General features: G+C 39.0%; 3 protein-coding genes, 2 long non-coding RNA genes and 2 other non-coding genes across 19 annotated transcripts; 6 read left to right on the top strand and 1 right to left on the bottom strand.

Annotated features, from left to right (window-relative positions):
- The first annotated feature begins 1,783 nt into the window (after positions 1-1,783).
- LOC106981802 (alpha-fetoprotein-like) lies at positions 1,784-56,891 on the top strand. 10 transcript variants are annotated; one of them, XR_003419849.2, is made up of 15 exons: positions 1,784-1,924; positions 3,076-3,127; positions 3,268-3,409; positions 4,740-4,951; positions 14,943-15,075; positions 18,073-18,170; positions 19,678-19,807; positions 26,663-26,877; positions 28,387-28,519; positions 30,389-30,486; positions 32,638-32,776; positions 35,287-35,406; positions 43,616-43,748; positions 50,326-50,402; positions 53,345-56,891. XR_003419849.2 is itself a non-coding variant. In XM_015079971.3 (15 exons), exons 1-14 carry the CDS (start codon positions 1,840-1,842, stop codon positions 50,371-50,373), a joined length of 1,845 nt encoding a protein of 614 aa, XP_014935457.2. In that variant the 5' UTR covers positions 1,784-1,839; the 3' UTR covers positions 50,374-50,402; positions 53,345-56,891. The 10 variants fall into 10 exon arrangements, 7 of the variants coding, with proteins under 7 accessions (XP_014935457.2, XP_014935460.2, XP_014935481.2 ...); XR_003419853.2 differs by lacking the exon at positions 53,345-56,891 and adding an exon at positions 50,608-53,338; XM_015079971.3 differs by having other exon boundaries at positions 35,287-35,513.
- A 330-nt stretch (positions 56,892-57,221) lies between these two features.
- Positions 57,222-106,402, bottom strand: RASSF6 (Ras association domain family member 6). 4 transcript variants are annotated; one of them, XM_027058194.2, is made up of 12 exons: positions 106,131-106,170; positions 94,919-95,017; positions 83,068-83,221; positions 79,818-79,896; positions 75,523-75,662; positions 69,760-69,857; positions 68,135-68,319; positions 64,168-64,269; positions 63,772-63,823; positions 58,522-58,640; positions 58,323-58,420; positions 57,222-58,221 (listed from the first exon to the last, which is right to left on the bottom strand). In XM_027058194.2, exons 3-12 carry the CDS (start codon positions 83,115-83,117, stop codon positions 58,146-58,148), a joined length of 999 nt encoding a protein of 332 aa, XP_026913995.1. In that variant the 5' UTR covers positions 83,118-83,221; positions 94,919-95,017; positions 106,131-106,170; the 3' UTR covers positions 57,222-58,145. The 4 variants fall into 4 exon arrangements, with proteins under 4 accessions (XP_026913995.1, XP_014935688.2, XP_053073230.1 ...); XM_015080202.3 differs by lacking the exon at positions 83,068-83,221 and having other exon boundaries at positions 106,131-106,399; XM_053217255.1 differs by lacking the exons at positions 83,068-83,221; positions 106,131-106,170 and adding an exon at positions 106,231-106,354.
- Positions 68,571-75,290, top strand: LOC113599148 (uncharacterized). The gene is made up of 3 exons (XR_003419875.2): positions 68,571-68,842; positions 74,059-74,138; positions 75,004-75,290. It is a non-coding gene; the product is annotated as an uncharacterized LOC113599148 (long non-coding RNA).
- A 41-nt stretch (positions 106,403-106,443) lies between the features above and the next one.
- Positions 106,444-121,949, top strand: LOC113596819 (uncharacterized). Its single transcript, XR_003417732.2, has 4 exons — positions 106,444-106,555; positions 106,681-106,791; positions 119,205-119,392; positions 121,762-121,949. It is a non-coding gene; the product is annotated as an uncharacterized LOC113596819 (long non-coding RNA).
- On the top strand, positions 114,464-114,566 carry LOC113601050 (U6 spliceosomal RNA). Its single transcript, XR_003422188.1, has one exon. It is a non-coding gene; the product is annotated as a U6 spliceosomal RNA (small nuclear RNA).
- Positions 121,950-168,591: 46,642 nt separating the features above from the next.
- On the top strand, positions 168,592-168,693 carry LOC113601051 (U6 spliceosomal RNA). Its single transcript, XR_003422190.1, has one exon. It is a non-coding gene; the product is annotated as a U6 spliceosomal RNA (small nuclear RNA).
- A 29,629-nt stretch (positions 168,694-198,322) lies between these two features.
- CXCL8 (C-X-C motif chemokine ligand 8) lies at positions 198,323-202,100 on the top strand. The gene is made up of 4 exons (XM_015080339.3): positions 198,323-198,536; positions 199,931-200,066; positions 200,369-200,452; positions 200,929-202,100. Exons 1-4 carry the CDS (start codon positions 198,473-198,475, stop codon positions 200,948-200,950), a joined length of 306 nt encoding a protein of 101 aa, XP_014935825.1. The 5' UTR covers positions 198,323-198,472; the 3' UTR covers positions 200,951-202,100.
- The last annotated feature ends 41,693 nt before the right edge of the window (positions 202,101-243,793 follow it).

The following is a 243,793-nucleotide window of genomic DNA, read 5'->3' as shown; positions in this document are numbered from 1 at the left end:
GTAATGCTGGCCTCATAGAATGAATTTGGAAGTTTTCCTTTCTCTTCTATTTTTTTGAAGTAGTTTGAAGAGGGTAGGTATTAATTCTTCTTTATGTTTATTTAGTTTTGAGACGGAGAGAAACAGAGCATGAGTGGGGGAGGGGCAGAGAGAATGGGAAACACAGGATACGAAGCAGGCTCCAGGCTCTGAGCTGTCAGCACAGAGCCTGATGCGGGGCTTGAACTCATGAACGGTGAGATCATGACCGGAGCCAAAGTTGGACGCCCAACCAACTGGGCCACCCAGGTGCCCCAAATCTTCTTTAAATGTTTGGTAGAATTTGCCTGTGAAGCCATCTGGCTCTGGGCTTTTGTTTGTTGGGAGATTTTGGTTATTGATTCAACTTCATTCCTGATAATTTGTCTGTTCAAATTTTCTATTTCTTCCTGCTTCCAACATGGCAGGGAAATCCAAGTCCTCTAAGTCTGCCTGTTTTCTGAAGTCCCAGGCGTCTGTAATAAACCAGATTTCTGGTGTCTCTTATTGAGGATACCATGGTTAGCATGCTGGAGTCAGTTCTTGCAAGGCTTCCAGATTTGTCTGCTCTGCCAGTAATCAGGGCTCCCAAGTATCTCTTAGTGAAGGATATTCCTGCAGTCTGCCAACCCGTGTCCTTGAAAACCAGTCCAAACTTCTCCACCTGTACCTTATAGATAGGCTACATGATGTGTTCCTAGTCTTCTCCAGGACTCAAGGCTCCCAGGTGCTGCTTTTGGCTGGCTTCCCAATCCCATGAGCAAACCCAATTTGTCAGGGCAAATCTAAGTCCTCTGTGTCTGCCTCAGATATAAGCCTCAAGAGCAGCATGCACTAGAAAGTGATTTCTGGTTGCCTGTCCTAGGTCATCAAAAAAATTCATTCCTTGAATTGATGGAAGAAAAGGCCCAATTTCATTGCCAACTCCCATTTCTCATAGTGCGTTTTTAGCACAAGGATGCACTTCATCTGCACATTTGCATCCTGATGGCTTCATTGGTCCAGCAGCTCCACGTAGTACTTGAGTTTCAAGATACCTTGAGTTTCGTGATGCTCTCAATCTCATACAGCCACTGGGCCAAGAGCCTGTCCATGTTGTTGTCTTGGTGCACTCTCACCAGTGCTGTCAGCAGCTTCATGGTCTTTAGACAGACTGCACAATGTGTTGCTGGCCTTCTCCAGAACTTGAGGCTCCCAGGTGCCACCTTTAGCTGGCTACCAAGTATGGTGGGCAGGCCCGTATGATCCTCAGTCTTAATGTCTTCTTCAAGAAACAAGAAGAGTGTTATCTAAATACAGTCATATAGAGCACCAGATCCACAATAAGCACTCAGTAAATTAGGTCCCATTTCCTTGGGTTTGCTTCCGAGGCCTATGTTTCCCACTCTCACCAGGGACTTGAAAATGTGCCCAGCACTGGAATCAGGGCTTTAGCCATTTATTTGAATCTGTTGTAGTTCATGTTTACTTTCCTCCTGCCACTTCAGAACTTTGTACATGTCAACAAGCATTTCCAGGAAATGAGATATTTACCAAAGGCGCATATTGATTATTACAAGGCCTACATGGTATAATCTTGAAAAAACAAGTAGATTCACATGACTGATTTTAAAATCCAGTATTCATTAATGAATGCCATCTATTAACAATATTTCTTCATTGTCATGAGATTCTTAAATTTTATCAGGGTCGTACTGGCCTGGAAAAAATATTCACCAGGAAAAGGTTAATTATTAATAGTAATTACTTGAAAAGAGTATAAAAGGATTCTTCATTTTTTTCAGGTGATAGAGCACCCTCTTTAAAGTTTCATCTAAAATAATGAAGAATCTTAGACCCATATGTTTTCTTGTTTTCTTCAGCTACGTTCAATGCCAAACTCTACAGAGAAGTTTACTAGCTGCAGGTAGGGATCCTATTTACATTCTATATATCCCATGTGCCAGGAAGTAAAGGCATAGCAACTACTTAAATATGTATGGAAAGGTTTATCTTTCTCAGTGCTCATCATTGTCAATAGAGTCATTGGAAATGGCTAGAAATTAATTTGTGGAACGGATGCAGAAAGAGAACTAACATATTGAGGCAACACACACAGGAAGATCTCGTTTTAGTCTTACTTCCATTCTTGGTGATGGAATGATCCATTTCAAACTTGTATTTGAAATCGGATAAGTGATTTTGGATAAAGTAATTGTATTTATAGTAGCAGGAATAATATTACGATCTATCTTCTTCAGTACCTATTCTGTGGCAGGCACTGTACTTGGTGCGTCGCACATGTTTCCATTCAATCCTAACAAACATCCAATGCGGTAGAGTTTATGTACATTTTGTAGATGGAGAAGCAGCAACTTTGAAAGCTTAAGGAATTTTTCCAAGGTCACAGTCAGTATTAGAGCTAGAAGTTGAACTCAGAGTAACTGACTCCAGAACGTTTCTCTATATTAACAGGGCAAGTAAATAACAATGATTTCTTTATTTAACATGTAGCTGCTAAGCTCTTTAGGAGCTATTAGTATAAGCAGAAGGTATTGTTTTCAATAGAGAACGTGTATGTGTGTGTGTGTGTGTGTGTGTGTGTGTGGTGAGTGGAGGTAATAAGAAAGATAAAGTTGATGAGTAAATCCAAAATGGGTGAGATAATGTCTTTGCCAAATGAATCCTGTTGAAGTGCTAATGTTTGTATGTTTGTTACCAATGTTAAACCTTAATTTTCTTAGCATTCCTTGGATGTTCTAGTAACTTCTAATATAAAGAGTTAAATAACCAAATCACATTAATTAATTCAAGTGTGTCAACACAAGTACATGCAACTTAATGGGAGGCCAATGACAGATTTCAAGTACACAATATATTTGAACAGAAATAAGTTATTCACAGAATGCAGTTTAAACACAAGTGAATATAAATTCTGGTAACTTGTTTTAATTTTTGAGGGCAAATGGAATTGACCTGGAAATTTATAAGTGAAAAAATATACATTGCAGAATTATACAGGGAGATTTCAATTTTGAGAATATCCTCTTGTGCAAACAAAATTTCATTTTTCTTCAGCCTGGAACCACACTAATAGCCAGAATTATCTGCAAGAGAACTTAAGAGACATGTGAGTTGTATTATCGATATTCTTTTGTCTGAAATTTGAAATCATACTTATTCTGGAGGGGGGAGGGGGCAGTGATCTCACAACGATGGGGGAAGAGTTTTGATTCTATCTTTAGCACTCTCACAAGTGTTATGTTTCAGCACTAGCATTATGGTTGCTCAGTTTCTTCAGAAATCAACTTATCAAGAAGTACAAACCATAGTTGAAGAGTTGGTACATCGCGCAGAGAAGTGCAAGGTCCTCAAGCCACAGGAATCACCGTCCGAATGCTCTCACCAGTTGGTAGGTGAATCATGTTCTGTCTTTCTCTCTCCCTTTTTTTTTTTAAACCGAAATTCCACCCAGAAGGTGTTGTTATGAGGTGGGGTGCTGAACAATTAGGTAGGGGATTTTAAGGCAGCGATGTGTATGTGAATCACACTCAAAATGTAAATTTTATAGGTTTATAAACCTACAGTTTTTCATTTCATCGCTGGGAGGTCAGACTCAGAGAACAAAACACTCAAGCGACTATTATAACCTAAAATGCCAATTTGTTCATTTAAGTTGGTTGTTCTTCTGCCTCTAGAATACTATTGTCTAATATCCTTATATAAAGGTAACTGGGAAATCAAAGTACTAATTTAAAAAAAGTTTCTAAGAGACTATGAAAAAGAAGAAAGAGGTGAATATTATTATAGGCTCCTTTTACCAGTTAGTAGGAAATCTTGGGGACTACTACTATCTCATAAAGTATGTCTGTCTTGTAATTAGTGAATTCTTGATAAACACTAACAACATATTTGTACAATCTACAGATTTTATGGATCACTTACCTCATGCCAAACACTTTAAACTACAAGTCAGTGGTTTTCTTATTTCTTGGGAGGTTTTTATTTTTAAGTCCATCTTCTTGGAGCTAAAACTCACCTATCTTTTACTAGACTCTAAGTAGACAGAAAAATTATCAGTCTTATGAGAAACACATTTTAAATGAAATGCTTCTGCCAATGACTAGTCTCACTTACTTTATAGTGATTACTTCTTATTTCTACTTCAAAAGATGGCCTTTTTTTTTGCCTTTTCCCCCCAAATCTAGAAATATATGTCTTTTGAGGTTTACAGCATCCCACACATTTACTGCCACTCAAAGGTATTTGAAAACTAACTAAATTATCACATTTTCATTTGAATATTTGACATTGAATACACACTGCCTCAGAGTTGCATTCTTAAAATAACTTCCCATGGAAACCAAACTGAAAACAATTTGGAAGCAAGGAAAGCAAATTACCATCTATTTCTTGGTGGATAGTTCTCATAAAAAAATACCTGAACTTCGTTAGGCTCTGTAATTTTGGCTTGTGTTTAATACCTCTTAACAACTATATGAAAATGAACCAATTACATAGGAAAGGAGAGAGTGATGAATTCCTTTTGGCCCATGTCAGTATGTGGGAGTTTAGACTTCAAAACCTAAAAAGCTTTTGCTCTAAAGAGCTATGTCCAGGGACTGTTAAATACAAGTTGTACACTCAGTGGTCTTTTCCTGAAATAATTCTTTAACTTTCCTATGGTTAGGGATGTAGATCATACATTTTTCACCTTTAAATTATTATTATTCCTCCTACAGATGACTACCTTCCTAGAGCATGTTTGTAACAACCAAGGAATGGCTGACAAACAGGAGTTTTCTGACTGTTGCAATATAAATAACAAAGCAAGACTCAAGTGCTTCCTATTATACAAAAAAGATGACACAGAATATAGCGATGTATTCCAAATTCCAAATCTCGAGCAGATCTGCGACGTAGACAAAGAGAATCAAGCATCAGTGAAGGAGAGGTAAGTCATTTCTCCTTGCCATACTCTCTGAAGAAGAGTGTTTTCCATTTTGAAGACAGATTTTTTTTTTTAATATATGGGCTCTGAGAACACACTGCTTTATTACATGGAATTGAAGTAAAGGTTTGAGCTACAATATATATTTTTCTCCCTCAGAATGACAATTACAGTCTTAGTGAATATACAGGTCTGTGTATAGAGGCATTAAAAGTGACTAGGATGAAAAAAATGTTTAAATAAATTTTAAAAATGACTAGGACAATGTAAAGAACCCACCTCCTTATTGGTTAGATTAGTCAGACCAGTAGCAAATGATGTTACAAGGTATAGCAATCAGGCCAAGCATAATAAACAGAGAGTACTGGGGACAGAGAGCAGGTACCAGCTCTGGCAAGAGGCTGGCATTTGGGAGATTCATCAAGGGATAGCAGAGAGGGTACCTGATAGGCATGGAGAGAGCCTTTCATATGGAACCTAGGAATAAGTGACAATTGCAGATTAGACAGAGATGCTTTTCTATTCATAAAGTCTGATTCTATAATTCCCACCTGGAGTGAATAGCATTATAGCAAATGGGTAGGCAAGGTCATTTTTTCTTCTCATGAGCATAGAGGTCTATGTACGTGTGGTGTGAGCAAGTGACTGGGGTTTAGAGGCAGGTAACCAATGCCTAGAGAGATAGAAATGACAAGAGAAACACAAAGCTTCAGTTCTCAAGGAATGAAGTTTTGGCCATCTTATCAAGATAGGTTCAGACAATGGGAATAAGGCAAAGGTCTGATTGCTGATTCTAGACTGCAAGGAGCATAGTAGTGATTTTATTTCAGATTTTAGACATAAAATTTTAGACCACAGACAGATAAACGAGCAGACAGGATGATTTGATGCTGAATAATACAAACTCCTTTAATTCACCCATATAAGGGCAGAATTGCCCCCAGAGATTACTGAGCCTTCAAAAGGAAATTAATTGGGCCCAGCTACTTAGGTAGAAAGGACTAAGGAACAAGGGGTTGGGCAGGTTGCAACTCATCTGACTTCAGGGGAAACCAAATGGGAACCAAAATAGGACCCAGCTACCTATTTATTTGTAGTTCCTCCACTCTAAGGAGAAGTCTAAAATCAGGTTTGAGTTGAACATTCAGAGATTACGGAGTCTGACCAATACTCAGGCAGTGAATCTAGTCTCTTCTTGAGAATTTACAATGAAATCAATGTTGAGTTATGTTATATGTTAATCTTTTTTTTTTTTTGCAAGTTTTTATTCAATTCTAGTTAACATGCAATGTAATATTGGTTTCAGGAGTAGTATTTAGTGATTCATCATTTACATATAACATCCAGAGTTCATCACAAAAAATGCCTCCTTAATATCCATCACCCATTTAGCCCATTCCCCTGCCCCCCTCCCCTCTAGCAACCCTCAGTTTGTTCTGTATATTTAAGAGTCTCTTATGGTTTGCTTTCCTCTCCTTTCCCCCACCTACTCCTTGTTCATGTGTTTTCTTTCTTGAATTCCACATATGAGTGAAATCATATGGTATTTGTCTTTCTCTGACTGACTTATTTTGCTTAGCATAATGAACTCTAGCTCCATCCACATTGTTGCAAATGGCAAGATTTCATTTTTTACGGCTGAGTAATCTTCATATATATATATATATACCACATCTTCTTTATGTATTCACCAGTTGATGGGTATTTGGGCTTTTTTTATAGTTTAGCTATTGTTGATAATGTTATTTTAAACATAAGGGTACATGTGGTCCTTTTAATCACTATTTTGTATATGTTGAGTAAATACCTAGTAGGGCAATTGCTGGATTGTAGGGTAGTTCGAGTTTTAACTTTTTGAGTGACATCCATACTGTTTCCAGAGTGGCTGTACCAATTTGCAGTCCCACCAACAGTGTAAGAAGTTCCCCTTTCCCTGCATCCTCCCAACATCTGTTGTTTCCTGTGTTGTTAATTTTAGCCATTCTCACAGGTATGAGGTGGTATCTCTCATGGTTTGGATTTGTATTTCCCTGAAGATGAGCAATGTTGAGCATCTTTTTCAGGTGTCCGTTAGCCATCTGTATGTATTCTTTGGAAAAATGTCTATACATGTTCTGCTCATTTTTTAATTGGATTATTTGTTTTTTGGGTATTGAGTTTGATAAGTTCTTTACAAATTTTGGATACTAACCAATTTATCAGATATGTCATTTGAAAATATCTTCTCCTATTCTGTAGGCTGCCTTTTAGTTTTGTTGTTTCTTTTGCTATGCAGAAGCTTTTTATCTTAAGGAGATCCCAATAGTTTATTCTTGCTTTTGTTCCCCTTCCTCCAGAGATATTTGCTTCCATGTGTTTTTTATTTCTTCTTTGATTTCCTGGTTAACTCATTCATTCTTCAGTAGTAGGTTCTTTAACCTCCATTATTTGTGGTCTTTCCAAATTTTTCTTGTGGTTGACTTCAAGTTTCATAGCATTGTGGTCTGAAAATATGCATGGTATGACCTCAATCTTTTAGTTGTTATTGAAGCCTGATTTGTGACCCAGTATGTGATCTATTCAGGAGAATGTTCCATGTGCACTTGAACAGAATGTGTATTCTGGGGCACCAGGGTGGCTCAGTCAGTCGAGTGTTTGAATCTTGATTTCAGCTCTGGTCATGATCTCACAGTTGTGCACATCAGTGCAGAATCTGCTTTGGATTCTCTCTCTTCCTTTTGCTTTGCCCCTCCCACCCTCACTCATGTGTTGCACTCTCTCTCTCTCTCAAAACAAATAGATAAACTTAAAAAAAGAGAAAAGAATGTGTATCCTGTTGCTTTAGGATGAAATATTCTGAATGTATCTATTATATCTATCTGGTCCACTGTGTCATTCAAAGCCATTGTTTCTTTGTTGATTTTCTGCTTAGATGTTCTGTCGTTGTTGTAAGTGGGGTATTAAAGACCCCTACTATTATTGTATTATTATCAATGAGTTTCTTCATGTTTGTTATTAACTGATTTATATATTTGGTGTTATCAAGTTGGGGACATAAATATTTACACTTTTTAGATATTCTTGTTGGATAGACCCCTTAATTATGTTATAGTGCCCTTCTTTACCTCTTGCTGTAGTCTTTGGTTTGAAATCTAGTTTGTTTGGGGGCACCTAGGGGGCTTGGTTTAAGCACCCAACTCTTGATTTTGGCTCAGGTCATGATTTTACAGTGATGAGATTGAGCCCCGTGTCAGGCTCTGCGCTGAGTTTGGCACCTGCTTAGGGTCCTCTCTCCCTCTCTCTCTGCCCCTCCCCCCTCTCAAAGCAAGCAAACTTGAAAAATATTTAAAAAAATAAAACCTAGTTTGCCTGATATAGCTACGGCTACTCTGGCTTTGTTTTGACATCCATTAGCATAATAAATGGTTCTCCATACCCTCGTTTTCAATATGCAAGTGTCTTTAGGTCTAAAATGAGTGTTTTATAGGCAACATACAGATGGGTATTATTATTTTTATCCATTCTAATAACCTATGTCTTATGATTGGAACATTTAGTTCATTTACATTCAGAGTGATTATTGATAGATATTAATTTAGTGCCATTGTATTATCTGTAAAGCCAGTGTTTCTGGAGATTTTCTCAGTTTCTTTCTAGTCTTTTGGTCTTTCTTTCCTACTCAGAGTCCCCTTTAATATTTTTTGCAGGGCTGGTGTAGTGGTCACAAACTCCTTTAGTTTTTGTTCGTCTGGGAAACTCTTTATCTCTCCTTCCATTCTGAATGACAGCCTTGTTGGATAAAATATTCTTGGCTACATTTTTTTCCCATTGAATGTATTATGCCACTCCCTTTTGGTCTGCCAAGCTTCTGTGGAGAGATCTGATGCAAACCTTATTTGTCTTGCCTTGTAGGCTAAGAATTTGTTTTTCCCTTGCTGCTTTCAGGATTCCTATCTCTGCATTTTGCAAATTTCACTATGATATGTCTTGGTGTTGGACAGCTTTTGTTGATTTTGATGGGAGTTCTCTCCTGGATTTGGATGTCTGTTTCCTTCCCCAGATTAAGGAAGTTTTCAGCTATAATTTCCTCAAACAAACCTTCTGCCCACTTCCCCCTCTCTTCTTCTTCTGGGACTCCTGTGACAAGAATGTTATTATACGTTATGGAGTCACTAAGTTCCCTAAGTCTACTTTCATGATCTAATGTTTTTCTTTCCTTCTTCTTTTCAGCTTCACTATTTTCCATAATCTTATCTTCTATATTATTAATTAGTAATATAATCAGTAGTCTGATTCTTCCATCCTTGTTGTCAATACATTCAGTAGGTTTTTCATCTCAGTTATGGCATTTTTTTTATTTCAGCCTGAGTAGTTTTTAGGTGTTTTTTTTTTTAATTTTTTTTTAACGTTTACTTATTTTTGAGACAGAGAGAGATAGAGCATGAACGGGGGAGGGTCAGAGAGAGAGGGAGACACAGAATCTGAAACAGGCTCCAGGCTCTGAGCTGTCAGCACAGAGCCTAACGCGGGGCTCGAACCCACAAACTGCAAGATCGTGACCTGAGCTGAAGTCAGACGCTCAGCCGACTGAGCCACCCAGGCGCCCCAGTGTTTGTTTTTTTTTTTTTAATCTCTGCAGTAAGGGACTCCATAGTGTCTTCTATGCTTTTCTCAAGCCCAGCTAGTATCCTTATGAGTGTTGTTTTAAATTCTGATTCAGGAATGTTACTTATATCTGTTTTGATTAGATTCCTGGCCGTGACCTCTTCCTGTTCTTTCTTTTGGGATGAATTTCTCTGTCTTGGCATTTTGCTAGACTCTGTCTTCTGTGTGTTAGGAAATACTATTGCATCTCCTGCTCCTGAGGGTAATGGCTATATTAAGACGAGGTCATATACTGTATAGGCCTTGGTACTTCAGGAAGATTTTTTTGGCGTATGCCTGTGCACTTTGCTGTTATGTTTTGGCTGCTCTTTCCCTCAGATCAGCTCTCTGCAGAGTTTCTCCTTGCCTGCAATGGGAAGCATTTGAACCTTGTCCAGTGTGTGGTGAGTTTTAACTAGGTGTGTTTTGATGTGCTTGTTGTAAACGGCTGGATTCTATTTTCCCTAGAGCTGAAGTTTGTAGCACTCTGTGATCAATAGACTTGGTGCATGTGGGAGGTTTGTGCTAGTCTTCTGGGGGAGAGTCTTGTTGCACTGGTTCTCAGGCACTCCTGTCCTAGTAAAGATGCACCTACAGGGCTCAGTGGGGTGGGGCTTGGGGTAAGTGGCTCCAGCCTCCACTGGGGGTGCTGTGCTGCTTATGGAAATCCGTCTGTGCTGATGGGCTGGGGGGAAAAATGGCATCAGCTAGTTCTCTCATCCTGGACTGGGGAGTTTGCACCTGCCGCTGTTTGGGAAGCCCTCAAGAGAGGAGCGAAAAATCTCTGTTGTGTTTCAGGCTTCCGTCAGATCCTTGCATTCACCCTGTCTGCGTCTGAGCCAACTGCCTGCCTTGTGGCATAGTACTCTTGTGTTTTATCTCAGGCACGGGCCTGGGTTTCAAAATTCCAAATTTTAGGGACCAGGCATGACACAGACCCATGCTAATCCTCTGGGGGAGGGTCTTGTGCTGTGGCTGCTGTCAATTTGTCCCAAAAGGGCAGTTTCATGAACACACAGGGGCTCGGAGTTTATGGTGAAGCAATGCCAAAAGCTGACTTCTGTGTTAGCTGCCCTCAGCAGGTGTCTCTGCTGCTATGCTGATTAATGGGGCTGCTCGATGGTGCCCACCATGTCTTTTGTCCCCTGAGAGGCAGTGCCACCTCTCCCAAATGCACTCCAAGAAAGGGAACTCTCTCTCCCAGTGTGGCCCAGAGGATCTTCAGAGCACCCTGTCCACTCCAGCGCCTCTGCCCTCCTCCACATGAACACTGGAAAGCTTATCAGCCTTTACCCGGTGATGGCCCAGACTTCTAAAACTTCAGACATTGAACTCCACTGCTTGCGAAAACTGTGATGATCAGCCTCTCTCTTTTTCCCAGTCAATGATTTTGTGGAAGTGTTTTTCTTGTGTAATCCCATGCATGCTGCTTTCTCTCTTTCTCTCTCTGCTCTCCATGATCAGGGTTCCCTCCCTTCCACAGCACCCACAACTCTTTTGTCCCCCAAATCAACTCTCCATAGCTTCTACCTTCCACAATGTGGCCATTTCTCTCTGTTTACATGTGTAGTTTGTTCTCTTAGTTCTCAGATCGATTTCCTGGGTGTTCAGAATGATATGATATTTATCTAGCTGTGTTTGAGGGACTAGGCAAGCATAGGGTCCCACCCACCCCACTACTCTGTCATCTTAACTCTCTTCCTATGATAATCTTTACTTATGTGCAGACAACTATGAATATTCAGGGGAAAAATAATTTTCAAACTACTTTTCTCCTAATTATAAGGCAATAACTTTGCTCAATTCTCAACCAAGGAAACAGTAACGTATATATCAAAGCTGGAGTGAAAAGTCAGCTCTTTCAGACTTTTCAAAAGGTACATATAGTATACAGATACACAAAACCATAGTTACTGTACCTTTGGATTATCTAAGAAAATTTCAATAACAGTTTTAATTACTGTAAGCTTCCATTGTATGTCTGACTATAGAACCCAACTTCCGACCAAGCATGACCCTATGTTATCTTACAACAGGGACATTCCATTGTGTAAATGGCTGTAATTATTAGAAACCTTTTCCTTATACTAAATTAAACTTTGCCTTTGGAGATTTGAAATTAGATTGGCTCATACTGAATATCTTCCAAGGGAACTAAGTTACTGTAGTACAGTAATGAACTCTTAATTTAGCATGCACAGTAGAGAGCAGAGGTATTGCATGGCTTTGGTGAAATTTCATTTTGATCAAGAATTTTGCCTTATGTTGGGAGGCCCGGTGTATGTTGATAATATCAGTTCTGCTCTTCCGTTTCTACAAGTTGGGCCTGAGAAACCCTGCTGGTAGAAATCTATTGACTAAACTTCCAAGGGCTTGAGAGCCCCTTGGTGAGAATGAAGAGCATTTGCTTGTTTGTTTGTTTGTTTGTTTGTTTTCGGTTTTTGTTTTTGTTTTGCCAAGCATGCACCTACTCTTCTAAGTCTTGCTAATGAATCATGTTCAGTTCTCTTATTTGACCTGTTTCTCCCCTTCCATGGCTTGTAGATGATATTTTCCGTTATAGGTTTTTAAAGAGCAAAAGGATAGGCTAAATTTAGTGTGGTAGCAAATAAGCAAACAGTCTCTAATTTTCAGCAGCTCAATATGACTTTTTTTTCCTTCACTCATGCTATCTGTCCAATGTAGATTGGTAGGAGGCCTGATTATCATAGTCACTTAGAGACCTAGGTTGAGAAAGACCCAACACTTGCTTCTTTGATTCCTATGTCAAGGGAAGGGGATGATAGTAAATCATGCACTGTTTCTTAAGCTTGTTTAGAAGAAATACTCATCACTTCTACTCAGACATCACTAACCCGCAAGTCACATTGTCATACCTCACTTCAGAGGGGTTGGGTATGTACAGTCCTACCACTTGCCTGAAAGGAGGGGACCTGGAAATATTTAGTAAACAACTCTAATGGCCACCATCTTGGTCCTCCACCAACAAGAAAAGATTTTGTACTTTTAACCAAAAGCAAACGTTGCCACAGGATTGCTAAACACATCCGTTGTAAATAAGGTCTGTTTGGTTGGTGCTTCAGGTCTCCTGCCAAATCTCTCATCTTTCATTATGGTGCCATGATTCTCAATCCGGCCCTAAACTTCAGAAGGCAGCAAGAAATACTCTTCTAATGCAGTCGCATGTGGATATAGTTCGTGACTCTAGAAACTCTAGCCACTTTCTTGGGTGTGATTTTGTTTTCTAGACCCGGTAACATGTGGGGATTTCTCTTCAAATATTTTCAGCATTTCCTTGGCCACTTGTCATGAAATATAGTTGTTTTTTTCAATCATTTCAGGGAAGGCAACAATACCAACGTGTTGTGTGACTTCAATGGCTGCAGCAGCTGTGTCCTTAGCTGGTATCCCAAAAGAAATTGGAGTTAGAGAAGTTGCAGGAATAAAGATTTATGTGTTATCCAAGGAACTGGGTGCGGGAGGAAATTAAAACATGAACCAAATCCCTGTTGTATCTATCATCTCCTCCATTATCCTTTTAATGTTAAAAACCTGGTTTTCTGGTGTCACCATTTTTCTGGTGACATATGCCTACTTTATAGACATTACATCTTAAACTTTTATTAAGTTTTATAATAATCAGGATGGACTAAGCTATTCTGTGGTCACAAGTAAATCCTATGTTTAGAAATAAATCCTAAAATCCTAAATATTGACTTAATAAAGATTTATTTCTTGTTCATATCACAGTCTAAATCGGGTAGTTCTCTTTGGTGACTCTCGAAGAGTCTGGCTCCTGGCTGAATCCTGAGCATGATTTTTTTCAGGCCTGGCAATTACAGATGACATTCCTCATGGGGTATAGCTGTCATTCCTATGCCAGATTGGAGCAAAACACATTTCAGCCACTGAAGGAGTCGCAGTCAAGGACTCAGTCCCTTCCTCCCTCCAAACTGGCCATACTTTTGTGCCTAGCTTCATTCCTAGCCCAGGTGCCTCTATTGAGACTTTCTAATGGGGAGGGGGGGAGATGAAGGGAGAAACTTGGAGAGAATTTTGTGCATGTTAGCTCAGCATTCAGAGTTTTCCAACTCTCAGACCTTTCCCTTCCCCTTCCCCCCTGCCCCAGTGTCCTTAAAACCACAGGGGCCTTTTGTTTGGGACTCCTTCAGGAGTAAGCCATCCTCACATCTGTGATGATCTACCTGATCCTTGACTGGTGCAGGTCCATGGGGTGGGGATGGGGGGGGGGGCGGGAATGGACAAGGGGACAGGGTGGGGAGTCAGCACTTTCTCCAGTTTAACCTCTTGCTCATACTATCCTCATAAGTGATTAAAGTCTTAAGTGTTACTTTCAATTCGTTTTAATTGGCTACTCTGACACTTTGAAGCTCATCTCTCTCTAACTTGGCTCAGTCCCTGACAATTCGTCTCCAAGCGGTAACTCAAGAATGCAAGACATTTCCATCTCTATATTATCTGGAGCGTGTGTTTCCACGGTTACTGTGAGACAGAAAAGGAGAAAACAGGGAACTGTGCTAAGACATTAACAGCCACACCTCAAAGCGGTGTAGAGCACACTCATTCATATTTCATCATCCAGGACTCAGTTATATGTTCCCAACCTAACTGCAAGGGAGGCTGAAGTAAGACTCTCCCTGTACAAACAGGAAAAGAAATGAATTTGTGTGAGCCTCGAGACAGTTTTTGCCTGTAATGTCCTCTTGTCGAGTATATTTGCATGCGTGTCTGTGGGGTATTTGGAACAAACTTTGCCATATAGGAGATATAATTATAAGTGAAAGGCAGACCTGAAGCCCAGGCTCTATAAGTAGGAAGAATGAATAAACCTGAGAGGGAAATAAAAACTGGGGACTTAGTAACAAACCCAAATATTGGGGGGCACATCTTGGAGGGCAGTGACATTAACTTTCCTCGTCTAGAAAGAACTTCTGGATGATCTTGAGAGACTCCTTTACCTCCACCACTAGCTCCTAAATGTAATCCTCCTGCACCAGCTGTGCAATTGTGCATTTACAATTCAGTTTGGACTATTGAACTTTCTACCTTCCACTCCTTATATAAAAGCGACAGGTTTTCATTATTTTTTCTTTCCCCACCAGCCTGGTAGTTACAGTTGGCCACTTCAAGGGCATTCAGGGAATGTCTGACTAACTTCACAGGGATCTGTCCACAGTGATGTGTGTGAACGTGTGATGCATTTATGTATACTGCTACCTCATCTCTTTCACCACGAAATTCTAGAAGTTTCAGGTTAACAAAACAAAATGAATCCTAAGTTTTTAAGAGACAGTGTTGGCACATGTTCTTGAATTCTAAATTTCACAACTCCGCGTTTGCCACATTACAGGTACATTTATGAAACATCTAGAAAGCATCCATTCTTGTATGGACCTACTATTCTGACCATGTCTGCTTGCTATGAGACAGCTATTCGGTCATGTTGCCAAGAAGAAAACAAAACTGAGTGCTTCCAGATAAAGGTAAAATATTTGTCAATTGTTATTTAGAGCCTTGTTATGCAAAGGGTGGATGTGAACTGGCATCACACCTACCTTCTGGCAGCTTGTTGGAAATGCAGAACCTGAAGCTCTTCTCCAAACCTACTAAATAAGATTTCATTTTAACAAGATATGTAGGCAATTCATATTGTCAATAAAATCTGAAAGCATAATTTAGCATAGACAGTACTTCATTACAAATATTTAATATTCTAGTTACTATTGTTGCATAACAAAGCACCCCAACATTTATTGACTCAAGACAACAACGATCATTTTATTCTCTCTCATGATTTCTGGGGGTCAGTTCGGGAAGGGCTCATCTGGGCTGTTCTGGCTCATCTTTCTTGTGGTTGTAGTCAGACAGTGGCTAGATCTAGGACTCTGGGGGACTCTGGGGGTTAGCTCAACACCTTTTTCTTTTCATATAATCTCAGGGCCTCTCCATGTGGTCTCTCTGCCCTGGCTAGCTCGGGATTCCTCACAGCATGGTAGCCTCAGGGCGGCTGGACTGCTTACAAATGGCCCAAATCTTCAAGAATGAGTATTCTAGTGGATAAAGCAGAAGTTGTATGGCCTTTTATGACCTAGCCTCAGAAATAACTTCCATCATGGTCTATTGGTTGAAACACCTCACCGGTTTGAAGGAGACAGTATATATACTGTACCTCTTGAGGAGCAGATTGTCAAAGACTCATTGTAAGAGGAACACAGACGGAAGATATTGCTGCAGCCGTCTTTGGAAAATACAATCTTACCACTCTTAATTTCAACCATGTGGCCTTTTCTCCTTCATTGACTAGTTCTATGATAAAAGTACTTTGTATGCATGCTCATTACAGGTTCTAAATCTCAACATAAAATAACCATCTTTACTAGAAAAGGCACTACATGGATTTTCCCAAAGGTTGTGTTTAAATGAGTAGTAGTTTGATAATCGTTTGATGAATTCCTCAAGACTAAATGCAGTGCTACTTTGTTCTGTTTCCTTTGATTTTCTCAGTGCAAATTTATCTCATATTCCTCAAACCCCTATTTCTCTATTCCTCTACACCTATTTTTCCTATGGAGCTCCTCATCATTTATCTGGTGTGAGAAATTAAATAATGTATCTAAAGAGTTCTGGCATATGCTAAGTACTCAATAATTATAGCTATTATCATTAAAGCTATTTATATGTATATTTCTTACCTCCTTTTCTATTTGTCCCCTAGTGATGCCTTCAGAAGCCAATTCTGAATTTTTAAGCAGGACAGTCTTTTTTTTCTTTTGGTTTTATATTAATTAAAAACAACAAAAAATAAAAGATCGTGCAGTCTTATGTCTCATTACTTTGCATTTCTGAAAAAATGAACTTTTTGTGGAGTTTAGTTTTTTTTTTTAAGTAACTTATGCTTGCTCTTCTAAGTTACAAAGTTTTTTTTTTTAAATTTTTAAATGTTTTATTTATTTTTGAAAGAGAGAGACAGAGTGCGACCAGGGGAGGGACAGAGAGGGAGGGAGACACAGAAACTGAAGCAGGCTCCAGGCTCTGAGCTGTCAGCACAGAGCCCGATAGCAAGGCTCAAACTCACAAACCGTGAGATCATGACCTGAACCAAAGTCGGATGCTTAAACCGACTGAGCCACCCAGGTGCCAGTAGTTACAAAGTTTTCTTAATCTTAACCTTTCTCACTGGAGAATTTCCCTTAATGTAAAACATGCCCCTATAAGTTAGCTAAGAGTTTTTCCCTTCTCTCCCCCACTTTATGATCTTTACGGTATTGCTGCTTCCAGGGTGTCTGTTCCCAGTAGTTCTCGCTTCTTCCTCAGAGAAAATTCCATAACCAAATGCGTAAAAATTGTGTCTATGATCAAAGAATGTGGTTTATGAGTTAAGTCTTCAGAGACTCTCTCATGAAGAAGTGTATGGGCTTGTTTGTATTAGATTTTAAATGAGTATAATACAACAAGATGACTAAAGTAATAATTATATGTGTAAGTATTATAAAAATATAATTAGCTACATTTAATCATAATTATTACATTAAATTATAATTGTTGTGCCAGTTTTGTGGTTTGAATATTGCCTTTGTATATATTTTCTAACTTGTTCTTAAAAATAGCACTGTAAGGTGCAGTTACCCAAAGTAAAAACAATCTATCGTCATTATAATTTCTTAAGTGAAAATATAGAACTGTTCTGAAATTTTAAAATATTACTAATATGCCCAGCATACAGAGATACCAATTTGGTGTATATCCTTTTATTCATTTTTCCACTCACAGATTTTATTTTGTGCACTGTTGTGATCACACTGAATATATAGCTTTGATTTGAGATTTAAAAATGCGAACTTCTTATTAAGAGTAAACATTTTGTCAAAATTAATATGCCATTATTTACCTTACCGTCACTCTGCTGTTGAGACAGTTTGTCTCTAAATTTTTGCTTTCATAACAAAACATGCATGTTCTCATTTTTGCATAATTATGTTTTTATTTATTTAGACGAATTTTTTTGCGATAGTTTCCAAAGTAAAAATCCTAGGTTGAAAATGGCAGACATACTTGAGGCGTGGGGCGGGGGGACTCCATTAATATATATTGCAAAACTGGAGAGCATATATTTTAGATTTGCAATAGGAGACATGTGCCAGATGGCAGAGCTAGTAACTTGAATAAAAATAAAACACAACTGTAAGACATTGTTGCAATTTATTCTAGTGCTGTCTGGACTTCTGCTTGCTCACTTTCTTGTCTTTATATTCTAAAGGTTTGAGCTTCTAGACCAAGTGATCTCTGGGAAGTGAGATGCTATTTTATGAAACCAACCAACCACGTTGTGCTTTTGGATTTGGTATCTTTTAAACAAAACAATAAGGACTTTCTAATTTTGAGATACACAACTTTTACTTTTCTTTCTTATTTACTAATGACAAGATTAACTTTTTCTATTACTACCACATGTCTTTGATCCATTGTTTTTCTGATTACAGTTAGAACCCATCAGGAAATACGTGAGAGAAATATCTTTGAGGCATCACCATTTATGTGAAATTGGGATTAAATTCAACCACAAAGTATCAAAAGCAGTGTAAGTTACTGATTGAGATATGTGAACTTTGTTGCTGTTCGATCACCCCATTTGATCAAACTCATTTGAAAAATCAATTTTCTTTCTTTCTTTTTTCTTTCTTTCTTTCTTTCTTTCTTTCTTTCTTTCTTCTTTCTTGTTTATTTATTTGAGAGAGAGAGAGAGAGAGAGAGAGAATGAGCAGGTGAGAGGCAGAGAGAGAAGGGGACCAGAATCTGAAGCAGGCTCCAGGCTCTGGGCTATCAGCACAGAGCCCAAAGTGGGCTCGAATGAAGTGGCCATGAACTGTGAGATCATGACCTGAACCGAAATTGGACGCTTAACAAACTGAGCCACCCAAGCACCCCATTCTGGTCAAAAAATCATTTTTCTTTCATTTAATAATGTCTTTCAGTACAAACCTGGTTCCTTTCTCCATACGGATGCTACCTGCCTGTTCAATAGGGCACATAAAGCTGGACTTGAAACCACACTATTCCTCATCTAAACCCACTATTTCCTGCCTCAATTTCTTCTATCTGCTCAGATTCCTAAGCCTCTACCTTAGTGCGCAAAAGATTCTGTACGTTCAGATGCAGGCACTTAATCGTTCTGCATGATAAAGGCTGGAAGATAAAATGTATTCTTGTCTCTGTGAAGATAAAAAGGATTTTGGCTCCAGTGTCTTGCAGTACAGAAAAATCTAGGGGCTTCTGGGTGGCTCAGTCAGTTAAGTGCTGACTTGGGCTCAGGTCATGATCTCGCAGTTCGTGATTTCAAGCCCCTGTATCGGTATCGGGCTCTGTGCTGACAGCTCAGAGCCTGGAGCCTGCTTCAGATTCTGTGTCTCCCTCTCTCTGCCCCTACCCCACTTGCACTCTGTCTCTCTGTCTCTCAAAAATAAATAAACTTTAAAAAATTGAAAAAAAAAAAGAGAAAAATCTAGTGACGTTTTCAGGGTAGGGATGGAAAGTGTGGGAGAATTTGATGTTACTCCGTGTGCCTCTTTCTTGGCCCAGATGTATCCTTCCTTTTATCACCTTCTTCCCCAATTTGGGACAGACCTGAGCTGCATGGAAGCTTAGTTCTCCTTATAAGGCAGGCTCATTTTCCCTATTGCCAGGGAAATTTCAGGGATGCTGCTCAGTTGTTCACAAGGACAGGCAAGGGAGACCCAAGACTCTTATAATTATTTTCTTTGTGATGAAGGATTTTACTTAGAAAGTTGGGTCAGAGAAATTTCCAAATTACCCATCTAAGCAACTCAGCTTCTTTAAGCGATAATTTAAATGTTGAAAATGACTATATCTTGCATGATCATGAACCGAATGGTGTTTGTTTTGTGATTGACATCTTTGCGTGGCTCTGAGTGCTATCATTGAAGAAACAGAAAGCATTTAAAACATAGTCTCTTCATCCTACATTTGCAAATGTGTTTCTATTATTTGGTTACTCAATGAACTAGAACTAATTTTAGAAAGCATTGAACTCAAAATACGGTTTAAAATGCACTTCTTTTTCTTTTCAGGGAATTGGTTCTGCTGACTAAGAAACAACCGAAAGCTAACTTTTCTGAAATTGCCAAACTGGCCGGGGATGTTAAAAATCTGCATCAGACCTGTTGTGAAGGAGATGTGGTAGCCTGTGTACTTGGCAGGGTGAGAGCCTCCCCTTTCTTAAAACTCACTCAGCCTTTAAAAAACTTGGGCACTTGGGTGGCTCCGTCGTCAGGTGTCTGACTTTGGCTCAGGTCATGATCTCATGGTTCGTGAGTTCGAGCCCCGCTTCCTGTCAGCTCCTAGCCTGCTTCAGGTAGAACACGAGCCCCACTTCTGGTGAACCCCGCTTCTCTCTTTCTCTCCCCACCTTTCTGCCCCTCGTGAGATTCTATCCCTCTCCCTCTCAAAAATAAATATACAAAAAAAAAAAATTAAAAACAAACAAACAGAAAGAAACTCTACTCCGCATATTTAGAAGGAGTCCTGGCTTTTCAGGACAGGCTAAGAGAGTGTTATTTGTATAATTAGGTGAACTTGGGGGAAAAGTAAGAGAAATTGGGGGGCTGACAGAATCAATCATAATTAAAATAAAACAAAACAAAATCTCTAATATCCTTTACACAGAAACAATACCTGCGCCAAGCCAGGAACTCCAGAACAGGTCTATTTGTAGTTCTGCACCATGTCAGGAATGCCAGAACAGTCTTGAATAATTTCATAGCATTGGCTAGTGTTCACAAACAATATAAAATAACTGTGGACTGCTCTGGCATTCCTGTCTTTGTCCAGACTTTCATGGACAAAGTTCAAAGTTACTGGCTTGACAAAGATATTGTTTATGTGTTAAAAGATTTTCATTCCAGGGGTGCCTGGGTGGCGCAGTCGGTTAAGCGTCCGACTTCAGCCAGGTCACGATCTCGCGGTCCGGGAGTTCGAGCCCCGCGTCAGGCTCTGGGCTGATGGCTCAGAGCCTGGAGCCTGCTTCCGATTCTGTGTCTCCCTCTCTCTCTGCCCCTCCCCCGTTCATGCTCTGTCTCTCTCTGTCCCAAAAATAAATAAACGTTGAAAAAAAAATTTTTTTTAAAAGATTTTCATTCCATTTTAGAGATGGTTTTGTTTTTAATTAGGATGGATTCTGAACATTAGTAAGTGTTCTTTTGTCTTCTGGGGATGATCATTTGATTTTCATTTAATTTATTCATTGAATCATAGTAATAGATTTCTTAATTTTTAACTATCTTTAGATTGCTTAAGTCAATCTCCTTTTACTGTATTTCTGGATTTTATATGGACATAATTTCCAATTTTTTGCATTTGTGTTTACATGTGAGATTGATCTAGAACTTCCGGGTTTTGGTATTCAGTTACGCTAACTTCCAAAAATTGCATTGTTTTTCCTTTTGAAGTCTCTGAAATAATATAATAGTATTGGGTCTTACCTGTTTTGTGAAGGTTTGAAAGAACTTGTCCATGAGACTGAAGCAGAGACTGAGACAAGAAATTGGTGTGACAGCTTTTCCATTTCTTTTGCTATAGATTTCTTTTAACATTTTTCAGTGGATCCTCATTGTTTATTAATTCTGTACTTGTGAATTACTTATTTGCCAGAATTTATTTGTAACCCCCAAATTAATACTCAGAGCACTTGTGTGGTCATCCACAGACCGGGGCATGCTCAGAACAGTGGAGCGTTTGAGTTGCCTGATGCACAGGGTCCCAGCTGGGAGGGAATACGACCAGGCTCACCTTCTTGTTTTAGCTCTCATACTGTAAATAAGCTTCCTTCCTACAGTCTAGTGCCACATTTCCCACATTTTGTGGGGTTTTTTTGTGTGGGTAATTTAGCTATTTGAAGTGGCCCCCAAGCCCAGTGCTGAAGTGCTATCTGGTGTTCCTAAACGCAAAAAGTCATGATGTGCTTCTAGAGAAGACAATGTGTTAGATGTATTTCGTTCAACGTTAATAAATCAACAATATATGTTAAATAAGGTCTTTTTATTTAAATAAATTTTTTAAGTTTATTTATTTTGAGGAGAGGAGGGGCAGAGAGAGAGGGAGACAGAGAATCCCAAGCAGGCTCTGTGCTGTCATCACAGAGTCTGATGTGGGGCTCAAATTCATGAACCCTGAGAGCATAACCTGAGCTGAAGTCTGGCACTTAACCAACTGAGCCACTCAGGTGCCCTAATAATGTGTCTTTAAACAGAAACACACACAAAACAAAGTTACGTCTTGATTTGTTGACAATGAAAATGTGACCAGGGGCTTACAGGAACCTGATGCTATATTCCCTCAGGGCTCATTATTCAGTATTCACAAATTCAGTGAATTTCAGACTGTTGTGACTAATGAGAATCAACTGTACCTTTTTGTGGTCAGGTTTTATAATATACATTTTTTTTTCAACGTTTATTTATTTTTGGGACAGAGAGAGACAGAGCATGAACGGGGGAGGGGCAGAGAGAGAGGGAGACACAGAATCAGAAACAGGCTCCAGGCTCTGAGCCATCAGCCCAGAGCCTGACGCGGGGCTCGAACTCCCGGACTGCGAGATCGTGACCTGGCTGAAGTCGGACGCTTAACCGACTGCGCCACCCAGGCACCCTTATAATATACATTTTTAAAAATGTTTATTTATTTTTGAGAGAGAGAGAGACAGAGTGTGAGCAGGAGAGAGCAGAGAGAGGGATACACAGAATCTGAAACAGGCTCCAGGCTCTGAGCTGTTAGCACCCAGCCCATTGTGGGACTCAAACTCACAAACTGTGAGGTCATGGCCTGAGCCGAAGTCAGACACTTAACCAACAGAGACACCCAGGCACCCTATAATATACATTTTTTAAAAAAAAAAAAGTTTCCTTTGTCAGCATTTTCTTATTTACCTATTAAGTTCCACATAATATTATTATTTGATAATTAAAAACATCAAATATGTAATTATACTTCCTTTTCTCCATGTATTTTGTGTTTTCTCCTTTATTTAATTAGCTTTGCAAACCTCCTGTTTCATGTATCAGTGTTCTCCAAGAGAAAGTTCTCGAATTTATTTATTATTTCTACTACGTTTATGCTTTTAATTTTATTCTCTCAGGTTCGCTTAGGTGTTTTATCTCAGTTGTTGGGTTGACTTCTTAGATTTTTTTGTACTTACTCTTTTTTAATAATTTTGTTAATAAGAATTATTTCAGTTGTACTATCATTTCTTTGATACACTCTATTCCACTAGAGGAAGGAAGGAAGGAAGGAAGGAAGGAAGGAAGGAGGAAGGAAGGGAGGGAGGAAGGGAAATAAGGAAGGAAGGAAGGAAGGAAGGAAGGAAGGAAGGAAGGAAAGAGGGAGGGAAGGAAGGAAGGGAGGGAGGGAGGGAGGGAGGGAGGGAGGGAAAGTAGGAAGAAGGGAGGGAAGGAAGGAAGGGAGGGAGGGAAGGAAGGACAGAAGGAAGGAAGAACTTTAGCTCTCTTTCTCTCCCTTTCTTTCCCTCCCTTCCTCCCCATCTCCCTTTCTTTCTTTCTTTCTTTCTTTCTTTCTTTCTTTCTTTCTTTCTTTCTTTCTTTTCTTTCATTCTTTCTTTCTCCGTTGAAAATATTTCAATTCCAGTGTAGTTAACATATAGTGTTATACTAGTTTCAGGTATGCAAAATCGTGAGTCAACAATTCTGTGCATTACTCAGCACTCACCATGAAAAGGATACCCTTTCTACTGTTTATTTTTTGTCTCGATCTAATTCTCTTTTAATAGAGTATTTCTCCCAATGCTTTCAGGAATGTTGCATGGATTGTACACATTTAAATTGTATGTCCTAGAAAGCTTTTTTGTTTTTATCAATGTTTATTATATCATCCCATGATGCTTCACAACACCACACCAACATAAAAAGCAAATAATCTTTATACTAGATGTTTTAATACTAAGTGATGTGAGTTAGTAGGGCTTATCAGTCTATTATAATACCCAGTCCGTGTAATTCAATTTTACATTGTAAAGTTCTTTCTCTTTCTTTGACTTCAAGGCACTATTAGACTGACATTCTGGGACTGTATAATAATTGCTATAGCACAAACTTTTAAAAAATGATTTCTGTGTGCCAGGCATTAATTTCAAGCATTTCATTGTTACTTAATGAACACTTTTTTTTTTTTTTAGTGCTTAATCTGTTCCAGGCTCCTTTCTTTGTCCCTAATAATTACTAGTCTGTTTACTTCCCACAACCATAAGACGTTAAGTATTATTTTAACCCCACTTTATAGATGAGGAAATTGAGACATGGAGAGGCAAAGTAGCTTGCCTAGGTCACACAGTCAGGAGGTAGCAAAGTCAAGATTAGAACACAGGAAGTCTGACTTTAGAGCTAAAGCTGTCAACCACGGCAACTGGTTTATTTTTCCAGTCAAATAAATTCTCAGAAGCATTTACTATTTCTGCATAGGGGTGTCTAGAAGGTAAGAAATGGCGGGAGAGGTTTTTCATCTACCTGGAATGCCTGTTTTCTTACAGTTCTTCTCATCAATTTTCTTCCCCTCTTCTACTACGCTTTAGAAATTGTTCTTGGCCTTTTCCTTTCTTATTTTACACATATGGTCCAAGATGGTTGGCCATCTTTCATTCTCCTTTTCCATGACCTAGATGAGTTGCTGAGCCATGAACTACATTTTCTGCCTGTCTCACAACTTGGTGAGGGCAACCTGACTGAGTTCTGGTCAGAAGTGATTTATGCCATTTCTAGGCCTGGCCCATCATAATCTCCTGGCCCAAGCACCCCAATCCGAAGGCAATGTTAGAAACCACAGGTGCAAGATGACATAGCCTCTGTCAGCCTGGAAATACTCCTACCCCCAACGACTGCCTGGAGGCAATATGACTGTCTTCTCACAAGGCATTCTTTCTTTATTAAGAAAGGAACAAACCTACTTCTAGTAAGTCACTGAAAGCCTGCTGGTTACCTAACTAATGCACAGACTCTCCCCTAACAGTCTCAGTGTGACCCTGTTGATATAGCTTCAACTTACTACTTTCATATTTAGACCTTTTGCTCATTTTTCTTCTTTTTGCCTGAGTCCTTAATCTAAAGTCCTAACTGCTTAGAGGAAATCTCCATGCAGATGCCTAATAGATGCCTTAAAACATCTTAACTCTTTGGTGTCCCTTTTCGGCTATTCTCTTAAAATCTGTTAATTTCTCTTGAATATTAACTTCAGTAAATAGTGCTAACCTCAGTGTCCTACACCCTTCTAGATTCTTCGTCCTCACCTCACCCCCTGCCTCCAATCTAATTATCGTTTATGAAAATCTTGTCAATTCTATGCGTCAGCTCTTACGTCTGCCCAATCATTCATTTGGTTCAAGCTCCATAATTTCCTTTTTTCTTTCTTTTTCTCTATTATTTTTCTCCATTCCAAGTTTTTATTTAAATTCCTGTTAGTTAACATCCAGTGTAATATTAGTTTCAGGTGTAGAATTTACATACAACACCCAGTGTATTCCTTAATCCCCATCACCCATTTAACACACCTCCCTGCCCACCTCCCCTCCGTTAACTTGTTCTCTATAGTTAAGAGTTTATTTCCTCATTTCCCTCTCTTTTTTCTCCCCTATGTTTTTCTGTTTTGTTTCTTAAATTCCACATATGAGTGAAATTATATGGCATTTGTCTTTCTCGGATTGACTTACTTCGCTTAGCTTAATATGCTCTAGCTCCATCCATGTCTTTACAAATGGCAAGATTTCATTCTTTTCCTTTTGAATTATTTATTTTGGACACAGAGAGAGCGCCGTGGGGGAGGGGCAGAGAGAGAGGGAGAGAGATCTGAAGCAGGCTCTGCACTGACAGCAGAGAGTCAGACATGGGCTTGAACCCACAAACCAAAGGATCTTGACCTGAGCCAAAGTTAGGCACTTAACCAACTGAGCCACCCAGGCTCCTCAAGAGCTCATTCTTTTTTATGGCTGAATAATATTCCATTGTATACTTATACCATGCCATCTTTATTCATCTATTGATGGACAGTTGGGCTGCTTCCAGATCTTGGCTATTGTAAATAGTGCTGCTATAAACATCAGGGATAACGTATCCCTTTGAATCAGTATTTTTGTATCCTTTGGGCAAATACCTAGTAGTGCAACTGCTGGGTCATAGGGTTGTTCTGTTTTTAACTTTCTGAGGAACTTCCATACTGTTCTCCATCATTTCTCAACTACATTTTCTCAAAACCCCCCAAATATCCGATATATCATTTCCCCAAATATGTCATATTCTCTCACTTCCAAGATTTTTATATATAAAGATGAATAACTTTAGAATGTTCTTCCTTTTCATTGGTTTCCAGCTAAGTTTATTTGTCCATCAAGACTCAAATTGTTTAAGATCTTCACTCTGACTCCATCCAGTCTGGATTGCCAATCTTTTCTCTTCCAAAGCATCACATATACACTTCTCTTACAACTTCTATTATACTGCATTATGATTGTTGTTTAATTATTTGACTCTCGAATTAGATTGTTTCTTAAGTGTAGAGAGATTAGCTTATTCATACACACACGCACATAATATTTGCGTGTAAATCTGTAAAATGTAATATTTGTAAATATCATTCACACATAATATTTGTAAGTAAATATGTTAAATATGTAAACATAATAGCAATATGATAATATATATGGTGAATGACAGAGACAAAATGTTTTCCAAACTGGAATCCTAAAACAATAACCACAATAGCAGGACAATAAAACTCTTCTCTTCATTTGTATTTTGTGGGGCTAACCATGGACACTATTATTGTGTCTGTCTCCCTTTAAGTGCAAGAGATGTTGAAAGAGCTTGTGACACTTGAGGAAGATCAAACAGAGCAGCTCTCCTTATTAGAACAATTGACTATAAATGACCTTTTCAGTCTCTCAATTTGCCGAGAGTAAAGGAGTGCCAAGTTTTTCTCTGGTTTTCTAGCAAGAACAACAAAAATAAATAAGTTCAGAATGAAGTCATCAAAAATAACTACCCTTTTCATGTTTTATAGAGCCAGCTTATGAACGATACCTGTTCTAAACAGTCGGCCCTATCCAGCAAAATCACTCCCTGCTGTGCACTGTCCGTGCCATTCCGAGGGGAATGCATTATCAACTCAGAAAATGATGACAAACCTGATCTTTCATCTCTGCCACTCAGCAGGTTTACAGAAGACCGATTTGTATGCAAGCAATTCATCGACAAGCAAGATGATCTCCTGCCAGAGTAATACATATATACATATGTACATATATATATGTACATATATATATATATGTATATTGTAAAATCTTACTTATGGAATGCTATACTTATGCATTTTGGGGGGAAATGTTGTAAACCTGAATGATGACGGAGGCTGGCCCATGACGTAAATGAGTGGCTGCGTGGGAACGGTGATCCAGAGGAGATGCTTTGTGGAGTCTAAAAGGTGGCAGTTATTTGCACAGCTCCAGCCACCTGTTAGCATGTGGGAACGCAGGCTTTGGGCTGTTGGGTCCACTGCATTTTGAAAGAAGCTGGAAGTCGCTTGATTTTTTAAATACTGATGACTAATACAGGTATTTTTAAGAACACAATGAGGGTTAAGTGTTTGCAAGTTTTGCTCTAAGGGACTCATCTCTAAGGGCTTCAGATTGGAATACCTGGTCAGTTCTTCTATTCTAATTAATTTAATACCTATTACCAAAGCCATGGTGGGGCATTTAAAGATTAGAGAGATGGGCTATTAACATCTCCGGTGTCCGTTCAGAAATGCGTACTAATTTGTGCAAGACAAACTGATTTCAATATGTAATATTAAAACAATGTTGCTGTGCGATTGAAGTATTTCCAAAGTCACTTTGTGAAGCATTATTTGAAGCAACTAAACTCCAACAAAGCATAAGAATTTGAATTTTCTTCAAAGTTCTTTGTAGAATGACTTTAGCTATATTTCCAAAATTACATTTGATACGGCTTATAAAAGTAAATGTCACTGCCTGAAACTACTCATTCCTAAACTTGCATTTGGTACTGGAAAAGTCGATAGGCTCACCTTCCTAGTGGAAATCACATTAAACTATGAATTGGGAGACCGGAGTTCCAAGTCTAGTTTTGTCATGCATAAGCTTTGGAATGTAGGTCAAGCCACTTAATTTCCTCAGGCTCTAGTGTTCCAGCTATAAACTGAGGTGACTGGATAAGATAAGTTTGCCTCCTGTGATTCTGTGATTCCTTTGTAAATATCCTAGAGTCCAAATTTCTCTTTCTTGTAACACAGAAGAATGTGTAGCTTATGCTTGGGCTACTCAGGTTTGAATGTTTATCTGGACAAGAGGGGAAGATGGTGATTTAATACCTAGCTGGCACTTTCTTTCAAAAAAAATTCTAATACTTATAAAATCTAGCCTCAAAGATGCCTGAGAAAAATGTACTCTCATTCAAACACTTGAAATTAATTTCTCATAAAAGTTCCTGTGCCAGGAACCCATCAGCCAAGCAGATTGTTTTAGTTTCAGATTCTGAATCTGACACCCACTCCTGTGTGACTTTGGAAAAATCACATAATTTTACTGACTTGGTTTCCTTCTCTCAAGATGAAGTCAGTAAAACCTCCTTGCCATCCTCTCAAGGTTTCCAAATGCCTAAAATCAGTTACAATATTGAATAAATTTTATAATCATAATTGGCTTTTGAGAGAAAACTCACGACTTCTAAATTTTACTGTTTACTGTCTGTTTCATATGGATATAGGTTTCTTTATGAATATTCAAGAAGACATTCAGAATTGGCACTTTCTGTGATTTTAAGAGTGTATACAGTATATCAAAATTTATTGGGAAAATGCTGTAAATTAGAAAATCCTCTGGAATGCTATAGCCATGGGGTAAATTCCTTTTTCATTGTTTAACTTGTTACTCACAAGTGATTACAAACATGAGAAAAATTCCAGTGCTGTCAGTAGTGTCCTATTTTGTAAAATGATTGTGCATATGCTTGTTAATTGCGAGCACTGAACAAGGAATGTGATTCTCCTCTAAACCAAAGGCCACATCGTCATACTGTAACAGTTCTCTATATGAATCCCTGTCTTGTACATTCTGTGCTTCACGAAACCTTCTCTGTGCAATCTCCTCTTTTAATGAGTGTCTCCTGGGCATAGTAGCTAGCAGCATTAAAGCACAGTGTATTAGGGTATGGGAAGGTTGACAGTTTCCAACAAGCAGTCCCGGAAACCATCCTTATCTCAGGCCAGATGATGTTGTTTACAGGCAGTAGCTCTGTTATGCATTTGACATGAAAAAAGCAGGTGACCTTACAGATCTGACCAGGTGATCACTTATCCACGGATTACCAGGAACCAAGTGACTCTGGCTTTTGTTATCTAAGCAGTGGCTTACATGTTTACAGAGGGTGGGGTGCTGGTGGAGGCTTGAAGGCATCCCTTGTCCTGTCTGGGCCCAAGCAGGTACATCTACCATCTTTCTGTTTCTAGAGAGAAAGATCGATGAAGGTAATTTAGTCCCCTGTAGGTGAGCACCCTTTTGTAGCCAGTAGACCTCCACAATAATCACTATGATAATAGCATAAGCATGAACGTTAATAACAGGAGCGTGGGTGTTTAGAGTTTACAAAGCGACTTTACCATCAGGTCCTATTTGGTCCTGACACCAGTCCAGTGACATAGGTAATGCCAGAATTATTAACTGTATTCTGGATGACGGTATTGAGTTTTAGAAGGTTTAAAAGACTTGCTCAATATCACACAGGCAGTAAAGGACAAGGCTAAGGGTTAAATCCAGGTAAATAGTTTGCAAATCTGGTAACATTTTCACTGTAACAAACACTGCTTATTAGGATCAGGTGCACTGGGTCTGATTGGTTAAGATGATAACCAGTCCTCCTACTGAAGAGTTAAGGTTAGAAGGTCGCTTGTATTTTCCCACTGGAATTTTATGTGCATGGCTGAAGAACTCTTTGAACTTGCGGTTACTTCTGAGAATTCCATTTGATTCATTTCAATGTGTATTTGTGGAGTGCTGTACTATATTGAAGGCTGGTAGATGTTTTTATTAAACCATGACTTCTTAATATGTATCTCTATTTCTTAAAAAAATTTTTAATGTTTATTTATTTATTTTTGAGAGAGAGAAAGAGAGACAGAGTGTGAGCGGGGGAGGGGCAGGGAGAGAGGGAAACAGAATCTGAAGCAGGCTTCAGGCTCTGAGCTGTCAGCACAGAGACCAATGCGGGGCTCAAACTCATAACTGTGAGATCATGACCTGAGCCGAAGTCAGATGCTTAACCGACTGAGCCACCCAGGTGCCCTGTATCTGTATTTCTATTCCTATATCTATATCTCTTTATCTGTGCTGTTTATGTAAAAAGGCTGTCTTATTAAATATAACCAACACACTCTGACCAATCAAACTTAGCTTTATAAACTACCTTTAGGAATGTCTTTTTGGCTTGATGAATAATTGCCTTATTCTTATAAAATACGCCATTTAAACCCACAAATGAGTTTATACACCAGAAACTAAACATCAATCTCGTACCACTTCTTTTCTCCGCAAAGTACATGGACATTCCTGCTTTACCAAAACATGTTTTTCAAGATTTGCAAACTCACTAAGTAAATAAAGCCCTGGATTTAGGAAAACAGTTACATTAAACTGTTACAGAAGACGGTTTTGCAATCTTACCTCAAGATATATTGCTACAGTGATAAACATTGATTATCTTTATTTTCCAGAAAGAGATGTTCCAAAGAGTGGTTGGTGAAAGCCATGAGCGTATAAAAAATCACTGTGATTTACGTGAGAAATTAGGAGATGCTAACTTCCATGACAGGTATGCTTCCAAGATATTGTCCAGGTTTATATGTTTGTTGGTGAGTTTTTGCTAACTCCTGATGCTGAGAGCTGCTATGAGTCTACAACCAACCTTAAAATGTCAGAGGCCAAGGAAAATGTGAGTTCAAAATTAACCTATCTTTTAATAATACAGATATCTACACAGACTTATGTGCCTTTACCTGGCTCTCCAGGCCAGTTTCCAGAATTCTGGTCAACACCCACAGGTTAGGGAACCAAGCAGGCCTTGACTCCCGTCCTGCAGTCTCTTCAGGGTCCTCTCCCTCACACCCCTCCCTCATATCTCTCCCTCACACATTTAGTTTGGGGGGCTTTGCCTGCAGGGTTTTTTTAATGTTTACTTTTGAGAGAGAGAGACAGACAGACAGAGCGCAAGCGGGGGGAGGGACAGAGACAGAGAGGGAAACACAGAATCCAAAGCAGGCTCTAGGCTCCAAGCTATGAGCACAGAGCCCGATGCTGGGCTCCAAGCCATGAACTGTGAGATCATGACCTGAGCTGAAGTCCTACGCTTAGCTGACTGTGCACCCCTGCCTGCAGTTTTAAGTCAAAGCTACAACAATCTAACTTAGGGTCCCTTTGTCAGTTTCAAGTCAGTTCCTATAGCAAATTTAGTATTTTCAGCACCTAGGGCAGAGATGAATGGATACCATAGCTATTTGCCGGAGAGAATACATAAACCTGTTGTGTGCAGAGACTGGTGGAACCCACTGTATTTAAAAGATTGGTATATCCAAAAACAAAAACCAATTTTTAGTAATCTTTAGGATCTTACTGTAATAGTCTATTTAGAAGCAGAGTGTTGGGGAAAAAATCAGTTTGATAGAGCGTCCAATAATATTGAGCTTAAAATAGATGTCCAGAATAATAGATCCAGAAAAACGTATTCTTTCCGAGAGAATATTTGGCTTATTACTTCTATGTTATGTTTGGTTGCAAATATCTGGCTTAAGGATTAGATCTTTGGTTCTCAAACTTTACAATACATCAAAATTACCTGGAGGACTTGTTAAAATACAGCCCCATCCCCAGAGTTTCTGATTCAGTAAGTCTGGGATGGGGCCTGAGAATGTGCATTTCTAGTAAGTTCCCAGGGCTGCTGATACTGCTGGTCTAGGAGTCCCACTCTGAGAACCACTGGATTAGGTTGCTTGTTTCATTGGATGTTACAACTAAATTCTTTCCCTGACTCCATTTCAATATAAAATGCAATGATCGAGTCTGATTTTTTGTTGTCTTCACATCTGGGTCTGTAAGAGTCTTCTTCCTTAAAAAATCTTTCTCATGTCCCTCTGTTCTCACCACTTTCCTAGTTCAGGGTATCAGCGTCTCTCAACTGAATTTCCGGAATAGTCTTCAAACTGCTTCTTCCTTCACATTGCTTCTTGCTCACCTCCATTCATTCTTTACATGGCAACTATAATTACCCTAAAAATAATGCAGTTCTGATTCTGTAACTGAGCTTTCTTTCTTGCTCTGATTCCCAATTTCCTGCCCCCCCTCCAAAACAAAACAAAACAAAACAAAACAGAACAAAACAAAACCCACAAAACAAAACCAAAATCACATTCAGTGGCTCCCACTTGCACTCCCTTTCACCTGGTTCATTTTTGTTGTTTTTAGATCTCAGCTCACATGTCGTTTCCTCCAGGAAGGCTACCTGACCTGCCTGGGATGGGACTGCTTGCCATTCCATGTGTATCTACAGCACTGTGTACTCCCCTCACTACCTCAAGGGTACCTGCTATCTTGCCCAGTACGGCGTGAGCCCCAGGAGAGTAGGCACTATTTGCTGATCATTGTTGTAGGCCCCTGTTCCTACACATTGTAGACAACCAATGCAATCTTTAATGGACTGTGTATACAATTATTTCAGAAGCTGTCATCCAAATTAGCTGTCCTAGTATCTTTGGTGGATCAGGGTAGAGCAATGTGTGAGGTGAGAAGAGAATTCCAGGTATATTGATGAAGTTATTGGGCCATTGGAATAAAGATTAAAAAGAATTAAACCCAGTTTAATGCTTTGTTCAGCCTAAACCACAGCTTGTCAAATATTAAGGAAAACTCTAGAATTCTTCATCATTGGCACATAGTCGTTGCCAGGAGTAAGAGGAAATTATTCTTTCAGGCTCATAATCCTTTATACTAAGAAAGTCCCACAACTATCTGCTCAAGAGTTGGTTACATTCACGAAGAACATGGCAGCTGCTGCCACCAAATGTTGCCCACTGAGAGATGAGCAGCGATTTGTCTGCATGGAGGACTCGGTAAGCACATCTGTGACTTCATGTTTGCCTGTTCTTAAAGTCCTAATCCCCAACCTCCAGCAATGCATCTCATATTTGTGGACACATTCATGAACTGTCAATGGAGCATAATACTTCTGTCCCCAGGAGAAATTCTTTTAGGCCAACTCATGCCAATTGTCTTGATTAGCAGCAGGGGTAAGACTGTCACTTCCCTAATGGTGGCAATATCAGATTCAACACGTCTTTGTCTGGATCATACCCTACGGTCTAATTCTTGGATTTTCAGGTCAACAAAAATGACTTTGCCAACAACTTCAAAGATAATGCTGATTTTAAACTAACTCGAACGTATGGAAAACAACAGCAACAAACTAGTCTTCTTCCCATGTTTCTCCTTTAATCTTACATAACTATCACACTCACAACATCTCTGACACCAAGTGTTTTCCCCCACGACAAGCAATTCTGTGTGACACCAGCTGAGTATCCTACAATTTGTCTCATTCTGACACCATCTGTCTGGAGATAGTGTCAGATCCCACAGGTTAAGGGCTCAGTCCTATAAGACTGCTCCCATCCCACTTCAGATAACAATTACAAGTCCAATTGTAATTCTGTGTGATTCTGTGTGATTCTGACTGGTGAGCTATAAAATCTGAGGTTCCCATGACTCCCTCCTCAGGTTTGATTAATTTGTTAGAGCAGCTCGCAGAACTCAGAGAAATACTTACTTAAGTTTACAGGATAAGTAAAATGTATGATAAAGGATACAGGTGAACTTCCAAATGAAGAGATACATAGGACTGGAAGAGATACATAGGGTCTGGGAGCATCCTGAGTGCAGAAGCTTCTGTCCCTGTGGAGTTGGGGTGTGTCACCCTCTTAGTATGTGGATGGGTTCACCCACCTGGAAGCTCTTCAACACCCATACTGCTGGGATTTTATAAAAACTTCCTTATGTATACATGATCAATTATTAACTCCATTTTCAGGCCCTCTCTCCTCTCTGGAAAATGGATGGGGGGGACTTAAAATTCCAAGCTTCTAATCACTACGTTGTCTTTCTGGGGACCAGTGCCCATCCACGAGCCCACACAGAGTTGCCTCATTAGGACAAAAGATGCCCCTAGTGCTCTTATCACTTAGGAATTTACAAGGGTTTTGGAAGACGGTTGGCAGGAACTAGGGTCAAAGATCAAATATTTATATTTTCTATTATCTCACACCAAACTCACAAGTGTTAAATTTATTAGACAGAATACCAGTGTGCTCATTTACAGTGAGAAATGTCTTTCCAATGACAGCAATAATTGGACCTAACAACTAGACTGCACTTTTTCCTGGATCAGAATACTTGTGACGATGAATTAGGATATGACTAGTGCAAATGGAATCAGAAGAAGGGAAAGAATAGTCTTAAGGGATATTTCTTCCAGGCTATAGTGAAGAATGATAAATTATGTCTTCCTCACAATGGAGAACATCCCTCTAGGGACCTGTATGCTCACATCTCCAAGATGTAGGCTCCAGGTCTCTCTCGAGTGGTATTATTTTAACACTACTAAATTCTTGTGTGGTGACAGCTTTCTCTGCCCTATGTTCTTGACAGAACAATTCTTTCATGCTAAATTGGTCTTTCTTCTGATAAAATATAATTTTTTTGATTGCAGATTTAAAACATTATTATCTAGCCTCGTCTCCCTTTTATTTTATTATAAATTTTTGTTATCTAGTGCCCTGCCTTTCTTGGGGAAGGACTTTCAGTTAGACTTCTAGATTCCTAAAGCCTTATTTTTAGGTGATCTCTTTGGTTACATTTAAAATGGATAAACTCATACATGAAATGTTGATGCTTATTGGCCTCAATGACTTCATCCCCAAATACCTAAATGATAGGGATTTGGGGGTAGTCGTACTTGGAAAGGCACATGGGCAGGCTTGCAGAGAGCATCAGGATAACAATCAGACACCACAGAAGCAAGGCAAGGTGACAGCTTTAGAAGAGGACCAGAAAATGAAGGAGATAATTGAAATAGGATCCAAGGATTTCTCTCATCATTCATTCATTCGGCAAATATTCATAGAGCATCTACCATATGCCAAGTTCTGTGGCAGTTATAGATGTCCACTTACAAAAAAAACAGAAACAAATTGGATTTGAGCTTCAGTCATATAACTGAGTCAAATTAGCAGTGCTGTTGACTTGAGGCTTGATTTTAATTTAAAAGAACATAAGAAACTCCAACCTTAAGTCAACACTGGTCTATAAACTGGACTGGAGAGGAACCTGGAAGTGGAGTCCAAGTGAGCTCAACTTGAGGATGAGAAGAGGGAGGACAAGTCTGGGAACCAGGCTGCACTTGACCCTCCTGATTTTTCCTAAACAGTGAAATCCAGGATGAACTAGCAGAAACCAGAATCTGAGAATACTTATTAGCCCTATTTTCTATGGAGTAAAAAACAAAACAAAACAAAACAAAAAATGACCACAACCTTATGGCTCTTATTTTAATTCTCTTCTGGGAAAGGCGAAACTAATTCTTGGAGCTTTATGCAGAAGACACGAAGCAGAGCCTATCAATGCTGGTGTGGGTCACTGCTGTGAGGACTCATATGCCTTCAGGAAGCCATGCTTTGATGATCTGCAGGTAGATAGAACTTACATTTCTCCACCTTTATCCTGTGACCAAGTCATCAGCCTTAAAGAGGACTTGTGCAAAGCTCGGGAGGAGCAATTCCAAACTGAGAAGCAAAAGTAAGAATCTTTGTTTAGTTTGTTCTCTAATTTGTTCTGCCAGCAGGGGAGCAGGTACAGAGAACGGTAAACTGGGCTCAGGTATAAACATTGTATAATGAATGGATCAGCTAAATGTTACGTTGGAGGTCCAGTAGAATTGAGAATGTTGGCATATTTTGCAACTATGGCTATCGTGGTTGCTACCCCAATCAGATCGGTTAATGAGATTGAGTCTATTGGTCAGAAAATATTGACAGAGAAGTACATTAAAGTATTTTTCCTAAAATGCAAAATTTGGAACATTTGCACGTGGGTGCATGCATGTATGCGTGTGTGACATATACATATATAATGCATATGAAAACATTTATAAATTAGATAATTTTATGAACATAAGTTATTACTTTGCAAAGTGCTACTCTGATTTGGCTGCTGTTACCAATACTGAAGCCTACTGGTCAGAAATGTTGCCAGTAGAATACAACGTCTTTACGTTTGAACAGGGTTTCCCAATGTGTATTCTAATGTAAAAGGGTTTCTGGATGAAGTCAGCGATGGGGTCTGTGGGTTGACTGCATGAGTCTGTTGATCTGGGGCGAGCCTCAACCATTCTCAGCTGGGCTTGCTCAGAAGACTCTATGGTCAGCTGCTAAGTCAGCTGGGAGCTGGCTGGCCTGGGCCACATGGTCTTCTGTCCTCCAGCAGGCTAACCTAGGCTTCTTCACATGACGGCTGGGAGAAAGTGGCTGTGTGGAGGCCTCATGAGGCCCAGGTTTGGAAGCATGCAATGCCAGTGCTTCTGTAAAGTAGGTCATGGGGGCAGCCCAGATTAAAGTGGTATGGAAATAGACTTCATTTCTTGATAAGAAGGGTTGGAAAGTCACATCATAAAGGACATGAATACAGAGAAAGATGGACAATTGGTCCATTTTTGTAATCTATCAGCCACTGTGGATCATTAATATAGCTGTTGAAACTATAGAAAATGACAAATGTCAAGATAATGGTGGAAAAAGAGGCGATTAACTGGGTCTGAAGTCATCAGAAATGAGGGGGATGACAAGACTTTCTATATGCGGCAAAAATAAGTAAAGGTAAGGGGTGTCAGAGTTTGATAACTTGTCCTTCAAAGGAGCTGTGGCTTTCAAATGAGAATGAAGGAGTTATATTGAAAGCAGTAAAAAAAAACTAGATACAAAGGTGAGTGGATTTCAAGCAAAAACAGTCTCATCTTGCAAGGTCTTGGGGGAAGTTATGTGCTCTGGGTAGCCTCCTGTTTTCGTTTAGAGCAAGACAGAGAAGTTCAGAAGAGAAGCTGTGGATATGGGAATGTTTTCTTTTTTTTTAATGTTTATTTTTGAGAGGGGGGAGGGGGAGAGAGAGGGGCAGAGAGAGAGAATCTGAAACAGGCTCCAGGCTCTGAGCTGTCAGCACAGAGCCCGATGCGGGGCTCGAACCCATGAACCGTAAGATCATGACCTGAGCCGAAGTCGAACGCTTAATGGACTGAGCCACCCAGGTGCCCTGGGACCGTTTTCTTGAGAAAGCCTCATGTTACAGAGGAGACAGAGGACCAAAAGAGCAGGGGATGGGTCAGATTAAGGGCATAGAAACATCAGCATGATGACAGATGATCTGGGAGGCTTAGATTTCTGGTTGTGACTGAGGCTGAGGTGACAGAGGCATCACGGGCTGGGCTTTGGAAGTAGCACACACAGCACAGAAAACTTTAGGGCAGCTGATTTGCTCTTTGCCACTGACAGCACAGGTGATGAAGATCTCACAGGCGGTTGGCATTTTCTCCAATTCTCCCCACTCTTGCGTAGACGGATCGAACGGAACTCATTGTCAGGTCTTAGTAAAGAGACTACTTGCTTGCTGCTGAAGACAAAGAATTATCTTTCTTAGTGGCATTGATCATCCATCTCTTCGCTCCCATTCAGCTCCTGAGCTTAGAGCCAAGGTATTCTCATGGTCCAGGCATTCTCCCTCAGCAGGAATTCTGCTGCTGGTGAATGTGATGTTAGAGGCCCCATTTGGAGTTGCCAAAAGTGACTGTTCTAGAAAAAGGCAAAGGGTGAAATTCTAATATCCCTGAATCAGCAGGATGCATTGAAAGCACTCCTACCCCTGACGGTGGGGCGGTTCCCTCCTAATGCCCCTGATCATGTCCTCAGGAGAAAGGATGCAAGCCCTCCTCCTCATTGTTCCTTCTCCCCCAACTTCATTAGAAATGGTAGCTTACTGTATTTCTAGTTAATTTATTTACTCGAAGACATGCATTTGCAGGGTCTAAATACTATTGGTCCAACAATATCATCTTGCCAAGTGAGGCAAAGTTTTTTTTGCTTCTGGAATGAATACATACTCATGGGCAGCAAGCACAGGTTGTTGCTTGGTCTGTTTTATCACAGTACTTGCAACTCCTACGCCAGCTGACCCTTGGAATCCTTTCTTCAGTTCTCCAAGGTGAGCCAATCACAAACTAGCCTTTAAAACCTCCCAGTCAACACCCAAAGACTGTTGAGACATTTAGTTAGCCATTCTTTCTTTAGTTCAGGCTTGATGTGAGAATGTAGAAGAAACCATGGTTGGAAGCAACCGTTAATTTGAAATGGAAGCAAGTTGTGCTATTATTATTATAATTGTTCATCGTTCTTATTATCTTTGACATTATTTATTGCCTTAAGTACACCAGTTACTGTACTCAGCCCTTTAAGACGTTATTTTTGGTCCTTGCAAATACCTTGCAATGTAGGTGTTCTTTTACTTCTAGCATGCAAATTTTCTTCCTCTTCAGGAAGTCTCTGAGTATAGATAGGCACCACTCTATGTATGGCATCTCATCAAATTCTTACACACAAATTTATGAGGGAGATAACATTATATGCCATTTTAATTGTAAGGAAACCGAGGCTCAGAAGGCAAGAAGACTTAGTATGAGACAATGCAACAGGTAAATAGTTGTTGAGCTGCAATTTTCACCCAAGCTATCTGGCTATAACTACCAACATATAGCTCTTAGTGTGCCAGAATCAAGGGGTTAGAATATTAGTTATAATTTCTTAAACATTGAGTTATTCTATAAAGGCTAGATAATAAAAAGTATAAAATATTAGGAATCGTCCCTGTCCTAGCGAAATCACTGTGTACTCTGTATGGAGAAAACAATAGCATACAGATAGTTAATGTAGAGATTTCTGGAATATTCTGGGAGGATCCATATTGGGAGTCAAGGGTCAAGCTGGAAAAAAACCCTTCTTACTTCCTGGGATAGCGGCAAGGGCTCTGTATGACTGGCTATCACAGCATAAATTTGCAAAAACACAAAAGGGAAAACAAGCAAAGGAGTTTCTGGAGAGGAAAGAAAAATTCAGCAGGATAGAAGAGAAGGTAGGAGTTGAGATCATGTAATAAGACAGAGACAATAAAAAGGAAATAGAAGTTCGAAGTAAAAGAATTTAAAATCCAGTTAAAAATATTGAGTGGCAATGAGAAGATTTAAGAGAGTATATAAAGATTTAAGATAGTATATAAAGACTAGACTATGCTTTAAATGAAGTGGTGGGTAAATTTAATGAAAATAAAAGATTAATATCATAGAAATGAAAAACTGAAAACAAGTTGATGGTACTGAGAATCAAAACTAGGATTTAAGATTTAAAAAGGTAAGTTAAAAATTTTAAGCTAAAAACATAAAGAATTACGGGAACTTTAAAAAAAATTTTATTATAATTTTTTTAAGGGAACTGTTTTTAAATAACAGCAGTAGGGTTGGTAGGTAGAAAGATCAGAGTGGGAGAGGAAGGAAGTGGTCAGGAGGGGTAAATCAACTCCAAGCAGGTCACAAGTATGTGACAGTCTGGGGGGGGAGGGAGTCAAGCTTTTAAGTGGCACAGAATCCCCCACTTTAGAAGCAGCAGCCTTTATATCTGGGGTTTTAAGGAGAGATATCATGACATCCTGATACCCCTGCTATGAATCTCATTCCCAGACTTTTTGTCTTCTCATAATGGGATCCTTTTCTTCCCCTTGCTGGTTCCAGGACAATTGGAGTGTTTCTCCTGGTTGAAAGAAGCAGTTGCTCTCTGGTGTTCTGGAAACATAGCAGTCTTGCCTGTTTTCCCCCTACTGGTCCCTCTGGGGAAGTGCCTTTGGAAACCAGCCCACCCAGCAGGACAAAGAGGAAAGCCGGGTGACTCAGGCATAAGTGAAGGAAGGGAGAGAAACTGTTGGGGGTGAGACTAGAGAGTTTGGGAGGGGCCAAACCAGGAACACACTTGGATCCCACAGCTTGTGAGACAAGAGGAGGGTATAGACAAGGGAGCTTTCCTGCCTCTCCCGTTAGGTTTCTCTATTACTGTGAGATCTATAGCTCAAATCCTCAGGGAAATTGTAAAGATGCTCGTTAATTCTTTGCTGAATGAATAAGTGAATAAATAGGAGGAGAGCTGTGTACTATTTATTGTGGGAGTCAGGGAGGACGGGAACCACGGTTGGAAGCAACCGTTAATTTGAAATGGAAGCAAGTTGTGCTATGATTATTATAATTGTTCATCATTCTTATTATCTTTGACATTATTTATTGCCTTAAGTACACCAGTTACTGTACTCAGCCCTTTAAGACGTTAGTTTTGGTCCTTGCAAATACCTTGCAATGTAGGTGTTCAAATTTACTTTTTATAAAGGTCAGAGAGGTTAAGAATCTCACTTACCATCACACTAACTGGTTGAACCAAAGTAAGTTTGACTTCAAAGTCTGTGCCCTCTTTATGATATTAGAAGGAAAGAGAAGTCCAGATTTTGCATGAACCAGTGGTAAACCTCGTCCCCTTCCTATACCAGCTTCTGGACTTTTGGTGCTGAATGCCCTAAGCCAGACTACAGAAGCCCCAAATGAGTGTTTGGAAATAGGGTCATTCCCACAGTATAAGTATCCCTGACAGCTAGTGTTTATTGCCTGGGACTTAAGTAATCCTATGCTTTCATGGATAGGTCAGTGAATTTCATCATCATGGGTAATATTGTTTCTATAGGAAAGTATATTGTAAGACAAAACCCACCAAATTCCAATGGGAAATAGCCTGTATTTCTCCACCTTTACTAATTAATTTCTTAAAAACCGATACTGATTATTCGAAGGTAGGGTAAACTTCTTTGATTATTTCTCTAACCATACAGACTTAAATTATATAGAGGCACTTAGAAACGAATACAGCATTTTCTTTCAAGTGGGATCAGGTTTAGGTCTAATTAGAAGAGTAAATATGTACAGAACAGCTGGGTAGAAAAAATGCTGATACTATTCTATTTCTTTTTAAAATATTGGTTTATGTTATTATTGAAGTAATGCACAATCATTGCAGAAAACTTAGAAAGTACACAAGAGAGAAGGAAAAATCATAATGATTTTATTCCAACACTGCAGAGTTACCCATTATAAATATATGTGTAGTATAAGAATATATGTCACATATGTATGCAAGTGCACACTCCCGCAATTGCCCTTTGTGGTTCTAATATTTAATAATACAAGTTTTGCACAGCTTTGCGACTACCTGCTTCCACAAATTTCAGTCCCAGCAATTATCCCTAGAGTCCTCAGGGGAGAGCTTATGAAACTCCTTCCCCCTCCCCCTTGGAGCATTCTCCAAGCATGCTCTCCCTGGCACCACTCCTGGGCCACTGGGAACAGTCGTGCCCTCCAGGGGCTGCTGTCGCCTGCTCAGCTGCAGACTGGATCCCTTGAAATGACAAAGCTACTTTATGTTTTGTTGTAAGAAGAAAGACAGCCCTTTCCCCTGACTCCCAGGATCATGCCCTTTCAGCAGGTACCAGGGCGGGGCTGCTCGCGTGTGTCTTCATGGTTTGCAGAACTTTAACGAAAGTTCTCTTACGGTGCTTTTTCAAAGAGTTACCCTGATCCCACGTGACTCAGAAATGAGTCCAATGAAGGCTTGGTTCGGGAACCACAGAATCATTGCTTCTTCCACTGACCAAGCCTTTCTTCCGGGACGGGATAGGTATAAGCCTGACTTCTTGTGTTGGGATGAGTTCTCCCACGTGGTTCCCAATCCTCATGCCTTCTGGGAGGGAGGCTCACTTCCCTGGTTTGCTGTATGTGCCCAGAACTATAACACTCCCAGGGAATGTTTCTAATGCAAAATGGAGAGGACATAGAACCTTATTAAAAAGGTAACAGACAGTATTACATGGGATAACATCGGTAAGTTATGGCACCTTGCCTGGATCATAGTAAACATCAGCATACTCAGAGGATGTTGGCCGTTGCCATTATTTTTAATATTTCTGGGGGGAGGTGGCGGGGGTGTGAGAGTTGGAGGAGTGGGAGAGGATGAGGCTGAAATGGCTAGTTCAAAGAGGCATGTCCCCTGGGCTGCCATGTTAAGCTGGATACCTTATTTTATTGTTTAATGGGATCAGCATGCTATGGGCAACAGGGCACGGCTGTTTTTGTAGGTCCTGAGGGCACTGCTTGATTGGGCTAGGCTTGAGAGCTGCGAATGGCCAAGTTTGCTTTACCCACGTCCCCCTCTTTGCTCCCGGTGCCTGCCTTCCCTGCGAGTGACCATGCTCACTGCCGCACAGTGCCTGAGCTGTGCCACTTACATGTGGGGGACTTCGCTGTTAGTCACTGCTGGGCAGCAAAAGGTGGTGGCATCTCAGTCCATGAGTCGAATGACTCAGCCAGTTGCTTGGGCCAGCGGCCCACATTGAGGTAGCTGGGAGAAGAGGAGGGCGTGTCTGGGGCCCAGAGTGAACCTAACCACAGTGCGTACCTCCTCTCTCATTGCCTGGTCTCCTCCCTCTTCTCCAGCTGACGCAACTGGACACAAACTGTGGCTGCCACATGGGGCAGCCCACCCCAGGCAAACAGGCATTTGGAGTATCACATTGCACTTCTATATTAGCCTCCATTTACCTGTCTGTGGGCAAAGCCTAAAATCTTTACTATCTGGAATTATTTACTGGACGTCTGGTTTAAATTGTCATAGAAATAGCTACTTAGAGCTTTGAGATATTGTCTTTCATACCCATCCAAGGCACAAATAAGGCCACTAAGTAGTATACATGTGAACTTGAAAATGAAGAATAAGGAAAGGTTTTTGGTGAAACAGTAGAAGACGGATTAATGTATATTTTCCCTACCCTTCATGCCTTATTTTCCTTGTGGTTAAATCTGTCTTGGTCTAAAACAGTAAAAAAAAAAAAAAAAAAAAAAAAAGAGAGAGAGAGAGAGAGAAAGATAACATTGGAAGATTTGGAATACTATTTCGTCAAGTAGAGAGACAGAAACCAGGTTACACTTTTGAAGATTCATAGTGGCAAGAAACTACAGTTGTGGGGGAAACTCTTTTGTGAAGGAAATCGGAGATGACTGTCAATCCATTATAGTTTCATATTAGTTTATTGGTTTATCATTGATAACCTATGAAGGACCCTCAACTTCGAGGTGTGCTATACTTGTAATATTTATTTGGAAGTTAGTTGTTCAGAATAAATGTTCATTACAAAATGCGATAGGAAAAAGCATTTAATTTTAAGATATAATCTATTTATCATCCAATGCAATGAAAAGAGAAAACAAACATGTTTACCCTAGTAATAGTCATGTAAAATAATTAAATTTAACGTATCAATTATGTTAAAGAGATGTACTGGAAGAAAAGTATGTTGGATAAAACAGAGATGGAGATGGGCAGTGTGAAAAGTATGAATACACCATGGCATTTTCAGGGCTTTTAAATATTTTTAAAATGTATTTATTGTTGGCAGAGAGCATGTGGGTGCATGTGTGTGGGGAAGGGGCAGAGAGAGAAGGAGAAAGAGAGTCCTAAGCAGGCTCGGAGCTGTCAGTGTAGAGCCCGACGTGGGGCTCAATCTTGATCTCGCGGGAGATCACGACCTGAGCGGAAATCAAGAATCGGATGCTTAACCAACTGAGCCACCCAGATGCCCCAGGCCTTTCATAAACTTCAGAGTGGGAGTGACAAAGAGGCGTGGGTGGTGTTCAGCTCTAAGTTAGCAGGGCAGGTGTGCAGGCTGGCCATCTAGAACTCAGGCAACACTTGCATTTTTGCCACTGATTTCCAATTCAGGCTCCTGAGCAATCTTGTGAAGCAGAAACCACGGGCAACGGAGATGCAGGTCCAGTTAATTATTGCAGATTTCGCTCACCTGGTGGAGACGTGCTGCCAAGCAGAGGAAAGTGAAATGTGCTTCAGAGGAGAGGTATCCCTGTTTCCTTGTCTATTCTCTTAGGATTTATTGAAGTTCTAAACAAAGTACTCTGTCCATTCCAAACGTGAACGGATTGGGAGAAAAGCACAGTGTAGACAGATTGGTGTAATTGACTACATTTGGGTTCAGGGTATGTTACTATTTATGCTTATTTGAGGAAACCAGCAGAATTGAATACCAGAGTCGTGGCACCAGATGGAGGTGGATTGGGGGTGGGAGAGAGAAACATGAACTGAAGACTTTGGTAATTGTAGAGAAATGGTGTCCTTAAAAATAGAGTGAAATTTTAAAGAAATGACAGTTTGAAGACCTTATGGGCAAACTGTAGTTTTGTTCCAGAAATTTCTGGGGGGCACAATAGGGAATAGTTGCCAAATGTAATTGGGGCTTAACTAAGGAATCAGGGACAAGGGTTTCATTTTCTTAGTGGCCAGAAGATCATTGGAATAGGGGTGAAGACTACAGAGAGGAAAGAGAAATGACCAGAAAAGAGTGCTCGTGCTTACTCACCAAACTGACTACTACATTAGTTTCTGTAACCATAATCTAATTGCGTATGGTTACCAAGTAAATGATTTTTCCTAAGATGGTAAAGTTATAGGACTTAAACTGCTAAGAATATCATGGTAGGCTGTGGCCCAGAAAATTCATGTCAATTCATGGAAGGGACCTAGGACAAACTGCTCTCCCAGGGACGTGATTCAAGGAGCAGAAACTCAGATATTGTAGTATCTGAGTAAAGGAATGCAAGTGTGTAGTTAAAAAATAATAATAATAAAGCAGTCTTTATAGTGAAAACAGGCTGTGGATGGTTCAGATGGGGGATACGTCTAGCAATGGCCGAGGGAAATGTTTTCACAGGTAACAATTTTCCTGAATGCCTTGATTACCTTCAGTGGCTCTTTTCTACCTATTCAGCTAAACTGTACATGTGTTTATGTTAAAAGTCACATATCTATAGTCTAGCCAAGGGCAGGCAAACTACAGCTCTCAGGCTAATGGACTCCACTTCCTGTTTATATAAATAAGGTTGTATTGACACACAGCCTTGCCCGTTTTTTTACATATTGTCTATGGCTGCTTTCTGTCTATAACAGCTGAATTAAGTAATTGCAGGATTGAGTGGCTGTGACAGAGACTGCGTGAACTGCAAAGCCCTCAAATATTGACTATCAGGCTGTTCACAGAAAAACTTCACTGACTCCCAGATTAGCTGATACAAAAAATGAAAGTAATCACCTATGCTAGAATCTATTTATTTTAGTTTTTTTTTAACGTTTTATTGTTGAAAGACAGAAAGAGAGCTCGAGCAGGGCAGAGGCAGACACAGAATCTGAGACAGGCTCCAGGCTCTGAGCTGTCAGCGCAGAGACTGATGCGGGGCTTGAACCCATGAACCGTGAGATCATGACCTGAGCCACAGTCAGATGCTTAATTGACTAAGCCACCCAGGCGCCCTTCTATTTATTTATTTTAAAGCCTTTTTACTTTTTGTAAAGCATTCAGAAAACATGTTTCCATCTAAGCGACATCTCCATAGCCACACAGATCAACACTTTGAAGAAGGGCCTATTCTGGGAACTCCCAAGGGAATTTTCTTGAGGCATTCTTGCTCCTGAGTGAGAATACTACTTGCTCAAACTGTTTAACCAATGGCCTGCTAGGAAGATTTCTGTGCGCTTTCCCCCACATTTTTTGCCTAACAGTAATCTTCAACTTAGTGGTTGAAAAACCCAATATCTTCCCCTTTCCCCCTTCCTTCTCTACTTTCTTTTAGGATTTCTCTCCCCCAAATTAAAGGAGAAAACAGAAGCTATCTGAAGAATATATCATGTTAATTATAATTTGCCAGAATTACTTCTTCAGATAAAAATGCTTATTATCTGTAATTATGCATTATCTCTAAAGTTTGGTCAAGTTGATCCTTGTATGATTATTCTAAGGCAGTGAGTCTGAAACTTTAGTGTGCATTAGAATCACTTACAGAGCTTACTCAAACAAAATCAGTGTTTTCCACCCCAGGGTGTCTGATTTCAGTAGTTCTGGGATGGGGTCTGATAATTTGCATTCTAACAAGTTCTAGGTGCTGCTGGTGCTGCTGGTTTGGGGACCACTTTAAGGATCACTTTAGTAAGGTGCAAGTAGATAATCATAAACTGTTCCCCCATTCCCTCCCCATGTTTCTGAATTGTCTAATTCTCAGTGAGAAGTTGGAACCAAGGACAGTAACAGAAATAATGAAACAATTGGAAAATAACATATTTATAAAAGGAAGTGAAAGGATTTGTGGATATTAGATATGAAGATAAGACTGGAATATTTGCAAAATAACCTTATAGTATATAAACAGGCTTAGCAAAAAATGTGGGAATGGATGATAAAACTACTTTAGAATCTTATCCTCAAGAATTTGTGCAAATCTCCATGCTTCTGTGTTTGTGAAAGGAGTCTAGGTTTGACAATAGGGCAGAGGAATAATGCCTAGAGACTCCAGGAGCCTCCATGGAACCACGACCCCAGAAGCTCAGAGGCTCAGCCAGTTGGCAGTCTGTGGCTCTTCCAAGTTAGCTATAAAAGACTAACCACTCCAGGGACCTACAGGCATTTTCTTTGTTTTCTTTTCTGATATTATAGTAGTCAATTATGTAAACCTGTCCTGCCTGCTAAAAGAGAGGGTGAGCAGGTTTGAAGATTGCCTTTCTAGCTCTGGCTGTTGGGAGGACAAAGCATTTTTAGATAAGATGGAAGACATAGTTTGAGAAGGAAGCCAAATTCTAAGGGGAAAAAGGGTGAATCAACAATGTTGGAATGTTGACAAGAGAAAAACGAATATATAAGAGGAAAAAAAAAGAAACTCGGCTATACAGGGTGAATTTGGATTGTCCAAAGAACGGGCATCTCTCACATTTCATGAAATAACACAAATTGTAGACCTCAGCAGGTTCAAGGAGAAAACCCTACTCACAGATACTCTCTGCCAGGTCAACGGGGAATGATAATTATAGCCTGAGATATTTCTCTGTCAACCAGCAGAGTATAATATAGAAGAAAGCAAACATGACTTAGCAGAAATGCGGGCAGGTTGGAACAATGCTTTGAAAATAATACATGCAATTTCACAATGAAAAAAAGCGAAGGTCTACTTTTAGATGCGACTTAACACAAGTTCATGGGAAAAGATCTGCTGGGTAAGTAGTCTGTACCCAACAACTTGATGGGTCTACTGTCAGAGCCACTGTAGTCTTGGATGCATTTCCAAAGAAAAAACAAGGACCAGGTTTAGCAAGGTGATAATCCCAACGTAGGTGGATCAATGTGGGTGAACTACCAATGCAGGTGGTCACAGGTTACTATGTTCAGTTTGTTATAATACATTACACAAGCTTTGAAAATTATATAAGCAATACATGAACACAACAAGAGCTCAAACAGAACACCAGGGTACATTTCCCCTTCCCAATTTTGAGTTCTTTCTTCTAGTTTTCCTAGTGATTCCCATCATCACCTTGATAGTTTCCTAAAATATTCAAATTATTCACATCACATAATGAATATGGTGTGCTTCTGCTGACTTCAAGAACCCTATCCGGAGACTCTTTCTTAATTTATTTAAAAGTATTTTTAGTTCTTTTATTGCTTCTATTTCTTGGCCCTTCAGTTCCAGTCAGCATCTAGTGATTCTCCCAAACATAAGTAACATGTCTGAACTTCCTTTGACTTCCTGCCAAGTTTACTTTTTAAAGCTATACCATTGTTCTACATTGTCTGGGTTTATGTATCTGCTTATTAAATACAAAGTTTATATGCTTTGTTCAGAAGTTAATGCTAAAAACTGGAAATGACTCAATAGTATATTTGTGTGTTTACTTTGAATATTACTTATATCAGTACCATGAATGGATTGACCAACCGAATGATTTACCCTGTTAAAAGGTGTAGAGATTAAATGAACACTCTTCTCTTGCCACTACCAGCTGCAGAAAATCATGCCACTTTTATTTAGTTTCACATATTTGGACTGTGATTTCCTTGTATATCCTTCTGTATTTGAGAGTTTCTAATTGCCTTTCTTTTTCTCTGTTGGCAAATAAAGCACGCACTTTCATCAGATTACTAGAATGTTTTAAGTTCTTAATAAGACAGTTTTTTAATAGAATATTCTGTCATCTTAAAAGAATATTTCAAAAAGCCCTCTGAGCTAATATTTCAATCAGATGTAGTTATTTCTGGACTTATCCATGGCTATTCACATAGGGTTTCATTTCAGTGTAATCCTGGGTAAATTGGACTATTTGTAAATACAATTTTTTTGTTTTTTTCTTGGACTAGTTTACGTTTTGTTGGGCTACATTCTTAACATATGTACATATGTATGTATGTATTATTTCAAAATAATACATAAACTTTCTGGGTCCTTGTATTTTATTATTTTTTAAAGTTTATTTATTTATTTTGAGAGAGACAGACAGACAGAGAGAGAGAAAGCCTGGGGAAGGGCAGAGAGAGAGAATCCCAAGCAGGCTCTGTGTTGTCAGTGCAGAGCCCAACACAGGGCTTGATCCCACAAAACATGAGATCATGACCTGAGCTGAAATCAAGAGTCGGAAGCTTAACCGATTAAGTCACCCAGGGGCCACTGGGTTCTTGTATTTTAAAATATTATTTTGTCCATATATTTGCACAATATTTTTGCTGATATGTCAATGGGGGTTCTTTAGGTGTAAACAATAGGATCAAATTCTGGCTAAGTAATATTAGTTTATTGAAAGAATAGTGGTGGCTACAGTTTGAAAAACAAGCTGAGCAGTAGACCAAAACCAAAAGCAACTCAGAAATTAGTGACTTTCTGGTATTTTACCGCTATGACATATCATCATTTCATTATTCTTAGCCCCTATTTTTGCACTTTGATATTTTGGTCAATGTCATACTTATAGCCTTTTCTTCCCCCTTAGCAGTTCATCAATATCTCTTACATTGATTTTTTTTTCTTTTTAGCATCGACAAGGCTTTCTTCTTTTTTAAAAGCATTTTTACCATTATTTCACTGGGGTCTTGGAAGAGATGAGAGAAAACACATTTTAAGAGGATATTAGCTGATTGTTATGTCCAGAGAGTATCTAGAATGAAAAAAAAAGGATTGAAATGCATGTCACAAGGATATGGAGAAATTGACTGTTAATGGTTATCCCAAAGTCTTAGGATGGGTGACCTGTTAACAGTCTACCAACATGTCCAGGATTATAGGACATCAGAGTGACTAATTTGATGTCAGTGTAAGGAAAATGTTTCCTCTTTCTTTTCTCTGTTCTCTGCGTTCCATCACCTCATGGAACATGAGTCCATGCTTTCTATTTCTAAATCTTGCTTGTGCTTCGCCTCAAGATGTTGAGTTATCATCCCTTATTTCATGTAGGACATTTCTCATTATTACAGTAGTTTTTCAGATTCCTTTCTTCTACCTTACCTTACCTTTACCAGAAACGTTTTCCCCCCACCTCTGCATCTGTCATCATTACAAGTGAGAAATTTACCAAGGAACTATGGAATAAATAGGAATAAATAAAGTCAGGAAGGACGGATATGGAGAAATAGGACTTACCCACTAATATTAGGTTCAGAGCAAATGGATAAGATTAAATATGACGGTCTTGAGGTTGAGCTTATGGGAAAATGTCCCATGAAGATTGATTTAAAAAGTCATGGGTTCCCAGAGAAACAAAGATTCCTTAAACGGCAGAGCTATTTTGAAAACCAAACTTAAATAGATTCCAGTCTCTAGATAGTTTAGATGTGGTACTGTTTGAGGGTAGGAAGAAAGGCTAAATTAATAGACTTTTAACCATGTCCCACAGGGTGCTAGGAGCTCTGGGGAGTTCGGGTCACCTATCCACTAGGGCGCGCGGGCTCGTGTGTGTGTCTGTATGCGCGTGCACACGCACACACACTCGCTCATGCACTAATCTTAGCAATGGAATTCTAGGGGCCCTATTCCCACTTCACTAAAGATCACTTAACTTTTACCTGTCTCTCTGGGCTTCCAAGAATGGCTTTCATTTGAATAAAGAGCATACAGGTAAAAATTGGGGAAAACTGCTGGACTTAGAATAGAGGTCAATACCAGTGTATATGGAGATGGTAAGGACACGGATCAATGTTCGTGGTTTTGATCCTTTTGAATTCTTGTACCTGATTATATAATGATTTAGCATGGGATTAGCCTAGAGCAGTTTTAAAATGCATTGAGAAACTGATGTTGATTGTTTTTACCCTGCGCCAAAAGAGTCCCATAATTTTGTGAGGAAAAAGCAAAGTTTTTTTTTTTAATCCAAATCTGGGGTCCTCAGAGTGAGAGAGGCATTGCAGTTAAGTAAGAGCTTAAGCTAAGGGACTAGGCTGTGAGAAATTCTAAGATCTTGAGCAGTGAGCACTTAAGAGCCCCCTCAACAGGCATATAACAGGTAAATCTTAAAGATTTTTCTGTTTGGGGATCATAAATGTTCGGGTGGCTTCTTTTGTTCTGTTTTTCTCTTTCTTTACCGATGTACTTATTTGCTTTCTTTTCTAGGGGTCCAAACTGATTGAAAAGTGCCAGTCTCTCTTGGGACACAAATGATCCCAGAAAATGTCAGTGTGGAATCTTTGGTGAGATCCGCTTTTTATTTTTCATCAGTAATCAAACCCATGTCTGAGATTCAAAATAAGATTCAACAAAATCATTTCTTAGCTACTCACAATGTTACTCAAGAACACTAGCGCGGCTACACTAAATCTCTCCTTTTCTACTCAGAGAAACCTACTTATCGTAACCCTGATACAACCAGCTTACACTCTTCCTTTCTCCCCTAAGCTTTCAGCTTCTCAGAAGCAGCACCAGAAATATGAAATCAAGGGGCCTTTCAAAGCCTCAGGTAGACGCGATGGGCTGCCACACTGAGCTGGAAACTGGCTGCTGGGATTCCAGAGTGAAAAAGACCCGCCTGCAGTTTGGAAGTTTCTGTCTATATCACTGCTGAAAATGATTATTGATGAACTGAATGGAATATGCTTTATAATAAGTTAACTTTAGAATTGCTTTGGCTTTTTTTTTTTTTTTTTTTTTTTTTGAGAAAGTGTGGTACCGGGAGGGTACTTGGAACTGCTTATAACATTCATTCATTGAATAGACTTTTAGTGGGTCTAGTGTATGAGGCGCTATCCTAGGAGCTTGTGATACATCGGTGACCATGAAAAACTAAACAAAATCCCTATCTTCCTCATGTTTACCTTCTGGGGGAGGTTGGTGAAAACATATCTTTCCTTCTTTTTGTCTCTCTCTCTCTTTCACCATCAGTTAGACTTGAACTAACTAGGACTTTGCCTTGTGCCTATGGCATTGAACACATGATGAAATCAAGAAAATATTTAACGTTCTGTTTGCCAAGAGCCTTTGAGTTACTTGCAAAGCTACAAAAGGTCATAACTGAGGTGGGGAATAGGTTCTGTTGGCCGTACATTGTCTCCTACGTGCCAGATAAGTCTGCTTTTGCAACAGCCGGTGTCCTAAAGACACATAATTACACGTAACTTCTTGCTTATTATTGTCACTGGCTACAGTAATAATAACTAGCATGGTGCCAGATACTAAATTTTTACCTGTAAAAACTCGTTTAGTCCTCATCATAATCTAATGAGGAAGGTACAATTAGTAACCTTCCCATTCTACAGACCAAGACGATGAGCACAGAGAGGTTAAGTACCTTGCCCAAGTATTCACAGATGGTTTGGAACCAGGTTTCAAATCTAGACCATCCATCTCCAGAAACTGGGCTCTTAATCAGTGCATTTGTGCTTTTTTGTCATGTCAAGGAACATCATTATCTAAAAACTCAATAGCAGAGTAATCTCCCTGAAGCACTGATTGCAAACAGTGGTAGTTTTCTCTGCACAATGTTGAGAAGAGAATGGCTAATTCCTTCTGTGAACAGTGAACCAAATAACTCGCTTTGTCTCCTTTAACCATTGATTCTGCCACCAACACCTCAGCCTTGGAAGAATCCCCCAGAGGTTCATTCAATTTCTCATTCTTTTTTCTCTATCTCTTTCTCTCATCTCTTTAATATATATTTGTTAATTCCTTTTTCTATGTGTGCTCATTTCTTTCTTTAAACTTTGAAATTGAGTTCTGACCCCCTTGGCCCATTTTTCTCATCCTTCCACCTTTTATCTTTACCCTAGGTATGTGAGGCTGACATTGGAATGCAGGGGCCCTAATGTTTATCAACTTAAGCTTTCGGTGATGATTTGTATGGTAGTCTTTTCCCCAGCAATCCTAGGATCAATGACATAATGAACTTATCATTTGGACTTATGTTTATTTTTCCAGATTTTTTTGTGTTTAATAAAAAAATAAGCAGTAATAGTGTAGTGCTTACTAAATAAGTGAGTTATTCTGATTAGAGAAAAAAATTCTCATTATATTGCATCTCACCTTGATTTTAAATAGTTTTACCTCACTCCAGTGATTTCAACGTGTTCATATGCATTAGCAAATTAGATGTGAAAAAACGTTTGCAAGTTCCTATTGTGTCTAATACACTGCTAGGTGCTATGGGGAAGAATATGAATTTACTAAGACCAGATAACTAATGCATTTATACAAGAAACAAACACATAAGGAATTATAACAAAGGGCAGATTTCAAATTTCCAGTGTCACAAGAGCAGAGCTAACTGATAATGTGATTCACAAGAGTCTGAGTTCACAAACTGTCACAGAGACCAGGAAAAGTCATGGAAGAAGTGACCCTGCCCAACGACTAGAAGTTAGGCAGGGTTTGAACAGATAGAGAAGTGGTGGGATGTGAGGTGTTTTGGGGAATGGGAAGTGATTCAGTTCGGTCTGTTGTAAGACAAAAACTAAGTAGTTGTGGGCAGTGTGATCCAGTGGAAGATAAGGATACAAGGGTGGGTGGAGACATACTGTAGTTTAATTTTAACAACAGTTAAGGTTTATCACATTTTTAATGTGTAAGGTGCCAGCCTTGACATGTATTATTCCTATAACTCCCACAACCATCCAGTGAACTACTATCCCATTTTACAGATGAGGACAAACAAGAATGCCAGACAGAGAGAGTGTAGTTTAGGGTGAGGCCATAGATTATGGGGGTTGAGAGTGTGGATTCCGGAGTGTGGTTCAAATCCTACCCAGCTTTTCTAAAGACCTTAGCAAAGGTTAGACCTCCTAACCTCTCCATGGCCTTCCTCATCTATAAAATAGGGTAACGTCTTTGTGGGACTATAATAAACACTAAACCAGCTAATATAGGTAAAGCTTAAAACAGTACTTGACAAATGGTGAGTGCTATTAATTTGAATGATGTGAAATTGCCAGTTTGGTAGGTTAAATATTGACAATTTCAAAGGGCTCAATCAATCTAATAGGTGTTAACTATTATTATTTAGAAGACAAATGAAAAAGAAAAGAAAAAAGAGAAAGAAAAAAAGAAGAAAAAGAAAAAAGAAAAGAAGAAAAAAGGACAAATGGATGCCATTGAAGGGTTTTGTTCTAATGCATCCTATTCCTTTCTTTCCTTTCCTGTGTAGATATAGCAACATGACAGTTACACCTGCCATCTTGTCCACCTCATAGACTGCCTTGAAAATGGACTTCTTCCCCGTTCAGTTCCTGAAACCAATGTGAACGGCCCTAAGCAAAATTCCATAGCAACACTGCCTAACTGAACATTTCATATAGCCAAGAGATAGTAAAATATACCACCAAATCAGAGAAAACCATACAGAAAAGATTCTATATTTCTTTAGCTACTGGGTCCGATTTGTGAAAAGGATGCATATATACAGGAGCTTTTAGAAAAACATTTCATATAACTCATTTGCACATTCTTTTATTCACTGATTCACTAATTCATTAAGTCTTTTATTCAATTGATTTTTACTAAGCACATCCTATATACAAAACACAGCATTAAATTCAGCCAAGTATACAAAGATGAATGTAACAGGTCCTCTACCATTAATAAGTATAACATTACTGGGGTTGAATTTGAACTAATATGTAACTGGTAGTAAAAAACCTGAGCCACCTGAAGCAAGGATAAAGAGTTTTATGACAAAAGTTTATACTCTTGTATTATGCAAAGATGCCTCCGAACAGATTTTTCTCTCTGAAATTGTATTGCCATGTAACAAATTATCCTAAAATTTGGCATACTACAACAACCATTTATTTTCTCATACATTTTCCAAAGATCAGGAATCCAGGAGTGGGTTAGCTGGGTTTTCTGGCTCAGGGTGTCTCAGGAGGCTGTAGTCAAATTGTTAGGGCTGTGTCATCTGAAGGCTTGACCGGGACCAGCCCATGGCCCACTCATCTGGCTGTGGACAGGAGGCCTCAATTGTTGCTGGCTCTGGCAAAGGTCTCTGTTCCCATGATGCAAATCTTTCTCTGGGGCTGCTCTCGCCATGGTAGTCGGCTTCCCCCAGAGCCAGTGACCCAGGAGAATGAGCGAGAAGGACGCCACAGCGTTATATGACCTAGTTGCCCAAATCGCACACTGTCACTTCTGCTGTCCTCTGCTCATCAGGATTGAGTCACTAGGTCCAGTCCATTTGCAAGGTGGGAAGGATTAGGCCCCACCTCTTGAAAGGAGGAATATCAAAGACTTTATGAATATATTTTAAAACTACCACAGAAGCGAAGTTAATGTCTTATTAAATAATTTTCTTTTTCTGCATCTGGTAGGACTCTGTGCTTGCATATACTTGCTACTTCTTGTTGGTAACTTTCTAATCATAACTTATCTATGCCTTAATTCAAAAAGTAACACGTGTTCATTATAGGCTATTTAATAAGCATAGAAAAATAAGAAATGATTCACCCATAATTCTACAATTCAGATATAGCCACATCTAATGTGTTTTTGGTTAGTGTACACACACACAAACATATTTTATGGATAATAGATATTTTGAATATCTGTATGTATATTCTTATTTAGATATTGGATATGTAAGAAGAATTTCTTCCATAATTACAATTTATTTGGAAACATAATTCTAATAGCTGCATAATATTCTGTGGGTAAATGTTTTTTTCCTTCTGTTTTTTTCCATAATTTTGAAAATTTAGGCTATTTAATTATTTTTATCACAATAGCGATATAATAAGTATCTTTGCACAATGGCTTTGTATGACTGATTATTTCAATATAGGATCCTCTAAGCTGAATTATAGGATGAACTTACTGCTGAACTGCTTTCAAGAAAAGTTATATCCACTTGTATTTCCACCAGTAATATCAGTGGCCATCTGATTGTAATTTGCTGAGTATTTAATCTCATTTCTTAATCTTTTCCAATAGACCAAAAAGTGCATTTTGCTTTTCTTAACTTTGTGTTTTGATGACATCCGAGTTATTTTGTTGACTCTGTGCTCCAAATTCATCCTTAGCTGTTGGTTCTTTGAAAACTGATACGGACCCTTTAGAATTATTTTATTAACTCTCTCCTCCAAATTTGTTCTTAGCTCTTGGTTCTGTGAAAATGGATATGGACCCTTTAAGTGTGTTTCCTTTGCATTGTGCATGATGCCCTGCTTCGTCGGTAGAGGGCGCTGAAGAAGCATTGTAGCGGGAAATTTGGTCTTTCCAGATTCCCAGGGCTGACTGACAAGGCTTTGGAAGGGCCCCCTTTTTTCCTCCACTGCTTTGCCCAGAGTGCTTTCTCCAGGGCAGTTTGCCTGTAGGGTGCAGCTTTCTTTACCGTGTGTATCCCCAACTCCTCCATCTTCCGATTTGGTTTGTGGTGGCACAGCCTGGAGCTGAGCACACATCTGTACCTGAACACAAATCGCTGCTCTCGGCACCACCCCCTGGATTCAGTGCCTGCTCACAGAGAGGGCCCCCGGGGGTGGCCATCTAGTAAGCTACCTGACCAGCCTCTGTCCCACACAGCTTCAAAGATACTGCAGCCCAACTGATGCACAGAGTTGTACTGGGTTCCTGCAAAAGAGGCCCCTATAGCTCCCAATCCTGGCACACACACTTCTGCTTTACAGTTATTCTCCTATAATCACAGCTTAATTAAAAAAAAAAAAAAAAAAGGCCATTTATTTATTTTGAGAGAGAAAGAGACGTGGGGGCGGGGCAGAGAATTCCAGGCAGGCTCAGCACTGATGGCGGGGCTCGATCTCACATACCATGAGATCATGACCTGAGCCAAAATCAAGAGCCAGACGATTAACCCGCTGAGCGACCCAGACCCCCCACAGCTTAATTCTTTATATTAAACTTCTCCTGCTTAAATCACTGTGTTTCTGTCTCCTTACTGGATACAGTTGATCACCATTAAGATACAACTCTCCTCTCACAACACACCTAGTAGCTCTTTGTATTTCTTCTGTGATTTTACTTTTCATGTCTTTTTTCTTTTTTTCTATCCATGTCTTGGAATTTTTCTTACAGATCTTGTAGACTTTCAATATATTGATGATTAATCTTTTGTCATTTAGGACAGGTACTTGACACTGATTTAAATTTTTATAAGTATACTGAATTTTAACAATTTCATTTGCCCTACTTTAGCAAGATGAGACTTTTTCTGAATTTTAACAATTTCTTTTGCCCTACTTTAGGAAGATGAGATATTTTTCTTTTTTTTTTTTAAGTTTATTTATTTATTTTGAGAGAGACAGGGTATGTGAGCAGGAGAGGGACAGAGAGAGAGGGAGAGAGAGAGGATCCCAAGCAGGGTCTGAACTCATGAACTGTGAGATCATGACCTGAGCTGAAACCAAGAGTCAGATGCCCAATCGACTGAGCCACCCAGGCACCCTGAGAACATAATTTCTTATTAACTGATAGCTGGAAAGATAATGATGCAAGCCTCTGTTTTCCTCAATAAAAGATTTCCTAGGACTCAAAGGTCACAGCACACTTTTACCTTCATTGAGTTTAGGTTTCGGTTTTGGTGACACTAGGAAGTAATAGCTTTGTCTAAAAATGTTTCGTATTTTAATTTTGATAGTCTTCGAACTTGGGCTTGTTACATACAGCCTTTTCCCTTAGTACATGTAATGTAATCAAACCAGGTAACACAATGCCTGTGAGGAATGTGAATGAAAGTGGTTTAGGGAATGGACCAATGTTGCATAAAATTCCATTTTAACATAGAGTTCACAAATAATATCATAGATGATACCTGTGGCATTACCAGTTTTTTGTCCCCCCTTTCTTCAAGTCAGTTTTAGCAGACTTTTAAGTATCTTGGGAGTTGTGGGATGAGTTGTCTTGGAGAAAAAGAGCAGAGCTCCAGAATCCCTGCCTATTTTTTGCTACAACAGTTGTGTTATCCTTTGTTTTCATCTGGCAACAAATGGTTATTGTGGATCAACTCTTGTCCTAGCCCATTAAACGTATTAAGTCTCTGTGGTATACTTGTTTGGAAAAATAATGAAAACCAGTTTAACTGACTTTTTTAAAATGCTTAAGAACTCAGGGCACCTGGGTGGCTCAGTCAGTTAAGTGTCCGACTCTTGATTTTGGCTCAGATCATGATCTCAGGGTCATGAGCTGGAGGCCCACACCAGGCTTTGTGCTGACTGTGGAGTCTGCTTGAGATTCTCTTTCTCCCTCTCCCTCTGCCCCTCCCCCCTACTTTCTCTCTCTCTCTCTCTCTCTAAAAAAAAAAAAAAAAAATGCTTAAAAATACTTTTTGAAAGTCATGAGAAGAACAGAAAAAAAAAAAAGAAGGGTTCGGGTTGAGGAAATTGCAATTTGGATTTCTTAACAGAAATCCAACCATCTTTTCTATCCCAAAGGACAGATAGCTCTGATGTTACAAATAGCCGAAAGCCACCAACCATATAGAGACAGCCCTGGGTTTCATGAAGAAGCTAGAGTTTGCACGGAGCTGAGAAACACCATCACTCACTATCAGATTCCTTTGTAGGGTAAGAGTGTGCTTCCTTTTTATTTTAAGAGCTGGCAGCTTTTACTCCTGAATCAGTTCTGAGAATCCGTTGATGATTTTTTAATTCTCTTGACAGTTCAAGCTGAAAGAAGTTTACCCTACATGATATCTGAAGACATCATTTAGATTCAAGTTCATGGAGTGTTTTACTATAAGAAAGTATTTTGGATACACAGTATCCAAGCTTGTTTCAGTTCCTGAAACAAATTCCAGCTCCTTTCAGTGCAACTGTGAAGCCTAGGTCAACTCATCACTTCAAAGAGAGACAAGCTTTTTCAACATTCAATTTTCCACAGATTCAAGTTCACAGACATTTGTATGAATGCAAGTATGGAATTTGTGCATTCATCAAATAGTAATATCCCTCTAATTTTGCTGAAGTGTTTCAGAGTTTCAGCAATTACAGCCTGGTCTGCTAAACGGTTGTCTCAGTTTTTACTACCCGTTTACTTTGGAGACATTTCATTATAATAGCCTTTTCTGTACTGAATCTGAAAAGGAGAAGGAGAAAAAGGGTATTAAAAATTGAACACAATTTGTGCGCTGAACCTCTTATAGGAATAGTTACCCAGCATACATACTCCCAACTTACTTTGTTATTGTTCTTTGAATCTCTCTTTTCTCTTCTTCATTTAATCTTTGAAGGATGGATTCCAGGAGAGGGAAATGAAAGTTAATGTACTGAGCCACCTGAAAAGGGAAACAAAACAAAACAAAAAAGAATGCAGATTCTGTGAGAGGTGCTGGGTCAGGAGGAAGCAAAGAGAGATTCAGGGTGACAGTATCCATACATCACTGCTAATTTCTTTTTCATCTTTATCCATGAGGAAAATGCGAGCATTCTCTTTGGAAGGTCCCTGCACGAGCCTATGCAGTAGCGGGACATCTGTCTTCTTTAGCCGCCTCCGCTCTACAAATGAAAACAGGAATCAACTATAGTTAGCAGTCCATCCTAGAGAAAAAGAGGAAAGACAAGTTGTCCACTCATTTTCTTTCTTTTTTTTAAAATTTTTTTTTAACATTTATTTATTTTTGAGACAGAGAGAGAGACAGAGCACGAACAGGGGAGGGGCAGAGAGAGAGGGAGACACAGAATCTGAAACAGCCTCCAGGCTCTGAGCTGTCAGCACAGAGCCCGACGAGGGGCTCGAACTCACGGACCGTGAGATCATGACCTGAACCGAAGTCGGACACTTAACCGACCGAGCCACCCAGGCGCCCCTCATTTTCTTTCTTTAGCTCACGTGGGGAGAAGACCTAAGAAGAACATACAACAGGAGGCACTCATTCAAAGGAGTAAATTAAAAGTAAAACCTTTAAAAGAACCCAAGGAGAACTTCTTTGTCTTGCTAGATCTTAAGGTTTGATTTATATCTCAGATAATTCAATCTTGCCTTTAGCTTGGATGTTCAGACAAATCTCCAGTGCCATTTATGCTTTTACCAAGTGACACACCTAAAAATTCTTCATCATTTGTCATTCATTCATTCAGCAAATATTTATTAATTCTTTCCTAGGTCAGTTAATGTATTTCCATCTTTCCAGTTGTTTAGGTCCAAAACTTTATAATTATCCTCAATTATTCCTTTGTTTCTCATCTCAATCACATCCTTGGATCTTCCTTGAAAACATGTTGAGAATGTCTTTCACATCACAGGTCAGTGTTTTTATTATTTCATTCATCTGTGGGCTTCATCCATGCCATGATAATCAGATGAGAAAGGAAATAACTTCCAATTTGGTATATGCCAAGAATTTCAAATTTCCAAAAGTTATAAATACTCCCACTCACAAAAGCACTTCCAACTTTCTGTCAAAATAATTTCACATCTGTCATTTCATTTTTATCAGAATGAAGCACGAACAGAACACTGTGTCCTTACATTCATCTCCTTTCCTCCTTTCTCAAATATTTTTTGAGTTCCTACTATGTGTTAGGCATTGTTCTCTGTGCTGGGCACCTTCTAAAACAAAGCAGAGTAAAATCCACTTACGAAACTTACGTTCTAGTGGAGGACACAGACAACAAGGAGGACAAACCAATGAAACATATCATGTATTAGTGATAAGTACTCAGAAGAAAAATAAAGCAAGGAGAGGGATAGAAAATATGGGTCTGTGTAAATAGGTGTGTACAGGGGACAAGTATGCAATTATTGGTAGGGTGGCTGAGAAAGGCTTCACTGAAGATGTAACATTTGAAAACAACCAGAAGCAGATGTGGTATGGAACCATGGAGCTCTCGGGGAGGTGTGTTCCAAACACAGTAAGTAGATAAGTAGAGCATCCTACAGGTCAGTGCATGCCTAATGCTATCAAAGAGCAGCAAGGGACCAGGGAAGCTAACATAAAGATGAGGAAAGGAATATTAAATGTTGAAGTGAACACGTACTGGGACCAGCATAAAGACTCTGGCTTTATTGCGGGAAGGGAGACCCCTGGAGGATGAGAAGTGATACGACATTGTCTGACTTCTGTTGTTAAAGAACAATCTGTCTGGGTGGGGGAGAGGGGAAAATGGGTGAGGGGCATTGAGGCACTTGTTGGGATGAGCACTGGGTGTTGTATTTAAGCCAATTTGACAATAAATTATAAGGAAAAAAAAAAGAACAATCTGTCTGCTATGTTGAAAGAGACTGAAAAGGGACACGGGTAGACCGGTTAGTCCTTTCTACGCTGTCATCTAGGAAATCAATTATGTCAGGCACTTAAAAGTTTCAAGAATCAGAACTGTGCTCATCTCCTGGATGGGACTTACCCCAGGAAAAAGTCAGTAATGTTATCCGTTCTTGTTTCCACAGAGTCAGAGTTCATTGTTTTAATTCCTCTGCATTTCTGAGGCAAGGCTACAGCCCCGGTAATTTAGCTCATCTTAACATACTAGAATCCTCTTCTGACCTCTACATGTGGTATAACTGCCTCCGCTGTTTGTTGTGTTCTTAATATTCCAGAGCAAGGTTTCTTGCTTCATGAATTTGCTTCTGGGATAATTATTAAGAAATACATATTCCCAGACTGTTCCTAGATCTGGATGGGTTTGGGAGTCTGTATTTTAAATGAACTTCTCAGGTAATCCTGAAGTGCACTAGAATTTGGAAAACACTGTTATAGATCCTGGGCTTAGTAGATGCGAGGTGTTAAAATGCACCTGCCTTTATTTTCCAGATTAATACCTAAATAGGTGCTATAGGTTCCATTCTTCTCTCTGTTCCTGATCCCTAAAAGGTGCTACTTAGGGTTATCTTCTGTTCTGGATTTTGTGTGCAAGCATTTTTGACACGAAAAACAAAATAAAACATGATTTTCACAGATAAAGTTTTAACGAACTACAGTTCTGTGGTGAAAATAAACATTTTTTTTCTAATTATAAAAATAATTCATGCTATCAGGGAGAGACACGAGGGGGATGTATGTACAAATTTTCAGTTATTATGTAAATAAGTTCTGAGGATTTAATCTCCAGCTTGGTGACCAGAGTTAATAGTATGGTATTGTACATTTGATAGTTGCTGAGAGTAGATCGTAAGCATTCTCACACATACCCAAAAAGCCTTAATTATGTGATGTGAGGATATGTTAATTATCTTGATCTTGGTAATCATCCCATAATGTATATGTGTATCAGATCATCACATTGTACTTTCAATATAGCAATTATATTTGTCAATTATTCCCGATTATTCCTCAATAAAGTTTAAAAAAAATTTTTTTTTGATGTTTTATTTTTGAGAGAGAGAGACAGACAGAGAGCAAGTGGGGAGGGGGTGGAGAGAGGGAGACACATAATCCGAAGCAGGCTCCAACGTGTCAGAGGGAGTGCGACGTGGGGCTCAAACTCAAAAACCACTAGATCAAGACCTGAGCAGGAGTCGGAGGGACACGTAACTGACTGAGCCACCTGGGTGCCCCTTCCCCAGTAAAGTCTTAAAAAACCACGTATGCTACTGTAATTGAAACTATGGGGAAAAGCAAAAGGCAGAAAGTAAAAATCACCTGGAATCCCAGAACCCTGAGACAATCAGCCTTACCCTCTGTGTGGCCAACCCTTCGTATATCTCTTTATGCACACACACAAACACACAATACGTACAGGTGGTCATGTCATACTTGCTGTTTTTATCGCAGACATATTTAAAAAAAAATGATTTACTTGTTGTTTTTGTTTTTCCTTCTGTGCTCCTCCTCCTTCCATCCTCTTTCTTGCATTGTCCTGACCCCCTAACGGGGTAAGTGGTTTCAGTGACTTCATATTTATCATTTCATACCTTTCTTCCTGATCATATGATCATATATACCCCTATATTTAAATAGGGGTTTGTAATTCCTCTAGAAAAATGGGATCATATGATATACATTTTTAGTCATGTTGCATCTTTCATGTAATATATATTATGGAATCCCCTCCATTTAACTGGTATAATCTGACACATTCCATTCAATGGCTGCATAACCACTTATTCAATCATTCTTCTGTGATAGGTGACTTTGTCTTTAAATTTTTGTCATTATAAATAGCCTTGCACATAAATCTATAGGTACTAGTCCTTTTAGTTTTGTGGAATAGATTCTCAGCTGCGGCATTGCCAGGTTAAAGGGTACTTATACTGTAAATTTTAATAATATTGTTAGAATGAGTTCCAAAAAAGTAAAGACAGCCATATTTTCACCAAAACTGCATGAAAATACCCTTTTACCCTTCACCACACCACACATAGGTAGAATCCTTCAAAAACATTTCGCCAATCCAATAAATGTGAGATAATATTGCGTTGTGGGTTCTATTTTCATTGAGTTGTCTTTTTGTTGTCACTTTGCAAGAACTATTTGATATTATACGTATTAAATTTTTATCTGATATTTTTCGTAATTTGCTATTTCTATCTTTTACATTTTTATAAGTCTGTCTCTGCTTTTTATTTATTTAAAAATTTTAAACATTTTATTTATTTTTGAGAGAGAGAGAGACAGAGTGTGAGTGGGGGAGGGTCAGAGGAGAGAGGGAGACACAGAATCTGAAGCAGACTCCAGGCTCTGAGCTATCAGCACAGAGCCTGACGTGGGGCTCGAACCCATGAGCTGTGAGATCATGACCAGAGCTGAAGTCGGATGCTTAACCAACGGAGCCACCCAGGCACCCTTGTCTCTGCTTTTTATTTTATACCTTTTAGTTTTTTCCTAAACAATTAGAATATTAATATATACACACACCCTTAGAATTTTTACACTTTATATTATATTTCTTACATTTAAGCTTTAAATTAATAAGGACTTTAATTTTGTATATGTTTGAAGATCCGACTTCCATTTTCTTACAGTTGTCCTGGTATCAAAATGTATTATTTTATTCTGTTCAATTTCCAGCTCAAACATTCTGACACTTAAACTCTAACTGGAGATATTTCTACAATTTAATATATAATTTTTTTCAACTTAAGAGTTTTCAAAAAGATCATTTCACTATTGCCTTAGATTTTTCTCTAATCTCTCTTCCATCCTGTTCCCAACACCCCACATAGAGCCTCTTCCCAATGCTAACCTTTTACTCCCTACCACCAACTTCTGCATATTTTTCTCTACTGAGGAAGAGAGAACGCTCCTACAGTGTGTCAGACACTGTGTAAGAAAGAGGTAATAACAAGATCAGAGACAAATGGTATGCATTGATGACTGCAGTAAGAGCTAGAAGGAGAAGGGAAAGCCAAAAAGAAAGAGGTCCAGAAGTCAAGGACTTCAGTGTGTAACAATTCTTTGGAACTCTCCATAGACTCTCCCAGGCACTGACTGCCATTCAGGAAATTTGATGTCTGGCCAAAAAGCAAACTCTTTTGTATTATAAACTCTTCTAGGATATCTTATTCGTAGGTTATCTTCCTCTGAAACTGTGCAATATGAATAACCTTCTAAAATACCCTTCCCACTTTTCTTCTTCTTCCCTTCCTTCCCTTTCTTCCACAGAAAGAGGGTTAGCTGCTCTTGGGCCTCCCCTGTGGGCAGAAAACTATAACATACTGGAATCGTGTAAAAAGAGGCATCACACTTACCTCCTGTTGCAAAAATAATGTAAAGTGCGAAATCCTGGGCACTATTTTCAATCTGTCAATGGAAAAAAAAATAAGCAGACATGAATTCTTTCATATTTGATTGATTGGTCATTGGCAGATGTTTTCTGAGCCAGCCAGACCCCAAATCTGTATCTTTTTCCTCAGTTTTGTTATACACTTTTAGACAAGAATCCTTTTCTGCTCCCTGTTGAGAGAATAATATAATCTCTCAAGGCCCAATTATGAAAAGGTATTATTCGTAAGAAAGAATTCTTCGGAAACGAACCATTTAATTTAGATGTACATGTTCATAGGTCTTTTTCAGAAGAGTACATTTATGTACCTATAGTTAACTTATACAAGACAGTTATAGCTCAGTTTAGTGATAAAGATTACCTTAAATTTTTGGAGAAGTTGCTCAATTACTTCTTCAGTTCTCATATTACTGTTTATTCTGACTTTAGTTTCTGATCCAAAGGCTGGAGTGAAAATTGATGTCTAGAAACAACAACAACAAAATATTGCCATGGAAATTCTGAAACTTACATCAAACTAACAAGAATCAATATGGTGAAACTGGCCTCCTTCTCCTTCTCCTTCTCCTACTTCTTTTTTGAGGAGCCTTATATTATATTATATTATATTATATTATATTATATTATATTACTTTATTGTCAAGTTAGCTAACACACAGTGTACACAGTATAGTCTTGGCCACCCCTCACCCCCATCAACCCTCAGTTTGTTCTCTGTATTTAAGAGTCTTTTTGGTTTGCCTCCCTCTCTGTAACTTACTTTTCCTTCCCTTCCCTTTATGGCCATCTAAGTTTCTCAAATTGAGAGTGAAACATATGATATCTGTCTTTTTCTGACTGACTTATTTCACTTAGCATAATATCCTCCAGTTCATTCTTTTTGATTGATGAGTAGTATTCCATTGTGTGTTTGTGTGTGTGTGTGTATGTGTGTGTGTGTGTGTGTGTACAACATCTTTATCCATTAATCAGTTAGTGGAAGTTTGGGCTCTTTCCATAATTTGTCTATTGTTGAAAGCATTGTTATGAACATTGGGGTACATGTGCCCCTGTGAATCAGCACTCCTGTATCCTTTGGATGAATTCCTAGTAGTGCTATTGTTGGGTTGTAAGGTAGTTCTATTTTTAATTTTTTGAGGAACCTTCGCACTGTTTTCCAGAGCAGCTGCACCAGGTTGCATTGCCACCAACAGTGCAAGACGGTTCCCGTTTCTCCACATCCTCGCCAGCATCTGTTGTTTCCTGAGTTGTTAATTTTAGTCACTCTGACCAGTGTGAGGGGGTATCTCAATGTGGTTTTGATTTGTAGTTCCCCAATGATGAGTGATATTGAGCATCTGGTGAAACTGGCCTTCTTACGGGCAAAGAAAGAAAAATCACAAATCACCAATTTAAAAGTTTTGTTTTCTTGTGTTTGCTTTCTTTGTTGTTGGATACTATGCATCCTTTTAAGCAACTTTACATTGTTTCTAGAATTAAGTTAGGTAAGACATCATTTGAGGATGTTCAAAACATTTTCACTAGATAATCATACCATTCTTCAATGTGGTTCAAATATTTAAAATAAATTAACTATAACTAAGAACAAATAAAACCTAATATTAATAGTGTTCCAAGACTCTAGAAGAGGGGGGTGGTGGGTTCAGCAGACATGGAGATGGGTGGGTTCTGGGTGGCTCAATGGAATGTTAGATAGATGAGCCTTATATTGGGAAACCAGTAAATAAGTGTCAAAATAAACATTAAAGTGCATATATGCACAGCACTTGTGTGAGTAGAAATATGGATATGGAAATAATTTTTCAAAGTAGATATATGGAGGCTGTCTGGAATAAACTCTTGCTAAGTATGAGAAAATTCAATGTTCATGGATGTTGTGAGGCATTGATGAATCACTCTGTGACACATAAGACCAGTGCTTATGAGTTCTGTGGAGCCCTGGAGAGCCATACGTTCATCTGGCACTAAGGCAAGGATATGTTACATATGTGGCTTGATGTTGTTTATAAGAAGAATCTTTATGGAGTTTGGCAACGGCACTAGATTAGGATTTAGGAGAACTGGATCGTAGTGTCTTCTAACTCCAACTTTGTCAACTCACTTCACATTGAGGCCTAAAGAGGCCTCAAGGATTTCATTTGTAAAATAAGAGAGTGGGACTAGATGACCCCAAGAGCCCATCTAAAGTACCAACATACAATGAATTTGGAATCATGTTTTTCAGAGTTTTAGCTTAGTTTTGTTGGCCAATACACATAATGAAATAAAATCATCTATCCTTAGTGCACGGATAGAAATATACCACAGGTCAAGTCAATAGTCATAACTTATATACAATATCATAATCTAACCCTCTGAAATGAGTGTTATTCGTGTCCTAACAATATTGGTGTTATCGTGGGGTATCATGATATAAAAACACATCTATGACTCTATCAACTTAAACTCCTAGATGCCTCTCACTGCCCATCCATGGATAGAATGTTTTTTGGGGTTTTTTTTTTCCTGCTAGTTATTACAATGCAGCGACTGGCATCTGTATGAAATAAGTGTAGCTTGATCTCTTTTAACGAACGACAATAAAGCTAATGTAAATTGAGTTCTTCCTTTGTGCCAGATGCTGTGCTAAGTGCTTAGCTCCCCTTATTCCATTTAGTCCCATCAACAACCTTGTAAAGTAGGAATGATAAAGGCTAAGAGATGGAGGTAGCTTTAAACTTTGCTCAGCAAGAATTTGAAATCAGGTTGTCAAGCTCCGGCACCCAAGCATTTAGCCACTACACCGTGCTGCCAACTTAGTGCCAATTTCATTCTTAGTACAGGGGTCCCATCTGGAAGCCGCTCATTTGGAACAATGTGGCTTTCACAGCCTTCTTTAACACAAATCACCCCACAAGATGATGACACGGTGTGATTCTGAGAAATAGAAACCAGGACAATTGGTCATTGCACATCTATGGGGGATTGTCAAAATTACTTAATGGCTAAGGGTAAATGCTTGAGCCAGTAAGATATCTAATTTGAACAAAGAATTCACGAAGGAGGTTTCTCCCCACCAGTCTCCAAAGGCACACCGTGGATATGCTCCCAAGGGTAGAGGAAGGAATAAGGTAGAAAGCCCTACAGGAAAAAAGCTTACGATGAATGAGTTAACATTTTGTATGAAAGGGCTCAGAACGGTACCTGGCACAGAGCAAGTGCTTTTTAAGTATTTATTAAATGAATGGATGAATAATTGCTGAAGTACCAGACAATGAAAAATTTGAGTTAAAAAAAAAAAAAAAAAAAGACGACACATTGCCTACCTCCGGCAAAGTGAAATGTCTTACAAAAACTGTGGAAAAGAAACACATAAATTTAACACATTAAGTGAAAAATCAGAATAAAAATTATATCAGAATAAAAATTATAAACAACTAATCCTTGCATAAAAATGCTTGCATAAAAAAATATGTGTATATGTACAAGACCTGGAAGGAGATGTGACAAAATGAGAAGTTTGATTTATTGGAATAATAGGTCTATGGAGTTTTTTCCCCTCTATTTAAATGTTAATGTTCAAATGTACTTTGAACCAATCTCCATCGTAGCATTTACATTATTCTAATGCCATTTGTCGATTACTGATTTCTTTGCCCAACACCTGAACTCCATGCTGGCAGAGGCATCATCGGAATCATCTTCAGATCCCCAGTGTTTGGTACAGAACCTGCCACTTAGATAGGGCTCATTCATCACGGTGGTTAATAACGGGTTCTGGAGTCAGACAAAGCTGGTTTCAAGTTCCGATCTGCTACTTAAAAGTAGTGTGACCTAAGACAAACTGCTTAACCGCTGTGAACCTCAGTTGACTCACGTAAGGTAGGGAAAATAATGGTACCTGTTTCATAGAATTGTTTTAGTGATTGATGAAATAATCCATCAAAATCCAATTTAAAACAGTTTAACACCTAACACATAGAGTGTACCCAATAAATATTAAATACACTACCACTATTTTATTAGTACTATTTTAATTGTAAGTTGAATTGAGCGGTGTTGTTAAAATAGACATCATTTTCGGGGGCGCCTGGGTGGCTCAGTCAGTTAAGCGGCCGACTTCGGCTCAGGTCATGATCTCGCGGTCCGTGAGTTCGAGCCCCACGTCGGGCTCTGTGCTGACAGTTCGGAGCCCGGAGCCTGTTTCAGATTCTGTGTCTCCCTCTCTCTCTGACCCTCCCCTGTTCATGCTCTGTCTCTCCCTGTCTCAAAAATAAATAAAATGTTAAAAAAAATTAAAAAAAAAATAGACATCATTTTCAAATGACATTAGCGGAATCAAAACTCACTTCATGGTTATAGAAGTGCCCATTAATAGAGGCCCTATGCTTCTGTCTGTCTTTTCTGTCCATCATTGGAGGCTTCATCCTTTTTCTCACCAGGGTTGCTTCACTCATGGTGCGATAGAGCAATGGGGATTCTGGCTCTTCATCTGCATAAGCCTTCAGAGTGCTACTGGGATAAGATAAATAATCTAGGAAGAATAAAGATTATAAGGCCATATCATTTAGCTGCCTACCTCTTTGGGTGAATTTGTATATGTATTTAATAAGTAAATATGCAGCTAAGCAGTGAACTATAATGCTTCAAACAGTGAGAAATAGTATTCCATTTAACCTTGGGATTTTAAAGAAGTTTCTATTGTAATTAGAGTACCAACCCATAGGCATGGGAGATTTCATTTTCTTCTAGCATTGGTGCTTTTGCAACTAGGTTTTTGTGGTATCTCTGGTGCCAAGACACCATAGAATTCCCTTAGAATTTAGAATTAGAAATCAGAATTCCCTTGGGTTTAGATGAGTGTTTTCAAAGGGCTAACTGGAAGGACCCTAATATAAAAGATGCCAAGGGCCATCACACAAAAATAAGGGAATCCTGGAAGGAGTATCATGGTTGTTATTGAATATGGGTTGCTACAGAGACAGCAGAGAAGACTGACTTGAGAAACGTTTGGAAAAAATAACTCAACCTTGGAAGTTGTTGGTACATTCATGAAGGTAATGTCGGCAGGGTACTATTTTCAGTCTGAAGTCAGCTTGGTAAGATGGCCACCCCAGAAACATGAACTCTGCTCCCAACCCCAGTCATCAGCTCCTCCTTGTATCTCTACATATTATATGAAAACCAAATCTATGTGAGATATATGACATCATACCAGACACTTATCAGAGTCTCAGTAAATGACAGCTAGTAATATTACAACTATCACATCATCATTATGACTACTGATGTCACATGCCATAGGAGCTGCCATTTACCATTGGTTTGTCATGTTTGATATGAATTCATTTGATGTTCAAGTTGATTTCTCTTTTTCAAATAAATGCTTGAAACAACTAGAGTCAATTACAATATACAATGTAATGTACAATATACAATTACAATGTTGTTGACAATTGTCAACAACAATATACTGGAGTCAATTAAATATATTGACTCCAGTATACTGGAGTCAATTAAATATATTGACTCCAGTATATTTGCCTCTTTCTGGGAAGTGTTGTCACGCAAATATCCATTAACTAAGACATTCAGCTTCTAAAAAGATGTAGAATTTAATGTGAGGGGCTTGGTCTGATATAAAAAGCTGCTGAGTATAATAAATGATCCCAACTTTGGGAAAAATACTAAAGAATTTTATGTATACAAGTTTATTCAAACCATTAGCTTTCCCTAACCTAGTAAATCTAAGTGACTTGATGTAATTTTAAAAATCATCGTATTTTTATGTAGTAAAGTTCTTAAACATCACATGAGCACTGTAGTGACTTAAATTAGTATGATCCTAAGAGATATTTTTAACATAAGAGTTTTATTAAATAGTGGTGTGTAAACTGTTAAATTTCAGAGAAACGTTTAGGATTCGTGATTTACATAAAAAATGTCTCTCCATTAATAAAAGTTTGATACTGACCTTCTTGGGAATCTGTTCCTTTAGATGCTGGAATCTGGGTTCTGTCCAGCTCACTAATACGGTAAAGATCATCAAATTCCCCCCAGCGTGTCATTCCCCTGAAAAGTAATAAATCTTGTAAATGGCATCAATTCTATTCATAATAAGCCTTATGATGATTTTCAGATTTAGAGTATTAATATGATACTGAGGGACTATGGTAGGCATATCCTAAATTATAACAATTTTATGATATTATTAAAATTATATTTATACCGGAATGGTCAGTGGGTATTTTAAATAATTCCTGTACTGATTTTGAGCAGATCTGATATAATAATTGAGTAAACCCTGAAACACAAGGTTATATAGATTCTCTAAAATGTGTGTATGCAAATGGAATTAGTGGAAACCAACATAATCCATCATTACACAGATACCTTACAATGCTCTTAGGAGAGTTTAGATATAAAACTGTTCATTCTGCCAACATGCTTTGAGTTCCTATTGCATTCAAAGCATTTTTGGGTAGAGTGGCTCTCAATAAGATGTGGTGCCTACCTTTAAGGCTCTTTACCACTAAGAATGCAATTTACAAAGGAGGAAAGTGTATAGGAAGCTTCTTTTCTAAAACATGATTTATATATAGGACACTAACAATTTTCAATGCATTCTAATAATTACAATACATAAAACTGGGCAGCTACTTATTTTTACCAGCTGGACCAACAGTCACTTTTACTTCATTTATCTGGTCTTAGCCACGTCACTTCTCTGTGTCCTTATCTATAAGATGGGGATGATAACAGTGTGAGGTTGCTGAGAAGATTAAGTGGGTTAATTTGTGTAAAATTCTTGAAATAGTGCCCAATACAGAGTAAGCACTCAGTATGTGTTCAAAGTTATCATTTTCATTGTCTTCGTCATCAGAGTCACCTGTATCCATTTCATGATGGGTGAAGAATCATTAGGGATCCAAGATATTCTTGGGTTTCTCTAGGTTAATGGATACTGTTATTGCTGGGATTGGTCTTATTCTTACTAAAAATCTCTTCCATAATGTCTGTTTTCCTTATGACCAAAGACTGTAAGTGGTGGCATATGCTCTATCCAAATGTGACATTTGTAACATTGCTTCTATCCGAATGTCACTGGTGGCAACAATAACAAAAAATGCTTATTCAGACTAGTGGTGGTGAATATGACAAACACGAGTATTTTCTCCTTGATCTTTGAATTCTTTTCATGTCTTTTTACAACTTTTATGTCATTTGAGTCTCATAATAGTCTTATAATGTAAATAAGGTAATCTTAACATATTTGTTAGTTAATTTTTCAGTAAGCTCTACTATCCAGAACATAGCCAGTTAAAACACATGTAAGAAAAGTCCAAGAACTACAGGTAATAATAACTAACCCAAGGGAAACCTCTTCAGGTCCTGACTCAGATTCAAGTTATTCTTACGGTAGATAAAATTGCTCATCTTCCCCAATCGCTAGGAAATTAATTATCAAGAGGAAGCAGATGCTATTATCACAGAAAGAGTGGTAGTCATGGGAAAAGCCCAATATCAATAAAAAGCAGAAACTAAAACGGCAAGGCAGCCTGATGCTATTTCATACGGGGGAAGATGAGAAAGCCCAAGAGTGCCTGGCCAGTGGTATTCTATAGATCCTTGGTAATCTTGGTAGACTGGACACTTGTCCTCACTTTCTTACAGTTTAGTGGCATCACACAAATACAGGGGCCAAACATGCCTCCATATATGAGTGTCTGGCCCTTTCCCCTCTCTACCCATCTTAGCAGAAAACACCAATTTTGAGCTCTGGATTGTGTAATTTGAAGAGTCACCCATGTGCAACTGTGCACATGGCTACGCTTGAGGGCAGTTAACCCGGAGTCGTTCAAAGAAAACTAGGTGGAACTTTATGCAACATCAAATAGTTTAACTTGCTCAAGCACAAGACTGTTAGCATTGCCCTGATCATGCTTCAGGATGTATACGTTGGTAAATTTGAACTGTGGGCAAGTTTTCAAATGAGTTGCAAAATAAAAAAGGAGGTAGTAATTTGATAGACAAATGGGATGTGGTTATTTTTCTACCTGCGTTGGGAGAAAAAAAAAAACCTACACTATAAATGTTATTCAAATGTACACCTGTCCAGTTTCTGCTCTTTATGTCATTCTGTCATGATTTGTACAAAATGTGCGAAAGCTGATTTTAGAAAGATTAAAAACAGCACTGAAAACTAGTGCAAGTAAACATAACCTCAAGAAGGCTTGGTGGTTTTGTTTTGTTTTGTTTTAGGTTTTGAAAAAATTTCAAAACAAAATACTTGGACCAGATATGAGAGATCAAAGTACTTCCCACAGAATTGTTTCCATAAAGGATCATAAGGGGTCACAGTTCAAACAGACTGATTTATATTTAAGCTTCTACCACTCCCCTTAAGCTGACTCAGTGTGACTCATTTCTAAGATAATTAAAACAAACTAGCATGACAAACTGATGATTCTCTCAATGGGTGAACAGAAAGACAAGATCACAGCCCTTCCTGCAGCCGAGTACACAACTTCCACACCCGTCCTTTATTCTACATACACCCACTGAAGATACCACATGAGTGACCATGTGAGACCAGAGGTAGAAGTTCTGCACACAGGGGCTCCTGGGTGGCTCAGACGATTGAGCATCTGACTCTTGGTTTTTGGCTCTGGTCTTGATCTCACCATTTATGAGTTCAAGCCCCGAGTCAGGCTCCGCACTCTGTGGAGCCTGCCTGGGACTCTCTCCCTCTCTCTCTCTCTCAAAATAAATAAGTAAAACTTAAAAAAAAAATTAAAAAGTTCTGCACACAGAAACCCAGTATGAGAAAGGAGAGTTGAGGAGGGTTACAGAGTGAGGGAATAGTTCCTTTTATTTTATTTTTTGAATGTTTATTTATTTTGAGAGAGAGCAACCACATGTGCACACATGGGAGGGGCAGAGAGAGAAAGAGAGAGAGAATCCCAGGCAGGCTCCACACTATCAGTGCAGAGCCTGATGCAGGGCTCAATCTCACCATACTTGGGATCATATCTGAAGCCAAAATCAAGAGCTGGACACTTAAGCTACTAGGCCACCCAGGTGCCCCTAGTCCCTTTCTTTATATGATTTCATTCAAGGCTTAGAATTTAAATGAATGCTACCCTTAAGGATGGCAACCAGAGTGAAGGTGTCTAGGACCAGACTGAAACAAAGACAGGACCTTAGGTGGTTTTGCACCCCACTAGGGAACAGAGGCCAAGGAACAGCCACTCCAAATTATATGCACCTTCCCGCTGAATGTTCAGCTGCTTCCCACGGAGGATTCTTGGCTAATGAATCGTGACAATCTAATCTTGCTTTTGAGTGTGAGAGGAGTAGGATCTCTTTCTGATAATTCTCAACCTCCAGAAAGATCTGATACACCACAAGTGTGCCCTTCACTTCATATGTTCTCCTGGTAAGTTTCATTACTGTGGTAAAGGGCAAGCAAAGTTTTCTAGGGAATTCTTTCTCAACTTTAAACTAAGGGAAGTAATTCGTCTTTGGTTCACAGCAATGTGCTGATAAACAATGAAAACCACAGTTGGTGTCCATGGAAGGCACATCGTGAAAATATTAACTTTTAATCTGCCACAGTGTATGGACAGGCATCAATATCACTTTGTCTACCTGGGCTCTTGAAACTTTTCCCCACAGTGAGGATTTTTAGGAACAAGTGTTTTGAATTTTAATTTGAAAAAATTAAAAATATCTTGGGGGTAGCTATTTAAAAAAAAAAAAAGACAATGTGGTAATACGAGTACCTTACTGTATCTCCTTGACATCTTCCCTTAATGTGCCATACTTATTAAGTTTTCATGACTCAAATAATTAAATTGCATCAAAAGCAGCTGGCTGCTCAGAGAACTTTGCAATGAGTTTTTCGGCAATATGACTAATGATAGCTAATTTTGCCAAACTCATTTCTTGTGCAGTTATCTAAAAGCAGAGCCCAGGGGTAATTTCTCCTTTTAAAGGATGCTCCTAGTCACTTAGAATCATCAGCCCCATCGGTCACCTAAGGACCTGAAGGAGAGGGTTGCAGGGCTTCATTAGGCTGCCCAAGTCTGTGGTCCCCCTTCCGCTCTTCCACAAATGCTGGACCCTTCGCCCATGGGCAGCCCTTAGCCTGGATGGGAGACTAGTCAGAAGTGGTAGACAGAGGCAGTTTTCACAACAGAGCAGAGGTGATGTAGCTACCAGGATCATGGGGGCTTTATTCAATTTTGTATTTCGACTCTCTTCATTCCAGGCACACTGCTACGCACCCCAAATAACAGACGAATAAGGCATGCTCCGTACCCTGAAAAAGCTCACAGGCCAGAGCACGAGGTGGGTGCATAAAAACACAATTAACGGCGTGTTTTGAAAAACTGCCAGTGCACCTAGGAGAGACTGAAGGGTCAGAAAAAGGCTTTCTGGAGAATGTGTTACCTGACCAGAGTCTCTTAGGACTGAGAGAGGGGAGTCAGGCAAACGATGTTGAAATGCAAGTAGACTTTCCAGGAGTCAGGAAAGTAAGAGACTGCATGGCATGTGTAGGGAATTAGGAAATGTTCAGAACTGCTGGATCATGTTTGAGAACATTGGCAAGGTGCAAATCATAGCGGGGCGTCCAGAGAAAAAGTGGGGCTTCCCTCAAGGCGATCCTTGGTTTTCCTTGCTTATAGCCCAAGATCAGATTGAGGAAAAGGTCCTGGCAGCTCCCTTTCCATCCTCTCTTCCTAGAACCGCAGCCCATCCAGTTATAGATGGCAGGATGGGAGAGAAGGCTTGGTCCTCCCACAGACGCACAACAGGGGGAGGAGTCAGAAAGTTAAGGATTAAAAAGGAGGGAAAGTGGGGAGGAAGGAAGAAAAAAAGAAAAAAAATTACATGCACGAGTCCTTCTCAGAGTATTTATTTTTCTAAAAATTGCAAACGATAATGAAAAAAATCAGCCCAACTTAATGTATTCAAGGTACAGTTGCATAAACCCACACAGAGAACTGTCTCACGTTGTTACTGAGCTCCAACTGCACTTTGTTGTGCCCTGTTGAACAAGATCAGGACAATCAGGTGGAGCATAATTAAATCTCCTTTCTAGAAAGCAGGAAGAGCCCTCTGTTCCAAGGAAAAGAGAAATTTAAATTTTATCTCCCCTTTTGGTGACAAGGCCAGGCTAACGGGCTAATGAAATTTGTCTTTTCTAACGAAGGAATGCAATCTTCCAGGAGAGAAACAACACAGCAGAGAGGTAGACCTGAGGTTCAGCCCAGTCCTGCTACATGGTAATTGGACATCTTGCACAAATTACCTAAACCCTTAGAGCTCTGGGTTCTGAACACCTACTTCACAGAATTGCTGGGGATTAAATGAGATAGTGTTAGAAGCTTTAGAGCTCCCATCTTTAAGAGTGCACACAATAAATGTAAGTCAATATGAGGATGATCTTCTAAGGAGTTAAAATGTGAAAGATAGGGGTGCCTGGGTGGCTACGTCGGTTAAGCGTCTGACTTCAGCTTAGGTCATGATCTCGCTGTTTGTGAGTTTGAGTTCCTCGTCGGGCTCTGTGCTGACAGCTCAGAGCCTGGAGCCTGCTTCGGATTGTGTGCCTCCCTTTCTCTCTGCGCAACACCCCCCCCCCCCCCCGCCCACCCGTTTGTACTCTGTCTCTCTCTTTCTCTCTCTCTCAAAAATAAATAAACATTAAAAAAAAAAGTGAAAGATAGCTTACCTTTTGGGAAAGACATCTGGTGATTTCAACCTAGTAAAAGAAGGGATTTGTTTCTCATCTTGTATTTTTAGCTGTATAGGCCGTTTTACTCCCCAGAAAATGTCCAACATTCCTTCAACAATTAGTTTGCCATCTTCTGTCTGCAGAAGAAACCAATCATCTCAAACATTGTTTTTGTGTTATTTATAGAAGGTTAATCTTTTAACTGAAAATGGAGAGATCGAGTCTATAAGCCATTTTAATAGATAAAAAGAAATTCCCCGATAGGGTTGTTTGGCTTTTCAATTTATCCTCAAAATAATTCAATTTTGGAAACATTCTTTTATTTTTGAAAACAGCTCTAACCAGTAAAGTCATAATGGTAATGATATGCCCACCAGAGGGCAGAGCATGTTAAAATGCTTTCTGAACTCGAGGATTCTTCAATGAGGTAGAAGGTTAATTCTATTCAACGTAAAATTAAGGCAGAATTGAAAACTATACTAAACTAGAAATCAGAAGAATAGCTCTTCAGAGATTTAGTGGCTATTTGCTCATTTCTGAACAGGAAATTTTTAACTCACGAAATTATTATGCAGAATGAGTTAGAAATGTATGAAAAACAGTGTAAAATGTATAACAGAAATTACATATTTGAAAAAATCAATAGCATTTGACTAATTTTTAAGTTGGAAATGTAACAAAAGAAGGAAATTCCATGCAAACACGCACTGTGAACACTTACTTTTTCTGTGGGTGTAAATATTAATGCCAAAGCATAGTCGCATAGAATATATTTTCTAATCTATTTTTCGCTTGTATATGTAAAAGTCTTTCTGCTATTAAAATAATGTTATCATTACAGAAATGATAACATAAAAAATGGTTTCAAAAAATACAGAAACCAAGAAAAATCACATTCCAACCATCCAATAATTACTATAACATCCAATAACTACTGTTCTTATGAAAAATCAATTATCAGAAAATGTAAAGGACTTGTTATTTGAGAGTGTAATGAACACTCCAGACTCTGGAACTGGATAGACCTGTGTTTGAACCTGGGCTCTGTCACTTCCTCACTGGGTGACCTTAGACAAGATGCTGAACACAGTTAAGCCTGCTGCTTCTGAAGAATGGACATCATTATAGTCCCTAACTCATAGGACCTGATATTTAATAAGCGCTTCATAAATGTTGTTGCTTATTATTTCTTGGGCTGATAAACTAACTTCAGAGTCACTCCTGAAACAAAGTTATGCTCTTTCTCCCGCTTTTGAGTTCACATTTCAGATTACTGAGAGGTCAGGATACCCATCAGTTGTTTTGAACAACCAAACATAATTTAGTCTTTGAAATGGCAGCACACGATGCGGGTCCTACTTTTAGTTACCGATGTATAGCATCCCTTCTTTGTTTAATTATACTTCAACTGATCCCTACATCAAAAACTCACAGAATAATGCTCTTCTGAGATGATCGCATTCTTGCTTTCAAGAAGAAACACTCCAACTGTTATCAGATAACGTTAGGTTTTCTCATGTAAGGAGTATCAGAATATTTCTTTTTGAGACAGAGAGGAAGAGTTCACATGAGCCCATGAGCAGGGGAGGGGCAGAGGGAAAGAGAGAATCTTAAGCAGGCTCCATGCACAGCGCCCAGCCCGATGTGGGGCTTGATCTCAGAACTGTGAGATCATGACCTGAACTAAAACCAAGAGTCAGATGCTCAACCAACTGAGCCACCCAGGTGTCCCAGGAATACAAGAATATTTTTTTTAATTTCACAAAGCATCTCTTTATAGATGAACTAAATATGTCACCGAAGGCTTGTTTACACTAATTTAATCTCATTGTCTAAATCCTTAGGCTTCTTCTCTTCTAGATCTATACCCGTATCCTTGGCAGTCTCGAAGATCCTTATATGCCATCTCTAAACTAATAGCTTCCAACTTTATATTTCTAGCCCAAACCTTCCCCCTAAACTCCAATCGTCTGACTGCCTTCCTGACATCAAACTTAAGATGCTCCTAATTAACTCTTGATCTTTCTCCCATGAATATTTTCCTCTCCAAGTCATTCTGTTCCCATCTGGGTAAATAGCAGCCTTATCCTTCCAGTTGCTCAGTCCAGGAATTTTAGAGTCATCTTTAATCTTTCTTTTGTACTCAACATCCGATGCAGTAGCAAATCCTATGAGCTCCACCTTGAAAATATATCCCTAACGTGACTACTATACTCACTGTATCCACTACCATGGTTCTGGTCCATGCCATTTCATTGTTTGCCTGGATTACTGCAGGAGTTTTCTTTCTCATTCTTCTCTTGGCCTTTCATATATTCCCCATAGCTAGAGAGATTCTTGTAAAGTGAATCCTTTCAGATAATGTCACTGTTCTGCCCAAAACTCCCCAGTGGCTTTCCATCTCATTCCAAGTACACGCTCCGGTCTTCACAATGATCTAAAGACCCAGACGCTCTGGTGCTTTCCTCCGCAGTTATCTCTCTAGCTGCATCGTCTACTAATTCCCCATTCCCACAAGCTTTCTGCTCCCCTGGCTTCTCTGCTGTACTTCAACGACACTAGCTCAGCTCCGGCCCCTTGTTGGGGCTGCTGTCTCTGCCCGAATGTGCGTCCCAGAGGCTTCTGCAAGGTTTGTTTCTTCACATCTTTCACAGTCTCTGGTCAAACGCTCCTCTTCCCCTTCCCCACTTAGATCCCTGAGCTCTCGTCCCTGCTTTGCTGTTGTCCCTGGCCCTTATTACCATTTGATATACTACATATTTCGTTTCTTGTCGGTGTGCTCTGGTGTAAGAACCATCGAGGCAGGATATTATGTCCCATTTCTTCATTGCTTTATCTGCAGCTTTTACAACAGTGTCTGGCACATGGTAGGCAATCAATATTTGCTTAATTAACCAGAGATTAAGAAAGCTACATGTCGTCCTCCATATTGCCCCCTTTAACGGTGTTTATTATTGAAATTCAGTCAGAATGCTTTGAGAATTCTGGACTCTCACTTTATTGACCAGTGAGTAAAGCTGGAAAGGTTAAGCAATCTGACAGTCTCACTGTGGACTTTACTTCACGTAATTAAAAAAAATTAAATGACTTTTGTATGGTAAATTGAACACTGATTTGCAGAATTGGGAAGAACATGCCTCACATTATATGTTCATAACATCAAAATTCGAACATTTTCCTCAAGGAAACAAACTTCTTCACATCGTGAACTTTGTAGAAACTTGAACTAAAATATAAATAGTCATTTTTTTAAAGTTTGGATTTTTTCTTAAATTATCTTCACAATGATATAGATTAGAGACCTAGGATATAGGATGATATTGAAATAATTAAAAATTAGGCCCATTTCTTTGTAAAGAGATTAGTTATTTCCTTTTTCTATTACGTATGGGAAGGTAACTGAAATATTCAATCAAACTAAATCATTTAACTTCACTAGTAAAGGCCAGAGTGGCTAGTAAGTTTCTCTGTGTTCAACTGCAATTTTAAGCCAAATCACAGTGGCCTAAACTCAATGTTGTACCATCAAATGTGAAGATTTTAATAGGAGGTACAAAATTCCAATGTTCCTTACGGCCAGGAAGATACTGTAATGATGTGAAGCGAGTCCCATTAGAATGCAAGGCTAAGTGGAGAGATCTGTGGAGAACGAAGCATTCAAAGAAGGAGAAGAAAAGGAAGAAAGGAAAAGTCTAAGGCCAGTTTGCACTCCTAAAAACACTTTCTAGATTCAGGACTTTTCTGAAGTGTTTCTTTCACATTTTAAAATTTGTTATTATACCATAGTACACAGTCATTGGAATCTGATTCATCTTAACAACCAAATCAAACTATGTTACAGCCTGTGTCGTATTTATTCGAGCATTCCCCCATGGGTATGGACTGAAGATACTCTCTCCATTACAAATGATGTCACCACGGGATAACACCACCTTCTCTATCTGTTCTGGCACATTTGCAAGAAAGTATTATAATAGCTTTCTAGTGGAACTGCTGTTTCAAAATCTATTCATACACTGTTTTAAAACTAGAAAGTAAACAGGTCATTAAAATGATTTTTAAATGCTTTTCCCGTCCCCAAAGCTGCTTAAAAGGTCACATGTCCCAGGACTGGGATTTGGTGATAGAGTCTAAATACGAAAGTCATGATCCAGTCAAAGATTCACCTGTTTTTCCAGACCACTTGTGCTGCTAGATTATAGACTCCAACCCATCCTGATTCCTTTATATAACCTCTATGGAATTTCTTTCTGTGAATTAAACCGTATTTTGCATTAGTTTCATGGGCTTACCTGTCCACATAAAATATGCAGGTTTTTCTGGTTCTCGTAAAAAATGTTATAGGTCTTCAATAAAGAGTTGAGTTGTTCCCTAAAAAAAGTTACATTTGGTTATACTCATGCCCTTGGACAGTAAAAGGCAATAATATTCATTCAGCTCGCATAGGTATGAGATAGAAATGGCTCAATGGAATCCTTACTGTTCTGTGGTTTTACCTTAATGCAGGTCATTGAAAATGGAAGTCTTCTTGGGACATCGACAAATGCTGGAGGGGCTAATTCACAAATAAATCACCAAAGGAGGGAAAATGAGGGGAAAGTGGTGAGAAGACTGTTGGTTGACAGGACACAGCCATAAAATAGAGATTTGGCTTCACATTTCTTTTTGGTTTTGCAACATTTAAGCAGCCTACATTAAGCACCTAGTATGTGCCTGACATTGTGTTTCCCACCAGCGGTATAGTCACCATTCAGGAATGGTCGCTGCTCCCGAGTTACTTTTCCTGTGAGGCAGCTGGGCTCGTGGGAATACTGGTTCCTGACACTCTTCTCTCCTCTCCCCTGCCACCACAGCCTAAGATCCTTACCCTACCTAACCTACTGGTCCAAGCCATCCTCTCATCCCTGGATTACTGCAACAGTCTCCTAAAAGCCTCCCTGATTCTGTAGTCTGTTGTAACAGTAGGTATTATTTTGGTGCAAACATAATCATCTCTCCTTGGCTCAAAACTCTCCAGTATCTTTTAAAAAATGTTTTTAAGATTATTTATGTATTTTGAGAGACAGTGAGAGCTGGGGATGGGAAGAGAGAGAGAGAGAATCCCAAGCAGGCTCCTCACTGTCAGCACAGAGCCTGATGTGGGACTTGAACTCACAAACTGTGAGATCACGACCTGAGTTGAAATCAAGAGCTGGATATTCAACCGACTGAGTCACCCAGGTGCCCCTCTCCAATTATCTTTTCATTATTCAGAATAAAAGCCAATAGCCTTCTGGTGACTTAAAAGGCCAGATGTGATTTGGTCTTCTGTTTCCCTTTGATCCATTTCCAACTATTCTTTCCTTCACTCACTACACTCTCTAGCCGCTGGACTCTAATATTCCTTGAATATGTCAGACACATTCTCACCTCAGGACCTTTGCACTTGCTCATCCCCGTCTAGAATGAGCTCCCCTCCCCTACCCCTACTGTCACACTGTTAGCACATTTTCTTTAACGTTTTACTCAGAAGTCCTTTTTACAAGGAGTCCTTCCTGACCACTTGATCTAAAGGTTTGCCTTCTCCTTCCATTCCTATCCTGCTTTCTTATCTCTGCTCCTTAGTCACCATCTAACCTTACACGTATTTTACTTATTTGTCTTATATTCAGTCTCTCTCACCGGACCGCAGCTCCACGAGAATAGGTGTGTTTGTATATTTTGCTTGCGCTACGTTCCATGTGCCTGGAAGAGTGTTTGGCACATAGTAAGAACTCTATGAACACTGGTTGAATGAAATGATCAGAGAAATTCTTATTCCTAAAACTGGAAACATGCCAAATAAAGGGGGAAAAACATCTTTACATAAACAGTTTTATGGGGGATGGGGTGGGAAATCTCATATTAAATTTCCAAATATATCATTTGTTAAAATTCCTTCAATGTTCAATATCTGTTTCCCTCCCATAAGAATATTGGCTCCATGAGGGCAGCAATTTTGGTCTATTTTATTCATTACTGTCTTCCCAGTGCTAGAACAGAGACTTGATCAGAGTAGGCTCTTATTCAATAAAGATTTATTAAATGCTGAATGACAGAATTCATGTATATTGATTTTTATGCTTGATATCATGTAGACATACTCTTTCCATCTGACTTTGCAATTTTATTTTATTAAAAAAAATTTTTTTAATGTTTATTTATTTTGAGAGAGACAGAGTGTGAGCAGGGGAGGGGCAGACAGAGAGGGAGACACAGAATCTGAAGCAGGCTCCAGGCTCTGACAGCCCCCAACGGGGGGGGGCTCGAACTCACGAACAGGGAGATCATGACCTGAGCCAAAGTTGGACACTCAACCAACTGAGCCACCTAGGCGCCCCTCACTTTGTAACTTTAATACACAGATTTTCAAGGTTCAATACACTTCAGTTGCCACATAAAAAAAAAAGTTCTACAGAATTCCTCCATGCTATGGTTCCATTTCCAACTGAGTTACTTTAGAATTTCAACATTAATGAATATTTCTGTTCTAAATATCATTGCACACACAAGGGATTCATTCCCTTGGAGTCATTACTGTGGGATGTCTCCTAAAAATTATTGTACTGGTGAGGAGCATGAACACTTTTTATAGCTCTCATTATTGAGTGCTAGGGCAGCATATAGAAATTTCTGGTTCACTTGAGATGCAATTCCTGATATGCTGAGCTGTGAGGGTTGTTATTAAGGCAAATGAATTTTTATATAATCTTATTCCCTCAGCTTCTGTTTCTGATAAAATTGTATAATAGGATATGGTACAAATATCCTTCAAAGTATTTACCTAAGAATCATGTATAATTAGAAAGATATTCTCAGGGAACAAGCCACTTGGAAAATGTTTCTGTACCTGAACAGAACCTGACTAAATCTTCCTCTACAGAAATAAGTCTCCAGATGACCCAGGGAGTCAGCAAACTGCGGTCCTAGCTTGTCTGTTTTTATAAATAAAGTTTTATTATAATGTAGTCACGCTGATTTGCTTGCTTCTTGTCTGTGGTTGCATTCCTGCTATAAATGCAGAGTTGAATAGTTGTGACAGAAACCATATGACCCACAAAGCCTAAAATATTTATTATCTGGCCCTTTACAGAGAGGGTCAGCCAACCTCCACCCCTCCCCAAGTATAACATAGGCTGTTGCTGAACACCACAGAAGTCATCCATATTTTTCTTACCATAGGCAGGATCATTCTGACCGAATATTAATGAGACTTTGAAGGATTCTGGGATAAAGTGAAGAATTAGACCAAAAACAAACAAACAAACAAACAAACACAAAACCTCACAAGTTATGTAAACAACTATAGCAAAAGTGAATACATTGCAAATATTAAAGCACCATTACATTTGATTTGTATATCCCTTCCCAGAGGAACTTTTGAAGATGATTCTTTTGCTCATCTGATGGAACAGTGGGTCTAACAGAACGCTGGTAGTAATGAAACCCAGCCTGCAACATTGTGATCTTACGCGTTGGCACTGAAGGCACAAGGGCTTAAGAAGTTATTGTCAAGTTGATCACCTGTATCTGCGGACTGATTCAAACTGTGTCTTCCAACAGTGAACGGTCATTCTCTCATACAGTCATATAGTCACCGTGTGAGCTCCATCGAGGGGTTTCATTCATATTCTGAGGATGGGTGAGAGCTTCAAGGATAGATGCTTCCTACAGTGAACTTCGGAAGGGAGGGATGAAACATGAAGCGTGTGAGGAGCTTACCAGGCAAAAATACCTTTCACAAGGACATGTAGCTATTTCCACAGTTTTTGTGGAGGAAGCTCAGAGTGCCGGGATTCTAAGGGTAGAACATGTAAATGGGGAGTGGTGAGCATTGAATAGCTGAAGAAGCAGGCAGGAACCTTGTGAGCCATTTTAAGAAGCTTAACATTCACCCTGCCAGCAGGGGGCAGCTACGGAAAGTTCTAGGCAAAAGAAAGACATGATGATAAGGGCCACTAGGGAACTTACAGAAGACAGATTTCAGGACAAGATGGAAACAGAAAGATGTTTGGGACTATTGGCAAACAGTACTGGGATAGAGGTGCAAGATCAAGGCTGTGTTCTATGGAAATGGGGTCAAGTGTCCCGCATGTACAGAAGGGTCTGAAGTCTAGATGGGACCTATACATGATTTAGGACATCTAATCACTAAAGCGCTATCTAGGCAGTCCCTAGTCAGGAAAGGGGACAGGGATTTAATACACTCTGTGCCTTGTCAATGGTAATTATAATAGATTTTTCTAGGTCCATTTACATGTCACATATGGACCTTCCTTCCCCCATCAAAAAAGGAAACAGGCATCTGTGTACCTTTTCCTCTCAGCCGCCAAAAAAGCTCCCCACCCAGCCTAGATCAGACCACTTAGCAACTATTCAGCTGCCCTAACAAAGCTATAAAATGGGTGGCAAGAAATAGATTCCACATGCAATCTTCTCAGTTTACAATTTTGTGATATTTAGAAGTCACAGAGATACCCAAGAAACAAACATCGAATAGCCTATACAGTTTATGTTTGATACCTAAAACAATGACTTTCTGAGAGCTTGGTTTTTTGGAACATGAAATACCGCATCATAATATATAACAAGGTGTGTGTGTTGTTTTTTTTTTTTAATTTTTTTAACGTTTATTTATTTTTTTGAGACAGAGAGAGACAGAGCATGAATGGGGGAGGGTCAGAGAGAGGGAGACACAGAATCTGAAACAGGCTTCAGGCTCTGAGCTGTCAGCACAGAGCCCGACGCGGGGCTCGAACTCACGGACCGCGAGATCATGACCTGAGCTGAAGTCGGCCGCTTAACCGACTGAGCCACCCAGGCGCCCCAAGGTGTGTGTTTTTTTTAAACCACACAGTAAATAATATGGATTAGTGTTTTTACAAAACTGAGGAATGGCAAACTTCCGTATAAACTGGACTTCCAACCTACATGAAGACATAGGATCATAAGCTTCCCAAGACGGAAGCTGGCACCGTGTGCTGGCTGGGCAGAAATCACATCTTGATAGTTGCTGGTGGACACCCAGAATTATTCACTGCAGCTCGTGAAGAGTGCCAGGCAGGAGAGACTTGATACAGGGGTGACAGGTGCAGGGGAACAATGCATAGGAGGGCCCCAGGCTCCTGTTCCTTTAAGGACCCCAGGTTGGTTTTATGAGCAACAGTGGATCCAGAATTCACTGTAAAATGCTTAGGTGAACTTTGTACTTTGTGGCCCGAACTGCAGCTGCTCAGCAGATGGGAATTACCCACATAGTGACGTCTGCCATGAATAATGGACTTTGCAAGAAATGAGCTCCTCAATCTTATCATGCTACTGAGCTGGCCGGAAGAAACCATTTTTATTTGATCTTATAAAAGTGTAATATTCATGGACGTGGGACAGCATGACGGATGGAACGGAGTTACGCCCTGCATCCATAGACAGAATGGATGTCAAATATTAGTGGCAATAGAATTCTCTCTCTAGTTTCAGTAATGATTTGCAATGTAATTAAGTGGATATTCGATCCCTTTCCTGGTAACCAAAAACCCTGGCCCCCTCTTTGCTAAGTGATTCTGACTGTTTGGACCTGATAAAGGCAAATGAGAAACACTGTTGTACAATGTAACCCAACACAGACTTCAGAGGCTACACGTGACACAAACTAAACCAGAGAAAAATACAACCCAACTCAGCCACCAAAGGCATATTTGGCCACGGCTGAGCTTCCTGACTTTGTGTTACTTCTGCCTCCTGGAGACTTGTTGAAAAGTGTCCAGGCTCCAGATCCGGCCGACCCTGAAATGCATTGTGACAGCAGTATTAGAAACAACATCCTGCTGTGCATATTTCCATGTTTAAGGACAGGAGCCTAAATCATTTGAAAGAATATCTTCAAAGAGTTGAAAAATTTAGGCAGAATAAAAATGCTAACTTGCTGCCTTACACATTTAGTTTTCCCCATAACACACATGGATTTTGTTCATAATGTTAAATTCTAGCAATGAGATCAACAATTTCATGTTAGGTTACAAAACTGAATTTAAAACTTAATATGTTTTTAATAAAATAGTTATGAATTAAGCATGGAAAGGTAACAAATTGACCATTTTTCTGGGAAAAAAGATTGTGACTTATTTTATGGGTCATAGTTCTGTATAGTTTCCAAATTTCGTATAATAAGTGCATAATGCATTTGTAATGTTGTCATAATTTTACTTCCAACAAAAATATAAAATAGGGGCACCTGAGTGACTCAGTTTGTTAAGCGTCCAACTTCGGCTCAGGTTATGATCTCGGGGGTTGTGAGTTCGAGCCCCGTGTCGGGCTCTGTGCCGACAGCTCAGAGCTTGGATCCTGCTTCAGATTCTGTTTCCCTCTCTCTCTTTGCCCCGCCCCCTGCCTGTACGCTGTCTGTCTCTCTCTCAAAAAATAAATAAACATTAAAAAAAAATTTATATATATATATATATATAAGCTCCTGTATGTTTTTGGAAAGGTGGAACCAGGAAATAGGAGGACAACAGAAAAGAATAAATGGAGACTTATCATTAAGCCCTATGCCAAGACAACCCATCATTCCATGTTACTGATGTCTGCATGATGTCTGCAAGCAGAAGCAGAATTCTCTTAACCCGCTTTATCCTTCATTACTGTCAACTTGAATCCTGGAATTCAAATCGCAAACTTCTGCAACTGTTCTATAAGCGGCTACAGCTCTGGGTCTTTTTTTTTGCCTTTAGCCTCAGCTCCTGGCTCAATGAAGAAGGAAGACTACCTTTCCACCTTTGCATAGAGACCTTCCTCAGCTGGCAAAGTAGGTTATTCACATTTCCATTGCAAATGAAGGGATTGGATTCCACAGTTTGAAAAGAGAGAAGTTGGGAAGAGGAAGGAGGGCTGTTTTGATTTGACTGCAGGAAAAATGCAAACCCTAACTGATCAGGGACCTCTGAATTTGTCTGCCTCTCCCGGCTTCCTTTGAGGAGGCTGCTCTTTTTGAAAAGGAAGGGCTCCTAACATTTTTAGTAATTCTGCTAAAATATCAGTAATTGTTGCTGGCGGTCAGGATGATGGTGCCCCTGACTTGTTTGCTTTGTTCTCCCAAACAGTTCTATCCTAAGACCTAACTCCCTCTTCAGTGCTGACAACCCACAATAAAAAGGGCCTGGGAGTTTCCTGAGCTCCACTAGTAATCTAATCAATACGATAGTACAGCCAGACCTGCCTCTCCTCCACCACACTCCCCCTCACTGCTTTTGGCCATATTGTGACTTTTGTATTTTCTGGGCATTCATCTTTTCTTGATAACGCCTGTAAAAAGGCCCTGGAGCCATTAGTGGATAGACGTGTCAGTTTCTCTCGGGTCCTCAACCCCTAGAACTCAGCTAAGGGCAAAAGGGTTAAAGATTAAGGAGTAATTTCATAGTATTAAAAAGAAACTGGAAGTGATGGCTAGTTGGTAGATAACAAAACGAAGAAAAATGCCCAAAGTGTTTTCTTGAGGATGAAAACTCTACCCTTGAAGACAGGGGCTTTAGCTACTCAGAACAATGCCACTGGGCGTTGATAAGACATAAAAGAGGGGTAAGAAGGGAGAGGCAAAGGACTGTGCCATTTGTTCGAATACCGGTGCTTCTGAAGGAAACAGGAATGTGCTCCAGATCTGATAGCGGATTTTTGAGAGAATCCTTTCATAAGGGTAAATCTCAGTATTTGATATATTAACACACTGGCGTGTTTTCCAACAGCCTCAGACGAGGGAAGATACTTATCTATTCCCTTTTCCTCTATGGTTTGGCTTCCAAGGATTTTTATGAAAAAGATTTAAAAAAAAAGTCACAACCTACTATATTCTAGTTGGCAGCTGCGAGGAGCTGCCTCCATGTCAGACCTTGTTCTCTGCTGTCACTTGCAGCAGCTGAACCCTTATGGGCAGCCCGAGCAGTTTGTGGACAGGGAGGAAAGAACGCGGGAAGTCTGTGCTCTGTCTTCTTTGGCCGGAAACACAGCGAAATATGGCCTCTGGTTCACAGCCCTAACACTACTCACAAATCAGGACTGATGCTTCTATTTCTATTCCAAACCGAAGTAAGGACTTGAAACCACCTCCACTTTGATGAAATAGTCCGTTTTCTTGTTCTGGCTGAGTGTTTTGTCTTTTTAAAAAATGTTTATTATTTATTTTCAGAGACAGAGCGAAGAGGAGGGGCAGAGAGAGAATATCTCAAGCAGGCTCTGCACTGCCAACACAGAGCCTGACGTTGGGCTCAATCCCACGAACCTCAAGATCATGACTTGAGCCAAAAATCAAGAGTCAGATGCTCTTCCGACTGAGCTACCCAGGTGCCCCTTGCTGTAGCTGAGTGTTTGGAGAGAACAGGTTTATGTATAGTGGTAGTGCTTCGAACCAGAGACTGTATTTACCTGTTTCCTTGCTTTCTCAGTTCCTGAGCCTGCCACATTCCTCAGTTCTGTCCCCCTTTCCATCTCAAAGCCAGCAATGACCATGGAGTCATTCTCACCAGCCCCACTCTGACACAGGCTCCCCTCACAGAGCCCCCTTCCTGTCTCATCTCTAAAGACCCTGGGGATCACATTGGGCCCATCTGAATAATCTCTCTATTTTAGGGTCAGCAGATTGGCAGCCTTAATTCCCTTTTGCCATGCAACTGTAAAATATTCACAGGTTCAGGGGAGTAGAATGTAGCCATCTCTGGGAGGCCATTAATATGCCTATCACAGGATTTAAGAGTGGCTCCTCTCATATCATCTGAACACATAGGAGGCATCTTGTTAGAAATTAAAATCTGTATTTTAACCAAGATACCCAGGAAATCTGCATATACATTAAACTCAAGAGGAGCGCTGATGGAATCAGTTTGCCCTTAGATATGAAACAGTATTTAAGGGTAGCACATGTCAAAACACTGAGCTCCTAATTTAGTTCTTTGAAGTTTAGTTCCCATAGGAATGCATCATCAGCAAGAATTTGAGGGATTACTATATAACAGATGATGTAATAGATGCTAGTGATACGGCAAAGTATACAGTGAATGAGACCCCCTGCACTGATGGGACTTACATTCTGAGGGGGAGGAAGACAGAGGAAAACAAAAGAGCAAAATACACTAATTTTGGGGGCGTCTGGGTGGCTTAGTCGGTTGAGCGTCCAGCTCCGGCTCAGGTCGTGATCTCGCGGTCTGTGAGTTTGAGCCCTGCTTCGCGCTCTGTGCCGACAGCTCAGAGCCTGGAGCCTGTTTTGGATTCTGTGTCTCCCTCTCTCTCTCTGACCCTCCCCCATTCATGCTCTGTCTCTCTCTGTCTCAAAAAAATAAATAAATGTTAAAAAAATTTTTTAAAGAAATACACTAATTTTACATAGGGATAAATGCTCTGAGAACAATAAAACAGGATCATGTGACGGAGTGCATAGGGGAGGACGTGTCAGCAAGGGTGATCAGGAGGCCCGCCATATTAAGCTGAAATCTCAATAATAGGAAAGAGCCAACCATATGAAGAGTCAAGGAGACTGTCCCAAGCAAGAGATGCAATGCCCTGTATACAAGACTGAGCTTGGCATGTTTGAAGGAGAGAAAGAAGGGAAGAGTGGTTTCAGATGAGGTTCTAAAGGTCTTCCAGGCCAGATCTCTAGGGACAGGGAATGAAAGCAGGAAGCTGCTGCAGTTGTCCAGGCAAGAAAATAATGGTGGCTTGGACTAGGTGGTGAGAATTGTTTGGATTCTGGAGATGGAGCCAATTAGATTTGCTGTGGGGCTGGGTGTAGAGATGAGGGAATGGCACAGTTGGGTTGGTATGTAGCTTATATTGGGGTCTTACTCTCCCATGAGTTAAACTTTCATTTCGTTTTTGTTTTTTTTTTTTTTTTCTAATCCAAGTCTTACACATTTTTGTAAGCCAGTTGAAAAGTAAACACAAGTGTGCCACACAACTCTGGTCATTACTGGAGCACACACAGGCTGGCTGTAAAATAACACCCTTTGTGTATGAACAGCTGGAGGCTTGTGTGCTTGTTGAGGATGACGACCTTGGCTCCACAGTCTGATGCCCCTTGTTCCCTAGGGATGAGGAAATGATCTATCTACTCTGTTAATTCATTAACAGCCTCTTGGACCATTAGGATTGTTACCAGAGTGCCTGAAACACAGCAGGTGGCCAGTGATCCTCGGGCCATGCACATGAGCATGAGCTGAAGACAGGAGCTCTCCTGACACACAAGCTCTTACCTGGCTCTTCTGTGACGCTGCCATGACTTTGACCACTGATTCTCCTTACGTTTAAAACAATACAGGGGCACCTGGGTGGCTCAGTCGGTTAAGCGTCCGGCTTTGGCCCAGGTCATGATCTCGTGGTTCATGAGTTCGAGCCCCGCATCGGTCTCTGTGCTGACAGCTCAGAGCCTGGAGCCTGTTTCAGATTCTGTGTCTCCCTCTCTGTCTGCCCCTCACCTGCTCATACTCTGTGTCTGTCTGTCTCTCTCTCTCTCTCTCAAAAATAAAGAAAACATTTTTAAAAATTAAATAAAAATTTATATTAAGGGACCTCCTTGTTTTTCTTCTGGGTGTCCTCCATATACTCCACACTCTATACAGAGCACAGAGAACATACCATAGCATTAGCTGTGCTTAACATCTTTAAACGTCTTCCCATTGCTCTTGGGATAAAAACTACAAATCTTTATCACAGCAGGGGAGGTCCTGCTCCGTCTCTTTAGCCTACTTTGAAGAGATGCATTTCCCTGTGTCTTGTACCTCACCCACACTGGGTCCCCTTCACTTGCTGGAACCCTGAGCTCTCTCTGGCCATAAGGACTTCAGGCAGACTCCCTATGTCAGGAATGCTCTCCTGCTCACTTCCTTAAACTCGTTAGCTTCCTCCTTGGTCAGATATCGGGAGCCCCACCCCACCACCCCCGCCACTGTTTAGGCTAGTTCCTTATTCTCTAAAGGATCCCTTTCCGTCTGAACATCTGTGTCAGTTTGTTATCAATCAGGCCTTTAGACCTGTAGTTCTCAAAGTGTGATTCCCAGACCAGTAACACGGGCACCACCCGGGAACTTCGACATGGGAATGCTCACGCCAACCCAGACCCACTGAGTCACAAGCTGGGAGTGGGTCCCTCAATCTTTAGTGTAGCAAGCCCTCCAGGTCATTCTAGTGAAGGCTCAAATCGGAGATCCGTAGCTCCAAGCAGCTCTTGTCTTTTTTTGCTCAAAATTCCATACCTCAGTTTCTAGCACAACTTCTGGCTTGTGGTGTGTTCCCAATAATTATTTGTTGAGGGAATAAAATATAGAAAATTAAAGCCTGACCTATTTTTAGAGGGAAAAAAAAAAACCTTTTACCAGTGCCACCATTTAACATATCCAGAAATTCAAGTAAATTCCGTAAGTTAATATATTTCTAGTCTTTGAATTTTGATTTTATCAGATGCCTATTGAAATATTTTCAGTGTATCTTGGACAGATGGATGATCTTACTGTTTTCTAACTGACCAAAGTGATAAAATAGGTAAACGTGGAATAAGTAAATTGGGTTGGGAATAACAGTCACATTGATATGCTTCGTGATTGTCAATGCTCATTGAAAAATATCTGATATAAGGAAAGCTTTAAAAAATGAACTTTTTTCCCATATCTGGAGGGACCTTATTCACCTTTTTTCTGACATAATAACTAATGTAGTTAGTATATCCAATTTTTCATTATGAACATTTCTGTTATTTTCATTAGGTTATCAAACCTCATAGTGGACATGTTAAAATAAATTTTTTAAAAACGATCTGCATGTAGAAAAAATTTCTCATTTTTAAAGGAGATGGTCCCAACCTTGTCTTGAACTTTTTGTCCCTGACTTATTTTATTAAAAAAAAATGTTTATTTATTTTTGAGAGAGAGAGCATGAGCAGGGGAGGGGCAGAGAGAGAGGGAGACACAGAATCTGAAGCAGGCTTCAGGCTCTGAGCTGTCAGCACAGAGCCCCATGTGGGGCTCAAACTCAGAGACTGTGATATCATGACCTGAGCCGAAGTTGGACACTCAATCGACTGAGCCACCCAGACACCCCCCTGACCTATTTTAAAATCCTGGTTCCTTAAAAAAAATGTCAGAGAGGGCTCTCTTATCCTTTATTAAAGACAAGAGTTAAGAGTTAAGTGGCTGACCTTGGCTCAGGTCAGGATCTCATAGTTTGTGAGTTTGAGCCCTGCATTGGGCTCTGTGTTGACAGCTCAGAGCCTGGAGCCTGCTTTGGATTCTGTGTCTCCCTCTCTCTCTGCCCCTCACCCACTTGCTCTCTCTCTCTCTCAAAAATAATAAGTAAACGTTAAAAAGTTAAAAAAAGACAAGAGGCCAGTGGCCTTCGGGAGAAGGGTGTCCTCTTTATAAACCCACCTGCAGGGCACGCTGGGGCAGGCAGTGTTTGATCCAGTTTCCTTGATTAGAGAAGACCCTGGCCATGGAAACTGGGCAAACATTGCCCTCTAGCTCTACTGGCCAGGTAGAAGCAGCCTGTGGAACATTGGCTCTTTGTGCTGAATTTGTGCTCAGAGGTGCAGGTGGCTGGTTCCTTTGTTTCAGCAAAGGGTGCCCGGCCAACATGCTTGGAAAGAGACACCGTGTGGAATAATGCACTTTCTGCTAAAATTTATTACATCATGCTCATTAAAATTATTTACTAAGGACAGGAATGCACACATGGCTTGTGGGCTGTGGGTAGCGCTGCAGCCCACAGAAGCGTGCATTGGGCTCCCCGAGGAGGAGACAAAGACCAAGGAATCCAGAGAATCAAATCTGATCTGCATTCTAAAACCGGATTTGAACTTTTTTCAAGTACTCTGGTTGGCGTTTACTCACCTCTCAAGTGCCCTGATTTCAGCTTAGCACCTGAAAGTACTTTGAAAGCAACCATATATATATTTTTTTGAAACTCTGCTCGCTTAGAATATTTACCATGTGAAGCAGCAGACCAGTGATGACCCCAGGCAATGAAAACGGCAACTGGAAACTTAGTCATCGGAGCGTGAAGCTGACTTATGCCAACGCCATTTACCCAGGGAAGTTTCTAAACTCAGAGAATCCTCATTCAGCAGTAAGACCTAAATGTTCCATTGCTGCTATGCTATTAATGTCACAACCTCTTATTTTATCGATCAAATGTAGCTCTCATGCAATGTGCTGAGGCCAAAATCTCCATTGAGTGGATTCTATTTCCCTATTCGTTTCCATTATTTTCACATGTTTTTGTGCAGGAAAATAAAAATCCCTAATAAGTTTGTAATTTCTGCCTTGTTCGCTGGAACAAAGCCTAGCGCAGAGCGGGAGCGGAATGATTACTCATCCAGTGACTAAATGAATGGAGGTGTCTGTCAGATTTGTGACATGTTGGATATCCTGGGTGGTCGGTGGTATTAATTTCTGACAAGTGTTTTGTACAGATTTCCCCGGGCTCTGGGATTTTGTTTATTTCAGGAGGTCAGAAGTTCTCAAACTTTAATCCTTTCCTCCTCTGAGCAGTGGTTCTTACACTTCAGTATGCATCAGAACTATCTGATTAACTGTCAAGGGGAGCCCGGGGTCTGCACTGTCAACAACTGTCTGATTGGGAGGTGGGCGGCCTGTGGACCACATTTTGAGAAGTGCTATCTTCAAGTCTGGCGTTTGTGTAAATGTAATAAAATTTTACTGGAGTTCCAGCTGATATGTAGATACCAGGGCCTGAAAGGGGTGCTGGGCTACAAAATATAAACTGTCAGTCCTCAATTTGGCCAATTCAAAATATGACATAAAATAAGGGTCTTCAGAATTGCAGACCTTTCCTTGGAAATATTCCCCCCCACCTCCGCCCCCCAAAAAAGTGGTTTCATTCTCTTCCATCAAAATACCTGAGAATCTGATTTTTTTTTTTTTTTTTAACCTCCACTACTGATACCTTGGCCCAAGGCACCATCATCCCTCCCCTGAACTTTCAGCTCCTTGATAATTTCTCTGCTTCCACTCTTATGCCCTCTTCGGCCACACTGATCCAGTCACCCAAGTGCTCAATATCCTTCAATGGCTTCTCATCGGTGGGAAAGATGAAGTCTCACAACGGCCTACGAGATCCTGCGTGCTCTGGCCCATGATGTCAGGATCCTTCGCTTCTGCTGTTCCTCCCACTTCGTTTACCCCAGCCTGGCTTCCTCCATCCATATAGGCATGCACCTGCCTCAGAGCTTGGTCTTGGCTGTCCCCTTTGCTCCCAGCCAGATACCTACACAACTGGCTTGCTCACCTCCTCCAGGCTTTTCCTCTAATGCTACTTCTCACCAAGGTTTCCCTGGACATCATATATGAAATCATAACCCCCAGCTGGCCACCTCCAGCACTCATTATTCCCTTTCCCGCTTTATTTTATTCTTCCTACCTTTCAGTGTCTAATAATATATATATTATTACTCATTTATCTTACACAGCAACTGCATCCCCCTTTGAGGAGGCCACCCCACAAGGCTAAAGGTTTTGTTTGGGCCATTGCTGAATGCTCAGGGTCCAGAATACCTGTCTTTTGGAAGCAGTTAATACATACTTGAGGAATGAATAGATGAATCCACTGTCTTTTACTTCACACCTTCTTCCCACCTCTTATATTTCATGTTTATCCTCCGTTCTGACATTAATTCCATTGTTGACCATGTTTGTTCTCTCTGCTTTCCTGTGGCCCGATCCAGCATCAATTTATACCCACCACCTCCTATCATTTGTTTGGCTTTGTTTCTCTTTCCAGTGAGACATGGGTCATGTTTCAGGGCCAATTGTGCGTGTGTGTGTGTGTGTGTGTGTGTGTGTTTCCCTGTCTTTTTTTCTCATCTGCTTTTGCTCCAACTCAGCCAGTTCAGTGCTCAGCTTTACTCTTAGAGTTTTCAAATTCCTGCTCAGTTATTCCCAAACCAATATAAGATGCTATTTGCTGTGTATAAGAAAACCACTGTGGATGTTCTATATATTGCATAACCTAACATCAAGAGGGACACAGTGAAAATGAAGTGTGTCCTAAGGAGTAAGGGAGGGAGAGAAGAGGATGGGAAGGCCTGTTTTGAGCCCCTGGACCAATTATTTGGATATCCAATTTATGAGGAGACTTAGATCCGTTAGTTAAGGCTGCTCCTGAGAATTCTGCCAACTATAGTGAAATTAGACCACTATTTATAAAATATGAGTGATTGTTCCATGAAAGGTTATGTGTTAGCAGTCTTTAGGACTAGTACTCACTGTCTGCACTGTTGATTCATATTGATTTTGTGGTTCATTCATCATGCTTAGAATGACAAAGTCCTGGGGCTTAATCCACCAATGACTGCTGAGTAGGATAACACATACAGGCATATAATTACCTGGTAATGAATGTCCTCTCATTGATGAAGATCCAGGAAGAGCACTGGTGAGCCATCATATTCAACTTTTCTCCTTTTTTGAGATCATCTGAGGATACCCTAAGACGTGAGGATAACATTAATGGTATACTCCTGTGATGCATTCATAAATTAGTTTCTGACTTAAATTGAAATGTTTTGCTTTGTGCCCGGTGAGTAAAAGTATTTGGGACAAGTTTTTTAAGTAGTGTTTCTTCTATGGGCATGAGGGTTGGGAAGGGAAGGAAAGAGAAAGATTTTTTTTTTTTTTTTTTTTTTTTTTTTTACCATGTGCCACAGATCTTATACTCTGTCTGTGAGCCACTTTCCAGATGTTATCTTACTCAATCCTCAGACCGTCCCAGCAGGGTGTAGATGTTATTACCTCTATTTCCAACACTTGGTAAGTAATGGGACACATAATTTGAAACAAAGTCTGAATCTTGAAGGCCTCTAATTTTTTTTCTTTTCACCAACATTTTTTTTTGCATTTTGGAAAGGTTATACAAATTCCAATCTTTCATTTTCTATTAGTTGGCCCATTCCAAGATTCTTTTCAAAGATATATTTTTTTTTTCTAAGAGAATTACTATTGAGGATAAGTGAGATGCCCTCCAAAATTTCAATTGTTAGAAAGTAGGCTCAGTTCAGCGTTTTAACTATAACACATTTTGAGTGAGTTTCTAAATGGCATCCTGTAAACCACCTTTTCATGACTTTTCACAAAGTGACTTGCTTGACAACAAGTAATAATGTCTTGTTTTCTCTGCTCTTGTCCCCACTTGACCTTTATAAGTTTTAAGATGTTTACGTGTTTTCCTGTTTTTGTTATCCATATGTGCTTCTGAGAAAAATTCATTTTATCTCTCATGATATATTTCTCATTTGAAATTGAAAATTATATTCTTCATGTTCTTAGGGAAAATAGTAAAGGAAGAGGAATGTATAATTTAATTTTAACAATCTCTGAATAAAGATGATAAAGAGGGCATATGAAGAAATACTAGATGGGCCAGAAGTATATAACTTCACTTCCAGTCTTCCCCTTGGTAATCAACTTGAGAGATTGACAACTATGGAATGGAGAGATAGGGAGAGAGAAAGGCCAACAGGATAGAGAGATATTTCTAAGAAAGTATAATACACACCGCAATGTTGGCCCGTGTTAAATGCAAATGATTTGCAAATTTGTAAGTGAAACCCCGGGTCAAAATTGTGCTGATGATCACTTTACAGTTGATGGCTGTATTAGCTATGCTCCTGGTAATGAATGTATCCGGTATGGTTAAATTTGGCATAACTCTTGTCAGGAATTCTACTTCTGAATTTTTAGTATTTGATTTGGAATGCACTCTAAGGATTTTTTTCATTTTTCGATTTATCCACAGTTCTGGTACTACCAGGTTTTAGTGATTCAAAAGTTATGTTCCTGCTCGCTCTATAAATGCACAGGTGTGCTTGGGGTGTTTGAAACTGCTGTTTTTTTGGTTCGGATCTTACTTTTTATTGAGAAGTATAAAAAAGAAAAAAAAAAAAAAGAAGAAGCTACATGAGGAACTTTGACCGTCTGGAATAATAGTTTCTGAAGCCTTGCTGGTTTTACAGTTTCTAGTAAAATTTTCAGAAATTTATGAAAAAAATTTAGATGTCTTGCTCTTATTACATTTTTCAAGGAAATTTCCAGAAACTTGTGGAAAAAAAATTTCAGTCAGTTTTAAAGTTCTGCTTACTTGACAGCTCAGTGTTATTCTCTTTAAGAAGATACTAAAGTCCCAAAGGCTTCTATAATCCCCCCGCCCCACCAAAAGCATTTTATAATCATTGAAATCATTTTGGCAACATGGGAAGACAAGATAGTTAAAGTAGAAAAGAAATCCTGGATCAATGTTTGGAGATGTGCAGAAAAGACAAAAATGCACCAAGTAAACTAAAAAACTACAGAATCAGTGGTCCAAGGCAAGGGAGGATTGGCCAGTTTGGTAAGTCTGTTTTTGGAGTATTTCTAGAATGAGTTCTCTCCTATATGGTTCTGCGCAAGGGAATACATTTCTTCTATTACAGCCACTCAACCCAAATTGACTGAACTGTGCCCCAGTCCTGCAAACACAATTTTAAGTTTCCAGGCATCTAAAATCAAGCTCTGACTCGCAAGTGTTGATTAAGTGTGATGTAACATCCTTCAAGTTTCCTTCAGGCTTTGGAAACCGTGGTCAGATGTGAATAACATCCTCCTTTATGTCTTCATCTAAATGGCATTTGGGTGTGACCAGAGATTTTAAGTATAATGTTTTCCAGTCATTCCATTTTGCAGAAATTACATATTTAATTACTATTGCTTCAAGCTTATAGAATCATAGGGGATATAGCCAGGATAAAAGGCTAGGCTAGAGAGAAAAGTTCAATTTTTATTAAAAAAAAAAAAAAAAAAAGAAGGGTAGGGACTTCCTCCTTTTACTTCCAAATTAGCTTAATTTGGTTGGAGTAAGGTGTTTGGAAGGTATTTCATATCATCTTTCTCCAGGATAATAGCAATCCTCCCACCCACTGCCCAAAACAAAGAAAAAAGAAAAAAAGAAAAGAAAAGAAGAAAAAAAAAGGAAAGCTATGTTCACAAATTCTCTGATGCATTATAGCACATTATTTGAAAATATATAATCTATTTGAAAGCTATGAGCACATCTCACTGGGAACATTGTAATAGTCTCTAAGCTGAACGCCCCTTTATGTTTTTACTATCTGGACCATCATGTCATCTTCTTGTTCACAAACTTTCCTGGGATTTCATTCTTAGCAAATACAGTCCAGGTCTCCTAACCTGACATTCAGGTTTTCTGCAATTCCACCAAAACATCTACTCTTCTAAACTTAAAATTGAAGATTTTCTCAAACACCAGGCCTACTGGTCCAATGGCTCTCAAGCCATTGAGTCTCTTGTCACCAGTTAGTTACCTCACACGAGAGGGCCCTCATCACCACAGGTTGATGTTCAGATTTCCGTTTCTTCCTAGTCTCTGCTCAAGTGGGACTTATCAAGTCTCTCCATAGTCTCTTATCTGCACTGCTCTGATGCCATTTTCTGCTTTTCACCTTGTATCATTGCTCTTGATTTATACCTTTTCTACTCCTATCTTCTTGCTGAAAGAACAGTGTTCCTCCAGTTGGGGATGTCATCTTCTTTGACAGCTCATCATTGGAAGGGGGGGTCTCTTGGAGGACTTGTGATGAAAGGGACAGAAGCTTAGCCATCAGGCAAATCAACTCTATAAGTCAGAAGTTACATGGGTATTTTAGGCTGCCTTGCGAGAAAGATACAGCACATTCCAGGAGCCCAACAGATCCCAGTTACTCATTCGTAGGATTTGGTCTGGGCTGTTTCGTTATATAGCCCTTGCTCTTGCTTCTAAAACCTGAGTTTTGCCTCTAGATGCTATCATTTGAATCACCCACAAAAAAGGTTATTGTTGCTCCCTACTGAGAATCCCCTAGTGGTAACCTCATCGTCCAAACACTGTCTTCTCCTGGATATCTATTATTTACCATTTATTCTTTTAATTTACCCCTCCCTTCACCTCTCCTCCCATGTTCCAATGGCCTGTATCTTAACAAATGGTTCCTTTTCTCTCTGAGCAGCATTTGACAAGGTTGATTGTTTCCTGCTTTTGAACTCCCCCCCCCCTTTTTTTTTCTTGAGGCTTTTGAGACAACAAACTTGCCTTGTTTCTTTGCTATTTCACGGGACTCCACATTTTAGTCTCTTGTCCAGACTCCTCTGCACAATCACAGAATGCTGGTTAGTTCTACTAGCCTATCCTCGGCCGTGTCCTCTTCTCTGTCTACTTTCTTCCAGATAATCGAATCCGTCTCTAACCCAACTTCCCTGCTGAGCTCCAGACCCATGTCACTACCTACTTAATCTGTGCTTGGAAGTCTAGAAGATATCTCCATGCAAATGGCCCAGACAGGACCATGGACTTTCTTCAGTCTCCAGAATTCCCTCCCTGACAATTCTTTCCCATCTACCCAATTTGGCACCATAACTAAGACTCAGTTTTATCTTTTCCTCTTTCATTAGAACGAGATTCTAATTCAAAAGTAAATCCTACTAATTGTACCTCCAACATATCACCTGAACTCAAAAGCTTCTATTTCCAATGCTACCACCCTGAGTCAAGCCATCATCATCATCACCACCTTAACTCCTGAATTTCTGCATCAGCCTCATGGCTAGTTTCCCAGCATCCACCAGTGACTAGTCTTCCATTCTCCACACAGAAGCTAGGATGATAGTTTTATTTATTGTATTTATTTCTTATTTATTTTTATTTTATTTATTCTTTTTAAAGACTGAAATAAATCTCATCATCTGATGATTAAAAACTTGCAATGACTTCCAAGAATGAGATAGAATAAAATATAGCTTCCTTACGATTACCCACAGCATCCCATCAATCTCTTCAGTGTTCATTCCCTTCATTACTTTCCTCATTGATTACCTTTTGTCTACATTGGCCTTTTTGCTGATTTTCCATCAGTCCCTAAGCTCATTCCAGTCTTGGGGATTTATATTTGCTACTCCTCCTACTTAGAACACCCTGCTCTTAGACTTCCACATCTGTTTTCCATCATGCTGATCGTGGGCCAAGTTTATCTCTTCATTCAGAGGCTTTCCCTAAGCAATTCTCAGTCAGCCACTACCACATGATTTCCATTTAGGTATGTAACAGTAATTGAAAGGATCTTATTTATTTACTTATCTGTCTTCCCCAACCACAACATGAACTTCTTTGGATCAGGGCTTTTTGTATTTATCTATATACATCCAGCTCTTAGAATTTTGCCTGGAACATGCAAGGAATTCAATTCATATTTGCTGAGTGACTGACTAAATGTAGAATTGCAGATATGGCCTGAGTAATTGGTATTTGTAAATCTTTCTTGACCTCAAAGTTAACATGATAGCTTTGCTGAGATTAGAAGTTGGGTATATATTGAACTGAAGAATCACAAGTGGAAGTTTCTTACAATCACAAAGTGACATTGACAGTGATGGGCTGAAAATCACTGCAGGAACTTTCTGGTTGGCTTCCTATTTGTATTTATACGAAAATAGCTAAGGTGTCATTAAAGATACCAAACAATTGCTGTGGAATTATATTGTCAAACTGGTGAGCTATGCTAAAGCCAATCAGAAGAGTTCAGGTGTGATTAAAGGATTTCAAAAGCACTTACATTATTCTCTGACCTTAGGAAGGAAGACAATTAAATGGAATTTATGGGGGAAAAAAAACAGGATAAGATTTTTTGTTCATTCGCAATATATGCTAATTAAATAGGAATCATATTGGCCATATCTGAATCTAAAAATTGGCTCAACAAAATATTCAAACAGTCTAAATACCCGAAAGGTAAAAGTCTCATTTTATTATTAATTGCCAAGGTGAGAAATAGATCTGTGAATTCAAACAGTTTCCCCTCTCCAATCCCATTAACTATGACTCATAGTAATTTAAAACCTGGTAGGACATTTGTGAATATCTCCTAAATTATAGAGACTGGGTAGATTTAAGGATCTGAGCTAGTTATCTCAAAAACCTTAAGAGCAAGATAAGAGAGGTCATGATTAGCAGAGATGAGGATTTATGAAAAAAGGAAAAATGATAATTCTAGAAGCTTAGAGGTCTCATGTTGGACATTCACAATTTGCTTGGTAGGACATAATAAACTATGCCTTGAGGAGGAAGGTAGTTGTTACAAATCTACGTACTTTACTGGGAGAGTGAATCACACAAGCTGTCTGGTCCTCGGGCCAGAGTTTATTGATTTTGTGTATGAAATAAGATTATTATTGAATAAGTTTGGTTATTTATTTTTTCATTTTGTCCAGATAGGATGGAGCTCATGAGACAGGAAATTAGGTCAGCAATCAAGTCCTAGAGAAATAAACAGTCCTGGAAATACTAGATGGGTCTAAGCTCAGATGGGCCTAGGTGGCTCGACAGGGAAGGGCAGAGACTGAGAAAGCAAAGCAAAGCAGACAAGCAAGGTCTAAGCAAGCAGACAAGATCAGGAGCCTGAGAAGGCAGGATCAGACAGCACCAGCTCGCAGGCCACAGTGAGACCTGGGAGCATCAGAGAGCACCTGTGCTTTGCCTCCACCTGCTCTGTATCCTGCCTGTATCCTGCCTGTATCCCGCCTAGACGTGTGCTTGCCTGAATTGGCCAGGTACCAGAAGGAGGCCAGAGGATGGGAGGTGAATCCCAGCCCCAATGAACTCAAATGGGCCAGTCACTTAAAGTACCTTCCTGTGACCTATCATGGATTAAATGGCCACTTGTTTAACAAGTGGAAAATTTGATTCACTCCTTTGTATAGTAAACAAATATTTCAGGAGTTCCCTCTCTGGGCTTGCCCCTGTGCTAGGCACAGGAAGCGTAGCCTACATCTGTGTCTGTAGCCCCTTATTCCTGGGATCACTGGTGCATGAGGTGCCGAACAGTCAGAATTTTACAATGAACTAAAAGAATATAGGCGCTAACTTCCCAACATTCCCCAGCCAAAGGATATTTTTCCTGCCTCTGAAATTACACAGCAAAATATCTGCAGCTTTCTAATTACTGCTTTCTCTAACTAAATTTTACTTTAGTTAATTTGACTATTCCTTTAGAACAAGATTATGGATTATTTCGTTTTTGTACCTTCTAGAGTGAGTGTATATATGCAAATATGTAGGTAAAAACATATATAAAAGAATGAACATATGCAATATATAGGGAGGCATATTAAAATATTAACTATAAAGCTGTAAGCTATGAGCTCATGAATGATAATTATTTTCTTTTTGATTTCATATGTTCTTTCTAAATCATATACAAGGAACATATCTTACATAACAACACCATAAAAGTTACTAAGGAAAAAAAAAGAATGGAAAGTAACACATTGGAATAGCAAATGTGTATTTAAATTATGAAGTAAGATTATATTCAGCGCAGTAAACATGAAGGTTTTTTTTTTTTTTTTAATCATTGTTTTGGCCGGAAAAAGCAATGGAAAGTTACAAATATGTATTCAGTTCCAAAATAAAGTTTTTTCTCTAAACTCTGACCAGGAACCTTAAAGTTCAGAAGAACAGATCTATATACAATTACATGACTTCAAGGAAATGAGAAAAAAAATCTATAATTCTATCCATTATCCAGTTCTTAGTAAAACAGTACAAGAGTCCAGAGAAGTGTGGTTTCTGGGAAATATCCGGCTCTATCTTGCTAAAGAATTTGCCTCATTTGCAAAGATGGCAAAAGTGAGAAGCTGACATATAAAAACTATCACTTTATTAAGTGATATTTATTACAGTTAAGAAATGCTTGTTTTGAGATGCATAACAATGTATCATAATGCTTGAATATGAGACGGGACTCAGCAGGGTATGGATCAAACACCCAGGCTTCTATGCCATTCCTGTCAGTCCCAGTGGAATCTCATTTGAAATGCCAACCTTTAATATTCTATTCCATATTGACAGGACATTAATGCACTGCCTTGACTGTCCCCAGAGCTCCCTCAAGGCACAGGAACTGTAACAGAAGCACATGGGTTTTCAGCCACTTCGGGACTCAAGGCATCTTGCCACCACTCGGTCTGGAGGGCAGCTGCTCAGTCTGCCAGAGGCATGTTCTGGAACTGCTGCTGTGGTACCACTCAAGGATTCTCTGCTTCATCTAGTTTCCAAGAGGAAATTCTAAGCTTGACTTCACAGGGACGGTGAATCATTGTTCTTGTGCTTATTTGTGTGTTGGCTGCAGAGCGAGCACTTTCTGCTCTTGAGCCCCATTTACTGGGCTCTGGGATGGTGACGGGGAAGGTGATTAAGATGACACCGTCATCACTTAAAAGGGAGACATCGTCACGTTCCACTACGGAAAGCAGTGGCATTAGTCTGCAATTTGAAATGATGTTATGGGGGTGCCTGCGTGGCGCAGTCGGTTAAGCGTCCGACTTCAGCCAGGTCACGATCTCGCGGTCCGTGAGTTCGAGCCCCGCGTCAGGCTCCGGGCTGATGGCTCAGAGCCTGGAGCTTGTTTCCGATTCTGGGTCTCCCTCTGTCTCTGCCCCTCCCCTGTTCATGCTCTGTCTCCCTCTGTCCCAAAAATAAATAAACGTTGAAAAAAAAATTTTTTTGAAATGATGTTATGAAGTGATATAATCACTGTATCTGATAGCTTTGAAAGACACAGATGAATTTCTGCCACAAAACCCAACCCTCTCTAACACTAGACCTTAGGGCAAAGAGAGAATATTCAGAAGTTCTTTCTCAGAGGTTGTATCTTTGATTGATCTATATTTGAAAAAAAAATTTTAATCTAAACTTTAAAAAAATCATAATTCCAGTTAGCTAACATACAGTGTAGTATTAGTTTCCGGTGTATAATATAGTGATTCACCACTTCTATACATCACCCAGGGCTCATCATGACAAGTGCTCTCCTTCATCCCCACCACCGATTCCCCCATCCCACCATCCCCCACCCCTCTGGTCACCATCAGTTTGTCCTCTGTAGTTAAGAGTCTGTTTCTTGGTTTCTCCCTCTATTTTTTTTTTCCTTTGCTCATTTGTTTTGTTTCTTAAATTCCACATATGACTGAAATCACATGGTATTTGTCTTTCTCTGATGGACTTATTTTATTTAGCATTATACCCTCTAGTTCCATCCATGTCATTGCAAATGGCAAGATAAAAATGTAAACATTTATCTTATTTATTTTTAATGTTTTTTAATGTTTATTTTTTTGAGAGAGAGAGAGAGAGAGAGAGGAAGAGAGAGAGAGAGAGAGCAAGCTGAGGAGGGGCAGAGAGAGAGAAAGAATCCCAAGCAAGCTCCACACAGTCAGCATGGAGTCCAACATGGGGCTCGATCCCATGAATCATGAGATCATGACCTACACCGAAACCAAGAGTCAGATGCTTAACCGAATGAACCACCCAGGCATCCCCCAAATCTAAACTTTTATAGGAAGCTCCTGTATCTCTAAAAATCCTAAATTCCCTACCTTCAATGAATCTGTACAAGTAAATTGACTATTAGGACTAGATTTCCATTTCAGTGAAAAGTATAGGGTGCTTCTTATTTTAGGAAAAGTGAAAACAAGTATCAAATATGAAACTTTGAATTACATGCTAAAAAATATTACATATGTGTTACACTATCTTCCATATAATTGGGAAAGCTCATTTTTTCTTAGTCATTGCTGGTTATTTCTCTCTCTCTCGATGGACCAATACATTTAATAGTATATCTTAAAATGTTATTCATATTGGAGATAGTAGAGGAACATATGTACACTAAAATAGAGTTTAACTAGGAAGACTTAATCTAGTTATGTGGTTAGATAAATTAATCTCATATTAATCTCAAGTACAGTTAAGTAGATTTATCTCAGTTGGGGTTACTGTTTGTTTAAACATACAACATTACAAAATGTTAAATCAAATAATTTGGTTTAAGAAGTTCCAACCATATCTATTTGGCATAAAGTTATATTCTAAATAGGTTAGAATATTTTATAAGCTTTTAGCTATAAACACTAACACAATTAAGACCCAGAGGACAATAACATAGTAAAGCTCAGTTTGGTTGGCTTTAGAATTCTAGCGAATATCCAATTATAAGTACATTGGAGAATCTCAAATCTGCAGTTTGAAACAAGAATCCATCAAAACAATGATGATATTAAGCTGGGATCAACTGCAAACCATTTAAATGTATATTAATGTAATGAAAATATAAAATGTCATCAATGAAAATACGTTGCTAGTTGCAACTTCTAAGTTTGTTCCCTTCTTGAAATTACCAACATTAATATAAAACTAACAGCAACATTAACAAAAGTGCCCTTTAAATAAAATTTCATAAAGGTCACTTCCCTGTAATTTAAGTTCAGAGGTGAAGACCAACAAACACAGGTATTGTTCTTGTGTGCTTCTCGTCCATAAACACAAATGAAAGTCTATATCACTTCAATACAAACAATCCAATATGGGTGCTACCATGGTCTATTTTATCAAAGTCATTCAAGGGTTATCTGTCTTATAAAACTAAATGTCACAGGTTGCACAATCTGGGGTTGTGTGTAAGTCTCCTACTGCAAAATTATATTTTCTGCTTAGAAATAACAGTTAAAATGAACGTGACTTTTCCAAAGCAAAAGTGATTGAGTAGCAGATAATTTTGAATTTGCCACTATGTACACTATTTGAAAAGGAGCAAGAAGCCAGATGATTTCATTGCTGTAACTCTTTGCCCACTGGCCATCCGCTCATGTGTCCTAGACCCATTCTCTGGAAACCAGTTAAGCTTTACCACCTCCACACTGTCTGGTCTCCCCAGCTTAGCTCACCCTCCCTGATCTGGCCCTTTTGGCAGAGCTGCTAATTTCTTAATCCTAACTGGAGGTACCACTTATAGGATGCTTGCTAAGTGTTTAATTCCCATCAAAGCCCCATTGGCATATCCTGTTATGGGGCTTGTTTTACAGGTGACAAACTGAGGCTTGGCTAGGTTAAGTAACTTGCTACGGGACAAACTAATAAGTGGCAAAGCCAGGATTTGAACTTATGGCTCTCCTGCTTCAGAACTTGTATCCTTAACTCATGGGCTCCCATTTAATTATGCTTATTCATTCATTCATTGTTTGGTGAACTCTTAAATTGCAGCAGAAATCGTTTTCAAGTTTTGGAGGGATATATCTCTGTAGCTCTGTAGTTTCTGAGCGGAAAGTTTAGCGGAACCCTCACTTAAAAGGACCTTTCAAGTCCGCTGATTCAAGAGAAAGGGGGATGTGAGGGTTAAGTGCAATTCCAGATAAAGCGCTCTTTGAGCTATTTCCCTTGAGGAAAGGGAGAAGGGCTTCAGTGGCCACACTTAAGTTCCTGCCTTTCCCTCCTCCCCACATGCTTACCTGCGTCAGGAAAGGGTATTCTGAAAACAATCAAAAAGGAAAAGCAATGTCTGAGTTTCAACTGGTCTGATGCATGCCTACATTCAACTTGGCTGCCCGTGGATGCCGCTTTCTAATAACATGTCCTCAACCTGACCTGGGGCGGGGGGTGGATTAGAGGGGTTCTTTTCCCCAGGCCCATATGTCACCTGTTATTCATGCCAGGAGAAGGCTTTTTACCAGGAGAAGGCTTTTTACCTGAGTTGTTGAGCTGAACTTGCTCCGGAGAGTTTGTTCCCCTGCTCAGTCACAGATTCACCAATTCCGAGCGTCCCTTGGAAAAGCAGGGCTCCCTCACCTGTCCTGGAGGTCGGAGCCAAGTGTGGAGGAGGGGCGACCCGATGCCCCGTGCTGCTCAGCTCTGCACCTGGCAGTGCCCTCCGCAGGATCATCGAGCCCCAGGAGCCGTTAATTATTACCCCTTTTCTCCAGAGCAGGGACGTGTAAGAAACCTGAGCCACTCCCTTTACCTCAGTGCATGTTGGGAGTGTTTACTTTCTTTCTTAGGGGCAGCTGATAGGAACACTCCTTTGCTTGCTCCCTGACACACATCGTGAGAAGTGAATTGACATTACCCACTGAATTGGACTGACTCTAACCTCGACTCTGTGCCCAGATTATAGGTGAAGGGTCCCTAAGAAATGACACTACCTGGGAAGGAATGTCATTATTCACACGTCCTTCTTTTAAAAATGTTCGCTTTGAATTAGAAATGTCTCAGGTTTTCTTTTCCTTGTTCTATTGCCAGCTCCTTCCCTGCCGGCACCTTTTCACCCAGACTAGTGGTTCTCACACCTCAGGGCACACCAGAACCACTTCTGTAACTCGCCGAACCTGCACGCCTTGCGCCTCCGCACCGGTGAGCCTCTGCTCTTGTAGGTCTGGATAGACCGCAGGCACTGATACATTTTTTTTTTTTTTTGTAAGTTCCAAAGAAGAATCTTGTAAGTATCAACGTTCAAAAACTGTTGTAATGAAGTACAAAAGAGGAATTAAAGAGTTATTTAGTCATTAGGCTACTGACTGGAATTTGGGGACTTTGCTTTTCCTCAGTACCTCCAATTTCAAAATGGGCACCAAAGACTTAGAGACCCTCCAATGACAGATACTGTGGAAATGCAAAGTGCTTTTATTTACACACACACACACACGCACATACACACACACACGTTTTAGTATCATTGTTCATTTATGTTTCCCATGTAAAGCAACTATTGATAATTTTTAAAAAAAGTTATTTTACAAGTGTAAATCTTAGAGTCCTCAAAAGAATTTCAATATAATTCAACAATGAGTTCAGTAGGCACATGTGACCTCTGGTGTCCTTTGAATTCAAATGTCAAAGTCATAGACCATTTTTCTAGATTCACAGGTTACCTGTTTGATCAATGTAGTGTTTTAAGGATTCTGTATGTTCAAAAGGTCAGACAGTTTATCTGTTTAACTTGTGTGTGAAGGTCAGGAATGATGAGTTTTATCACGTTGGGGGGTTATTTTAATAAACTGAACAGAATCAAGCAAGTGGCTTATTAGATCACAGTCAAAGCTTCTATAACCTCTTATATGAGGTCAGTGTAAATTGGGATTATTTGTGGGTGTTAACTGGATTAGTTGGCCCCATAATCCCCTGCTGTATGGACTGACCTTTGAATGATGGCTAACGGGCTCCACAGTGTCTCTAGCCTCCAGACTCCAGAACTTCTTTGTCTAAGTTTATGCTTCACCTTCACTGCCTGCACTCTTATGGGGATCATTTGCTTATTATCAGTATCAGGGCACCTCTGTTTTGCATTTTTTATCACAAGCATCCTTGAAGCCTTTATTCTGACTTCTGGTTTCCAACTAGTTACCTTTAGTTAGAGGCTCAGTGACTCATTTTATTTTTGAGTACTTACCCTTCCATAAATATATACATTTTTTTATTTTGTAATATAAAACATATATAGTTACACATGTGCAATGTGGAAAGTTGCAAATCACAGACATATAGAAGAAAAGTCACCTACAATCCCAACACTCAAATATATAAACAATTTGGTGTAAGTCTTCATTGATGTAGTTTCTCTACAGGTATTTACCAAAATGCAATTAACTTTGGCTTGATGTTTTATAACCTGATTCTATCACATAAAACATATTATGAACTATCTACCATATGTCAGTCGGTTGTTTTTTTTCCTGCAATGTGATTTTAACTAGCTGCACTATATTACACCATATAAAGTATTATTTAATCAGTTCTTTATTGTGAAAAATTCATATTACTGTAAACAAGACTGCAGTAAATGTTTATATATAGCAGCACACAACCGTGATCATGCCTTTTAGATACATTTCCAAAAATGAAATTGCCAACTGAGAGGGAATTGTGTATTTTTAAAGAATTTCTTTCCAAAAAATGTCAACTTTATACCCCTAGGATAACTCCTAGATTCTTCTCATTTTTTATTTACCAATCAAGTCCTATTTTAAATATGTACATTATTGATTTTCTGTAAGATTAAATTCCTTCTATAGATTTACCCTGTATTTTTGCTTATTTTACTTACTGTATTCTTTGCTCATCTTTTCCATATTGATTTATTAGGCACATCAACTCTTCATCATATATGCTATGAATATATTTCACAAGTATTACTTGCCTTTTAATTTTGTTTATTGTAGATGTTTTTACATTCAAAAGTTTGAAAATTTCAGTATTCAATCTATTAATATTTTTCTTTATCAGTTATATCTGTTAAAAAGCTTTCCTGCCCTTGAAGTATATAGTATGCATATTTATTTTCTTCTAGCTTATTTATTTAGATATTATTCATATATTAAATTTAACATTCAACACGTCTAGACTTTGTGATGTAAAACTGTGCTTTTTATTTATTTTTATTTTTTGGTTTCAGGAGTAGAATTTAGTGATTCATCATTTACATGTAACACCCAGTGCTCATCCCAACAAGTGCCCTCCTTAATACCCATCACTCATTTAGCCTATCCCTACCTCCCCTCCAGCAACCCTCAGTTTGTTCTCTATATTTAAGAGTCTCTCATGGTTTGCCTTCCTCTCTGTTTTTATCTTATTTTATTTTTTCCTTCCTTTCCCATATTTTCATCTGTTTTGTTTCCTAAATTCCACATATGAGTGAAATCATATGGTATTTGTCTTTCTCTGACTGACTTATTTCACTTAGCATAATACACATTGTTGCAAATGGCAAGATTTTATTCCTTTTTATCACCGGGTAATATTCCATTGTATATATATACCATGTATATGTATGCCATATCTTTATCCATTCATCAATTGATGAGCATTTGGGCTCTTTCCATAATTTGGCTATTGTTGACAGTGCTGTTATGCACATTGGGGTACATGTGCCCCTTCAAATCAGCATTTTTTGTGTCCTTTGGATAAAAACCTAGTACAGTTGCTGGGTCATAGGTTAGTTCTATTTTTAACTTCTTGAGGAGCCTCCATATTGTTTTCCAGAGTGGCTGCACCAGTTTGCATTGCCACCAACAGTGTGGGAGGATTCCCCTTTCTCCATATCCTCGCCAACATCTGCTGTTGCCTGAGTTGTTAATGTTAGCCATTCTGACAGATGCGAGGTGCTATCTCATTGTGGTTTTGATTTGTATTTCCCTAGTGATGAGTGATGTTGAGTATATTTTCACGTGTCTGCTTGCCATCTGGATGTCTTCTTTGGAAAAGTGTCTGTTCATGTCTTTTGCCAATTTCCTCACTGGATTATTTGTTTTTTTGGGTGTTGAGTTTGATAAGTTCTTTATGGATTTTGGATACTAACCCTTTCCTTACATGTCATTTGCAAATAACTTCTCCCATTGCCGTTTAGTTTTGCTGATTGTTTCCTTCACTGTGCAGAAGATTTTTATCTTCATGAGGTCCCAATAGTTCATTTTTGCTTTTGTTTCCCTGGCCTCCAGAGACATGTCTAGTAAGAAGTTGCTGTGGTCAAGGTCAAAGAGGTTGTTGCCAGTTTTCTTCTCTAGGATTTTGATGGTTTCCTGTCTCACATGTAGGTCTTTATTCCATTTTGAATTTATTTTTGTGTATGGTGTAAGAAAGTGGTCCAGTTTCATTCTTCTGTATGTCACTGTCCAGTTTTCCCAACACTATTTTTTGAAGAGACTGCCTTTTTTCCATTGGACATTCTTTCCTATCTTGTCAAAGATTAGTTGGCCATACATTTTTGGGTCCATTTCTTGGTTCTCTGTTCCATGGATCTATATTTCTGAAAAACCGTGATATTTAAATCTAACAATTTTTCTAAACTAGTAGTTTATTAACCAAGTAACATTTATTAAATAATATAGATTACAAACTCCACAAGGCAAGGACTATGTCTTATTCTCCCTTGTATCCCCAAAATATAGCACAGTGACTGTCAGGCTCATGGTTGCTCAGGCCAAATGTTTAATAGTCACTTTTGACTCCTTTCTTTCCCTTCATCCACTCCCAGTAAATCAGCAAGTCCTGATGTTGTATCTTAGTCTCTGTATCTTCACTACCCCCTAAATTAGGCCAGGATCACTTCTTCCTCAAACACTGCAATGTCCTCCTAATTGGTCGTTGCCTTCACTCTTGTCTCACTATGTGCATTCTCCACCCATAACCAGCAACATCTTCTACAGACAAAAATCAGATCACAATACTACCTCTGATTTCCTTTGCTGAAAACCTTTCTGCTGGTTGACCCCCACATCCAGGGTAAAATCTAAATCTGAACTCCTTTCCATGGCCTCAGAGACCCCCATGACCAAATTCTTCCCTATTTCTTTTACTTGATTGATTCTGTTTCTCTGGTCCTGACTCTATAGTTGCTGCTCTGGCTTGATTTTTGTTCCTGAAACAGACCAGGCCTCATTTCCTTTGCTCTTATCATTGTCTCTGCCAGAAAGCTCAGCTCTCAACACAGCTGGTTTCATTTTTCTGGTTTTTCTTATATGTTACCACCTCAGAGAGGCCTTCCATGGCCATCATATCCTAATAAGGCCTCCAAAATTTCTCTAACACAGTCCCCTATTTTATTGTCCTAATGGCAATTATCACCATCTGAATTCATTTTACTGTTTTATTACTGAGCATGTATTTATTGTTTTGGGTGATTTGTTTATTTTATGTCTCCTCTCATTAAAACTTTAGCTCTAAGAAAACGGGAACTTTGACCTCTGGGTTCATGGCTCTGTCTTCTGTGTCTAAAACAATGCTAGGCCCATGTCAGAAGTTTAAGAAACACTGGTAGAGGAACAAATAATAGTGGATTAATAAATACATGTTGAGTATATAAATACAAATCTACTTTTTTCCCAACTTGAAATGATACTTTTAGCAAGTATTAAGGTATATATATATTTTTAACACAAGTCTAGAATTTACGTTTCGTTTCATTCATCTATGTAGCTATACTGGCATTAGTTTCTTATTATTCTAACTTTATGGTACAGCTTAATGTCTGGAAGTACAATCTGATCATCATTTTTTTTCTCAAATGTTCTCGATTAGTCTAGCCTTATAATACCATAAATAGCGGCTTACTAAAGCATAATAATGATTTAGTTTATATTTTGTGATTTCACCATTAACCATTGTTGCTGGCAATTTCTCCTAGGCCAGCAGGTTCATCCATGTTATCAATTGACTTCAGGTCTAGGGGAGAAAGGCTCCTAAGAGGAGATAGTTTTCTTGGTTAATACCTTCTTTTAGGGTACTCAAGTGAGTGCTAGATTGACTACAGGAATAGCTCTGCTTTGTTCATGCCTCCCTATATTCTTTGGAGGGATGTTTCTAAACTGGTTCTGGGTTTGGACATGTGACTTGCTTTGGTCAACGGGTCAGTACCAAGTGATATAAGCAGAAAGTTGAAAATCAGCTGGGCCATGGGAGTTACTCTGTTGATTAAGCTTTGTTGGGCTCTTCAAGTCAGAACCACCATATGAACAAGGCTGGGCTAGCCTGTAGGATGAGGAGAGACCCTTGGCCCAGTAGCTCCATTACCATAGCTGACAGCCTAAAGGCAGAACCACTAAGCTAATCTGCAGCTGACTAAAGACCCAGAAATGAGTCCAGCTGAGAACAGCAGAAACACCATCCAGCTGAGCCCAGCCCACATCGCCAACCCATAGAACTATGAGCTATTTCAACGGTGGTTGTGCTAAGCCACTATGTTTTGAGGTGGTTTGTTTTAGAGTACAATCTAATGAATACATCTGGTGTGTTTTGTCATATACACAAATACAAACATGCATGCATGCCAATATATCATTAATTGAAAGTCGGAAGAAATACTTAGATTATGTTGTGTTTCTACTACAATTCTGTTGCAGGAATACAATGACCCATAGCAATAGAACAGAAAAGGAGGAAAAAAAGAGATGTGGGTTATCATTAGGTTAGGTCATTTCCACAGACCACTAAATCACTCCTGAAAAATATTTAGAGATGATTGTAACTTGAGGAAAATACACAAAGAACAATAAATTACCTGATTCTAATACTGTGTGACCCCATTGCTGTGGGCCATTCTTATCAGTTTGTTTCATGGTCTCACACCTCATATTGTATCTGAAGCTGTACTTGAGGCCTATGCTAGGCACTAAGTGAAATAAAAAAAATGAAGCAGGACAACTCCAAACATTGACGGGACTCCCAGTAAAAACCAAACTGGATTGCATTATTAAGGAAGCCAGCCATTCATAATGAGGCAACATGGTAAATTACTTTTCCAATATGTAATGCTTAAAATAAATATATTTTACAATTGGGAATTTTTATATTCAAGATCTTAGTAAATTACAACAATGATAATGTTAATTCTCTGGGAAAAATCCTGACATTTGTCTTGAACTTGAGGAGTAAACCATCATTTCCTATTTAGATTAAGGAACATGTAATTTATTTCCTATGAAAACAAAGGCTTTCGAACTTTGATTTAAAAAAATAAAAATTTTTCTTTGTTGAGAAAAATAAGATAAGGGAGGAGAAATTCCCTTTTAAAATTCTCCCCAAAGTTTAATTAAAGCCATGCTGTTTTTGATGATTGGGTCATTTAAAAACTTTTACATAGTTGATGAATTAAAACAATTTTTTTAATGTTTATTCATTTTTGAGAGACAGAGAGAGACAGGGAATGAGTGGGGGAGGGGAAGAGAGAGAGGGAGACACAGAATTCAAAACAGGCTCCAGACTCTGAGCTGCCAGCACAGAGCCTGACATGGGGCTCGAACTCATGAACCGTGAGATCATGACCTGAGTTGAAGTCAGATGCTTAACCGGCTGAGCCACTGGGTGCCCCATAGTTGATGAATTTTTAGAAAGGCTCACCTTCTGTTGTTGCATTGCAGGGCTGAACAGTAACTTTTGAATCAGGCTATGATTTGTCTTCATGATGGGGATAAATGCCACACAACTGTGTTCACAACGCAGTTGAACGATGAAAAATAATATTGAGAATGATCCAAATAATTTCTATTTCTAAGCACTTTTCCTCTTTAAGAGAAAGTTTCTCACCTTCAATATACACTGTTTTTCAACAGTGTAATGGCAAGTAGAAAGAATTCAAATTACCCAGTCATTCAAAAACTGCTGTGTGCCAGTCAGATGCAGAGATGGCCACATAGAGATGCACAAGACAGTCTCTTCCCTCAAGAAGCCACAATTGTCAACATGGACATGGACTCCATTCAGTCTTCTCTGCCACAGGAGAGAAGAGATTTCAAAACACACACACTTTCAAAATTCAGTGACAGAAAGAAACCTAGAGCATGATGGTGTTTTGATAGATTTTAAGAGGTGGGAGCCTCAACATTTTTGTTTAACAGATAAATGTACTCTTTATTTTTTTATTTTATTTTTGTAAGGTTTTTATTTATTCTTGGGAGAGAGAGAGACAGAGACAGAGGCAGAGGGTGAGTGGGGGAAGGGCAGAGAAAGAGGGAGCCACAGAACGCAAAGCAGGCTCCAAGCTCTGAGCTGTCAGCATGGCACTTGAACCCACAAACCATGAGATCATGACCTGAGCAGAAGTTGAATGCTTAACTGACTGAGCCACCCAGATGCCCCATAAATGGACTCTTTAAAGGAATGGAGAGTCCTTTTCAAATGGAATAAGCAGTCATCATTCTCCCACTCCAAATGTTACTGCCTTTTAATATTGGTAATTGTGTATAAGCATAAAGACATCCAATAGAAGGTGACAGTGATTGCTTTTTTCCTAAATATGGCAGTTAGTCAATTTGATTTGTATATCATTCTGTTTCTTCATTCCTTCTCCCCGCAGCGTATGCACACAACTTCACACTGTTCCAGTTTTGGAAAAAGATGAATAAAACAACAGCAATAGTAATAATAATAATAACACCATATAAGCAGTTAAGGTCAATGTTCTTACATCTCCGTATAAGCAGTGGAATGATACTGAAAGTCAAGTCACAGCCTGGACATTCTTTAATGGTGTATTGTAATAGTGACCATATTTCGAAAGAAAAACCGTAACATTTGGTCTGCTTTCTGGGCAGAATCCATGGATTTAGGAATTTGCTAGGATTGGAATGATACAGAGAAGATTAGCATGGCCCCTATGCAAGGATGACACACAAAATCATGAAACATTCCATATTAAAAAAAAAAAAAGGAATTTGCTAGGAAATCAGGGACATATGAATGTTAAATTAGTAACACAGTTCTCATTTATTCAGACTGTGAGTGATGTGTTCTTGACCCCTGTCTGTATTATTGCTAAGGGACCACACTTTGGATAGCTCCCATCATCTCGCATATATCGAAACCACCCTGTTGCTTATAACACACACTTGACACAGCAGTCACATGTAGAAGTAACTAAATGTGTGTATGTTTTTTGTTTGTTTGTTTGTTTTTTCTCTTTTAGTTTTTCATTTAAAAGTTCTCATACTCTGGGGCACCTGGGTGGCTAAGTCAGTTACGCGCCCGACTCTTGATTTCAGTTCAGGTTGTGATCTCACAGTTCGTGAGATAGAACCCCACATTGGGCTCCGTGCTGACAGCACGGAACCTGCTTGGGATTCTCTCTCTCTCTCTCTTTCTCAAAATAAATTAACTAATTTTAAAAAAGTTCTCAAACTCTCACAACTGTTTTTCTATCTCCTGATAACTCTAGTTACATATGGTCATATATCTTAGGCATAGGTGCTTGTATAGTTTCAGAAAACAGGACGTCGTTGAGCTTATGTTGGCTACACCCACTGTAAGTAGCTCCTGGAGCATATCCTGTTTGCATCCTTCCCGGGACAAATTCCTGTGACATCAAGTAATTCACAACATACTGGTGGAGCAAGGTTAAACACTTTAGTAATGTAATTATGTATCTTCTGGGTAGTGTCTGTTTATTACTTAGAATAAAAAGGAGGGGCTATTAAAATACTCCTCTTTCTAACTATATATGCGTATGATGCCAGTTTTTGTCAATATCGTAGCAGGTTAAATGCAGAAACAGATAGGAGAATTAAATGCAGACACATAAATTAAAATTTAATGACTGAAAATTGAAAGACTGAAAAAAAGACTGAAAAAAAAAGACTTATTTCTATTAAGTTAGATAGAAAAGAGATTTGCCAACTACAAAACAGTGACATTTTCTTCAGTACATTTTTTGTTTGTTTGTTTGGGAAAATATAGCCATTTTTGATAACATAGAATTGACATGTAGTGAATTTATATTTTTAAATAAATTAACAGGTAAATTGATTTTTTTCTCAGTTTTAATTTCTAACACAGTAAACATCTATAAATATAATCTATGTAAGCAAAATTCTTTGGGGTTGTCAATGATGTGGAAAATGTAAAGAGATTTCAAGTAACTAAAAAAGTTGAGAATTGTTGGTTGGGAACAAAGAGATGCGTGGGACCTAGAATAGTACATTTGGGGAGTAATCAGCATTTAGCTGGTGATTGAAATATGAATGTGGAGGAAATTGGCCAGAAAAAGTTTATAAAGGGAACAGAAATGACTCACAAGGAAATGATGAGCTTTAGTTTCTTAACCTGTCCAAGTGTCCCTCATCTACAAAATGTGAATAGTGTTCTTTGCATTGTTGTAAATGGGTCAATGTTTGTAAAGCACTTGTTATGAAGAAGGTACATGATATTTACTTTCTCTTTTTCTATTATTTATTTATTTATTTATTTATTTATTTATTTATGTTTGAGAGAGGGAGAATGCACAAGCACATGAGCAGGGGAGGGGCAGAGAGAGAGGGAGGGAGAGAGCATCCTAAGCAGGCTCTGCTCATGTCAGCCCAATGAAGGGTTTGATTTCATGTGAGATCATGACCTGAGCCAAAATCAAGAGTCGGGCACTTCACCAACTGAGCCACCAGGCACCCCTGAATCTTTTATCTTTCTTAATTCGAATATAGAATTAGTTTCTTAGACATTTCCAATTGACCAGTCAAGCACTCCTAGTTTCCTTTATGCAGGAGCAAGTGTAGATGGGAAGCAAGCGGGGAGAGAAAGCTTGAGACAATGAAGGGAAAGGTAAGTGTAGCTTGTCATCTGCCCTTACTGTTTTCATATGGTTCAAGCAGCCCCTGCCTTTGAGATGACTGACTTTATTACTTCTTTTAAATTGGGTTCAAATGTCCTATTTTTTTCAGTGTGGCAGAAAGAACAGGAAGACATTGGTATCAGATGTGATTTGAATTCTGCTTGTGCTCCGTACTGGTTGTGTGACCATGAGAAGTTACTCCACTTTTTGGAGCCCTAGTTTCCTACTCTGTACAATGAGAAGCTTGACAGAGACCTTGGGAGTCCTACTGTACAAGGCCATGCAGGTGAAGTGCTATGTACCTTACATGTAATCGTTGCTTAGTAAGTGAAAACTGTATTGCTGTTTGCTGAGACCCAAGCAGGAAAGGGCAAAGATCTCTAAAGCAAGAAACCGACACTTCCAAGACTGAAGTGCAGCATTAGAACTGAGAGATGGAACTAAAGGGAAAATGAAAGTAGATTGTGAATACTGAAAAACAATTTTAGAAAAAAAATTCATAGTTTGAAGGTTTTATTTTTCCACTGTGATTCAAACATCCGTTTTAATCCTTTCCAAAAGGAGAGACATGCGTACAAATCTGTATCATCTGTACCTATATCACATGTATCTATCTGTCCATCTACTCACCGAAGCGAGTACATGGACTGGCAGCCACTGAAATTCAGGGTGCGTTGGGCAGAGGGTAGGAAGAGTGGTTTCTATAGTTGGATGGACAGACAACTATGACAGAAGAGAGGTGGAGAAGTCCCCGCAAATTCAAAAGCTGAAAGCATCTGCAATGTTATTCATACGAACACCCACATTTTGCAACTGTGGTTGTGCTGTGCTCTGCCGGGCTCCATTTCCATGGAATCTCTATGTAGGTTATTCATTAAAGGCCAATTTATTTTCCTACAGTGCCATGAAAATGTTGGAGGCAGCACAGCACCGATAGAGACGGTTCAGGCTTTGGAGCCAGGAAGAAGTTGGTTTGACTCTTAGCCCTGTGAATTTGGGCAAATTAATTAATGCAACCTGTAGTACTGAGTGCCTACCATGTCCCTGGCATTGTACTAATTTCTTATGACATGATAATGAGCAAAGGCATCTATAATCCCCACTCTTATGGACCTCACAGTATCAAGAGGGAGATAGACATTCTTTAAAAATGACACTAATGAATATATGATTATACTCTGAGATAAGTTCTAAACTGCATTATAAGTCACAGGGTGGAGGAAATGGCATCCAATCAGAAGGAGCAGCCTATGCAAAAGATCTTTGGCGGAAAAGAGCAGGGAAAATTAAAAGACTGAAAAAAATTCAGGGTAGCTGGAGTGAAGATAGCCGGAGGAGGGAATCAGAAGCTCCAGCTTCATTGTCTGTAAACTGAGAATAATAACACATAAGGTTGTCTTATGGGTTAGTGAGAGCATGTGAGATGCCCAGCCAATGGTGGCTATTCATTAAATTGTGGCTACAATTACAATTACGTAATTGTTGCAGAGATGAAGAGTTTTTTCAATTGTGTAACATTTGATCAACTTCTCTAACATTTCAGTTGTGCTCACCCTTTACGACCAACCTGGCAGATACACTCATCCCGGTGCCTGCAATGCCCAGAAGACTTACAGTTTGGGGAGAAGTGTGGTATTTTCTTTTGGTCTTGGACTATGTAGATGCCTGTCAATGAGAGAAGGAATGTCGGGTGACCATTGTTGAAAGGAAGGAAGAGGTCAAAGAAACCCAATGCTATAAATCTTTTTTTTTCTCCCTAGACTGTCTTGAAATGTAACATTCCATTCCCGTAATCTGTCATTTTTCTATCCCACAGGCAAAGGTCCCAGCCCCCAATGTGTACCTGTAAGCAAAGATCTGAACAAGGAAGCTACTGCAGAAAAAGCTCTTTTAGCGGTATCAGAGAATTAAATTGAATTGCAGAATTAGGTAGCCTTGAGGATGCAGTATTATTTAGTTGTTTGTTTGTGTTTTACGTTTTATATAATGAATTTTTGTAAGTCCTTCTTTAAAAGTTTATTTATTTCTTTTTGAGAGAGAGAGAGAGAAAGAGAGAGAGAGAGAAGAGAGGATCTCAAGCAGGCTCCATGCTGTCAACGCTCAAACCCATGAACAGTGAGATCACAACCTGAGCTAAAATCAAGAATCAGATGCTTAACCAACTGAGCCACCCAGGTTCCCTTAAGGTTTTATTTAAATTCCAGTGAGTTAACATACGGTGTAATATTAGTTTCAAGTGTACAATGTAGTGATTCTACACTTCCATGCAATACCCGGGGCTCATCACAAGTGTCCTCCTTAATCCTCATCACCTGTTTAACACCCTCCCCCCACCGCACCTCCCCTCTGGTAACCATCAGTTTGTATTCTGTAATTAAGAGTCTCTTTCCTGATTGGCCTCTCTCTCTCTCTTTTTTCCCCCTATGGCCATTTTTTGTTTGTTTCTTAAATTCCACATACAGGTGAAATCATATGGTATTTGTCTTTTTCTGACTGACTTATTTTGTTTAGCAGAATACTCGCTCGCTCCATCCACGTGATTGCAAATGGCAGGATTTTATTCTTTTGATGGTTGAGTAATATTCCATTCTATAAATATCCCACATCTTTATCCACTGATCAAAGGACACTTGAGCTGTTTCCATAATTTGGCTATGGTTGGTAATGCTGCTGTAAACACTGAGGTGCATGTATACCTTTGAATGAGTATTTTTGTGTTCTTTGGGCAAATGCCTAGTAGCTCAATTGCTGGATCATCGAGGAGAAATGGATAAATTCCTAGAAACAAGTAAACCACTGAAACTGAAACAGGAAGAAATAGAAAACTTGAACAGACTGATAACCAGCAAAGAAATTGAACCAGTAAAAACAACACAAAACGAAAACTCTCAGCCAACAAAAGTCCAGGACCAGATGGCTTCACAGGTAAATTCTACCAAACATTTAAAGAAGAGTTAGTACCTATTCTTCTCAAACTATTCCAAAGAACAGAAAAGGAAGGAAAACTTCCAAATTCATCCTATGAGGCCAGTATTACCGATACCAAAACCAGAAAAAGCCCCACTAAAAAAGAGAACTACAAGCCAATATCTGTGATGAACATGGATGCAGATAGTCTCAATAAAATACTAGCAAACCTAATCCAACAATACATTAAAGAAAATCATTCACCACGATCAAGGGGGATTTATTCCTGGGTTGCAAAAGGTTCAATATTCACAAATCAATCAATGTGATAAACCACATTAATAAAATAAAGGATAAGAAGCATATGATCGTTTCAATAGATGCAGAAAAAGCATTTCACAAAGTACAACATTCATTCATGATGAAAACCCTCAACAGAGTAGTTTTAGAGGGACTACACCTCAACAAAAGAAAGACTTTAAATGGAAAATCCACAGCTAATATCAGCCTCAATGGAGGGAAACTGAGAACTTTTCCTCTACAGTCAGAAACAAGAGAGTGATATCAACTCATACCACTGTTATTTAATATAGTACAATCCTCAGCAATCAGACAACAAAAGGAAATAAAAGGCATCCAAATCAGCAAGGAAGAAGTCAAACTCTCACGATCTGCAGATGCCATGATACTCTACATAGAAAACCTGAAAGACGTCACTCAGAAATTGCTAGAGGTGCAGGCCCCCAGGAAGAGAGCACCTGCAGTCCAGGAATGGTAGCACTAACAGCCTAGATCCAAATTCCTCTCCATTCCTGATGTCTCTGCAATCTTAGCCTCCCCATCCCTAGAAACGGAATACTGATGAAAATAGTAATACCTGTTTCACAAAGTTGTTGTCAGGATAAAATGAGTAAACACAGTGAATGGGAAAAACCTTTAGGAGAGCTTTTGGCACAGAATAACTTTTCCCCCCAGTTTTATTGAGATATAGGTCACATGGAATGCTGTATATGCTTAAGGTGCACAATACAATGTTTACATACATTACCTATGTATCACTTACATATATTGCGAAATAACTACCATATATAGTCAGCATCCATCATCTCTTATAGAAAACAATAAAAAGAGAAAGCAAAAAAGAAAAGATTTTTTTCTTGAGATAAGAACTCTTAGGATTTACTCTCTTGTTTTCAGATAGATAGATAGATCTATATCTCCCGAAGCAGTGTTAGCTATGGTCACCATGTTGTACGTTTATATCCCTAGTACCTATTTATTGTATAACTGGAGGTTATACCACCTTCCTTCTATTCCTCCAAACTCCCCCTATGCCTCACCTCTAGTAACTGCTAATCTTATCCCAATTTCTGTGACTTTGGTTTTGTTTGTTTTTAGATTCTACATAGAAGTGAGATCACCTAGTATGTGTCTTTCTCTCTCTTTTTTCATTTAGCTTAACACCCTCAGAGTCCATCCACGTTATCGCAAATGGCAGAATCTCCTCGTTTGTATATATACTGCAACTTGTTTATGCGATCATCCATCTATGAGCTTAAGTTGTTTCCATATCTTGGCTATGGTAAATAATGTTAGCGATTAATTTGACGCCCAAAGTAGTTGTCAGTTTTTGCGCCTCCCCCTTCCAACATATACACACGTGTACTCATATACACATATAAATATAAAGATAAATACACACACGAGGTTTTGATAATCTTGATGTCAAGCTGTGTATAATCTTCTTAGGGTGCTTTATACAATTAAAAGAGCTTTGGCGTTAATGAGTGTTCAATACCATAGCTATCAAAGGCAGTAGACAAGAGGAAGAATGTTTTAATCCCCACAGCATCTTTCTAGGGACTAGTGTTGCTTCATGATAGCCAGTGCATGAGGTAGCAAGGAGGGGGGAAGATTACTGTTTGAGTAGCTCTTCTTCCGCTTCCTAATTTCATGTGTCAACATCAAGCACGTCAATCCTACTGGCTGCCCCATCCCCTGGCATCCGCCCCAGCAAAATTAAGGCCTGGGAAAAATCAAAAGAAGATAGAAGGCAGGGAAGGGAGTTAAGAAGCTTGTTCCACTTGCAGGCAGTTAAGCATCTTGCATCCAGACCAAAGTCCTGCGACCAGGACTCAGGGTGTGTTTCTGGGCTTCAGTTGCACAAGAAGGGACTAACACATCAGCACCTCCTTTCCAAATTCCACATCAGCTGTCATCCGAAGCAGTGGACTGGCTTTTTTAGCCTCAAGCTCCTGTGGGTACAGATCCCTGGAACCTGAAACTTAGGGGCTCACATTTCCATTGCAGTTTTATAGCCAGAGGGTTCCCTGGTTCCTGTCCATCTCTCACTTTGAGTCTGGTTTTGTTGACATTATTTTCTACAGTTGGGGAACTTGAAGCCACAGGAACCCATGATGTTGAACTCCCGATGTTGAAACTGCAGTTCCGGGCCACAAATCACCAGTTTCCCCTTTTACACGTGTTACTATAGTTGACCCTTGAACAGGACAGGTTTGACATATGTGGGTCCAATTAGAGGCGTGATTTTTTCAATAAATACAGTCCAGTACTATGAACATTTTTTTTCTGCCTTATGATTTTCTCAATGGCATTTTCTTTCCTCCAGCTTATTGTAAGTTTACAGTATATAATACATGTAGTTTACAAAATGTGTTAACTGACTGTTCATGTTATTGGTATGGCTTCTGGTCAACAGTGGACTATTGGTAGTTAAGTTCTGGGGGAGTCAAAAGTGATACAAGGATTTTCAAACATGCAGGGGTTGGTGTCTCTAACCCCCGCTTTGTTCAACGGTCAACTGTATCTGACCTATTTATGGCTTGTTGCATTGCAAATTTGAACACATTTTCTTTGCTGTCACCAAAGAGTCACCATATTCCTGACTGTCTTTGCTCTAATCATTTGACTGAACCCAGAAACCGCTGTAAGAGGAGATGTGGACACTCCCAAGGGGGTGAAATGTGGCTCAACATGGGGTAAATGGTAAACCCCGTATTTCACGGCCATTTGTTCTCTAACTCAAGGGCGCCAGAACTCAGCCCCAACAAAATCCCTTCTAAGTAAGGGCTTCTAGATTTCCCCAGGCTTGGGGAAGATTAGATTTCTCCTTGACCCCTGGCTGCAACCATTTGAAGCCACACCCCTTTCACTGCCATTGCATTTCTGCTGGGACCAAGGCTGATGCCCAAGCCTGAGTGTTTTATCCTGAGGCTTCCCAAAATGTCACATCTGGAGGGGCCAAAGTGGTGAATACATCTAGGAGGAGAGGCTTCCTGCTCCATGTCCGCCCCCCTGCCACTAGCCTAAATTCTACTGTTCAGGTCCAGGCCTCAGAGAATCCTCCCTCTGAAGGCTGCCTCTCTTTCTCTGCCTCACTTGCAAATCTCAGGAACAAAGGGAGAGACTTCTGGTTTCTTGTCTGGAATGTAAGGAGCTTAGATGTCACCATTCTGCCAACAACAAGTAAAAACCTGAACTGACCAAAAATTTTTAAATCCGTAAGAGAGGGGGATTAGCGGGGCCAACTGCTCTCCAGAAAACAGGTAACCGTAGAGAATCACAACTCACCAGAAGAGAAACACAGGAGCAGAAAAGTCCAGGCAACCAGTGCCGGGGGTAAGAAAACCTGACCTGAAATTGCTGAATTGCTGGAGGCTCCTGTGGACAAGTCAGAGAGTTAAAAACTCCATGTGGGACAAGGGGTGGGGGGCACGCCTGGGTAGGTTCCGGCCGTCCATTGAATGTCCAACTTGGGCTCAAGTCATGATTTCACAGTCCATGAGTTTGAGCCCAGCGTCAGGTAGTGCAGAGCCTGCTTTGCATCTTCTGTCCCCCCTCTCTCTCTGCCCCTCCCCCCAAAAAATAAATAAACATTAAAGAAACTCCAGGGGGATCCATTATTGGTGGTGGAGGGGTCACTTATGTGAGTTTAACCTCACAAAATTTTTAAGACTATGATTAATGTGAGGACCTGGTAGAGCTCTTGGAGGTAAAACTCATATAACTAATATGCCGAGTAGGCAACATTGCAAGAGCAGAAGGGCCATGTAAGCAGAGAGGTGGGAATTGTAAGAAAGAATAAAAAAGAAATGCTGGGGATCCAACACACTGTAAGAGAAATGAAGAAAGCCTTGGATGGGCTTGTAGGTAAACTGTACATGACTGAGGAAGAAACTCTGAGCTTGCGGATGGGTCAGTAGAAACATCCCAAACGGAAAAACAAAGAGAAAAAAAAAGGCTGAAAAAGACAGAATGGGATATCTAAGAACGGTGGGGCAAGTATGCATAATGCGAATACCCCAAGAAGAAGAAAGGGACAGAAAATCAGGAGCTATATTTGAAGCAAGAATGATTGAAAATTTCCCCCAAATTAATGTCAGACACCAAAACACACAGCCAGGAAGCTCAGAGAACACCAAGCAGGATAAATGCCAAAATTAGTATTTAAATTGCAGAAAATAACTAAAACTATTAAATGAAGCCAAAGGAAAAAACCTCTTACCTATAGAAGGGCAAAGAGAAGAATTACATCCAACTTCTCCTTGGAGCCCCAAAACATAAGAGAGTGGGAGAGGTATTTAAAATGTCCTGAAAAATGAAGGGCACATGGGGCACCTGGGTGGCTCAGTCGATTAAGCACCTGACTTTGGCTCAGGTCCTGATCTCACTGCTCATGGTTTCAAGCCCCGCGTCGGGCTCTGTGCTGAAAGCTCAGAGCCTAGAGTCTGCTTCCAGTTCTGTGTCTCCCTCTCTCTCTGCCCCTCTGCCACTCATGCTCTGTCTCTTTCTCTCAAAAATAAACATTAAAAAAAAAAATGAAGGGCACCTGGATAGTTCAGCTGAAAAAGCATCCAACTCTTGATTTTGGCTCAGGTTTGTGATCTTGTGGTTTGTGGGTCCAAGCCCTGCATTGGGCTCCATGCTGGCAGTGTGGAGCCTGCTTGGGATTCTCTCTCTCTCTCTCTCTCTCTCTCTCTCTCTCTCTCTGTTTCAAAATAAATAAACACATTTTAAAAAGACGTCCTGAAGAGTGAAGTCTTTTTCTCTTTTCCTGTATTTCCTCAAATTTATTGACAAATTCTTCTCTCCCAGTACAACCCCCATTAAGTTAACTGTGGCTCTGTCTCCCAGTTCAGTAGATAAATTGAGACTACCTTGTGACTGAGCCACTGAGTCAATCACAATCAAATATATATACATTGGGAGTGTCCCAATGCACTGTGACAAGTGTCCGTCACAGAGAAGCATGTAGGAAGACAGACCCTGTGCTCCCATGGGACTTACACTCTACTAAGTTCAGATGGAAGTTGAAGGGTATAAAAGTAACCAACGAATGCGTTGAACCTATAGTAGTCTGATTTTTTTTCAGTAATTTCATAGTTTTCAATTTCAAAATTTTCATAATAAATTTTTAATGTAGAGTAGAATTTACAACAAATACCTAAATATTCACCACATAAATTCTGCAATTAACACTTTATTATACTTGTTTTTAAAATTGTATATCAATGTATCCATCCATCCATTCTTTATGATCATATCTTTAAAAACATATTTCCAAGTAAATTATAGAAATCAGTTTGTTTTACTCCTAAACTTTGTATGCATATCATTTTTATTAGCTAGAGTTCAATACTTGCATATGAACAAATATTGCTTCTTTTTGAGATGTAACTTACATACAGTGAAATGAGCATATCTTAAATATTCCATTGGATGAGTTTTGATGAATGCATATACCAATGCGACCCAATCCTTTATCAAGAAACAGAAGTTACCGTCATATCAGAAAGTTCTCTCATTTGCCTTCCCAGTTGATTCCTGCAGAGGTAACCCTTCAGAGGCAACTGCTGTTCTGATTTTTTCCCATACACATTAGTTTTGCCTATTCCACGTGGATGGAATCACACAGTGTGTAGTTTTCGTGTCTAACTTCTTTTACCTATTATCATTTCTGTAAGTTTCATTCAGGTAGTTGCCGTTTTTCAGAAGCATGTTCCTTTTCATGACTGAGTGATATTACAGTATATATACTGTTGTATATCCAGGTTGTTTATCCATTCTCCTACTACTGGACACCTGAACTATTTCCACTTTTAAACAATTATGAATAGAGTGGCTCTGAACAACCTTGCATAAGTTATAAGCTGGTTTTATAAAACTGTTCTTTTCTTCTCATGACAACTGTTGTCTACATATATGGCTGACTTCTAACGTTATATCTCTAGCCTAAATCTGCCCCTCCACTACAGACTTTTTTTTTAATTTAAATTTTAGTTAGTTAACATAAAGTGCAACATTGGTTTCAGGATTAGAATTCAGCGTTTCATCACTTACATACAATACCCAGTCCTCATCACCGCAAGTGCCCTCCTTAGTACCCATCAGCCATCTAGCCCATCTCCTACCCATCTCCCTCTGTCAACCCATAGTTTGTTCTCTATCATTAATAATCTTTTGTGGTTTGTTTCCCTCTCTTCTCTTTCCCCCCCTTCCCATATGATCATCTGTTTTGTTTCTTAAATTCCACATATGAATGAAATCATATGGTATTTGTCTTTCTTTGACTTATATTGCTTAGCATAATACATTCTAGCTCCATCCACGTCATTGAAAATGGCAAGATTTCATTCTTTTTGAAAGCTGATGAATATTCCATCGTGTATATATACCACATCTTCTTTCCAAATGCCAACTCAACGTCTCCACCTGGATTTTCAATAGGCATCTCAAATCTAATGTCTGGAAGCCAACTCCTGCTCGGCACCCACCCCAACTGCAATTTCTCAATCTTCAGTAAATGAAAAATCTATCCTTCCAATTATTCAAACCATAAAATACAGACATAGCCCCAACGTCTCTCTTCCATCATCCAGGCAATGGGCAAGTCCTATTTGTTCTATCTCCAGAATATATATAGAATGTTCCAACTATTAGCACCTCTTCTTATCATCTGGTCGGAGGCATTATTGTCTCACTCATGAATTTTGGAAAACCTAATAATTGTTCTCTTGCTTTCATTCTGCTTCTCCCACATAGCCTATTCTTAGCACCATAGCCAAAGTGGTCCTCATAGAGCACGTATTTTAGATCATACCATTCATGCTGTTTTAAAAAGCTCAACTGACTCCTTATTTCACTCAGAGTAAAAGTCCTGCAAATGTCTCTCAAGGCTCTGTGCAGTCTGGCTCTCCATGACACAACTGGCCATTTTCCTGTCCTCTCCACACTGCTCAGGTTTTTTGTTTTTTATTTTTTGTTTTTGTTTAGTGACATTGGCCTCCTGGTGGTCCCTCAGTGTATTTGCAATCACTGTTCCCTCTACCTGACCTATCTTTCCCCAGAGGAGACACAGCATGCTGAATAGTCACCATCCTAGAGATTCCTTCTTTAACCACTTAAAATTGCAACCCCACCCCCACCCAGCACCACCTGTCTCCCTTCCCTGCATTATTTTTTCTACAGCACTTACTGATTTTCATTTTTCTGTTTGTGTATTGTTAATCTTCTTTCACTTGAATATAATCCTCATGAGGACAGGGATTTTCATCTCTTTTGTTCACTGCTGTAATCTTAGTGGTTCTAATTGTGCCTGGAACACAGTAGACACTAACAAATATTTGTTGGCAGATTAAAATTGACACATGAATGAATATGCTGATAATTATATTTACTTTAAATTTTTTTTAACGTTTATTCATTTTTGAGAGACAGAGCAGGAGTGGGGAAGGGGCAGAAAGAGAGAGGGAAACACAGAATCAGAAGCAGGCTCCAGGATCTGAGCTGTCAGCACAGAGCCCAACACGGGACTCGAACCCATGAACTGTCAGACCATGACCTGAGCCGAAGTCGGACGCTCAACCGACTGAGCCACCCAGGTACCCCAATATATTTACTTTAGACTACATTATTAGGTAAAAGACATGGTGCCAAATTTTAATAAGTCCTTATAGTATTGGGCCCTCTATTAAAGAAGGGAGTGTCCTTCTGGTGATGGTGGATTATTTTGCAGTTTACCAAACATATACTGAAGCCCTTCTTGAGGCCTTAAGACATAAAGTTGAGTAGTATTCCCATCTATAAACTTGAACATCTCAGGAGAATACTATATTTTGGGGGAAACTTTTAGCCTAATAGGCAATATGCTCCAATAGAGAATTTTAAAAGGACTATTTCCCTTGAGTCTTGACAAAGCGGAGCCCTTTTCTTCTTGTTTAGTTGCATGGAAGCCATTGACAAAATATCTTCCTTTCTTCTGCTTCAAAGTGGCATCAGTCTAAATGAGCATTTATGTGTATACAGGTGTTTTTAATAATTATGTCAGGGTCTGGGCAGTTTTCCAGGAAGGAAAATCTTTTTTACTAAAGAGCCTGTTTGGTTCACGAAGGAGAGGTCCAACCTTGCAGCACTGTCCACCCAAAAGCCGTGGGCCATCGGGAATCAGGACAGTGACTCAAGTTGTTCAGGTTCTGCTGTCCCTGGAGCACTGCAGAGAGGCAGTGCATTGGCTGTCAAACTTCAGTGCGCTTCAGAATCACCCAAGGACTTGTCAGAACACAGACTACGAGACCCCAGTCCCCGGGCTTCTGACTCAGTCCTTGGTGAAACCTGAGAACTTGCATTTTTTAGCAAGTTCCTGGCTGGCTCAGGGATCAGACTTTGAAATACAGATTTGATGTCTGTTTGCTGCTCCTCTTTTCCCCAGCTGGATTTGTCTGCTGTGCCCAGATCCAGGCTCCCTTGCTTCACATCCAGGGATGCTGCCAGTGGCTGAGGCACTGGAAGCGGCGGATGGAAATAAGCTCAGTCTCACTCTTCCTGCTGAGCTTTGCTTCTGTGACTATGAGAACTGACATCTCCCGCCCCTGGCAAATGGTGATGACTCCACAGACGCACCGGTACCGAAGAATTGATTTAGTTTCTTCATTAGTCCCTCAGATGAAGAAAGGGAGAAAACCAAGACCAGCAGGAGATTAAGCCACTGGTTGTGAAACTTTAATACACACATAAGACGCTTATTCAAAACTCAGATTAGGGGCGCCTGGGTGGCTCAGTCGGTTGAGCTTCCGACTTTGGCTCAGGTCATGACCTCGCGGTCTGTGAGTTCCAGCCCCCCCCCCCCCATGGGGCTCTGTGCTGACAGGTGAGCACCTGGAGCCTGCTTCGGATTCTGTGTCTCCCTCTCTCTCTGCCCCTCCACCACTCATGGTCTGTCTGTCTCTCTCTCTCTCTCTCTCTCTCTGTCAAAAATAAAAATAAACATTAAAAAAATGTTTAAAAAATGCAGATTCTCCGCTAATGCCACCATCACCTCACAAGGGTGCTGGTGTATGAGGTCTAAGGTAGCTTAAGAAACACTTGGGGTGCCTGGGTGGCTCAGTCAGTGGAGCATCTGACTTCAGCTCAGGTCATGATCTCACAGTCCGTGAGTTCGAGCCCTGCGTCGGGCTCTCTGCTGTCAGCACAGCACAGAGCTCCCTTCAGATCTTCTATCCTCTCTCTGCCCCTCTCCCCCTCACATGTGTTCTCTCTCTCTCTCAAAAACAAAAAATAAACCTTTTTTTTTTAAAAAAAGTAGTAACATTTAAACTAACACCCAGATGATTCAATTATAGGTAATCAGGGGACCCACTTCCAGAAATATTTAATTAAATAGTCTTCCCAAGCTCACCCAATAATAGCATACATGCAATAGAATCATGTCTAGTTCACCGAACTATGTTCTTGAACGTCTACTCTGTGTAAGCAAAGTTCTAGGCCATGGTTCACAAGACTGATTGAATCACCCATGCACTTTCAAGTATAACGTGATGTCTCTTCCTATCTTCCTCAATGAGTCTGATAAAGAATTCTGGAGATGAATTATGCTTTTTCTGTGCTTCGATTTCAGCCACTGATATTAACGAAAATGACAATCATGGGCATCAAGGATAGGCATCAACTTAAAAAGATAATAGCAAATAGCGTTTTCTCTAAGGCAATCCAGTTAAATACCGTTAGAAACCCATACCATACGATACAATGTAACTTAATGCAATTCAGTATAATACAGTATAGTACAATACAGAAAAAACAACAACAACAACAATGCAATGCAATGCAATACAGTGAAATGTCTCACTGCCCCTGCAGTGCAGTGAGGTTAGCGAGAACCTCATCTTAGGTCTTGGGCTGCGGTGCCCTCTAGTGGCAGAAACTGAAATGCCTTTTTTTTTTTTTTTTTTTTTTTTTTTTTTTTTGTGGCCGCCACAGCCGCATTTTCCATTGTATAACCTTCAACAAACATCCTGTTAGGAAAGGAGCTGGATTCCGGCTGCTTTATTCTACAGCAGAGGTCATGGATTCAGAGACTTACCTGAGCTGCCACCGGAGCTGGTTAAAAAGTAACTAATCGTGCTATCCATACAACAGATTGTTTTCCATACATTCTGTTGATTTGTGATGAATAATAACTAGCCTTTTCGCCCCAGTCTGCAGACAGGAGACTGGAGTGGCAAATACAGGAGTGTGAGAAACACTTAGAAGGATTAACATAATAGAAATATAAAAATGAAATATGTAATAGAATTTAATAGGTATAGAAAAGTCTGTATTCTCGAACATAAAGTCACCTTTTCTCCATGGTTGGACAGGCACTGCCTGTGCTTAGAGATAGCAAGGAGAAATCAGTGATTAAAATTCCTTATTTCACAAAATGTTCATGCATAATTACAGTTCATTCAATTCATAGTTATTGAGCAACCGCCATGTTTTAGGCTCAACTGAAACACACACACACACACACACACACACACACACACTAAGCCTTTTCATCTGCATAGTAAGCCCCTTTTCCTCCCATCCACATTTGCTGAGAATGATGGTACCTTTCTTGGTGCCAGACACTGTGTTAAGTACTAGTGGAGCTCAAAGTCATGGGCTGATTTGTTCATCTCCTTTGAGGGAAGTGTGTCCTCTGATTGGACATGAAATTATGTGGGATCCCGTACCAGTGGCTCACGCTCAGGGGATCCACTTGGGTGACTCTTGGCACTCTTTTGCCCAGTTTTGATGGTCAATAGACAAGTTTAGCAATCCTGGCTTGAGAAGGCCACAGTGATCAGGACTTTAGGCTCTTCAAGGACGAGTTTCTGGATCATGGCACCAGGAAGACTCAAAGTCAAGCTGAAGAGAAAGGTAATCTACAAGGGATAATGGAGAAGGGAGACAATATCAGTCAATCCCAAGACCATTTGCAGTTCAGGGAATGTAGTTCTTCCCACTCAATTTCTTCTCCCACATTTCTTCCAGGAAGAGAGACCCCTAAGATCCTGGAAGAGCTGCTTCCTGTAAGTACGTGAAGAAGTCGATCCCGGCAGTGCTGAGGGTCGACCGCAGTAGACATGAGCTATGCCCCCAGATTCTCCTGCATTGCCACAGTTACTGAGGTACTATGAGCACATGGCCTGTAGCTCAGATCCTTCAGCGTTTGCCTCAGCTGTGGAGTCACCCCGCCAAGGTCATACCTTTCTGGACCCTTCCATTGGAACCACTGGTTCCAGAACCAATGAATGATACGGTGGAAGTATAAAGACTCATTTGACTCAAGGCAGGATTACTCTGATGGACCATTGCAGCTCTAGTAATGATTGTTTAAGTTATGACTTAATAGACTAAAAGATTGAAATGCAAATTTACTTAAAGTTTCTGTTGTTGTTTGAAATTAGGATGCACTTAAATTTTAAAAAAACTTGATGATAGCATCTTAAGTATGTAATTTTCCTTTTTTAAAATATGTTTCCCTACGGCCCATGCTTTGTAAACATCTCCACACACCGCATGGGCTACATGGGAACATGTATTCTGACACATGCCACAGCAATCTCCACGATCCTTTTGAAAAGCAATTAGGCCACAGGTGTCATCGGGGGGTATAAACATATACATGGGCTTTGAGTTAGCAATACTGATCATGAAGCTTTATTCTATGTAGATATTCTTTAGAAAGAGAAAAATAACATCTTTCTTGGGTATTTGTGGACTATTAAAAATTCTGCCCGGTTTTTCTTGGCATAAAATAATAATTCAGCTAATTTTGAAATTTTATGTTGACCCAGTCTAAAAAATGTATCTAAATTTGAATGGTGAAGAGGAGAAATTTTACCAACTTGCTCTAATGAAAGTGGCTAGGTTGATAAAACAATTCCCTACTCACCTGCACGATAACTTTACAAATCTTTGGTCAGTCCCTTTGGATCTGTTTCTTTGTTTCTTAGGAAAATTTGCTTTATGTGATTAGATACTGGAAAACTTGTCTGGTTTTGAGAAAGAGAAAAGCTGCCCCTCACATCAGGAGCTGGCCTAGCACTCCCAATGAGACCGCAGTGTTCTCCTTTTGAAATAAAGGATTTCACAGAGCACCGACATCAGAGAAGCCACTCTGTGACCATGGTGGACGGAGACACAAACGAGAGCATTCCGTAACCACATGTGTACACAGACAAAATCACAAACGTGACTCAAGCCCCCCAAATGGTCCAACCTCCCCCTATTCTGGCTACTCAGAGTGTTTGCTGCTTGGTTACAGTCTCAGGTGCTCCAGACTTCCCCAAGCTGGATAAGCTTTATTTACAGACCCAGTCAGAGGATTGCCCCCTTCCTGACAACATGCAACCCAGAACAAAGCGCTGCTTCCCAGCCCTTTCCCCAAATGTCCTAACACGAGTGCCAATTCTAACAGAAGTTTTCCCAAATGTCATTTTAGTGAGACACCCCACCCCATGGTGCACTTTCTCTCTCAAAGAGCAACACATACCGCTTGCTCAACTACAGTGATGTTCTGCTGGGTTGGGGACAGGACAACTTCCTTACTTCACCTGTGAGTAATTTCAACTTAAACATTGGCTAGAATTGATCAATTGATCTTAAATCAAAAGATCAATTGATCTTAAATCAAAAGATCAATTGATCTTAATCTAGACTTCCAGGTTAACTTCTCTAATTTACATAGTGTTTTCCTTCCTGATTTCCTCAACCTTCGGTACGCTTTTCTCCAGACAAGTAATAGGTCAACAACAATTCTGTTAAATGTTTGGCATTCTTCCTCCTCCCCCAATATTTGCATATATGTATGTAGGTGTATATATATATAAGTGCATAGCTATTTATATTTACATATTTCTCTCTTGACACAGTTTTACGGAGAGAGAACAATCCAGTTTGTATTTGGCTAGGTGTACTTCTTGTCATTTCCTTGTACGTCACTTTGAAACTTTGAGGTTTCCTACTAACTTGAGCAGAGCGGATCCAGCCACCTGTGGGTAGGTAGAAAGATGCCAGCAGGAAACAAGCAGAGAGGTAAATAGGATGTAGGTTGGAGAGGGGTCTCTTTTAATGGCAGGTGCTCTGGTACGGTATTAGATGCAATAGGAGGAAGTCAAATTTTGCAGCTGTCAGTAAGTAAGGTCAGTGGAGATACTGAGTCATGCTCCATACATCTAATTCTTTGGATTCCTAAGGAAAACTTCACGGCGGAAATAGTTTTAAATGCAACGAGAAACAAGCGGTTGGGTCATATTTTATTTCTCAACATCATTTCCTGTTCTTAGAAGGAAACGTACCTATGACTGATAACATTTCCTCCAAATTCTCAGAAAATGAGGCTTGTTTTCCTTGAGTTTGACATAAATTGTATTTCACACTGTTACACAAGTTGGTGAATGGTAATATGGTTGGCTCAGTGTGAATGTCTTTATTTTTATGAACCGATCATGATGAATTTCAAATTACACAATCTACATGAGCTGCCTGACGATAATCTTATCACTGCTTTGGTCTGGAGACAATTCTAGATCTTTTTGTTTTTTAATCTTCAAGAAGATATCTACAATGAAGCCCTTACTAAAATATAGCATGTAGAAAGTAAATCCTTCTTCTAAAGTTATTTCAGGCACCAAACTGTACAGTATCGGTATCTACATGTCAGTTAAGAACTTTCAGTTGCAAAACATCTGAGTAAATGAGACTTAATAATGTGGATTTATTAGCTCATGTAACCGAAAACCAAAGGAGGATCCAGCATCAGACATGTTTTAGGCAAGATCTTGGTTCTCTCTCTTCATTCTGGCTTTATCCTTAGCCACCATGTGACCCCACAGTCACAAAGATGGCTACCCGCAGCAACTGCTTCCTTGTCCATTTCCAGGGAAGAAGGTAGCACTTCTCACAACATCACATGATGTGTCCAGTTCTTAATTCAGGTTGAACCAAGGCACATTGATCATTGTTGCAAGGGGTATGAGACTATGCTGACTGACCATCACTTGGGGTTGGAAGTGAGTAGTCCGTTTTAACATTGTGGTTAATGCATGAATATTGCATGGTTACCACAGGTATTTCCTTAAAGGAAATCAGAGATCTGTTGGGCAGGGGAAAGAGACTAGATGCTGGTCTGGTCTATCTAGGTAGGACTTTCCATTTTAAACCTTATCCCTACAGGAAATGATATCTCCTTTTACCTATAGGTGGCAGTGTTGGGCTAAAAAACACGGGCTCTGGACTTGGGTTGCAGCCCTTCATTTCTTAGGTCCACCAGTTATAAGCAGTATGGTTTTATACAAGTCACTTAACCTGTACACGCCTCAGCATCTTCATTTGCAAAATGAAATTAACAGAATCCTTCTTGCAGAGCTGATATGAGAATTCAATGGAATGATGCACAGACAGTACTTAGCATAGGGCTTGTTTTCTAAATACAGGGGACAATATATTTACATGTAAAATAGTTATTTGATGGACTCCTTATGGCATTGTTTTTATCTGCTTAGGCATCTGCGCGCCGCTCACGACATTTTGGAAAATTCTCTACCCATCCCAGGTCGTTTTTGTCGGTTAATAAATTCACTTGAGGCAGACTCAATTCTTGGACCCTGAAACTAAAGAGTGCTCTGATCCTGAAGAAGTGACGCATTGAGGTACATTGTGGCATGAACGTTTAAAAAGAAGCCCCACCACGTGTTCCTGTGGGGACATTCCTTCGCAGGCTAAGTTATCATTCTTACACAGTTGAGAGCTGGGTACCAGTATCATTTTCCTGGTCCTGTATCGTTTCTTATAGGGAAAATTGCCCCATTGAGGCCCATACAGAGAAATAATGTTTTGGTTATTCCTTCCTTACTTCCTTATGCTCAAGTAATTAGAAAGTTGAATATACTCACATGGCAATAACAAAGTGATTTTCTTTTGGTCTGTAACGCTTTCATTTCGTTTGAATCGAGGCTAGAGGTGGGGTGGGGACAGTGGACAGCAAGGAGAAAGGAGGTGAAGTAACCCTGATTACTTGTTTTCAGGCTCACCCAGTTGAGTGATAAAATCAGAGCTTGGACTGCACTCCTTTGGGAAATGTATGTAAACTCTGTAGTGTATGAAGAAGGTGAATTAAGAGCGATTGCATCAAATAACTCTTTGCTTTTTCGAAGTGATTTATCTTGTATATTTTCAGAAGTGATAAACTTGGTGAATTCGAAATATGATTTATGTTCATACGAAAGCAATTAGATCAAGGGAAAGAACATCACCTCTGGAGACAGAAGGACCTGTCCTCAAATCCTGCCAGCACCGTTCATCAGCTGTGCGACCTTGGAAAATGCCTTAATATCTCTGAGCCTCAGTTTCCAAAACTGTGAAAGAGGGACAATAGTATATTCTTTGTAGAGTTTATGGGATTATCAGAGGAATAGACATAGCTGTCTAGCACAGGGTGCAATAGATATGAAGAGCACAAAAATTATTCTTCTTTATAAAGATATAAATATCTTCCACATGATATCATGTGGAATATCTTCCACAATATATCTTTATAAAGACATATTGAACATGTACAGCTGTAAGGAAAGATCTACTACATGATGTAAATCACGCCTGCGCTCAGAGTTCCCTGATTTCTTGTTGATGTCCTACATCTAATCACAAAGCTTTCTCCTGTCACAGGATCCCATGGCTGCAGGTCTAAAACTGAGAAACTTACATACTCCCTAGTGTTACTGAGGAGAACAAATAAGCTGGAATGGCCGCCATCAGCTCACCAAATCAGTCGTTCTCAGCCTTGGCTGCACATGGAAATCACTGGAAAACTTTAAAGAACTTCAGTGCACCGACTGGACCCTAGCACAACTAAATTAGAAGTTCTGAGGGTTGACCTAGCGGCAGTATTTTTTTAAAGCTCTGCAGAAAATTCAAAGTGCAGCCAAGGTGGAGAATCATTGCTCTAAGCCATTGCTTTTCAAACTGTAAACTGCATGCAAATCACTGGGTGTCTTATTAACTCACGGGTTCTGATCCTGTAGGTCTGGGCATGCTCAGTTCCGACATGCTCTTAGGCATTGCCAATGCTACTGATTCCAGGACCCCACTTGGGGTAGCAAGGCTCTGAGATGCTTATTTCTCTCTCTCTTCCTGCCACTGTCCAGTTCTGGAGAAGAAAAAAAAAAAAAGCCTTTTGTAAAAGATACGTTCTGTTTCCCAGAAATTGCTTTTTTCCCATTCAGTTTTGTTGAAATATAATTGACATAGAGTGCTATGTAAATTTAGGATGTTCAGCATAGTGACTTGACCTACATCTATTACAAAGGGATTACCGCAATGTTTAGCTAACGTAACAGCACCTCATATAATTATAATTTCTTTTTCCTTGTGAGGAGAGCTTGCATGATTTGCTTTGTCAGCACTTTTTTAAGTTTGTTTGTTTGTTTGTTTGTTTGTTTATTTATTTATTTATTTATTGATAGTGATCTCTAAAGCCAGTGTGGGGCTCGGACTCATAACGCTGAGATCAAGGATTGTATGCTCTTCCACCTGAGCCAGCCAAGCACCCCTGCTCTCTTAACATTTTCAAATATACCACACAACAGTGTTAAATATGGTCATCATATGGTACATTACACCCCAGGACATATTTATCTCATAACTGGAAGTTTGAGCCTTTTGACCACCTTCACTCAATTCCTTTGTCCCCTGCGCTCTGCCTCTGGTAACCACAAATCTGTTCTCTTTTTCTGTGAATTTGCTTTTCTGGAGGTTCCATGTATGAGTGATATTATGCAGTACGGTAAAACCTTGGATTGCGAGTAACTTGTTCTGTGAGTGTTCCACAAAACAAGTATACATTTCTAATAAATTTTAACTCGATAAATGGGTGATATCTTCCAATGCGAGTAATATGTGATGCCCAGTGTCACATGATCACCACTGAGCCAATGGTTCTTGAAGTTCGCTTTGATATGCAAGTGCTTTGGGTTACAAGCGTGTTTCTGGAACTAATTATGCTCACAAACCAAGGTTTTCCTGCATTTGTCTTTCTTTGTCTGACTTATTTCACTTAGCAGAATGCCCTCAAAGTCCATTCATGCTGTTGCAAATGGCAGATTTCATTCTTTTTTACGACTGAATAATATTCCATCACACACACACACACACACCTGCTACATTTTCTTTATTTGTTCATCCATTAGTGGACATTTGAGTTCTTTTCATGCCTAGGCTGATGTAAATAATGCTGCAACGAACATGGTGAGGGGCATATATCTTCTTGAGTTAGCACTTTGTTTCTTTCAGATAAAGAAGTGGAACTGCTGGATCCTATGGTAGTTCTATTTTCTTTCTTTTCTTTTTTAAAATTTTTTTTTTTTTTTTTTTTTTTTTAGCGTTTAATTATTTTTGAGACCGAGAGAGACAGAGCATGAACGGGGGAGGGGCAGAGAGAGAGGGAGACACAGAATCGGAAACCGGCTCCAGGCTCCGAGCCGTCAGCCCAGAGCCCGACGCGGGGCTCGAACGCACGGACCGCGAGATCGTGACCTGGGCCGACGTCGGCCGCTTAACCGACTGAGCCACCCAGGCGCCCCTGGTAGTTCTATTTTAAATTTAACTCCATAGTGTTTTCTGTAGTGGCTGTCCCAATTTATAGTCCCACCAACACTGCCTCCGGGTTCCCTTTCTCCACATCCTCACCAGCATTCACTATCTCTTGTCTTTTGGGCAGTAGCCATTCTAACAGGCATGAGGTGACATTCATGGTTTTGACTTGCACTTCTCCCAGGTGGCACTTCTTCTCCTGAGGCCACCGTCATCTTTATCCGTGCCAGGAGGATGCTGTTCTTTCTCCAGGAGTATTTCGAATTGCCGTAGCTTCTTAAATTAATTTTGATATGTGAGAAACATATACCTCTGTTTTCAGTTGCAAGATGACTCAAAATTTGGTCAGGAAAAAGAAGCTGCTGCAGTATTTCACCTAATGCGGACAACTTCAGACATTTATTTGATTGCTCTGGAAAGTTTTTAAAGAAGGTAATTTATGCATAACTAAAGATCAAGAAGAATGCTTATTCAGGCAATGTTTGTTTAGATCGAAAACTATCAACAGTTGTTGATACTTCTGGCCTTTGGATTTGAATACCTAAAGCAGCTTTAAACCGAACAGTCTTGTTCTGAATCTGTTAGCTAAACTCTACCGGTTAGAATGCTATTACCTGCCCTGCTGCTGACCTTGACTTAAGGCATAGAAGGCAGAAACTCCTAACAAATTTGGCACTTGCCCAGTATATGTTACAGGGATATCCACTTTAGTGGTATGCCAGGGCAAGAACCAGGACATTTAATATTCATTTCTTCCTTTCTCAGTTTTTTACTTCTTCAGCCTGGCCTAGAGGACCAAGCCAATGGCTTTTGAATCAGGTATATCTGTGTTTGAAATCTCAGCCCTTCCTATTAGTTATCTTTGAGCCTGGGACAATGTACTTTGTTCATTTGTGTCAAAAATTATTTATTATGATCTCACATAAGAGGAAGCCATAAAATGGTTGGTTTTAAGGGTGGCTCAACAGATTGATCGTGTTATTAAGGCTCTAGTGATCCTATCACATAGACAATGTCGACAAGATGGGGGTGGCATCTCCAGGTATCATACTTGCACAGAACGATGTTCTTAGTAAAAAGAGAGCATATCTATCATATACTTCTATCTTAATGGAGAAGACAGTCCTTCCCAGGAGCCTTTCTAGTATATTGCTCTATCATCCAACTGCCCAGAAATAGGTCACAGGTCAACCCCTAAACCAATCAGTAGCAAAGGAAAATGGGATTGTCCTGTTGGATTAAGATCAATCATAATTCATCTCTGGGGGACAGAATTCACAGTGTCACATTGTGGAAAGTATACAGTCAAATCAGGATTTTCTCAGCAGGGGAGAAGGGGATAGGCTATTGGACTAACAACCATTCATCTCTATCACAAAATTCATAAATGTTCTTCTCTATTCAAACTATCTCTGAAGTACGCAATACCCCTACTGAATATTTCTAATTTTCCTATTACCACGCTTCAGGCAGTTTGGTAATGACTTTCCAGCTTGTTGTGAACGTACCAAATGGTGTTGGCTTTGTCAAATAACTCCTGACTTGTCATTGCTTGGCATATATAGATACGGGATTAAGTTGTTTTTGTAGCACAAAGTCCTCTGTCTGTCCCAAGGTCGTTGGTGCCGATCAGTCCCAGAGTCCATAGCTGAAGGATATCAGTAGTGCTGGGAGTCAACTCATCACATCCTTAATCTCACTAACACCTATGTCTGAATCAGAGCAAGGCATAAGGGTGCAAGATTCACTATAACTTGTTTGGCTGGTTTTTATGAGTCAATGGATTAACGTTGAAAGTCAACTCATTTCTCTGTTTGATAAAGATGGAACCTATATGTAATACTAAAAATTTCTTGGAGCACCAGGCTGACTCAGTCAGTAGAGCATGTGACTCTTGATCTCTGGGTTGTGAGTTTGAGCCCTACGTTGGGTGTAGAGATTACTTAAAGAATAAAAATTTTTAAAAATAATATGCATTTCTTGAAAATTAAATACAGATATTTGAGGGAAGTTGGAGGGAAACAAGAATCAAGAATAGCTGCCAATAAGGAACTTTAGAATATGGTTTTCTGGAAGGCATAGACCTATGACTTCTCTATCCTCAGTCCCTATTGGTCACCTGATGTGACACTTTACATTCTGTAGGGGGAAACTTCAGGGAAATTCATATATGACAGAGACCCTTCTTCCCTCCTGAAACATAAGCACAGCAGGCCAGAGGGGCATGTGCGTCAATCAGCAGCTCTAGGCGGACATCCTGACCTAGCGTCTCTCAGTAGGAGGCTGTCCTGTGAGGCTGGCCATTTTGGCAGGCCCTGGCTGGGCCAGTCAGTTTGTGCTTTTCCAGTCATTCTCAGTCTGGGTCGCTCTTGCAGTCTTTTCTGAGTGGAAGGCTAGAGCATGAACTTCTTCCCCTAGGGCTCCTATGACTAGGAGTTGTCTTGTGCTTGAAGCTGACATCTTGGGAATAATATTGAATTGGAGCATGAGGGTGAAGATCCCAGACTCTGAAGCTGTATTTTCTGAGTTTGAGTCCCAGCTCTGCCACTTGCAAGCTGTGTGGCCTCAGGTGAATTGCGGAACCTCTATTGGCCTCATTGGCTCACTTCCTCACTTTTGTTATAGGGCTGTATTGAAGATGAAATGAGAACATTGTCTGCCACAGAGAAAACATTATGTAAGTGAGATTATCATCATTTGTGTCCGTTCCAATTCAGACAAATGTCAACATTTGCGATTTGCGTGGGGCCTGTACACCAGTGGCATCAACTTAGAAAATTGCTTGGCTACACAAAGTTGGTGCCAAAATAATCTGTATAGTGACTAGACTGTAACCACCATTTTGCATCAACATTTCTGTTTTAACATTTCTTAAATATCTTTCTTATAATTTCTTTACTTTCGAGTTCATTAAAATTTTCAAGGGCTGGGGCTTTCTTTATTAATGTCTTTACCCAATGCAGAAGTGCTACATGTTTGTCAAACCAAAAAATAGAGTGTCTTCAAAATTAAAAAAAACAAAACAAAACAAGACTGTTGAAAGACGAGCCCTTCACAATATCACAACAAATAACCAACCAATTCCATCACAAGCCTCTGGTTTCAGAATAGTTAAATTCTAGGGCTGATTTCATTTTTAGTGAAATAATCTGGTGACCTTATCATATAATCTCTCCATCTAACATCCATATGACTTTAGGATCCCTAAACCTTGTCACTGCCTTTCATCTTAAGGACGATTGTCTCCTAGGATTGCTAGTGGCTTAGCTGAAGACAGAAGTTGTGGTATTGAGGACCAATCCCTATTTAGAGATTAGGAAGACTCATGAACAGGTCATATGCAGTTAAGATGTTTTTTAACCAGTGAAATATCCAGTTGGCATTATTTAAATAACACAAGAGTTTCTGGTGATTAGAAACCGTGCAGTGATGGACAAAATGTTGGTGAAACATGGCAGAGTGTCCTGGTCTAAAAGAGAACATTCTGGTCAATTCTCTTGTCATTGAAAACATGCATCTACATTTTGTTCTTGTAGGTGACTTAACAATGGACTACCTCAGTGGGGCAGTGGGTTTGGCCCAGGTATACAGTGCAGCAGAGTCCTTGAATGGACTGGTTCTGGACGTGGACTCATTGGGATCAGATCAAAGCATTTACCTTGGGTGTGACCTCAGACTGGTTCCTTAACCTCTCTCGGGATGTATTTTCTTGTCCAGAGAATTGGCATAAACATAGTGCCAGCGTCATTAGTTTACTTTGAGCATCCAGTTTGAGAAGGCATATAAAGTACTTTGCCCAGAGAATGTATGGTAAGACCTCAGTGCATTTTAGCTGCTTTTTTTAGTATCGTTTGAAGATACTTCCCACCTTAACTTTGCATTAGTGAATAACATAACAATTAAAACAAAGTTCTTCCTGATTAACACCAAGTCCTGCTTTATTCAGGGAACTCTAATTTGTGTTTTGTTAAATGATTTTAGTACTCATAAGACCAGAGGTCCTGGAATTGGGAACTCATCCTATTTCTGTCAGAATCTGCGTGTCAGCTTGAGACCAGTTGTATCTTCATAGACTGTTCGTATCCAATGAGGCCACATTTTCCCACTGCTTTTTTTTTGTAGGCCAAGGAATTATTGAGAAAACTGTCAACACAAGAAAGCAGACACCTGGAAGGAGGAAGTGACTTGGCAGAAGCCGTTTCTGTAGAATTCCTACTCTCTTCATCATAACCAGCTTTAATGAGCATTTACTATGTACTGGCATTGAGTTAGCACTTCACATGCATTATCTTGCTTAATCATCATAACAACCTTTTGGATTGGGACTTACATGATCTCATTTTCATATAAGGAAACTGAAGTAAAGAGAAGTATGTCATTTGTTCAGAGCCAGGGTGTACTGTTAACACTATACAATGTTGGATAGAAGGATTTTGTGTTGGAAAATTATTGTCCCTATGAGTCCTGTGGAGTGCATATATCTTTTGGAAAGGAAAAAATTAACTTCCTCTGAATTTGTCCCTTTTCTTTATTTCTAGATGATCATTTCCTTTTATGAACTAACCAGCTGAATTTTTCACAGTTGCCTACCTGTAGAAACTCTGGCCGACCTCAGAGGGCTGCCAGCTGGGTTTGAGAGACTACAATTTTATGTTTTCATTTTTAGGAAACCACAGAGAGGTTACGACTCATGTCCAGCACTTTAATTAGTGATCTTACATACTGGACTTTGATAGGTTTACCCTGGAAGGTCATCCACCAGGCAAAGCTAAAGACCACACACACACACACACACACACACACACAGACACATGTCGTAGATGTTGAGATTCATGTGAAAGATTTCTATTGTTGGGAAATATGGAGCAAACCTCTTTGTGGCATGTTGTGTCTGGATCCAGAAAGGATGTAAAGAGAGTGTGGGGTTCCATCCTCTACCGTCCTTCCGTGTTCATGTTTGCTGGGGTGGTAGTGGTAGTTATGCAGCAAATGGGCTGTGCTTTCATAAGTTTGCTAAAGTTGCTGTAATACTAAGTTACACAGGTCTTTTCAGAGCCTTTATATGGTAATGTTTGTGGTAAATTGTCATAAATTAAGGTACCTGTATGTCGCTAGAATGATTTTTATGAAGAATCTTGTAGGACTGCTTTCCTGTGGAACACACTTTGAGAAGCCCTGCTAAAAATGGCAAAGTGCATAGGCTCAGGGAAAGTCCAAGCTCTACCATTAGGTGTTGTGTAACTGGGAAAGTTAGGGAAACTCTCTGTACCTATTCTGTTCTTCATCAGTAAAATTAATAGAATAATACACCTACTTCATAAAGTTTTACAAATAGGGTTTTGCTTAGCATTTAATAGATGTAACTTAATCAAGTTACAATGGAGTCTTTCAATTAAGTACTTAATTGAGTCAATCAATTAATTGAGTCAATCAATTAAGTACTTAATCAAGTACTTAATCAAGTAACTTAATCTTATTTTAATCTTACTCCCTGGTGGGAGTGGTGGGGTGGTAGGGTGGTGGGGGCCAAAAGTAAAAGCGAAAAACCGAACCTTGATCATCGCCTTGTGATAGGGCATGCCCAAGTATGTTACTGACCTCACGATGCAGCTAAAAATAACACTGAACTATGTAATCTAATCATCAAAGGCAATGAGACATACCTAATATAGTGACTGGGGTTCGTGCACACCTCTCTTAGCATACAGGAAGCTCACGTTAGAAGTCTGTGACTCTGAGTTCTCATGCCCTGGCAATTGCTTACTTAGGGCTCACATTTTCTTCCACGAGAAGGCCCTCTGGCAGGGCTGCCTCTGCAGGTCAACGACTGAAGACCTCCATCTTGGTTGCTCCTTCCTTTGGGAACTCGGCAAGCCAAGATCCAGACACTTCAGTTTTGAGCCATCAACTTTGCTCTTAGCCAGTTTCAGAAACAAAAGAAGACAGTCAAAGGACGTCAAACGGTTGGTTAAAAGGTTAAAAATTGTGGCCCATGAGATGATGAGGTGTGCATGGGATTGTAAATTGATAATACCACCCCTTTTTCATTCCTGTGGCCGCCAGTATAGAATTGGTGGGGTGAGAACCTGCTCCTTTCTTTGAAGGAGTATTGGACTCTGGACAGACAAAAGCATTCCCCTTCAAAAATTATCTGCCTTCAAAATCATCTTCATAGCCTCAAACTCACTTTTCCAGCATAGTCCAAGCAAACTCTCATGTGTTATCACCAAAGTAAAAAGCAACAGTAAGAGTCACTGTGGGGCTGAGGGCAAGGTGTGGCACTGTTTAAGTAAGGGGATCTTTAGTTAAGTGGGGAAGAGAGCCCAGCAAATCCCACTTCCCGAGCCATGGAGAAAGATGAGGGGTGGGAAGCCCCTAAACCCTCTCTCTAGGATGTGAATTTTAGCATTGGTCCTAAATGCATTGGTTTAGCACTGGATTTAAGCAGCATACATGATGCCAACCTGAAAGTATTCTAACCAGGTAAGTGGAATTAATCACCTAGAATTCTCAGGGCAGCAATGGAAAAAAGTGAGAAGAGGGGTGCCTGGGTGGCTCAGTCAGTTAAGCGCCCGACTCTTGATTTCAGCTCAGGTCGTGATCTCATGGTTGTGGGAATGAGGCTCACGTAAGTGAGTGTGGATCCTGCTTGGATTCTCTCTCTCCCTCTCTCTCTCTCTCTGCCTCTCCCCACCTCATACTCTCAAAAGAAAGAAAGAAGAAAGAAAGAAAGAAAGAAAGAAAGAAAGAAAGAAAGAAAAGAAGAAAACAGTGAGAATACCACAACAATAAATTGAAAGGTGAAAGTTGAAAAATATTTAAGAACAAAATTATTGACTTTGGAATTGATTATTTATTGGCGGTGAGGGAAAGTAGTCAGAGATAACTCTGTTTCTAACTGACATATTGAACTTAGGTTGTTGGCTGTCAATTCCCCAAAAGGCTAAAGAAAAACCTGTTAATCAAGCAATGCTAAGTTTATTACAATGTGACACAGCTTCAGTGACATCTCAAAATATTAAGGCAAGAACATTATAGAATTTCAAGGCCTGGCTAGGGAATTTTAAGGTACGGTTTACAAGGAGGAGGGTGGTAGGGATCAGTCAGCACATTGAGGCAAAATTCTTAAAGCAAGTCTCGATGAATAAGCTGTCTAACTGGCTTACAGTCTTAGCTTTTAGGAAAGAGTATTTCCTGGATCAAGAAGCTAAGTTGTTTTGCTTGGCACCAACATTATTTAACAGGGATGGAGTAAGTATGTGCAGTCCCGCTATTGTTTAATTTAGGGACAGGGAGTTCTCAAGATGTTCGTGGGGCCTTCAAGCAGATGAGTGCAACAGGCTGTCTAGAAACTTGGGGTAGCAATGGAAATAATGGCTTTGAGTCATCTGAATAGAACATACTTTCTGACACAAAGCAGGAACTCAATAAAATGTCAGATAAGACCTTCTTCAAGAATGTTCTCTATCCAAGTGCACTCAGGAAACTAAAAACCTATAAGTCCTCCCAAAATGTTAGTGACTTGCCATCTAAAACCAAGAGAGAAAGAGAAAGTAAACATCTTCTGCTCCCTTTCTCTTTATTTTCTTTAGGATCTGTCAAGCTAAGAAAAAAATACACAGCCCATTATTATTATTATTATTATTATTATTATTATTATTTTGGCCTCCAGCAAAGACTGAGAAAGAGAAAAATGTCTAAATAATTCCTAGAGTTGTTTTTTTTTTTTTTAAGTATTTTTGAAACTCAAAGAATTCATGAATCTGACCAGTTAGGCCAAATCAACCAAACCAAGGCTGGGAATATTTTTTAAAAGGTGGGGGGAGATTCATGTTACCTTATGTATCATCTACATTCCTGTCAGGGCCCTTCCCTTAAACTTAACTGCTGCTTTGTTATCAGAACAATTGAGTGTGTAACATGCTTTGTAGCTATTTCCCCTAGAAAAATTACAGTTTTATGGTCAGAGCCAGAAAACAAGGAACAAAAGATCTTCTACATTGTCCATGATCTGTTAATTCCTCTTCTGAGAGGCAACTATCATCAAGCCTTTGGAAGGCATAAAATAAGAAAAGCCGGGTGGTAGAAAATGGTCTTGTCTTGACAATTTCTTTCTCTACCTGACCAGTGGTGTGGCTTCTTCTAAAGGATGATTAAATGTATTGAGTGCATTTAATCAATGCACTCAACAAATGTCTGTTAGGCACCTACACTAAGCCAAGCATTGTTATCAGTGCTAGGATTCAGCAATGGGCAAATGGAAGTCCCCACTCTCATGGACCTTACTTTCTAGTCATGACACAAGCAAAGCATAGAAACAAATGAATATATTTACACGAAAACATATGTCAGGGGGTTATTAGGGATATGAAAAAATATATAGTGTATGAGTGGATAGAAACCAGCAGGGGAATAAAGAGAAGGGAGACCTCTTGGATGATGCCACATTTGAGCTGACACTTGAAGGAGGTGAGGGGGTGAGCCAGGCATGTATCTGGGGGAAGAACAGTAAGTGCAAAGGCCCTTCAGCCATTCTGTGAGTATAAATGACATGGTAACGCAAGGAATTGTGCTCTTATTTCCACCTAAGTGGTAGTATCTGGTGGCAATTCTGTTGGACTAGCCAGGGACCCGTAGAGAGTGCAGCCATGCAAGGGCCAGGCAGAAACCTGGATGGAGTAAAAAAGGGAAGAAGGAAGAGATCTCGAATTTGTAGAAGTATATACATCCAAGCACGCTCATTTGCAAATATCATGTACACTGTAAAACGGCTGTTTCTCCCACTCACCTGATTGTGCTATCCCAGATTTTAGACTCTCAGACTTCAGCGTGTTAATTCTCTGGGCTCTGACCACTGGCTGCAGCCTCCTCGTGGATACTTATTCTCCATTTTTTTTTTTTTCTTTCAGTTGATCCAACCTTGGTGCAAAGAGTCTTTTTCTCTATGGACCAGCTCTGTTGTTCCAAGGCTCCCTTCACTTCTAAGCATTTAAGGTAAGTGAGGATTTGATGAATGTAAAGGTCTTGACTCCAGGATTACCATTTGGAAAGTTTAGGTTATCGACAGTGTCTTTCTCACCATTCCCCCTACTTCCCGCCAAACAAAAACAAAAACAAACAAACAAACACAAAAAACAAAAAACTCAATGTGTGTTCTTCAACAATAAGGGAAACCTGTTCCTACTTGTGAAAAAAAATCTGCAAAGTACAAGTCCTCAATGATGAGAAACAGCTCTCTGTGGTGGTGTCCAAGGTCAAGCTAATGTTTTCTACAAATTAGAATCTCAGTAAATACTGGTTGAACTGGACTGAAAACAGCTCATTTAGAAAAGTTGTGACATATTTACTGCTCTTTGTGCTGATATCATCAGTTGGAAGGTGACATTTTTAGTGTTTCCAATAAAAACAGTTTCTTGAGAGATGATTTTAATGAGTTTCTCTTTACTAATACAATGTCTTCATTCTTCTGATAGCTCAATGCAGATATAATCTTAATCATTTATTGCCTAAGGAAAGCTTTACTGCAATGACTTTTTAATTTATTTTTTATTTTGTTTTTAGAGTTTAATGAAACCCAGAAGATCTCTATGCTTACTTTATATTCTGGAATATGAGGCCCAGAGAAGTCATATGGGGGGTAGGAACAAAGTTCCTGATTCTGACGTTGGGATTTTTTTTCCAGGACAACGTTCTGCTTTTCGTGGTTTCCCATTATTGGTTCATATTGCAGAAGCACCTTCCCTTTTCTCAAGCAGTGACAATAGAGACAAAATACTCTGCAAGAAGACCTGGAGTCCTGCAGGCAACAGGTAGGTTCTTACTAGAACTGTGGGTCATAATTTAGCCCAAGACTGAGGCTGGATGGAGGAAGGTGTAAGGTGTTCCAAAAAAATAGGTATTTCCAACAAACCAAAGGTGGCTGTTTTTCTTCCTCACTATATTTACTGTTCAGGTCATTTTTTTTTTTTTTTGACTAAACTTGTTTTGTCATCACATAGAATTCTAGCAAATTTTCTACCTTAAGAATAACCTCATTGAAGGTGCACCTGGATGGCTCAGTCAGTTGAACTGACTCTTGATTTTGGCTCAGGTCATGATCCCAGGGGTTGTGGGACCGAGTCCTACATGGGGCTCTCACTGAGAGTGGAGTCTGCTTAAGATTCTCTCTCCCTCTCCCCCTCTGCCATTCTCCCCAACTCATGCTCTTTCTCAGTCTCTAAAATAAAAAAAAAAAGAATTAAAAAAAAGAATAACCTAATTGAAGCTCTCCAACAATTGTTCCATAGTCCTGTGGAATTATAGGATGACATCAGTTAATATTTTAAGCACAGTAACCAACTTCTTTTCCTACTAGTCACAGAGAATGATTTTAGGTAGAGTTCATTATTCTGTTACTTGCCTTGGCTAATGAGATAGGGAAGTGCCTTGTGTGTTGGCCAATTATTTATCTGCAGACAAAAGGACACATCTTAGGTAAATAGAGATCTCTCTGCTCAAAAAACAAAGGAAACTGGTTTTAACTCATCACTTTGAGTGGAGTCTTAGCATGGGTAACTTTTAACATGTATGATTCACTCGTAAAGAACAAATATACATCAAGAGCAAGGATGACAAATCCCCCAGTCGTTAGGTGTGTCTCAGTCACAAATATATATATATATATATATATATATATATATATATATATATATATAAAGTATATTCACTATTTTATATATAAAATTCAATGGATGATTATCTAAATCTCCAGCTCTCTTTCTCTTTTACTCTCTTTTAAAATCAAAAAGAAGTTTTGATGCATCAGATGGAAAGAGGCCTATGGCAACCGGGGGAGGTTCAGCACTGTGACAGTCATTACAGGGGGACGAATGTTTTGATTTCATTTTTGTCTCAATCAAGTATAGTATATTGATAATTTTGCAAGCACAATGATTACTCCACCCAAAATCTATGGTGGAAAAGAATGCTCACTAAAATAAAAGCAGGCAAAAGTATTTGCATAATGGTCACACTAACCCAAATCAAGAGACAACTTCATTGAACTCCGCCTGTGTGCAGTTTGCATATGTCTCCTTTGGCAGGTATACTGGTCTCTCTCCCCCACCCCGCTCTTTATTTCATGTTGAACAATCTAGAGGAATTGTTCTATTTCTCCTTTGACAGGTATACTGGTCTCTCTCTCTCTCTCTCTCTCTGTCTCTCTCTCTCTTTTTAATTTCATGTTGAGCAATCTGGAGTAATTGCTCTATTCCCTTTGATATGTTATTTCTTGATCTTAAAGAGTAAGAAGAAATTTTCTTCTGTCCAGAGTTCTTCTAGCTAGGCTAAGAATTAAATTTACATGAGATGGATTAATAGGCGAAAAGAACCAAAGTTGTATTACGCACACACACAAAGGCCCAGTAATGAAATCAAGACCTAAAGAAATGACCAAGGTAGGTAGTTTTTATACTTTGTATACAAAAGCAGTAAATCTGTGAAGAATTGACCTGTCCAAAGAAAACTTGAATTTGGGAGCTTCAAGTAATAAGAAATTCTAAGCAGAATTTGGGCTAATGTCATAGATTAGTACAAAGTAACAAGGTTTGTGTATATAGCCTTCTTAGCTCTAAATTTCCTACCTCTGGTGATAAGTATACCTCTTTCTTGTACCGGGAGGGTGTCTTTACATGACAGGCTTATTTCCTACTTCCAGGGGGACAGGTTCTGAGTGTCCTTGTATACACTGTCTCTTAAGTAATTTTTTTTAATTTTTTTTTTTTTTTTTTTGAGAGCAAGAGAGACAGAGCATGAGTGGGTGAGGGGCAGACAGAGAGGGAAACACAGAATCTGAAGCAGGCTCCAGGCTCCATGCTGTCGGCATAGAGCTCAGTGCACGGCTCCAATCCATGAACTGTGAGATCATGACCTGAGCCGAGCTCAACCAACTGAGCCACCCATGCTCCACAGGTAACTTTCACTTAAAATAAATCAATATACCAAAATGGCACATTTTGAGCAGCCTTTCCATGACCCCTACAATCTTTCTTCTTATTAGTCTTTTTTGTTGTATTTTATTTGTATTTTATTTGTATTTATTTGTATTTATTTGTATTTTAGTTATCCTGATGAAAGGCAACAGAGGAAAAAAATGGACCAAAAAATTGCCAATACATTCTTTTAAAGAGGTTATGATGTGTCAGATGATTCTAGGACCCCCAGATATCAGTAATCTCTGCTTACCTAGAATTTACATGGAATTGGGAAGGGGCAGAACAATAAACAATGAATAATGAACACAATAATTATTTCACAGTGAGAGAGTTAGTTTAGTTTGGGTGTTCAGAATAAGCCTCTGTTAGATGGTGATGATATTTGAGCTGTGATTTGAGCCACACACAACTCTGGGACAGAGTTTTCCAGGAAAAGCATAAGACCCTAAGATAGTACTGAACTTGGACGATTTGAATATCAGAAAAAAGCCTGGGCAGCTAGGGCAGAATGAGCACCTCCTAAGAGGCAAAGATGGGCCTGAGTTTGAGCTTCTGAGAAGCTATGATAAAGAGTCATTATTTTATTCTAGTTATTGTGGGAAGTCATTGGAAGTTCTTAAGCAGAGCTGTAATTTGATTTGAATTTGTGTTTTTTAAATGATCACCCCAACGGTTGTATCCAGATAAGAGATGTTTGGACCCAGGTAGTAGCAATGGAGATGAAGAGATGCAGACAAGTTTGAGATGCATTTTGAATATCAAAGGTGTATCATTGATGGATTATTATTATTATTATTGATGTATTAAATAGCATTGTGACAGGAAAAAAGAAGAAATCAAAGATAAGTTCTTGGCTTTTGACTTGAGCAACTAAGTAGGTAACAGTACCATTTATCAACTTGAGGAAACCTTATGAATGAGCTGGTTTGTAGAGGGAGTATCAGGAGCTCTGTTTTGGCCATAAGATTCTAGGGATATTTTAACTTTTTTATTTGCATGACTGATGTATTGATCACTTGGGGAGAGCTGGAAAAGAAGGAGATGAGTGTTAAGGGAGGAGGGGACACAGAAGCATGAAGAAGAGGATGCTCACGGTTGTGGTGGTTGTTGACTGCCACACTAGGCAATCCAGCCTTGGCTTTGCTGTGTGTACCTCCCTCTTCCTCTTTCATGCCCTCTCCAGACCATCTTTCCTCCTGAAAGAGGGACACTTTCCAGAAAAAGGAAAATAACAATTGACTATACATTCTTTGTTTTGCAATCCTCATTTGTCATTGAAACCCGATCACACTTTTCTTCATTTATTTTTCATTCTGGCTTTTACACTAAGGCTTCCTAGTCTATGAACTTCTGGGGTCACTGAGCCTAGGAATCAGGAAAAGAAAATATAGAGTCTTATTGAACAATGGTTCAACACTTACCTCTTTGATATTTATATTTCAAGAAATATGAGTAATTCAAATGATTCATTTAAAGGAATGTTTTTTTTTTTAAACCATAAAGTAGCACTGAAAACAGATCATGTCAATGATTCCTTGTGTTTCATACATTCAGTTGCCAGCTAAATTTTAGTTTTCAGAGGAATGTTACTTATAGTTACTATATAATATTTATGTCAATGACTATTATATTTTTAACTCTTTATTTTGAAATAGGTTAATAGGAAGTTGCAAGGATAGTACAAAGCAGTCCACTGTACCCCTCACCTAGTACCAACTATCATTTTAAAACTTCTAATATATTTGCCTTTAAGTAATTTGAAAGGGCAAAAATTCTCACAAGTAATAAGATCATTAGTGAAAAAAAAGGTATATATTTGCACTTTTTAAAATATATATCCAGAATGGAACTAATGGGTCACAAGTATGCCTATGTTAATTGTTGGATTTTTAAATATAAAAGGCATATGTGTTCATTGGATAACATTTTAATAATAAAACCGCAGGAAAAAAAGAAAAGAAGAGATATTTAAACTACCTATGACCCAAGAACTGATATATAAATAAAGCAAAAAAAAATTATGCATAAAAATTTATGTATAAAGTCTCCTTGTGTAGGTGAAGGAAGAATATTCCCAGAAGAGGGGCAAGCTTGTATAGAAGCCCAATGCAACAGAGAACATGTCACTTTTAAGAACTGAGGGAAGTTCAGTGTGTGTAGGTGTTAGAGTATAAGCAGACAGTGTGGAGAAGACTATGGTGAAGAGGGAGATGATGGATCAGGTTTGGATTGACTGGTCTGGTGAAAACCAGAAGCCACCCAATGGGTGTGTCCAAGAGACAGCAGATGGTCGTTCTTTCATTCAGGAGAGAGGTCTAGGTTAAAAATACAGATTGGGAGTTATTAGCAACTCAATAGTAACTTGAGTAAGGGAATTCTAATGAAAGAAGAAAGATTCAGAGGGAGAAACACCAATATTTTTAAAACACAGAAGAAAAAAGAGACAGCAGAATAAACTGATGCGGTTGTAGCCATAGAGAAAATATGGAATCGGAATTGTGTAATGTTGGGGAAGCCAAGGGAAAAAAGATTTTCAAGAACAAGGGAGCAGGCAACAGGGTCAAGTACTCCTGAGTGGGCACATGGAAAGAAAAAAGAAAAAAAAAAGAAGTCTTAGATATGTCTACGTGCCTGCCCTACCTATTTTAATCACTATGAATGGTCACAGAGCTCTAGAAATGTAAGGTTCTCAAATGCTGAGAACAGTTATACTTACCACTACATAGGTGGTGAGGATTTCAAGTGTTTTATTAGAAAGAAGAGGTCAACAAGGTTTAGATACAGATTGTTTTCATGAGTAAAAAATGTTAGGAATTGTGGGACGATAGAAGGATGGTCTGGCTGGACCCAAAGCACTAGGGCAAGGGGCTAGAAAGAGGTGGGGTGCCTCTAACCTCTGAACTCCTCTTGAAGCCAATTTAGAGGAAAAAAAGAATGGATAGACTTCTGAACTCATTTCCTGGGAGTGACCACTAGCAGGAGATGAAAAGGAATTGCCCATGTTAACACTTTAGTTGAATGAGATTAAGAAGGTCAGAAGATTTCTTTCTGGGAGAGAAATCAAAGATGACTTTCAAGTTATCTCCTGACATTTTAGTCAAGTTGATTTGTGTGCTCTTATCATCAGTCATCCCTAGGAAGAAAAGAAACACACTGCTAATTCAGTGCTTTTCAGTGGTAATCAATACAAATGAGAGTGTTTTGGTGTATTACAATTTTATTTAGATAATGTTTTTGACTTGGTTCAAGCCAGAGTGTTAATGACCTAAAATGGGAACATTTCCCTGCCTCCTTTATAATTTTATTCCCCACCCCCACCCCCACCCCCACCCACCTCTTTTGGTGTCTCCCAGGGAAGGAGCTAGAATCTCCCACTGCCTATTCTGAATATACATATATATTTTTTAAGGTATGAAAAACTAAAATACATAAGACAAAATAGGCCCAAGGCCCTTGGGCTTCTGGGCTGGGCTAGGCCTACTGGATTCTTCTATCAACAGCATGTTTGTTATTTCCTTCTTAACTGTACTTATTATTCTCTTTTGCTCAACTTTATAAACATATGTTGAGCAAAGCATCTTATTAAGCCATAATATGGAGGAACACAGATGAAAGACGTGGTTCCATGATGCAGGGTCAAAGAACATCATATTTATCTCCATATTCCTGGCAACTAGTACATAGAAGGAGCTCAAAACATATTTGCTTAATAAACATGAGTGTTGCAGAGGCCAGGCACATATCCAAGTAACTTTAATACAGAACACTGTAACTCATGCTATGGCAGAAACATAAACATTTCTGAACATATTTGTGGAAAACACTCAGATCTGAACATAGGCATAGCACACAATTAATCTACTAGATAGTAAGTAAATAAAATCAAAGATTTACATGAAGTGAAACTCTAAGATAACCTTGAGGTCATCTAAGACAAATTCTGGTTTCACAGCTCATTACCATGTATTGCACACAATGTAGGGCCTCAATCAATTTGATTTTTATAAGCAAAATACATTTTAATCCACAATCTGGGGCATATGTCTGCTAAACATTTCATGTTTGCATGTTAAATTTGAAAAGCTGCTATTTGGCAGACCTCTGCATGCAATGTTTGATTTCATGTCTGAATATTGAATTATTCCATGGGAATTAAAGACATTCCTACAATGTAAGCATTTTGTATGCATTTGATACTGAAATATAAGAGTGTCTGTGGGGTGACTTCACTGAACAATCAACAGAAGCTGAACACTTAAAACCAACAGCACAATAATATGATTGTGTGTGATGGCTCTTTGAAAGGTTATATTTATGAGCCGGAATACTCTATTTTTTATAAAAGGCCAAGTGTCTTAAATTATGGACTTCTATAAAAGATGAAGTGTTGAGGTAATTTCAGATAATCCAATTAAGGTTAAAATTTCATTGATGTGATTTCAGAGAATCCAATTAGGAATAAAATGTCCCTTTCAAAGAAAAATTCTTAGGCAAGAAGGGTAATTCAACAAGTATTTCTATTAATTATTTTAGAATTGAAACCAGATTGAGGCAATGTTTTGTAGGAGAGGAGTGAGTGAAAGTCATTGTACAACTTGCCCTGTGGCAACCTGCCTCTGGCACCAGCATCGTGGTCTTTGGGAGCCTCTGCTTTTGTTTCCTCATCTGTTAAATCAGGGAGTGGGATTAAAGCAGGTGTTTACAACCATTTAGGTATAAACTCATCCTTATTATAATAAATGTTATCTAAATTTCTAAAAATGAAATGCAGAAGCAATATAATCCCTTTGTACACATAATTGGGTGGAACTCAATATAATGTCCTATCCATAATATAAGGCAGAAACAAAGAGAAATCAATTTATAATTTAATAATGTGTTTTTTTATAATGTTGAAGCATAGATACACTAGAAGACCTAATGAAGCAGACAGATGCATGTACTTACTTATAATGAGTAAGTTCACATTTAAGGGAAGTAAGTGGTTTAGAAGACACTCCATGTAAGAAGTATACAGAAATGAAAACCCAGGAGTCTGGATGTGGACACTAGAATAAAAAATAATGTTCGGTTAAGTGATAACAGAGCAGGCTGATTTGTAGGTAATAAAAGAAGAAAGGGAATGGAGAAAATAAGAGAGTATGACACTTCTTTGACAGTTTTATTTGCTGTTTCTTTGTAAAAATGTTTATTTAATCTTGATAGTTTTACTGCCAAATTTGGAAACAAAAAATTGTTGGCAGAGTGAACAAATTGCTAATTCAAATACGATGGGAGGGAAAGGGAATAGAGAGTGCTAAGGGACTGCTGCTTTTTAGGGTAGTCAGGAAACTTCTCTAAAGTTTTTGCATTTGCAAAGAGAACAGAAAGAAGGAAGGAAGATTATGCAAGGTAGAGAAAGACCCGGAGGGAATGCGCTTAAAATGTGCAAGTGTCTATAAGAAGCCCAGTTTGAGAAGACTGCAGAAGAATCTGTAGGGCAAAGTACAGAAGTGGCAAAGGATGAGGTCAGAAAGGTGCCACAGAAGGAGATCATATAGGGATCAGAAGAACTTCTGAAGGGTGTCTGGCTGGCTCGGTCAGTGATTATGAGATCGAGCCCCACATTGGGTGTAGAGATTACTTAAAAATAAAATCTTAACTTTTATCTGAGATGGGAAGTCACTGGAGATATTGAGCTGAGAAGGAACATGATAAGACTTGTATTTTAACAAAAGTATTGTTTTCATTCATTCAGGATGAATATGTTCCAATTAAAAATAGAGTGTAGGGTTATAATAGAAGTAAGTAGACCAATTAGACCGAGGAGGAGGCTTTGACAGTACTCCAGGTGAGAGATGATGGTGGCCTGGATTTTAGTGGTAACAAAAGGGGAACTAAGAAACGTCTCAATCTTAGATATATGCTTGAGCAGGTTGGAGAATGGACTAGGTGTTTACTGAAATAGGAAGACTTAAGGAGAAGCAGGGCCATGTGTAGGAGAGAAAGCAGGAGTTTAATTTTGAAAATGCCACCTTTGAGATGTTTTCTAGGCACTCAAATGGTGACTGCAAAGATGCAATTGGAAAAGGAGTATGGAGTTTAGAGAGAAGTCTGGCCTAGAGATATAAATTTTGGATTTATCAGTGTAAAGATGATATCTAAAGCAATGAGATTGCATAAGATTGTTCAGGGAGTGAATTCAGAGAGAAAAAAGAAATCAGACAATGGGAGTCCTATAGTTAATGAACTGGATCTATTCATGGAGCTTCAGAAGGGTAGCACAGAAGTAGAAAGGGAATCAAGGGAGAGTGGTATCTTGGAAATCAAATGAAGAAACATGCTTCCAGATCAGCTGTGTTTAGGGTTTCTGGTTGATTAAGACAAGGACTGATTGGCAATTGGAATTAGTAATGGATGGGTCTTTGGTGTCTTTGATAAAAATTTCTTAATATAGAATAGTGAAGATGAAAGCCTTAATTGAGCTCAAAAGAGAAACAAAAGTTAAGACAGCTAAGTGTAGGGGTGCCTGGGTAGCCCAGTCAGTTGAACAACGGACTCTTGGTTTCACCTCAGGTTGTGATCTTATGGTCACAATGGAACCCCGAGTAGGGCTCCGAGCTGGGCATGGAGCCTGCTTATGATTCTCTTTCCTGTCCCTCTGCCTCTCCCCTGCTCATGCTCACTCTCTCTCTCAAAAAAAAAAAAAAAAAAAGACAACTAAGTGTAGATCCTCTTTTGAAGAATTATGCTGTAAGTGATGGTGAAGAGTAGAGCAGTACACAGAGGAGGAAGGGAGGACAGGAGAGTTTTTGAGCTTATATATATATGTGTGTGTGTGTGTGTGTGTGTGATTTTTTAAGATGTAAGATTACAGAATTTATAGATGGGGATAATTTCCTAGAACAGTGCTGCTCAATAAAACTCTCACTAGGTAGAAATGTCCTATCATTTAAATCTGTGCTGTGCCATCTTATATGGTAACCACTAGTCACGTATGGCTATTGAGCACTGGAAATGTGGCTAATATGACTGAGGAACTGGGTTTGAAGTTGTATTTGATTGCAGTTAATTTAAATTTAAATAGTCACACATGCTAATGCTGAATTTGGACAGCACAGGTCTAGAGAGAGGAAAGTTGGTGAAATAGAAGACGGGTCAATTGCTGTGGTGAGGACCTTGAAGAGCTGAAAGTGGAAGGGATCTCATACGTAGGTATGGCAGCTGGCCTTGATAAATACATGGGCAGTTGATTCATTTTTTAAGTTTATTTATTTATTTTGTGTGTATGTGTGAGAGAGAGAGAGAGAGAGCTTCTATGGGAGAGGCAGAGAGAGGGGGAGAGAGAGAATCCCAAGCAGACCCTTCACTATCAGCACAGAGCCCTACACAAGGCTCGATCACAAGATCCAGAAGATCATGACCTGAGCTGAAATCAAGAGCTGGTTGCTAAACTGACTGAGCCATTCAGGCACCCCCACATTTCTTTTTTTTAAGTAAATAATATAAATTTGACCCTACTCTTTATTCACCTAGAGTTTTAGGAGATTTTAATTTTAGCCATAAATGGGACTTTCTTAATTTTTGCCACCTATCTCTCAGATACTTCAATGATCCCAGGAGACACATAAAAAAGAAAATATTTGAAGAATGTTCCTTTGGTCTTGCAATCCCTGAAGACAAATTTTCTAAGTCCACATGGTCTGTTTAAGTGCAGAGCTGCATGCTTGGAGTAACCATGTTTGGAACACAGAAATCTTTGCCAAGTTGGAAATTCCCAATCTTGTGTCTAACTTTCCTGGTGTGAAATACAACCATTTTCCCAGAGCCCTGTTACCTTTCTGGGCATCTGAGAGAAGTTCAGGATGTTTATTCCTAGTGGAAACTCAAATCAGACTGCCTTTTCTAGTCTTGGATAATGTACTTTCTCTTCCCTTCATGTCTATTTCTTTTTAAAGATACTCTCCTCTCTCTTCTTCTCCATCAGGATTTCTAGGATAACCTAAATTACTTTAGGCTTTTATTTAAAAAAGAAGTCTTTAGACATCTCCTTTAGATCCAACGAATTTAGAAATCCCCTGAGCTAAGAAGGAGAGATTTTTCTGCTTCACTGAGTTGTGTGTGATCTCACTATAATGGTACTTAGAATGAAGACAACGGTATTTCTGGGAAAGAAAAACCTCCTAATTCATGGGTCTCACAACGCAAGCTTTATAACAAAGGGAAAATTTTTTTATACTTTTGAATAGGCCCAAACAACTCCTTGGCTCTTAAGTTTCTTTGACTCAACTCATTTTTAAGCCCCATGAACTGCCTTGAGGACAGCCCTGTCATATCCTCTGGGTCCTCTTCCTATGGTCTATGCAAGGAATAGGGATCTGGAATCCAACTTTACTGGTTTAATTTTATATCCACTTTCTCAAAGAAATTTCTGGAAATAAGAAGAAACTTTGTTGATTCCATATTTAGCAAATTTGTTTTTTATTGAGCCCATTCTAAATGGCTTAATAGAAAACATATTTCCAGAGCTTCTAAGGTTAAAAGCAGAAGTTTTTGTTTTTGGCATATTCATTCATTGTCCTAAGTGGTTTACTCTCTAGATAGTTCATATGATTTTTGGGACTTGTTTCTTCTTTCTCCTTGGGGTAGCTCAGACATTTAGAAAAGTAGTCAGAAGATATCAAACTAGAATATTAAGTAATATTTTATATGGTATTTTTAAAAAGTTTTATTGGGAAGGTATATAAACATATTGCCATATTTTGTATTTTCTTCTTATTCTTCCTCCTCCTCCTATTGTTGCTGCTGTTTCTTCTTCTTCTCTTCCTCCTTCTTCTAATCCCCTTCTCCTCCTCCTCTTCCTCCTCTTCCTCTTCCTTCTCCTCCCTCTTCTTCTTTTTCTTCTTCTTCTTCTTCCTCTTATAAGAGCATGATTGCTGAGAAGACAGAAAGTGGTTATGTGAGGGGGCAGAAGAAGAGGCTGGAAATAGGAAGAATGTTCTGAGGGTGATAGTAATATATTATTTCTTGATCTGGGTGGTGGTTACACATATGCTTATTCTATAATAATGATTTAAAGTATAGACATATACTTTATATATAAAGATAAGCATTTTTTTCGCTTCTGTGAATATGACAACTCTCACAATTTTTTTTTTTTAAATTGAGGGAATACCATGGGAAAACCATGGTGAAAAAAGATTTTTCACCTGCAGGGGAGAGACCTAAGAATGACCTGCCAAGGGTCAGAGTCACAGAATTCTGTGTATAAGTATTAATGTGGTTTTCGGTCATTAACCATGAAATTTTGCAGAAACCTTTCCAAATTGTCTGATTTTAAACAGGGAACTCTGGATTTCTGGTGGTCTACACAGAAAGGTGTTGCTTCTGATCTCTCCTGCTATGGAGCCATGAAGAGCTGAACTACCCACCTCCCTGTGGGGCTTTGAGGTCAATGTTTTAATCTACACTTTTCTTTCCTGCATGCCTTTAGCATCTCAGAAACAACTTGTCTGAAATAGAACTCCTCAGTAGCAGGATGAGCTTTAAAAAATTTTTTTTCCTCCTGGGATTAAGTTCATTTTGGCTGAGATGACAAAGGAAAATGGACCACGAGATTGTTAATCTGAGTAGTGTGAAGGATTTGATTGTCTTGCAGCTACCACTTCCCTCCAGCATAGCTTTCCCTTTATTCCTCTGTGATTCAGCAGGGAGCAGTTGGAGATGAAGGGCTGGTAATGAGGCCAACAAGAAGAAACCCACTACAAGTTCTGAGAAAGGAGTATACAAGGAAAAAGGGGCTTTGGGATAGGAGAAAACAGTAGGAGGAAAGGATATAAGGTCTCTCACCCAACTCTAAGGGAATGACCAACTGGGTGAACCAAACGTCAACTACTGTAACATTGCAACCAGAACAGAAATATATGACCAAGGCAGTGGAATAGGGGCCAGAAGCCACTTTGGACTTACAAGCTGTTCCCAACTTGTATTTTCTTTGTAATTATTTTAGCTCTTTGTCAGACTAACATTTAAGCCATGTTGGATAAGGACCACACTGTTCCCACATGTCGTCAATTGGGACACAGTCCTAGAGACTCCACATGTATTCAGTTTACTGACTCTGTAAACATATGGTAAACATCAAGCTTCTAAGGAGGGCTCTGAAAGCCATGATAAGACAGCTTTTTCTATCATGGAACTCACACTATGGATGAGGAAATGGGTCAGTAGATGAGGAAGGTGTCAGGTCTTATTCAGGCTCTAGGTTAGATCCTAGAGATGAAAGAAAGGAGTTCACATGGCCCCTTTGAGGAGTATACCTAGAAGTTAAAATAAGTAATCAAGGCAGAGAAAGAGTGTTGTATGTTATTTATAACTCTCTACAGAGAGTGTTGAACTTGGGGGAAGAGATTTAGAAAAGAATTCTAGCAAAAATAATTGAAAAGCTGAGTTTTGAAAATAACTAGTTATTATGATGATTTTATATTTTGTTATCTTTTTGAAAAAAGATTTCTTAATATTTTTTCCCCCTCTCACATCGTTCCTAGTATGGTATTTTGAACCCAGCAAGTACCTAATGAATTGGGAGAAGACCTTTGGGGGAAGGGACTAAGGTACAGCTTCAGTGGTTAAGGCTTCCAGATGAGACATTTATACCTGGGGTTTCAAGTTAAATTTCAAGGCAATTAATGAACATTTTAATTAATGTCACATTATGATAACATAGAACAGTGTGCCATGATAAGGAAAAAATGAAGAATCATGGTCTTGTCTTTCGTGAATCCTCAATGGATCTTTAAAATGGCAACATGAAGGGGTGCCTGGGTGGCTCAGTTGGTTAAGCATCCGACTTTGGCTCAGGTCATGATCTCGTGGTTTGTGAGTTCGAGCCTGAGCCCAGCATCGGGCTCTGTGCTGACAGCTCGGAGCCAGGAGCCTGCTTTGGAATCTGTGTCTCCCTCTCTCTGCCCCTCCTCGACTTGTGCTCTGTTTCTCTCTTTCAAAAATGAATAAATGTAGAAAAAAAAAAGCTTCTTAAAATGGCAACATGAAGTAGACCCACTGTGTGATGATTTAGGAACTTAACTCATCACACTGACATTTGTTAAGTCACTTAATTTGGCTTTAAGAAAAAAATTACTATTGTTAATGTAGAGAACAAATCTGTATTTGTTCACTGAAGAGTTCTAAAGCATTGGAATTTCAACAGCAGGAAATTCATTTCCCGATGTGCACTTATCACTTAAGAGACATCAAATAGCTCATGAATTAATACGCCAACAGCTATTGTCATTCCTTCGTGGGGGACGTTCACCGTTGGGTTAAGAGGAGGCTGAGCGCCCAATGCTGTTCATCCCATGTCTTGGGATATGTTTCTAAAGGTCTGACATTTGCATTAAATTTATAGGAGCAAATGTCATTGAATTAAGTGGAGAGGAATTGACATCATAGAATAAGGAGTCAGATGATGTCCCAAGAGTGTCTGCTGTGCTTAACCTTCATCTAGAACTTCTGTCTCACATGCACTGACTCAGGAAATGCTGCTTCATGTTGTGTAGCTACTTGTCAGGCTTATGACTCAAGAAACTGAAGTATTAGCCAAATGAAACGTTGTGCAATTCAGGCTGCTCACTCACAGCGCATACAATTTTAAATATAATTGTCTGCCAGCTTTGAGACCCCGAAGAAGAGCAGAAATGAAGTAAGAGGTGAAATATTCTGACTTTGCCTGCGAAGGGCAACAGGATGCCAGCAGAATCAGGTCATGCCGTTTCCCCCACTTCTAGTGAAATAGTAGACTCATGACAAATTTATGCAAATACAACATGTAAAATAATTTCTGGAAGGCAATTTCTTTTTCTTTTTGCCAAATCTTTCCTTTTTTGCCAAATCTTTCCTAATATGGCTTATATTAGTTTGTTTTAGAACCTAGCTCTTCCGATTTTTCCTACAAGCTCGGGCCATATTATGTTTATTTCACAGAAAGGCCAAGTCCCTACAAGGAGGGCTGGGAGTGAGAGGCCCTGAGGCAGGGAGATAACACAAGGCAGTTTCACTGCTGTTCTAGTCTTTCTCTCCCACCCCTTCCAATCTCAGAACAGCTAGGGTTCACTAAAGGAATCGTAATTATCATCTAAACCTGGGAGTGGAGGTGCCTGGAACTGACAGTGAAATCACATCTTTATTGCAACTCCCACTTGAAAAACTCTCTTCTCTTGTCTAACAGGATATGAACGTTGACTCCCTAAGTAAAAATGCAGTGGTCATTAATATATCAGAAGGAAGTTTCATGAAAATAAAATAAATATCCAGAAAAAGGAAGTCTTCTGCAAGAGGCTATAGTCCCTTGGTCCTATAGGAGCTCCTGGGGGTCTTAAAGTGTTTCCAGGTGTCATTTACAGCTCCTGAGTTCCACCTGCCATACCGTATGAACACACTGCCCTTCGGGGGCTCTGTCCTCCACTTGCACTGTTCTCTACTGGGTGGCTCCATTTTTTTCTCCCTTAGTTTCTAGTTATCTACTTTCACCCACTCAGGCAGCTCTTGTGGTAGAGGATGTTTGTCCTAGGAGTTTGTCCTTCCTGGACTCAACGGTGAAGGTGTTCTTTAACACCAACAAAGGACCTAGCAATGAAGTATTATTAAAAGATCAAAAATTTATTTCTCATGGACTAGAGAACGTCCTAAACTGGTGAAGCATTCTGTATCCCCAAATTACTGTATGCAGATTCCAAGTACAAATTCTCAGTGACCAGCTTTGGGCCCACTTTTATGGCTCCCACCCCATTTCTACCGGAAACACTGTTCCAAGCAACAACCAAAGAAAGTCTCCTTATTCTGGGGTAAGGTGTTCAATTATCCTAAGTGAAGATGGAGGGAGATAACATTTTACCAGGGGAAGGGTTCTAAAACATAATCTACCCCAACTCTTTCAATTTTGTTCAGAGCAAGGAGAGGTTCAGAGAGGTTGCTCATTAAGAGTTGCTTGTTGGTGGTAATCAGATCCCTAATTTCCACTCCCGGGCACTGTTAATTATACCATGATGTCTACTATGTTAACATTATTACAAGGGTCACAATAAAGTGCATTCAATCCAGCAAAAGGATATTAACTCCCCACCATGTACTACTATGGCTTACTCTATGCTAATCAAAGAGCTAGGTGCTGGGTGCACCCACAAAGACCCTTCTTTCCTGGAGCTCACAATTGCTGGAGAATAGATTGCAAGAAAAACAATGTTTGCATCATGGTTATGAACGTTAGTTGTCACAGTGTACAATGAGATAATTTACACTGGAAATAGATAGCTGCAATGTTGTTCTGCAAACATTTGCACATGTTTGGCATCTGTGGCATTTCCAGTTTAAGACTTTCTGACTGTATGAGCACATGCTTAGGTCTTGCCATCCTGTTGTCTAGTTCTGAATTTGTGGCCACAAGAATCATAGCAGGAGCATGGGCTACATAGAAGGCATGCTGGAAAGGCAGTCACCAGACGGACGACTACAAAATGCCAAAACAGGAAGTTACCCAACTGACTAGGAAAATTTGTTTTACATTAATTACTATTTTTTTTTACTTACTAAGGAATCACACTGTCAGAGTTTCCTATGTATATTTCTGTATAAAAATTTCTGCTCTGAAAAACATTATCCAAAGGATACAAAAATACTGGTTCAAATGTACAGCCACATGCACCCAAATGTCCATCGACTGATCAATGGATAAAGATGTGGTATATATATATATATATATATATATATATATATATATATTCAGCCATCAGAAAGAATGAAATCTCGCCATTTGCAACATCATGGACAGAACTAAAGTGTATTATACTAAGCAAAATAAGTCAGAGAAAGACAAATACTATATGATTTCACTCATGTGTGGAATTTAAGAAACAAAACAGATGGACATAGGGAAAGGGACAGAAAAATAAAATAAGGTAAAAACAGAGAAGAAGGCACACCATAAGAGACTCTTAACTATAGAGAACACACTGAGGGTTGCTGGAGGGAAGGTGGGTGGGGGGATGGGCTAAATGGGTGATCGGTACTAAGGAAGGCACTTGTTGGGATGAGCATTAAGTGTTATATGTAATTGATGAATCACTAAATTCTACTCCTGAACCAATACTGCACAATATGTTAACGAACTTGAATTTAAATAAAATCTTGGAAAACTAAAAAAAGAAAAAACATTAATTACAACATGAAATATAAATAAAGAAGCAGATGGGGAAACAAGGAAGAGACTCCCACAGTGAGGTCACTGGCAGGTAGACTGTCTGTGGAGAGGCCTCCCCCTGACCTGGGTGAAAAACCCTCTAACCCTCTGCTTCCTTTGCTTTCGAGCTCAACCTTTTTTGCTGTTGTTTTTCTTTAGCCAGCAGAATGCTGGCTAATTACAGATTAGGACGCTGGCATTCTAGATTCTTTTAAAGAAAATGTTACCTGTGCCACTGTGTATGGACCAAATTGTCTGAATTCTTCTACAGAGGAATTGAGTCTATAAAAATGACTTGATAATTTAGACAAAAGTAATTCCTCAAAGAGAAGTTATTTGTGTATTTAATACATGCCATGCTAAGTATTCTTTCCTCAAGAGGCAAGACCCAGCCCTTGCCCTAAAATGGTTAACAGTTTTGTTGGAAAGATACCATGAGATGGACAACTCCTGGTCAACTATGCTAAGTTTAAGAACAGTTCAGGGGGACCTTGGTGGTTCAGTTGGTTAAGCTCCTGACTCTCGGTTTTGGCTCAGGTCATGACCTCATGGTTCATGGGTTCAAGCTCTGCATTGGGCTCTGTGCTGACAGTGAGGAGCCTGCTTGGGATTCTCTTTCTTCCTCTGTCTCTGCCCCCTCTCCCGCATACTCTCTTTCTCTTTCAAAAATAAATAAATAAACATGAAAAAAAAAAAGAGCAGTTCAGATTGAGCACCACATCATGGCTGTCTGGGATTTCATGTGGAGCCATAGTCAGAATCCCATTCATATGAAGGAGAATTCTCTCATTAAAACTATGTATATTGAACACTACTATGTGCCAGGTACTAATCTAGACAATTAGGACACCCCTGTCAACAAATCGACCTAATTCCCCACTCTCAGGGGAACTTACATTTTAGCAGAGGCTTTGCTAGTGACTTTGATAGACTCCATCAGGGCTCATATCCCATGAAGCTTCACAGTACCCATAATAGGCCAGGTGTCTACAACAAAGTGGGTGAGTCACCCAAACTACGTGGAAGATCCACCTTGAGAAAATAAAGACCAGGGCAGGAAAGTATGTATGACTTCCTCCTGCAATTTAAAATGTTGCCTTAAGTGTTTCTGTTGAAATTTTCTAAGCCAGAGTAATCATCCATAGTCTGAGGGCACTTTCTATGAAACTGCTTGGTAAAGAATGGATCACCCTGGTATTGGCTGTGTGAGAGTCCCTGTAGGAGGGATAGTGGCTGGGTGGGTGGGTGTTCCACTGAGCCTGGGCCTGGGGATCTGGGCCCACCTTCTCAGCTCTGCACCTCAGCAGCTTTGCAAAAGACAGTCGGGTTCCCAGACTGTCAGACTCCAATGATCTAAATGCAAACAATTGGTAAACTGAATTGTTACACTGACGTGAGTGAGTATAATACACATATTGATGTCTAGATTATTGAATTTTGAGACTATAGTATGGCAAAGGTAACAAAAAGGATGAAAATTCAAATATACATTGAGAATAGGCAATGTGGCTGGCTTTTCATGTGGTTCTAGTGACTTACTTTTTATACCAATCTTTTAAAAAGACATTATTGGTTTATTTTATAGGTAAAATAGCTGAGACTTACAGGGCTATGTGGAGTCCCACAGGCCATGAGATCAAGGTCCATAGGAATAATGGCAATACTTTCATAGCACCTTTGTTAACATACTGACTGTTCCGCACAACACTGTCGGGTGGGTACTCTTTTTAATCTCCATTTTATGAAGTACCTACTGAATGCAGAGGTTAAGTAGCTCACCCAAGATCCCAGACTGTTGTTAGTAGAACTGGGATTCAAATTTAAATCTCTAAAATTCATAGGCTCTTAACCATAATTCTAATCTGTCTCTCTGAGTAATTAATTTAATTGCTATGAACTAAATATGTGTGTAATTTTTTAAATAAAATTTTCCATATAATTAAAAAAATACATTTCAAGCTTTTACGAGTGTTCCAACTTTTCCATACGTCATTTTGTTTTTTTATATAATGAAGTCTTAAAAAGAATGGAAATAGACTGTCCCATGTTATAATCACATAAGGAGGAAGATTTTCCAAGCACTGCTAAAAACTCTAACTCCATCAATTCTACAGTTCATAGATCTTTTCTTCCTAGAATTTAATTTCCGTGTTAAATTTAATTTGTCTATCATTGCCTCAAAGCATCAAGAATATGCTGAAACAACACCCAGGAAAAGTAGGGGATGTGGCATGTACAGCCTTGAGCTTGTTAGAGGGAGGGCAAGAACTGTGAGGAAAGAACTCTGGTTCTGTCCTTTCCTTTCTCTGCAGGAGAAATCTTGACATTTCTAAGAGGAGAGCCAGGAGCAGTTCCTAGCTACTGATGAAAATGTTGGTCTACTGATGAAAATGAGCACTTTTCATTTTGGACAAGTTATGTTGGAGATTCCTATCACTTCCCAAGTGAGACACCAGGTTGAGAGTTGGTTCTTCAAGTCCAGAGCTGCTTGGTGCCAAGGAGAGCAAACAAATGGACAGATAAATAAATATCAAAGGCTGACAGCTCAGGGTCAGAGAGCATGAAGAGGCAGAAAGAACTGCGTTTTAATTCTCACTCTGTTAGACCTTCACATGGTGATCTAAGGTGTTTAATCTCATTGAGCCTCAATTGCTACAATTGCGAAATGGGGATTTATTCAACAGACATGTACTGAATGCCTACAATGTGCCAGATGCTGTTGTAGGTATTGGATACAGCCCTGGACAAAACATACAAAATTGTCACCCTTGTTGAATTTGTATTCTAGTGTAGGTGGGGGGAGCAATGTAGCGAGTCAAGTAATAAACCGATGAAAAAGTGAAATATATAGGATATCAAATGGTTATAAGTATCAAAGAGAAAAATCAGGGAAGGTGTGATGGACTATCCGCTGAGGGTAGAGTAGGGGAGCCAAGGATGTTGAAGGGTTAGACTTGTAAATAGGATGGTCAAGGAAGCCTTCACTGAGAAGCAAAGATTCTAAGGGAGGAGAAGAAGGGAGCCGTACAGATACCTGAGAGAGGCTGTTCCAGCAGATGGAAGAGCTAGTGCAAAAGTTTTGAGGCAGGGACCTGCCTGGCGGGATTAAAATAACAACAATCAGGGTGGCTGAAACAGATTGCTTGGAAATCAAGAGGGCACGGGGTCAATGGAGGGGTCAAGGTTTCAGACTGCACAACTGGAATAATGGAGCTTTCAGTTACAGAAATGAAAAATCTTGGGAAGGACCATACCTGATTTTGAACTGGTTAAGTCTGAGATTCCCAGTGCTGCCCAGGTGAGATGTCAAGAAGTCAGTTGGGTAGTCAAGTCTGCAGTCAGCCGAGGGGACCAGGCTGGACATATAAATGTGGGAGTTGTCAAGTATTAAAAACATTTCAAGTTAACAGAAGTGGGTCTAAGTAGAGAAGAGAAGAGGTCCAAGTTCTGAGGTCCAAAGCTTGAGGTCTGCCAATGTTTAGTGGCCTCAGAAGAGCCAGTGACAGAGTAAGAGAGGTAGAGAAAAGTTAGGAAAGTGTTTTGTCCTGGAAGCCAGGGAAAGAAAGGAAGCTGAGGAGGAAGAGGAGAGTTCCTAGGTCAAATGCCATAGTAAGTTAGCACTTTCTTCATAGCATAATGGCATCAAGTTAAATAAAAACAGTATTTGTACAACACAGCATAATGCCCATCACAACAGCTGGCACAAAACAAGAACCGAGTCCATGCTTTACTTCATTAAAAAAAATCTACTTGGACTTCCCAAAGTAAAATTTAATCCCATTCATAATTTCATGGAGATATTTGATCTGCTAATAGAAAGCATGACTTTATATCTCCAAAGAGAGTGAAACTCTTAAAATGGGAGGAAAAAAACTATTTCGTAGAGGTATTTCATGAAAAGTAATATAGATTCTCTTTTATCCATAAAATTTATACTTTAATAAATCATAAAACTGAGGCAGTAGATTTGATATACAGAATTTTGCTTCATAAATGAATTTTTTAGGAGTAATTCATTTTATGCGTTAAAGGACAGCTAAAAGGAGGGAGAGATGAAAAGAAAATGGGATAAATAAGACAATCTTCATGCTTACTCTGCATGATACTCTGCCTGGTGCTTTGTAACTGCATCTTCTTCAATTGGCACATTCACCCTGCAGATTGAAAATGGCTCATCCCAAACAGTGGAAATGGAGTGGCCGAATGTCTCTGCAGTGGTGATACCTGCCAGACAAGGTGCGGGCTGTAAGGCTGGCCATACAAGTGTTTTCTCCAAATGCCAAGAACCATTTATACTAAGGGAGAAGCTGTATTATTTACACTGAAAAGTAAAATGATCGAAGGATGGAGGTATGCATTTGTCCCCAGTGGTGTCTTTAGCCAACCAAAATTTTAGAATAATGTGAAGAAGTAAATGCAGAATCAGAATTTTCTATTTCTTCTGGCCTAAATCCTTCATTTCTTAGTTGGAGACAAGGAAGGCCAATGACTTTCTTCTGACAGGAAATGTTTTGAGAGTAATAGCAGATCTCTGCTTTGGGCTTGTGATGCCCATTCACAACACCTGTGAGCAGGTGAGCCCAGACTATCACAGAATGTACCCACCATGTGTCTGCAAACTGGATTTTCTGCAGAGTAGACTGTCAGAAATGGCCTTAAGGCCTTGCCTGTGGAGATGAATACAAAGATTGAACACAGATATTTTGAATAATCCTAGTAACTCATGGATTTAGTTTGAACAGGACACTGAGTTCTTCAAGGCCACCATTACTTAGTGGGGTTTTGTAAGCAGCTGTAAGATTGGATGCTTGTGTCCAATGGTGCTTACTATACTGCCTAGGACAGGAAGAGAGAGTGAACCCTGTTCTTGGGGCCTATACTGTATCACATGATAATTTAAGTACCTACTTTTTAACCCTCTATCCTTCTAAAATGTGGAGAGCGGAGAATATGTCTACAGTTGCCAAGATTGTAATCCTCACCAACTGGTTTATGGTTAGTACACAATAAACATTTGCTGCATGAATGCGTTGTGCTTTATTTCACAGACCTGCCAACCCTCATGTCCATAATAGGCTATAGAGATGCCCACATACACTACTTTTAATGTCACCAATTTAGTGCTCACTTCGACAGCACATATATTAAAATTGGAATGATACAGAGAAGATTTGCATGGCCCCTGTGCAAGGGTGACACATAAATTAACGTCACCAATTTAGACCAAGAGATAGAGAGATGTGAACAATTGCTCAGGAAAATGTAGAGCCACGTATTTTGAAATTCAGAATCTTCAAGTGGGGGGGATTGTTGAGCCCACTGAACTCCATGCTCTGTGAGAGCAGGAATTGTGTTTATCTCATTCACCGTTTCATCCAAGAGGCTTCATAGTACATGACCTATATTATTATTGTTAATGATTAAATTTTAAACTGTCAAGTTATCACAAAAGGTACTTGATGAATAGCAATGATGAAAATGGACTGAATTGGTGTTAAATGCTTGAAGTAAAGGTACTCACGAGGGTCTTGTGATGTGTTCCACTGGATGAATTTCTCTTCATCATCTTTTTTGGTAACAAATAACTTCTTAGGGCTGAACACTCAGCAAACAACCAAGAAATATTATCCTAAGGTAGATTTTACTCAAAGAAAACAAGAGATGTAAAAAAAAAAATCTTAAATTAATAGGAAATGGGCTGAGTCAATAGAACAGTTAATGTAAAAAATTGTGCTCACAATCTGATTACCTAAAAAATTTGTATTTATTGTTATCTTGAACCTCTATGCCAAATGTTTTGAAAATGGTCTTGTGAAACTCTAGCTCTTTCAATAACATCTTGGAATATTCAAATACCAAATCTTTGTTGGATTAAATGGTCTACATAGTGGTTGAGCAAAGGCTAAACTGTTTAGGTCTTTATGTGAAATTACTATTTTAATTTTCAATTATATCTGTATGGAAATATTCAAAATTAGAGCTGACAGTGGCCTCGCTGAGATGTAACAGGGTCTCTCAATGTTGAAGAAGCAGTAGTATCAATAAAGGTTTTCATCCCCAGAAACCATATATGGGTATACTTTGTTATACCAGTGGTTTTCTTAGAGCTGTGATATCAGTTATGGGTAATAGTCCTGTAAGAACAGAAACAAATGATACACTTTATCGTTCCTTTTTCACTCGTGAATCAGGTTACATCTGCTATTCAATTGTGTAAAGATAAAACAAATTAGCTTATTAATCTCATAAAGGCAGAGATTCTTAATTGTTATCTGGAACTAAAGAAAGGTCAGTAAAGACCCTCTACTTGGCCAAAATGCCAAACTGAGCTACCCTTCAGGTTGGATGCATGTAGTTAAAGGAAGCATATTTATTATTCTGAGTGAATTTGCTTTTGGAATTTTACCACCTTGTAACATGAAGAGGACTAAATGGAGATAATGATGCAAAATAATTGTCACTGTGCCTGGTTTCAAATAGACACTTGGAAATCTTATTTCTGGCCCCACTCTCTCTTTTTCTTGCTTTACCTATAGAGCCCTGAATCATGACTATTCAGCTACATTATGTCTGGGTATCATGAGTGCTCAGCTCCCTGAAAGGAATGTCTTCAGATGTCTTCAGAAGATACCCTAAGTATCTTCTTCTTACTCTTACTCCTTCTCCCCATATCTCCTCTTCTTTCTTTACTCTAATTAGTTGAAAGTGGATTAGTTCCAACATGATAATAACTAGGTCACTAGGCAAAAAGTAACAAAGAAAGAAAGAAGAAAGAGAAGAGGGAGGGAAGGAAAGAGCAAAGGAAGGGAGGAGTAGGTGAGGGGGAGAAAGGAGGGAAGGAGGGAGGAAGGAAGGAAGAAAGGAAGGAAGGAAGGAAGGAAGGAAGGAAGGAAGGAAGGAAGGAAGGACCCTATAATGTTATAGGCCATTGCTAACTTGTAATATTATAACTAAGATATCAAAGATGACCCTTTCCTTTTGCACTTTCTAGAACCCCCACCTAGATTAAGAGGATCTTATTTCTATAATCAATATGCTTGTTCTAGGAATAGGAACAAGTAAGACATTTTGCTTCTCCAAAGTGATTCTTGGACAAAAAGTCTTCATAAGCCACCATCCCTAAAAGTAGTGTGGTCAGGTCCTGACTGAAAGTGTCAGGGTGACTTTGACCAGATGAGGCCGAGGCAACCTAATGACCCATTTCTGTCTCCTGTTAATAACCTTTCCTAAGTTCTTAGAAAGCTCTCTTTCCAATAAAAGACTCTGTGTCAAACTTCCCATATTATCTTTAGGTTCCAGTTTGGGTTATTTTTCTGGATTTTGTTTTGGTTATCTATCAGTCTTTAGTGGCAACTCCAGGTTTTGATTTTGGTTTGAGATTTGTTTATCCTCTGGGTCCCAAATCTGACCCTCATTGTATTTCTGAACTTAGTGCTGTTAGGTCTTGGTTCCAGATATTTGTCTATTTGCTTTAATTCCTGATTTCAGTTCTGACCTCTGCCTTTGGGAGGGAAATGTTTGTCTTTCAAATTTTCTTTATTACTCAAAATCCATTTAATTGTTTTCTTTTCCAAGAAGACTTTCCCAATCCTCTCAAGTAGAATAAACTTCTTTCTTCTTGGCTCCAGTTTTTTTTGTTTTTGTATCTCGAGCATTTCTCCACTTTTGCATTAAATGTGAAATTATCTTGAAAGCAAGGGTCTCCTTGCAAGTCCATGCTTATGCAATGCCCTAGCCAAAATAGCATCCTCAATTTACTGAATTTAGGTGTTGGCCATTCAACCATTGTGATGCCTTCTAGCGTCACAGTTCGAGTGCTGACTGTGGATGTCATCCAAAATAGAGCTGTAAGATATAAGGCATACAAGAACAGACATGCTGAACATCAGGATTTGCATGGTCAAGCCCCAAACTTTCATTCCAAGGAAATGAAAAACTGTTCTATGAGATCAGACAAAGGACAGGACTCAAGTTTGGAATGAATTTCTGAGAAGATTTGAGATCGAGGTACATGCAGTCATGTACCTTGGATACATGGATAGAATGCCCATGGATATGTTTTCTAGTTCCCATAAAACAAAGATGAAGGGATATCAGCTGAAGTTGAGATTAACTGTAGAGAAATCTAAAAGAACTACCACTTTTCACAGTGAGTAATGCACTTAAGTCATTCTTCTAACTTACCACTTCTTTTTTAATTTTTTTTTTAACGTTTATTTATTTTTGAGACAGAGAGAGGCAGAGCATGAACGGGGGAGGGTCAGAGAGAGGGAGACACAGAATCTGAAACAGGCTCCAGGCTCTGAGCTGTCAGCACAGAGCCCGACGCAGGGCTCGAACTCACGGACCGCGAGATCATGACCTGAGCCAAGGTCGGCCGCTCAACCGACTGAGCCACCCAGGCGCCCCTAACTTACCACTTCTTAAGTGGTCTATATAAATTCACAACCGGCCTTGCAGTATCCTTCAGTAAACCAGCTGTGGTATGGTAGAAAGAAAACTTGACTTGGAATCAGGCAGTCTGATTTAGGATCTGGCTTTCCATTACCAGATATGTGAGCATAGTAAAGTCACTTAAATGCTCTAATTCTCATTTCCCCTCTGCAAAATAGGATTATAGTAGATCCTACTGGTGCCTATCCCTAACCCCTTTTTCTTTCAGGCCATACACCCTTCCCTCAGCTGGTAGAAGTGCTGGCTGATAATGACTCATAGCTGTCCCCTTGCCATAAGAAATGCCCTTGTCCGTGGTGGTTTATACACCACACTCCCTTCCTCTGATAGTACACAGCCAGTGAGTAGCTGGCATTGGTGATGAGGAGTAATAAGGTTAATCTCACAGAGTTGTTTGGATTAAATAAAATAGCATACATGAATATGCCTGGGATGATAAGTTAAGTATTAAAATTAAAAAAAGAAAAAAAGAAAAACTAGAACTAAGAAACTGTAGTCTTGTATGGCTAATTTGTAAAGTTAGACTCATGATGTCAAGGAGTATAGTCATGACCTCTGACATTTTCTGGGTCAGAAGCCGGGGTGGAATGGTTGGCACATTTAAAAATGACAACATTTGTGTTCGCATACATGACACAATCTTTCTAAATCAGTAGAAGAAATGCAGCCTCATGGTATTGCCAGTAACATGTGAGATAAAGAGGATGTTGCCCTCCATGTCAGGCTGTCCTCCTTACCAACTTCCTAGCAAGTTACATATATTCGTACTTTCAAATAAGTAGAATGTTTCACATAGCTCACTGCTACTCTTGACCCATTATGAGCAGATTTAAGATATAGTTTTATTCAGGTCTTCAAAAGAAGCAACTCGGTAATTCTTTCAGCAAATGATGGTGATAACAATTGTTCCATTTATTGAATGCCTATTGTGTGTGGATTACTCTTCATACACTCATCGCATTGGTCAATTTTTGGTTGTTATAATCACCCAAAATTTGCACACAAGGAACTAGAAATTCCTTTATTTAATGACTTCCTGAAGGTCACACCTTCAGAACAAGGGTTGGAAGCCAGGTTTATCTGACCATCCAGTGTGCTCATGGAAGCTGAATTAGGGCTGAAGCTGAATTAGGGCTGCGTGAAGGTAAATCCATGTTTTCTGTTTTTATTTTATAATTCGACCCAGGCCTAACCAGAATGTGGAAGAGGAGTAAGCATCATGGTATAAATTGCTCTTAGCTCAAATATTTACAAAGAACCGCCAAGGGGATTACTAAAGGAGGGCTATTGTTTATTGGTGAATCATAAATGAGAAATTGAGTGGCGCAATTATTTCATAAAATCTGAGAATGGAGGCTAATGTGAGGGATTGTTCCTAATACCCACATATTTGACAGCTTGGAAAATGATATCCTCCCAACCCTGTGTGCAAGATTGCTCAAATTTTCAGTGTCACTGAGGGTACGTGGCTCAAAAGTAGGAAGAAGATGTGGCTAGTGATGGGTTTGGCAGACTTGGTAGCTGCAAAGATAAACACGAGCCACCAAGAGTGGGGATCAGGTTAACCTGAGTTGAGGAAACTAGATAAGAATGTTATTGCTAAACAGACATATTTCAAGTCTCCCATGAAATGTTTTTGGCACTATCTCCCTTTTCAATGAATGTTTTCCAAAATTGGTCACTGTTTAGAGAATGTTGATCATTTGCTCCTTCAGGGATGCTCCGCAGACAAGATGGTGCCTGCTAATTGTGAAATCTATTCTGAAAATACATTTCAGAAGCACCAATGAATAACCCATAAAAATTCTCCCTGGAGTCGCATTCATTGTAATCTTAACAAATGCTCAAAATTCAAGACGCTGATAACGATTACCTATTAAGGTATATCTAATCTGGAAATTAATTTAGCTAAACTTTACTAGATAGAACATAATCCACCCCCCCATTCCTTTTACCTTTTAACTAATTTATTTTTCTAAGACTGGTCAAATTATCCTAAGGCAAAGGGAAGAAAGGTCAAAATGGCACATCAATAAACTGAAGACTAGCTGGCATAACAGAGTAGGTGAAATAAGTAACAAATTTGGACTGAACATAGAGGTTATTGAAATCTTTCTTGGTAACGCTTGATTATTTTTTGGACCTGTATACTTAAGCCTGGTTTTATAATGGATCATATATGTTAATAATGCTATGATTTTAAAACAAGCACACACACATATAAGAAATTTGAATTTTTTTTCCTGAAATATACAACATTTTGCATTTTTTTTAAGGGAGAGAGATACACAAAAGTGAACTATATAATGGCCTGGTTATAACTATGCTTGGAGAAACCTCAACTTTTTGTAGGTGATCAGATTGAGGAACTTTAAAGGATATGACATCTACTTTTTCTGACACTTCCCTCAAATGAGACCAACACTTATTGAGTTTCCATATGTAAATTAGTCACCAGGACAACCACAGAAAGGAATGATAAAGGTGAGTCTAATCCCTATTTTAGTCACACACTTTAGTCCCTATAAGGTCACAGAACAAGCAAACAGCTGAGCAGGTGCTCTGAACCCAGTTCCCTGATATCTCCGTTGGCTTAAACTACCTGGAAAGTGGTTTGAAGAAGAGAAATTGAGTAAAAGCATTTAATCTGTTTAATTATCAGCTTTAATACTGCAAGGTAGAGTCTATTATCTGATAGTTATCTGGATTCGTGAGCAGGCAACAAGATGATTTTAATAGTTAAGAGTTCTATAAATACTTTATTATGAAAAAGTGACCCAAATCTCTCTGTGAAAAAAAAAATTTCAAAGGAAAATGATTCGTTTAGGTGAGCTCAAAGTGATGAAATCTCAAATCCGGTCAGGTTACTGGATAAGGTTTTGTTTTTTGTGTTTTTGTTTTTTAATATAATTTATTGTCAAACTGGCTGCCATACAACACCCACTGCTCATCCCAACAAGTGCCCTCCTGATGGGGGGTGGGGAGAGGGGAAAGTGGGTGGATAAGGGTTTTTTAATAGAGGTCCTAACATATAGCTTAGTTCTAGCATCATCAATAGTGTCATCCCTTTTAATGTTTAGAGGCTCTGTCCAACTTTGTAAGTAGAAACCTTTTGCCCACGAAAAATACAGCCAAATATTTCGAACTCCTTAAATTTTAGCTGCATTTTAGCCTCTGAATGCACAACAAAACATTCTCCCAAGTGGAAAATAGGAGATGAAATTTGTAACGTCGAGTTTGGGCTAGAAGACTTCCAAGGACACTTAGAGCTCTCCAATTCTAGGTATGACCTTGAATAGCCCGGCAGTTGCTCCTCCTTGCGTGCAACGGGATGGCACGCAACAAACTTATCCATTCTGCCAGCGTCAACAAATAGGAGAACAAACTTTTAATATTAGTTATTACTTATTAGTGGTCTTCGTATTCAGAATCCACATACTAAAGAAGTGTAAACTAGCCTGGAAACAAAGAGATTTAGACAAGTCTTTCTCAAACCATCATTACATACTGAGAAAGTCGGACAGACAAGGCAATATAATTATCTCAATCATTTATTTAGCATGAAAGTGTTTCCTATGGTGCAGATGAATGCTGTGATATCAGACATGCAGCAAGGCTGAACGAGATCTAGTCCTGGAAGAGTTTTGTAGCTCATGGGAGAACGTGAAGAAGGCAGACTCTGGAATTTGATATCAGAGTTTGAATCCTCCTCTGCCACTTAGTTCCTACGGGACCTTGGACAAGCTGCATAACCTCTTCTGCCTCAGTGCCCTCATCTATACCCGAGGCTAATAATGACACGAACTTCTTGAGTTGACGTGTGAGTCAAATGGTTCGCTACGTGGAAACACCAAGGAAAGTTCCTGGCAAGAAGAAAATACACTGTTCAATAGTCTCTGCTACAACTGCCTGAGACTCTCGTTTAATAGATGAGGAAAGTGAGAGCCATTAGAATAAAGTGATTTTCTTTTTATTATCAGAGAATAGAGTCTGATCTGCCATAGACTTAGATCTATGTAATTAATCCCAATGGGTTCCACAGTGTGTAATGCCATCTGTTATTGACTGCTTATTTTGGACTTTAAAATCATTCTTTTTCCTTTTTTTTTTTTTAGTAAAAAAGTGAGTTCAGTCTGACTCATGTGATCCAGCGCAGGATTACTTCAAGTGTGGCCTTATAAGTCATTGGAATATGTCATCGTCTATGTGGGTTAAGAGAACTGGGAATATTCTATGACAAAAATAATTTCTCTCCAACCGCTGACTGATGCCTGCAATTCCCTTTGGTCTAAGGATTTGTTCCCTGTTCGAATGCACAGCTTTCTCTTAGGGAGAACACTCTAGGTTTTATTAATCACTTATGTCATATTGTAAAAGACAAATCCAAAGGGAGGTTTTCAAAAGGGGACGGGAGAAGAGAAAATGAGGGTCTTGGGCCCTAGAAGCGGAGCACGAAGTGGTGTGGTTTGAGAACTCTTAGAGCGGGCTTCTCCACAATTTTGCTTGTAATCAGTTCTGCGCTGGAATATTCCTCAAGTAACATCTGTCCTGGAATTAATGAATCTCACTCTCTTTTCGGGGCAGTAAAGCCATGTGCGGGGCACAGTGGAAGAGGTAGATTTAAATGACACAGTCCCTGTCCCGATAGAGCGCCCCCTCTTGGTAGGAGACAGAATATAAATACACAGTTCACTGCACCTGACTGCTAAATACAGGGGAGCTGATAGGAGTGAGCAGGAGTCTGGAAATCACAGTGGACCAGCACTTCTGACTCTTGCAACCAGGGTACCTTTAATGGCACAGGGGGGCATTTGGAGCCTAGGGGTTGGGCACCAGCAGTAGAAGCCTGATGGCCCCCACAAAGGTAAAATTTGGGGCACCCGGGTGACTCAGTTAGGTGAGCATCCAACTCTTGATTTTGGCTCAGGTCATGATCCTGGGGTCGTGGGATTGAGCCCTGTGCTGGCCTCATGCTGAGCATGGAGCCTGCTTAAAATTCTCTCTCTCTCTCTCTCTCTCTCTCTCTGCGTCTCTCACCTGCTTGCGCACTCTCTCTCTTTCTCTCAAATAATAAAACAAACAAAAAACCCCCACAAAACAACAAGGTTAAAATTCCTTTGAAAGCATTTGTTTTAACGTATGCTTGAAATAACACACTTGAAATGGATCTCTGTTGTTGGCTACCTTAATTTTTTGCTGCTTAAGTGTCTATTAGTCATCTAGCGAGTTGTTAATCATTCATGAGGTAAAAACTGAATCGTCATTTTGAGTTCAGCTCCCCACACGTGTGCTCACGTACTAGGTATTAAGTAATTTGTGCCCGGGCGATTACACTGTTAACGAAGACATAAAAGAAACAGATTTGGGTGGCCCCATAAAGATTGGGCAACAACTGCAAAATAATAATAATAATAAAATAGGGAAAATTGGTAGTGCCGGAGCCGGATCACTCCTGTTGCCCGGCTTTGTCTTTTTAGGTACTAGGAAGGAAAGCTGAAATCTAAGCTTGCTTAAGGAAAACTGAAATTCCAAAACCGGGGTCTTTGAAAATACGGAGTCAGCAGGAATTCTTTCATCAGCTACCACCATAGAAATTAGTAGCACTTTCTTAGTAGAAATTGCCCGTATACAATTATCAGCACTGTTTCAGAGACTGGCTTAACACCTGCACGTTTCACATGTGAAAATGAAACCAGAACGTTTTAGGGAAGCAGCACTTGGGTTCCCGGCTTCTTGTGTTTAAGGGAAGTTGAATGGACATTTATCTGGTTTTTTCCCCGAATTTGGTAGTTTTAGATTTAGACTCGACATGTCATCTGCAAGAAAGCAGATATGGTTAGTAGAGTAGTAGGTGGAACTGAATTCGTCCCATGAAAACCTTCCCTTCGGTCACATTCAAAGGGGCTTTTATTCCCACAACACCGTATTTTCGATCGCATGGAGTTCTGCCTTTCTTGCTCCTTACCCTTTAGGAGAAATACAAATAATTTACGTACGGAAAACATCTTACCAAAATTTTAAGGCAAATATCATGTAGCTTTCTCTCTTTTTGTGACGCCTACTAGCAGAGTTAATGACAGCCATGTATGTAATTGGTGATTTATCCACGGGAAAGTAGTGTTTTGTTGTTCTTATCTGTGAGGCACGTGTGATGGAAAATTCATTGTGGAAAGGGGATTTGAAGGGAGATTTCCAAAATCCTTGGGAAATTCCACATGTAGTCAAGGGGCTCATACCATGATTCCTGTGGCATGTCATCAAGTGGCATTGCACAGAAATATATATTGAGTCATGCCTCAGAAATCTATCATCCTGGAGCCTGCAGAGGAAGTGGACTGTGGATGGTCACAGTTGCTGCTTGGCTGCTGAGTCCGGAATGGCTTCCGTATCAGGATCCCTACAATCTTAGGATTCTGTTCAGACCTTGTTATACAGAAGTCACCGTCTAAAAGGGAGAAACAGACACACAAAATTACTTATGATACAGTATACTAGGTTCTAGCGGCAGGTCTTAAGTTCTGTTCCCTAGAAAAACAGCATCAACCTCACTTTGGAACTTGTAGAAATGCAAATTCTCAGGCCCCCTAGACCTTCTGAAATAGAAACACTGGGAGTTTCTGAGCGCTGTGTGATTTGTGTATCAACAAGCCTCATTATTATTATTTCCTGGAATTCCAGCTACTTATTACTTCTCCATAAATGAGATGATCCCAGACCTTTTTACCATCAACTATTGATGCCACTTCCCTCACTCCTAGATCTTTGGCCAACATACCCTGTTGCTCCATAGAGTTTTTTACAGCATTATTGTTTATTATTATTATTATTATTATTATTATTATTATTTTAGAACTGTGTGTATAATTCCTGTAGCAGGGAAATGGGCCCAGAGGTGGGGGGGAGAGAAAAAAGTAGCTGCCAAGGCAATCAAAGAATAGTCTTTTGCACAACTCTGTTCCAACACATTCAGCTGATCTCAGCAACTAGAGCAGTGAGGCATGCAAATTGTATCTTGGAGACCAGGGGGTGGGGGGTAGACATTGAAGATTAAAGATTGAAACCAGGAAAAGGCATGGCCAGCTTCGCATTTGGAAAGTTCCCCTACAGAAATGAGTGGATGGTGGAGGGATGAAATTTGAGGTTAGACTATTTAGCAGATTTCTATGGTGACCAAGATCAGAGAAAGGAGGGTTCAGCCTAGTGTAGTGGGGGAGGCCTCCAATAGGGAGATGTTTAAAAGAGGTGACTTGGTAAAACTACATGTTATAATATACCACAAATGCTAAAACTCATGAGGTGTAGGTACAGACTGATAGTAAATGCTGACAAGAGAATGGAAGTTGAAATAAACAGACAATACAATGGTATGCACAGTAAAATACACATTTAAAAATATACACTTATAAACACAAATGCAACATTGGAAGACGCATCTCAAAACCTTTATTTCTAAATGGACAGATTACAGATAATTTTTGTTTTCTTTTTTCTATTTTCTTTATTTTTTAAATGTTGTACACTGAATGTGAATCATATTTGTAATCAGGGATTACAATTGTTGAGGAGGGAAGGAAGGGAAGGAGGGAGGGAGAGAGAGAGGAAGAAAGTGTCATATTTGAGGGCTGAATGGGATAATGTATTGGGAGTGAGAACGGTTTTATAAATAGAGGTAAATTATGATTCCTGCAGGAGTCTTTTAAACTTAACCTGGGTAAACGTTTCGCCCGTGGCATGGAGCTCTGATCTACTGTGAGGCGGTAGCGGATGGAAGGGGCGGAGCTAGGGGGGTAACGGGGTTGTGCTCTCCCAGGCTGTCCGTTGGGTTAGCCAGAGCTACAAGTCACAAGAACAAGACGTGTACGCAGGGAAGTCACCGTCTTTGAGTCTTAACTTCTTAGATGGAGGCTGCCCTCCCAAAGCTGTGCTGAGGACTGCCTGCCCAGACCTTGACCCTGCCCCACTGATTCAGAGCATTTGCTGCTCTAGTTGCTGAGATCATTTGAATGTGTTGGAACAGAGTTGCGCTAAAGACTGTTCTTTGATTGCCTTGGCAGCTACTTTTTTTCTCTCCCCCGCTTCTCTGGGCCCATTTCCCTGCTATAGGAATTATACACACAGTTCTAAAATAATAATAATAATGATGATGATGATGATGATGATGATGTAAAAACTATGGAGCAACAGGGTATGTTGGCCAAAGATCTAAGAGTGAGGGAAGTGGTGTAAAAGGTTCGGGATCATCTCATTTATGGAGAAGTAATACTTGGCTAGAATTCCAGGAAGTCATCATAATAACAATAAAAATACAATCATTTTTCATTCTACTAGGCACTTTACAAACATTACGCACAACAACAACCCTGTCCGTTTACTTTTAAAAATTTACAGACGAGACAGACTGAGGCCTCACACAAAAGTGATTCCACTGTCAGAGTGTCCATGTGAACCAAGGTCATTTTTATTCAAAAAGCAGTACTAACAGTTCAGAAGAGGGACCATGTTGATGGTGGCCCAACAGCGAGCATGTACTTGATATCACCAAACTATATACTTAAAAATGGTTAAGATGGCGGGGCGCCTGGGTGGGTCAGTCGGTTGAGCGTCCGACTTCGGCTCAGGTCATGATCTCACAGTTCGTGAGTTCGAGCCCCCGAGTCGGGCTCTAGTGCTGACAGCTCAGAGCCTGGAGCCTGCTTCACATTCTGTGTCTCCCTCTCTCTCTGCTCCTTCCCTGCTCATGCTGTGTCTCTCTCTGTCTCAAAAATAAATAAACATTAAAAAAAATTTTTTTTAAAAATGGTTAAGATGGCAAATTGTATGCTATGTGTATTTCACCACAACTGTTTTTTTTAAAGCTGTACTTTATCATACATTGCATTGGTACGTATTCCAAGGATATTTTGATGTAACCATTTTAACAATGGTGTCAAGGAAATGCCTGTTTTCTGGAGAGAAAAACAGGTGTCATAACACCCTCGCTCATTTCTTCCTTTCTCATCTCCTTTCTTCTTCTCTCACTCCTCCCCACCCAGAACAAATAGATGGACAGACTGCCCCCTTCCCCAACACACACATACACACAATTCACAGCCCCGCACTCCCTGACCAGCCACTCTTGCTGGGGCTGCACCTTAATCTTCATGGTGTTTCTGAAAACAGGTGATTCAGAACAAGCTTGTTTGACTCTAACACTGTTAATGGAAGAAGAAATATCTGGGAAGCCAAATTTCCAAGAAGCTTTGGAAATTCTGATGAAGCTGAAACTGGGACAAGGTAGATATAAAGGCTGACAAGCCCAGGGGTTTAAATGCAACAGCTCATGCACGCACACACATACACACACAGGAAACAAGCTGGTGAACCAATAACATTTCCGGAGAAATGAGAAGTATGAAGAACAGAGGGCTACGTGCTTGCCTAAAATCCTGGCTGCATTTCCTGAAACTTTCCCAGCCCCGCCTTTTGGCAGATCTCTTGTAGACAGGAGTGTGGTGTTGCTGCTTTCTGACCACAAGGCGGGGCTTGTGTTGGAACATACTGAACATCAAAAGATCCTTTGTGTTAGCCTTTACCACTAAGAAAACTTTCTATGTTGCCATGTAGATATGATTAAAGCTAACCGATGGTAGCTTACTACACATTACCTTACTGGGCTGCAGGATTCCAAAAGCACCCAGAATTAGTGCATGGCTTAAGACCTGCATCTGGAACGCTTATTTATCATAGGAAAGATAAAATATCTTATTTTCTCAGAATTTTTCCCCCCTGAGAAATGGCATATATGTGAAGGTGGGTAGAGCTTTGCTGTGCTATAGGGTATCTTCACAAAGCCCCTGAAAAGTCAAGGTGAGCACAAGCCACTAGCCCCTTTGCTCTCTCTTTTGAATACTAGTATATTGAAGGTAGAGAGAGGGAGAAGAAGAGGCAGAAGAAAAAGGAAAAGAGTCAAAACAAGATTATAAGACTTCTTTAAACAAATCCACTGCATATGCTTAATAAACTACACTACTTTATTTTTATGTATAATTTTTTAAAGTTTATTTATGTATTTTTGAGAGACAGAGAGACAGAGACAGAGAGAGAGAGAGGGACAGAGAGAATCCCATACAGGCTCTGCACCGTCAGCACAGAGCCCAATGTGGGGCTCGAACTCAGGCACAGGGAGATCATGACCTGAGCCAAAATCAAGAGTTGTTCAATTAACTGACTGAGCCACCCAGGGGTCCCCATAAATTACACTTTTAAGATTGCATAAGTATATTGCAATATATTCATGTTGTTAAAAAATATAAGCACTTCCTGAATAGGTGAAGGGGATGAAGAGTGCACTTACCATGATGAGCACTGAGTAATGTATAGTATTGTTGAATCACTTTCTTGTACACCTGAAACTAATATTGATTTCATTATAATGTATGTTAATTATACTGTAATTTAAAAGTAAAGCAAAAGGGAAAAGAAAAACTAAGAATAAAAAATAAAAGTAAAAAAATTGAATTCCAAACTAGGGTTGTGGCCTTTCTGCAGAGGGATAGAAGAACCAAACCTAAAAATACATACATATAATGGGAATGCAAGCTGGTGCAGCCACTCTGGAAAACAGTATGGACGTTCCTCAAAAAACTAAAAATAGAACTACTCGACGACCCAGCAATTGCACTACTAGGCATTTATCCAAGGGATACGGGTGTGCTTTTTCGAAGGGACACATGCACCCCCATGTTTATAGCAACACTATCAACAATAGCCCAAGTATGGAAAGAGCCCAAATGTGCATCGATGGATGAATGGATAAAGAACATGTGGTATATATATACAATGGAGTATTACTCGGCAATCAAAAAAGAATGAAATCTTGCCATTTGCAACTATGTGGGTATTATGCTAAGTGAAATTAGTCAGAGAAAGACAAAAATCATGACTTCACTCATATGAGGCCTTTAAGAGACAAAACAGATGAACATAAAGGAAGGGAAACAAAAATCATATAAAAACAGGGAGGGGGACACAACAGAAGAGACTCACAAATATGGAGAATAAACTGAGGGTTACTGGAGGGATTGTGGGAGGGGGATGGGCTAAATGGGTAAGGAGCACTAAGGAATCTACTCCTGAAATCATTGTTGCACTATATGGTAACTAATTTGGATGTAAATTTTAAAAAATCAAAAATAAAATCAAAAACAAAAACAAAAAAAACGTACATATAAGCACTTTGCAGTACATTCAGGCTCTCTGTCCATGATAGGATTAAAAAGTTCAAGGTTGAATACTAAAGATTCTATGAATATATCTCTGTGATTTAGGGTATGACCCTGTTCTGTGCTAACATCAAAGACGGGGTGTAAGAGTTTCTGTGAATGCAAGACCCTGGACAAATACATTCCTGTCTCTCACCTGCACCCCTTTGATGAACTCTGTTTACAAACCACAAATGTTACTAAATGGATGTAATGGAGGTGGTGGTGGGACACATTTTGCTCTTCTAAACAACTTCCCACCCATCAGAAGCTTTTCCTGATACTCTTATAACCCTTAATTTCTAAGCTTAAAATGATCTTTTGAAATACAGTGTTCAGGACTTAGGACACCACATTATAAACTCTCCATGTCCCGCCTGGCCCTCATTCTGCACAGGGGAAAGAGCCCAGGCTTCAGGGTTCAGAACTGAATTCAGATTTGAACACCATTTTTACTCGCTGAGCCTCAGCTTTCTCATTTATCTCAATGAGGATAATAGCACCAAACACCTAAATTTGTGGCAAAAATTAAATGAGTTAACTTGTGTAAAGAGCCTAGTATATTCAAAGCTACAGACAGATCCAACACAATCTCTTCCAAAGTTCCAATGGCATTTTTCTCAGAAATATAAAAAAAGATTTATAAAATTCGTATGGAACCACCAAAGACCTGAAATAGCTAAAACAGTCTTGAGAGAGAGGAACAGAGTTGGAGATATCACACTCCCTGATATCAAATTATCTTAGAAAGCCATAGTAACCCAAATAGTATGGCATCGGCATAAAAATAGACACCTAGACCAATGGAACAGAATAGAGAGCCCAGAAATAAACCCAAGCATATAAGGCAACCAATTTTCAATGAGGGTGCTAACAATATACTCTGGGGAAACCATAATCTTTTAAATAAATGCTATTGAGAAAGCTGGATATCCACATACAAAAATAATGAAGCTAGAACTGTATCTTACACCACATGCAAAAATCAACTGAAAATGAATTAAAGACTTAAATGTAAGATCTAAAACAATAAAACTCCTGGAAGATAGCATAGGGAGAAAGCTCCTTGACGTTGCCTCAGCAATGAATTTTAGGTTACAACACCAAAAGTGTATGGAACTAAAGCAAAAATAAACAAGTGGGATTACAACAAACAAAACTGCCTCTGCACAGTGAAAGAAACAATCAAAAAATGAAAAGGTAACCTACAGATTGGGAGAAAATATTTTCTGGCATGTAATTGTAAAGGGTTAATAATATCCAAAATATATAAGGAGCTCATACTACTCAATAGCACAAAATAAAACAAAAGAAAAAACTGAACCTGATTAAAAAATGAGCAAAGGACTTGAATAGACGCTTTTTCAAGAAGACATACAAATGGCCAACAGGTATATGAAAAGATGCTCAACATCACTAATTACCAGGAAAATAGAAATCAAAACCATAATGAAATATCACCCCACACCTGTTAATATTACTATCATAAAATAATAATAATAACCTAAAAGGTAACAAATGTTGGCCAGGGTATAAAGAAAAGGAAACCTTTGTACACTACTGATGGGAATATAAATTGGTATAGACACTGTGGAAAATGATATGAAGTTTCCTCAACAACTAAAAATAGAACTACCATATGATCCAGCAATCCCACTTCTGGGCATATACCCAATGAAATCAGTGTCTTGAAGAGATATCTGTGTTCCCATGTTGATGGCAGCATTACTCACAATAGTAAAATATAGAAACAATTCAAATGTCCATTCATGAATCAATGGAGCAACCAACACATTCACCTTAAACTTATACAGTGTTATATGCCAATTATATGTCAATAAAGCTGGAAGAAAAAAAAAGAAATTGTAATATGGAATATTGTTCATACTTCAGAAAGAAAGCTATCTTGCCATTTGCAAAAACATGGACAAGCCTGGAGAGTATTCTTTTTTTTTTTTTAATAAGTTTACTTATTTATTTTGAGGGAGAGAGGAAGAGCAAGCCAGTGACCACGGGGAGGGGCAGAGAGAGAGAGAGAGAGAAGGAGAGAGAGAGAGAAGGAGAGAGAGAGAATCCCAAGCAGGCTCCCCATAATATCAGCATGGAGCCCGATACAGGGCTCCATCTCATGAACCCTGAGATCATGACCTGAGCTGAAATCAAGAGTCAGACACTTAACCCACTGAGCCACCCGAGCGTCCCTGGAGAGTATTATTCTAAGTGGAATAAGCCAGAAACAGAAAGAACAACTGCATCATCTCAATTATATGTGGAATCTTAAAAAGTTGAACATGCGAAAACAGAGTAGAATGGTGGTGGAATTATGGTGGGGAGGTAGGAAGTTACTGGTCAAATAGTATAAAGTTGCAGGTATGTAGGGTGGAAAGGTCTAGAGATCTAATGTACACCATGGTGACTGGTTAATAATGCTGTATTGAACACTGGAAATTTGCTAGGAGAGTAAATTTCAGGTACTTTCATCACACAAATAAATGGTAAGAGATCCTTAGTTTGCCTGTGGTCATCATTTCACTATCTATATGTATACCATATACGAATAGAAATGTTTTACACCTTAAACGTATGTTTTACACCTTAAATATATACGATTTTTATATTTAAAAAAAAACCCTTAGCACAGTAAGTGGAACAAAAATATTAATCTACCCCTCGCTCCCTCACCTCCCTTCCTGTCTTGGTGGCCTTTGCACCACTAACCCTATGGCCACCACTTCATGTAACTATAGAGTGTAATTCAGGAGGTCCACTCAGGACACAGTTGGAAAAGCTCTATTAAACACTATTTCCCCCAATCATTCTGCAACGTTAGTTTCAATACTTTCTCAAGTGTCTAAGTTCACAGAGATGCCATCCTTCCAATTGCTTACACTTAAAGTTTTCATCATCAATCATTTTTTTCTCATATTTCATACTCCATCCCCCAGGATTTTGTGCTCTCCAAAATATCCAGAATCCGACCATTAGTTACCACCTCTGCTGTTACCACCTTGGTCTGGTGTAAACAATTATCATCTCTCTCTTGTATTCCACGATCACCTGTAAGTGGTCATCCTGATTTGCCTTTGTCCTACTAAAAACCCTTCCCCCCGCCCCAGCAGCTGCATTATCATGCCTCTGATTTGCTTCAGACCCTGCAATGACTCTCTACTCAGAGTAAAAGATAACATCCCTGTAATGACCAACAAAGCCTATCTGATTTGGCCCCTTAAATCTCTGCCCTCCTGTTTTACTCATTCTTTGCCTCTCTGTTCCAGCCACACCAGCCTTCTCACTGCCCCTCAGATGCACAGCCATGCTCCCAACTCTGTTACCTCTAAGACTGTCCCTTTGCCTACACTTACCCACATAGCCATTTAGTTAGTTCCTATAGCCTTCAGTCCTTAGCTCAATCTCAACCTCTCAAGGAGGCTTCCCCTGACTCCCCAGTGCTATAATCTTCTCACCCTCTCACCAACTCGACACCATGAGCCTGCTGCCCTGCTCTACTGCTTGTCCCCATAACATTTATCCGCCTAAGACACTATTTGGTAGCCATTTCTATTTGTTAATCACTAAGACTTCCCAAGCAACTAGAAAAGGGCTTGAAATACAGAAGGTGCTCTGGAAGTATCTGTTGAATAGATACATAATGGAAAAGTGAAGACTTTTGACGTAGGTTTTCAAGTGATATCCATACAATTTGATGTTTTTGCTTTCCAGCAAATCCTGTAGGCTTGCTTGATTACTTTCTCTTAACAAAATTTTCCACCCCAACCACATTACTTGTTTCACAACAAGTGGTCAATAGTTGCAACTTATCTAAGAGTCATGAGTAAACCAAGAGGAAATGGTGTCAGGAAAGAGACGATCAACCACAGGAAGCATTTCCTTTCATTCTGGGATGGGAATAGAATCTGATGAGGATTCTGATGGTAACTCACACCATCTGATGGTAACTCACACCGTCCTCGTGACCTCCAATTCTGGGATTTTTCTTCGTCAAACCCCTTCACCTTAAGGTGACAAGAACCTTGCAAACGACGATTTTTAGTTAGCTTCATTTAAGGGCAAGTACAAATTAAAGTTCTGCTGAATCTGAAGTTTGGGCAAGTATCCTCTCCTGACATAAGTGGTCAAGCATCCCAGAAGAACTTTTCCATACAGTCCATATGCACTATGCTTCTTAGAATAATACATCAGACAGGGGGACTGTATAGGCAAATTCCCTCATTTTACAAATGAAAAACCTGATGCCTCGACAGGATGATGGACCAGACCTACTAGATTATGTTGTCCCTGTCCTGCGTTGAATCCACTGAATTGAGACTGTCTTCTCCAACAGTCCAAGCACTCACAGGCAGCAGAGGATGGGGGCAAAGGATGTGTGCTCAAAACCAAGTCTGTAAGACTTACAGCCATGTGAGAGAAACTTCTGAGACAAGACAAAGTCTCTGGACTCTGGACCCTGTTTAGGTTCAAATCCTAATTCTCTCTGCTGCTTGCCAGGTGACCCTCTGCAAGTTCCTTAATCTCCCTGAGTGTGTTTCCTCATTGGTTAAATGGGAATATGTGAGACCATAATATAAAGTTATTTTAAATGTTACAAAAAATAAAACCTAGGATGTACTTAGGAACAAGGTCTTGCTGGTGTAACTATGTTTTGAGTTAGGACTCTCTGCACTCATTGCTGAAGTCTAAGTACATTAAGTCCATGAAGGAAATGTGTCTTTTTAACTTTTCTCATTAAACTTGGCTTTCCAATACTCGCTTCATTTCTCTTTGGGTCTCTGCTATGTGCTTTTAAGGCCTTCCTTCCCTGGCTGGGTGTGTTATTTCCCCTCTTTCCTGCCCACTTTGCTTATATCTCCAGCTTTGTAGGAGATGGTTCCATGTCCACTCCTACCACTGGGGAAAGGGAAGTGCATGACAAGTTCATCCAGCAGGTTTGGAGTAGATAGGTTTTCCTAAGTTTCAAAATTCAACTAGATTTTAATGGGTGGTGATTTCCTTCTTTCTGTTTTAGCAACCATAAGGAAGAATTCAATTTTGATGAGTAACATGACACAGGAAAAAGAACACTCTATATGTGGCAAATAGTAAATTATGCTACATGGGAAAATAGATTACCTAGAAACAAAAGGGGTTTGCATCCAGAAATCAGGTAACGTAGGGCACAAGATTAAATAGAGTTGATTAAACAATTATAGCCTTATTTTGCATCAGTTTAGAGAATCCTGAGAGACTGGCCACATCTCTAAGCCCATACACAATCTGAATTATTTCCCCCAATTTTTTTTCATGTTAAAACATTACATATTTTTAATTACATATCTATTTTGCAAGCTAAAGAAAATTCTGAAAGGTCTAAAATTTTGCCCCCTACATCAGCCACCTTTTGCCACTGGCATTATCTTTTGAGCAGATTAGCTAAGGAGGTTGCATTATTTGAAAGCAGTATTCAGCTTTCATCTTTTTTGGGTTTGGATTTTACTCCCATGGACAGCAAGAAAACCAAAGGTTATTCATACTTGAATTCGTATAATATGAGGATTTTCTTCCTCCTCCTAATTCTTGTCCATATCCATCTCCACCATCTCTTTTGGGAACTTCAGGAATTTTTGTTCTGAAGTCTCTGTCCTGGACATATGCAGGGACAGTAAACAGTGGTCAGAAAATATTTCTCTTTCAGTTGATGTGATCTAAAAATAGTAAATTTGAAATTCACTCACTATGCAAGTGTTATACCTGCACTTTACTCTTTATTGATCTTATTCTTTAAGAATTTTTAATGGTCAGTGAATTTCCTGAAACAACGTACAGCTTTGTACATTTGGGTTTAAGTAAGCAAAAGGCCTATAACTTTCACTACACTTTCAAGTGATTAAATGGTTAAAATTTTAAAAAGTTAAGAACCACCGAGGTAATACCTAAAAAGAAAGCTGATCTGTTAGGTCATAGCACATTTAAGGCTAACTAGACCAAACCTGTGGGACACCATTCGCGTTCACTCACTGACTTCTGGAAATACTGTATATCATCTTTTGGACTCTCCACAGACAGGCGATGGAAAGAAGAGAGCAGCAGAGCCCTTCTCCATCAGTGACGTCTACTCCATCACTGGAATTTCCTGCGCGCTTCTCTCCATCCCTTATCCTGCCTGTTGTATTGTAACCCTCACCACAAGCCCGGAAGCATCCTAAAAGCATTTGGATGGCTAATTCACCAAAGGAAGAAATTGTTGCCTGGCTGAGCTAGTCACTGTTTTATCTACCCACCACTAAATGATAGCATGAACTGAAACTGTAGTCTCCATACTAGATTCTTCTGAGTTCATGTAAATAAAACAATAGACAAAGATAAACATTTTCAGTTCCTGTTGTTGATATTGTTCTATTGGGGAAGGTTCTGAAAATTGGGGAATTTGTACTTTCATCCAAGAAATGTTTATAGAGCACTTGTTCATTGGGGGCACTGAGCCAAGAGCAGGCACACAATGTAAACAAGACAGACATGCTCTCTGACCTCATGGAATTTCCAGTCAAGTGAGTGAGACGTATCAACAAACAGTTACACAAATAGGTTGAATTTTCCTTACTTTAACAGAATTCACCAACACAGAGTTTGTACCCTGGACGTATTGTGTCTTAAATATTTCAAAAATCCCTAATGTCAAAGTCAGGAAAAGAACTAGTTAAGGTAAAACTCATATTATGAAACAAAAAACTTTAACACAAAGTTTTAAGAAGGAGAGTTGTGAGAAACAACATAAAGGAATTACAACGTAAGACTGATTTTCCACTTAAGCTACTTTCTTCCATTTTCTGAGTTTCAATTTCACATAGCTTTAAAAAAATTGTTTTAATATATTTTTTTACATTTATTCATTTTTGAGAGACAGAGAAAGACAGAGCATGAGCTGGGGAGGGGCAGAGAGCGAGGGAGGCACAGAATCCGAAGCAGGCTCTGAGCTGTCAGCACAAAGCCTGACGAGGGGCTTGAACCCACAAACCATGGGATCATGACCTGAGCTAAAGTCAGATGCTTAACCGACTGAGCCATCCAGGCACCCCAACCTTAAAGTGTCACATGTCTATAAAAAGCAAAAGATTAAAATAATAAAGGAAACTTTGACAAAAGAAGAAAACTGTTCTTATGAAACTATAACACCTTATTCAACATTTTCATAACTCCTTTTTCTTCTGTCACTTGACTCAATTGCTTCTGTGACTCTTGTTTACCTCAAGACATTAACACACACATAAGTCCAGTCATTTCTAATATGGCAACTTCCCTTTCTGCCAAGTGATTTCATTTCCTATGATCTTTACTTCACACGAAAGAAACCCTAGTGACAAATAATATATAATTGTTATTTCAAAGATATATTTTATTGTAAACATTAGAATATACAGTCCAAATGGTTTTAATATAAATCTAACAAAGAAAATAGTTGAATAAAATTCAACTATTCAACTATTATTTATAGATTAAATAAAAAATGACTATAAGTAAACATTTATGTTTTTTTTCATACTGAAAGATCTCCCAAGTTCACAATAAATGCCTATTTCCACAATCAGCCTCTTCCTCCAATCCCATCCTTTAAACTCCATCTCAAAATCTCCATGGATTTAGGGGATAGAATTAGAAATGGTACTCAGTCCTTTGTGTATATGAATAGTACTTTTTTTTAAAACACACGAATGTAAATTGAATTATTAGGTATAAAAAAGAAAGTTCTGCAAATGGAGGGGGGAGAAAGCAGCTAGGTGTATGCTCGAAGAGATTTGTTGTGTCAATACATCTTTACTTTTTGATTGGTAAACTTTTACAAAACGACGTGGTTCTCCCAATCCAGGCAAAGTTAAGTGTGACTTAAGTGACAGATTAGAGGGGAAGAAAACTAGCATTCACTGAGTATCTCCTATGTGCCAGGCACCATTCTTGACATTTTTTGTATGTATTTCCTCATTTAACTCTCACTGTGAACCTATGGAACTGGTGTTATTCTCATTTTTCACACGAGGAAAGTGAGACTCAAAAAAGGTTAAAAAACACTTCTCATGGTTGTTTGGCTGAGAAGTGGTAAAACTAGGCTTGAAGGTCAGTTTGTCTTAGTTCAACACCCATGCATACACTTCAGATTAAGTTATTCTGACTTGACATTGCTCAAAACGATTGCATTTAGCTATTTGATCCTCTAACTTGTCAAGACTGGAAAATGTCTTTTCTTTCAACGCAGAACACTTTTAGCAGCAACAGCCATCTTTACTTAGCTTTTTTACAAATTGTAAACTGGAGATATTGGAACTCGGAAATGGAACTAAAATGTCCTTGAGGTACTATGGCAGGTAAGTTATGGTATTAACAAAGTAGAGATAAATGTTTATTATCTGTAAAAAGTAAAAAAAAAAAACAAAAACGTGTTTTACATCTTTCACTTAACTCTGAGTTTCATTGACTAAAATTTCAGGGGGTAGATATTTTCTATTTGTGATTTAGCATTAATGGCGTTGTAAGTCAACTCATTGATACATGTTCAGCATTTGTCTATGGTTCTCTTAATCTTAAGGATTGCTGAGCTGGAAGTAATTTCTTCAAAAGGAAGATTAGGAAAGGTGGCTCAGATATTAACAGCAGCAACTGCAACACCAGCATGGGGTCAACTTGCTCAAGGTGTCTTGGTTAATAAGTGTTGGACACGGCTCAAACCCAAATTCCTATCACTTCAAAGCACATTCTGCTCTATTACATAAATACAGCTTTTTGGTGGGTAAGGAGATAAGAAAAAAATAGCCCTAATTCTAAAATACCTATTTGCAGTGGTGGGGAGGAGGACTCAGATGATTTAACATACCAAAAGACACTCAGTTTTCCTGTGTGGGGAGTTTGATGAAAGAAGTTCTGTATCAGTGTGAAAAAGTAAATACCCATCTTTATGTTGGCTCTTTTTTTAGCTCTTCTCTCTCTTGGATGATAGACTTGGTCCCATGGCTGTGAGATCTCTGGATGCTTTTCTCTATTTGCTAAGTGTTTCTCATGTCTCAGGAGCTGGTTGGAACTTAAATAAATAGCTAAAAGATTGATAGATCTATGAACTCTGCATTCATCCCTAGAGGGTACCAAAATATGTATATTTATGTGCAGCTTTACTAGTCAGTGAAAAATTTCTCTCTACTCCACTTCAAAGTGGCATTTCCTCAAACATGCTGATTAGCCCTTTCCCCTACTCAACACCCCATTTAGTCCCACTCACTATGCAATGACTCAAAAGGAATCCTTTATAAAGGTGGAACAAGACTAGAATTATTCCCACTCTACTCACTTTGTTTTTGTCCATCCTTTTGATGGAGAGTGGAGTTCAAGGACATAATACATCAAAGTTACATTGTGAGAGATGAACAACATTTGCAAAGAGGTAATTTTGCCTTATAAATTAAAAATAAAAAAAGGTTTTCCCCTCCATTAAAAAAAAAAGTGAGCACCTAGGTTAACTAGAACTCCTGAGCTCAACCTCTAAGGATGATGTCAGGACGCAGACAAGACCCTGAGCCAAAGAAGGAAGGAAATGAGCAGATGAACCAGAGGGAAATGAGGTACTTCTGTAAGTAGGACTCAGCAAAAGTACAAAGGAAGCCCTGAGGGAAAAGTAAAAGAGTGTTTGTAAATCCTTAGAACTCTGAGCTTCTTAGTGGTGTCACTAGTATGATTGGGTCCTAATCATAATGGATTGGTTTACTCATGTCAGTCTGTCCATGTGAGAATATGTCTTCACTGAACAAGCCGGCACTACTGAAGCAGAGACTAGGAATTTTCTTTTAAGATGCAGGTCTTGCTCACATATCTCATCCTGACTCTTTCCTTTCTTCACTCCTACCCTTTTTCCATACAATGCTCTACCATTCCTGAAACCCAATAGTCATAGTCTCTTACATCTCATTACCTTGTAAGTACTTGCTTTTCCCTCCATTAGGAAGGCAGTCACTCCTTTACCCCACCCCTCTGATCTTCCCATCACCCATGTTAGGTCACAGTTGTGAAGCTGTTTCTTCAGAAAACCTCCATTCGTCAATCAAAACTGCATCAGATGTCTTATTTATTTGCTTCCAGATCTTTCCACAGTTATCTGTATGGCAACACCCATCGCTGTATTGTACTTGCTTGTGGAACTAAGTATCTATATTCTGCACTAGACGGAAACTCTGTGAAGTCAGAGACTAGATCTTATTTATATGCTATTCCCAATATGTAGTAAATGAATAGATGAACAATCAAGTTCCAGAAATAGTGGAATTAAAAACAATATTGTACTCCATTGAACTGTATTGTTTCGAAACATGTACTTTGCTATAAAAGGTAATATAACTCATGTGCTGTTTTGTCCTCAAATCTTAGGTTGGTTGTAGGAAGAGAAAGAAAGAAACATGACTACAGGCATACCTCAAAGAGTGCAAGTTTGGTTCCAGATCACCACAATAATGCAAGTCAAATCAATTCCTTGCTTTCCCAGTGCCTATAAAAGTTCTGTTTACACTATGCTGTAGTCTATTAAGTATGCAATAGCATTGTGTCTAAAGAGTAATGCACACACCTTAATTAAAAAGTAATTTATTGCTAAAAATGCTAACCATCATCTGAACTTTCAGTGAGCTGTAATCTTTTTGCTGATGGAAGGTCTTGCCTCAATGTTGATCTGTTGACTGATCAGGGTGGTGGTTGCTGAAGGTTGGGGTGTTTGTAGCAGTCTCTTAAAATAAGACAATAATGAAGTCTGCTGCATTGATTGACTCTATGAATGATTTCTCTGTAGCATGTGATGCTGTTTGATAGCATTTTATCCACAGTAGAACTTTTGTCAGAACTAGAGTCTTTCTTCTTAAACCCAGCTGCTGCTTTCTCAACTAAGTTTAGGTTATATTCTAAATCCTTTGTTGTCATGTCAACAATCACCACAGCATCTTCACCAGAAGTGGTTTCCATCTCAAGAAACCACTTTCTTTTGCTTATCCATAAGAATCAACTCCTTATCCAATCAAGTTTTATTACTGAGATTGCAGCAATTCAATCAACATCTTCAGGTTCCACTTCTAATTCTAGTTGTCTTGCTCTTTCCACCACATCTGCAACTATTTCCTCCACTGAAGTGTTAGTCTCAAAGTCATCCATGAGGGTTGGATTCAACTTCTTCTGAATTCCTGTGAATGTTGATATTTTGAGCGCTTTCCACAGACCACAAATGTTCTTAATTGCATCTAAAATGATGAATCCATTCCAGAAGATTTTCAATGTACTGTAGCCAGATACACTAGAGAAATCACTCCGTATATAGCCTTATAAAATGTATTTCTAAAATAATAAGCCTTGAAAGTTGAAATTACTCCTTGATCTAAGGGTCACAGGATGGATGTTGTGTTAAGCAAGCATGCGAACAACATTAGTCTCATTATACAGTTCCATCAGAGCTTTTGGGTGACCAGGTGAATTGTCAATGAGTAGTACTATTTTGAAAGGAATCTTTTTTTCTGATCATTAGATCTCAACAGTGGGCTTAAATACTCAGTAAACCATGTTGGAAACACATGTGCTGTCATCCAGGCTTTGTTGTGCCCTTCAGAGACCACAGGCAGAGTAGATTTAGCATAATTCTTAAAATCCCTAGGATATTGAGAAGGCAAATAAGCATTGCCTTTGACTTGAAGTCCTCAGCTGCTTTAGCCCCTAACAAGACAGTCAGTCAGCCTGTCTTTTGAAGCTTTGAAACCAGACATTGACTTCTCCTCTCTAGCTAGGAAAGCCCTAGATGGCATCTCTTCCAATAGAAGACTCTTTTGTTTACACTGAAGATCTGTTATTTAGGGTAGCCACCCTCATGAATTATCTTAGATCTTCTGGATCACTTGCCGCACCTTCTGCATCAGCACTTGCTGCTTCAATGTGCACGTTGACGTGGTGTAGATCACTTCTTTCTTCACACTCCATGAACCAACCACTGCTAGCTCAAACTTCTCTTCTACAGCTCCCTCACCTCTTTCAGCCTTCACAGAATTGAAGAGAGCTAGGGTCTTGCTCTGGATTAGCATTTGGCTTAAGGGAATATTGTAGTTGGTGTGATGTTCTACCCAGACTGCTCAAACTCTCTCCATATCAGCAAAAAAGCTGTTTTGCTTCTTATCATTCATGTGTTCACTTCTAATTGCCTTCAAGAACTTTCGCTTTGCATTTACAACTTAGCTAACGGTTTAGCATAAGAAGCCTGGCTTTAGGCCTATCTTAGCTTTTGACATGCCTTCCTCACTAAGCTTAATCATTTCTAGCTTTTGATTTAAAGTGAGAGAGGTGTGACCTTCATCTCACTTGAATATTTAGAGGCCATTGTCAGATTATTCATTGGCCTAATTTCATAATTGTTGCATCTCAGAGAATAAGGAGGCCAGAGAAGAGAGAGAAAGATGGGGAGTAGCTGGTAGGTGTAGCGGTCAGAATACACACATTAGTGAGTTAAATTTGGCATCTTCTATGAGTGTGGTTGGCAGCATTCCAAAACAATTAAATGGTGACCTCAAAGACCACTGATCCACAGATCACCATAATAAATATAATGAGAAGAAAACATGTGAAATGTTGTGAGAATTACAGTTGTGACACAGAGATAAAAGGTGAGCAAATACCGTTAGAAAGATGGCAGTTATAGACTTTATCTTCAAAAGGTTGCCACAAACGTACTTATAAAAACACAGTATCTGCAAAACTCAATAAAGCAAAGCATGATAAAACGATGTATGCCAGTACCGGGAAACCAAACAACATCTTTGGAAAGCACTCAAACATTACATTTCCCTCCCCACTCACTCACTGTGTGGACAAACTCACTGCTTTATTGAGCTTCCTGGGAAATATGAGAGATGTTGAATCTACTGGATTGTTTATAAATTGTGCACTTGCCCAGAGGTGGACTGAGTTTTAGTTTTTTTTTCTTAGTGTCTCTTCCCTGAGAAAACACAGACTAATCTCTGAGGACTAAGAAGGATGGAGTCATAAAAAGATGGCTTTGTAGCCTAGTGTCCTGAAGAAAAGTTCTATGAACTCCCCTTTTGTGCATGTGCTTTTAGACCAGTGTTCAAAAGAGTAAGTTTTGGGACCATCAACGCCACAACTTAGATATATGAACTTGGAAACATTGTGAAGTGTCCTCATCTGTTAAATGAGGACATTATTACTTATCCCACTGCTGTGAGAGTTAATTAATACACCCCTCCCCCCCACACACACCCATACTGTCCCTGACATCAAGTAAATTCAAGTGATATTTAAGAAGTTGAGCTGAGATCACTACACAAATCTTTTTTTAATGTTTATTAATTTATTTGTGTGTGTGTGTGTGTGTGTGTGTGTGAGGGAGAGAGAGAGAGAGAGTCAGCATGATGGGGGAGGGGCAGAGAGAGAAGGAGAGAGACAGAATCCCAAGCAGGCTCCACACTGTCAGTACAGAGCCCGATATTATGCTCGAACTCAGGAACCATGAGATCTTGACCTGAAGAGTTGGACGCTTCACCAACTGAGCCACCCAGGTGCCCCTACTACACAAATCTTTCAGCAAAGGAAGTTTTCTTCCCAACCCACAAATGTTCAAATTCTGAAACATTATTACCCTTGCTCTAATTTTCAATCTTTTTTTTTTTTTGGTCTAAGAATTTAATTTAAATTTTATATCAGTGTTTAAACCAGTTACTGCCTCAAGCATTCTGGAATTCTATAGATTATAAGACTCTCCATATTCCAGATTTTCATTTGAAAGAGCAACTTGAGTGCTAATGCTGTCAGAATTTTATCTGGAGCTTTAATTTTAGCAAACCATAACTGGAACTGATGATGTTTCTATTTTATTGTATTGTTACCTTACATGGTGTGAGCTGGTTCAACTGGTCTTTCAGCAACTGATCTTCTTTCAGGAATGCCTCTAAGGCAAATGAGATTTTTAGGAAATCATTATTGGTTGAATATCCTTGCAGTTTGGAAGTGGGTAATCTGACAACAATGAGAAATATAAGTCATAACTCTTGGAATAGGTGAGAATTTACCAGTTCAAAAGTTCAGCTAGGAAGTTTATATATATTAACTTTATGCGACGGGGTGGGGTTATTTAACCCATTTTATAGATACTAGAAACTGGAACTCAGAAAGTTTAAAAGCCACACAAAGATTAGGTGGCTGACCGAGTTTGAACCTGGATGGTTTTTCCACTAAGCATACACGGTTTGCCTTTCCATTAGATACTACTTAATTCTACCCTTATCAAGTAGCCCCAGGGAACCTCTTCCTGGAGCGCAGACATATCTTCATTCATGTGTCCTTGAACAATGTTTTTAGGTAGAATGTGCTGTTCTCCTTCATCTTCTCCTTCTTCTTCAACACCCTGCTCACACTGCTTCTGGAATACTCTGTCCTTCTGTCCCTGTTGGAAATAAAATCTCGGTACCACTTGTCTGTTCTATAATACAGTCAGTCTGTGTATTGCTTTCTTCTTATGACAGACCAAACTCTCTGATAACAAGTACTTAATCTTGTCTATCTCTAGATCCCCGCACTACTCAGAAGTTACTTGATAAATATTAGTGGAACCAAACTGAAAGGTGTGCCTTTTCATTCTTTCAAACATACATTAGAAAACCAAATCTTTTGAAAACTTGTAATACTCTCCTTGAGAAGAGTAATGGTTTCTGGAAACTTTCCAAAATATGCAGAAACGGACTTCTCAAAATTGTGTCTCTAATAAAAGTGGTTGTCAAGATTACTTTCTCTATCATTACAGCACCTGTAATTTCCCTAGAGGAATGACCATACCCTAAAAGAGTTATCACAAATGACCTTTCTCTAACAATTGCCAGATGGTACTCCAATAAATTTATTTATAAATTTAAAAAGTATATCTGATAAGAATGTGTCAAAGAAGAGAAGCTTGAATGTGTAACAGTTATTTTGAAACATGGTTGAAAATGTTTTTAAATGAAATACATTAAATAATGTTAAAGATCAAATAGAATTTCCATCGTGCCAAAAATCTGATAAGAGACATGTTCCAGGAGTGGGATGACTCAGGTCTGCTCACAAAGGGCAGGCAGACGGTTGCATATTGTGGAATTTCCTCTGACATAATTCAAGAATGAGGGTGCATATTCTCTGCTGCTGTGAATAATATAAAAAGCCACAGAAGCTCTCCATCCAACACAAGTCCTCTGGGACAGCAGAGCTCACAAGCGTCTAGGACAAGAGCCAAGAAGAAACCAGAACTAAAGCACCTTGCGTCAACATGACTTCCAAGCTGGTTGTTGCTCTCTTAGCAGCTTTCATGCTTTCTGCAGCTCTGTGTGAAGGTAAGCATGCCTTTCTGATCTACCAGTTTTCCTGTGTCTAAATGTGATCCTTAGATTGCAAGATTATCCTTCCTGCTTTAATAACACTCTTCTTATTCAAGAAAAGGAAATAATATTTACAGTCATTTCATGTTCGATTGAAGTTTTAATTGTTTAGGCTTGATCTATACAACACTTAGAAAAGTATAAAGCTTGATTAATGTCGACATTCTGTTCCTATCATTCATATTCTGTAGTATGCATACATTTAATTTAAATCTATAATTTAGAGTGTATCTTATTAGAGGCTACAATCACCCATATTATTATTAACTAATATCAAGTATGGTAAACCTGGTAATTTTACTCCTTGTGCTGTTTTAGTGACCAGCTTCAGACAACTATCAATTCCTATTTGGTTTAAAGACACCCTGACAAATTGTAAACCTTTTGGGATCCCTCCTATGAAACAAATGCAGTTAGAAATGTTCATAACGGGGCGCCTGGGTGGCTCAGTCGGTTAAGCGTCCGACTTCAGCCCGGGTCACGATCTCGCGGTCCGTGAGTTCGAGCCCCGCGTCGGGCTCTGGGCTGATGGCTCAGAGCCTGGAGCCTGCTTCCGATTCTGTGCCTCCCTCTCTCTCTGCCCCTCCCCCGTTCATGCTCTGTCTCTCTCTGTCTCAAAAATAAACGTTAAAAAAAAAATTAAAAAAAAAAGAAATGTTCATAGCATGTAGTTTCTATATATTTTTTCTTTTCTGTTAAGCATTAAGGATTTTCCCAAGATATGAGATATCTTTGTGCAACTTACTTATCTATTTTTATTAACTTTTTTTGAAGGCAATTTCTCTGTTGTTGAATTTTAGTTTGCATACTGTAGGTAACATTGTGGCATCATAGAAGGTTGCACAATATCAAGTAGAAAAAAAAGTACTGTGAGGATGTCAACATTTCACAAAGGCAACTCCAAGTCTTTATGCGGGAAGTCAATCAATTCTGTCATTAGTGACAGTTTGTTATTTTATTTCATTTTTATTTTAGAAGAGAGATTGAGAACGTGAGTAGAGGAGAGGGGCAGAGGGAAAGAAAGAGAGAATCTCAAGCAGGTTCCAGGCTCAGCATCGAGCCAGATACAGGGCTCAATCCCATGGCCTTGGGATCATGATCTGAGCTGAAATCAAGAGTTGGACGCTCAACCAACTGAGTCACCCAGGCGCCCCAACAATTTTTTTAATTGAATTTAGGAGCTAGGAGAATATCCAGGCTTCCACTCCGAGAATGAGTTTACTGAAGATGAGATGTTTACCAAACATCCCGTCACTAAATGATCAGGTTGAAATTAAGAAGAGAGTAGCCATCAGAGCTGTAACCAGGTTGAAATTAATCCTGAATTGATTTTATTATTTTTTTCACAGCTGCAGTTGTGTCAAGAATTAGTTCAGAACTTCGATGCCAGTGCATAAAAACTCATTCCACACCTTTCAATCCCAAATTAATCAAAGAACTGACAGTGATTGACAGTGGCCCACACTGTGAAAATTCAGAAATCATGTAAGTACTTTCAAAAGTGATTAGGTATTTTACTCCAGCAAACCTATTACTCCAGCAAACCTATAATTGAGGAAGGTAGAAGTGTCATACAAAGTTCTAGGTACAGGAACACAGCAGTGGGCAAGACAAGAAAGAAATTCTTTGTCTCCAGGACATTTACATACAGTACCTCTCATGCCTCGTAGCTAACAACGACTTGAGCTCAGATTTTATGCCTATATTTCAAGAACCACGACTCGAATTGACAACGGGATGTCTGAAACCCACTAAATACTGATTCAATCATATCTCTGTCATTTCAGTGTAAAGCTCGTCAATGGAAAAGAGGTGTGCCTGGACCCCAAGCAAAAGTGGGTGCAGAAGGTTGTGGAGATATTTTTGAAGAAGTAAGTTGTGTTTTTTTGTTTGTTTGTTTGTTCTTAATTTAGATGCTTCATTTATTCTGAGACATACAGTCTAAAAGTTAGCCTCTAATTTTCTTGTTTCTGCTGGAAGACTACTCTCTAGGGATCTGCCCCTTTGACTTAACAAAAAAATAGCGGCAATAGTGAGTGTTGGTCTCAAGACTGGGAAGACCATCCGTCTCAGCTTGTCAGGGCAAGTCTGGGCTTAAAATGCCGTGCCATGCATCATTAGTATGGTTCCCTCAGAAGGGTCTCGGTTTGGATGATAACTTATCTGGTCTTTCTATTTATAGAAACAATAGTTTCAACAATAGTTGACAATTAGGACATTTCTAACACACGAATATCTAGGACTGTATTAATTTCCGTAGTAAATGTATTTTCAAGATCCATACTCTCCTCCTGGTTCGAATAATGTTAATTTACAAAATTTTGATTTTAATTTTACTTCTTTTCAGAGCTGAGAAACAAAATGCATAAACAAACAAACAAACACATTCTCCATGGTTTCCAAGAATTCTTCAATAAAGATGCCAATGAAACTTCAAGCAAGCAAATTCACTTCAGCACTTCATGCAGTGTGTGGGTCTGGTGTAGGGTTGGTTGCCAGATAAAATCGAGTATGCTCAGTTAGATCTGGAGATTAGGAAAAACAATGAATAGTTTTTTTCCAATGTCCCATGACACTGTCCCATGCAATATTTAGATACACTTACGTTAAAATATTATTTATTGTCTACCACAAATTCAAATTTAACTGGAAATCCTGGATATGTTTTGTAGTTATTGTTATATCTTTCAACCTCAACCTGCTGGCCAGGATACATGAATCCCTGTCCTTGTTTCCGTATTTATTCCTCAACTGGAGAAAAAGTAACAGTCACCATCCTACCTCACAGAGACGTGAGGACATGTGGAAGCACTTTAACTTTTTCTCATGTCAGGTGAATTATTATGTGCAAGTGAAACTTGTTTGCTTATTTATTATTTATATATTTATTTAACACACAAATAGGGGAATCTCTCTGTATAAATTGGGGAAAATGGGAAATGAAGCATTGTTGGTAGGATAGTATAATGACGGTAGTGAATTTTTATTTATTTTGATATTAAATGATGTGACATTAGGGAACTATGTTGATCAAGGGTACCAGATTTAGCAAAGTTAAAAACAAACAAGAGACCCAATTAATTTTTATTTCAGATAAACAATGAATAATTTTTTAGTATATGTATATTACTATTTATCTGAAATTGTAATTGAACTAGAAATCCTACTTTTATAGTCCTAGCCTTGTCTTGTCACTGCCTGCCTTGTACTGGGCTGTGTTGAATTGTAAGAATCCTGAATTATAATTGTTTCTCAAAGAAGCAAAAATTCAACAGGCAAAATTAACCGAATAATTTCTTGCTAGTTAAAACTTATTTATTATGTACAAATGGATTCTTCTAATTTTATTTAAATTATTGTGTTTTTAAACACTGACTTTATTTTCTGACTTGAAGATGCTTTTATGTATTCCCAAAGAGATTTTTTTTCTGCTGTTTGATGGTGTGGAAATCTAAGTGTAACTATGAAACAACTTAAAATAAAACTTATGGTCAAAGTTATTGGGTGTTTGTCTTTCTTTAGTAGTTTTAAAAGTTATTGTTTTATAACTTTTTATATTAAAAATAATATTTTGCATTAAAAGACATAAATGTACTATCAACAATAGCCCAAGTATGGAAAGAGCCCAAATGTGCATCGATGGATGAATGGATAAAGAAGAGGTGGTATATATATACAAAGGAGTATTACTCGGCAATCAAAAAGAATGAAATCTTGCTATTTGCAGCTACGTGGATGGAACTGGATGGTTTTACGCTAAGTGAAATTAGTCAGAGAAAGACAAAAATCATGACTTCACTCATATGAGGACTTTAAGAGACAAAACAGATGAACATAAGGGAAGGGAAACAAAAATCATATAAAAACAGGGAGGGGGACAAAACAGAAGAGACTCACAAATATGAAGAACAAACATGGTTACTGGAGGGATTGTAGGAGAGGGGGTGGGCTAAATGGATAAGGGGCACTAAGGAATCTACTCCTGAAATCATTGTTACACTATATGGTAACTAAATGGATGTAAATTTAAAAAATTAAATTAAAAAATAATAAATAAATAAAATAAAATAAAATAAAATAAAATAAAAGACATAATGCTTGGGGTGCCTGGGTGGCTCAGTTGGTTAAGCGTCTGACTTTGGCTCAGGTCATGATCTTGTCGTCTGTGAGTTCGAGCCCTGCCTTGGGCTCTGTGCTGACAGCTAGGAGCCTGGAGCCTGCCTCAGATTCTCTCTCCCCTGTCTGTCCCTCTCCCACTCTCTCTCTCTCTCAAGAATAAATCAACATTAGAGAAATTTAAAAAAATAAAAACTTAAATGCTCCCTCTTAGCATTTTGTATATTATGTGGAACATTACAAACCTTTGTAGAAAAACAGAAATCTTGTCCAGAGATGGGTTACAAACGGTAGTCTCTTCCATAGAACAATGGAAGTTTTCTCAACTCCTCATTGTATTCCATTTTGCTAATAAGGCTGACTTCATATTTTTAACTAACCAACCCAGGTGTCTGTACAACTTAGCACAGTTGAACACTCAGTGAAAGAGGGAAGTGGATACTCATTACAAAGCACTTCTTAGCTAATTGAGGAGTGAAACTGACACATATGAGATAAAGAAGATTAAATATGATCAAAGACCAAGCATATTTGAAAATAAGTAAAAAAGAAACTCTTAAAAGTAAAAATACAACAATTTGACTGAAATACTCAGTGGAGATGTTTTATAACAGATTAGACACTACTGAAAAGAAAATTAGAGATCCAGGAACTAAAACCAAAGAACTTTATTTGGAATTCATATCCAAGAATTAAAGAGGTATTAATAATAAAAAAATAATTAAAATCATGGAGGATTGGGGATAAGATCTTACAAATACCTAGTTGAGTTTTTACAGGTGGAGGAGAGAGGAAAGGGTGAGAGACAACAATGAAAGTGACAATGTCAATGGCTGAAACTTTTCCACAAATGATGACAAATAATAATCCACAGCTTCAAGAAATCCAACTTACAGATTCCTAACTTTACATTTCTACTCAAAAGAGAAGGATCTTAGAGCTTTGATTCACATTTATCTACCTCCTCACTCATTTACTATTGCTTTGGGGTCTTTTAAGCCCACTTTGTTTGAAAGCTCCACAATGTGGAAGGAGGAAGAAGAGTATTCTCTTATTTTTTCATGCATTGGTTCATACTGCAACTTTTCCTCTGTCATTTTTCTCCTTACAACTACTCAGGTACCTGCCGCTGCCATTCTCTCTGTGGGTCGACATTATCTGTGGTGTGGACCACAAAGCCCATTCTTTCTCTCCTCTGATTCCCAATACACTTGAGCACAAAAGTGTGCAGAATAGTAGCATCAATAAGAGATTTATGAGTAATACACAAGAAGCCACCAACTGGAAATTCAACCCTGGTACTCACTGTTCCTAAAAACATTGTTTCTCAAGGTGATTTCTTCTTGCCTGTATTTCTTCTCAGACCATGTGAGGGGGCCTCTTTTTCCTCAGAGTTCTGCCTAAGTTTCATTTCCACATTCTCCTCTTTGGATTCAAGTTCCCTTGTCCTACCACCCTTTGCAGTCTTTTATCTTATGGATCTCATACACAGTGAATAAAACAGATAACAAACAATTTTAGCATAACATTCACAGGAAAAATACAGGATTTCTCAGAAGCATATAGCAAAGAGTTATCTCACCTAACTAGACTACACTTCACTGAGAAAATCTAAACTGGAGACTGAAGGATGAGGAGAAGTTAGCCACACAAAGGGAAGAAGGATATGTGGGCAAGGCTGGTCTAGACATCAGGGGAGAAGTAATTTGTAGGCAAGAGCATGACACAAATTGAGAAGTGAAAGAATTTCAATGTGGCTGGAGTTTAGCATGAAACAGAACAAGTCCTACAGATAAAGCTGTGCTAAATGGACTCTGGAATCTGTAAGGGGCTGAGATTTGGAATTGAAAACTTCTAACAGATTCCAATTACTGTCATTTTAAATTGCGAACATTATAGGCCCTTCTTCTTCCAGAGTCTCCTCCCAAAAGGAAGTGAGAAGACAAAAAGCAACTCAAAAGTCTGACCTTGGGGGACTTTTAATGCCATTTATAGTATTATTTTTATTAGAGGTAGTAATAAGTATTCACCTTAAAACTGAATTGTAAAATACATACATAGTACATGCAACAAACAAAATCAACAAATTTTTATAATTGCTGGTTTGTTTGTTTGTTGCTAAAAATGCATTGAGAAATAGATGCATAGGTTAAAGTTACCTAAGCAGAATCTTTTATTCTCAAGATTTTGGTAAATAAGCAGACAATGTGAATCAAAGAACTCCCAACCTTACACGAAACCTCTTAATGTGTTAAGTACACACCTTTAATATGATCAGTGTCTGACCCTGAAAGCAAGGTGAAGACATCTGCACCACCAATCTGATAAATCTTAATAATGACTCCTTATTTAAAAATCTAATCATTAATTTCATCTTTCTTGCTTTCAAAATACACTAAAGGATTTTATCCACTTTCTCATCTATGTTGTCACCGCCATAGGACAGCAAAATATTCCATCAAAAAGGCAATTCATGGATCAAACTGGAGAGTGGGCATCATGTAAACAAGCCAAAAAGGAAAAACGGAAAAGAATAAGAGAAAGTATGAGAGTGCAAGAACGAGAGAGAAGGAACAGCCAGCCAATTTGCTGAACTGAAAATCTTTGCTTTAGCGAAATTACGTATACAGACATGGATTTTATTTGTACAGACACAGGCTTAGACTCAAACTTGAGCACGCGATCTATTACTCCATCACTTTAACCCATTTATGTGGAACACAAATTGTAAGTCTGATTTTACCAAATAGAAGCATGAGTGCAAATATACATACACACACAAAATGAAAAGGAATGGAGAGATAAGAATAAAGTGCTCACCTTAAAACTGCATTCATTGTAAACCAGTATAATACATAATACATCATATGCACAACATACGAAATCAAGTAAGTTTCATAATTGCTGCTTGTTTGTTTGCTAGAAATGCGCCAGGACATAGATTCATAGGTTAAAGTTAACAAAGCAAAATCTTTTATTATCAAGATTTTGGTAAATAAGTTGAAAGCATTTTTTTATTATAATACATCTATTTTCCATCGGGCCTAGGTTTGAAAATTTCAGAAGAAAAGATGAAAAACAATTTTACTTTTCGCTTGTAGTAGTAATACAGCAAACCAAAAATTGCTTAAGACTGTATTAACCCTGCAATAACAAAAGAAAGCTTTAGAAGCAGTAATTTCTCCATTACTCACTTAAAAATACAGCAGACAGCAATTGCCTCAAGTTTAGCAACCATCAGCTAAATTTGCAGATCACAGACAACAGATAGGGAAATTTTTAATGTAACAAAGTAAACACCAGGCTATTTCTTCCCACAAGATTTACAGATGGAGCAATTAGGTATTCTCCAGAAGATTACTTAAGGGTCAAAGAACCCAACTCTCAGTGAATGAAGAAAGAGATCTTTCTACACTTTTTGCATTCCCATAGATAAAAGTCAAGTGGATAAATATTATTGTTACAAGACTTTCTAACATGATTTAGCAAGATGATGTTGGAAAATTAAGATGGGAAAACATTTGCAGATGATATTTCCATATAAAGTCTGCTTCAGACCTACCTAGAGGAATGTTCTAATCACTCTGTAAAAAATTACGGAACTTGGGCTAAAGATCAGTTTAAATGTGTCTAATAAGTCTATTTCATAGGGCATGGTTAGGTCATGTTTTAATCATGTTATGATGCGGTTCTTTTCACCTCTGCCTACCTTTACTTTTTCATTATGCTTCCAAGGGTTTCATCATGCCCCTTACAAGAATCCCATATGGAAACATGTTTCATTAAAGTCACAACTTGTTTCTGCTCAGGTTGTCTACTGGTCTCCAGCAGCTTTATCATGATTTATGTGAGTCAACCCTCTACTGACTTTCCACACTAGTTTCATTCTTCTCTACTATATGCCGGTCACACTTATTAAACAGCTGATTTGAAACTTTTTAAAAATGAAGTTTGTGATTATTGATTCCACTTATAAATGTATCTGGACGGTTACAAGATCCTCCCGCAAAGCTTGAATGAGGACTCTGCGCTGACGTGAAATGGACACGGACTTCTCCTTATATGTCCTTTTTCTAGCACCAAAGTTTTCCTGAAGAAATTTTTTCGCTCTTCCTAAATTTAGTAAATTTCAGTTTACTAAAATTCTGTTTCATTTTCTTTAATCTCAAAATAAAGGTAAGAATTAGTAATGGTTACTAATTAGAATTTAAATCATATCTTCTTCGCACGTAGTATTACATAACTTTTATATAAACCGTGTGTTTTCTTTCTCAGTCTATATCTTCTCCAATTGCTTAAAATTTTGACCAGATGTTATAGTGAACAAAGATATATTAACTCTGATTTAAAAATATGGTATGCTCTGTGTGTGTTGTGGTAGCAGCTTTCAGATAAGCAGGGGAAGAGACTAAAATAATCTATGTAATAATGAATTAGAGTTAGAGATACCAATATGAATTCATATTCAGTATAGATATACATGGATCCATATGGGAATATTTACAGTATTTATAAACAGATATATATCCTTCCTTTGTCAGCTTATAGGACCTAGAAGTGATGACACTTAGTAGCAACAAGCGCACCATTTTCTGAGAAAATGAACGAGGGCTTTTTGGAGAACTGTTTGATCATAAGACTGGGTCAAGAACTATGTATGGAATCTTAAGTATCTTCTAACATCAGAAAGTAAGGAAGTGCTTCCCTCCAAAAAAATTGACGAGGACATGTCAAAGAAGAGCTAGAACCAACTGAAAGCTGGACCAATGGCCAAAGCTTGAACAAATTGAGAACAAAATAAAGCAGTACATTATAACCCCAAACATAATGCAAATATCCATGAGTCCATATGGATATAAATAAATGGTTGAGTAAATAAATGAATGGAGAAGAGACAAATCTCCCATGCAGAAGAATTAAAAATAATTTACATAGATGGAAGATAACTATGTACTTGGAGGTGTGAGCTGTGCATAGGGACTTCATTCAAAAAAAAAAAAAATTATGGAAGGGAGAGGAGGAAGACCACAGAGGAAAAGTGCCATTTTCATTACATCTTCCTTCTCCATCCACATAATTTATCACGTTGATGTCGACCTTGGTTGACACAGTATTTTTCAGGTTTCTCTACTGTAAACTCATTCTTCCTCCTACAATATACCTGATCAGTCAAAATTGGTCAGACCAGTCAGAATGTCAAGGTTATCTTAAACAAGGAAATTCTGAGCAACCGTTATACCTAAGAGGAGCCTAAGAAGGCATGGCAACTAAGTAAAATATATCATGGAATATTAGGTAAAATCTATGAAAATCAGAGTCAAGTATGGGCTTTGGTTAATATGAATTGTCTTGGTCACTTTGGGCTGCTATAAAAAGTATCATAGTCTGGGTGGCTTATAAACAACAGATATTTATTTCTCACAGTTCCGGAGGTTGGAAATCCATGCCAACATGGTTGGTTCTAGTAAGGATCCTCTCCCCAGCTGCAGTCTGCTGAGTCCTGGTTGTCGTGTCACATGGCAGACAGCAGAGTCTGAGCAAGCTCTCATATCTCTCCTTATGAAGGCACTAATCACATTAAAGAGGCCTCTACTCTCATGACTTAATTTCTTCCTAAAGGCCTTGCTTCTTAATACCATTACTTTGGGGGTTAGGATCTCAACAGACACATTTGAGGAGAAAAAACACTCAGTCCATAACAATCATGTAATGATATTGGTACCCGACTAATGTAAGATGTTAATAATTGTGGAAACTGGACGTAGGACATATGAAAACTCTCTGTAATATTATCTCAATTTTTCTGTAAATCTAAAGCAGTTCTTTAAATATAAGTCTATTTAAAAAATAAGTAGGGAGATGAGAAAAAAATAAATAACCTACAGCATGTAGTAAGTTGTAGTTTTCTGCCAATAATAATAAACTTGGTACATGGGCTATGAAATTGGTCTCTAGGGAGCATGTCCCTTAGGCAGTGATGGAGCTACGCTTATCATTAATCACATCTGTACAGCTTTGTCTTTCCTTCTTTGAGGTTTGCTCCTAGAGTTATACTGGGCTTGGAGAACTTGCCAAATCTCTATATGTGTTTTGATAATCATATTTGATGAACAAACAGGTTAGAAAAATGTATGTAACATCTAAGTACCATCAGCAAGAGGTCATAGGGATTATGGTGAACTGGAAAACACATGGTCTGCCTGGAGATATAAGAATTTAAATGATCTTAAAACACAGAACTTGCCAAGCCAAACTCTTGGCTGCCAGTTTGTACCACAGAATCAACTGATAAAAACTAAGCCCCCAAAGAAATTTTGTAATCTAATAGTAAAATCTGGCACTATATATAGTCCTCTGTGGGGAATAAGCTTAGGAATTCTCTGAGCCTGCACTGATGGGTTAACAAGATATAAAGAATCAGAAAGCCATAGGATGCTCACACCCAAGTTTGGGTAAACAAGATTGGGTAAATAAGATTAGGTAAATCGGGAAAAGGCCCCCAGTATACGACAAATGGGGCAAAGACCCCAGTGTAGGACAGACGGGACACAGGCCCCCAGTATAGGACAAAGATATAGGACAAGAGCAGAAAGCTGCTTTCACAGGAAGAAAGGACCAATTTAGATAAACAGGTAAATAGGGCTATAGACAAGCTGGTGAATATGCCCAGAGCAGAGCTAATTAGCAAAAGAAAGATGCCTTGTTGACCCTGAGGTAGCATGCTCTCTCTTTCTTGTCCCCTAGGCCAGTTAGGAAAACAGAGGTGGGGCCTCATGTTAACTGGAAACAACCTTCCACCAAGCACCAGAATCTTGTTTTGTATTGACCCAAACCCCTAACACCCGCATATCTCCAAAACCTCCTTCTCCCCACACCCATGAATTAATGTTCATGGTTTCATTGTCTCTCTGTAAATGCGCATCACGCTTGTAAATCTTCTGATCCTAATAAAAATGGAGCAAGGACCCTTACTCTGGCTCTTATCTCCTCCTGGACATTAGCCTCTCTTGCATTTTTAATCCTGTGCCCTACTCTCTTGCTGGACAAGAGAGAACTCCAGACCCAGAGTCTACAACGGTCCTCTATTATTGAGTCTATTGTTCTATTTATGTCTACTTGCCTTAGATTAGGATCAGATAATAAATGTTGGACTACATATGTTAAACACAGTATGTTTTAGGGTTGTTTATTTTGTTTTTGTTTTTTGCATCTGGAATAGTAGAGTCAAGAAATGCCAAAAAAAAAAAAAAAACAAAAACCAACAGCAACATTCAAGAAATATGATTTAAAAGTCAAATCTTCACAATGCCCAATTAAAATGAAATGCAACACAAGAGAGACAAGGTCTGAATGAGATCAAGAGAACAAAGTGTTAACAACTGTCTCCTTTTCACTGTTTTCCCCAGTTACCTATCACTAGCTCAACAGATGGGCTAAGCCTGAACTTCAATCTTCCCAGGTTCTTAGGCTTATACTGACAGGATGAATAAAAATATAAATACTAACCTCAGGAGCAAATTCCAGCAACCCAGTCAATGGGCCATGAGCTCTAATAGTCTTCTATCTTACCATGTTTTCCAATAATTTGTCCTAATCAGTCCTTAAATTAATATCACCTTATATCTATGCTTTGTACTGGAGCTGGCCAAAAAACAGGACTCATTTATGCATGTATCACTTTGCATTTTATTTATAGTTACTCTATCATTAACCCCTGTCCTCTTCAGAGCTTAAGGTTCTAGCTTTAATCTCAAGCATTAATTGGATTAACCAGATTTATCTAGTTCCAGGCAATTCCACTCTTTGAGTGGAGAGACAATTCTTCATCCTCCTTGTCCCTCTCCCTCCTCACAGAAATCTTACTACATTTGGACATGCTCTCACTCCCAAAACAAACAGCCATTGTTTGGAATTTCTTGCCCACTTCAATGGACCTTCTGATACTACAGACTGAGAGTCCACTGTCTTCTGGAAATATCATAAACCATAGAAGTGCCTTCCCTGGGATTTGTTGCTACAGTTGACTTAACTTGTCTCCAGCCCTGTCTGAGCTCAAGTGCACTTCTCAGCCACCATCTGTTCTCCATCCAATTTCAACTTCCTACTCTTCTCTCTTGTCCAATGTTAATAAGATCTTAGTATGATTTGAATTGTTTTGACATGAAATGAAAACAGAAGAAGGGAAGAAAGACATATGGAGATGGAAAAACAGAATGCAATAAATATGAGGTCTGTGCATAGAGAATAAAATATGGAAGCAAATTTCCTCTTACTATGACTTTATTTTGTCTGACCTGCAACTCAATAAGACTTGACTAGCATTCAGTAAAAACAAAACAAAGCTAAAGGCTTGCTTCTTGAACAATATAATATTTTCTTGCCTTGCTCTCTGTTTTGGCAATCCCGGATTCTGAGCATTTCTTTTTCCTCCTAACTACACTCCCCCACTTTTTCTTTAGATGTAATAACTGAGATTGGATTTAAGTACTGACTCTTGGCTTCCCTCCTTGACTGTTATCTGTGCTGTCCTTTGAACTGTGTCTGCCTCTGACTGTTCAGAATGTCCTTCAGCTTAATTCTAACATAACCTTGAGATCTTTTTATTTAGTTCTCAAAACAAGGAATTTGGCAGCCTGAGACAGAGATATTCTAGAAAAATTAATGTTGAGTAGAGACAGGTGAAGAATAATTAATGGAATTCGGATAAGCTATCCTGGATTCCCAACTTAAGAAGCATGAGTCTGAATTCAAGCCTGCCCCATGTGTATTTCTTTACCACTTTTATTCAAGTTAAGAATTCTTTACATAATTTCCAAAAGTCTCCATCCATCTATTATTTATCTATCTATCATCTATCGATCTATCTATCATCTATCTATCCATGATCTATCTATTGATCATTTATCTATAAAGGTAACTGGAATTTCCTATTGTGTTAAAACTCTTTCTTGTGATAAAATACACATAATGAAGCATACCATTTTAACAATTCTTAGGTTCACAGTTCAGTGGCATTAAGTATATTCACATTCTTGTGCAACCATCACCACTATACATACCCAGGACTTTTTCATAATCCCAAATTGTAATTCTGTGCTCATTAGACAATAACTCTCATTCACTCTTCTCCTCCAGCTCCTGTCAACTACCATTATTTTTTTCTGTAGCTATAATTTTGACTACTCTAGGTACCTAGTATAACTGGAATTATACAATTTTTGTCATTTTGTGACTGGCTTATTTCACTCAGCAGAATGTCTTCAAGGTTTATTCATGATGTATCATGTGTCAGAATTTCTTACATTTTTTAAAGTTGAATAATATTCCTTTGAAGGTATATACCACACTTTGTTTAACCATTTATCCATCAATGGAATCTTGAGTTGTTTCCACCTTTTGGCAATTGTGAATAATGTTATGAATGTGAATTGTGAGTAATACAAGAACATTGGTGTACAAGTATATGTTCATGTCCCTGCTTTCAATTCTTTGGAGTATTTTTCCAGCAGTGAAATTTCTGAATCATATGGTGATTCTATTTTTTAAGTAACCACCATACTGTTTTCCACAGCAGCTTGCACCATTTTATATTCCCACCAGGAACACACAAGATTTCCAGTTTCTCCATATTCTTGTCAACACATGTTATTTTCTTTTGCTTTTTAAAAATATTACCCATCCTAAAGGGTAGGAAATGGCATCTCAAAGTTATTTTAATTTGAATTTTCCTAGCAATAAGTCATGTTGAGCATTTTTACATGTGCTTATTAGCCACTATATATTTTCTTTGAAGAAATGTCTATCTGAGTCCTTTGGCCATTTTTAATTTGAGTCATTCAGGTTTTCCTATTGTTGAGGTGTAGGAGTTCTTTATTTATTCTAGGTACTAATCCCTTATCAGATATATGATTTGCAAATATTTCCTCCCATTCTATGAGTTGTCTTTTCACTCTGTTGATAGTGCCTGCCAGATATGCAGAAGTGTTTAATTTTTATGAAGTCCAACTTATCTGCTTTTTCCTTTTGTTGCTTGTGCTTTTGGTATCATATGTGTTAAAAATGTTGTAATATTAGATATTTCCCCAGTTTGTTCTGTAGGATTTATACTATCTGGTGCTCTAAACTCTAAGAAAAGCATGTCTTCACAAGAAGGCAAAATCTTGAGAGCTAAAATACAAGGAGTTCTTAGATCCATCTGGGGATTGTTCTCTTGCTCATTGTTCTCATGATCAAACATCTATTAATCTCTGTAAACTCATAAGAAAAATATACAATTACTGAATTGTTCTCTGAGGTGGTTCAATTTTCTCTCTCTTTCTGGAAATTTCCCTGCCAGTAATTATTGGGTATGGATTATTATGGTATGGAGGAGAGTATAAGAAAAAAAAAAAACTTCCATAGGAAAAAAGGATTTTAATCTATATAAAGATCTGAAAAAAATTTACAGTTTTGACTTGCCTTGAAATGTACCATTTTTAACTCCATGGTGCAACTGTCATCATGAGGTCTTTAAAACTTCCCAAGATTCTGCAATGCTGACCAGTTTCTATCCTTGTTATATTAAGCTTCCTCTAAAAGCTTAAGGAGATCACAGTCACCAATGGGGTATAATGCTAAGAGCAGTAGTAAAATTATTTGTGATTTCTGAATTTTTATGAAAATGTTGAGTAAAAAATGTCAGATGTTTTATGCAAACAGTATATTACTACAAATAGTGACAAGGCACTTTTAATAAAATATTTCCTTACTTTCAGTATTAATACCTACTTTCTCTTCTATATTTCTACCTATATTTCTATATTTCCACCTATATTTCTCTTCTAAGTTAGTAGTAGTCATATTTAATTTTAGAAAGAAAAGAACTATATGCATTTATAATTATTTTATTCAGAGATAGAGTGCTGCCACTAAAATTTGCATATAGATATACTAAAAAAACTACAATTAAAACCTCACATAAACACTTCATGGAACCTATTTTCACAGAAGCCCATGGGCCATACAAAATTAAACAAAAGGATTGTTTTAAATGTAAGGTAAATAGTCCTTACTGTATCAAATTTTAATGTCAAAAGCTTATAATCTTTGAAGGCCTGACAATAAAATGTATATTTTACACACACACACACACACACACACGCAGGCACACTGCATTCTTATGCCTGTTATTTAATTGATACTTTTATATTCTTTTATTTTATTACAAGACTTTGAGAAAGATAATATTACCACATTCTGAATTGATAAGACTAAAATTCAGAAAATTTAAGCAACTTGCTTAAGGTTACCTTGAGCCAAGATTTGGACTTAGGTCATTTGTTCCCAAAGTCAATCTTCTCTTTCCATTATATCACAATATCTTGTTAGGCTCACTTAAATTAGTTTCATCAGAATTCATTATCAAACATCTATTAATCTCTATGAGGGAAACTTCAGGTAATAGATAGGAGTGAGTAAACTACTGTTTCTTTCCTTAAGAAGTATTAGGTAGCAAATTAAGTAGTCATAGGTATTATTATTTGACATAGGTACAAATGTTCAACATCCCACAGGCATTGGCAAATGCTTTGCAACTCTGAGTGCTCATAGACAACTTCCATTTCTGAGTATTTAGTATTCATAAAGCCATTACTTTATAACCTAGATGCCAGCTGGAGCCATCCTGCCCTTGGGATTTGATTAAACTTGACCTAAGCATCATGTCCAAGTCTTTGTAAGAATTCAGAATCTAGACTGTCAATGCATTTAAAAATCTGTCATAATACTAGTTGGAGAGGAAAGGGGCCCATTGAAAATCATATGGTCTTCTGTATTTCATTGATTTGGGGTGTCTGGGTGGCTCAGTCAGTCCAACTTTGGCTCAGGTCATGATCTCATGGTTTCTGAGTTAGAGCCCTGTATCAGGCTCTGTGCTGACAGCTCAGAGCCTGGAGCCTGCTTCAGATTCTGTGTCTCCCTCTCTCTCTGTCCCTCCTCTGCTTGTGCAGTCTGTCTCTCACTCAAAAATAAAGAAACATTTAAAAAAATCAAAAATTTATCTCATTGATTCATCTCTTCTACTTTTTCTCCTCCTTTTCTCACCTCAAGTTTTTCCATTTTCTCACATGAAGTAATTCCACTCACATTTAGCACCCTTTAGAAAATTCACCTTTCTCCCTACTTTCCCATTATAGTATTTTTTCAAAAATTACAATTTTATTTTTACGAGGAATTCTGGTAAATAAAAAACATTGTTTTCATTATGTTTTCCTCTTTCTTTCTCCCTGATCTCCATTATCTAAAGACATTGCATTTATATCAATGGAAAGGATTAGTATTTAATTTAACTATAGCATAATCATATTGAATAAACTATATCCAGTATCTATGGAAAGAACTGGAATTGGCTATGGTGAATTTTCAGTAGGAATTGGTATAACTACTAGAAATGCTAATATTGTAAACAGGTAAAGACCATATTTCACTGTGGTGGTGGTGATGGTGGTGGTGATTAACTATTGATACTCTGTCTCACCAGATCACTTTAAAAAGTATAGATTCCTTCGGGTGCCTGGGTGGCTCAGTCATTTAAGTGCCCGCATTTTGTTCAGGTCATGAACTTGTGGTTTGTGGGTTTGAGCCCTGAATCAGGCTCTGCGCTGATAGCTCAGAGCCTGGAACCTGCTTCAGATTCTGTGTCTCCCTCTCTCTCTGCCCCTCCCCTGCTCATGCTCTGTCTCTCTCAAAAATAAGTAAGCATTTAAAAAATTTAAAAAGTATTGATTGCTTTTACTAGGGCTTTAAATGTTATTTTTAAAGAGAATTTTTGGCCTCTCATTCTGCAATTGTTAGTATTAATATTTTTTCTTAAAAACAAAAATTAAAATAAATATATTAATATATAAATATATTAAAATAAATATATATTAAAATAAATATATTATAAAATAATACATATGCCAAATGTTGTAAGGACTGTACAATGTATGAAATAAACAAGACATATGTTCATGTCCTTTTGAGATTTTTCCAAGCACTGAACCGTGAAAATGCAGAGTTGGAAGGGCTATTAATAATCATCTAGTCACTCGTTTCTGAGAAAACAATCTGAAGAAATGAAAGTTGCAAATCCATTGATTCTTGCTTGGGAAGAGTGACATGTGTCAACCTCATAAAATAATTCTTCCTGTATGGTTGCAAAAACCTTCTCCAAGCATGTAGCTTGGAGTAATAAAGATGACTATGTAATCCAGTAATAAAGATGACTATGAGTAAATATATCTGGATAAGACAAGAATTTAACCTGTAATAATTTGATTATGAGTATATGCTATTGCCTTGAGCCTTGAGAATTATATAATCATAAGGAACACCTACACTTCCTTACTTTATATATAAATATATATATAAGCTAAATATATATATGTACACTAATATACATTAGTGTACATATATATATTTATGTACGCTATATATATATTTATATATTATATATTTAGTATATATATATTTATATATATATTTATATATATATTTATATATATAAATATATATATTTAGTATATATATATACTATATATATAGTATATATATACTTAGTATACACATAATATACACATAAGCTAAATATACACATAAGCTAAATATACACATAAGCTAAATAGATAGTTCTGGAAAAAATGTAGAATTTGAATTTGTCAGTCTAAAATCAAAGCATACTGTAGCAGTAGGGATCAGTTGGATACTAAGGAAAAGCAAAACCGGGACACTTAAGAGATTTCAGAAGCCTATTTATGTCTTTCAATTCTGGAGATAAAATTAATGCTAGGGATGATAATATTCATGCTTCCAAGTAAAGGTACTACAGATATCTTATTTGTTTGATAAAATAAAATACATTTGTGTCCCTTTGGAAACAAAGCTGGGCACAGTTATTGTAGAAATGGCTAAATTCTACATTATAGGATAACAAAAATTTTATGAAGCCTGGTTAGAAAGGAGAGAGAAACCATTCGCCCTTGCAAAGCCAACAGAATTGGGAAACCGTTGAATGAGCCTCTTATCTTGATAAGCTTCAGGGAAAACCAGTAGGAGAAATACAGCATTTTTGCCACCCCTACCTGTGGTAACTGTGTCAACAAAGACTTGTCTTAGCAGAGTTTTTCCAAAGAACACATTCAGGTAACAACTATAGTTGCTAAAATTTGCATCACTGATCCATAGGTAAAGTGTTACTTTAGGAAATAGTCACACAACATGACAGAGAAGTAGGGGGCTCCATACTTCCCGCATCTCTCAAAGAAGTGCTGAAGCCAAAGGACTTTGAACCCCAAGAGTCTGGGAGGGAAAGAGACTGAATCTACCAGGAAGAAAACGGGAAAATTTGAGAGACCATAGGTGGGTGAGTTAGAACTGAGGGAGAAAAAACGGCCGTGTAGGCATGGAGGGAAGGGATCCCCTTCTGCAGAGGGACAAAGGGAGGAGAAAGAGCAGCTGGGGAAGTGTAGCACTGTATCTGGACAAGAGAAAAACCTCGGACTGTGACTGAAAGGGATCCCATCTCTAACTGTAGGGCTTGCTCTGGACTGGGGCCGGCTCCCTGTTCACACACCTGGAGAGGAGGGGAGCCAGCTCTGGGTTCAGCAGGACCACGGTAGGAGTGCAGTCCACGGTAGGAGAAAGCGGCCCCCTCCCTGGAGTGCTGTGGGACAGGACAAAGCCTGCCTGCATCCCCCACCCCGGTGAGGTCAGCAGCGTAGTCTCCAGCAGGAAAAGGCAGTCCTCCCTGAAGTGCTACAGCACAGGCAAAGCCAGCCAGGACCACGTACCATGCCACACAGAGAGGGCTTCCCCAGCGCCAGAGCCCATGGAGTGGATCTCTGAATCCTAGCCAAGCGCAGGGTCAGGAGAGTTGGCGGAGCAAGAAGGACCTCCCCATCTGCACCCATGGCACAATGAGGACAACTCAAATGGAGTCCACCGGGTTGGTGGAGAAGAGACTAGGGTATCACCAACTCCCACCACCACCACCACCAAGGCAGGCTTCAGGGTTCAGTCCGTTGGGCCCACAGTGGAGGCGGGAACAGCCTACACCAAACCACGCCCCTCCATGCCTGGGTAGCTGTGTATCTACTGGAGCAGGACAGACCGTGTGGAATGAGACAGCTCCTCCAGACAGCGCTGCAGCATTGCCTGGATTAGCTCTAGGTCAATTCTGGATATGTAGGTATATTCTCCTTACCGTTTCTCCTCCCTATCTCTTCCCTCCTCTAGGCTGATTACTCCAGTTATTGGTTTGTCTAAACAGACGTATTGAATCCATTGTCTTGACACATGTTGTACACCTCCTTCTTTACACTCCTTTCTCTCTCTCTGGAATAACCAAGCCATATAGTTTTGCTGTCTGGGTAACTTTGTCTTCCTTTCTTTCTCCCCGTCTCCTTCCTTATTTTCCTTTCTCTCTCTCTGGATTAAGCCTTTCAGTCTCTCGGCCTAGTCAATGTTTACTTTTTCTTTTTCCCTGACACTGTCATTTTTCTCTTTGTCTGGGCTCTTCCATCAGCATCACCTCCACATTGTTCTTTACTTGTAGCCAGCATTTTTAGGTTGTTTTTTTTTTTGTTTGTTTGTTTTGCTTTTGGATTGTTTCTAGTTTTTTGGTTTTGGTTTTTCTTTTCTTTCTTTGTTTGTTTTATTTGTTTGTGTGTTTGCTTGTTTTTGCCTCCTATTTGTCTGTATCTTTGTTTTCCTTTACAGGGCTACTCCAAGGAACAAATCAAAACACACTGGTGGATGGTCCAAAACATCATTACAAGTAGGGAAATAAAATAAAATAATAAATGTCACAACAACAGAGAGTGGGTAACAATCCAAAACCACCTCCTGAAGGGCCAGGCCCTGGACAGTGTATGATCCCCCCCCCCCCACCTTTTAATATAGCAGTGTTCACAGGTACATAGCACACAACACGCTTTTAAAACCCATAAGGGACAGAAAATTAGCCAAAATGATGAAACGGAAGAATTCTCCTTGAAAGAAATTCCAGAAAGAAAAGACAGGTAAATAATTGATCAAAACAGATTTAAGCAATATAACTAAACAAGAATTTAGAATAATAGTTATAAAATTAATTGCTGGGCTTAAAAAAAGCATAAAGATCATCAGAGAATCTATTACTACAGAGATCAAGGGACTAAAAAATACTCATAATTAATTAAAAAATGCTATAAATGAGGTGCAAAATAAAATGGAGACAGCCATAGCACAGATTGAAGAGGCAGAGGAGAGAATAGGTGAATTAGAAGATAAAATTATGGAAAAAGAGGAAGCTGAGAAAAAGAGAGATAAAAAAACAACAACCCAGGATTACAAGAGGAGAATTAAAGAACTAAGTGATTTAATCAAACAGAACAATATCCATATCATAGGAATTCCAGAAGAAGAAGAAGAGAGGGAAAGGGCTGAAGGCATACTTGAACAAATCATAGCTGAGAACGTCCCTGGTCTGGGGAAGGAAACAGGCATTGAAATCCAAGAGGCACAGAGAACTCCCTTCAGACCTTACTTGAATGGATCTTCTCCACAACACATCATAGTGAAACTAGCAAGATACAAGGATAAAGAAAGAATTCTGAAAGCAGCTAGGGATAAACAGGCCCTAACATACAAAGGTAGACACATAAGGTAGAAGCAGACCTATCTACTGAAACTTGGCAGGTCAAAAAGTAATGGCAGGAAATCTTCAATGTGATAAAAAGAAAAATATGCAGCAACCCTGTCATTCAGAATAGAAGGAGAGATAAAGGTCTTCCCAAACAAACAAAACCTGAAGGAATTCATCACCACTAAACCAGACCTACAAGAGATCCTAAGGGGGATTCTGTGAGTGAAATGTTGCAAGGAGATATCAGACATATCTCTACAAGCATCAGAGTATCACTAGTATCAGAGATATCACTATAAGCATGAAATCTACAGATAACACAATGACTCTAAACCCATATCTTTCAATAATAACACTGAATGTAAATGGACTAAATGCTCCAACCAAAAGACAGGGTATCAGAATGGGTAAAAAAACAAGACCCATCTATTTGCTGTCTACAAGAGACTCATTTTAGACCTGTGGACACCTTCAGATTGAAAGTGAGGGGATGGAGAACTGTCTATCATGCTACTGGAAGTGAAAAGAAAGCTGGAGTAGCCATACTTATATCAGACAAACTAGACTTTAATTTTTTTTTTTTAACGTTGATTTATTTTTGAGATAGAGAGAGACAGAGCGTGAGCAGGGGAGGGGCAGAGAGAGAGGGAAACACAGAATCTGAAACAGGCTCCAGGCTCTGAGCTGTCAGCACAGAGCCCGATGCGGGGCTTGAACTCACGGACCGTGATATCATGACCTGAGCCGAAGTCGGACGCTTAACCGACCGAGCCACACAGGCGCCCCAGACAAACTAGACTTTAAAGTAAAGTTTGTAATAAAAGATGAAGAGGGGCATTATGTAATAATTACAGGATCTATCCATCAGGAAGAGCTAACAATTATAAATGTCTATGCACAGAATTCAGTAGCACCCAAATATAAAAAACAATCACAAACATAAGCAACCTTATTGATAAGAATGTGGTAATTTCAGGGGACTTTAATACTCCACATACAATGATGGATAGATCATCAAGACAGAATCAATAAAGAAACAATGGCCCTGAATGATAAATTGGACCAGATGGACTTGACAGATATATTTAGAACTCTGCATCCCAAAGCAACAGAATATATTTACTTCTCATGTGCACATGGAACATTCTCCAAGATAGATCACATACTGGTCACAAAACAGCCTTCAATAAATATAAAAGAATTGAGATCATACCATGCACATTTTCAGACCATAATGCTATGAAACTATAGGAAAGTCTGGAAGACCTCCAAAAGCATGGAGGTTAAAGAACATCCTACTAAAGAATGAATGGGTCAGCCAGGCAATTAGAAAAGAATTTTTAAAATAAATGAAAACAAATGAAGATGAAAATACAACAATCCAAACGCTTTGGGATGCAGCAAATGCAGTCCTGAGAGGAAAATACATTGCAATCCAGGCCTATCTCAAGAAACAAGAAAAATCCCAAATACAAAATCTAACGTTACACCTAAAGGAACTAGAAGCAGAACAGCAAAGACACCCCAAACCCAGCAGAAAAAGAAAAATAATAAAGATCAGAGCAGAAATGAACAATATAGAATCCAAAAAAGAAATAAAAACGAGTAGAACAGATCAATGAAACCAAGAGCTGGTTTTTTGAAAAAAATAAACAAAATTGATAAACCTCTAGCCAGGCTTCTCAAAAAGAAAAGAGAAAGGGGATGTAAGGAAGATGGCGGCGTAGGAGGACCCTGGGCTCACCGCGTTCTGCTGATCACTTAGATTCCACCTACACCTGCCTAAATAACCCAGAAAACCGCCAGAAGACTAGCAGAATGAAGTCTCCGGAGCCAAGCGCAGACGAGAGGCCCATGGAAGAGGGTCTGACTCCCTCCTGGTGCCACAGGGCCCCTCCCGAAGCAGACCTCCGAAAGAAAAGTGAGCTGATCCTGCTTCTCCCACCCCCGTGCACCTTGCCGATCCACCCCAACTAATACGCCAGATCCCCAGCACCACAAGCCTGGCAATGTGCAAGTAGCCCAGACAGGCCTTGCCACCCCACAGTGAATCCTGCCCCTAGGAGAGGGGAAGAGAAGGTACACACCAGTCTGACAGTGGCCCCAGCGGTGGGCTGGAGGCAGACATCAGGTCTGACTGCTGCCCCGCCCACCAACGCAAGTTATTCAAGACAGCACAGGGGAAGTGCCCCGCAGGTCTGCACCACTCCAGGGACTATCCAAAATGACGAAACAGAAGAATTCCCCTCAAAAAATGTCCAGGAAATAACGACAGCTAACGAACTGATAAAAAATGATTTAAACAATATAACAGAAAGTGAATTTAGAATAATAGTCATAAAATTAATCACTGGGCTTGAAAACAGTATATAGGACAGCAGAGAATATCTTGCTACAGAGATCAAGAGACTAAGGAACAGCCAGGAGGAGCTAATAAATGCTATTAATGAGCTGCAAAATAAAATGGAGATGACCACAGCTCGGATTGAAGAGGCAGAGGAGAGAATAGGTGAAGTAGAAGATAAAATCACAGAAAAAGAAGAAGCTGAGAAAAAGAGAGATAAAAAAATCCAGGAGTATGAGGCAAAAATTAGAGAACTAAGTGATGCACTAAAGAGAAATAATCTATGCATAATTGGTATTCCAGAGGAGGAAGAGAGAGACAAAGGTGCTGAAGATGTACTTGAAGAAATAATAGCTGAGAAATTCCCTGAACTAGGGAAGGAAAAAGGCATTGAAATCCAAGAGGCACAGAGAACTCCCTTCAAACGTAACTTGAATCGATCTTCTGCATGACATATCATAGTGAAACTGGCAAAATACAAGGATAAAGAGAAGATTCTGAAAGCAGCTAGGGATAAACGTGCTCTAACATATAAAGGGAGACCTATAAGACTCATGACTGATCTCTCTACTGAAACTTGGCAGGCCAGAAAGGCATGGCAGGAGATCTTCAATGTGATGAACAGAAAAAATATGCAGCCGAGAATCCTTTATCCAGCAAGTCTGTCATTTAGAATAGAAGGAGAGATAAAGGTCTTCCCAAACAAACAAAAACTGAAGGAATTTGTCACCACTAAACCAGCCCTACAAGAGATCCTAAGGGGGATCCTGTGAGACAAAGTACCAGAGACATTGCTACAAGCATGAAATCTATGGACATCACAATGACTCTAAACCCATATCTTTCTATAATAATACTGAATGTAAATGGACTAAATGCACCAACCAAAAGACATAGGGTATCAGAATGGATAAAAAAACAAGACCCATCTATTTGCTGTCTACAAGAGACTCATTTTAGACCTGAGGACACCTTCAGATTGAGAGTGAGGGGATGGAGAACTATTTATCATGCCACTGGAAGTCAAAAGAAAGCTGGAGTAGCCATATTTATATCAGACAAACTAGACTTTAAATTAAAGGCTGTAACAAGAGATGAAGAAGGGCATTATATGATAATCACAGGGTCTACCCATCAGGAAGAGCTAACAATTATAAATGTCTATGCGCTGAATACGGGAGCCCCCAGATATATAAAACAATTACTCACAAACATAACCAACCTTATTGATAAGAATATGGTAATTGCAGGGGACTTTAACACTCCACTTACAGAAATGGATAGATCATCTAGACACACGGTCAATAAAGAAATAAGGGTCCTGAATGATACATTGGATCAGATGGACTTGTCAGATATATTTAGAACTCTGCATCCCAAAGCAACAGAATATACTTTCTTCTCGAGTGCACATGGAAGATTCTCCAAGATAGATCACATACTGGGTCACAAAACCGCCCTTCCTAAGTATACATGAATTGAAATCATACCATACATACTTTCAGACCACAATGCTATGAAGCTTGAAATCAACCACAGGAAAATGTCTGGAAAACCTCCAAAAGCATGGAGGTTAAAGAACACCCTACTAAAGAATGAGTGGGTCAACTAGACAATTAGAGAAGAAATTTAAAAATATATGGAAACAAACAAAAATGAAAACACAACAATCCAAACGCTTTGGGATGCAGCAAAGGCAGTCCTGAGAGGAAAATACATTGCAATCCAGGCCTATCTCAAGAAACAAGAAAAATCCCAAATACAAAATCTAACAGCACGCCTAAAGGAAATAGAAGCAGAACAGCAAAGGCAGCCTAAACCCAGCAGAAGAAGAGAAATAATAAAGATCAGAGCAGAAATAAACAATATAGAATCTAAAAAAACTGTAGAGCAGATCAATGAAACCAAGAGTTGGTTTTTTGAAAAAATAAACAAAATTGATAAACCTCTAGCCAGGCTTCTCAAAAAGAAAAGGGAGATGACCCAAATAGATAAAAAATGAATGAAAATGGAATTATTACAACCAATCCCTCAGAGATACAAGCAATTATCAGGGAATACTATGAAAAATTATATGCCAACAAACTGGACAACCTGGAAGAAATGGACAAATTCCTAAACACCCACACGCTTCCAAAAGTCAATCAGGAGGAAATAGAAAGCTTGAACAGACCCATAACCAGCGAAGAAATTGAATCAGTTATCAAAAATCTCCCAACAAACAAGAGTCCAGGACCAGATGGCTTCCCAGGGGAGTTCTACCAGATGTTTAAAGCAGAGATAATACCTATCCTTCTCAAGCTATTCCAAAAAATAGAAAGGGAAGGAAAACTTCCAGACTCATTCTATGACACCAGCACTACTTTGATTCCCAAACCAGACAGAGACCCAGTAAAAAAAGAGAACTACAAGCCAATATCCCTGATGAATATGGATGCAAAAATTCTCAATAAGATACTAGCAAATCGAATTCAACAGCATATAAAAAGAATTATTCACCATGACCAAGTGGGATTCATTTCTGGGACGCAGGGCTGGTTCAACATTCGCAAATCAATCAATGTGATACATCACATTAATAAAAGGAAAGATAAGAACCATATGATCCTGTCAATCGATGCAGAAAAGGCATTTGACAAAATTCAGGAGTTTCTTAATAAAAACCCTCGAGAAAGTCGGGATAGAAAGAACATACTTAAACATCATAAAAGCCATTTATGAAAAGCCCACAGCTAACATCATCCTCAATGGGGAAAAACTGAGAGCTTTTTCCCTGAGATCAGGAACACGACAGGGATGTCCACTCTCACCACTGTTGTTTAACATAGTGTTGGAAGTGCTAGCATCAGCAATCAGACAACAAAAGGAAATCAAAGGCATCATAATTGGCAAAGATGAAGTCAAGCTTTCACTTTTTGCAGATGACATGATATTATACATGGAAAATCTGATAGACTCCACCAAAAGTCTGCTAGAACTGATACATGAATTTAGCAAAGTTGCAGTATACAAAATCAATGTACAGAAATCAGTTGCATTCTTATACACTAATAATGAAGCAACAGAAAGACAAATAAAGAAACTGATCCCATTCACAATTGCACCAAGAAGCATAAAATACCTAGGGATAAATCTAACCAAAGATGTAAAAGATCTGTATGCTGAAAACTATAGAAAGCTTATGAAGGAAATTGAAGAAGATATAAAGAAATGGAAAAACATTCTGTGCTCATGGAATGGAAGAATAAATATTGTCAAAATGTCAATACTACCCAAAGCTATCTACACATTCAATGCAATCCCAATCAAAATTGCACCAGCATTCTTCTTGAAGCTAGAACAAGCAATCCTAAAATTCATATGGAACCACAAAAGGCCCTGAATAGCCAAAGTAATTTTGAAGAAGAAGACCAAAGCAGGAGGCATCACAATCCCAGACTTTAGCCTCTACTACAAAGCTGTCATCATCAAGACAGCATGGTATTGGTACAAAAAAACAGACACATAGACCAATGGAATAGAATAGAAACCCCAGAACTGGACCCACAAACGTATGGCCAACTCATCTTTGACAAAGCAGGAAAGAACATCCCATGGAAAAAAGACAGTCTCTTTAACAAATGGTGCTGGGAGAACTGGACAGCAACATGCAGAAGAATGAAACTAGACCACTTTCTCACACCATTCACAAAAATAAACTCAAAATGGATAAAGGACCTGAATGTGAGCCAGGAAACCATCAAAACCCCAGAGGAGAAAGCAGGAAAAGACCTCTCTGACCTCAGCCGTAGCAATCTCTTACTTGACACATCCCCAAAGGCAAGGGAATCAAAAGCAAAAATGAATTACTGGGACCTCATGAAGATCAAAAGCTTCTGCACTGCAAAGGAAACAACCAACAAAACTAAAAGGCAACCAACAGAATGGGAAAAGATATTTGCAAATGACATATCGGACAAAGGGCTAGTATCCAAAATCTATAAAGAGCTCACCAAACTCCACACCCGAAAAACAAATAACCCAGTGAAGAAATGGGCAGAAAACATGAACAGACACTTCTCTAAAGAAGACATCCAGATAGCCAACAGGCACATGAAAAGATGTTCAACATCGCTCCTCATCAGGGAAATACAAATCAAAACCACACTAAGATATCACCTCACGCCAGTCAGAGTGGCCAGAATGAACAAATCAGGAGACTATAGATGCTGGAGAGGATGTGAAGAAATGGCAACCCTCTTGCACTATCGGTGGGAATGCAAACTGGTGCAGCATCTCTGGAAAACAGTGTGGAGGTTCCTCAAAAAATTAAAAATAGAACTACCCTATGACCCAATAATAGCACTGCTAGGAATTTACCCAAGGGATACAGGAGTACTGATGCATAGGGGCACTTGTACCCCAATGTTTATAGCAGGACTCTCAACAACAGCCAAATTATGCAAAGAGCCTAAATGTCCATCAACTGATGAATGGATAAAGAAATTGTGGTTTATATGCACAATGGAGTACTACGTGGCAATGAGAAAGAATGAAATATGGCCCTTTGTAGCAACGTGGACGGAGCTGGAGAGTGTGATGCTAAGTGAAATAAGCCATACAGAGAAAGACAGATACCATATGTTTTCACTCTTATGTGGATCCTGAGAAACTTAACAGAAACCCATGGGGGAGGGGAAGAAAAAAAAGAGGTTAGAGTGGGAGAGAGCCAAAGCATAAGAGACTCTTAAAAATTGAGAACAAACTGAGGGTTGATGGAGATGGGAGGGAGGGGAGGGTGGGTGATGGGTATTGAGGAGGGCACCTTTTGGGATGAGCACTGGGTGTTGTATGGAAACCAATTTAACAATAAATTTCATATATTGAAAAAAAAAGAAAAGAAAAGAGAAAGGACCCAAAGCCATAAAATCATGAATGAAAATGGGATTGTGACAACCAATGCCTCAGATATACAAGCAATTATCAGAGAATACTATGAAAAATTATATGCCAACAAACTGGACAACCTGGAAGAAATGGACAAATTCCTAAACACCCATACACTACTAAAACTCAAATGGGAAGAAGTAGAAAATTTGAACAGACCCATAACTAGTGAAGAAATTGAACCAGTTATCAAAAATCTCCCAACAAATAAGAGTCCTGAACCAGATGGCTTCCTGGGGAATTCTACTAGAGATTTAAAGCAGAGTTAATACCTATCCTTCTCAAGCTGTTTCAAAAAATAGAAAGGGAAGGAAAACTTCCAGACTCATTGTATGACACCAGCATTACTTTGATTCCCAAACCAGACAGAGACCCAGCAAAAAAAGAGAACTACAGGCCAATATCCCTGATGAATATGGATGCAAAAATTCTCAACAAGGTACTAGCAAATCAAATGCAACAGCATGTAAAAAGAATTATTCACCACGATCAAGTGGGATTCATTCCTTGGCTGCAGGGCTGGTTCAGTATTTGCAAATCAAACAATGTGATACATCACATTAATAAAAGGAAAGATAAGAACCATATGATCCTGTCAATAGGTGCAGAAAAAGCATTTGACAAATGTTTTTATTCTTAATATAAACCCTTGAGAAAGTCGGGATAGAAGGAACATACTTAAAGATTGTAAAAGCCATTTATGAAAAGCCCACAGCTAATATCATCCTCAATGGAGAAAAATTGAGAGCTTTCCCCCCTGAGATCAGGAAGACGACAGGGATGTCCACTGTCACTGCTGCTGTTTAACATAGTGTTGGAAGTCCTGGCATCAGCAATCAGACAACAAAAGGAAATCAAAGGCATCAAAATTGGCAAAGATGAAGTCAAACTTTCACTTTTCGCAGACGACGTGATACTCTCTGCATGGAAAACAAAACAGACTCCACCAAAAGTCTGCTAGAACTGATACATGAACTCAGCAAAGTCACAGGGTACAAAATTAATGTACAAAAATCGGTTGCATTTTTATACACCAATAATGAAGCAACAGAAAGAGAAATAAACTGATCCCATTCACAATTGCACCAAGAACCATAAAATACCTAGGAATAAACCTAACCAAAAATGTAAAATATCTGTTTGCTGAAAACTATAGGAAGCTTATGAAGGAAATTGAAGAAGATACAAAGAAATGGAAAAACATTCCATGCTCACAGATTGGAAAAACAAATATTGTTAAAATGTCAATACTACCCAAAGCAATCTACACATTCAATGCAATCCCAATCAAAATTGTACCAGCATTCTTCTCGAAGCTAGAACAAACAATCCTCAAATTTGTATGGAACCACAAAAACCACGAATAGCCAAAGTAATATTGAAGAAGAAAACCAAAGCAGGAAGCATCACAATCCCAGACCTCAGCCTCTACTACAAAGCTGTCATCATCAAGACAGCATGGTATTGGTACAAAAAAACAGACACATAGACCAATGGAATATAATAGAGACTCCAGAATTGGACCCACAAATGTATGGCCAACTAATCTTTGACAAAGCAGGAAAGAATATCCAATGGAAAAAAGACAGTCGCTTCAACAAATGGTGCTGGGAGAACTGGACAGCAGTATACAGAAGAATGAAACTAGACCACTTTCTCACACCATTCACAAAAATAAACTCAAAATGGATGAAGGACCTGAATGTGAGAGAGGAAACCATCAAAACCCCAGAGGAGAAAGCAGGAAAAAAACCTCTTTGATCTCAGCTGCAGCAATTTCTTATTCAACACATCTCCAAAGGCACGGGAATTAAAGGAAAAAATGAACTATTGGGTCCTCATCAAGATAAAAAGCTTCTGCACTGCAAAGAAAACAATCAACAAAACTAAAAGGCAACCAACGGAATGGGAAAAGATATTTGCAAGTGACATACTAGATAAAGGGCTAGTATCCAAAACCTGTAAAGAACTCACCAAACTCCACAGCCAAAAACCAAATAATCCAGTGAAGAAATGGGAAGAAGACAGAATAGACACTTTTCCAAAGACATTCAGATAGCCAACAGACAAATGAGAAGATGCTCAACATCACTCCTCATCGGGGAAATACAAATCAAAACCACACAGAGATACCACCTCTTGCCGGTCAGAGTGGCTAAAATAAGCAAATCAGGAGACTATAGATGCTGGGGAGGATGTGAAGAAATGGCAACCCTCTTGCACTGTCGGTGGGAATGAAAACTGGTGCAGCATCTCTGGAAAACAGTGTGGAGGTTCCTCAAAAAATTAAAAATAGACCTACCCTATGACCCAGCAATAGCACTGCTAGAAATTTACCCAAGGGATACAGGAGTACTGATGCATAGGGGCACTTGTACCCCAATGTTTATAGCAGCACTCTCAACAATAGCCAAATTATGGAAAGAGCCTAAATATTCATCAACTGATGAATGGATAAAGAAGATGTGGTTTATATATACAATGGAATACTTGGCAATGAGAAAGAATGAAATCTGGCTTTTTGCAGCAACGTGGATGGAACTGGAGGGTATTATGCTAAGTGAAATAAGCCATACAGAGAAAGACAGATACCACATTTTTTCATTCATATGTGGATCCTGAGAAACTTAACAGAAGACCATGGGGGAAGGGAAGAGGCGAAAAAAGTTACAGAGAGGGAGAGAGGCAAACCACAAGAGACTCTTACATATTGAGAACAAACTGAGGGTTGATGGGAGGTGGGGGAGAGGGGAAAGTGGGTGATGGGCATTGAGGAGCCCTCCTCCTGCTGGGATGAGCACTGGGTGTTGTATGGAAACCAATCTGACAATAAATTATACTTAATAAAAAAAGGAAGTAGCCACCTTATTCATCAATGACTGCAAAGAATTGGAATGGGAGACAACTATTATTCTATTTATATCAGAAAGACACAGAACTGGCAACATTTCTGATTCAAAGGACAAGCGAAACTTAATAAAGGAGAGTAAGAGTCATTAGCAATCATTCTTTGTGATACAATGGTACAGAAACAAAGCAATTAGAGATCCATTTAAGTACTAACAAAATCGCAGATGAACAATGAGCATACTCATCAGAAAGGCTAAAATAGAAATACACAATATTTAAGTATTGGTCAGGATGTGGAGCAAATGGAACTCTTAAAGTCTGCTGGTGGGAGTGTAAATGCTACAGTTGGGAAAATCATTTGTCAGCATCTACTCAAGCTGACATATACATTGCTTATGACGCACTAAATCCTTTCTTAGATAAGCCCAATAGAAATGTGTCCTAAAAAGTCATGTAATAGAATGTACATACCTGAGTTATATTCTGTTGTATGTATACACCACATCTTCTGTATCCATTCATCAGTTGAGGGACATCTGGGCTGTTTCCATAATTTGGTTTTGTTGATAATGCTGCTATTAGCATTGGGGTGCATATATCCCTTTGAATTCGCATTTTCCCTTTGTATTCTTTAGGTAAATATCAGTAGTGCAATTGCTGGATCGCAGGGTAGTTTCATTTTTAACTATTTGAGGAACTTCCATACTGTTTTCCAGAGTGGCTGCACCAGTTTGCATTCCCAGCAACAGTGCAAGAGGGTTCCCCTTCTCCATGTCTTGACTAACACCTATTGTTGTTTGTTTTTTTTTTTTGTCCGGTTGAATTTAGAAAACATGGTGTGTGTGTGTGTGTGTGTGTGTGTGCGTCCCACATACACAATGGGATATTACCCAGCCATAAAAAATAATGAAATCTTGCCATTTGCAACTACATGGATGGAGCTAGGGAGTAGAATGCTAAGTGAAATAAATCAGTCAGAGAAAGACAAATACCATATCATTTCATTCATATGTAGAATTTAAGAGCAAGGAGAGGGAAGAGAGAAAGGAGCAAACCAAGAAACAGATTTTCAAATATAGAGAACAAACTTATGGTTACCAGAGGGGAGGTGGGTGGGGAGATGGGTTAAATAGGTGATTGGGATTAAGGAGTAGATTTGCTGTGATGAGTACCAGGTAACATACGTAAATGTTGAATCACTATATTGTACATCTAAAACTAATATTACAGTGTATGTTAATTAACTGGCATTTAAGTATAAACTTAAAAGAATGTAAGCAGCAATACTATTTTGTAGTGGTGCTAAATTGAAAATTACTGAAAAGTCTATCAACAATAGAATATATTGAAATGTTCACATAATGGAATGTTCTACAGCTTTGCAACATGGAGAATAAACTGCCTACGATTATACACAGAAGTGTATTGTTGAGTTTAAAAAGTCAAACACAAAAATTTATGTACTATATGATTCCACTTATATAAAGAAGGAAAAAAGATAAAACACAAGGTATATTTTCAGAATTCGGAATCATGGTTACCCTTGGGTATAGGATGTGATTAGAAAGTAATAAGAAAGAGGATTCTAGAGTACTGGTAATATTCTGTTTCTTGAAGCTAGTTCAGTTTGTTAAAACTCAGTGAGTTTAAAATATGTGTATTTTTTAGGATGTATGTTACCCTGCAGTATAAATCTTTAAAAATAATGAGTAAATATTCTGTGTAGTGTAGCAGAATATAATGTGAATGAAAAGAAAAGAGAGTTCGCCAAGGAATACATACTTAGGGAATAGGATTGAAGGCAACTGTGTGTGGAAGAATATATGGGGGATGATGAAATACAGAGTAGTGCCATAATTCAGAGATATTAACTAGGGTGCAGCTGATGATGTACCCGTGTATGTGTGAGTGAGTCCAAATCCTCTGAGAAGCAGATATCAGGACTGGATATGCAAGAAGTTTGTTAGAGTAAATGCATGTGAGAGAAAATGGGGAGGGAGCTGGAGGAGACTGTGAGAGTCATCAGAACACAATGCAGGTCTGATCCAGGGTAAAGGTGGGAATGAAAGTAGGTTGACTGGAGGCACCTTGGACTGCAGGGCAGCTCAAGGGAGAGTTAGGTAAGGTCATCCGGGAATCATAGAGCCAAAGTCACCTGTCAGAGGAGATCTGCATCTCCCAGGAAGGGGATCTACTTTAGCATCCCTGCCATGCTTCATTGTCAATGAGGAGCCATGCTTGAGAAAGCTGGCCTTAAGGCAAAAACAATGGTAAGTTTCAGGGCATAGTGGCTGAAGGCAAGAGTCAATGAGGCTTCTTGCAGTTGGAGATCTGAAAGGCACACTTACGGGACAGCCACCACGAGGAAGACAAGGCTGTGACAGTGGTGTGCTGGCAACAGCTCTCCGAAATAAGAACCCTGATTTGCAGCACTTGCCAAATTCTGAGGTGTGAATATTTTCCCCATAGGTCTTTTCAAGCTACCAAAGTTTTCACAACTGGCTGGCAAAATGTAGGAGTATCCAATAATCTGCTCTAAGAGCCAGGATCATCCGGGATCACTGTTGCCTGTAAAGTCTGTCTCCACAAACAAGGGCAAAGCCAAAGTTTAGAGGAAAAACCTCAGACTATTCTTAAAATTAAATCTTCTATTTTATTTATTTTCTAAAGTACAACAATTGGCTGAAATAAAAAAGGGAACACTCCCCAGAGTAGGCTAACAGAATTATTAGGGAGGGGAGAGCAGTTCTACTTCTTGTGAGCTTTCCGGGAAACCTCTTGATTTGTGGAATATACATGAGTTGTGGTCTCTGTGTCCTTATGTTGGCATCTCCACTTAAGACACATCTGCACTGTTTCCCTCACTATGCTTTTTTCTCCCCCTTTTTGACAGTTTGCTCACCTGGATGTTCGCTCAAGATAATACTTTTAAGTACTTTTAAATACTTCTGAATCAGAGAATAAGGGGAGGCCAAGAACAACGAAAGCAATCACTAATAGTAAATATTGGTATAAGCTTAAAAAAACAATGTGCCCTATGGATCAATTCATCCAACCTTAGTTAACTAAAAGTCTTTCTTTTTCTTTTCTTTTCTTTTCTTTTCTCTCTTTTTTTTTAATTAAGAGAGATAGAGGGAGAGAACCCGCAAGTGAAAGAATCTTAAGCAGACTCCATGCCTAGCATGGAGCCCGACAAGAAGCTTGATATCGTGACCCAGAGATCACGACCTACGATGAAATTAAAAGTTGGTCACTTAACTGACTGAGCCACCCCAGAGCCACCCCTTAAGAGTCTTTTCTTATAATTGATGAATTGATTGTTCCACTCTCCCTGAAGAGTTGATTTAGATATGACAGGATGTATTCATTATCGCACAGACTCCACTTGGCTAGTCAAGTATATAGTTGAGGGTAATGTGACCAACACAATATGCTGGTCAGTTGGACCTCCAAAACTTGAGCTGTTTATTTTTTATTGGGGCCATACCAAGGGATAAACTATAGCATTAAACTATAGCTCACATAACATTCTAGTTATGTGAATTTCCAGCCAAGGCAAAGGTCCGCTTTAAACTCATGGAATCCAATGTATGTGTCTATCCACCTTCTACCCTTCACCACACTCCTCATTCCCCTTACCCTGTTCTGTTTTGGGCTTACCTATGACATATTAGCTTCTGCCATACTTTATAATTTACATGATTATCATGTTTATTAGTGGTTATTGTTATTCCCCACTAGAAAATATTTGCATATTTTATTCACTCTTATTCCCCTGGCTATCTACGACAGTACAACAAGGCTTAGAACTGTACACATTAATAATTGATTAATTAATTAACTAATTAATTAATTAATATTTTGAAAAAATGAATTGGAGAAGAATAAACTTCTGTTTTTGCAAGATGGTATACAAAAAAAATCCTTCAAATACCTAGAAATGTAGGATAAAGTACAGGAAATCTTCTTTTGTCTATGGACATGAAATAAAGGGAAGTTTCCTATGAAACTTACATAACAAATGAATCAGCAGGGGCTGATGGGTGGGGAAATCAAATCTATGTTTCTGGAACAATCTCAGACTAAGTTACATCAGCCACAACAGTAAACTCCTACAGTCCTATGTACCAATTACAGGGTAATTTGATCACAGTCTGATACGGTCTTTCTCTCTTCCATGCCCCTTCTCCCATTCTCTTCCTTTCTTCTACCCTTTCTTCTTTATTCTTCTTTCCCTTCTTTCCTTATTTTTTAAATAAAGTTTATTTATTTATTTTGAGAGAGACAGAGACTGTGTGAGTTAGGGAGGGGCAGAGAGAGAGATAGTGAGAGAGAATCCTAAGCAGGCTCCACATTGCCAGTGCAGAACCCTACATGGGACTTGAACCCACAAAACCATGAGATCCTGACCTGAGCCAAAACCAAGAATCAGAGGATTAACTGACTAAGCTACCCAGGCACCCCTTCTTTATTTTATTTTTCAGTTTATTTACTTATTTTGAGAGGTGGACAGGGTGACCTGAGCTGAAATCAAGAGCTGGACACTCAACTGACTGAGCCACCCAGGCATTCCTCCCTTCCTTTCTTTCACTTACCCTTTTGCCTTTATTTTCTTCTCCAAATATCTACTGAGTACCTACTGTGGGCCAGATATTTATGATCCAGTGACTTGGAGATAAATGATAGATTAGATGATAGATAGATAGATAAATGGATGGATATAGATGTATGTGTGTGTATATATATCTTATAAGAAAGGCTTTTACTTTAATATCCCCTCTTCCTGCAAAAGAAATCTGTCAGTGGTAGTCAGATACAATGATGAGCATATAACCTTTTGCTGATAAAATGTGTTTTATCTAATTCAGATAGTGTAGGTTTCTATTGTCCCCACCAGTTCACATCTCCAAGTGGTAAGTAGAATCTGGGTGGCTGATGTTAATGCACCTCAAATTAACTCATATACTCTTCCCAGAAAACTCCCGATGAGAGTAAAGAAGTGATATTATTGAACATCCAATTCTGAGCACGGTGCTAAGTAATCGAATACAAAGGTGTATGGTAATCTCTACAAAAGCCCATCGTGACTCAGAGAGGACATATAAAATGAAAGCAGCAGGACAAGAGCATGGAGAACTGAGTGCCTACCTTTGACTCGAGGGCATTCACTGTTCCCACACATCATTTAGAGGACAAAGGTTGAGTGACCCACCACATAAAATAGTGGTAGAACATTGATTTCCTTAAAACTTTTCCCCAGAGACTGACCTTTATCTTGCTAATTTGTCATAGTCTTCCTCCACTTTAAAAATAAATATAATGATTAGTACATTGGTACAGATTTATCGTCATTTAAGAAGCTTCTAAGTAGCACCGATTTACTACCAGGACCTGTTATAGGTTAAGTTGTGTCCAACCCCCCTACCCGAATTCATGTGTTGAAATGATAACCCCCAGTACCTCAGAATATGACCTTATTTGGATATAGGGTTGTTGTAATTACTGAAGCTAAAGGCACACAGGAGTAAAGTGGGTAACAAATTCAATATATCTAGTGTCCTCATAAAAGGAGAAAAATTGGATGCAGGTACACACACAGGGAATATGTCATGTGAAGATGAACGCAGAGATGGAGGTGATGCTTCTAGCCAAAGAATGGCAAAGTTTGCCAGCAAACTTGAGGGCCTAGATGAGAGGCATGGAACAGATTCTCTCTCCCAGCTCTCAGAATGAACCCACCTTGATGACACCCTGATATCCTTCTTCCCGTCTCTGGAACTGTGAATAGATTTCTGTCGTTTAAGCCAACCAACCTGTGGTACTTTCTTATAGCAGCCCTAGGAAACAATACAGATTATACATAGATAATCAGTAGAAGACAATTCAGTGATAACCAGTGCTGTGTTTTTGTTATGGTGGAGACACGTGGGACAATGCATTTCCCTTCTTTCCAGGGAAACTGCTGCTGCAACCCTTTTGTTGTTGTTGCTGAGAGAAACAGAGAGAGAGAGAGAGAGAGAGAGAGAGAGAGAGAATCCCAAGCAGGCTACACACTGTTAGTGCAAAGCCCTATGTGGGGCTCAAACCCACTAACTGTGAGATCATGACCTGAGCCGAAGTTGGATGCTTAACCGACTGAACCACCCAGGTACCCCTGTAACACTTTTTAATAAAGGTCTTAGCTAGGGGTGCCTGGTAAGTTAAGCATCCGACTTTGACTCAAGTCACCATCTCAGAGCTCATGGGTTCAAGCCCTGCGTTGCGCTCTGTGCCGATAGCCTGGAGACTGCTTTGGATTCTGTGTCTCCCTCTGTCTCTTCTCCCCTGCTCGCGCACTCTCTCTCTCTCAAAAATAAACATTAAAACATAAATAAATAAAAAAATAAAGGTCTTAGCTAGAAGTTTTCATGATATATGCAAAAAGAACACTGGAAACTTGTTAAAAGCATGAGCTTAAACTAAGATTGACATAGTGTTAAATCCCTATGCTGCTACTGAGCAGCCATGTCAGTTGAAACACTCTAAGATTGAGTTTCTTCACACTTGAAAACAGTATATAATGCTTACAAGAGAGAGTTATCATAAAAATTATATGACACGATGAGTGAACGCACACAAAAAGCAATCAACAGTTGGTAGTTGTTTTAAATATTTTGTCCTAAGTGACAGGAAAGACTTAAATTCTGAAGATGTAGATTTTCCTCAAATTGATTTATAGGCTCAATAATGTCTCGACCAAAATTTTAATTGGGATTTTCATGGATCTTGATAAGTTGAACCTAATATTGACACGAAAAAGTTCCTAGGACAGCCAAGATTCTTGTAAAGAAAAAGAATAAGGAGAAGACACCTGCCATACTGGGCTTCAAGAATTATTACAAATTTACAGCGGTTAAGGCCGTGTGGTATATGCAATGACAGGCAAATGCAGCAAAATACAAATACAGTGAGAGACAAACAGATCAATGGAAGAGAGAAGAGAGCTCAGAAATAGGCACCTATGGAACATGGACACATCACAAAGGCAACATTGAAAATCAATGAGGAAAGGAGTATACTGAGAGAAAAAAAATTATCTATTTACAAAATAAAAGTGGCTCCTTCCCTCACAGCATGCACAACAAACAAATCCAAATGCAATCTTTAAAACTCTTGGAAAAAAAATAAGTGAATGCTTTTTAAATATTGAGATATGGAAGATATATATATATATGTATATATATATATACACATATATATATAGTTTTTTTTTCTTTTTTTGAGAGAGAGAGAGAGAGAGAGAGCAAGGGAGTGGCAGAGAGAGACAGAGAGAGAGAATTCCCCAATGCAGGGCTTGAACTCACAAATTGTGAGATCACAACCTGAGCCAAAATCAAGAGTTGGACACTTAACCAACTAAGCCACCCAGGTGCCCCAGATATGAAGGATTTTTAAAACAAGCTATAAAAGGTACTATCAATAATGAATCGATTTATCTCAGAAAGGAAATTTCCCATCTAAAGTATCATTCTCTTCCCCAGAACCATTTTAGTTTATATCTTTTGTAGTGGAATCTATTAGACTAGCTAAGGAAAACGTATAAATGTAGGAATATTTAATAAACAACTTATGTTTAGAAGCAATGTCAGTGCATTTTGTATTTCTTTAAAAATTCTGACCTACAGACTGTGAAATCACAAAAGATTAGCAACTGTTCTCTCGGTCTTTCTTTGTATCTGTATAGTTTAAGCATTAATTACATTAGAGAATTAAGTGATTATAGAATGTATAATTTTTATTTTAGAATGAATTGACTCATAGAGCCACTGATAAGAGAATCCTAAAACTGCTTGCTAACCAAAACTGTATCTTCCAACCTCTATGGGTAACCCTAGTAATCCTGGTCACTAGATGCTCAAAGCAGGCTCTGTCCCTGAAAAAAATACTTCTCAGATGGAAGGTAAAAAGTTATGTTTAAGGAGTTGCCCACCACTAGCTGGCTGAGTGGGTTTTCTCTTTTGGACTCTGGGTCAAGACAGGCACCCGGAAAGGGAGTGGAAGGTGTTGATCTATGGCTGGCTTAGCTAGGGTCTTCTCAATTCTAGACACTTCCTGTTCAGACACTTCATTCTAATTGAATATCCACCCTCCAACACACACACACACACACACACACACACACACACACACACGAGCGGGTAGACTCAGTTGACATACCATTTATGAGCAGATTTAAAAAGTGAGAAAACAGCTGCATATAATGACTGTATGTAGCCACATTTCTGGATGTTAATCCATGTTGTGTCCAAAAAACCCCACAGTTTGATTGGAGTAGGAGGTTATAAGCAACAAATATGGTGAGTGATGGAATGCCACATTGCAATGTCTCATTATATTAAGATTAAATAACTTTATTAATTATATGAAAATGATATTCCCTAATATCAGCCCCAATTGCATTGAAATCTTTTACAACCACTGCTTATCATACATATGCTTCAACACTATGGACGGAGAGACCAGGGACTTTTAAGGTAGGAAATTAATCATCCGGGGGTAGTTGAGATATCAACAAAGCATTGATACGAATTTCTGGTGTTTTGTTTATTTTAATAAAATTAAAAACGATTAATTCTCTTTCCCTAGTGCCTTTAGGTCTTGTGTCAGAGGAGGTGTTAACTGAATGCATTCTTTTTTTCTTTTAATTTTTTTTAATGTTTATTTCTGAGAGAGAGACACACAGAGCACAAGTCGGGGAGGGGCAGAGAGAGGGAGACACAGAATCCAAAGCAGGCTCCAGGCTCTGAGCTGTCAGCACAGAGCCTGATGGGGAGCTTGAACCCATGAACAGCGAGATCATGACCTGAGCTGAAGTCAGACACTTAACCGACTGAGCCACCCAGGCACCCCTAACTGAATGTATTCTTAAAGGTAAGAGGGAGACTCCTGAGTGAGTTGAACTTTGACAAGTGTCATCTATACAACTGTAATACTTGAATTAATTCAGTGTTCAAGGAATGGATCATAAAGTGTTAGAAAGGGCTCCCTCTGAGATGGAAAATTAACTATTCTATAGAGCTATCAAAATTTTTTTAAAATGCATGAAATTTAGTGAAGAAAAATGAACGTGAATGTGGATAATTGTAATTATGGAAAACAAATGAGAATTGTTAGAATATGAGCTCTATATTAAACTAATAATCCTGCTTTTCAGCATAACTCCTTTTCTTGTCTGTAGAAGCATTCTAATGAGAAAAAGTAGAAAAAGATCTCAATTAGAAACAGCAGATTGTTTAGTGAAGGCTTAACCAGAGATAATAAACAAACGGGGCGCCTGGGTGGCTCAGTCGGTTAAGCGTCCGACTTCAACTCACGTCACGATCTTGCGGTCCGTGAGTTCGAGCCCCGCGTTGGGCTCTGGGCTGATGGCTCAGAGCCTGGAGCATGCTTCTGATTCTGTGTCTCCCTCTCTCTCTGCCCCTCCCCCGTTCATGCTCTGTCTCTCTCTGTCTCAAAAATAAATAAAAGTTAAAAAAAATAAAAAATAAATAAACAAATATGTTAAAATTGACATCATGCCCTTTAGTCATTAAAAGGAGAAAAATTTTATATATTAACCAAGATGATTTTTCCTTTTGCTTGAAGCCATTGGAAATGGCTGGAAATACAGGAGCTTGAAAAAAGTCTGCTCCAATTACCCACACTTTTAAGAAAAATTAACCTTAAGATTACAAGTTGAAAATCCTTTCCATTTGCACATCTTTTATTACTAAAATTTTAAAATGAAAAAAGTGAAGTGTAGTTGATTTTTTTCTCCACTAACATTTTTTTAATGTTCATTTATTTTTGAGAGAGAGAGAGAGAGAGAGAGAGAGAGAGAAAGTGTGAGCAGGGAAGGGGCAGAGAGAGGGAGACACAGAATCTGAGCTGTCAGCACAGAGCCTGACACTGGGCTCCAACCCACGGACTTGAGATCATGACCTGAGCCAAAGTTAGTCACTTAAGCGATTGAGCCACCCAGGCTCCTCTCCCCACTAACTTTAATTAAGACAACGTATTTAGCTGATTGAATTATTTTATAGGTTATTTTGTGAAAAATTCTGCATTTTGCACAGGCTGAAATGGTAAAAATTGTCTAAGTTTCTTTTATTTCCTTATATAATTAATCATTACCCAAATTGATATTTGAAAGTATATGGATATAAGCATAGGTTTGTAACTAAATTATGCATCAATAATTAGTCTTTCAAATTGGTTTCTATAAATCCCAGATAATATTGCAAATTATCTGGTCCTATAAAATAATTCTACTTAAATTTTCTAGGTAGATACAAAAAAACTTATGTGCCATATCCTGGTATCCATGGTAATCGTATTGTACTCTGGTTGTTAACTTAGATTTTCTGGATTCCTTAACTGATTTTTGTCAGTTTGGACTAATACGATACATGTAAATAAACATTACAATAAAGCAATAGATTATATGTATTTATGTAAACATCTCTGAAGAAATAAAAAGTTCTAGTACTCTAACAGCTGGGACTGAAAGAAAGTTAAAGTAATAAGTAATTTTAATGTGCATAGGTCATTTGGGGCATAGACAATACTTAAACAGAATATAGAAAAAAAATCCATGTCTGTTTGTCTATATACTCTCTTTTATTACCTAGAATAAATCTAAATGCTAATTATAATTGAAGGGATACATCTTTCTAGACAATTCATGTTGTATTATAGATCATTGGAACACATACTCAGTAAATTTAAGTCTAAATATACTGGGCCCCCAAACAAAGGAAATAAAGGTAAATAATTCCCTTGTGTGTGCTATCTATATATTTTTATCTAATTATAAATGGTCTTGGTTCATCATAACAGTAGTAGAATAATATGTTATGGGCATTTACTTTTTTAACTGTTTATTTTAAAACAATTTTAGATTTACGGAAGAGTTGCAAGAATTGTAGTGTTCTCATACACCTCCACCCAGCTTCCTTTAATGTTTTATAACCACTGTATATGTATCAAAACTAAGAAATTAACATTAGTACAATATTATAAACTAAACTACAGTCTTTTTTCCATGGTTGTCTTTTCTCTGTTTCAGGATTCAAGCCAGGATACTACACTTCATTTAGTCATCATGCCTCCATATTCTCCTCCATATCATGTCCTCACATATCCTCTAATATGTGATCATTTCCCAGTCCTTTATGACCTTTACACTTTGATGAATAATGGCCAGGTATTTTGTAGAATATCTCTTAACTTGAATTTGTTTAATGGTTTCTCATGAATAGACAGGACTTGTGAATTTTCATGGAAACTACCACAGAAGTGCCTTTCTTAGTTCATAATATTGGGGCATATGCTATTTACATTATTTATTACTGATGATGTTAAACTTGATCGTCTGGTTAAAGTGGTTTCAGCCTAGTTGTTCCACTGTAAACTATTCTCCTTTGTGTACCCTATTTGTTAGAAAGGTGTCACTGGGTCCATCCCATATTTAAAGGGAAGGAAATTAAGCTTCTTCTTCTGGAACAGGAGTATCAGAATTTGTGGTCATATGTTAAAAACAGCACAGTAATTAAATATTTAATATTGAAGGGAAGGAGGTACTTTGGGGCTATAGGTATTTACCTTTGATATCCCTATTAAATATAATTTATATTAAAACTACAGTTTTTTAAAAGTCAATAATATTTTAATTTAAAAATGTTTTATAGAATGATAATCATAGCTAACATGGAGTGCTTACTCTGTGCTAGGCATTATGGTAAGTGTTCTATATTATTACTCAGTGAGGTAAGTACTATTATTTTCTACATTTAAAAAATAAAAGTAATAAAACACAGAGAAGTTATATGATATGCCCATTGTTAATATGGCTAATAAGTACAGATCTGAGATTCAAAGCTACAAAGTGTCAGTCTGACGCAGAGCCTCCTTTGTTCTCTTAAACATGATACTATACTGTCTCTCTATGAGACAAATAGATATGTAGAGAGATATATCAAGGAAAACTAGAATACATAAGCGGCCGTGTATGCAATTTTGAGGAGTAAGGCTGGAGACTCAGAATAGAAGTAAAATAAATTGCAAAACTGTTCTACCAAGATGCAATGAAACTGAACTTAAATTGGCACATATAAATGATCTAACAGATTAATTTTAAACAATGAAAGTTTCATTCTTCTGCAATTGGTATCTCGAATATACTACAAACCATTATGTATCAAAAGACACAGAAAACAATCCAATAGAAAAATGAGCAAGAATATGAACAGGTGATTCACAGAACTTAATAGATGCTTAGTTTCAATAGTTATCAAAGAAAATTAGCTTTAAACCACAATGAGATAGTATTTCATATCCATCGGATGGTCAAAAATTGGCGAATCTGAGGACACTGAGTTTTGGTGAAGATATGAGGAAACAGGAACTCCGACATGCCTGGAGGTGCACATAAGCACCTTGGAAAGCAGTTTGGCAATGCCCTGGGCATTATCCCTTCTAAGTGTCTGTCCTGGAGAGATTCTCTGCCATGTACAGAAGAAGTGATGTATAAACCTGCTGAGGAAATGCTGTTGGTAATAGTGAGAAGTGGAAATGACTATCCCTCAGTAGTTGAACTGGTAAACGATGCCATGATACAGAGTTACAAACAGTTCAACCTAATTAGACCAATATGAATAAGACGTTGGGGAGGCTGGGTGGCTCAGTCAGCTGAGCGTCTGACTCTTGATTTTGGCCCAGGTCACAATCTCATGGGTTCCTGAGATCAATCTGTGATGAACATGGAGCCTGCTTAATATTCTCTCTCTCCCTCTCCCTGTCCCTCCCCAGCTCCCATGCAGGCACGTGCTCCCTCTCTCTCTCTCTCTGTCTCTCAAAAAAAAAAAAAAAACCAAAAAACCTTATATGTGAATAACACTTTAGAACATATTTTTGAATAAAAAAATGGTATGTTCCGTGTAATACCATTCACATAAATGTTAAGTGCCGAATAATCGTATTGTACTTATTACTTATAGAAACATGCATGTAAAGTAAAGGTTCAGAACACTGAGAATGACACTATCATCCTAGGATTTGGGCAGTGAAGGGGAAAAAGGAATGATCAATGGGACTTCGGCATCTACATTATTTTTTCATTTAAAAAGCAAGTATAATACAATGTTAATATTGTTTAATCTCAGAGGTGGGTCGATATGTAAGGGTGACATGCACACGCAGTTTACTTTTTGTGTAAAAAGTTTCGTAATCAACTGTTAAAAGACATATAATATTTGTGGAATGTTTTTCCTGTAATGGGAAAAAGAAGGGAATTTAAATATTTCATTCATCAAAAATACCTTAGAGTTTTTGTTTGATAAACTTCCTTCTTCCTCATTGTGGGAATTGGTAATCTCAAATTATATTTACTTCTGTGGTTTCATTCTGAAAAAGAAAATTTGGCTGAGTTTCCATAAAGTCTCCCATTAACGTAGCTTCTAAGCTGGAGGTTCTAGAAGGGAATTATTTTCCTTGGCAGACCTGCAGGGAGAAGTCAAAACATGTTGATGTTGCCACAACTTCTGGTGAAATGCTATGAAGGCCGAGTCTGTGGACCCTCATGGTGTCGGTAATGTGGGCCTTGAAACAACCCTGTCTCACCTCTCACTTGGTCTTCAGAGCAGAGTGGAAACATTCTGAGAACATACATAATGCTGTCCTGGGATTAATACTTAACGTACTGCTTCTGCTTATTTGCAAACTTTCAAAGTTGTTGGAAAATTTTTACTTAGCATGGCTATCTCCATGAAAATGTATGTTGTGCGAATGTAAAAAGTGACATCCAACTTGTATTATTTGAAGTCCTTTTCTTCTTTTTTAAATTTAAATTTTAACTGATCAACATACAGTATAACATTGCTTTCAGGAGTAGAATTCAGTGATTCATCATTTACATACAACACCCATGCTCATCATAACAAGTGCCCTCCTAGTACCCATCACCTGTCCAGCCCAACTCCACCCACCTCCCTCCATAAACCCTCAGTGTTTTCCTCTGTCATTAAGAGTCTCTTGTGGTTTGTTTCCCTCTCTTCTCTTCCCCCCTTCCCATATGATCATCTGTTTTGTTTCTTAAATTCTTGTAATCCAAAGAAATGCTTCCTGAGAATTATCTCCCAATATGTAAAATGCATTTTTGATGCATTTTACATATAGTCTTTAGAAGTTGGGTGTAGTTGATTTTGTTAGCTACTCTGGTGAATCAAACAAATAAAACCTTGGCTTCTGAATAATATTTTAAGTTTAAGGGGAAAATGTCATAAATGATGACATCTTCCTTTTTCCATATTTTAATTT

Source organism: Acinonyx jubatus, chromosome B1 (genome assembly GCF_027475565.1).
Source record: "Acinonyx jubatus isolate Ajub_Pintada_27869175 chromosome B1, VMU_Ajub_asm_v1.0, whole genome shotgun sequence".
NCBI lineage: Eukaryota > Metazoa > Chordata > Mammalia > Carnivora > Felidae > Acinonyx > Acinonyx jubatus.
Note: the sequence above shows the minus strand (reverse complement) of the source record. Positions and strands in the feature narration are given on the sequence as shown.

Bases quoted from the DNA above. Each gene is read 5' to 3' on its own strand.
- RASSF6 (XM_015080202.3), bottom strand. From the start codon at position 106,324: ATGATCCTGCGGAGGGCACTGCCAGGTGCAGAGCTGAGCAGCACGGGG. The intron at 63,824-64,167 runs GTAATCTTTATC...TTCCATTGACAG, and splicing joins AACTTCTCCAAAAATTTAAG to ATTGAAAATAGTGCCCAGGA. The intron at 58,222-58,322 runs GTAAGTTGGGAG...TCTCCTTTTCAG, and splicing joins ATTCAAAGAACAATAACAAA to ATTCAGTACAGAAAAGGCTA.
- CXCL8 (XM_015080339.3), top strand. From the start codon at position 198,473: ATGACTTCCAAGCTGGTTGTTGCTCTCTTAGCAGCTTTCATGCTTTCT. The intron at 198,537-199,930 runs GTAAGCATGCCT...TTTTTTTCACAG, and splicing joins TTCTGCAGCTCTGTGTGAAG to CTGCAGTTGTGTCAAGAATT. The intron at 200,067-200,368 runs GTAAGTACTTTC...CTGTCATTTCAG, and splicing joins TGTGAAAATTCAGAAATCAT to TGTAAAGCTCGTCAATGGAA.
- LOC106981802 (XM_015079971.3), top strand. From the start codon at position 1,840: ATGAAGAATCTTAGACCCATATGTTTTCTTGTTTTCTTCAGCTACGTT. The intron at 4,952-14,942 runs GTAAGTCATTTC...GCCACATTACAG, and splicing joins CAAGCATCAGTGAAGGAGAG to GTACATTTATGAAACATCTA. The intron at 18,171-19,677 runs GTAAGTTACTGA...TTTTCTTTTCAG, and splicing joins CACAAAGTATCAAAAGCAGT to GGAATTGGTTCTGCTGACTA.